Source organism: Panonychus citri, unplaced genomic scaffold, assembly GCF_014898815.1.
Source record: "Panonychus citri isolate SS breed McGregor unplaced genomic scaffold, ASM1489881v1 Contig00050, whole genome shotgun sequence".
Classification (NCBI taxonomy): domain Eukaryota; kingdom Metazoa; phylum Arthropoda; class Arachnida; order Trombidiformes; family Tetranychidae; genus Panonychus; species Panonychus citri.
The window spans coordinates 502,826-769,548 of NW_026515455.1; the positions used below are offsets into that span (position 1 = coordinate 502,826).

Genomic DNA, 266,723 nt, shown 5'->3' on the forward strand with positions numbered 1-266,723 from the left:
AAGATAGAAAATGATGATGATGATGGGAAAGGAGATGGAAAAGAAAAAGGATGCACCAGAAGGAATGATGACTAAAAAGCAAAAGGAAAAGGAAAAGATGTAATAAGATTTCTTCAAATTCTGATCTTTACGAGAAATAAAAGTTATCACAAATGAAAAAAAGAGAAAAAAGGAAAAGACTTTGGAACAATTTTCAATGGGACCACGTTTCTTCTACTTGATTCATCATCATCTCTCTCTCTCTCTCTCTCTCTCTCTCTCTCTCTCTCTCTCTCCATTCTAGACTCTCTCTCTCTCTCTCTGTTTCTCTCTCCTTCAGTCTTATGACCTTCCTCTTTCCTTTTATTTCCATCTCGTTATTTATTCTGTGAGTGTTCATGAAAAGAAAAAAGAAAAAGAAGATGACGATGACGATGAGCACAGAATTTAAATGAGCTCAACATCCCTGCCTCTTTTTCCCAATGTAAACTCTATACTCTCTTATATCTCACGATTCAAGAATTTAAGTTATTATCTTAGCTCACTCACTTTCATCTTCTCTCTCATTCAACGCTTCGTTTCTTCTCTTTCTTTTTTTTTCATTGCGATTTTTTCATCTTTTTGTTTCCATAGAAAATCAATGCTACGAGATTTTCAAGTTACCAGAATTTTTCACAGAGAAAACTGAGTTTAACCTTTTTACCAGATCCAATGGACACTCCCTTTTGAACCATCACCACATCATCATTAACATAACTTGGAATGAGTTTTGATTAATCTGATTAATAAGCATTGATTGATAAAAGGAAAGATGAATAACTGAATGAAACATGATCTCTCTTGGTTGTCATGGTTACGATTGATCAGCATGAAACTAAGATACCTTTTTGCTGAGAATATCATTAAGGATGGAAGACAAAGAGACATTAACTTTCTCTTAAAATGTTGGTGACAATTTCTTGGATCGAAACTTCTCCTCTCTCTCTATCTTTAAAAAGGGAGAAATGAGAGAGATATCAAAATGATGATGAAGATAAAATTCGGGAGCAAGAGGGATGTGATAGTAATAATAAAGACTTGATCCTTTATTCATGATGATCCTTGTTTCACCCACTCTATCACTCATTTCAATTGCTAATGTCCTGAGTTGAGCTTTAGGAGCAATGGTTTTGCATACATAACGGCCTAAGAGAAAGAGAAAGAGAGAGAGATGAGAGAGTCTCAGTCGATTCTAACCAAGAGAAATGTTTCTTCTCTTTCTTTTTTATCTTTCTTATTCTCACTCCGATTTCTCTCTCTCCCTCTTTCACATACACAGAGTATTTTTCCTTCCAATCATCAACCAGACTTGAGATGGTAACTGTAAGAGTTTGCTTGTTTCTCCTCAGTATTTCGCGTTTCATCAACAATTTTCACGATCACTTTTACTTTGAACTTTCAACACCTTCGATTTTTAAATTGTCTCCGAAATTCTATTGTTTTATTTAAGTCGATGAATAATTTACGCCGACACAACGATCTTCATAGTTGAATATCAGCGACCGTTGCCAAGGCGACCACCAGCTACAAACCGGCTCTACAAAACGTAAATCGAAAACTTTGTGCTAATTTCGTATTTCGACTCTTTTGTTTTGGACTTTTCGTTTTCACAATAATCATAAAGGTAAAAGTTGACATTTGATTCGTTCATATCTCGTTTTCTTTATCATCTGATTCCTTTTCATTATCATCACCAGTTGAATTCAACGATCATTTGTGACGAGCCAATTGAAAACAATGAGCATAAGCTGATTGATATCATTTACCTTTCAAGGTGAGATAACATTTTATTTATTACTCATCATATAAGTTGACAATTTTTCACATTAATTGTGTGTCTTGTTTATCTGAAACTAAATCTAAATGATGTTTATTCAACATGAATGTGCTCACTGTTTTATCTCAAACGGATTATTGTGGTTTATTTCTGATCAAAAGATGCGGTTGATTGTACTTTTTCAGGGAAACAAACTATTGACTTGATGGATTGCCCAAGGCATGACACTTCTTATAGGTCTTTTTGTTATTGTCAAATATCATTGAGAAGCTTTTACTAAACTCCCAATCTGAGATTGAGTCTAATCAACAACAACAACAAAATAAAAGTAACAAAGTTTCACGATTTATTGGCTTAACGGATTGGGAAGTGTTGAAAAAACAAATACTGTCAACAATAAACAGCTGAATGGTATTTAAATGGTTATTATTTGGGCATTGATTTGGATTGGTGATCAATGAAATATTGATGATTTAAGTTAATCAACTAAAAGAAAGTTTAATTAAACACAACACTTTATTTTAATAAGATGGATGGATGAGAATTAAGTATCACTCAATCAACTGAGAACTTGTTGCAATACTTTAAATGGGAATAATCTCATGAGGTTTGCTTGGTTTCTATTGAAGACACAGTTACTTAGTAGACCGACTCAAAAGTTTCGATGATCAATTTATTAAACACCATCGAGATGCTGGAATCATAAAATGTTTTCAACATTGAACAATATTAACAATTGGTGAAGCAGTAAAAAAGTAATAGTTTGAGATGGAAAAGGATCAATCAATTTGATTACTTTAAATAAGTAACTGGATAAACATGTTTATGTGTCTTTTATCTCGATAAAGATTATTGGCTTTTTATCATTTTTACTTCTTTTTACAATCAAGAGAAAAGGTAGTCCAATTGAGAAATGGTACTGGCAGTATGCAAGAATACTCAATGTACTAGGAGAAGGAGGTTCGAGGATTCGATGAAAGAGGCTTGAGGAGGTTGAAGGATGAACACGATGAAAAAAGAAGCAGGAAGAGGGAAAACAAGAGAGAGAGAGAGAGAAGATGAGGATGAGGATGAAGAGGAGGAGGAGGAGTAGATTCAGAGGCTGAGATGAGGAAGTGAAAGGGTTTGGGTTATTATGGTTCATTCTCAGTCAACAGATTGTCTCTTATTCTAATATCAATCCTTTCGGGCTTTAATATAATCACCATCACCTCACCAATTGATTGTAATCAGCATTATATAACTTTTACTTTGACTCACCAAAGAAGAGATGATGAAGATAAGGTTTAAATTGATGCAAAGAGTTGATGAAGATGAGGATGAAGATGAAGATGAAGATGATGGTGATGGTGATGTGATGAAGCAGTTAACAGGAAGGTTCGAATGTTGTTCATTTATTTCTCTTCTTCTTTTTCTCCTCCTTCTTTTCATCAATATCATCACAACTTCTTTACTCTCTTTCTCTCTTTGTTAACATGGTCACGCGTCTCCATCTTTCATCTCTTTCTTTTTCATCATCAAACTAAATTTATCGAAAATGAGGTCACAATATAAAAGTGTGACTTTGCATAGATCAACATTATCTTTTGTACTTTTGTTGACAGTTTAACTCGTTTAGTTGTGCAAATTGATTTCAATTATTTATTGATGTTGATCATCATCGACAATTGTTGTTACAATTACACGCAGCCTAATTACAGTTTTCATTGCTCTTTAATCAATCAATGACATTCAATCGTAATCCTTTATCACTAAATTATCACATTTCACATGTGATTTAATTAATTAAGTCTTTTACGAAATCATAACAAGTTAATCGGAACCATTTTCAATGAGAATTCAAATCGAGTGAATTTTGAATATGATTTAGTATTATCACCAGAACTCATGGATTTATATTGGTGTTCAGCTCATTAAATTTTGGAAATTGAAATTTATTGATTGATTGGTGAAGAAATGAGATGTAAAGATAATGTTATTATCTTGCAAATATTGATACAGTTTTTCTGAACAATGATAAATCATAATGGTTGGTCGATGGATGAAAGAGTGAAATTGAACTAAGAATCGGCAACAATTACAATTAATCACTTTACTCCAGGGAGATTATTTTGCTGAAAATGAGAAGAAATCATCATCTTTATTATTGGAAATCAATTGCTTTCCAATATTCTCTAAACGGAAAAGCTGTTTAGCCCACTGATGAGGCCACTTCACTTGACCAATATTATTATGAGCTTGTAATCAATAAGTGGTCAGTGGTGAAGGTATTTTGTCAAATATTTGGTCAGCTCATGAGAGTAAAACAAAATCCATTACAAGTGTTTGGTTTATAAACATAATTCAAAGCTCATTGATCATTTGATATTATTAACCAGTGGTCAGTATGATTGGTCATTATCTCATCTCAATCTTCAACATAATAAAAAGTCAATTATTGTATATACAAAATGAGCGAGAATTGATAAACTTTTCTGCCCATTGAAAGACTGCTAATACCAAAAGCAATTAAAGTAATCAGTTAAAGACAATTTCGCTGTTAATTAAAGTTAATTAAAGTGTCATAAGACTAAGCTGCTGAAAATGAAAAATTATTTTGTCCATTTTTACCCAAAGTCGCTGTTGTCCAACTGCTACTCAATTTCCAGGTACTAAGATTGTGAGCAGATGAATCAAACTGTAACATTGGTTGGCGTTCATATTTTCGTATACTAGTCGCTAATTATCAATAGACTATCGCTCGCAATCAAGTGAGACAAAATCTCACCTGAAACCGTTAACTTACAAAATTTAGAGTAAACAATTAACTAAACTTCATCAATTACTCGTGAAGGAAACAATTTCTCATCTATTGATTTATTAAACCTCTTATGTACACCATTCGAGTTGTAATGAGATTAATTCTGAATACTAGAGCTGATCGATTGAATTGAAAAAATCATCATAACGATTGTCACAAGAGAATCATAATCCACCATTTTTTACATTTTACTTTATTATGACTTTTATTTTCGCCCCTGAACTTCAATTATTATACTCACAAGGCAAGAAACTAAACCGCATTAAAATATTACAACAACAAGGGCGATTTATTTTTTATCAATTGGTCTCAATCAAAATTGCCTTAAGCTGTTGAGATTAAAAGGTTTCCCTTTAAAATTTGGTGGTTAACCATATTGAATTTATCATTATTAGCATCAATTTATGTTCATTTCAGATCCAATTACAGCAACACTGTAAGGGAATCGAGGGAAGGCCTCATCGAATTAAAGTTTCAGGATTAATTTTATTCTGATAAATTATTAATACAAGTAAATAATAGATGATTTTGATTCTCATTTATCTTCATTTTCAAATTCAATCAATTATCTCATCATCTAAATGCCATTGGTTGAAACAATTGCTTGTGAAAATCATTAGCAAATGAAATGAGATAATAATCAGGATGATTCACTAATTATTAGATTTACATGATATCCAAAAGATAAACTCACTGAATTTTCATATAATCCAATCGTTTCACCTTAAGATGGTATAAAAAAAAACTGTAGACTTGTGATTTCATGATACGATTGAAGACAATGCGAATCAAATTGATTGTAATCTAGTTATAGTTGAGAGAAATTGATGCATTAAGGCGTATGAGAGATGAGAAGATGAGGAGAAAGCAAGAAGAGAAGGAGGAGAAAAGGAGGAGGACATTATAATTAGCCGATTGAATGAGTCTCTTTCGACTATAATCATCATCATCATCTTCTAGAACCACAAATTATTTTCTCTTCATAGGGTCAACATTGTATTCGCATCTTTATCATCTACATGATCATAACTATCAACAATTATTAGCATACAGATAAACCCTATAAAATGATGATGATGATCATCTTCACTTGACCATAACACAAAAAGATGAGACTGATGAAGATAAAATGATTAAGATAATGATCATAATGATCAACTCAAGTAATGATTGTGGTTATAGACACCAAACAAGATCAAGTTAGTTGCTATATCGATTCAATAACATTCATTGTATTTTCCGATTAATCCTAATCATGTCAATCTTTCTGATGATTGAAGCCATTTTCATGTTATTGGTAATCATGATTCAAACAAAATATGAAACATTGAGTTTCATTACAGCGATAAAATGATTGACAGGCTCACATTTTGATTACGGTTTTGTTTTCTGGCTTTTGGCTAATCAAAATTCGCTTTGACAGAAGAAAAAAAAAGAGAAAGAAACTCAAATAATATTATCATTAGATGGAAATCGTGAATACATGGAACAAGAATGACACCATGTTCATTTTAAGTGATTCCCTTTCTTAATTCAGCTTTAAAATGAATCACAATGTAATCGAAAATACCTTTTGTTTTCATCCGCATCATTTTCATTTGTTTGTCAATCCGAATTCTGAATCTATATATTTCCAAGATGAAAGTGACTTTTGATTGGTTTTCAATGAATTTGACTGATGCTTTTAAACTTGACTTGTTGTCATTGTTGATGTTTTGTTGCAAGTGATGGAGATGATGATGATTTGCGTGAGTCTCTCACTTGATATTGAAACATTTTCAGTCTTATCTCTTTTTCTTCATTCATTCAACTTGAGTGTCTATTTCGTCTTCCTCTTCATCATCATCATCATCATCATTATCATCATACGATCAACTTCCGAAGTTTTTGTCATATTTTTTTCAATCCATTGGAAACACCGAGATACTCAATCTATTGTAAAGTGACTCTTGACGTTCACTCGACAACATATTCAGCCAATTTCTCATCATCTTCTTTTCGAATATAATAATTTCAATCAATAAGAGAAAACGATATAATCATCATTTCCTTTTTGATGTTTATCATTATTTTCATATTTATTACAATGAAATCACGTCTATACAATAACATTTCGTCCTTTTCTCCTTTATTTATACTGGAATAAGTTCATGGGGGCAAATTGTACTCGAAAATGGTATTGCAATGGAAACATTGAGAGTGATAACATTAAATGAGAGTGATGACAATCTAGAAGACCCAGGGATCGACATAATGAAACTAAATCGAAAGAAAAAGTAATAAAAAGTAAACATGAGAATGAGAATGAGTAAATAGTGAACAGAAAAGTTCATCAATTTTCAAGTTTCTTCGTCATTTTTTATATCATGTTATCAGGAAGAAAACTTGTCAACAATGAAATAAACTATTAGAAAATTTCAGACTGTTGATAAATTTTACACTCACTAAACTTTATTTGAACTCGACTATTAATCACAATTATTGTGAAATCACCATGAAAATTTTCGGAATTTTCGTAACTATTACAATTCATCTTTGGTTCATGACAAAGACCAACTTTAAGCAGCTTGAAAAAAATGAACTTTACAGATAAAACTAACTTTGTAATTCGGAAGAAATCATGTGATAAATGATATTAGTTAAGATTCTTAATTATCAATAATATTGAATTTTTCATCGAAACTCTCGTTATGTTACCTGATATTTTAGAGACAAAAGAGGAAAGTATCGAGTGAAAGAACCATCGCTCTATGAAACGAACGAAGAAAAAGATTATTCTTACAAAAGTTATCAAATTTCTTGTATTTGTTATTTGTATGAAATGAGAAGATGATAAATGAATAGAAATTTCATCCAGAGAGGAAATAATTGTGTCACGTGACTTTTATCTTATTATTTGTTTATTTGTTTATTCGTTTGCATGTTTATCACTCACTCTAAGCATCCAGGTATCAATGACTACTCGAAACATGATACGTAAGATTAACCATTTGCAAGCGACATTCGTTTTAGGTTTGAGTCCCTACCCCAGGCCAAACCCCGTTACCTTTGATAGCTAATTCAATGATAATCCTTAAATCCTTACAAAGGTCCATTGATATTAAAATTATTTAAAGATTCATTATAAATTCAATTCAGCATCTTCCTTGCCCTCATCTGTCTGTTTATCACTCCATCAACATCTTCATCCCCTTTGAATCTTCATCTGTATTCGTAATCATTTACAATTTACATGTTACAATTTTCAATCTATTCTTTTCTATGTAATTGCTTACCTACTTTGTACACTTAGTTTTACAAGGGTCACTCTTTTACCTTTCATGTGTCTCTTCAATGAGCAGGATCATTCACCTTTGCTGGTAAAAAAACTCGTAATTAATACCCTCTTGACACACCCAAAACTACCTCTCGAGAAAATCGCTTCAATCCAATTTCTACTCACCCATCAGCTGATATGAAATGCAAAAATCTGCTTTCATAAAAGAGGAAATAATTTCAAGCATCTTACAATTCTTGGTTTTATCCTTCAAATGTTAACACTTTCAAACGAATCCTTTCACTGTTTCTAATCCTTTGGATTATTTAATAAACAGTTAACCGTTTAACTTGAGTAAAAATCAATTGATTTTTAAAAAGCAATCACGTAATTATTAGTATCCATTAAGATGTAACGGACTTTTGAAAACTAATACAATTTCGTGAATTATAATGAGCCAATTGAATAGTCAAACCAATGGTTTTCCAATATAACCAAGATGATTGATAAATGTTAAGATTTACAATCGGTCAACAATTAATTCAATGAGCTTGTTCAAAGTGAAAGATGAAAGTTGAGCCTCGAATAACTCGAACATGTCTATTGAAAGGCGTGAGTCAAATATTGGAGACATTTTTTTACTCATGTCGATATGCAAATAGAACAGAAAAAGGTTCCATTCAATTTGAACTCGATTGACAAAAGAAAAAAGTTTCATCATCATTTCCAAAAACTATATATCATCTTGTTTATATGCAAAATTGTTACTCCGTAAGTTAAACTATTATTTTCTTAAGTATATATTGACTCATTGAATCAAATTCTATCTTGATTCATTCTCATTCAACAGATATTATAGGTTATTTCAGGCTCTCCTTTTGTTATCAACCTACCATGAGATTCGTTGAATAGGAATCGGTAGTTTTTTCTGTCTTCATCATCTTCATGTCTCTTTTTTTTCTTGACTCTTGTCATTAATCCAATCAACCAAACCTGTCATTGTTTACTTGCAACATCACTTGTGACTTATCTTATTTTTGTCATTTTCATCCCTGATAACACAAAGAAAAGGGATACAACAAGATTCATTGATAATGATGAAGATGAAATGATGTAAAGAAAAGAGAATCAAAGTAATAATAACATTATCTTACCGAAAATGCAATTTACTGATTTACTAACTGGACATGATTATTAATCATCATAATAATGAGCACATCTGACATGATGAATTTGCAAAGTGCGAGTCAAGGCAACTTTTTAAATCTTTTTACACCATCAAAGGACTTTCATTATCGTCACTCCTTCAATATTTTCTCTATACGTTTCTTTGCATCTCAGGTAAACAAATTGTGTTTTTCTTTTTGTCAATCAAGGTGAGACTTTGTCCAAAGTCCAGGTAGACGATTGTTCTTTCACAATAGTCAATGTGATTGTGAGGTTCGAGAAGAAATTCCAATCGATTAGCTGATGTCTTATGGGCCAAACTTCGAGATTCGCGCTCCATCTATAAGTTGCATGTCGATGCTAATGAAATGTTCAATTGTTAATCCATGTAAAATGAATTGATCCCTTGTAGAACAGCGATAAATCACCTTTGCTATGTACCGGGAAATCATTTTCACATTAGATTGATGAAATTAATTTCGCATTAATTTCCAATTGATGTTTTATCAAAAATTCTCCCTCGACTTGATCGTCCAAGTTTTTCTCGTGTCTTACATGAGAGGAAAGAAAATCCAAAAGAAGACAATTTCGATGATTATACCGTTAATGGTGTAAAGTATTAAATGTTGATAATATCAAGTTAAAAGTTAATGATCTAGTAAATATACAAATCGATATTCAATGAGAATTTAAACAGCAAATATCAACATTCGAGTTCTCTATTTCTTTTCTTATGGTTTTAGAGATGATGATCAGATTGGTCATGATTAGTGGAAAATAATATATCATCCAATGATCGAATTAATAAAAAATGTAATCGTCGATTTCCACAGTTGATTGTTGATTCTTTTAATTAGATTTGTAAATCTTTATTCATGTCGACAGCTTGAAATTGGAAACATTTACACTGAATTCTGTGTTAATTATGGTCAATTTTTAATCGAAAACAAAACAGAACAAGTTTATCTAATTGTCTTTCCATTTGAAGCCTTTAAGAGCCACAAAAGTTTACCTTAGCTGAACATTTAAACTAATATCAGCTATTAATGATTACGGACTAGAAAGTAACAATTAATTCAAAATTATAGTTGTTCAACTTTACAAAGGTATCATCATTGGCAACATAACCAGTAATTACTTTCACTTATTAATTTTCATTGTCGCATTTAAAACAATTGCGAGTGAACAACAATTGCTGTTGATTAACGCCCTTCAGCAAGTTACCCTTTGGCTGTCACTCAATTCATGATGATGAAGATGATGATGAGTCTTAGTTGTTATTTGTTTTCTTAACAACGGAGGCTAAAAAGAAACACTTAATTAGCGTAATCAGCGAAACAGGACATTAAATGCATCAATCTCTCTGTTTACATTGTTGCTTTTGGAATCCCAATGAAAACCTCAATTATATTTATCAACTTTACTTAACTTTGTTTTCTATATGATGAAAAGGTCGCTTGATTGTCAATTTCATAATCTTATGTGATCCATCAATCTGTATTTAGATTGATTGCACGTGTCAGATTATTTTCATTTCTTCCGGTTTCTTTTTCACATTCAAATAACAACTCTGAGAGATTCAATTGAAATAGATTTTTTTATTGATACTAAAAAAGATGAAGTTTGAAAGGTTTCGCAAGGACGAGCTACACAATTCTTATTGTTTAATTATGATGAATCACACGCCATGTAGATGAAACTTTTCTCTGGTGAGTGACTTGATTGAGTTGCGTTCTCTCTCGATGCAATGGAATCAAATTGAAACATTTGAGCTTTGAATTGACTCAAGTCGATATTTTCTCTATAACTTTATCGATTTAATTGTGTTTATCTCACAAATTGTTCAAATTTCAAGTAATATCATTTCCAATTATGATGGATCGTTTCAACTTTTCAAATGTTTGGGTACATTAGACCAACTGAAATGATTTCATTTCGTTCTCGTTTCATCGATTCACTAATGTTAAATTGTATTGATGCGGGTCTTAAATTGCTGTGATGATGATGATTCTGGTTTAAGGTCTTCAATGAGATACTTTTAATCGTCTCTTCCAAGTTTAGTATGTTGCTCGGTTCTTGGGTGTGTTCAGTAATTAATTCAAGCCTCACCTTGAATCTATCATTAGCATTAAAATGTTACCAATGTAAATATAACCAAAGAACATGGACCCTGAGGTCAAGTTTTTACTTCTTCATTTCTCCTTTTCATCAATATCATGATTGTCTTCTAATTTTACCCATAGAAAGAAAGAAAAAACCACCAACAGTCTTAATCTTTGGTAAAACTGATTCTCTATTTTCATCATCATGTTTCATTCATCATTATTAATATTATTGTGTCTCCTCCAGATTCCTGAGCTGCTAATGATGGATAAAATTATCTTTGCTTCTCTATCTTCATATCTATTGATAATATATAAAGTTACATGTAATCAAATGATATCGATGACATGAAAATAAATGAAATGATAACCTAATCAAGGCAAATTTAGCATAACAAAGCTCATCCGGAACTTTGTTCTTGATAACCGGAACTAAACTTGTCTTTGAATAATCATGAAAACCAAGCAGTTTGGTAAAAGACATTCAAGTGACCAAATTACATTGATGCTAAAAACCATTTCATCTTTATGAATTATGGTTAAGTGAAATTGATATGGTTTACATGATCAATGGTGAATTGATCGTCCTCTTTGCTCCTCATCTAATTGAGAATACAATTATAATGTAATTATCGATCTCTATTCACTTTATATTCCATCTACATCTATTTACTTGTGTTAATTAATGACAGTTAAGATTAACAGAAACTATTGTTCCTCTTGATCGACTAGAACTTGTTTTAGAGGATAAACAAAATCGAATATCTTTCGGCTCAGCGATCGAAAATATTAACAACTATTCGAGCATATTATAGATTAACAGGGAATATGATGCTCATCAGATGAGCCATTAAATCGGATAGACAAGAAGCTTCGTCTTTTTTACATTTACATTCGATTATTTGATTTTCAAGCCTCAAAAATTGCTTTTATGTAACAATCTCATCAACTAATCATCATCCACAATCAAAAGAGAAAAGTGTAAACCTAATAATCTCAATGGACTTGATGGTGACATTTTACAAAGATAGTATATCATCAGTGATAATCTATTAGATATTATGAGACTTGTTTACCCTTCGATTATAAGTAATACAATTGTAATTATAAGAAAATTGATTTGACGGCTGATAATGGAATCACGAGCTTTAATCAACATCGAGTTGATTGACTGTCAAACTTTTCTGAATACTTGGGAATAGTCAGCATTTCATGATGATAACATGAGTTGACCACTGACCAAAAGGAAACCTTCATATGATAAAAAACGAGTCACGAAAATTTAAATATTTCAAATATTAGATTGAGATTTAAGGTTCACTTTTTGATATAAGAGCAAGTTTATCATCTAAGGTTTTGTGAGTGTTTTTCGCAGCTCTTTGATTGACCTAAAGATACTTGGAGGGAGGAAGATGGATAAAAATGAAGTAAAATGGTACAACTATTATCCTCTTCTTACGTAGAGGTAATAATAACAAAGATGAAGGAAAAGTAACCAATATCATGCTACCATCATGATGGCTTCACACTGAGCTCATGACATTTGAAGCTTATTTTGTAGGAGGGGCAGAGCGAAATTATGTTGAGTACTCTTTCTGTTTCTTACAAGATCCAAGGGATGAGAAAAGTAAAAAGAAGCAAATAAGATGAGATGAGATGGAAAGAGAAAAAGGTAAATCCTTGAAGATGCTGTGAGGAATAAAAGAAAAGTAAAAAACAGGTAGCTTGAGCTGTCATAAATCGAACCAAGAGAAAAGGTTTGCACGTCAAACGTGTATGTTGGGCGCCTAATCAAATGATATTACTCGATCTATTAGAAAAGAACAAGAATAAGAGAGACTTTTCATCTAAATTGTATTCTAATGGAAGGCAATATGAAAGAGATACTGTATCTCTGACAGCCTTGAGCCTGTCAACGATCTCAGCTTGTTTGTAGATTAGTTATCAAATGATATTCGTCTTATCATCATCATTTTTTTCATCATCTTTATCATCAGCACTTGAATTTCATTTCTGTTTTATTCTTACTTGTTGATATTTACTGCGGGATAGAATCTCATCATTGTTTCACTAATCATTTTCATCTTTACATTTTAACTTTTACCAGACGGAAACGGAACAGCAATCGTAATGTTATTGGATCAGACGAATGCCTGATTAAGGGCCAAGCAAATTCCAAACACTGATTCAGGAAACAGAGAATTTTTGGAAACAATAAGCAAATAACAATTTCGGATGACAGTCTCAGTGCTGTCACTTAATTTCAACTCTTCAACCATGATGATCGATGAACCAGTTGCTTTACTTTTAAATACATGATAATTATTGTGATTAATGTTGATCAATCTCTCTATTTTTCTAAGATTAAACCAAATAGACATTCATCTATTGTTTCATTTGAAATTATTCATATTGATATTATTCAGACATGAGATTTTAGTTCACTATTCTGTTGTAAATTGGATCAAATTTCATTCGCTCTTTGTCAATTGACATTCGATATCAATATTACATTCGGATCGTCATCCAAATGTCTCAGTTTAGGTCAGAAAATGAACCTTCGTACATTATATTATGTACTACAATGTAAATGAATCGTACCAATTAGAGCTGAAACAAATTAGCGTTTTCATAGACTTATGAACGAGTTTATTTTAATCATTGATTACTTCCAATTCTCGAAAGTGATCGAAGCAATTTAAGGAGATGGCAAAGGTAAGGAAACCACAAGAATTAAAAAGACAACATATGTTATATTATCAAAGTCGATTTCGCTTCGATCTGTTCGACACGCTTCGAGTTTTCTATTAGCTGGATAACAGTTTAATTGTGTAAGATGAATGGAAGAAATTGGATGAATAGTGATCGAAATAAAAAATAGATTGTGCTAATATTATTAGTGGTTTGTATTACTTTTCTTCTGGTGAATCTAATTGAATTAACTTGAAACAAGTGAATAATTTACATCTAGTTAAACTTACATTTAATGGCAATCTTTTAATACACCGTAATCACTTATTCTTTATAATATTTTGTCCAATTTAATTCCAGGTCAAACCGATATTCGAGCTGATTTAATATTCATTAATTATTAGTAAACTATTACAAGGGGATAATCAACGTTTTAGCTTGAAGACTACAAATGCAATGGATTCTCTGGTGATTTTATAAGTATCAATAAATTAGATAAAAGTTGAGTAACAATTGAAATAATGATCATTTGTTAAGTGAACCTTCATTGGAACTCTTTCTGAGGATGAGGATAAAATAGACTCAAGAGTAAAATCAGCTCACATTGTAATAGTTAATGTTTCTGGTTTCAAATTAACTTTAAGTTTATCATCAGTTTGATTTGCTTTTTTTTCTTTTATCGATCTTATTTGGTTCTTTTTTCATCTTATTCATTAGCTTATATTTCAAACAACGATAACTTGATAGAATCTCATCATTTTCTGGCCAAAGTACTCGACAAGTGAAATCGAACTGATTCTCATCAGTGTAATGAGCTTATCATTCAGTGCTAGATGAAGAGGGCGGTCATGATAGAGATTCTTGGACATGGTGATGATCTGAGAGGAAAAAGACGATTAAACTTGTCGAAATGTTTGAGGTTTGTTGAGCTGAATGTTGATCCTCACATACTCGTATCATCAACAATTACCCAATATCTTTTTGATTACATGAAAAAGGTGGAATCAATTGTTAACCCTCTTGATCTATTTAAAGTGAAACGTTTCCAGATGATGATAATGATGCTAAAAAGGGAGAGAAAATGAGAATTTCTTAGTTTCTTTAACCATTTTTATCGACGTTTTTTTCACCCAATCGAGATGTTGATCTAATACATCAACAGAAAGAGAAATGATAATGATAATAGTAATACTTTTATAACTCAAGTCTCTCATGGAATAACATAATTCTCGATCTAATCATCACAGAATGTTTCTCATCCCATGTCATTCATTTAATTTTCATCAAATGAACTTTTCCTACTCTTGAACACAAGAAAACATGAATACCATCATCAACAACAGCAGGAGATAGACTGAAAAATAAGTATACCATAAAATAATCATCATCTTCATTATTATTGTTATCTTCATTAGATCTGAAGATTCTAGTTTTCTTCACCAATCTACTCACAGTGTTGGTTGTTTATAGGGTATTTTTGCTTTTTCTTGTACTTCCGGTAACTGAAATGTTCAGTTTTACTCAATTTTGTATATCAAAGTTCAGATAATGTCTTTCGATGCAATTTGCGCAGCTTCATCTTCATCCAATCAGCATTCTTATCATGTCTTTTTCATGAACAAGCTGAAAGACAGAGACAGAGATCTCATGGTGAAATGGAAAGAGGAAAAGGTTGTTCCATCGATTTTCTCTTCCTCTTTACTCATCATTGCCATTATTATTACGATCGTCTTTGTGCCATTGCCTTGGCCTAAAATTCAATGAAACCAATGATAATGAATTCTGGTTCTCATCTTCTCCATCACCCTTTGAATTATCATGTTCCTCGTATTCTAGCTTGTTCTCTCTTTCTTTTCATGAATAAACTCGAGTTAACCCAAAAAATGATGAAAATATTCATCATTTCCTGACACCACGTTACTTCATTTCCCAAATAACCCTGAAAATATGAAACATTGTAACTTGATAAGATATTATCAAGTTCTAAAGTTATTTAATCTTGTATTTGGAAAATGATAATTTAAAGAGATTTGGTAGAAAAGAAGAAGAATAATTAATATTTACATGATCGATCTGAATCACAATAAACAATCGAAGATGATGAGATTGATTTTCAAAAGAAAAATTGAGACTCAAATCTTATTGTTGTTCGATTTTGGGCTTGATAAGCTATCGAAACTTATGAGGTGGTCTTTAGAATTGGAATTGTAATCGAAATGGAAGAAACAATTATTATTATTATTCTATTTGGAGTTTTAGATGTGTTGATGTTTGATAGAAAGAAATTGATAAGTTGGGGGTCATCTCATTTTCTTGTCAATTATTTTCAACCTCATTCATGTCACTTGTCTGTTACACTCTTCCTATTAACAGATAAGATGAGTTACCTATTGTCCCAATAAGATTAACCGTAAAAGTTAATTTCATTTGTATAGGATTGGAAACAATCAACTATTCAGTTGATGCAATCATCTTTCATATGATAACATTCAAATCTAATCACAAGAATTGTAATTATCTTTTTAATAGGAAAACTTTACGAGGTCTCACTTTACGTTTCTCGTTTATTTAGTTCGTACACATTGTGAACATTGATCGAGGCCAATAATCAATGGCTGAAGCTCTGAAATTTGACCGATGCATTTATTTGCCTTCGCAATACAAGATATTAGTAGAAAAGTTGACAGAATTTGAAAGCTATAAAAATGTAAAGTAAATATGATCACGAAAAGTGTGAACCAAGAAATACAATTCAGTGAATGGAAGGCAAATCAAAGTATAAAAAACAGGGATGACCGAGAATGATGATAAATCTCAGGAGAGACTGTTGTTGAATGAATTTGTAAATTGGCCTTGAGATGTGGATGACAAAGAAGAGGCTGATGAGATGGATGATGATTATGACGATGATTATGATGATGATGAGGAGGAGGAAGTTAGATGATAAAAAATTGGTGATATTTGCTTAAAAAAGAGGCTAACAAAAGGTCCCTACTACTGCTGATCTTGGCGAAGTTAATTCTTGTTGCGAAAATATTATCCAACAGTTTCTATTATTTGTGTGCGTCTATTAAAAATGTTGATGTTGAATCACCAAAAATTGAGCCCACAGACTCGGAGAAGCTAAAAAACTAAATTGACAGAGAATGAAAAGTGATGAGGATGAAGAAGGTACATTAGATTAGAGTTTCCCTTTCAAGTTTTACTGACTTGAGGGAGATCTTTTAATAACCTCGTACATTGGAAAAGGAGAAATGAAAATGCAAGTGATGATTTGAAGGGAAAAAGGAAGAAGAGGGAGGATGAGAAAGAGAAATGAAAGAGGAAAAGTGTAAAGTGATGAGTAGATATAAAAAATGAAGATAAAATTAAATTTATATCGCAATTCTAAATGTGGATTACAACTTGTGTGAGTGAATCAAAGAGAAACAGAAACAGAGCTCATTCGACTTTTTATTACTTTCTTATTAATCTGTTTCCGCTTTTTCCTTTCAAAATCCCATAGACAATCAATGTATCGTTATAACAAAATTAATGAAACTGTAACACGGGAAATGGTTCACACTGACTCATTTCCATCTACGGTCAACTCATCTTGACCCGAACATTTAAATACTAATAAGAATCATTTGTGATTCAAATGTCTCGATATCGTCCATATGAACAAACCAAATCTTACATCGATTTCAATCTTCTCTCTCTCTCTCTCTCTTGGTTTGTCTTTCCTCTTTCTTTGTATTTTTCTTTTCTTTCCTTTATTTTTGTCCCTCTCTCTTTGATTTTCGCGGGCTTCCAAAAGGGAACGGCCTTTAGGTCCGATGCTTACGAATACCTACTGACATCTAACGGTTTCGATTTCGATTTCAATTGAATTGAATTGCGAATTTGGAGCAAATATTTAAATTCATATTCTTACCTATTATATTGAGCTTATTTTCAATTGGAATTATTTCAATTTGATTATCGATTCTCATGATTAGTTGGTTATTATTATTATAAGAATATTTTGAAATTTACTTACCAAGATCATGTAAGATTCAAATGTAATTGCTGAACTTTTTGTATCCTGTCAATGAATAAAAGATTTTTAGTTGAACCCAATTTCCAATAGTTAATCACTAATCTGTTCAGATTAATTAACTTACCACTTCCATTAATCGTTCAAAGGTAATTAACATTGAGACATTAATCGGTCGATCAAAATCAAATCGATTGTTATTAAAAAGTATTCGAATTGCCCGCGCAAAGAAAATGCCGCGTTCATTCTCAGTTTTTGTTGTTCACTTTCATTGATCAAAATTTACTCTTTGGTTGAGATTTGGTCTTCTCCTTGAGTGTTGAATGTTACAGTTACTATTTATTTAACTGTAAGTGTTTGTCTTTAATGTTTAATTGTCGCATTTAATTAATTAATCAACTAATTTATTGTGTTTGATTAGTGGTTTTCACTTTAATAACATAAAATGCAAGGTAAACGTAAAAGAATGAAATCCAAACAAGATGGTGAAGGTTCAGAAGGTGGTGGTGAGTATCTTAATTTTTTTCTCTTTTCTATTAAATTGATGCATTTTTTCGTTTTTTTGTTCTTTTTCTCCCTTGTTTTTTCTTACTTAGAGAAAGACCCTTGCCTGTTGTGTGGATCAGCTGACATCGATGAATTTAGGTTGGGGAAAAAACATAAGCACGAAGAGATTGTTGCTCATTACTATTGTTTGTTATTTGCTTGTGGCTTGGAGCAGAATGGGAAAGATGAAGAAGGTATTCAAGGATTCTTGAAGAAAGATATTCTCAAAGAAGTGGCCCGTGGAAAGCGACTCAAGTGTTCCTTTTGTCGTAAACCTGGTGCTACATCAGCATGTTGCCTGAGACAATGTCGTACTATGTTTCACTTGGGTTGTGGATTAAAAGCAAAATGCCTTAACCAGTTCTATCAAGATTTTTCGTAAGTTAATTCGATTCGATCTCTCCATTTTCATATCCCATTCTCATATTTATTTTCTATTCTAATTTCTTTTTAGCTCTTTCTGTGTTAAGCATAGACCTAAACAATCTATATCTAAAAGGTATCTCGCTGATCATCTTCAAGATGAATGTCCAATTTGTTATATGCCTATCGAAGTTGATCAAGACCCAGGAGCCTTTGGATATTTAAAGACACCATGTTGTAATGCACTTCTACATCGACCTTGTGTCCAGAAACAAGCTCTTTCTGCTGGTTATTTTTTCAAGTGTCCTCTTTGCAACAATGAGAAAGCTTTTTGCAAGGAGATGCAGCATTTTGGTATTTATATTCCTGAAATGTGAGTAATCATCTTTTCTAATTTCTGGCGCTTTGGAGTAAAAGACTCATTTGACTCATTTTGTTTCTATTTATTATTTTGACATTGATAGAGATGCATCTTGGGAGCTTGAAGAAAATGCTTTTGCTGAGTTGTCACAGCGTTATAACAAGTGTGATGCCGAGAATTGTGAATGTCCTGATGGCCGAAAATATGATAAACCTCATACTCAGTGGGATATTGCAATATGTTGTAGCTGTGCATCTCATGGAGCTCATGTTCGATGTGGTAATATCAGTGAGACGGACAGTGACTCTTGGATTTGTCCAGTTTGTTTCAATATCGAATTTAAATCGACTAGTAAGTTAAATTTTTGGTCAACTTTTTATTCTTTTAGATTTCTTATTAATTAAATATTTCTCTTTTTACCTTTTTTTCAGCCGAAAATCCAAAGAAAAGAAAACTTTCCGAGACAACTAATATCGATGAATCGGCTTCTTCATCTTTTCCTGGTAGAATTATGAGCTTAAAGCGAGTGGCCCATGTACGAAACTCGAGTCCATCCACTTCTCCCTCCAAGATTGCTGTGTAATCATTACGTAAAAGTACTTCAATTACTATTAATTATTATTAATTATTATTATTGCAACAATTATTTTCCAATTGATATCATCCGACTTGTGACTTGAACAGTTCATCATTTGTGACATGTGAACTGTTAACTAATCTCCCATCAATGTTTTTCTCAATATCCGAACTCTGATTACACATTTTCACTATTTATCTAAAATATTTCAACTTTGACACTTTGATACTTTTTTTCAACTATTTTCCATAAATGTCAATCGATTAATTGTATTCGATTAATTGCTCTGACAAGTGAACAAACATCGACAATCGAACAAAATACAATAAGAATAAAAATCCATTCCAACGTAAAATTTTGAATTGATTTGAAAGCACTTTTTCTTTATTTTTGATAAAATTTATCTTTTCCAATTTAGGGGATAATAATTAATAAATAATTAAGTAGAATAATTTTATGTGCTTGTAATTTGTTTTGTCTGTAAGAATTTTGATCATTTGTCTAATGTACTTATCAGGTTAATGGGCACTTGAGAATGATGATGATAAATTTGATGGAATTGTTGTTCAGTGATATCTGCAAACGAAATTGTCTCTCTCGATGTCTTTGATTTTTTTCCTCCATAAATCAGTACAGTCTTTGTGGAACCAATTTTTACAGAGTGTACATGAGATCCATAGATAAAATTTTTTCTTTGTATTATATTTACCACAAATGAAGCAGACAACATGAGCCTCACTGCCATCGTCAGTCACCTCATCATCACTGTCGGAGTCAAGATGTATCAACTTTTTACCATTTCTGTTATTATCCTTGTGGTCAGAGAAAACTTTGTCACGGCCATTTTGTCTTTTCCTTTTTGTGTCTTTCTTTTCCCTCTTTTTATCCTCTCTTTTCTCTGCCAAGACACATTCAACCTCATCTTCGCTGATACAAACACTTGAAAGAGTGCTGCTTGCACTGCTCAGCAGAATCTCATCTGGACTCTCCGTTTCTTCGTCCACAATGAATGGGTAATCCTCATCAACATTACATTCATCTTCCGAATTTCCATAATCTTCCAAATCACTATCACTAACTGATAGTGATAAACATTCCAGGTCCCGTCGTCGCTTCTTACCAGCTGATGTTGGTTGTTCCTCTGGTTGACTTGAAGTGAGATCTTCGCTCTCATTTTCATTTGTCCTTTTAGTTCCACTTTTTACCTTTTTATTTTTTGAGTAACTTGTTTTTGCTTCCATTTTTGCCGCCCTGGCTTCCTGGATCAGTTTCCAGGCGTTTTCCAGATAGGGTTTTACAAACTCGGTGGCGTCTTGCAGTTGATTACATTGAGTTTGTGAAGACACTGATTGGGAAGAAATGAATTGAGACATTTTTTTAATATTTTGCCAGTAATAATTTTAAGAAGGAACGTAAAACAGTAAGAGGAGAATTTGAATAATTGAATTTAAATAAAACAAATTAGAAAAAAATCAATAATCTTTTTAAATTGTCAACAAAAACAAAAGAAAATTAAACTGTCAAAGATAAAAATCAAATCGAACTTTTTACCTCAACTTTTTTCTATTCTTTTCAAATAGTTACCAAAACGATCCACAGGTGGAGGGACTTTTCGTTCTTATCTAATCTTTTCTTTCGATAAATAAATTAATCCAAATGAAGAGAAAATTGAATCACAATTAAACATAAAAATCGAGTAAATGAACAATTAATCAAAGAAAAAATTCTTAAATAACAATTCAACTTAATAGCTATAAAGCTAATTCTTTGATTGGCTCCAAAATCGATTTTCAATCATCAAATGGGATCATCTCGATATCGGGTTAATTTGGTTAATCCAACAATCGCTTTTTAAATCAACCTTTTTGAAAGAGAAACAATTAGTTAATCTTTACCAATAGAATTTGATATTTAATAATCGGAACAATGTTAATGTGTAATTTGACGATCAGTAATTGATTACAATCTAATTATGTTTTCATCTTTGATGTTGACCAAATGTTTTGTTTTACCAGAAAAATGAAGTTAATGACATTTAAACAATTAATTAATTAGGAGGCGTTTAGGTGACACTTTGTTTGGTTAATTAGTTGATTCAGTTATTGTATTAGAGGTTCAAGTAAACTGTTGCCTTAATTTAATCAACGAAAATCTTTGAAAAATGTTGACTGTGTTAATTTTAAATCTCTTTCTCCTTGGTGAGTTTTTTTTCAAATTAATTTATCAGTTAAGTCGTTAATTGGAAATCTCTTAATCTAATTGATTTCAGGTAAATCTCAATCAATGGATAACCGATCAATTTATGCTAATTTGAGAGAGAAACTTTTGCTAACTGGTTATGATCCAAATGTAAAACCAGTTAAGAATTTTGATCGACCGATTAATGTCTCAATGTTAATTACCTTTGAACGATTAATGGAAGTGGTAAGTTAATTAATCTGAACAGATTAGTGATTAACTATTGGAAATTGGGTTCAACTAAAAATCTTTTATTCATTGACAGGATACAAAAAGTTCAGCAATTACATTTGAATCTTACATGATCTTGGTAAGTAAATTTCAAAATATTCTTATAATAATAATAACCAACTAATCATGAGAATCGATAATCAAATTGAAATAATTCCAATTGAAACAATCAATTTGTTGGATAGTTCAACAATCTACATTTGATAGCAATCAATAAATCAATACTGAGACAATTTAATAATATTTCATAACAATCAAGGTATTTAATTAACTTGAATGAATGTTAAGATATTGAAATAACATTCTAATGATATATTTACATTGGAAGAACCAAAAATTTCAACGAACTTATTAAACTTGAACATTTTCAGGGTGAAAATAAGCTCAATACAACAGGTAAGAATATAAATTTGAACATTTGCTCTCGAATCCCTGATAATTAGCCTTAAGTTTAAGCCTCTTTCATGGGAGGCTCAGAAAAGTTCATAAACTAACATATTACTTGAATGGTTATTAAAGCAAAAGTTCAGGAAAAGGTAAGAAAATCAATACAAACAATGAACAGGTAACAATTTAAGGCAACAATTGAAAGTGAATATCAGTAAATATATTATATGATATGAATTAAGTTCCAATCGATAGTTTATAAAATTGCGTGACTACGAAATTGAAGTAAAATGAGGTAACGGAATCATAAGGATCATGAGATACTAATTCTAATGAGTGATTTTCTTAATTTGGTTGTAATCAATTATTTTTGGGGATTAATTTTCCACACAAAGAAATGGACAGATGAATATCTTACTTGGAACCCAAAGGATTATCAAGGAATTGACCACCTTGACCTTCCACCCAAGTTCATCTGGAGACCGGACATTATCGCTTCCACTTACCAAACAAAGTTTTACGAAGAGGATAATCTTAATCTGGAAGTTAAATCCGATGGTCAAGTTTTATGGATCAGAATTTTAATTGTCTCCTTTAAATGTAGAATGGATTTAACTGATTATCCATTCGATAAGCAGCAATGCAAATTCCCAATTTATGTGCGATATTTGTCAACAAATTCTGTCAACCTAATGCCTTATGGAGGTAAATCGATTCTATCTACTGACAAGTTAATCATTTATGTCAACCATTGTCCAGAATATTTGATATCATTTTCAATAATTGATCATTTATCTTTCTGATAGGAATCAAATTACCAGCACTGAATTTGGCTCATTCAAACAACCCCGAATGGTCAGTGAGCCTCGAATCCTTTCAGAATGTAACCAAACGAAATGATACCAATTCGATCATTATACTCAAAATGGAACTGACCCGAAGGTCAAAGGCCTATCATTACGTTATGGTCTTACCTTATATCGCGAGCAATTTATTAATTTTCTATGCCTTCTTCCTACCGCAATCATCTCGACGTCGAATCATGATTGGAGCGTTTTCCTTGTTTGTTGATCTGTCGTTGATTATGATGATCGGTTATGAGCTTGGATTCGATAGCAATCATAATACTCCTTATGCAGGTAATTCAGTTGATTTTCATTACTAATTTAGTTTAAGAAGCGTTTGATTCAATCATGATTTCAACTCTGTTTCAGTGAAATGTCTGAGCATTAATATCATGATGATCGGTGTATTCATTATGATCAGTGTTCTCGGATCTCGTTATATTGCAAAGTCAACTTCAACAGCGCCTATTTGGATCCATGGTTTGGTTAAGAATCAAATTATCGAGAAAATTTTGATCATTCAAATTTCAGCGAAAGAATTGGATGATATCGACTCCGAAATGGCCAAACTCGAAGCTCCATCAGCAGCAAATGCTACAAATCAACAATCAGCAAGTGATTGGGTTCTATTAACAGCAATTTTAGATCGATTTTATCTAATCGTTTATATAATAGCTTTTATTTTCTATCATTCATGATGAGAGAAAATCTATTTAATTAATGAACATTTGATAGTTACAATTTTCTTGCTGATAATTACTCCGAGATAATGAATGCGGATAAAGTAAATCGTTATTTTAACTCAACTCGATCACAAAACTGTTGCCATTAATTAATCAACATCAATGTTGACGATTATCAACTGTTAACTTACCTTAAATTAGTAAATTAAATTGTTCAACTCGTAAGTATTAACCATAAGAAATTGGAAGCTCTTTGTATGGTCTTAATTATTTTAAGAAGAATAAAAGTTTTTCTGGAAAATGAACTGAAACAAATAAAGAAAATATCCCCATGGATCAGCTGATAGAACGAGAAAAAAAATCGAACCTAAAAATAGACATGATGTTTACCTGGAATCATCGATCAACAGATCCCAGAATTATTTTATCATGAGTGTCTAATTAATTTCTCTGGAGATCAAGCTTATTATCAATCCTTTAATTATTGTGATTTGGAATACAATCACAATCAACTCAACCTGAAGCGATAATTTTATTTATTGCTTATCAATTATTTACTTCTATTATCATGTTATCCCTTGAACTGAAAATACGATCAATCGATAAACAAGAATCAACAATGAAAAATAGCGAAAGTTCAAATCGCGATGCTTTGTGAGCTTTAATCAAAATAACTAAATAATTAGCATAATTATCTCTGATTAATTTATAGTTGAAAGTTTTAATCATCTTCCAAATGATGATTGATTAATCTACAATAATTAAATCTAGTTCGATTATAAGGATCAACGGTTCATCCTCGCAATGAATCAAAATCTTCAACATTCTAATTGTCCGTCAATCGATTGACCTTGACATTATCAAGAAATTAAATTAAGTTAATGATAATCGGATTTGTGGCCTGTGCGCAAGTGAAACTGAATTAAATTTGATCGATGGACAATCAGTTAAAGTAATTGATCTGAATAGTGAAGGAGGAACAGATGAAGTTCAATGATGAACATGAATCAGACAGAGACCATGGAATCTGAAAAAGAGACTCAGAACGGAAGAGACAAGAAGATGAAAGAAAATGATAAAGATGAGGATGATAAAGATGATAGAGATGATAGAGATGAAGATGCTCAGACAGATTCGATCGTTAGATCAAAATATAATAAGATCACTTCGAAACCTCAGAGGAAAAGATGATCAATTCAATAGAATTAAAAATTGAGTTTATTGAGCTGAAACACTTACATGGACAATTAAGTAGACATTATTACAATTAACTATCATTTTCTAATCTAATTGTTGTTACATAACATTTGAAGCATAATTTGGATCATTTAAACATAAAGTAAGTTGATTTAAGTTGTTAATTTATCGGTGAAACTTACTTGATTGTTGCGATCGATTTAATTTTCATCTGATCAAAATGATTGTTAAAGTTGATTCCTTTTGTTAACTAATGAGACTAAAGTTCACTTAAGGTGACAATTAATAAGATCAATGAATAAAAATCAAGTAACTATTACTATCTAAGGGATAAAGGGTCAGGGTTAAAACAATTTAGTTAATTGTTGATCATTTTTTGTAGCACAATTTAAGTGTTGTGAATAATATTATCCCGGCGACAATCATCACACCGAGAATTGCTAAAATTACCAGGATTAAATCACCTTCACCTTCAACAAATAGAGCCATGGTGGACAATTAGTTGATTGTTACTCGGGTACAATAAAGTTGATAAGCAATTAGTGAAGTGATTGGGCTCACAATTGAATAATTTGCTATTAACTTTGTTGTTAATTGATTGTAGAGAGGATTAATTATCCTTGCGATTGGAGATTAGGATCTTATTGTAATAATCAAAATCTTCATCAAATCACAAGTAAATTCAATTGTGAAATGATTGAAAAAACCAGAATTGTATTGTACCAACAAAGAGCATGTCTGCTCACAATTAACCCACAATTTAATATTTTCCTGACATGTTAGTTAGTTAGTTGATCAGAAATAAACAACAATTGTCTCCCAACAATCAGACAATTGATAATTGAACATGATTCGGATTTTCATGTTAACAATTAATATCGAATCAGTTTCAATAAATTATGAACATAACAATCAGAAACCTTCACAATCAAATAATCATCATAATCCAAGTCTGAGTTTGATCAATAAAATTATTGATCAAAACGATTGATTATCTATTAAATCACTAATTAACCGTTACTTAATATCTGCTGTAATAAATTACTGATGATGATTTAAATAAGAAAGTGATTTCTAGCCAACAATTTAATACATACAAGTACAATTAAAATGCAACTATTATTTATTAATATAATTAGACTCCATTAATTACTAATTCCTTAATTATATTAACACAATTAACACTTTATCTTTGATCCAAGGTTATGTTAATCAAATTAAATGTCAAAACTGAATAACGATTAGTTGATTAGACAATAATAATAATAATTAATGAATAATTCATAATATTGAAACCACTTCATTAATTTGGTTAGAGATTTAATTAAATCATGATACTATTAATAAATTGATTCGGAAGATTTTTCTTAATTCAGTAAACAAAGACTTAATAGTTAACCTTCATGTTGGTCAATTGTCAACAATCAACTTGATTGTTGACAAAAAGTCTAAAATTCAAAGTTAATTTTTTTCCATCAATTTTGATTGTAACTTTTGGACGATTAATTTGAATTATTGGAAATGATAAATTAATGAATGAAAATCATGAATTGCTGAAATTAAATTTGATGAATCAGCCTGAGCACAGATTATGTTTAAGTTTATCGGAATCCGGAATTAACAGTTAATCATGACAAGCAATTAACTAATAGTCACTGATAGAAACCAGAAAACAACAGTTGAATCAAAATTTGAAACAGTAAATTGTATCATAATATGATTTGTTTAATTCAGTTAAGTTGATGAACCTAAAAAAATTTGGTATCTTTTTTTATCTGGTTTCCAATCAACACAACAATTAACTAATTGTTTCCAATGGATTATCATTTTTTGTGCTCGGTTTTTTTAATTGCTCTGATATCAAGTAAGTGTCAAGTTAACAGATTTAATCACAATTATGAAAAAGCTAATGATTGATTACTTTTAATAAGATTCCAATGGACAACAATTCACTGGTGATTGTCAGATCCTTTACCAATGTCAATCAGAAACAATTAAGTTGATCAACTCTAATCAAAATACTGGTTATCATGGATTAGGATTATCTTGGTCTTCATCGACTTGTGGGTAAGTTGAGTGATTAAAATTCAATTTAAACCCAAATTGATTAGCTTAACAATTTAGTCAATGTCAAATATATGAGACCAGAAAATTGCACAATTATTAATAAATCAAAGCCTTTAATTGTTGAGATTTTTCGTTCATTTCCAGTAAGATTTGATTGAGAACAATTAACAACTCAATCTTTTTCTGTATCAAATTAATTTGATGGTTTTCTAATAACAATTATGTAGAAGTTGCTCTTAAATTAATAGTCCAGACTAATTAAGAGAACTAGATTGTCTCTAATCAAAGTTGTTATTGAATCTTTTACACTGGAAATCAATCGGTTGTCCAATAAGTGATAGGCTTACAGTTATTAATAGATTAGTATTAATTATATGAATTAAAAAGGTGAATTCATCATACAATTTAATCTGTATCTTATTGATTGGATTTTCTGTTTACGTGATTAAGAGTGATTCGGCAAAAATTGGCCTGTATCATTAATTTAGCTTCGACATGTTCACAGAGAGATGATTTAACAACGCAATCAACTTGGTCTATTATTGATTCAACCAGAAATTATCTAATTGATAAATGCAGTTCCAATAAAGGTAAGTTAATTGCGATACCACAGAACCCTAATCGTTTGTTTATCAACAGATGAGGAGATTGAAACTTGTTCATTCATTTGATCTGATTGTTGATTGTCTTACACCTAATTAGATTGGAGCGATTCGAGTTGTTTCAAAAGCAAAGAAATCACCAATTGCTTGGCTAATTATCCGTTCAAATCAAATGACCTTAGTCCTGAATCTTGTAGGTTAGTATTTCTCTGCCGCTGGTTATTTGCCAATAGAGATTAATTGATTTCTTTGCAATCGTTTCTAAGTAAATATCGTAACTTTAAATCGTGTATTGGTAACTATGTTGACTCGAAGTGTTCGTATCAGGATAAAGAGTATGTTCTGATTTATTTGATTGGAAAAGGTTCCAACCTCACATGGATCTGCAGTAATGAGACTAACATTGAATTAGAAAACGATGGTAAGTTTGATTTTCTTTTACTTTGACTAGCTTACTAATTGATAGACTAAATTTTGATTAGAATTCTGAAAAATCCGTTCGGTAATCATATTGGTAAACGAGGAAGTCCAAATTATAATTTTCTACCTCAAAATGATGCTGATCGTTTCCAATCACCTCAATCAGGAGATAATGAACTGAACAACAGGGTTAATGGTCTTTGGTTTCCAACCAATAGATTTCCGGTTGATTTTAATAACTTAAATTCTCACCCTGGTCAACATATTCCTATGAATTCTGGTCCAAAAGACTCAGCTAATAATATGCCAATGATGGGAGACAATTTCTATCAACCTGTTAATCCATTGCAATCTCCAAATGGTAACCCGAATTCGAGGCCTAATCCTGATCGTTTCTTTGGTCGAGCTCCGTTGAATCAATTACAAAATGAAATGTACTTCGGTGGTGGTGTTGGTCCATCGCCACCATTGCCAGTCAATTCTGATCCACAAATCAGTCCAATGGGTATGAATAAACTGTCACCGAGTGAGTGGACATTTCTGTTTACATGTACAGAAATTACTAATCATATTAATCAACTAATTGACTTTTCAGATAATCAACAACCAGGATTACCGGGAATCGGTGTTAGCATAAGTCGAGTCGATTCTTGTCTTCAAAGAGCAAATTTAGTTGGTCGTCACTGCGAAGAGGCCTTGAATGACCGAAGAGATCTGGCAAGAGAATCGAGAAATCCAAGAGATCTTAAATCAAATCTATGCTGGTAAATTAAGAAACAATTAAGAAAAGTTAACATTTAATTCATTTACTAACCATAAATCTTAATTTGATTTGATTCCTCAATCCAGTGGTCTTCTCAGATACAGTGACTGTTTTGGTAAAATAGTGAACCAAGTTTGTCCCAATACCGACACTAATTCAGTATTCAGATCAATTCCAGAATCAAGAAGAGCAGATATGAACTCATGTCAATCATATGGACCATTTAATTGTAATTATCTGGCTAATGGTAATTCACCAAAACCAAATTTAACTAAATCACTTTCCAGCCTTTTAACCCTTATTTTCATTCTCAATATAATCAATTGAAATACTTATGATTTTTAATTGTAAACAATTCGATAATCTTTTTTTTAATTTTCTATCAGTAAAAATTAAATAGATTCAACTTTGCAATCAATGAAACAATTTATAAATCATTGATCAAATTTAACACTCATGAAAACTGCTGCCATCTCTTGGATCAGATTAACATTAATAATTGTGGTGTTTAAATTGATTAGTTTTTGTTGGACAATAATTAGCAAAACAAATTGACGTTAATCAAGCAACCATTTTATTTGAGTATTAGTTGTACAATCAAAAACTTTATAGAAAGTGATTTGTTTATTGTTGAAAATGGCGAACTCAAAGTTAGTTTGACAAAACTTCGAGAATCAAAACAATTAAAAAGCTCGAGTACAAAGAGATTTATTAATTAGTTAATTATACAGTATTGTAAAAACCGAGGAAAAAACTATTAACATTATTGTAGAACAACAATTTGATAATTAAAGAGCCAGAAGCTTTCAAACTGAATCAAAGTTAATTTGGTTCGAAATGAGACAAAATTAAAGCTAACCCATTACTCTAGATTGATGGGCAAGTATCAATATTAATCGAGAGCGAATTAGTTTCATCAATATTATCGTGATTAACGAAAGATGGATGGTAATTAATAATTATCTCTCTTTGTTGTTCCAATTTGTTAATTGTCCGCAATTTAGATGTTACAACACGTCTGATTTGTACAAAGGATTAATATAAACATTTTGAGCAAGAAGTGGAGCTTGATCATCAGTAGTTAGAATTGGATTAACTTGATTTGTTTCACCATTTTTAGAATCAATTTCATTATTATTAATTGTTGACGGATCCTCACCGTTATTATCATTAGTCAATTGTTGAGTAATTGTTGATTGACTTGATTCAATTTGATGAGGCACTGGCGTTGAACTTGGTGTCGGATTATTGGATGGCGATGAAGATGATATTTGCTGTTGATTCAATTCGGCGACAATTTTGCTCATTAATTTAGGTTGTTGATTAGATCCTGAGGTAATTACTGTTGATGATGTTAATGGAACATTTTGTTGTTGATTAATTAAATTAACAATATCGGCTGTTGGAATGTCCAATAAGGAAGAATTGAAAGTCGAGAAGCAACTGGAATAAGTATTACATGATTCCATTGATGCGACTTCTGATGAATCTGAATCTCTGTTAATTATATCAGAATAAATATTATTCGGTTGATTGAATCTATTTAATATGATTGATTGGGACAGTCTATTGATTCCATCAGCTGATCTTAATTCACTGTGAGCACCATCACAATTTAAAGATTGTTCAATCTCTTCAAGAAAATCCTTGATTCTTTCCTAAAGATAATCAAAGAGTATAAATCAATCAAAAAGAAGAGCAAAGAGTTAAATGTATTGAAAGATGATTAGAATAGTAATTTAATAATTGTAGATCTAATTGTTAGTATTATCTTTTCTACTTACTAATTAGTTACTATTAATTACTTTTCTTGATCATGCGATTAACATGCAAATGCTATTGGGAATACAAACAATTAATAGAAAATTAATTTCAAGTTGATTCAATTCACTTTTACAAATTATTTGAAAGTTAATTTGGTTTAGTTTTGAGTTAACAAATTAGTAAATCAATAATCTTGTCATTAATCAAGAAATATAGTTAATTGTTATCGTGTGATTATTGTTATTAAATTATTACAGTTAATTTTGGTTAATTTGAATGTTAATATTTAATTACAAACCTGATTGACGATTAATTAAATTCTTAATTTAAAGAAATTGTTATTTACCTTAATTTCTTGACCAATAATAAAATGATTGATTGCTACAATTAGCTAATCTATTAATATTTTCAATCCATCTATAGTTATTAAAACAATTAGTGACAATTAGAAATGAATAAATTAAATAGACCAAAATTATCAAATTAACTGTTGATTATTAATCATAAAACATATTCAAAGAAACTATTATTTGTATAATTTACATTTGTATTATATAAAATTTGTGATTTTCTTGAATTGATTAGTTGATTGTGTTAATTATTTTTTACAATTAACAGAAGACAATTGAGAAGACAATCAACTCTAACAATCAAGGTGAATATGAAAACAGATCAAAAACATTTGGATGATGAAAATGAAAAGAAATTGAATAGAAAACGAAATTAAATGAAATATAATTAGAATGTCTCTTGATTAGATTAAGAATCACGATTAGTTGATTGTAACAATTAACATATAATGTAAGACAAGAGACAGAGAATCAATTATTTACAATCAATGAGAAATAGCGATTGAGCAATTTGAGAATACAGATCGTTAATTAAAGGTGAATGATCATCTTGAACAATTAAATTTCTCGTTAATTGTGACAAATTGATGAAAAAGTTAACACAAATTAAGATTTGATTGAAAGATGTTTGGTAAACTGTAAAAATTATTGATATTGATGATGATCAGTGTTGATTTTGTGTTGATTAAGTTTGATGGTGTTGAGAAGACGATGATAAAATTGATTCATCATTATCACTATTACTTTGATCACAATTTTGATTGTTACTTACAGCTGATGATGATTGAGCACCAGAACTTGTTTCCGGTTGCATGATTGATAAGGCTTTTGGTAAACATGATGATGAAGATGAAGGTCCAACCAGCCCAATGACACCATCCATTGAATCACTAGTCATGAATTTGTCACAAGCATTATTATTATTATTGATACTCGAAGTGATTACATTATCATTGACATTGTGATTCGTATTGGCAGATCGAGGTGCTGGTTCGAGGTCCATTAAGTTACGATCACCAGTTTCCCGAATCTGATTGACATTTGAATTCGGATTCTGGTTCACTTTCTCACTTTGGACTTGGACTTGTTGGTGGTACTGATGAGAGAGACGCAACTTGTCACGATTTAATTGAGCTTGATGACCACTCGACATCGTATGGTCATAACTGCGAAAACAACCAACGCCAGTCGATGTAAATCTAATCGAATCACCTCCGATACTTGCAGTGTCCTAATCACCAACAATTAACAAGAAAATTCAATTAGTATCGGAAATTTTGTCGAAAAGTTATCAGTTATCCTAAAAGCGATATTGACATTGTTTCAAAATTATTGATCATCAATCGATGAACAGTTTGAATTATTTGGGAAAAAAGTTTATCACTCATCTCGAAATAAAAAAAACTTTGTATCATTTATGAGATAATAATCAGAATAATATGATAATAATTTTATTCTGATTCAAGTTCTGAAATTTTTTCTCTCCCTGGGTTCATGACTAATGTTCAGATTATTAATACTACAGAACGATAATCATAAATCTTATCCTTCTCAGATTCATGGTAACCTTTACCCTTAAACATGGAGATGATATTTTATCAGAATCATTATCATATTATTTGGAAGATCATTCTGATATCTTCATCATCTTTTTTTCCTTTTCATCTTCATCATTTTCATTACTACCACTAAATCACTTGCAACTGATTGTCGATCAACAATTTATGGATTGTTGAGATTGGAGAAAAAAAATAGTCGAACCAGCAATTTATTTCCCTTCATGTTTTACCATTGGATCGATTTTTATTTTTTTCATCTTTTCTCTCTCTCTCTCCCAATCTTTACGATTATCTTTATCTTCACAATCATTGAGTCTCTTGATTACAACTCACAAGAATAACTAACAATCAATCAATCAACAGTCTCTATTAATCATCATCATCATTACAATTACAATCGTTTTAATCGTTACACTAATTCATTTAGATTCGACGTTTTTTCCTTCTCGAATATGGCAAGAAAACCAATCACCATTAAAACTTTACGATAAGTGATCAATTTGATTGTTAATTTTCATTTAAAATTTACAATCAAAATCGAGATTTTCTATTTGGAAACAAAAGGTGGAGCCACTTGCTAATTGTAACTTTCGGTTAGTTTAAAAATTGAATTTGGTTTTTTTCTGGTTAATTAGTTTTCACTTAAATTGATTTTGGTCTAATCTTTGATTGATTTAAGGCTTGAAAATTATCTCTAAATGGCTATTGCAATCATATTCATCGAAATCTACCAAATGAAAGGTAATTATTGAAGTAAAACTTGATTGGATTTGCCAGATCAATGATATTGACCTGTGGTCAATATCACTATGAAAGTACATTGAATCATAATCGAGATGATTTCTGTTTGTTTTTCATTTCTAGGATTATATTTTGTCACTGAGATTCGAGTGAAAATAAAAGTGTTACTATTGAATCGATATAATCAATTTGATTTGCGAATGAGGAAAAAATCAATAGTCTGAATGGTCAGTTGTAGACAGGGAAAAATCATTTAATAGGCTGATAAAAACTGACCAGAAGTCAACAATTTACTCTGAATTAAATGGTTTTCAATTCATTTCTCTACATTAAGTGTAATAGATACAATTAGTATATTGACAATTGACAATGAAAAGATCAATGATCCAGGAATCGTTACTGTTCAGTTAATAGGAACTGTTTTCCTTTGAGTATAATGATCAACAAATTAGCATGGAAATGAATACAATTCAACCTTTTTCCCTTTAACCATTATAACCTTTATACCAAAGAGACTACAATTAACTTAATAGTGACCAAAATTTTCATTATAATCATTGAAGACTTGAGCATTTCCCTTCACATGGTAGTCGTTTATTGTTTATTATCTTCAGGAATATCAGAATTAATCATTGATCTTCATGAGAACCAATTGATTTCACTTTGAGCGTTCCAAGTGTTGATAAACTAAGCAACTTGTTCACTGAATTCATTTCCTCAGATTATTCAACTGTTGTTCCTTTATGAGTTTATCATGAAAATGGAACTGGAAAAAACTTTCATATACTCTTCCTCTTGTCGGATATTCATATAGCATAGTTTTTCAATCAAATGTAAACAAAAAGTTGAAAAATGTGATATCAGGGTAACTCTGAATTCTGATGAACTTTTTTTCTCAACTTGATTCATCGTCTTAAGCCAAGCTGAGCAAACAGCAGATAAAGTTCAAGTGAATAAGGAAATCATTATTCTTAACTGATTCATATCACCAAAAGTTTTCCATGTCAACTTGACATGATAAAAAAAGTTCTAATCCATGTTATTTATTATTAAATGAACTTTTCAAACTCGAGGTATTTATTCATAAATTTCATTCAGCTGAATCCTCTTCAACCAAAGGTCACATTGATTGTATTCAAGGTTGACAAGGTGAATGTGCAAATTGTTGTTCATCGCAAGTAAACTCAATTTAATCATCTCGAAAAATCAATAATCTTTCAACTACAAATTAACTCAATACATCGTTTCACCTCCTAGTGTGTCTGAGTATATGTTTTGGATCGATGAATTGACCTAATCAGTTGATTGTTGAAGTGATCATATCAAGTTAATAGTTGAATTCATCTCCAATGAATCAGAATTATCTTCTCATCATGAAATAATATCACAGAATCTTTCCATCTATTCAATTTCTCCGATTCATCAATAATATTTTCACCATTTTCGTTTCATATTACAAAGGTCATTTTTACAATTCGATAATATTATTATCAAACATTTTATTCGTTATTTAAAATTGAACTGAGAGAGAAAACCAAAACTTTCTAATCAGATCAATAATCTATCAATATGGTTAATCTTTGATTGTTATCATTTTATTAATTCATTGTCACAGAATTAATTTCATGACAATATGTTGATAATAAGAAATTCCCACTGATCAAGTAAGTTTTTATTTCTATGGGTAAATATTATTACCTAATAATTTATCGTAAAAAAAATATTAACACAATTAAGAGAGCTAATAACTTTTCCTTAATCGCATAACCGATAATCATCATTAACTAAATCAGTTGATTAATACTCGCCTTTTATTCAATACATTTCAAGCTTATATCCATGACCTCAAGTTACATATTGATTTTACTCTGCAATGACCTGGAATTTGCTATAACCATCATCATTATCATCATTCTGATGATGAAAATGATAATAGTAATGGTTTTATATCCTCCGAGGAGGAGGAAGAGGAAAAAACCCTCCACACCAATTCCTCGAATCGATTATTATTGATTTAATTTGCTTCCCTGAGCATGTCACAGTTTCACCATAACAACAACATGATATTCAAACTTGCCTGTTGATCATTTGCCGATAAAATATTTCCTCGACTTCCTCTTCCCACTCCACCCTTTGTTCACTCCTCTTGAGATAATTATTAATATATCATGATTCAAATTTCGACGAGTTTATAATCAATCAACTGAATCAAATTTCCTAAAATCAAAATGAGAAAATGAATTAATCTCTCAAATCTCTCATGATTAATTATCAACCTTTTTCCTATCATCTGAATAATCAATTGATCGTAATTATTTTTATTGTTTAACCAGATTATTTAAATTATTCATTATTTCCACCATTATCGTTTCAAGCTCAGGGTATTCAGGGTAATCAGATTAATTTTATCGTCATCTGGTTTACGTCTAGACGGATTATTGATTCAGTTTGACAATTGAACATAATTCAATATGAGATAATTATCTAAATGGCAAAAGACTATTAATTGTTTCTGGTTATTACCGTGGACAGTTTATTATCACCCTAAGTATAATTATCGTTAGTTTATTAGGATTCAAATCAATTGATCGCAAATCTAATAACCACTGATTGATACTCGATATTTTCAATTTACAAATAGATTGTCAGTAAACTTCAGCTGAATTAACACCTAGAGCACAATTTAATCTCGAGAAAGTGATTAGTTTATTTGGAAATTAACAAAAAAAAAGTTGATTAAAATTTGGCCCATATTCTTGATAAGGTATTGACCATCATCTTATGCATGGATATCAATGATAAGAATAATATTGAAGTTCAAGGTCATTGGGATGACCTTTGTGATCGTGATAGACCAATGAGCGCTTACGACGCTGCGAGTATCGGATATGCGATAAAAATTTGATTTCTCCTCCGTTTTCTAACTTTAATTGACTGGATTCTATTAATTGTATCACCCATTTTGTACGATTTACAATCTTCTTTAACAATTAACTTCGTATATTGTTTCTTGAATATAATTAATCAACATCATGTTTAAAACCCACTCTTGATTCTGGATGATGATCAAGTGAATTATATCAACCGCAGCCAAGAACAATTCAATTTCAAAGTGTATCACAAAGTTAATCAACTTTCACTTGATTCAATTAACCTCACAATCTAAGATTTCACATTCAGAAAAATTTAATTATGTAAATGTTTAAACTTTCTTGATACTTTTAAAAATATAAAATGAACAATCAAATCAACAGAGAATCAAATTAGCAACAAAATGATGATTAAGTAAAATAAAGGCAGCTAAATATCAACACTTAGAAACAATTTAATCAATTGTTGATTTAACGATTAATATAAATTACTAAATCAAAAACAACCTTTTGAAATGTTAATCCAATTGGATTTTAACTTGATTCAGATTTAATTTGATTGTTGTGACAAATGTTGAAATCGATAATCTTATTGGATTGAATTCTGTTCATCCATGAATTGAAATCTATTCAAGTGTCAATCTCAATTCATGGAAATTCATTCAATCATATTTTTCTGTTAATCAATTGATTTTATTGTTAAACAAATTCTGATGACTTTGAGCTGAAAATTAAATTTTCACCATTGAAAGTTGAATAACTTTTTCCTCATCCCTGATAAAGTTGAAGGTTAATTTGATTGCTAATAAATCAATTGATCTGATTTACTTTGTTAACATCTTTCATTTGCTTATTGATAATAACAAACAAGCTTAAAATCAATTGTCAACAGTTAATTGTAAGGTAATACTTGTTAATTTATGATCGATCATCGTTTCTCAAGTGATTATGGTTATTATTGTTTACTATTAGATTATTATCCGAATCGATTTCAACTAATCAACTAAAATTACTTGGTGAAAGTAATACAGTTATTTTTTGAAACGTTGATCGATATCTAATTATATTATAATCTAAATACAGTAACAATAGTAAAGTGACTTATACTAATCAATTATAATCGTAATTAACGTTGATTATTCACTTTCGGTTCAACGACATTGGGACAACTTGTGTTAACTTACCTGTTGCGTTTGTGTCTGTCCAGATTCAACGAGAACATCAATAATGTCCATTGATTTAGCGAAGGCATCACGTAAATTGACATGGGGAAAAGCGACAATTGACCCTTCCCGTTTGGCCCTTTCGAGAGCTTCCTTACGTTTCAAAGCTTTTTCTCTTCTCATTTGATTCTTATAAAACTCGGCAAAATTGTTCACAATAATGGGAATGGGTAGAGCAACAACAAGAACACCACAAATACAACAAACCCCACCGACAATTTTACCCGCTGTGGTGACTGGATAAATGTCACCATAACCTACGGTTGTCATGGTAATCGATGCCCACCAAAAGGCCTCCGGGATTGAGGTGAAAGCTTCATTTGTATCTTTTTCGGCAAAATAAACTAACGATGAGAAGATCATTATTCCAATGGCGAGGAAAAGCATCAGAAGACCCAACTCTTTGTAGGAATTTCGAAGAGTGAATCCAAGTGATTGAAGGCCAGTGGAGTGACGAGCGAGTTTCAATATACGAAGAATTCTCATGATTCGAAAAATTTGTACCAAACGACGGACATCAGCAAAGTCTTCCGAATGGTTGTTCCGTTCGATCACAAGGCTTACATAGAAAGGGAGGATTGCAAGAAGATCAATTATATTTAAATAAGATTTAAAAAATTTCCACTTATTAGGTGAACAGATAAATCTCAAGGCATATTCGAGGGTGAACCAGGCGATACAAATGGCCTCAATAACGGCTAGTCGACTGTTCTCTCCGCTTGGTTTATTACTCGAATCACGTTCTTGTAAGGAAGGAATCGTGTTTAATGTCAACGCAATTGTCGACAAAACTATGAACAAAATTGAGACAATGGCGACAACCTAAATGGTTAATCATCGAAAATCAATTATCAGGTAATCAGGAAAAGAAGTGGGAGAAGAAAAGTAAACAATTAGTTAATCAATTGGGAAAGAAAAGTTTACATTTACACTTTTTTACTTCTTGTATTCAATCAGCAACTAAGAAAATGATTAATGTTTGTTTGCTTTTCAAAAAGTGCAATCGACTTGATTGTTGCGATTAATTGTCCATTTTGTATCTTTAATCTTCACAATCGATATGATTAAAGTGTCGACTAACTTAATAAACTTTTCCTTTAATTGCAAATCGTCTCATCGAAACACTTTGGGTATTAATTTGCTTCATTAAATGTGATAAGTTGTTGATTAGGTTGATTAAATTAGTGTACGAATTAACTTTTTTTTTATCTTTGATTGATTAGTTGATTTCCTTTTCTCATCTTAACATTACGTCTTTATTACATTTCTAATGATTTGTCAACATGATTACAACTAGAATTGATTGTTTATATGTCGTAACAATTGATATCATCAATCAACCAACTAAATGATCAGAAAAGGACACAAATTGTAACAACTTTAATTTCATTGATAGTTAATATTATACATTTGTATCTTGTTAATTGATGGTTTGTATCAATGTTTAAATTGTATCGTTTTCATGATGATAATAATATTCAGTTATATTCCCAAAGGAATTGATGACAATTTATTTGAAAGAAACATTGAGATGCAAATTTTGCTAATCACCAATATTTCCTATTAAATTTGACAATTTCTCAAGTTCTAGTTAGCGAACAATCAATAAATTATCTTATACTTTGATTAAGAATTAAGCTAAACAAGCAACTGAGGATAAAACTTACGATTCTGTCAGAATCTTGAAGAAAATGTAAAAGGCAGAAATATGATGAAAGAGATGGAGAGAGTAGGAGGGTGAAGATAATGATGATTATGTTGATCATCATGATCCTCATCATCTTCATGGTGTTGATGATAAACTGAGACTGAGCTGAGAGAGAGGAAAAAGTTGAAATGAAAGAGAAGATGAAAAGTTGATGTAAGGTAAGAAAGTGACATCTTGAAAGAGTGTAAGTGATGAGGAGAGAGAGAGATAGAAATGTTTTCCAGATGAAAATGAAGATGAAGATGAAGATGATTAGTATGATGGAGTAAAGAAAATGAATAAGAGCATGAAAGATGAAGATAAAGATGCGGAATAACTAAAGAGATGGAGAGTAAAAGATGAACTAGAAAAAAATAGAACTAAAAATGATGAAGCAACAATAATGCTCCTTGAAAGATGATCAACAACTAGAAGATTATGAGATGACTCTGATTAGATTATAACTGAAAATGAACATAAACAATTAAAGCCAATTAGTTAAAAGTAATTAGTTTAATTCTAAATGATAACATTGAGGTTACATAAAGATTAGAATCAGCTGATTGCTTATCTAATCCTTTACTCGGTTGACAAACTATTCAAATGAAGTAATAAAATGTTTCTCTTTCTTTCAATGTTTTATTACTTGTTTTCTTTTAAATATCAGATACTAATACAATTTAAATTATTCTATTCGATTAACTTAATTAATTGCCTATTCACTTGGAGAAAGTAAGTTAATTAAATATCGAATGGGAATTAGTGTGTAACCTTTTCAGGTTGAGAAAGTCAAGTTTCCTCTCATGTTGGAAATGTTAATATTTTCGTGTCAACAATCAACTTGAATCAGCACAATTTAAATTCAGTTAAATTGTTGAACTATTGCCATTCCCATGAGATACATGATACTCAGTTCTGACTGTTGTTCATCCATTAATTGATAACTTTAAATAACAGATAATTCTGATTTTCACTTAATGTTTATTTTGGTGACTTTTAGTTTTTTTTTCATTCTGTATTCCCAATAATTAACTCTTACTGAAAAAGTTAATTGTTTATTCAGATAATTGTTTCCACTCAATTTGAATTCGACTACTTGGAATCGAATTGCTAATTACAGTTGATAATGAAAATCGAGTCTCGAATTTGTTATCTTTTTGTCCATTCGATGTCCACCAGAACATCAATTACTTTTAGTACCTTGAAAAACTATCAAAAGTAATCTGATTGTTCAGAATTAGAGAATTAAGAAAATATTTAATTGCTGTTTTTGATTAGAAATTGAAATTTTCTCATGACTATTTCAATGATTCCAAAGAGACAGAATTTCAATTCATTAACAGGCAAGGAAAAAGCTTCGATCTATTAGCTTTAATTAATGATCAAAATGATGAAATTTCGTTCAGATTCTGTTGACACGAACCAAATTGTCACGATCAAAATTATTGTGACATTTTTTTGAATGAAAAACAAACAAAATTGATCAGTTTACTAAATGTAACTCGATACAATTTAAACAAACTTACAGCTTATCATTAGATTTGAATGATTAACCTGACGATCTCTTGATTGTTAGGAATTAATTAATAGCTCAACATAGATAATTAATCCATAAATGAACCATGGAAAACCTAAATTCGCCATTTTAAAGTTTCGATTTAGCAATTGGATCTCTGGTAAAGACAAAGACTATTACAAGAGATGATAAAATGGGTGGAGTGGGAGGATAAGATTCTGATCTGAAGGAAGAAGATGATATTATACTGATGATAAAGAAGAAGATAAATCGCTTGTTGAAATAATAACAACTTTCGATGGAAAAGTTTGTCAGGGTAAACCAGAAAATCGATTTAAAGATCATACAACATATCGATCTAACGGGAATTCAACATTCCCTGTGAAAGACTTGCGATAACAATGATAATAATGATGGTACAAACTCGATTCCCTTTTATTTTTCGTTCTCTCAGAACTTTTCTCATTCACATGATAACATTAATCAACATTATCTGGTTACTTTTTTATCCTCATCCCTTTATCTTCATCTTTATTATCCGTTTTTTTCCTTCTCTTTCCTAATCTCTTATTGTTTTTTTATCAAATAATCTCAACATTATCATAATCAATTCAATCTAATATATTTAATCCATTGATTGTTAAACCATATCAACATTCACATGTTAATCCAGTTGATTGTTATTACAATTTTATCGATTAATTTGATCAATCAATAAGATTTTTTCATCAACTACTATTTCAGTCACTAAAATAGTAGTTCATTAAACCTTAATTGTTAGAAAATCATTGATTATCTTTGCAAATGATTAATTGATTCTAATTGTTTGACGGATTGAACAAATTCCTTGTTGTTAATATACAACAATTTACTAATCATCAAAAATGGGATGAGCTATTTTCCAATATTGATTTAATTTCAGTTGATAAAATTTAATACTTTCGATTGTTAATTTTGCTTAATTACTCTAATAACCTTTCTCAATGAATTAACTTAATTTTAGCAATAATTATTGATAGGAAAACGAATGTCAATCAGCATATTATTTATTTTTACCAACAATTAACCTTGAGCAATTAACTCTTTTTTCCCTCTGTATCTAAAGTTAATTATTTACCAAAGTTGATTGGTGACAATTATTGACACAATCAAGTTCGTCATATTTGATACTCGAGAAATAATTAACTAATCAGGGTTATGTAAATATCATATGAATTGATCAATTGTTAATTACTATTATGTCAAGTAAGTGATAGACAATTAGATTCAAACCTGATTCAATGTATCGTCTATCATTGTTGATCATGATCAACAAATGTGTTTACTGTTAATTTAAATTGTTATGAATTAAGTATTTAATGTTGTTGTTGTTGTTGTTTGCTGAGTGTCTACAATTAACTTAACTGGATTAGACTAAAAAATATGCTAATCTATTTAAAGAATCGTTGAGGTCCTTAAATTTAGCATCTCTTAGAGGATGAAGATGAGGATGAAAAGGAAACCCCAGCAACATTATCACCATTTCCTCTGGCAATTGGTTAACATTGAGATGCCAAACTGTGTTTATCATCATCATGTAAAAAAGATGCTTTTGATGGCGATGATGATGATGATGGTGATGAGGAAGAAGATGAAAATATTTAAAAAAGAGGCAAAAAAGAGCAAAAGATTGAGGGAAAAATTTCCAAGGAAGAGAAAATATTTTCTCTTTAATATTTGATATTCTCGAACTGATTTCTCTTCATCAACAAATCGTCACAATCAAATTCATTAGAGAAATTTGAATATTCGACCGACAAACAAAATTAATCATTTTCATTTTCTTAACTGTTATGAGTCGACGAAGTAGAACTTTTCTAAGAAGAAAAAGTTCCAAATTCTAACCTTGATATGTAAAAGTCTATTTGAATTCTGTTGTAACATGTCAACAGGTTCGTCAATAGAATATAATTTTTGTTTCTCTCTATTCAATTGGCGCCAAATGTTCAATTTGGACGTTAATTGTTTGGATTAATCATCTTACCCTTGAACTAATGGATGATTGCGGTTTCTCCATAATGTCCCAGAAGAATTTTTGATATTTAGCTAATTTACCATTTCCAAAATGTTCCTCATCTCTTTGCCTCAGAGATTCAGCTTCTTTCCTCATCTCTTCATAAACATGTTCCTTTCTTTGGTGATATTTATACTGACAACATGATTCCAAATAAAGTTCATCAACACCCCAATAATCGAGATCCTCGCTAAAGGCCATGACACACATTTCTTCGATGAGATGCAGTTTACCGGTTCGATAGAAGTTAAGAACAGCTGAGAAAGAACGAGGATGTCGATCAAAGAAATATTCATTATCGATTAGGTTATAATCGTCACAAAGCTCCATGATGGATTCGTGGTTTGTACACTCACGAAGTCGACCTAATCGAGTATGTGGAAGCCGCTCCAAGGTTCTCCATAACACTTCGTGCTTAATACCACCGACATTTAATAAAACTCGACGATTAAGTGCTCGAGATTTGATCACCGATGAAGATTCTGGACTAATTAAACCGATTGTTGTTGAACCATTTACGATCGGTGTTGATGTTGGTAATATGGATTTTGACTGTTTCGGATTAATGTTGAAACAATTGTTGACCATTGGTCCTCCTATGGATCGGGATGGACGATGATAAACTCCGGTGGCCAGTCCATTGTGAAGAGGTGAATGATGAGCCGATTGAAAACCGGCCTCGATTGAAAGTCCGATTGATGTTTGACCAACACCAACTGACCCTGGATCCGCTGCTAAATCAGTTGATCTATCACTGGTTCCAGCTCTAAGAGCATATGACATTTTTTTCTGATAGAATTACAATTAATTCTGATTCAAAATTTAATCTCTCATATCAGAGAATTGTCAATTACAATCCATTGGAAAAACTTATTAATAATTAACTCAAATTGCTCAATGATTCAAATTGAAAAGCACAAAAAAATGTTCACAATTAACTGGAGAAAAATATGATTGGAACATCAAATTAATCCAATTGAATTGAATACAAGTCACAATTTAAACATAATTGTTTAGATCGATTCACATTCACTTTAACTGTAAACACAAATTAACTTTTAATTGTAGCATCATTAATAGAAATGAATACGATAACAATTAAAAAGAAAATAACCAATAAAACTAATCAATTACGATGATCTCCAATTAATATCACAATAAGTTAATTACACTGATTAAAAATTTAGAATAATAATTAGGCACTAGAAAAGAAAATGAAATAATCACAATTAGTAAGTTAATTCAATTAACTATCACAATTAACAGAAATCACAATCAACGAAAAAAAGCAAATCAGCAAATAACATTCGGGGAAAAAAGTAACATGTTAGAAAATTGATTAACAATCAAAGTTAATTGTTGTCAGTGAACAAAATTTAAAAGGAAACAATTGACAACAATAGTTAACATTTTGCAACGAGTTTAATTGTTGATCAAAAAAAGACAATCAACTGATTATCAACATAATTGTTTGTTTTTGTTTTTCTTTCGGTTTCCAATGATTCTGTTCCATATGAAAACTGTTAACTCAATTGGTGATGATGAAGATGACGAGTGAGTCATTTTCAGGGAGATGATGATAACTGAATACAGGGTAACCCACAGGAATCGAAGTGGGAGTAAGAATGAGTAAAAAATATTCGTTTATTAGTCGAGAAAGAGAAGGTAACAAAAAATTTCTCTTTCTTTCTCTCTTTCATCTTACAGAACTTTATCTCCATCATCATCATCATCATCATCTTTCTCTTTCATTTTCTCTGTCTGTTTATCATCATCTCCATGCGCATTCAAATAACAATAAGAACTCATATAATAATCTGTACGCCTGATCAAATGAATTTCCTTCGGAATTGAACTGACGAACATTAGATTCACCCTGTAGCTAAATTTACTCTCTTTCGCTTTTCTCTGTCTTTTTTGTCTTCATTCTCATTTTCATCTTCTTTTCTTTCCACGGTGAATTAGGTTACCATGTTTTTCCAACTAGAATTTCATATTCTTGAAATAATTTCAATCGACGAAAAAGAAAATGGTTACTTTTCATCTCGTTCTAAGGCCTCATATGATAACTGATCTTCTTCCGATTCCGAGGTAGTAAAAGTTTACCCTGTTAATTGTTCAGTTAATTCACTTAAATCAATCAACTTTCCTTTCGGTTTGCTTAAGTGTTAATTGTCTATTCAGCTGTTTTTCAATAGTTGCAAACTTTTCTCGTTAATTTAATTTACTAACGTTATTTGTTTTAATTACAAGTTCTACTGTTGTAATGGTTTAATTAATTGATTACTCAATGAATTTCTAACAACAATCAATTTCATGATAGAGACAACAATCAATTGAAAGTTAATTTAAACTTTTTCAACCAAATTAAAGTGATTACACTGCCATCTCTTGTTTTCCAATGCAACTAAATTCAATTGTAAATTTTCATTTGAAAATGATTAGTGATTATCGTCAGCAATTTAGATGATTACTGGTTAACTTAATTAATTTTATCCAAGTACAATAAAAAAAACATGGACACAGTTTTAATTTCAAAGGAAATCCTAATTTTATTGCTTAAATCATTTGTTTTAAACCAAATTAATCATTTATTTGATATAATCAATTTTGATTATTGGCTTTCAATTTAATATCTCAACATATTATTTAATTGTTAATATTAATCAAACATGAACACAGATAAGCATTTTATCAACCAAAAACAACAATTTAACAATATTGATATTTTTCCAGTTTTTTTTTCAATTTCTATGTTGTAATTAGTTAATTACTTTAATTGGTCTTTTACAATTTGTCAAGGACCTTTTTTAATTAGTCTAATTGGGTGAAGGTTAGTTGGAAATTAATTTGGATTGTGATGATATGGGATTGAGTTAACGAAAAATTGAGAATTAACAATTAACTAGTAGGATGAAGCAATTTAGTTATTTGATTGTTGATTATCAAAAACAAATAGGAGAGAGAGAGAAAGAGAGGAAGTTGATTACTAAATTAATTCAATCACAATTGACATGAGATTGATAATTAGTCTGAAAATTAAGATGATCTATTAATACAATTTAGTTAAGAAATTGATTAATCTTTCTTATTTCTTTCATTTACAGTAATTGCATTTCTTTGTTTATACTCTTGACACAACAATTAGTTAATTGCTTCGATCCTTTTGAATTTAGTTGTTTCTTTCATCCAATTATTATAATCAATCTTTTTTTTTTTGATCATTAGATTGTCAACATAAATTAATTGTAGTGGATTTAAGAGACTAGATTGTTATCCTGAGGAACGAAATTGTTACATTAGGTGTGAGAACCTAATTGAAACCATAATCAACAAGTTTCAAGTGAATTGATAATTGATTGTTAATCAGTTGAAAATGGTGATACTGTTGATTGATTAATAATTAGGATGATTTGATTGGAACTTAATTGAGCCATTGACTTATGCGAGATCATAAATATTGATTTAAAGTCCATTCGTTATAAATGCATAAACTGACCAAAAGGTTCACCAGTGGACACAACAGGATTAAGATTAACTGATTCAAAACATTAGGTGATCCTTTTAAATTGGTAAATTATTGAGGTAAATCATCACAATCAGATGATTATTTGGTAGTTAAGACTCGGCAGGAAAAGAAAGTTAAATTATAAGATTGAAACGATTGGCTCTATGTACTTTTTGTTACTCTTCATCCTCCTAATTGTGATAATTAAACCATTTCTCTTTATTGATTTGATAAGAAATCAACACACAACCATCATTAAGTGTTAACAGAGGAAAAAATGTTTCTAATTATCAACTCATTTAATCCAATTATCCATTGATTCAAGTGTCTGCTTTGTTGGAATCAATCAAATGGAAAGGTAAACATCACCATCGATCAGGAGAAGAGGATTAAACAATTTACAACCGGATTAAAACACTAAATTTAAATTGTCATAATGGTAACAGGTAAAGGCTTGATTCGCGTTTGAGAAACGGGCGAAAATCTTTCATGTGACAATCCGACTTCCGCTTGGAAATGGGTATGTGAGTGTAGATGAATATTAATTCATTAATCTGGTACTGATTATATTACTTTTGTTTACAGTTATATAAATTCACTCTAAATTAGTTAACAGCTATTCCTTTAAATGGAGATCAGTGAAGCGAAAGGGTCAACGTGTATGAACTTCAAGTTCAACTGCAATTTTGTTTCAAACGAAATTATTTCAACTACTTTTGATTTGGAAAACTTTTTTGTTCAACTAATCAGTTCAGGAAATTTTCATGAGATAGAAATTCCGTGAAACATGGTATTCGGGGGCAGGGGCAAGGAGATTGATGGACAGTTGAAACAGCAACAACCCATGAACAGAAGAGTATGAAAAATCAGCATCAACATGGAAAACCAAAGAAAACGGGAGTCGAGATCAAAACGATAGAGAAATTGAATCGGTGAAAATCAATTGAGATTCACTTTTTCGTTACATGTCACCGAAAATTCCAGCAAAAGTTTTTCGTAAATTCTTCATTGTATCATCAGGATCTTCTGATTTAGTTCCCGTTGGTTGATTACTATCGTCAGTTGAGATCGACGCTCGACGGAAAAGGCCTTTTATCTGCTGGGTTGTTTGTCCAAGACTTGAAGTTGGACCACTCGACTCATTAACTATCGAAGAGCCTCCGGCGGTTGATGATCCAGCGTTTCCAAGATCACTTGCTGATCCAATTGAGGTTTGTGATCCTCTTCTAGGAGCTCCGGTTGCCGTGTTTTGATTTGGTCGATGTCCATAAGTCGGTCCAGCATTTGGATCATCTGATGAATATCCAGTAGTCGATGATGTTGTTATACTTGATCGAGATAATTGTTTACTAAATATTAGGGGAAAAAGAGCAAAGAAAAATTAAACTCAACCAATTAACATTAGAGTTCTTTCAGTATGAATGCATATAGTATCTTATTGAAATTTATATGGAATTTGGTTCATCAACAGTTAAGAGAATTTAAATAATCAATTTATCTTCTCGGTTTATGTTTAGATGGTTAAATTGAATCCAGATGATGACCAACTCATCATAAGAACCATAAAGACTGTTGCTTCAAGAGGATTTCTTAAGAGTGAGTTACCTTGATTTCTTGAGATTACACAACAGTAATTATATTTGCACAATTACCCGATATTATTATTACTATTGTAATGAATTAACTGGCATAGAAAAAGATTCGGCTAATTAAATAAACGACTAATTAAATGTAGTAATTGTGGAGAATCGGATAAAAAAAGCTTAAATTTGCAAGAAAAATCCAAGAAAATCTTGTTTATTTTTCATGCATAAAAACATCGGCTCGAAACTGAATACAATTAAAAAGGTGAATCAGTGATCTTAATTTATGCTCAATCAAATCAATGGTCATTAAAGTAATTAAATCAATCAATCATTACCCTTTTATAGTCTCGGTTTATTGTCACAAGTGAAAAATTTTCCGATTCCTACAAAACTGAAACCCAATCACTTCATACTTACAACCCATGGATTCTCGAGAGATGAACAATTAACAAGATACAAAGAAAAAATTTGAGAAATAGGCAACAATTTAAACACTAATTATAAACGAAACAATCAAATTAACTGGTCGAGTGAAACAAAACAAATCTAAATTTTAAACGAATTTTTCTGCATCTAATTATTCTGCCAAGAGGTGGTGACACCTTCGAAACTTTATTTAATTTTAAATTCTAAATTTTAAATTTTCTTAAAAGATTATGTAACATAATTTATGTTTACAATTATTAATAGAATCTTTTGTTTTTAATTAACTTACGTGATTACAGGTCGACCACAAAAATGTTGCATTTTACTGGTAACTAATTCTGATATGATTCGTCGATCCTCTTCCTGTGTTTCCCCCATCAGAATCATCTGAGAACCAGTCACCTCATAAATGTATTCTTGTCCATCTTTGGCCAGAACCGCTTCAACTGTGACAATGTCCAGTCCATTGAAAACCTCGGACACTTCATCGATCCATTTTTTGTACCTTTCGGTGACAGGACATTGTTCCAACATGGATGATCCAACATTAGCCTTCCAGTTGCCCGATATGGACTTTCGCCTGAAATGATTTTCCAAAATCAACACCACCAACCCGAATAAGAGTCGAGAGGTCACCAAGATGTAAAGATAAACATATTGGAATCAAAAAGAAAAAGACCAATTAAGAGGCCGAGAGTTAATTCAACTAATTTTGGAACAATTTTGACAAACAAGAAGCTGTTGGGAAGAAGGACAAATTTTGTCAACCCTGAAGACCATGTTAAAGGATTCGTTACAGAAACTAAAGACTCAGTGTCCCGGACAAAGTGCTCTTGATTTGGTTAACTTGGGCCATCAACAAAAATCAGGAAGTGGAATGAGGATCAGAAATTGTTTTAATTAAAAGCAAGATGAAGATGTTTGAACAACAAGTGGATCCTCAATTATCATGGTCAATTGAATGAAAATCTGATGACAAGAAAATCAACTTACATGAAAGCCTTGTAATTGCCACCAATCTTTTGAATGTGAATATCACATTTGGAGTCTATGAAAGGTTCGCTGGTGACAAAGGTCTTCGCACAAGCCACTATCGAGACGATATCTTGAAATTCTGATGGATTCTCAATCTTCATCTTACCCTGACCACAATGAGCGTGGCCTATTTTAATTACACATGGAAATCGTGGTGCATTTGTTAACTGTTGACAATCAGGATAATAAACAAACCGACCAAGAGAATGGGAATCCAATGAATCCAATAGGCAAAAGACCAAGGAAAAAGGAAGGAAAAAAATAGAATATGTCAATTTATTTTCTTCTCAAAAATTCTTGTATTCAAATTTAATTGAATTTCGACGTTGATTGGCATATTGAACTTATCTTCTTCTTCTCTCATCTCTCTTTTTCATGGAACATCTTTCAACTCATTATCTTCAGGAATTATCATCATTATTATTATACCAATCACATGGGGAAAAGGCGAATCAGAAGCTTCAATCAATTTCTAAAAGTTAAATGGTTAAATTAACTCCTGATGAAGGATCTTGTAAACATGATACTCATGATCTTCCTGTTGAAAAGAGCAAATAACTACACAATCATGTAATATAATTAACCTTCGGTTTCGTAGTAAATTGTATCAACATATTTAAGATCTCTCTCTCTCTCTCTCTCTCTCTCTCTCTCTCTCTCTCTCTCTATCTTCAAATTAAGACACCGAGTGAGAGAGAGGAGATACAACCATCAACTAGATATTGAACATTACCAATTTGTTAATCTATTTGAAGACAAATTTTCCCATTTCGAGAGTTAATCATCATCAAGAGTTTTGTATACACACAATTACACCTAATCCACAATTAATTACACAAACATTGAGGAGAAAAGAAATGCGAGATAAAATCGATACCGAAAAAGGAATCATTCTAATTAATCAACTTGCCGATAATTAGGTGTTAATAAGATTCTCACTTCTCTTCACATTTCGTTGCCTCACATATTAATCAATAATCAACTCTAATCCAACTGTCAAAAGTTAAACCGAACAACCAATAAATCGGTTAATCTTATCTATTGGTTACTCTTTTATTCACCAGGGACAAGAATCAAATTGTTCCATTTGTTTATGTAACATGTAAACAAGAAAATTAATTTCTATTGTGTGAACAAGATTAATTGAACATTCATTTTCTTGATTCTCTTGTTTTGGATGTTTAATCTTTTAAAACAATCAACTGATCATCTTCTTCCAGAACAACAACAACAAATTCTTAAAAAGCTGATGTAAGTATATAATCTAAGCTCTGATCAACAATCTTCTTCTCATTCTCACTCATCTTCCAAACTCAACCTTCTAACATCACTCACCCGAATCATCATCTTCTTTATTTTCTCTTCTCTTTCTTCTGTTCTTTCGTTATTTATCATCATCATCATCGTCAAGAGTATTTCCCTCTCTCTCTCTCTCACACCTCTCTCACCATTCGTTTGTTGCTAAACACTTCTTTCTGTTCAGTTTCTTCACCGGCAATTCTGATCGTCATTTATCATTGTAAACAAAACGTTTCTAAATCACAATCACATCTTGAATTGTTTTCTTGTTTCAATGTTTCAATAGTGACAATCACCATAATCACAATCTCCTTTTCTCTGCTAATTGAATCATCAACAATTACTATGGATTGGTCAATATAAGTGAATCGGTTTCTTCATTGATTCTCATTGATTTTTTTCCTCTTCATTTCCTTTTTCTCATCTCATCATTAATTCAACGAAAACAAAAACAGGTAAATCCAATTGATTATTCCGTTCCCACTTACCTATTAACCCACCATCAGTATCAAATCATGAGAGTAAAACTTGCTACCTTAATTGAAATGATTATTTTCATCTGGTAAACACTAATTAAAGGAAATCCTTTAAGCCTTTATTACCTTTAGATTTCATATGTTGATATATCATATCAACAGTGATAATATTACATAGAAACATAAACATTATCATCATCATTTCAATCACAATTTATATCATCTTTTAACTGTTAATTTTTTCTATTAATACTATTAAGTGTTGTTATTGCCAAACAATCAACAAATGAATAGACATGAATACAGAAGTTAATTATCCACAGACAATCAGAATCAATTGATTTTCTCACTTTGATTTACTGTGAATCCTGGAAAATTAATATTCTCTCTCTCTCTCTTTCTCCTTTTCTCTTCCCCATACAACCAGTTAATTTGAACAATTAAATTAATCAATCTATTGAGTGACAGAAAAATGGCCAATCATCAACAATCATCAACTCCCACAATCAACATGATTAACCCTCTCTACTTAATTGTTGCGGTTATTTGGTGTTTCTATTTACTTCCATCATCATCAATCGCCTGTTCTTGTTTCTACTCTCATCCTCAAGAGCATTTCTGCACATCGGACTTTGTTGTTACCCTTTTGATTCAAGGTGATCCCAAACGCTTAACTAATGGTCAGTCTGATGGTCAAACTGGTTACTTAAAATATCCAGTAAAAGTGAACAAAATATTCAAAGGAATCGATAAAACCGCAGTTCGAAAAGGATTCATATACACAGGGACAGAATTGTCTTCATGTGCACCAACATTTACGCCAAACGTTACATATCTAATGACAGGTAAGACTAAACAATTAAATTATCTCACCAATAGTTTCAGTTAAATTGTTTTGTTTGAGATGAAATCATCGAAATGTTAATTGTTATGTTAATCAGCAAACTATCATTACTTAATGATTACGCCATTGAATATATGAATCATATCAACCTAATTTCATATTTTCCCCTTTAATTATTATACTTTAGGTAAAAATCTGATTAATTGCTTTTTTCTTGAGAAATACAATCGACAACTTGTTGATAATTAAGATAATTGTAATTATAATCAAGATTTTCACAACATTAGATTTGTCTCGATTCTGACAGTTGATCAATTGAATGTTATCAAATCTTAAATGTCAAGGTAACAATTAACTTTTATACTAGATAATCAATATTTACAATTTAATAATATTTTCTGATTATCATGATAATTCATTAATGATAAGTGATGATTAGCCAATAAGTTTCTTAATTGATTGTTTAACGGTTTTCTTTACAATCAATTAATTGCTAATTGTTACCACTAATAGACTTTCAACTTTGACCTTAAATTGACCAATTAAATAAATTGATTGTCAATAATTGTTGATAATCAAAAATTTAACTAATTGTTCAACCTTTGACAAGCAATTTAACTTTACTTTGATTATGTTCAAGGTTGATTAGTTAATTAAATTGCCTTGAAACATGTTTTTCCATCTTCTAGTTTTGGTCAATTAAGTTAATCAATCAGTAGCAATTAGTATTATCACCAACCTTGAAAATCATCTTAATCAAAAAATTCACTTTTTTTTGATAATGTTTACTCGCCCAGCAATTAACTTAATTTAGTTGATCGAGTTAAAAAATATTTCTAAGTAATTTAAATTATCGACTTAATTTAGTTATTACAAAACCACTATTCTGATTAGTCTTGATTACCTGAACTTTTAGTTTTAATTGAAAATTAAGTGATTTTTTAATCTATCTGATTATCAGTAACTCTTAATCCTTAATTGCTTCAAATTGATCACAATTATCACTTTAAACTGATCCTTGATGTGCTAGACTTAATACTGAAATAGCTTCCAACTCACATGAAAATTACTAATATAAATCAGCTAATTAACTCACTAATTAACTAATTAGACAAGAATCATAACATGAGTCTTGATATGTTACAATAATAAATGTAAGAAATTAAATTTCCAACAACAATCAACTAAGTTTTTCAATTACAATAAAGATAATATATGAAATATCAATTTACAATTGAATTAAATTCTTAAATTGTAATCATATTTTCATCTAATCAACAATTAGTTGATCACAGAGTTTATGTAATAATATACGTTTAAGAAATAATTTAACTTGATTGCTATTAAATTAAGATTTTCGTTTACTCGAGAATTTGATTGAACCAAACAATTAACAAATCATTACTTTCTTGACGAGAAAGGAGACATTTTGATTCTTGATTATCGCAATTAAATTAACTCATGACATAAATTTCTAAATGATGTTATCTGATTAGTTTATGACAATTAGTGATTCTACTTGATTATATCTATGATTTCAATGGATCAATCAAATTTAATTATGATGATTTTTCTTCAAATATCAACAATCTTAACAATTTAATCTTGATTTTTTCGTATTTAAAACTGAATAAATCAAGCAATTAACTTTAATCCTGATGATTTATTAGTTTACATTTGAAATAAATTGTAAATTATATTAATAAATTGCTTCTGGTGTTACCCAAATAGTTAACGTTGTGTATTAATATTTACTTAATCATCTTCAGATCAAATGAACACAAGTATCAACACAATTAATAAATTGTCATCAAAATCACTTCTAATCACAATTAACCGTAACAATAATACTAAATCGTAATAAATGATTAATTTAATGCAAAGTTCAAATATCAAATGTTTATAAATCATTTTGAGCAATCAACTAATCATAATTAATGTAATCAATCTTGATCAAACAATTTTCCTCATTCTAACCCCTCATCAATTGACAATTAACTAATAAAAATTGTAATATGATCGCAATTAACTAACCATTATCGATGTTGGGTTGATTACATTGTGATATTAATCTGAGTAAATTATTATCAACTAATTGTTTATAAACTAAATCAACTAAATTCTTAACATTTTCAAGATAATAGTAAACGAATCTCAATCCAACAAATTAAAACAACTAATTGTAAAGTTTTTCACTGAGCAATTTATTAATAGTTGATGATTTATATTTCGTTTCAAGTGTTGTTAATTGTTACAAATGAGATGAAATTTAAAACACGATTATTTCCCATTAATCATGTTACTATTAATATTTTTTACTCTATAAGATTCACATGAAGAATATGAATTTCATGATAACTTAATGTTCAGCTGAACATGAGATTGATTGGTTCAGTCAACTGATGTCATTGTTACTATTTGTTGTTCAATGCGAACTGAATTAAAAAAACGTAGGTTGTAACAATTTGTGAACACAATTAGTGAAACTTGGAGTTGATTTAACATTTTATGTCAACCTGATAGGATTTTAGTTGAATGATTAACTTGATAATAATTAAATCTGATTGTGTCATCATTTATAATATCCTTTTATCATTAATGATGAGTTGATTTAAATTGTTTAAATTGTTTCATATATTAAACCAATGATCAGTTTAATTGACTTTGATTAAGCATTTACCATATCAAATTGAAGATTTTTGATTTTAGCTTATGAATTTACAATTGAGTTAATCACTTGATAAAGGAATTGATAATTTGCCAATTTCACGATTATTAACCAAGTTTATTTTAATTGCTATCACAAGGAAATGTTGATTGCTTGACAATTCACTGTTGAAATGATTTTAATAGTGATAAACATTTCGAATAATCTAAACTGATATTCTAATCTAATTATTGTTGTTAATTAATTTCTTTCTATTTTCTTCAATCTTTAGGTCGTATAGTTGATGGTAAACCTTTCGTTTCTCTTTGTAATTTCATCGCTCAATGGTCTCATCTGAAGGTTCGACAAAAGAAAGGATTTCGTCGTAACTTTGCTCGAGCTTGTGGTTGCAAAGTGATCGATGCTGAGCCTTATTCACCTTTCGGTTATTACGATGAAAGAAATTCGGCTAATCATGGTTATGGATTAACTTTTGATAATAATCGTCGTCGATCTAGTAGCTGTCAGTGGGACACTAAATGGGAAATCGAGTTTGATTGTCAAGCTGATTACTCAACATGCACACCATTATCAACGATACCCGATGTAAAGCCAGTTACAGGTTCGACTGTGATTAATAATCCACCAGGACCTAATGATGTAACCTTCAATAGTTATAATCCTTTTAATCCTAAACCTAATCCTAATCAGACGAAGAGTCTTCAAAGAAAGCGTTCAAAATTGGGTCAAAAATGTCAATGGGATCCAAATCCTGATTACCTTAATTGTTTGCAACGCAAAGCTGAGCAACGAAAAAAGTACCTTGAAAGTGAACCTTAAATTATGTTAATCATTGTTAATATGGAGTAAAATCATTTTTTTAATCAACTTTCACGAATCTTGAAAAGTTTCCACTGTTCCTTATATCTCTCGAATCAATTGAAAATTGGCAATGTCACTATTACAATTATCTGGCAACACTAATTGTTATTGAAATAGCAGTAACATTATAACATAAGCATCATTTCAATCAAATGATGGTCACAATTCATATCATCTTTTAACTATTACATTTCAAGCCAAACAGGCAACACATAAATATACTTAATATACAGAATACAGAATTTGAGAAACGCGGTTCAATTCTGATATTCTGGTTATTTATTGTTCTCGAAAATATTACATTGAAATTAAATAAATACATGTAATTTAAAATATACATGAGTTCAAATTCGGGTTTCGCAAAATTGAATAAAGTTTGAGAGTGATAGAAATGACAATTCAAATTGTTACTTGCCTCGCCATAACTGAATTGAGATTTACGACCAAGAGCATAATCATGCTTGCGTTTTCGAGGATAAACTTTAATCGAGACAGAAAGATATTCTAATGAATCTATTCAAGGAACTCTGAACATAAATTTACTCACAAAAATTGTGGTTTGTTTTTCAAATATGAACCAATCACCGACAACAACACAAATATCAGGGTACATGAGACGATCAAGTAGCACCATCGTCTAACCAATTCAATCAATAATAGTAAATTATCAAAATTAATCTTAATTCACTTAGTTGTCTTACCTTGAAACTCGTATCAATACGAGTTTTCGAGCGAATCAAAAGTTTTGTCAAAACGAAATGAAGATTTTGGGCCTAAATTAGATAACTAAAGGTCAGTTATTGAATATTTCTTTTGTTATCTCTCGAATTTACCTTTGAATGAAAATCTGCAGCTAAAAACATAATCGTACTAACGTTTGTCATCATAATAAACGCATCGATTGTAAGAAAATAAGAGAATGAATCTGAAATTATCGGTATGATTAAGCTCATGATTATGAATAAATCAGAAAGAAATGCACAGAAAATCATGAATAATAATGTACAGTATCTGAATTGGCTGATCAGTTTAACAAATTCATTAGAAAATTTGGTTGCTCGCTTGGTTAGAGTTTTAATCATGAAATCACGACTTAATTGCCCACCATGTTTGGAATATGATGAGCACAATCTAATCAAGCTCATAAGATCAAAGTAATTAGTGACAACAATGATAAGTAAATTTATTCCATTAACTGCTAATCCACATACGATTATGGTTACCGTTATAATCTCAGCAAAACACCAAAAACAAGATGAAATGAGCGAAAGTGAACTCGAAAATGTTGAAGGATCATTCAGTCTAATAAGAACGATAACTATAGGTACGATTGTATGTGCGAATTTGACCAGTCCTGTATACATTTTCATTGTCAAATAGAATCGGAATTTGTTAATGGTCACTTTCGATTGCGTGAAACTCAAATGATCAACTGAGAATCCATTTATTTGCATGACGATATATCGTTTAAGTAAAACGTAAGCACCTCGTTCTTCAATATAAAGTACATATTCTCGAAGTATAAGTAAAATTGTCAACCAAAGTGCCAAGAAAAATAAAACATAATCGTGATTCTCAATATTTAGATCACCAGCAATCATCCGATAGAAATGATCTTTGATGAATATTAAGCTAACGATTCTCAATAAAACGACACAATAAATTAATCGAAATAAATTGTGAAACAATTGAGTTTTGAATGATATCGGTTGGTCAAGTTTCTGTGAGAATCCTCGTCGAGAACTAAGAAATACAAATGAAAACCAATCAAGTTGATCGAGCAATCTGATTGTCTCATCAGTCACATTTTCTGGTGGATTGAATAAAGACTTAACATAAAGGTAAAAGGTCACCAGGTAACTTCTCAATCTTCTCAAATGATTGAAACTCATGGTCGTGGAGTAGAAATTTTCATCAATTTTAGATGTAATGTAAGTGATGAAGAAATCGAGGAATTAAACTATCTTTAAATAAGAAAATATTAAATCAGGATTTATAGACTAAATTGGATTTATTGTAGCACAATCCTAATACAAATTGATTATTGAACATTGATTTGATATTTTAAAGAAATTAAGTTAATGATCATAGAGAGCCCTGGATGGATCGTATCAATATGATTGATTGTTAGCCCCTGATAAGTCCTAATGGTTAGGGACAATAAAATTGACGTCTGAACTCAATTCTGAAATGAATACATAGTATTCCTTTGTCTATTCTATACTCAATTATAAGCTTATTAATATTCGATTGAAATTACGCAATAAAGTAATTGTCCTACTAATTTTTTCTTCAATGTTTATTTCTCTGACTCTTAGCAATCATTTTATCTCTATGTAATTTTTCATGGTTTATATCGGGTGACCGAAAATGAGTGAGTATCTTAAGAATGGTAGGTCCTAGAATAAAGTTTTAAACGTCATTGATCAAACATGGGTCTAAAACTTAAGGTTCGTGAGATACTCACTCATTTTCGGTCACTCGATACTATTAATGCTTATACTAGTGTCGTTGGACCAGTCAAAGGTTGTGGGGTCGGAGGAACTGCACCTCACGCTGCTAGTCCCAATAAAGCGCGTGAACATTCATTATTAACGAAAGATAGACCTCCTTTTGTTACACTTCTAAGTCTAGTTAGAGATGCTGCAGCTCGACTGCCCAATGGTGAAGGTACTCGAGCCGATATTTGTGAACTGTTGAAAGACTCTCAATATTTATTGCCTACTGTTTCCGAGCAGCAAGTTAATGCAATTGTAAGTGGAGCTTTGGATAGGTTACATTATGAGAAAGATCCATGTGTTAAATATGATGTTAATCGTAAAGTTTGGATTTATCTTCACCGAAATCGAACTGAAGAGGAGTTCGAGCGACTTCATGAAGTTCAAGTAGCTGCAGCAAAAGCGAAAAGAATTTTAAATAAAACTCAAAGGAAATCTTGTTCATCTTCACCTTCTCCTTCATCAATAACACAAACTCCTTCCATTTCAACTACAATTGGAAACTTTTCTAGAATTAATAATGTCACAAATGTCACAAATCTATCAGGTAAACCACAGCTCAGTGCCAAAGCAAACAAATCCGCCCTTGGTTCAGTACCCAAAACTGGTGAATCTCAATTTGAAACAAACTCATCAAATATTTTAAACACAACATCACCTCAACAATCAACATTATCACAACAACCTCAACAGCAAACAACTCAACTGTCATCTACATTAGCACCAACCATACCATTATTAACACCAGTCTCAGTATCGTCGATATCAACCCAAACCTCGATACCGACGCTGACATCGACTTGTGTATCAACTTTAGCTCCAACTTTAACATCGGTACCTGTGCAAACATCAACATCAACTCCAACGTTTTCATTTGTCACTTCGAGCCATCGACAATAGACTGTATTTGATTCCTTATTGTTGCCTAATTTTAATACAAATTGATTATTGATCATTGATTTGTTATTCAAGGAAATTAAATCATATTATTAATGATCAAAGATGTTTTGATGATTAAATTGTATCGATGAAATTGATTGATAGCCAAACTAAAACATTTTTATTTAATCATAATTTTTGAATTTGCTCAGTTACAATGATAACAATTAACACACAGAGGCAAGCATGATGCCATCTAAATACGAGTAATAACCAATTCGAATAGAATTATTTGATCAGAAAATTGGTTCGATTAGTTTTTCTTCGATCTTAAATCTCATGAATATGACACACACGTAATTGGAGATAAACGAGTAAATGATAAACAATACGCTAAGGTTCTACAACAGATCGAAAGTTACAAGTTAACAACATGACGAAACTTGCGCTTTTCAGGATGTACTTAAAAATTGGAATAACAAAAATTCAAATGAATATCGATTTAATCACAAACAATCAGTTTACACTTACGAAAACAATGAAATCTTTCTTAACTACCAACAGATCACCGACAGAAACTCCGTTTGATGGATTCAATAAACGATCAAGTAAACCTAGAGACTAACAATTGACATTAAAATAATTGACCTTCGATTGATACGCTCTTACCTTAAAATTAGTAACTAGACCATCGATTCTTGAAGTATACAAAAGCCTCGCTATATTTGTGTGCAGCTCTTGAGTCTATTAATATAAGCAATTGAGGTTCAGAACTCGATTATTTAAGTTTTCATATTTATTGTCAAGCTTCTCATTGTTACCTTGGAAACAAATCCCGCTGCTAAATAACCCGAAATCCCAGCAAAAATTAGTAATAAACCACCACACGCTATAATTTTAGAAAATACGACCGACACGATGGTAATAATCAGTCCAAAAAAAAGGTTGAAAGTTCCCAAAAGTGATCCTAACATAAGCAAGCTGAGCAAAGTATACTTAATATCAAAATAAACTAAATCCAATTCATTAAAAAATTTAATCGTTGAATAATTAATGAAACGCATACGCTGACAATCATTTGGTAATGTTAAATGCGATTTGCATAAATGATTCAATGAATTCAAGTCTAAATAGTAAATTAAAAGGACAATGAATTGATTGTGAAACTCCATGACTCCGCTGCAAAGATTGATTGTGGCGACCAGCGCTTCGATAATCAGCCAGAATGATGAAACAACCAACATACTAGATGAAAAAAGCTCCGGATTGAAAATTCTGACTAAAACTTGACCCAATACAACCGATATTGCTATTTTCGTTCCTCGTGTAAACATTTTGCTGAATAATATCAACAGTTTTGTGTTCGATTGAATCTGAGATTCACTCAATAGTCTGGATTGTGAAGCGGAATTGCTGATAATTTCGCTGATTCGACTGTACGATAAAATGAACTTTCCGTTCTCTTCAGCATATAATATGAATTCACGAACTGTGAACCCCAGAGTTATGAGAATTGCAGTAACAGAAACCAATTGGTCATGGTCGTTTATCCCAATTACCGGATCGGCGAGTATAGCTTGATAATCAGCCGTTTTACTGGTAACTATTAAGCGAGCAATTAATATTACAGATAACAAACGAAATAAATTGGTCAGAACTTTCAGTTTAGTTGGAATTGGATGAGCAAAGTTCTGTGAATACCCTCGACGGGTGATTAAAAGTAAATATGACATTTTCTCTAACTCTTTAAAATATTTAATTGCACAGGTAATATCATCATTTTCACCAGGTAAACCTAGTACTTGGTGTGATAATTGAAACAATTTATTGGAACCAATTTTAATCATCTTTCTAAATTTATCCATGTTGTCAGGTGAAGACTAAGTTTGATTAACAATCAACATCATATGAATCGACTTTTAGCTTCTCAATTCAATTGTATCTACACTTAGATTCATTGATTCGTATCATTTTATATGAAAAAATATATGATTCGAGTATCATTCTTACTAATACAATTAAATTAAATTATCAATACGTACAGCTTAATGATTTACTTTGTATCCACACGTTTATGTTGATCGATGATTGAATTATTAACTTTCAATATCGGTAAAATAATCAAATGAATTTCAGATTTACTCAAACTTTTCAGTATAATTTAGTATTGATTTAAGCCTGAACATCGATAATATCTCATTGATTTCAATAAACCTACAAGTTGATATGTGATGAACCAAGATAATACAAATGGACGCTAACAGTTCAATGTAAAGGCGATACCTGAGAAAGGGATTGTATCCTTACTTAGATTCCAGTAACTGATCGCAAGTTACAAGTCAACAGCATGATGAAACTTGCGCTTTCCAGGATGTACTTAAAAATTGGAATAACAAAAATTCAAATGAATATCGATTTAATCACAAACAATCAGTTTAAACTTACGAAAACAATGAAATCTTTCTTAACTACCAACAGATCACCGACAGAAACTCCGTTTGATGGATGCAATAAACGATCAAGTAAACCTAGAGACTAACAATGGACATTAGAACAATTGACCTTCGATTATCGATTGACAAGTTTTTACCTTAAAACTAGTTACATGATCACTCTTTGAATTATACAAAAGTCGTATTAAATGAGTATGTAGTTTTTGAGTCTGTTGACAATTAAAACACAGAATTAAATTAGAAAAGTTGATTAATTGATTGTTGACTGATCACCAATACCTTGAAATAAAATTCCGCAGCCAAATAGCCTGAAACGCTTAAGAAACCTATCAATAAAAATCTAAAAAAATCGAGTGCTAAAAAGGCTATAAAATGTCAATATTTTTTCGTGAAATCCAAGCTGAGATCTATTCAATTTTAGAAATAGTAAATTGTGCCCGATGATCAGTTCGTTGATACGACTCAACGTTAAAAAGTATCTTCCGTTTTCTTCAGCATTTAATATAAATTCACGAAGTAAAAAGGTCATAATGGTCGTTAATGCAACCAAAACAAGAATACATCGTGATGATTTTTTCCTATGACTGGATCAGCGATAATATTTTGATAATCGTTAGTATTTAAGGCGATGAGTATACGAGTAATCAATATGACAGTAATCAGACGAAACAAATTGTTGCAAATTTTCAATTTAATCGGAATTGGTTCAGTTAAATTCTGTGAATATCCTCGTCGAGTATTCAATAATAAATATGAAATTTTCTCTAATTGTTTGAAGTTTTCAGTTGTACAGGCAAAACTGTCACTTTCACCAGGTAAACCTGAGATTTTGTACGCTAATTGTAACAATTTAGCATAAAAAACTTTAATTATCTCCTTTAACATACTAATCATATTATAAGATCTGTCCATCTCCATTTGATTAATAAAAACTTTTATGAATTCGATACTTGGAGTCAATTGTGTCTACGACAATTTTATTGATTCCTATTCATCCATAATTAATGAGTTTGTAGAAAATGATAGATTAATCTATTAAAATTGATTAAATTAATCAATTTCAAGCATCAATGTTATCTTATAATCAAATTGAATCATTTTCCTTCAACGCTAACAATCAATGTTAAATTCAATCTCCTTGATGATTCACTCTGTTTGTAATTATCAACACGTTAATCGATAATTGAATTTTTTCACTTCAAATAGTAAAATAATCAAACATAATTCCAAATGAATTAAAGTATTGATTAGAATCGCAATCCAGGTATTGACAATATTTATTAATAATAGCACGTAAGTAAAGAGCAACCATGAAGATTCTCAATCATCAACGGATTTAGAATAATAAAGTCGTTGATTGCTAATCATTAATTAACAGGGTTGCGAAGGCTCAGAATGAAGTTTCAGTCGTTGATGAAATCGATTAACTGATCAATTGGATACAAAATTAGATTAGCTCATTAACTTTGTAAACAAATGAAAACAGAAAAGTTTAGTGAAAATGGTTAACCAGAAACTTGACACAAGTAAAGTTGTCATTTCATCAGGTAAATTATTTATCAACATAAAAAGTTAAATTAACCTGAATAAATAGTTAATCACATCATTGATTGCAATTGTTAAAATATCATATCCTTATAATGTCCTTGTCGAGTGATTGTCATTAACAAATTAAAATTAGCCGAGTAACTCGATTGTGATTAACGAATCGTCATTCTCTTCAGGTCATCTTAAGGATGGACAATCAACAAGAGACTTCGAACGATCGACGTTCAACTGAGTCAAATTACGAAGCATTTTTGACCTAAATCTCTGTTCGGTACAAAAGTTATTCCTTCCCTCGGGCTAAGTTTTCGGAAACAAAAATATCCCATAGAATCCTCGTAGTCTTGTTCATAATGTTCAATAATTAGGTTCAATCTTATTCTGAATATTATCTGGTCTTTTCATCTTCATTTGATTGATGAAAACTTGTAATTCTTTTAATATTTGAAGTCGATTGTGCCTTCCATAATTTTATTTACTCATATTCATTTATATTTTAATCTTTTTGCATAAAATGATAAATTGAATCAATTTTAATTGATTGATTGTTTCCTTAGATACATCAATCATCAAACCATAATAGAAATTGAAAAATTGATTTAGTTAATCTGCTTCTTTGAATGTAAAGATTTCAAAATCGATTGCATTATTATCATCATTACAATGTACTAATTAGACTTAATCAATAACTCTTAATCCTTTAACTTGGTCTCAATATCTTACATTGTTAGCTAATATCATGTTCATATACATGCATTGATTACTCGTATAAACTTGATGATAGTTAATTAATTGTGACTTTAATTACAGTGTTTTAGTGTCAAATCAGAATCAACTAACCTTTTAACACTTGAGTCTCATTATTTAGTTACCTAAGGAATTGAATTTTGATTTAGTCATCAACTAGTAACCATCGATAGGAATGTAATTAAGATTGATGAAACTGAATTAACTGTTATTGTAATCATCTGATAGAGATTACAAATTGATCTAATCGCTCATTTAAATAAATTGTTTCGATTTATACAATCGTACAATTGTTTATTGTGATTAATTAGGATGATTGTTTAAATAAAAAACTCGAATCTGATAAATTGGCAGAACAATTGATTTTCTGATGTACAGCCAAAGACTTTGAGTTTGCAACCACTTTCTTAATCATTCGCGCAATTAATGATAATCAAGTAAAGATAACTTTTGATACCTAATCAGTTGACCGATTTAAGACTATTTATGGTAACAATCTAATATCCCAACGATTAAATTGTTCACATTAATGGTTAATTGTTTGATCAATAAAAATTCAATTCACACCAATAAAACTACGATAATTAAATTAAACTTTGCACAAATCGTTGAACACAATCAATTTTTAACTTTTTATATTACAATTCATCATTAGTAGTAAGATGTGTCTAAACGTTAAAAAGGGAGGAGCTTAATGTTGTTAGGGGTGATGAATGAAAGTATAGGTGAATACCAAATGTTAATGAAGGAAAAAAGCTTAAATAAAGCTAAAGGCTAAGTTTTAAAAGAAAAGTGCAAGATTAAGTTAAGCCAATGGAAAAAGTTAAAATAAAGAAAAGTGATTAAGTTCCAAAGGATTATAATCAAATTAAGGTAAGTTAAGAACCCGAAAAAAGAAAAAAGAAAAGACAATTAAAGTTTTAATTTTCAAATTTAATTTTTATTTGAAGGAAGCAAAGTTATAATTCGAAGACGCTTGGGACACTGAATGAGCTCGAAAGAGTCATTATGTGCGCGCTTCTTACAGGGGGAGAAGTGAATAACTTGAGGGATGATAGGGAGAGTTCGGGTTGGGGTTTTCTTGATGGGAGTGGAGTGGAGGGGAACAGGTGAAGCCGGTGAATATGATGATGATGGAGATGACTCGATCCCAATCTCTGAGTGATCAGAGACTGTGGACCAGTCACTCTCATGGGTGGAGATGGAGGAAAAGGATGACATTGGGCCAAGGGAAGTAGAGGAGATAGAGTCAAGGGTGATGGAGACAGAGGGATCGGTGATGGTGGAGTAGTTGGGGTCGGTCATGGTCGAGTCAAGGGTGATGGTCGAGTCAAGAGTGATGGTCGAGTCAATGGTGATGGTGGTCGTGGATGCTGGTTCTGGTTCAGGTTCGGGTTCAGGTTCGGGTTCAGGTTCAGCTGCTGAGGTTGGATCCTGACCATAAAAGTCAATCATCTGATCCGCTGCTTCCACCAGATAAGATGAGGCTGCAGCTGGATCCCCATTCTCATCAATTGAGACACGAAGAGAGTTGAGGAGGTTGATCACCTCGGCCAAGGGAACAGACCCTTGCAGACTGTATGGGTCTGCAAGGGCTGCCCTTCTAGTGGCGTCGAGGGATCGAGCCACGACCGAAGGAGCATAATGGTGGCTTAGTGGTGGTGAAGGAGAGACTGGAGCGGCAGCAGGAGCTATCGGGCCAAAGAGGTCGGCAAAGGTAGCCGAAGACATGATGAGGGAAGCAAGATTGGAGGGTGATGGAGGTAGAGAAGACATATTGAGAGCGAGAGAGAGTATAAGAGAGTAAGAGTAAGAGAGTAAGAGTAAGAGTAAGAGAGTGAGAGTAAGAGTAAGAGCAAGAGCAAGAGCAAGAGATAGATGAATACTGACAATCTTTACTGTTCAAGATCTTGGGTTTTATACTCAGAAATGCTCACTCGTTAAACTCCACCTCTTGTCTTCCATCTCACTCGTAGAGCTCCCTTTCCTATCTCCCTCCCATAGTAAAGCAAAAAGACTCTCTCTCACTTGTTAGTACAGTGGAAGCTGAAGTATCATCTTCATCTTATAATCTGTTTTAAGTTAATCTCTTTACTAGAAGAATGAAAAAAGAGAAAATTGGAAGAGATAAACTTTTTAAAAATAATCTTTTTAAGAAAGTTAATCTTCTCGAAATTAATCTTTTCAGAGTTAATCTTTTTTAAACCTAATCTATTGAAAAGCAGTAAAATGTATTGAAAGCAATGAAAGTGAATGGGAGTTAATCTTTTTCTATTGAAATGTACTGAAGTCATAGAAACAATCATCTTTATCATCCTTCAGCATTTACTGCATGCTATTTACTATAGTATATTCAGTTTACTTTCAACATTCAAAACAATCACAACAGAATCAACAGAACCAACAGAATCAACAACACAACAATCAACAATTAACAATCAACACAACAATTAACAATCAACACAACAATTAACAATCAACAACAATCAACAATCAACAGAATCAACAATCAACACAATCAACACAATCAACACAATCAACACAATCACAACAATTAACAATCAACAACAATTAACAACAATCAACAATCAACAATCAACAGAATCAACAATTAACAACAATCAACAATCAACAATTAACAATTAACAATTAACAATCAACACAACAGTAACCATAGTAACCCGTAACCATAGCAACCACACCAACATTCAAAAGGTAAAAAAAGTCTCCACCCCCTTTTCTTTTTCTTATTTTTCTCTATCTAAGTTACCATTAAGGTTCTATGGGTTTAATTTTCCCGCCTTTTTTTATAAACAATCTCAAAAAATTTTCGGCTGCAAGTCCAACTCACTGCGCTGATTAATATAGGCTAGCAAAGTTATAATGAAACTTTTTTTTCAAGCGACTTAGTTTTTAACTTAGAAATTTACCATGTATTCTCTATGGGGAATTTTGCATGTATTCTCTATGGGGAATTTTACATGTATTGTCTATGGGGGATTTTACATGTTAGTTTTTTTTTTCCTAATATTAACACTTTTCTTTATCACCAGTTAACATGGACTTAACACGAGCCTTCCAAATTCTAAATGAGGAAATGGAGCAAGAATACGATGAAATCTGCAGAAGATTTGTGATTCCAGATAACCAAAATTGCGCTGATTCGATAAACCATGGACTTGATGCTTGTATGGAATGTGATGAAGACGACGAGATATGTAAAAACTACTATGTTAAAAACGATGAAGAAGAACTAGATATGTATATGGAAAATCAAGACGATGATGACATATGTATCAACTTAGGGATAGAAGGTGAAACAGAAGCAGAGGAGGTTAGTATGTTAGATTTATCAGCTACTGGTGTGATTAATGAAATAGCGACAGGACAAATCCTTTCTCAATCAATTCAGAAGCAACCGGATGCTATTTATTATACTGATAACCATTCTAGCAGTTCTGGTTCTACATCTCTTGTACACTCTTGTGCTTCCAATGAACAATATGATGTCGGTCACTCATCTCAAGATATAGCGCAATCAACTCATCGCTCTTCATCGTCTTCTACTTCAAGCTCATGTTCAACTTGCGATACATGTTCAACTTGCAACTCTTCACAGTCTTCGTCTTTCTCTTCAAGCTCATGTTCAACTTGCGATACATGTTCAACTTGCAACTCTTCACAGTCTTCGTCTTTCTCTTCAAGCTCATGTTCAACTTGCGATACATGTTCAACTTGCAACTCTTCACAGTCTTCGTCTTTCTCTTCAAGCTCATGTTCAACTTGCAACTCTTCACAGTCTTCGTCTTTCTTCAAGCTCATGTTCAACTTGCGATACATGTTCAACTTGTAACTCTTCACAGTCTTCGTCTTTCTCTTCAACTTGCGCTCAAGACAACACTTCCAGATCTAAACAAGATTTTTCTCAACAGGGAGGTGGTCAAGGTGATGATTCTATTCTTCATTCAAGACCAAGGGAAAGAGAAATAGAGTTTGAGATTGTAGATGAACAGCCATGGAGAACAAATGCGAACTTCCATTCAATGACCAAACTTCTTCGCGCTAGGCTCAACAACAACTGCTCGTCCGGTGTTGATATTTCGCGCTTATCGCACGCAATAGATACAGCCTATGAAAGATTTGTTTCCAAACTGATAGAAGATGCCAATTCAAATGACAGGATCTTTATAACATTTCGTAATCCGCAAGAAAACCGTGAACTTTATGTCTCATTCCTCAAGAAAAACTTCAATCCACAGGAGTTTCTTGATAGAGCCTATGCACTAGCACAATCAGCAGGAAATTTCCTAGATGATGGAGTTTTTGAAATAAAAGTTCAAATAGTCAAGTCCATTTCAGGAGGAGCAAGGGCAAGGGTTTCGAAACTCTTATCAGGCGCTGAGAGAGCACAAAAGAAGAGAAGTGTTTTCTTGATTACAAATGATGACTACAAGTGTGGATACATGGCTATTGCTGCTGGGAAAGCTTACGTCGATGAAGTTATATGTAAAGACAATAAACAATTCTGGGATAGCTTAAGACGATCTAAAAATAAACAAGTTGCTCTAGCCGCAAATTTATTCATGAACATGCAAGTAGATGTTAGTTCACCATTGGACATACAGAAAATTTCCGAGATTCAAAGCTTACTACCATCTTATCAAATTGTCGTTATTGATCAAAAGACACAATTGAAACTGTTTTCCGGCACTGATGTTGAACATAAAATTGTTTTAGAATACAGCGAACCACCACACTTCAACCTCATCACATCAATAACTGGGTACATGGACTGTGACTATTTTTGTTTCAATTGTTGGGCTAAAACCAGCAAAGATACACATTATTGTAAAGGATCATGTAAAAAATGTCGTTCAGTTAAGGCATGTGTATTCATCCAAAGAATTACTTGCAGTGAGTGTAATGTTGATTTGAATTCTCAACACTGCTTTGATCAGCATAAACAGAATGGTGTTTGTGGTCGCATTAGAAAATGTTTTACCTGCTGGGTTCAATATGACACAACAGCAGGTGATCATGTTTGTGATGTTTATACTTGCAATTTCTGTGATGTAGGCTACCGTGCAAGCCCACACTACTGTCATGTCAAACCAGCAAACCTCGAACATCTCATCGACGATGACGTAAAACCATGGATATTAATTTGTTATGACATAGAATCAATGCAGATCACCAAGACAGACAATACAAATATCCTGACACATCAGCCAAATTTGTTGATAAGCAGGACAATGTGCACATCATGTACTGATGAAAAAACTTTAGTAAGGAACCTTAGAGATTGTGAAATGTGTGGTGATGAAGAACATGTATGGTATGGAACAGAGTGTGTCGAACAATTTTGTAATTATCTCTATGATAAGATGCTTCCTCGAACTGCAGCTGAAGATGACTCAAGAACCGCCATCCAGATAAAGGTTATTGCACATAATCAAAGAGGATATGATGGTCATTTCATTATGCAAGACTTTTTCAAAAGGAAATTTTTACTAGTCCCAAATGTCATCATGTCTGGGTCAAAAATTCTTTACTCACAGATGGAGAATATAAAGTTCATTGACTCTTTGAGTTTGTTTATGCAGCCTCTTTCATCCCTCTGCAAATCCTTTAACATCAAAGAAATGAAGAAGGGATATTTTCCACATAAGTTCAACACACCAGAAAATCAGCATTATGTTGGAGTGTTTCCAGCTATCGATTTTTATGACCCACTCTCCTCAAACCGACGCAGAAGGCTGAACTTGAAAAATGGTATTATGAGACTATAAAGACTGACCCAGTATTCAATTTTAAGACTGAGATTATTGAATACTGCAGATCAGATGTCCTCATACTTCAAACAGCAATTATGCGTTTCATTGACTTGTTTAAATCGATCACTGGACTTAACCCAATAACTAGAAGTTTCACGTTAGCTTCAGTAGCGATGGAGGTCTTTAGAGCTCGCATGCTTCCAGCATTTACCCTTGGAGTCACTCCTCTTTCAGGATATGCTGAGAGAAAACAGTCGACTAAAGGCGCTGCGTGGTTAGATTTAATGCAAAAAGATCTTCGAACAAAAATCAGAAGAGAATGGAGGCTTGGACCTTTTTACGCAGACGGATTTATTCCAAGTAATAATACTGTATTTGAATTTTGGGGATGTTATTACCATGGATGTCCTGCATGCTACCCGGATAGGTCAACGATAGTTACAATGAATGACGAAGAACTAACGGTTGAATCATTATACCAAAGAGTCTTGCTCAAAAAAGAATATTATCAGCATAGAGGTTATCTTCTTCATGAGATCTGGGAACACGAGTTTGATGAGAGAGAAAGATATACCAGCTCTCGTATCTCATACTACAATCAGATAAAACAAGTAGGGTCAATAAATATCCGCGAAAGCTTTTATGGGGGTAGAACAAATAACATCAAGTTCTTTCATCAATGCAGTTCAGATGAAGTAATCAGATATTTAGATTTCACATCATTATATCCATTCGTCTTGCGTGAATATGACTATCCACTCGGACATCCTTTCCTCATCCAAGAAGATTTTCGAGATATCGGGAGTTACTTTGGATTCATCAAATGTAAAGTACTTCCACCTACCAAGCTAAACATTGGGGTCCTGCCGATGAGAATATCCAAGAAGTTATTATTTCCCTTGTGTATGAAGTGTGCAGTCGAAAACATTCAAACATCATGCACACATTCACCTGAGGAGAGAGTTATGACAAGCACTTGGACTAGCATCGAACTCCAAGAAGCTGTTAAATATGGCTATAAAATCATGAAGATCTATCAAGTTCTCAATTATCGGAAGACTCCACATTCAGGTACACTTTTTTCAGAGTATGTAAAAATGTGGCTCAAAATAAAACAAGAGTCTAGTGATTGGCCTTCATGGGTTACCAATGAATTCGATAAACAAAAATACATCAATGACTACAAAGCAGCTGAAGGTGTTGAGTTGGATCCAAATTCTATCGAGAAGAATCCTGGAAGGCGAAGCATCGCAAAGCTTATGTTGAACAGTTTTTGGGGTAAACTAGCGCAAACTGCAAATTTACCGAAAACAAGCTTTGTAAGAAACTACGCTGATCTATGGGGTATCGTTTCTGATGAGCAAAATGAGATTCTGGGTATGCATGAACCTTCTGAAGAAGTTATTATGCTGCAACATCGTTTTATTGAGTCAGCTAAGGAGAAAATTTCGCCTGGAAAGACTAATATTGCAGTCGCTAGTTTTGTCACAGCATACGCACGTAGAGAGCTTTTTCGTTTGATACAACGTATCGAGTCACATCGACAAGGTAGAGTTCTCTATTTTGACACCGATTCAGTTGTGTTTGTAGAGAAAACTGGTGATCCGAAAATTCAATGCGGAGACTATCTTGGTCAATTGACAGATGAGATTGAACCTGGCTGGAAATGTAATCTTTTTGTTTCATTAGGCCCAAAAAACTATGCATACCAAGTCATAAACTCTCAAGAAGATACTAAAAGTATAATAAAAGTAAAAGGGATACGACTCACATCCAAGGCATTAGACATCATAACTACACAGAAACTTCTTGAAATGGCGCATTCTTACATAGGAGGTGACCAACAAAGAGTTAACATAACACAAAGTAACATCGTATCAGACAAGTTTACACATACAGTTGAAACACGGAATTTTGAGAAAATCTACAGGGCAGTCTCCGAAAAAAGACGAATAATTGGTAATGATACACGCCCTTTTGGCTATGTAGATTGATTTTTTAAAAACTCTAAATAAAAAAGAATAAAAATTATTATTTGCGTTAAACTTTTATTTATAGAAAGACTATAATCTGTCTGAAAAAGCAAGATAAAAGGTCAAATTAGGATTCATATGCATGTATTTAGATAGGTTTAACATGTATAATGAGGCGTGTCTTTGTTTCACAAAAGGCAGATGAGAGGGAAAAAGAGGCGTTGAAAAAGTATAAGAAAGCACAACTAAAGATTGAAAAGGGCGTTTTCATTGCTAAAGAAAACTGGTTTTACATCTATTTTTGCGCATGTTTGAAATTATTTCCATCAAGTGGTATAAAAGAAGAGTCTTGTCACAGTATTTTTATTTTCAGTCTAACTCTCCAACTGATAACATCAATTTTTTCTAGAAAAAACAACAAACAAAAAAAAACTACATCATCGAAATGGATTTCTCAAAATTTTCAGTACCTGTCTCAAAAACTAATGGTGAAGCTTCTGAAAAATACATCAGAAAGCCAACCCCATTTGTTAAAATAAACTCAAAGTCAGGTGACTACACAAGATTCACCTTAACTGATACCTCGTTCAGGTTCAAAATTGACGAAAAATGGTACAACTCAATCATTGCTTATCTCGCTGCTAACAAGGATCTTAAAAAGATCGAATTCAATGATATTCTCACTGCTTATTTAGCCAAGTTCCGGGCATGTTGGGAGTTGAAACGCCTATTAATTGCTACAGGTAACACTATCCTAATATATTGCGATGCAGAAGATAAAACATTATCTTGTGGATTCGATCAAGATGACACAAATGCTGATATGCCACACAACTGGACAGGTAAAAACCTTCTTGGATACGTTTTGATGCAATTAAGATGTGAACTCAAGGAGGACTGGAAGGTAGAAAATCTGTCTGGAGATGGTAACGTCATCAAACGAAAAACCAATGAATAATTTTCATAATATATATAAAGAATAACAAAAAAGTTTTGATGTAACAACTTTCATTTATAAAATTATTCAATTAAAATAAAAATGGTTTCAGAAAATAACTCTTATTTTACTTTTATTCACCCTTTCACGTGTATGGTTGCAGGCCCAACATCAAGTGGGAAGACTGTACTTGTTAAGTCTTTAATTGATAATCATAGATTCACATTTTCGAAACTTAAGTCAAATCCTAAGATTGTATGGTGTCATGGGCAAATGCAGGAAAGCTATAGTGAGAGCGACAGTATAATTGAATATCACGAAGGTTTGATTGAAGATCCTAGTAATTATGATTTGATTGTTGTTGATGATCTTATGAATGAACTAGGAGGAGATAATAGACTTCTAAATTTATTTACTAAAGGTAGTCATCATCTCCACATAAGTGTTATATTCATAGTACAAAACATTTTCCACCAGGGTAAACACATGCGGAATAAGCTTGAATTGTCAATACTTGGTACTGATGAAAAATCCTAGAGACAAATCACAAATACACTGCTTAGCTAGACAAATATATCCAACCAAGAGCGCAAGACTGATAAAAGCGTATGAAGATGCAACTAAGCAACCATTCAGCTATTTAAAGATTGATCTTACACCAAGAACTCCAGATCATTTGCGAGTTCAGACCAACATAGTTCGAAAGGAAGCCAAACATAACATCATCATTTATGAAATATGATTTCACAAGAATTATCCGACTGTTTACCCATTATTCACCTCTACATGAAGTTGAAAGGGAAAAAGCTACGACAGGACTTTCTAGCAGACCAATTCAAACAGGACTCAAAATATATAAAGCAATCCATGAGATCGTTATGAATGTTGTACACCAGAATCTACCTCTTCCTGATGACGTTAAACCAAAGTTACGAAGACACAAGCGCGCAATAGTTGATTTCATCCATGACAAAAATAAAAAGAGACATAAAAAACATCTGATACAATCTGGTGGATATCTACACTATCTTATTCCTGCTGCTATACAATTGATAGACACAATAATATCCAATGGAAGTAATAAAGAAAACTTACCAAATGAATGATACTGAGACCTCTCAATTACCAATGAAAGGTTCAGGAATTGTAACAGCTAAAACTTCGAGTGATAAAATAAAATTGATTACTCATATAGCTTTGAAATTTGCATTACGTAATTATTATGACGCCAATAATAGGCTGTTATTCAACGATAAGGTCATTGCTGATAGTGATTTAATTGATCTTTAGGCCCTCACAAACCAGAGTAAACTTCCTAAATACATAAATGAATTTTATTTTACTAAAAAATGTGATGTTGATTCTTCGCTGATAAAAATGATAAAATCAGAAGAAAACTCAAGCATATGGCAATTAGTAAAACTGATTATCCTCCTGATCAAATTTTCGAACCAATTGTGTTAACAGACATACAAAGAAATGGTGATTTATGTAAAGAAGTTGGAAGAAAACCTCAAAAAAACCGAGGAAAAACTACAAAAACCCGAACAAAAAGCCAAAGCTAAAGCTGAACCTGAAGTTATTACACCAGCTGATAAACAATATAGGAAAAGAATATACAACCTCAGATCATATGGAAATTGGACAATCCCAAAAGGAAATACTTTCCAACATCTATTACCAACCGAATAATCCAGCAGGTTTTGCTTCGTCATTAAAACTTTTCAATGCCGCTAAGAAAGAGATTCCTAGTCTAACACATGAGCAGGTTAAGAGATGGTTAAAAAGTCAACTTACTTACACTCTACACGCGCAAGCTAGAAGAAAGTTCGTAAGAAACCCTATTATCGTTAGCAAAATAGATGAACAATGGGAGGCTGATCTTGTTGAAATGCAAGAATTTTCACGCCAGAATAATGGCCAGAAATATATCTTAACAGTAATTGACTGTTTCAGCAAATATGCTTAAGCGGGCACTTTCTAATAAATCAGCAAAGTCCATTTCGGATGCTTTCAAAGATATTCTATCTACACGAACACCTGCTGCTTTACGAACTGATAAGGGAAAGGAATTTATTAACAAAACATTTCAAGATCTTCTTTCATCAAAAAATATCAGATATTATTCATCGAACAATCCTGATATAAAATGTGCTATAGTTGAACGATTTAATAGAACACTGAAAACTCGAATGTTTCGATATTTCACTTAAAAGGACGAGAAAATTTATTGATGTATTACATGAGCTAATGATTGCCTATAATGGAAGTTTGCATAGATCAATTGGCATGGCACCGAAAGATGTAAATGATGAAAACTCGAACTCCATTTTCGAAAAACTTTATGGAAAAAAATCATTACGAGAAATTTATCAGGGAACACCCCTCATACATAAGATTGATGTTGGAGATGAAGTGCGAATGAAGTATAAGTTAGGACCGTTTGAAAAGGGATTCTACCCGAATTGGAGTGATCATGTATACAAAATTTCATCGGTGGATAGAACAAATAAAAAAGCAATTTTCACACTAGATGGTTATGATGGAACCAAAATAGAGAATAGAAAATTTTATGAGGAAGAGTTACAGAAAGTCCATGCAGAGGTACATCGTATTGAGAAAATATTGAAAAGACGATTATATAAAGGAAAGCCACAATACTTTGTTAAATGGTTAGGATATTCTGCAACTTACAATTCATGGATAGATGCACAAGCGATAACAACAATATCACAATAATGAATGCTGAAATGTTTACGTTTACCATGCAAATTGTAACGCTTTTTTGTGTTGTTATTGCCTCACTTCTCAATCTTTCTCTTGGGATGGGAGATCAAAAGTTATGGCTGACTTTGCTTACAATGTCTCTAGGATGTATACTTCAACTCCAAAATTCTCCAAAAATTCCTTGATGAGCCGTAATGCAAGTGAAAGTGATATAAAGCGCTCAATAAATATTTGATCAATTAAATTTTTTGTTTTAAAGAAAATGCCTAATTCGTTTTATGTTTCACTTCCTAGTAATGTCTTTACTTATGAAAAAAATAAAATTTCTGATTATATAACATATCTTCCTAAACCATTGAATTTGTCTGATGATTATCATGTGGCTCTAACAGAGTTATCGTACACTAAAAGTTGGTATAATGTTCAACAAAACTCATTATTCACACTTCATGACACTAGATCAATCATTTTACAAAAACCGGGTATAGCTCCAGGGTGGTATAAGAACATCCATGATTTGATAAAAGCTATTAACGATAAAATTGAGTTTTTATTCGAACAAGATAAATACTTACAACCTAAATTAGTTCTAGATGAACACAGTCGAAAGGTGGAAATGAAATTTGGCCGTACTAGTGACGGAGTACCGATGCTAGTTTATTTAGGAAATGAATTAGAGGAAATGCTCGGTTTTTCTAATGAAAACTCAATGAATATGTTGGATGAGAATGTTTCTATCGTGCCATTAATAGGCGATAAATACATAAGATTGCAGAGTAAAAGCCCTGAAAGACTATTTGATATGAAGGGAGGAATTCATTCTTTAATGGTTTATAGTGATATTGTATCACATTCAATCGTTGGAAATACACAAGCTAATTTTTTACGATCTGCCAGGATAGACGATCGTGACGAATTCGGATCTGACATAAATTTAATCTTTCAAAAACCATATTATTTTCCTGTTAATTCAAATTTCATTGATAAAATAAGAATTAATATAAAGGATGATACAGGAAATCCTATAGAATTTCAATTTGGAAGAGTTTCGGTGACTTTACACTTTAGAAAAACATGGAAAGCTATTATTTAGAACAAGCAGGTAATGGAACTGCAATTCAATCTTTCTCAGGAGTACGTTATCAACGAGGCGGTGGCTTTTCAGTAGACTTTTACTAGTAAGGTTTTACCAATATTACGTTATCTTGGAGACAAAGCCCTGGACACTGGAAAGGCTATTTTGAATGATGTCAAAACTTCATGACCAATAGAATCATCGATACTGTTCAAGAAGTAGCTCAAGAGGCTATAAAAGAAAAGGGAAATGAAGATGGTCAGTCCGGCTCAGGTATAAAAAGGAGAAAGTTGACAAAAAGATCTTACATAGCTGATTATAATTTTTTAAAATGACCACTCAAAGCAAATATTCGAAAGAAGCTGTCCTTTCTGAATTGGATCTTTTTACGATACCACCTGTTCAGAAATCTATTGAGAGAAGCTATGAAGTACAATACAGACCAATATCATCTCTCGACTCTACAAAAATAATAGAGTTTTCAATTCCTACATCTAAGGATGAGTATATTCTTCTTCATGAAACATATTTTTATGTGAAAATTCAACTTAAAATCCGAAAAGCAGACGATTCTGCGTTAACTATTCAAGACTGGGAAACTGTAACACCAGTAAATAATTTACTTCATTCTATGATAAAACAAGTTGAGCTTGAAATTGGAGGGAAAGAGGTTACCATGTCTAATTCAACATACGCTTACCGAGCCTATATTGAAAACATGCTAGGCTTCTCCGCTGATGCTAAAAACTCGCACTTGTCGAGTTGTTTGTGGATGGAGAATGCAATAAGGAGACGATCATTTTTCACTCCGAGAAGTTTTGCAGATGGTAGCAGTAAAGAAGTTGATCTTTATGGACGGCTACATTTTGATATGACATTTCAAGGCAAGGCTATACTTGGAGGTAAAGATATTAAAGTAAGAATCCTTACACACGATCCTTCATTCTTCATGCAATGTGAGGATAGAGTAAGCGATGTTGCAATGGTGATTAAAGATGCATGTCTATACGTGCATAAAATGAAGGCTACACCTCAATTAACAAACGCACACTCAAAAGCTCTGGCTATTGCGCCTGCATGTTACCCTATTTCAAGGGTTGATTTACGACAAGCCTCTATCCATGCAAACTCTCTTGATGCGGTTCTAGATAATATTATAACTGGACAACTCCCTCGAAGATTATTCTTATTAATGGTTAAAAATACAGCATTTAATGGTTCTAAGTCTCAAGATCCATTCCACTTTGACCATTTTAATGTTTCACATGCAGCTTGTTACGTTGATGGTGTTCAATTCCCGACAAATGCGTATCAACCCGACTTCAAAAATCAATTATGTACGAGAGTACTCTGGCCTATTTCAAGCAATGAATATGAACTCAACTGATACAACAGTAAATATTACTAGGAAGATTTCATGGGAGGAAAAACAATTTTCGCCTTTAACTTTGCACCAGACCTGTCACATGGACCTGGTATGACTGGACATATTAACCCTATTAAAAGAGGCTCGTTGAGAGTTCAATTGAGATTTTCTGAACCATTAAGAGAAACAATAACTGTACTTCTTTATTGCGAGTTTGACAATATTATTGAAATAGATTTAGAACGTAATGCTGTAACTGATTTCAAATAAAAGTAATGTTTGATTATGAAATAAAGAAAGCTCTTTGTTCTTACGATAAATTCATAGGATGTTTTGCGCGAGATAAAATACCTTCAATAGTTGAGTATCCATCATTTATTATCGTCAATACTGACAAGTCATCTGCTCCTGGAACGCATTGGGTTGCTATGAGATTTACATCGAATGAATGTGAATATTTTGATTCATTTGGTTTACCTCCATTGCATCAGGAAATGATAAATGCTATCGGGTCGCGTAAAATGTTGTGGAATGGCCGTTGTTTACAACACCCTTCTTCACGAACATGTGGAGAGTTTTGTATAGCATTTGTAAAGTTTCGCTCTCTGAAATTTTCATTCATAAAATTTATCAAGTATTTTCTGCTGATACAAAATCTAATGATAAAACAGTAAAAGTATAAGTTCGGATGATTGGAATACAAGTTTTCAGTTGCATAACAAAATGGATGAGTACACTTGCCCACGGGTTACAAACATGGTGGTCGCCTCTCTACCTTTTGAGATAGATCTAAAACAGCTGATAAATATTTATCCTCAAACTGATTACCGACCTAAACGATTCAATGGTGCTATCATTAAGACGAAAATAAATTGTTTACTAGTATTCCGAAATGGAAAGATTAATGTCGTCGGAAATAAGAGAATTGAGGATGCTGAAGATGCTGTTGATGAATTGTGTTTAAAATTGCATAAGAAAAAAGAATATACAAGAAGAATAGTTAATATCGTTGCTACTTGTGCATTAGGTCATCCAATTGTGTTGAATGATCTAGCAAACAATGGAGACTTTGAATATAACCCTGAAATATACCCAGCTGCTTACTATAATATCGGTAAAGCTAAAATATCGGTTTTTCATACAGGAAAAATAATTTTCACTGGCTTTTCAGATTTTACAGATATTGTGAATTCTTTTGATGAAGTTCATTTGCTAATAAAATGATTTGATATTTTATAAGAAAACAGTTTATTTAATTAATCAATTTCATTCTACATATATGAGAGATACTTGATTTACAAATTGGACAATCGTCAAGCTGTGTCGCACAATCGATGCAAGAGATAGCGTGATCACATGGTGCGAATACTGTACCGATTTCTTTGTCGAGACATATCTTGCAAGTGTATCTGTCCTTATCATCAGTGGGTTGTGGTAGCTCTGTAAGGGGAGTAACTGTATCTGTTGGGGAGTTGATATCATCTACGAACATCTGTCCTCGCTTCAAATATAGATAACTACATTTAGAAGTAATATGCATGGACAGCCCATGCATTATCTCCTCTCTCCCAATTTGAGATTGTTCCATTGCAGTTGAAACATCTGGTGTGATCGTATACTCTAGTGTAAAAGAATCCGGCCTCTGCAAGTTCTTTGGGTGTTATTATCTCATTGATCGGCCAATTTGAGAAAGTTTCAGTCCGACTTTGTAGTGTTCTAAACTGAAGGTTCAGCGGCTTAAAGTATCGTCGTCGATTGGATGATTCTGAAAATGATACCAGCCTATTTCTTGTTATACGCCTAGATACTCTAGGAAAACGTCGGTTCGTTCTTTCGATTGCTGGAAGATTGTTAGAATTTTCATTTTCTGTTAGGATGTTAGAGATACCAGTGACATTATCATTGTTTTGTGGTCTTGGGTAGTCATCAACTACATCTTCTCCTCAATTTGGTTAAATATAATCACTCGATCCTCTGCAGTGTTATTAGAATGTGAAGGATTATTATTCTGTACTATCCTTGATTCTTCATTTCATAATTAACCATGACTCTTAGAGGCGTGTTTTCCTGTAGAACAACAGTTGATATAGATCTTGGTATATTACCACAAGGAAGACCTTGGATGAAAGGACAATCTGATGAATGAAGACGATGTTCAATCCAGTGTAAATCTTGCCAGATTGAGGCGTGGTAGAGGTATCCACAGAAAAAACATTTAACCTGTCGCGATATTCCTGTAAAGTAAAAACCATCGCGCGCTAGCTCCGTTCGGTATGAAATCTCCGTGCCCCACGCTGATTGGAAAAGCTTTCATATCGAGCTTGCTCGGAAGCATAAGTACTTGCATTGTTGCTTGAGTCTGTTATATTCATTTTAGTAGAAAAGAAAGAAACTTCAGATGTGACTCTTAAGAATTTTGAAATGAAAGTGAATACTGTCAATACAAACATTTGCTTTTTATTCGAGTTCGGTCTCCTATCTCACTCTCTAGATGTGCGCACTATCAATTGTATTTTCATTGCGCATGTGTGATTTGGCTTGCAAAGTTGCTTCTGACCCCTACCCCCTAACAACATTAAGCTCCTCCCTTTTTAACGTTTAGACACATCTTACTACTATCATTCTGACAAATCAACAGCTCTTTAAATTGTTTCCTTAATTATTAATTTAAGGGCTTTTCTAATCAATTATCTAATCATCACTACGATTAAATTACTTGTTGGTTATTTGAAAAGCACAGTGGAAACTACGGCAAAAAGTTAATGAAAAGGTAAAGCTCGATTATTTTTCGCAATCAGCTGACAATTAACCAACCAGCTGATATTTTAACTAACATTCACCGAGTTTAATTCGGGTTTTCAGTTAATGGAAAAGCCCTTTAGTATGTTGAATATGTGTAAGCAATAATAATTTGATAATCGAGTTGATTGTTTACTTAGCCATAAGAACCAATTGGTTCATTCAATTTAATTTACTAAACTGCTTTTCTGATCAGCCCTGATCACCTAAACTAACAACTCTTGGTCTTAGTTGTAAAATAATTTCAACAGTATTGTCATTTGAGAATATACAAAATCATTGATTAATTACTGTAATTAAGTTTTCTTTTTGTTTTATCAATCTACAGGTCGCATAGTAAATGGAAAACCTTTAATTTCTCTCTGTAATTTTATCTCTGAATGGGCCAATCTAACGATTCGACAACAGAAGGGATTTCGTCGTAACTATGCACGAGCTTGTGGTTGTAAGGTGGTCGATTCTGAATTGTACCCGCTTTATGGTCATTATAATGAAAGATATTCTGATAATTCTGGACAGAATCATCGTCGATCTGGTAACTGTCATTGGCAAACCAAATGGCAACTCGAATTTGATTGTCAAGGTAGTTACTCAATATGCAGACCGGTATCGAGAATACCAGATAGAAATTCAGTTTCTGATTCAACCCGAATCGATAAATCACTAGGAATCAATGATGTAATCGACTCTTTCAACGAAAACCGTCAACGAAATTGTTCAAAATTGGGTCAAAAATGTCAATGGGATCCAAATCCTGATTACCTTAATTGCCTAAAACGCAAAAATTTTTAAATTTAATCACCAATGTAATAGATTCTATTATATTTGTATCAATTGTTAGGTGCTCAGATAATTATGAGAATTGGTAAAAAATGACATTGATGTTTTCTTCCCCAGTTGTTTGATTAAAAATGTAATTAGAGAAGTTAATTTGCCAATCACGAACCAGATTACTATTATTGGTAATGACATTAAAAAATGGTTAACAATTAACTTACCAATTCCCGATGACTTGGATAATAAGTTTGCTCAATTAGAGGAAAATTTTCTCGACCCAATCTCCTTTGGATGCCAATCAATTGTGAAAACTACAGTTTGTTAATTGTCATCAGATTGTTGGAATTAATTGAAGATAATTATGTCCATGTTAATAAAGAGTAATACATGTAAAAATTAAAGAAAAATAAAAAGTAATTAGTAAATCAATTCGACAGGAGAGAAAAATTCTAAAAAAATAAGTTGATAGATTTAAATGTGACCTGAGAATCGAAATGTAAAAGAAAATCAGAAAAGATGCTTATTCAAAGTCCATTTGGTTGAATTGTCGTCGATACGACAAAAGTAAATTGTCAAGTTAAGCGAATATTCAACCTGATTCTGGGTGCGAATCACTATTATTATTCCAACTACTTCTGGGAGTTTAAGTGGGAGTGAATATCTGATAATAGTAGTTACTACTTACTCTTTCCATTCAATTCTCAATGAGAATCGATCAATAAGAGAACAAAAAAATAAAAAGAAAACACGAAAAAAAGGTTTTTTCTTTGATTCTTTTCTCATTGTTGTTGATCTTTTATCTCCAATATAATGAATTACATTGAAACCTTTCAACTGTTTCCTCGAATATTGGTTAGTTTAAAGTTTAGAATTAAAATAATCAATCACAATTAGACAATTATTACATTAATAACTTTCATATTATTATTCATATTCCAAGCTTTTCATCCAATGATCATGTTCAAGCTTCAAGTGAGTGTATTAGATGTTAACCTTAATCTTATTCTCAATTCACCAGAGGTGTTGTATTCATTTATTTGACATTGTATTTGGTTTAATAACAATAATACCCTCATGATAATGATAATAACTGTTTACTTAATGCAAATATTCAGGACACAATCTAATTCTGCATTTAACATTCGCTCTCGAGTCACCTTTTCATCTTCTTGATATTATCATCATGTTCATAATCATCAGAATTACCATGATAATGGAGTTATTATCATGATACACTTACCACCCAAGGTCTATCAACGAAATTGTAAATACTGTGAAGTGAATTGACACTTGGAACTCCGCCATATTTAAGACCGAGAAGTGTTTCATTGAAATCCGATGAAACATCCTTTATGTGCTGACGAACTAATAGAAAATCAGGACGAAAGGTTCTGAAATTTTGATAGGGAAACGGAAAATCGTAAACAACGAAATGTTAATCATCTTAATCGTTAGATATTATTGTTCATCTCTTACCTGGTTGAACGATTTCCACCTTTCTCAGGAGTTATTATACTACACAATGCTCCTTGTTCAGAATTGGTAGTAACACTGAGCTCACGAAAATCAGCCTTAGGGAAATATAAATACAATTAGTTAATTGCTTCAAGTAAAATATTAGAAAAACAAACAATCGGCACTAATTACCTGTTCAACTCGAATATCAAATTCACCAGATAAGCGTTTACCTCGAAAATATTTTGACCTTTTATGAGAATTGAAATACATGGGATGAATTAGAATTGTGATTAAGTAAAGAATTGATCTATCATGTTCTTAATTAATCACTAAATTAGTTCCTGTTTTATTTTTAAACTGATGTTATTAATATTGATTCTTTTCATTTCTTTCTTCCTGGTTGGGTTGATTTTTTTCTAATATTTTCAACCGTTTTCTCAGTTTTACTCAATCAAATCTTCTTATGTGTTATTAGTACTATTTGATTGTTAATTGTTACAACTTACCAATCAGTTTGATGGTCATCAATCACTAAAAGGATCTTCTGTTTACTTGGATCCTTTATTCGTGAACTTATCTGACCTGCAACACCAGCGACATTGGAGGTAACTGAGCTGGTCAAGGAAGTCGCTCTTGACAAGAATGAGGAAACATTTTTAGCGGGTGAAGTTGGAGCTGAGGTAGTAGAGCTTTTCATTCCGATATTAATTGATGAATCACTTGATTGTTGCTGCTGTTGAGATGGTGATGGTTGATTAGCTGGGATAACTCCTGATCGAGGACCAACTGACCGTCCACTATTATTGTTAACAGTTCCTGATTGTATCGGTTGTTGTTGTTGTTGTTGTTGTTGTTGTGATGACGATGGTGATGATTGTTGTGAATATTGCTGAGATTGTAGTGATTGTTGACTTGTCGTTGATGGAATAACGGTTGATCTTATTCCTCCGGTCGTTGTATCTTCCAGTTCATCACCTTCGCCCTGAAGATCACCAGATGAAAATCTCCTCTTGAGAAAATTGGTTGTCGAGGAGAAACTCTGACGAAACGAGGAAAAGGTTATCTTGGAAAAATCTCGTGGATCCGAAATTTTGACTGATTTTAACGGTCGCAGACCGAACACACAAATTCACCGAGAGAAAGAATCAATAGACAAATAGATTCACGGCCGAACACAGAAACAATCAAATTGCTTTTAAACCAATAGAACAATCAAATTGATTGAATAGTAACCATTAAGATTCTCACCTTGGAACAATAAATCACAAGTAAATGGACAAAAAGCTTTTATTTGTTTCGAATCCACAAATTGAAAGGTTAAATTAATTTTCCTTTTCTATTAGAAACGAACGATAGTGAGAATCGGAAAGAATCAACTCATTAAGTGTAACCAATTAACAGTCAATTCTATCAAATTAAAACACTGATTAGAATGAGATCAAAATTAGTCGAAGATAATTTGATTTTCTCGAAACAAAAAGGTAATTGCCTTTTCTCTCCCTGGTGGACGGTCAATGGAAAGAGAAATGTAAACAAATGATTAGATGAATTGGAAATGATTAACAGGGAAGATAAGAAGAAGATTAAACCACAACCATTAAGAACTGATGACAATCAGTAGGATAAATTGTTTCTATTTAAAGCTCAGGTGAGAAAAGAAAAGGACAAACTGATGGTCACCAATTTTACGATGATTGATAAATACATGGAAAGAAACAATTTAAGGTGAAAGAAATCAATTGATGGCGATGATAATCTCAATTCTGTTCATCTCATACTTTTCTCATTCTAATTCAGCATTTTCATGGTGATAAGACCTTGCGAAGCATTTACTGTAGGTTGGGTCTATTCACCTTCCATGGGATTTCAATTGTTTCAGTTGTTCAATATTCTTGTACAGTAAATCACCAACAGAGGGTCTTAGTAAATTCTGGAGTTAAATTGTTCATATTTTGTTGCGATTTGAATTATCGATACAAATTCTCATTCCATTGATAGTCAATCATAATCCATGTTTACTTAACTCTTGCTTTTAAATTATTGATCAAATTGGAAATAACATTCAGCTTCTTCTTATTCCGATGGATTCAAATTGATTGTTAGCTTTTCGTTTTTTTTTTGGATTCATTGATCATTTGCTTGATTAATGATTAATCGATGAACAAAAGATTGAATTTCTTTGCTTCTCTTTGTATCTTTTATTGTTTTCTCAGCTCCCAAAATAATATGAGCGGAAAGGGATTTGGGCCAAGTGTCTAAATGGGTAACTAACAATGATAACTAAAAGTTAGTAGAAAGTAATTAAGACAATTTAAATTAATAGATCTTCATCTGGGTCTTCCTCGTCGACATCATCTTCTTTACCAGGTTCGTAATAAACTTTACCACCTTCGTTAGGTTTTCTGTGAATGAGAAGAGAAATGATTGTTTGGAAAGAGCAATTAGTGATTTAATTATAAAGGGTTCGAATTTTGATTTACTTACATGGTGAGAGCGGTTTTTGTCTTTTTCACTAAATTATCGTCGTCCTCTGGTCGTAAATTAAAGGGAAGATCTTCGATTGTTTGTTCACCAGTAGTAAGTTTGTCCGTCGATGAATCTTTGACATAACTGAATTTATTGTCGGTTATGGTGAAAAATTCTTTGACTTTGAACAAATTACTTCCAATTCGACCACTAGACTTTCGATGGATGATTAATGCTTCGTAATTTGGACCATTAGATGTGACATCGATGATCGAACCAGCAAGATCTTTGATGATGGACAATTCAAAAGGGTTTAAGGCTTCCAGGGAAACTAATGCAACGATACGAGTAAATTTCTTTTTCAAATCACTTAAGATCTGAGCAGATTCTTCGGGATAAAGATTAAATAATGGTAACAATGAATCTATAAATAGTTCACGACCAGAAGGGATCGATTTTATCATCTGAAGATCATCAAAACAGTCGATGGATGAACCAAGACACTGATGAATTTTTATTTTAGCTGATGGATCCAATTTAAAGTTTTCTATCGGATTATCTAACAGAAGAAAATGTCCTCCTTGATCTGGTGTATTATTAATGAAATTCTTCAACAATTGGGATCCAATTCGTTTCTTTGTTCCATCAGTAATACAGATTAATGAGCGATTTCCTTCGGTACCAGTGATTAACCGGAAAAGCAGATTGTTCACCTTAACACTCATTTTTTAAGAGAATATGAAGATTTGGATTTAGGTTGTTAATTCTACAAAATTGAAAGCAAGCAAACTAAATGGAAACACTAGAAAATATATTAAAGGGAGAAGAGAAAATTAGTAAATGATTAAATTGATATTACATTCTAATAATCACATTATTGATAATTAATTTAAGATGATTTTTTGTAAATATTTTTAATGAAGCTTTGAGCTCGAGAGGTGAAATCGCCTCTTCTATCTGCTTTAATGGATCGACGAACAGTAGCAGCAGCAATGTTACTGAATCTTAAATAGGTCAATCCAACTTCTCGCCAATAAGACATTTTAATTAACAAATTAATTCACCCAACAGAAAATCAAACAATTAATCACAAAATCAAATGAAAATATTGACTTACCAATAAAAGTGAAGGTTAGAGTTGTTCCGATCTGAAAAATTGATCGATCAGATCGATCTTTAGGAAAGAAAAATTGATCGATCTCAACTTTCAGAAAATCGATCATCTGAAAAACCACGTGATTTTCGATAAAAATTCAAAACTCAAAAAACTGATTAATAAATTTTACTTAATTAAGAAATTAGACAATGAAAATAGACAGTATACAAAAGAAAGAGAAAATTTTCAGCCTTTTTCGACCACGAAATTTGAATTAGAAAAATCGAAATTGATCGATTTATTAGCGAAAATTGATCGATCAACTGAAAATCTGAGATCGGAATATCTCTAGTGAGGGTGAGAACATCAGAGAAACAATAGTAATCTCTAGATGGCAGCACCAAATCACTTTCTCAAATCATATGATCGTTAAGCAAAAATTTGTTAATTTAGTTACATGACTGAAACTCTTGAGCTATTTATTTAAATAGCACAAGAGAATCTGAATCAAGAATATAATTTGAGTTGTTTAAAATTAGAATCAAAATATAGTTAACTATCCAAGTGAACATCATATTTACCAGTTTAATTGTTTTCTCGTCTTCACCAAATTAGATTAACTTTTAACAAAATTAATTTTATTTGTTTACATTTGTTTATCTCTCATTTTTCTTATTCCTTATTGTTAATTGTTTACTATCACCATTCACTTATTGGGTTAATTTGAAGTATCTGCAATTACGAGGTGTTCATGTGATTGTGTTTTGTTTTGTGATTTACTTTTATTAGTAACTTGAATATTTTTTTTCTCTCTCTCTCTCATTGACAACAAAGTGATTGGAAAATTAAATTGTTCAATTGGAAGCCTTTTAATTAGTTACCCATCCCCTTTATACACCAAACTATGGGTACTATTGAAAGATCATCAAGTGATAAAATGGTTACTGATGTTTATGAACATAAACCAAGACCCAGAGTTGAAGTTGTTTGTGTTATGGATTTGGTAATTTTAAATGATAACAATTAACTAAACAACCTGATTACTAATCGTAATTTACTAATGATATTATCCATTTCTTTTCTAGACTTTGGCTTCATCATCATTATCTCAACGGAAAATTGCCTATGAAGAGCTTCAAGAAGCTTGTGAAGCTTCAAACGCTTCATTACATTTAATCTTATTCCAAAAATTGGATTTCGGTGAAATGTCCGCAGTTGAACAATTTCATGGAGCCGATGTTGCAATAATTGACCTTAGTGTTCAAGAACAACAGAATTCATTACTCTATCTTCTTGGTGTTCGTGAAAGTTTCGGAATGAAACAAAATATACTTCTTTTTAATGAATTTAATACTGAAAGTGCTTTACAATTAAGACTTACCTGTTCAAATTATACTCTAATTTCATATCGAGTCAATGAAAATAAACAATGTATCGTAACGGAGCCCAATGTCATCAATAGACTTGGAAATGGTGATATAATTACCTCATCTGAAACTAAAATCCTTCTCCATGTTAAATTAACCAAAATTTTACAAGAGATTGAGATACAAACAAAGTAAGTTAATCAAAGTTTTCGCTGATGAAAACGAGACTAATTTACTGATTTTCTTTTTCTTTTAAGAGCTCATATGAAGGAAAAGTTTCTCAGTGATTTGAGAAAAGCTCGTGATGAAAATACTGGTGAAAAATTAAGGGAAACTCTTCATAACCTGAGAAAACGTCTCGATGATCCTAACCTGATTTCCATGGAGACAGTTTACAATATGTTCATGTCATTTCGAGAGATTCAAGATTACGACGCAATGATTAAACTATTCACCGATTTACAAACAGTTCCTCATCTAAAGTTAACCGTTAGCTCAGCGATTCTTTATCTCTATGCATTTGCCCTTAATCGTCGTAACAAGGAAGGTGATAGAGAGAAAGCGCTTAAATTTATCACCATGGCCTTAGAACAAACGGAAGGCCATGTTCCCGATATCGTTTGTCTTTGTGGTCGAATTTATAAAGATATGTTCGTCGAATCGGAATATACCGATGATGTTAGTCTTAAGAATGCAATCAAATGGTATCGTAAAGGTTTCGAGGTTCAACCAAACGAATACGCTGGTATTAATCTGGCCACTCTATTAGTTATCGATGGTGCCAATTTTGCAGCCTCCGAGGAGCTACAACGAATCGGAATGGTTCTGTCCAACCTTATCGGTCGAAAGGGTAGTTTGACATCTCTACAAGAGTATTGGGATGTTGCCACTTTCTTTGAGATCTCAGTTCTTGCCGAAAATTATGCCAAAGCCGTTCAAGCCTCCGAATGTATGTTTAAATTAAAGCCACCCAATTGGTACCTAAAATCGACCATAGGTAACATCCGACTGATCAATCGATTCCGTAAGAAACCGGAAGACGCTGAGAGGTCACCCGATGAGCATATATTTAACTTTTGGATGGAATATTTTATCGATGCCACTGATGAAGAGATTAGCGATGTTATCAAGTTTCCCATTCTAGTCCTCGAACCTACCAAAACGTATCAGCCCAGTTACGCGACAGTTAATATGGATGCCGATGAGAAATCTGTCCAAATAACCAATGTTTGCCTCGATTGTATGAAAAAAATGGACTGTCGTCGACTCCACAATTGGGTGATTGAAGCATCAAACATTAGAGGCGTTAGGTGAGTTATTAATTAACTTAAATTGTTACACAATTTGTTTTTCTATTTCTAAATCAGTTTTAATTAAATTTGATTAGATTGAATTAATTTGAATTTACCCAACACAAGGTTAATATTATCTTTGGGTTTTTCTGATTATTATTATTATTATTGTTTACAATTAACTAATTGTAAACATTTTGTGAACAATTAACTTTATAGTTTAAATTGTTTAAATATTTAATTTATCATTTCTTAAATGGTTAAGGTTAATTAATTGTCAATTAACATTGAAATTCAATGTTATTTAATCGCACAATTAATAAACTCAAAGTTTTTGATAAACTATTCAATCATCTTATCAACAAGATTACATTTTAATTAATAGTTTATCTCATTGGTAACAAATCAATGTAAATTAACCTTGGCAGCTTTTAATTAATAATTAAAATTGTCATTCCTCTGAATATTCCAATCAAAATCAATCACACCAATACTCATGTGACTTGAATATTGGATCTCTCTCTCTCTCTCTCTCTTAAATACAACTTATTTTCGTCGAGTTTAATCCTTAAGGTCAACAAGTTCATGATTGACTTTTTGACGATTTTTTCTGATGATCAATTGATATAAACGGAAGGGTCAGTGCTATTAAATCATAACTCTTATCCAAGTTGTACCAAAGTAAAAAAAAGTTTCGAACTTTTCAGTTTTTTTACTTCAAAATGCAAAAGCAAAAAACCCTACTAAACATTGAAGAAAAACCAATGACCAGAATAAATTATTCACCCAAAAGGTTGACCTTTTTGTTTGAATTGAGACGAAATTCATTCCCAATAAACTGATAATACTTTCGTAAGAAAGTTTGTTAATAGTGTTTTTTTGGGACCCATGCTCTTCTCCCTCTCTTTCTTTTCGAAGCTCGCAAAAAAAACCTTAACTCGTACATACAAAAATTGAGCCAGAATTTCTTATGAATGGCCGCTTCGATCGAGTTTGGACTATTTTACGTTTCGTAGGATATTAAGCTGAATCTTTTGATATCTCGACATCGAATAGAATCCTTGTAGCTTGTATGTAATCTTAACTGAAAAATCCACATCTTATTCATATTTATTATTATGATGATAATCGCTCATTAAATTGAAAAGTTTAATGAAGAGACGAGAAAATATCATAGACAAATTAAACAATCAACAAATTAGCAATTGATTATAATAAAACTGATTGTTAACTAATCATTAGTTGTCAAAATGTTTTTTTATTATTATTAAAAGTCTGTTTGATGCATCAATTGAATAACACTATTTAATCAAAATAGTTTTCTGTTTCTGCAGATGAGCTAACAATTTAGGTTCAATTGTCCCTCTTTTAACATAAAGTTAATTGTGAACACAATTATTTAATTGTCAATTGAGATTTTCTTTTCTCTCTAATAATTGTATAATCGCAACATTGTAATCATTTAATTATCTCTAATGAGCTCGTGAGTTTGAATCAATTTAACAACTAATTGGAAATTTTCAACAATTAATCATTTCTATCGTAATTGTAATTAACTTTTCGAATCTCTTTTATCCTTTAGTCTCTACAAGCGAGATGAGAGATGCCTTTTCCTTTATGTCCATTTAAACTCGGATGATTTTCAAATGTTTTTCCCATCTGAAGCTTTGAGAGCTCGATTTCATCAGCTGATCGTGGAGATGACTGGTGATCAAGGTTTAATTGCTGACCTTGGAGCTCAGCATGACAATGAACCGATTCAGGTGATTGATTAATGCAATTAAATGAAACATTATTAACCAATTGATCTTTTTAATTTACGTAAAATTTAGTATGAATATGATTTAGATGATCAAAGGAGACCAATTGTTTTGGGCGCTGGAACTTATGGTAAAGTTTACGCTGCTCGTGATAAAAGGACACAAATCGAACTTGCAATCAAAGAAATTCCCGTTAAGAATGAAGGGTAACAATTTAGTAATTTTGCTATCGATTATGTTGATATCTAATTAGTGTTTTTCGCTTTACGTTTTCTGTTTCACCCTTAGGGAAGTTCAACCTTTACATGAAGAGATCAAACTTCACTCGCAATTAAGACATCGAAACATTGTCCAGTACTTAGGGTCAGTTTGTGAGAATAGAACTTTTAAAATTTTCATGGAAAGAGTTCCCGGTGGAAGTTTATCTCAACTATTGAGATCTAAATGGGGACCATTAAAAGAAAATGAATCAACTATGGCTTATTATACAAAGCAAATGCTTCAGGGATTAAAATATCTTCATGATCAAAAGATTGTCCATCGTGATATTAAGGGAGACAATGTATTGGTCAACACTTATTCGGGTATAATTAAAATATCAGATTTTGGTGCTTCCAAACGTTTAGCTGGTCTCAATCCGGCTACTGAAACTTTTACCGGAACATTTCAATACATGGCACCGGAGGTTATTGACCAGGGTCAACGAGGTTATGGGGCACCAGCTGATATCTGGTCTTTAGGTTGTACAGTAGTTGAAATGGCCACTGGACGTACTCCAGTTATCGATGGTATTTCTGGGCCTGAGATTATTTTCAAAGTTGGTTTTCACAAGGAACACCCAGAGATACCACAATCTCTTTCAGAACGAGCTAAAGAATTTATTTTACGCTGTTTCGATCCTAATCCAGATACTCGAGCGACCGCCGCTGAATTACTTGAACATCACTTTCTAGCTGAGAATCATCATGGAAACCGGAAAAAGAAAACAATACCCATGTCATCTTCTCCTACACCCCATAAACAGAGTCACCTTGATTTCAATCGTAGCATCTCTGTTCCTGCTGAATCTCATCAACCTCGAGACGATCGAAGTCCAGATTCAAGGAATCGATTCGCAAGTGCCGATGATGCGACCAAGTAAGTATTTTCTCTCTCTCTCTTCATAAAACAATTAGGATCAAATTCTCAACTTTTAATCTTCAAGCTTAATTGAGTAGCTCTTTCAACGTTCAATCAATCAGATACAATTAATTGAATTCCAATTATTATCTTGTTTACGATTTTGTTAATATTGATTAGAAAAACATTTCCATCAACAATTACATTTATTAGCTTGATTGTTCATCGATAATAACTTGATAAACTAAACAATGACCCACAATCTAATAGCTACTAACTAACTCTCTCACTCACTCACTCCCTATCTCAGAAATGATAATTAATTGAATGAGAACAAAAAATCACCAATCAAGATCACGGAACTTATCCTTCAGATTCATTAATAATTATCATGATTAACAATATTCGTTATTAGTATTTAATGAAGGTCGTTGGATTATTATCATATCATTCAAATACACTTAAATTTAACCAGTAAAAATCAACTTCTAACTGAGGCCTTTGCACACAATCAAATTGATAATAATTACTGTTGGTAATCATGATTGATAATATTTAAGAAATTAAATGTTATCTTATTTTCTTTACGATTTCTATTAATAGTGATAACTTTTGTAAAGTATTATAATATTATCACTTTAACCATAATATCAACCGTGAGAGTGGATAAAGTAAATTATCATTTATGTAAATAATTAAAACTAATTGTGTTTACCATTTTGTGGGTGATTGATCACTTGATGATTTACAAGCTTGATTAACAATTTAATTATCATTTTGCTTTCTTTACCATAATAGTAATAATAATGACAAATCAAGATCGTAAAACCCAAATTGCCCTGAAGGCAAACAAACAACAACAATTAACATTTAATTGTAATCCACTTGTATCGTCAAAATCAAAATCAATTACGATTTCTACAATTGATTGGATTTTCTTTTAATAGTTTTTTTTCTCTCTCTCTCTTCCATTGTTTTAATTAACTTTTTTTTGGCATGTCAATCATTTTAATTAATTGTCTTAATTGTTTCTTGATAATCTACTCGTTTTAACTACAGACTAAAGGATGAAACAAATTGTAGTGGAAAAAATGAAAATCGGAGACCCAAATTAGATCGCCTTGTAATCCCTGGTTCCCAAAGTTCATTAAGGTACTCAAATAATCAAATTAACAATTAATCCAATTCTCTCAATTAACCGGATTAAATTTTCTCTTTTCGTTTCCATTGAACTTTTTTTCTTACTCTGCGTTGTCTTTTCATCTGATTAGTTGGAAATGTTCAAAGTTTATCAATAGTCAATTAGTTATTCGAAACTTTCTGAATCTTTTTCCTTTTTCTTTTTTTTCGACAGTTCTGAAGATGCACCTTATGCCCGACGGAATAGCGGAAGTATAATGAGCCCACCAATCGAAAGTGCCTCGACTACCCCTCGTGACGGTGACACTGGAGGATTTTATTTGTTAAAGAAAGACTCTGAAAGGAGAGCGACATTAGTACAAGTTTTAAATGACGATTCTCATCTTATGTGTGACACTTGGTTACATTTACTCCAGCAAAATATTCAAGGTCTTCTATTGACCTCCGATCATCTTCATCAACTACTGGCGGGTATTCGTGACTTCATGCCCGAACAAGATAAAGCTCCACTGGCCCAAGCGATTTCTTTCGTTAAAGAAGAACTTGAATTTGATGGAATCAATCAGATTCAATTGGCACTTTTATTAGCCCAAGATGCGGTTAATCGAGTCCTTAGATGTCATAATATCAAACCTCATTGGATGTTTGCTTTGGACTCGCTGGTTCGAGGAGCTGTTCAAGCAGCGATAACAATCCTTTCCCCAGAATTGGGTGAAAATTTAGCCGGTGATTCAAGGAGAGATAGTCGAGAATTAAGTCCACCCGATAATAGATTGACTGGAGCTGATCCATCAACCGCTTCAGCAATATCAACATTAGCTTCAATTCAATCAGCTATTCATTTACCTTCACGATCCTCTGCTATTTCAGCCGCTCACTCTCATCATTTTGATCAAATTAATCGTAATCACCATGACCAGTCAATCCATCGATCTGATTCACCTGATTTTGATGAAGAAAAATCTTGCCAATGGAGGAGAAAATATGAAAAAGTTAGAGCCGAGAATTTAGATTTGTTTCAACAACTACTTACAACAGAAAATCAACTTAATTTCTTATTAAAAGCTCAACTTGCCGAGAGACAGAAACAAATTGAATCATTTATCTCATCAAATAATAATCTCTCCCTTCCAAATGGTTCAAATCAACATGAAACACCACCAACATCTCAATCAATGGATCAAACAATTAACCTTACCAATCAATCAACAAAATTACCAAATATCATAATCGGTAGCGATTCATTCAATGGTGTCGATCAAAGCTCAAGTAACCAGTTAAAATCTCATACAAACAAATGACAATCAAAGTACAAGTGACACAAAATCATGAAAAGTTGTGACAAATTTGATAAAAGGCCAAAACATCAACAAAATGGACAAAAATAATCATCAATCTTAATTATATTTTCATTTAAATAAAATGCACCAAATGTTAACCCCCCCGACCCTCACATAGATGGCAGCATAAACTTAACTGTCAAAGCGTTAGACACCTAAGCTAGTCGAAACACTGACGACTGACTGACTCGCAAGTTTTTTCGACTCACTCGGCTGTAAGTCGACTCATCGACTTTCGTCGAAGTCGGTGCTTTATCGACTCACTAGTCGACTCACTTGTAACTTAAACTTAATAAATTAAAGGAGTTCAAACAGAAAAAAAGTTTGGTATGCGCTTTTAAAAAGATTTCTCTTTGAAAACTGCATTTTCAGCCTTGTCTGGGGCTAATTGAAACTTTTTATACTAAATTCAAAACCAGAAAATCTATCAGTTGGTGACCTTGATTTGCGAATGGACAATATGACTCGAAATTCAAGTTAATTTTGCATTTAAGTCGACTCAAAGTCGACTAACTTGAGTCGACCGAGTTGATTGATTTTCGGCTTCGACTCGAGTCGCTTTCTAGTCGACTGACTGACTGACTCGATCGACTAGCTTCGGTATCTACAAAGCGTGTTCGATCACCGGTGACACCTGACGGAAGAAATCGCAACGATTGTGGAAACTGCTGCCATCTGGAGTTCGAGTCAAGTGAAGTTCAATTTGTCCTTCTAATCAATGTTTTGATTTTTTGTTATTCATTTTAATTGTGAATCAATTTGTTATTCTGATTATTTTGTTAATTAATTCAGACTAAAGATGACTTATTGGAGAGAGTTAAGCAAGATGGTTCGACAAACAATGGAAAGAGCCAACCCGGAAACAGGATTCAGATTAATGTGTCCTCTTATCGCTGTTTGGGCTTTCACAATGGAGTTTATTACTGGAGGTGTTCATGAACATCATTCAAGTCATGGTGACAATCACAATAACCATGGTCATCATTAATTGTTAGATTTTTTTGTTTCCCTTCTTGTAATGTAAACTTTGATCTTTGTACAATGGGTTTGGTTTGTTCTAAATTGAATTGTATGAATCAATTTCATTTAAAAATAAAATAGTAGGAATTTATTCAAATAAGGTCAGAAATAGTCAAAATTATAAATTGCTCTTCACTCTGTTACTTTTTTTTATGAAACAACAACAATTACCAAGTAAGGTGAGAATTACAATTACTACAGATATTTAAACAAACCAATGGAAATAAAGAGAAAAAGAAGAGAAAAATAGTGATTACAATCAAGTAGATTTTTCCTTCTATTCAATTGGAAGGAAACAAAATCATCAGGATAAGTGTTTCCATCTCAAAATTGTCAATTGGAACAATTAAATTGAATCTTTCAGGCACATGTTGATTACTTGTAACAAACTAGGATTTTCCAATGCAGCAGCAACTCTTTCCTTGTCATTTAATTGCTTGTTAATTGCTTCCTCAGTTGAATGACTTCCTTTGCTTATTTTAACATCAATCTTGAATCGAGGTGGAAGACATCTCATCAATTTAACCATAATCGAAAGTCCAATTAAAGTCGCCATTGAACATCGATCAATTGTAGGTGTAAAATAGACTTCAATCAGATTATTTGAGTCATCGACAATTACATTTGATTCGGAGACAACATTTAATTCCTCAAGTGTCAATGGATGTTCAGGATCTTTAATATTCCTTATGTGATCATACACTTCCCTTGGATCAAAATCATCGTCAATCTCATCATCTAATTCAGTTCCAGTGAATTGTCGTTTATCAATTCGCTCATAGATTAATGGATTAGCATTTTCCAAAGTTCCATTCATATTAATTAACTCAAGATTCAACAGGAAAACAGAACAATTAAATGGCACAGTAAACAATTAACTTTGATGTTCACCCAACAGTCGATAGAGAAACAAGAAAATGTAAACAAGAAACTGATTTAAAGCTCCAGCAAATTGAGCGGTAATTTTATAATTCGGTTAAATTGTGAAAATTAATTCTAAACGTTGATTTGTAGACGACAATTTTAAATACGTAGAGTTAGTTAATGGACACTTTTTCCTTGAAGTTATAAACAATTTTTATTCAATTGGATAATTAATATGAGTAATTTAAACTATTTTTCTTTGAAACTAAAACAGTAAAAAAATTTATGGCTTAAAATTAATTTTTGTCATGCAATTAAAAACCTAATTTGCTAATTGATCATAAAGTAAATTAGCTTGAAACTAGTGCGTCTAAAAATACCATGAAAATATATTTGTGAGTTGGCACAATAGGAAGGATTAAAGTTTGTCAATCAATTAACTTGATTGTTGAGTAACGACTTTCGGTCCACTACCAATTCGAGTGTGAATGATTCCTTTTAAACTGTTTTCCTTGATAATTAACTTTTTGGACAGATAATCAATCATTGGCTGGTTAACTGTCTCCATTGGTGGAATTGGCTCTCCTCTAAATAGACCATTAGTTTTATCCAATATTGGGAAAAAGTGATTAACCATTGACATAAATTGTCGAGTCTCATCTTTCTCCATGAACAATACAGCATTTGGTCCAGCATCAAATGTATAAGCCACTTTGGTTGACCCAACGAATTCATTGTAACCATGAACAAGTCCAACGATTGACCATGAAACATCATTCATGTACCTGATTGGTGGATAAGTATCTTGAGCAATTGCATGGAATTGGTTACTGTCTCTCATAGTTAATTCAGCAAATTTTTCGAAATTTTTCTCGGCAATTGCTTTTCTTATTTCGACACATCGTTCTGGAACAACTTTTTCCGCTCTATGGTGAATCAGGTCACTTGTTTCCACTGATCTTTTCATCCCACTGGTACTGGCAACATCTTTCTCTTTATCATTAGCAATCAAAATGATAACTCGTAACGACGGCCAATGATTTTCATCGACTAATTGTTGAGCAAATGATGTTTCCGAGTCATGACCTGCAATCCACTCGACGAATCCACCATAAACTGATCTACATGCACTTCCTGAACCTTGTCGAGCCAAAATTGATAATTGTTTACCATCAGTGATACCAAACAAAGCACCTAAAGCCGATACCAGACAAGCATAACCAGCAGCTGAGCTTGCAAGACCAGCGGCGGTGGGGAAATTGTTATGAGACTCGATCTTCAAGTAGCTCTTCATGTCACCATTCAAGGATCGAACTAAATTGACAAAAGAATAAATATTAATCAAATTAACAAATTCTATTCTAAAAACAAACACTATAACCACTTACATTTCTCCAAACAATGAGACAATCTCTTGTTCTCACTGATCATTTGTTGTTCACCATTAAGCCAAAATTGATCAACTTGATAATTTGATGAGACTGTTATTTTAGTAGTAGCACAAAGATCATCAATTGAAAGGGTACCAGAAATTGAACTATTGATTGGTATGATTAGTTTCTCATCCTTCTTACCCCCTATAGACAAATAACAGAGAAAAATGTCAAAAGTTAATTGTTTACCTATTGGTTAGTAGACTGAATTAATTACTTACAATATTTAATCACCGCGATGTTAACAGGAGCTTGAACAGTAACGCTTTTCTCTTCATCAACCATGTTGCTTTTTCACGAAAAGAGAATACAAAACAAATCGAAGAATCTAAATTAATATACCTTAATCTAGATCAAACTGTAGTTTAGAGATGATTAGTTTCTAAATCAACTAAAAGGTAATAAAAAATGAACAAATTCAAGGTGTACATACGTTTACATTGATGTCATGAGGATAAACCGGTTTCATCTTGATAAACAAGAAACACTTAAGTTTCTAATAAAATCATTGATTCTAATTAACTAATTAAATCTCTTGAAGAGAAGAAGAGATAATCTTGAAGATGAATTGAGAAAAAAATAATCTATTCCAACACTAAAGAGTAAAAAATTTCCGTCAACAATTAAGGTAAACAAAGAGAAAATTATTTTTCTCTTGTAATTAAATTTTTCTTTTCTCGTTCGATTTACCCGCCAAAAGAAAGATTCGATATTTACTTGGATCAATTTCTCTCTTTTCAGATATTAGATATTTTCTCTTTTGTAACCTTTGTTGTTGTTGTTCAACCTTTAGGTGAGTTTTAATTGTTTACTAATTATTTAATTCTACTGAATTTATATTAATTGCTATTGACAATTTATTCTGTTATTTAGGTTTCCATCAAGATGCTGTCTAGACTTTCAACTTATCGTATTCTATTACAACAAAGATCTATAACCACAAGTTACCAAAGAAAACAAGTGGACACAAAAAGGATAATTGAATTTTTCAAAGATTGGAATGACCCTCAAACTTTCATCAAAACCCTTCTACCCGGTCTTGCAATCAGTGGATTTTATGCTTTCTGGTTATCAATAGGATTGGATGCTGACCACACACCCGATAATTATAATAATAATAAGTAAAATGTTGCCCCTGATGATTTAGAAAGCAAATTATATTATACAAACAACAATAATGTTATAAGGAGTTGAAAAGAAAAACAAAAAGTATTGACTTTGTACTCGATGTAAAAATATTTAGCTTAAAGATTGATCAATTGAAGAAATTAAAAAAGAGACAAGCCAATCACTTAATTTAGATTGTAAAATGTTAATGTTGATACTCTTCATCAAATTTGATATTCTTTGCCTCATGATTATCGCTAACCTACTTTATCCTTCCCTTAAGGTGAAAACAAGTTGAGTGAGAGGGGAAAATGAGAGAGAATGAGAGAGAACAGTTGAAAAATGAATTAAGATGAAAGAAGGAAGATGATGATAAGAGAGAGAAAAGGAAGATAAGAAAGGGAGAAGAAAAAATTAGAGAACGTTGTTAATCACGAGTATCAAGTTCTGAGTTCATTCGGTGTTCAGATCTCAATTCGATGTTACCGTTAGAAGTGAATTCACAATTAAGTTAATCAAATTTTCTTAAACTTTGAAAAAATTTCGATACCCATGTGGATACTATGATCGTAATTAAATTGTTCCTAATCATTTGATTCTCATCAACTTCCAACGAATGCAAACAAGTTACAAATTGTGATAGAAAACAATTGGATCAATAATCATCTCACCTTTAAATCAACTAATTTTAGTCTCTCTTCCTGATTAAATAATTTGGATAAAAGTGTAATTAGTGTTGACGAATCAACTAATATATTGGATACAATTTTCGTTAATTGTTTCACTTTGGTCTTTCTAGTGCTCAACTAATTGTGATTGTGAATCTATCTCTTGATTGTTTTCTTCTCCTTCCTAATTGTGATTAACTGTGCTTCCAAAATGTTCCAATCATTTTTAATTCATCTAATTGTTACAATAACAATAATCTCATCTTCTAATCTAGTTAATTGTGATATTTTCTCATCAACTGCTCACCTACGGAGTTTAATGTATCTTGAACGTCATTTAATTTCATCACTAAATGATTATGTAGCCCAAACTCAAGCTAAATTAAATACAGTTAGAGGGTAAGTCTTTAATTGTTGGTTTAAATTGTCAACTAAATTAAATTACAATGAAAATTAAGGTGAAACAAAACTTTAATTAGGACAAAAATACTTTAATATCATGTCACTGGTTTGCAATTATTATTATTATTGAAATGGTAGCAACTATTACTAAATGATAATTAATAGATTAGCCGATTAATTGACAAGGCACCGAAACAATTAAAAAAATTAGTAATTGTGATTAAATTTATTGATTTACTTTTCAATGAATAAAATTGCAAAATTTTCAACTAATTTGTTGAAACAACAGCGACAACTTTAAGCTATAATTTATTGATATGTCAAGTTGATCATTAAATTAAATTGTTGGTTGAATTATGAGAACCGGTTGCAATTGATTACAATTTAATTTTCTCTTAATTGTTCAGGTACCTGGATGAGTTTTCTCGAACTGCTGGTTTACCTGAGCTTCGAGGTAAAGATTCAACCGATGAGATTATCGGTAATCCGATTCAAGCTTTTCAATTAGTTAAACGATTAACAATTGATTGGGAAGGACTTCAATCAAAAATGTCCATCAATGAATGGAAACGTAAGTATTATAATTGCTGTTAAATTGTTACAATTAATTCATCGGTAAAGTTGATCAGTTTTGAGAAAACAATAAGTTCCAATAGATTAAAATAAGAAAAATATAAATAGCAATTGATTGATAATCAGTTGATCAATAAGCTGATTTACTTTTAATCACTTGTATCAATATTATTTGATTATTTGATTGTTAAAAACTGTTCAAATTGATATAACAATTAACAATTAGTTTAAAAATTGTTCAAGGTAACACAGTTAACTAAAAATTATTTACTCAGTAAACTCAACAATCAACAGTAACTAATTTACATCACCAAACAATTTAATTTGATTGTTATCTTGTGATCCGTTGTTAACCAAATTGTTACATATCCTCAGGTTTAGTTTAATTTTGAATTAAGTTCACAAATTTTCAATCAAAATATAGTAATGATAATAATCAAATCTAAATTATAATTATTACTAAAAATTAACGGTTGATTGACCTTTCAGTTGAATTAATCAAGATCCGAGAAATTTAATTTCCATCCTTTGATTGACAACTAATTTTGATCAATTGTGCACTGAGATTTGATTGTTACACTTACATTATCAATTGTTACATTAATTTATCAACCAGAATTGAATCACAATCAACGAGAATCAATTTGCTTGATCATCTTTTTTTAATTATCGCTTCAATTAACCTGACAGAGATTCCTGTTAATTTGATTGATTTTGTTTGATTGTTATCAGACCAATAATATTAATCAATAGGTTTTTAAATTAATTTAAATTGTTCAACTAACTCAATCAACCCTAAATTTAGTAATTAACGTACACTCATAATACAATCAACAGCCTAACTGTTTCAATTGCGATAATTAATTATAATTCTAGATTAAAGTTAATAGTTGTAACCACAATTAACTAAATACTAAAAGCAATCAATACAAATTGTTAATAATTTGTCTCAAGTTATTAATATGATTGTTTTTGTCTCAGTTTTCAATAATAGTAATCAGATTTAATTTAGTTCAGATTGTTATTACAAAACATATATTAATGATGATTTACAGATTAATATTTAACCAACAATTAAAGTTGTATCTTAGGAGTGCCAATTACAATTAACTGATTATCCTTGATACGGATTAGTTTCAATAATCTGGTTGGAATAGTAATTAAAAAAATTACAATTGTAACAATTAAAAAGTGTCTTTAGTTTCCCAGATCAATGATAATCTTTGGTTTGATGATACTAAATGATTAAGATTAAATTGTTGATACATTTTCTCATCCCTTAATTGTTACAATTTTAATTTTCTTTCCTGTAAATGTATTAATCTCTTCACGAAACAATTAAAGTGGTGGAAATTATTAATAATTTAAAAGTCACAATAATCAACAGTTCTCATCAAATCAAATTAGCTTACAAACAAACAATCAAAGTTGCTAATTAATTACTTGTTAGTATCAAAGGAAAGTTTCATAACAATTTGAAAGATTAATTCAATTGCTAAGAATCAGTAAATTGTGAGGTAACTACTGTAGTTAACGATTTAAGGATAAGATATGATGATAATTTATGTTAATCGTTGATTTGAAATTAGATCAATTTAATTAAAAAGTCCAAGATTTAGCTTCTGATTGAAGACGTTAACAAATTGTGTTTAAATAATCATTTTGGTTGTTGATTGATACCAAATGATTAGATTAATTTTGTTAAGAGTCTCCATCAAGATGGCCAATAAAAACTAATGATAAAATGATTAACTGACTTTAACCCTGATCAGTAGGTTAATTAAATGAATATTCACTAATTTCTCCTCTCTGATTACACATTTATTACAATCAATTGATTTTAATTGTTTCTATTTCAGCTGTTGAGAAACTGGTTACCGACTATTCTGATCTATTACCAACCAAAGATGATCTTCGAGGAGCCGCTCTTGCCCTTGTCCGATTGACCGATACTTACAGACTCAATATGAGCGATATCGCCCGAGGCCGTATACTAGATCTGCCAACAAAAGTCCACCTAACAAGTAAGTATTTCACTGTGACCCTAACAAGAAGGTCAAATGATCAATCAAATGTAACCAAGAGCAACAAAATGATTAATTTTGTTTTTGAGTCTTCGGTGAAAACTAAACCTAATTCATTGACAATTAAACTTTCAATTAGGTCGAGATTGTTTGTATCTGGGTAAACACTCATTCAACAACGGCTACTATGGTCAAGCCTTGGATTGGTTTGAAGAGGCCTTGCGAAAGGCCCATCGGGAAGGAAACAAAACGGCCCCAGTTGAGGAGATTATACCTTTCTACAACATGGCGATTCAAATTGTAAGTTGATCAATCAATTTTCCCATTCTGATCGATTGACTTAAGTGGCCTTGTTAATGGTGAATCCAGAGTTTTGAATCACCACAACAACTATCATATGAATTGGTTCATTATATTGATCATTAGCATGTAACAGGTTCACTGATCGGCCCTTAAATCATTTGAATATATTGGTCAATCATTTGGTCAATTTATTTACCTTTGAAATCAACTTGATGTTTAATGAGCAATTTCCGTTATCTCTCTTTATTTTTATTCCTTAATCAACTCAGCATGATGAACTATCTCCTACCTATTGGACCAACTTCTCAATGATTCTGAATAATTCAAAGCCACCTCACACCATGCGATTCCTTGATGGCGACAATGATGATTATCGTAATTACCAGGAGCTTTGTAGAGGTGAAGTTTTCAGGGTAAGAATTAGAATAATAACAAAACCATTTCCCCAGTAATTAACTCGTATTCCAATTCATCATTATCTCTACAATTTGTTTTGCTTGATGATCGTTGAGATACTAAGATAGTTATTGATTCTCTTATTTATCGATGATGATGTTGATTTTCATTCATCATCATCATGAAAGTTTCTTCAAGCGCCAAATTAACCGAAACAACGATCTTCTTTCAACCGATAACCGATGAGTAATTACAAGGAATTGAAACTCTAATAGTTGATTAGAACAATTTTCGACGACAATTAACATGAATGATGAGTTTAACTTTAAACAAGGTTAGAAAAGAAAATGATTTGAACAGCAAATCAACAAAATCAAGAGTCAACAATTAACCTTCAAATCGTAATGATACTTAAATATTAATACTAATGATAAACAACCAAGAAACATGTTAACCTAATCAACGAAATCATTTGTTTTAACTGTAAACAATTAGTTTTGCGGTAACAATTATGAATTGGCTTACATTACACTAACAATAAGATGAACAATTAATTAATTTCACTTTAATCAACATTAACCATCAAAAAGAAAAGGTCAACAGATCAAAGGGAAATCACATTAATAATTGCAACGAACAAACAATTTAGTAATTGTTAATGTCTGAGAGTTTTTAAAATCATGAATTAACTTACAATCAGTTAATCGTGAACTAGATTAGATTAACAAAAGTATCGCAACTTTCATGTTATGTTATTGATGCTCTTGTTATTAGATTATTATTAATGTTAATATAATTATCGTTAATTATTATTAGCATCAAATCAGTAATAAAATCAATTTGTTATTAGTTTTTGATTGTAACAAAAATATTAATTTCAGTAACGTATCATTATTATGGTTACCTTGATACAATTAGTTGATTGCTGTTATTTTTGAGATTCTAACCTCTCCAAATTGGATCAGACTTAGTAAATCAAATCAAATCAATTGAATATCTTAATGATAAACAATCAAACTGATTGATGGACTGTTACTCAATTATAATTATATTAACTGTTAATCGCCATCATGGTCAGCAAATTGTTGTCATTCCTGAAAGACAAAATTATTACTGATTAAAGATTCATTTGTTGATTAAACAAAAAGATTACCGATTAAGATTAAGATTAACATTTTCCCTTTTATTATTATCATCATGATGTTGGTTACAATTTTAATTATGTGGGAGAAACGGTAAAAAAAGGTTTAATCAAATGTACCGTTAGGAAAACAGGATTAGCAACAAAATCGCAATAAGATTGAAAAGTTTGGATGAAAATTGACCCAAAGCTTTTCCTTTTATCCGGTTTTATTTATAAACAATTAGCCTCAGGTCAAAGGTTATCTTTATGATACATTATCTTCCTGGTATCATCATCACATTTGATTATATTTGTTTTTCATCAATAGAGATCAAGTTACAGTATCAATCGTTTTGTTCATAACGATTACGATTTACCGATAAGATTTGGAGACTTTTACTTTCCTCGAATCAAATTTTGTCCGTAAACAATTAATTTAAATCAGCTGATGGATTAAGGTTGTGAATTGATAAGTAGAAATTGTGATTCTGTTCAATAAATGTTATGAAACAGAACGAGGAAAACTTTCAACGAAAAACAATTCACATCAACGACGATTTCCACTATGACGGATTAGTTAATCGTTTGTGACTCAAGTGATTTATGATTTGTTGATTTTTCAGTAAATATTAATAGTTAATAAGTGGGTAGCTTGGTGCCTGGAATTTATTAATTGTCTTTAACTAATTTGTTACACTTTCACTTATTGAATAACAGAAAACAACAGCAATCAACTATTAATTTGGTTGATTGAAAAGAGAAAGTGTAACAACAATTGAAGAGACAAACAATTAGTTAATCCAGTTATTCAAAAGACCAGCGTGATTATCATTTGTCTTTAAAACCGTAAGATTAATAATCAACTAATTGTTTCAATTAAGAAATCGTTGATTGTGTTAACTTGAAATTGGACGAGAATTTATTTCTTTCTTTCTTGATTAACCCAAAATTACGATTAGTTAAATTGTGATCTCTTGTGTTTTCTAATCATCGGAATTAAGTGTAATCATCTTTATTCATTGGATTGTGATTATTATGTTTCCAGCAATTAATCTGATTTTTGTTTGTTTATCGTTCAAATTGATTGGGTGAAAGCGTGATGATGATGATGATGAGACGACAAAATTGATCATCATTAACTGAGAATCACATTTTTCGGGATTAATCATTATGATGATGATTAACTTGAAAAATTGGTAACAATTTAGAATGAGAAAACATGAAAAAAAGAAAGAAAGAAAAAATAAAGAGAAACCTAATTTCTAATAACTAGTCACGCGTTTTCGTGTCTCTAAACACGTACCACATTAAGATTGTGTTATTAGCGTGTTTATCTGCCTTCTCACTCTCATCATCATCCAGAAATCATCTTCATTCACTATCATCATCAAAGCTCAATCATTAACATGATTTCCCCTTTCACCGATTCTGAATTAGGATCAAGATCAGAACAATTATTATTATTGATTCCTTTTGGTTGATTAGTTTGTTGATCTAATCTTTTAGACATTAGACCGTTTCCATTACTTTTTAATGGTAAACAATTTAAGATTAACTCTTAATTGTTGATCTAGATTGGATTCCATGTAACATTGAATTGATGTTATGAAGGTAAATCAAGCAGACCGGAAATATTACCCAAACAAATGATCATTTTATGATTTCTCTTTCTGTTGGAATCATTTTTGGAAACAATCAAAATCAAATCAGTTACATTTAGCGAATTAACAATGAGATATGATTTCAATTTGTTCCAATTAACTGATTTTAGCTCAAGGCGAGAAAAATTACCGTTAATTGTTTCGTTAATTGGCCTAATCTCATTAACACTTGGAAGAGTTAATTTGATTGGAAATTTGGTAAAAAAGAAACAATTGATTTGAATATTAATAAGGATCGAGAAAAGTGGAAATTAATTAGCAGGAAATGAAAGAATTTGTTGATTGTTATTAAATTGTAATATGGTTACAATTAGATTCACTTGCGTTGGAATCATTTTTGTCTCATTCTCTTTTCTCAAAATAACACAATAGATGACATGATTTTCTTAATGATTAAGATCACAATCGAATATGATTTACACCTTAAATCACTCATCAATGCCATCTTATTGTAATGACGATTGAATATTGAACATAATTAATAAGAATTAAATTAGACCATCAAGATGATTAGAGAAACAAAAACGCAGGTAGGAGAGTGAGAGTGAAGGAAGAACAGGTAAGAAACTGGAAATTATTTTCTTCTCTTCTTCCGGATATTAAATTAGATTCTAAAATTAGAAATTCTTTTTATCTGTTCACTGATTAAATAATGAAACTCGAAGATGATTTAATGAGAATGACCAGAAGAGAGAGAGAGAAATGAAAACATTTAAGACAATCAAGCTCTCGGCAATTAGAATATAATCACAAATTGTTGATATTTTGGAAGATGATTAAAGTTGCAGAATGAACATTCTGTTGATGGAGATGAAAGTGAGATGATGATTAAAAAAGAAAGTTAATTGTAATTAAATTACAGAAAATCAGTTAATAACCTTTAGGCCTTGAGAAGAGAAAAAAAGTTTTCCCAATTTATACTCGTTACTATTTCCATCAGAATCACAATTAGTTGATTGGATGGAGACCACTTTCAATCCATTGGACCGATTACCTTTATGTTCCGGTTAATAGTTAAATTAATTAACTATATTCATCGAAATATTGATTAACTGGTTAACTGACAATCAACGTACACAAAAGGGTAACAATTTCGCTGCAACTATTAGAATGTAACTTGCAATGGATCAGCTGATTGGAGATGCGATATTTATGAGAAAAGAAATCGCGACAAAATGATTAACTTAATTTTTCGTTGTTCTTTTTCTATTAATAACAATTAGTTAAATTGAAGAGAGAGAAAGTTAATCACAATTCCTTGTGACCTAATAATCAGTTTTGTCTGTTAGTTGTTTCTCTTAATTGTTATCATGCGAAAAGATTGAAAGTGAAGGTGAATAAAGGAAATCAAATCAAATCATCGCCATCATAATCAAATACATCGGTCAATCAATTCTTAATTGTGATTGTTATCAACTTTTATTGTGTTCGGTTCAATTGTTGTACTACAATTACTGGAAACTAAATCATATTTCATATCCTTTGTGATGGACTTTTAAATTTCTTACCTGTGAATCTTTTATCCCTTAATTATGGTTAATCAGTTGGCAATTTATATCCTCTTATTAAATGAATTATGATTGTTGTCGGATTAAGAGGAAGTGTTTAAATCAGATAATCTCAACAGTCTGTTTAATAACAACAAGAATAACAAAACGATAACAATGAAAGTGAAATGATCAAAATATAATTGTTTCCATCAATTGATTGTCCTTTTTTTTCAATTGTTACCAATTAAGTAGACATACTAATCACAATTAAGTCAAGGTTGATATAAACCAGAAGTAAATTCATTTTTAATTGTTGTCTCAAAATCAATTGATCTTCAGGTATGAAAATGTAAACAAACCTCTGAATACTTTCAACGCTTAAATCATTTTAACAATTAACACAAAATGAGAAGTGAATTAAGTTAGTCAATTAGTGACTAATCAAAATGGATCATTAATCAGTCTGCTTGGTGTGTAATAATTAACAAGTCTATTAATTTCTCGAAATGATGGAGGCAAAAAAACAAGGAGTTCAAAAGAAAAGGCCACAATTGAAACCGCGCGAAATTAACCAAACCTTAGATGATATTGTTGATTAATTTTCTAAATTGTAATTTAATTTTTCTAATTTTGTTTTTCTTTTTGTTAATTATCTTTTAGACTCCCGCTGAAACTAAAGATTTAAATTGTTACTATTCAAACATGGGAAGTAAATGGTTGATACTTCAGCCCGTTAAAGTTGAAGTTTTCTATCGGGTTCCGTTCATCGCCATGTTTCATGATCTTCTTACTGATTCTGAATCGGACACAATTAGGGAAATGGCAGCTCCAGCAGTAAGTTAATCAAGTTGATCATCACTTTAACATGAACTAAATCAGCAAAATCAGCAATCAACCAACCAGAAGAAAAAAAATTCTGAACAACATTTTCTGTTAATAAGATTATATTTTTATTCAGAATCATGAATTATTATTATTTTCCTGTTGATGTGACTATTGACAATCAACTTATGTGAGTCAGTGATTAGTTGATTGATCAGGAACAGTAACACTCATCATCTTAATCATGTTCGGGTTAATTTTATTCAAAATTGATTGTTAATTGTTAATCCGTTAATCCGTTAATCTGGTGGTGAGAAATTGTCTCAATGGATTTTTTTCAAATTTCAATCCAATTATCAACCATTTTTGATACAATTAAATTACTATTAACTGAATGATATTTATCATCACAATTAGTGATTTAATAATCAATTTAAATGTATAAATTATGAGCACAATTAAGATTCCTTTGTTATATAATCAAGTTAATCATTGCAACTAATTGCAAGTTTTTCATTGATCATTTCTAATGATTAACATGAAACAATTTTAAAGTTAATCTAATTTCTTGAAAATTGATTATGATCCTGTTAATTGTTGTTACAAATTAATCAATTCATGGTTAGATGGTATCCTCAATGGTGATTACAAACTGTGACTTAATTAAATGAATCGTATTGATAATTAAATTTATCAACAATTTAAACACAGTTTAATTAGCACTAAAATCAATTAACTATCCTTAAGAGCATCTTAATTGATTAATATTCAAATTTAGTGAACATGAAAATGATTTGTTAATTGTTGAAAAGGTAAAAATATGAATTAAATATTCAAATCAAATCATTTATGTAATTTCATTGTAATTACAGGTAATTGTAAGGTGAATCCTGATTGTGACAATCGACAATTGAATCATTTAAATGACCATTAACATATAACCTCTTGTTTAGTTGATTATTATAATTGTTGCTCTAACCAATTCTAATCACAATTAAGTTGATGATGAAAAATTAATGATCATGATTATGTTTCTAATTGTCATTAGGAAGAGTTGATTTAGTGTAATCTAAATTTATAAACACTTTTTAATGATTTCTTTTTATGTTTAACAATAAATTGAGATGAAAATTATATCCGCTTGTCACTGTTGCTCGTTAATTGTTGCTGATTGTGAGTTAATTCAATTGTATGCTAATCACATAGTTTTCTGTCTTCACCTTGATCCAAATTATCAACAGTTGACCCGAGCTAAGGTTCAAACGGACAATTTTAAAGAGGACGAAATTTCCGATACTCGAACAAGTCAAACAACTTGGTTCTCAGAGGACGACGATGAGCTGATCGACAGAATCAATCGCCGAGTATCTGAAGTCACTGGTCTATCAACAAAAATGAACGAAAGTCACTCTGAACTGATGCAGGTCGCTAACTACGGAATGGGCGGACATTATACTCCACATTATGATTACCTGATTGTTGACCGACCCCCTGAAGAGCGGCACTTAGTCCCAGAGAGAGAGGCTTATGCTGGTGACCGAACGGCAACATTAATGTTTTATGTAAGTTGAACAATCGCTTCTTACAATTAACTGAATTACGTCAATTAACAAGCATATTTTGCTTCTTCTGTTGATCATTTAATTAACTTAAAAACGGCCTCAAGCGATCTCCAAGTTACTTGTTAAACATTAAATTCTCATCATGGTTAAATATAAAATTAATCTCTCATTCCAATTAAACCATAACTTGACCTTCATATTAATTTGTGTTACCCTTTTCTCTTCCTCTTTTAATTAACTTGGCATTGAATGTTACCTGATCATGTCCAGTTAAGCGATGTCCAGAAAGGCGGTGGAACAGTTTTCCCTCGGCTTGGTGTTAGCCTCAAACCACGGAAAAACTCAGCGGCCTTTTGGTACAATTTACAATACAACGGCGAAGCTTATGAAAACACCATGCACGGAGCTTGTCCAGTCCTTGTAGGGGAGAAATGGGGTAAGTTCATCTTCCTCTTCATCTTCATCAGGTCATCTTAATTTCTCATCTTGATCATGTCTCAAGTTCTCATATCACTTATCATCCTCATCCACCTTTTATCATCTTAACCACGTTTTCCTTTTTTCACAATTTTCTCTTTAACTGAAACAATTGAAAGGTCACCTTGTTGATTTAGTTATAACTGAACAGAATCATCATCAACTTGGTTACACTTATTGTTAGTTAACTTTGGGAACTTCGGTTAACCCATGAAGAGATTAATCGTAATTGTCAACACAATTTGTTAATCATAACTTTTTTTCTCTTCTCATTCTAATTGTTTTAGTTGCTAATCATTGGATTCGAGAAATTGGTCAAGCTTTCAGAAGGAAATGTAAATTGAATCCAGATGAATGAAAGACAATTAACTTGATTGAATAAACTTTAATCTTAATCAATTCATTTCGTTTTAATTTTACTGTTTTATTGTAAATTTGTTATTTTTCTCATTCAAATGTTGTAAATACAAATAGAAAAAAAGATTGTAAATAAAAATTCTGTTAATCAGTGATCATTGTTTTCTACCCTTTTGTTTTTAATCAACAATCGTGATTGGATCCGAATTAATATATTGGTTGCGAGGGACGAACTTGATAAACATTTAGAAATGTTTGCTGTTTATTTCTATAATTTTCAAGATATATCAATTCAATATGATTAAGATAGAAGATACAAAGTGTTGACTTTAATTTAATCAACTGAATTGGTGGGATTCATTGATTGAGCGACAAATCAGGGACAATTGAGGAAGATTCGGATTGACTTGAATTAGCAGCACCAGAGGATTGAATCAAACTGGTTGATTGTTCACTTGGATTGATTGGTAAAAAAGCTGATGCATAAGGGAAAAGTTTGTGACATCGATTAACAATATTTTCAATTAATGATCCATTAACCGATCCCAATATGCCTTCTTTAAGACATTTTATAAGATCAATACATGATTCTAGGGTTACATCAGTGAGTCTCTCTAAATCATCAAATTGTAGATTAATATTGAGAGAGTTAAGGTAATTCTTGTAATTTTCATCTTGACTATGGTTGATTGTTGGTGGTTTCGATTTACCAATTGATTTGTTTTCCTTATTATCATCGTTTTCGCTGTCATTTGGTGATTGCTGTTCATCTGATTTGTTTCCAACGCGCTTCAACATTGCGATCACTTTGAGACTTTCCAATCGGTGCACCAATGAATCTTTGTTGGTCTCTAAGAGTTTCTCATTCAACTGTAATGCTGATTTCAATTCATCAGTATTTAAATTTAATATTCTGTCCATTTCCAATTTCAAAACTTGTCTAATTGGTTGACTGAGTTTTTCTCGATTTCTCTCTACAAAATCGTAGAACAAAGCCAGTTGTCTATGTACAATTGGATCATTTGGATTTAATTTAACTGCTCTCTTTAGGCTTTGAAGCATTAACATCACTTTCTCTTGTCGATAGTAGATCTCAAAAGCCATCAAATGTGTTGATATACGATTCGAATCCAACATTTGTAAAGGTTTCAAGAATTTAATTGCCTCTTCTAAGGGATCGTCAGGTCTCTCCAATTTACTTGGAATTAATTTCTCATTGAACATCTCATTTCCAGTAGACTCTTTTCCGGGATTACTGGATGAATTGTTTCCATCAGATTTTTCTCCTGAATTTACCACAGCTACAGAAGAATTTGAATTCTGAGACTGAGAATGTGATTGAGAATGGTTCGGATGTCCATGATTCTGATGGTGAGAATTGTTATCACTTGAATTTGTGTAAACATTTCCCGAATCAACATTAGTGGGTGAAGTTGATATAGTTGTAGTGGTTGTGGTTGTTTCGGTTGTTGCTGTTGTTGTAGATACGTTAGTAGATGATATTGTTGTTGATCCTTGTTCCTTTTTTGCTTCAGCTTTTTTCTTAGCTTTTCTTTGTTTACTCATCATCTTCTTGTATTCAGAGGCACTTACTCCCTGAGGGTTAATATTTTCACCAACTTCTTCGTCTCCCAATGGTTTATCATATAATCCAAGATACACTTCAATTGCAGTCTTGGCAGCATCAAAATAAAATGCATGACTTTTCAAGACATCTTCCAATTTCAATAATCCAACATATGAACGTAAAGTCATTTTTCTCATACAATAAGTATGGAAATCAAATTGATCTTCAGTTATCTCAGCGAAATGTCTGTCAATTTCTATACACTTTTTCAATGATTCTCCCCATTTACCAAGTCGCTGGTGTGATTTGGCTGCTTCATTCTGATACCACATACACTGCATTTCATTCAGGTTATCACTTGCACTTACACCTTCACGGGTGAATTTTGAACACATCTCTTCCGCTTCACGAATACGATCAGCTCTCAGTAAGTATTTTGCACATTTTGAGTTGAGATAACGATCCGCTGTATCCAAACTTTGAGCTTCCTCCATATGTGAAACGGCTTCCTCAATGTTACCCGCATGCTTGTAAATTTTACCTTTAATCACATAAAGCTCTATTAATGTTGGAGTATGACTAAGGGCTATATTGATGTATTTCAATGCATCCTCATAATTTCCTAGGTAATCAAAATGTTGAGCTAAATAATAGTCAACCCATAAAATAGTTGTTGCATCTTCTGGACCATCACTTGAATCCTCTGATTCAAAGTAACCACGCCTGATAAGATTATCATGATATTTAAGAAAAAGTTTCTCAACAACTTGTCTCTTAAAAATTGGTTGTTGGACATATTTGTTAGTATAGGATGAAGAGGGAGGTGAGGCTGTAGACGAGGAAATTGATTGAGATTTAGCACCAAAATCGTCTCCAATTGAAAATGAACACTTTTTAGGAAGAGCGTACAAGCTTTTCAAATCTCTGAATAAAGCGGGTTGTCCTTTTCTCAAACTTTTCTTAATATATAAGTCAGCATGTTTCTCAAACTTTTTCTCATCCATGATAAAAGTTAATGGCATTCTAAATGGCATCTGAGCTTTGGGATACAATTGTTGAAACTCTTTGTAAAGCTTTAATTTGGCATCCTCGAAATCGTCCATAGAAACATTTCCACCAGTTTTACCATTATTTCTAAGGTTTTCTTTCTCAATAACGTCTCCACTATTATTAGAATTGTTGTTATCTTTATTATTATTCGCATCGCCAAATTCACTTAATCCCAATGCAACTTCTAATTGCTTATAATAACTGGTATTTTCTGGATTACGGGCAATCAAATTTTCTCTCAACACCTTAGCAGCTTCCGTATTTTTCTTCAATTTAAGAAGTAGTTCAGCTCTATACTCATGGACGGCTAGTTTATCACACACTTCACTTTCTCCATATTTGGTTAAATGTTCCAATGCATCTTCATAACATCCTCCTTCTTTATAGACCATAACTTGGTAAAGTATTAATTCAGATTGTTCGTAATCAATGGTAGTACTTTTAGAGTTATTGGTTCTATGAACTCCTTTATTCTGAGCATTGGATGTTGTCTTTCTAAATTCTTCCAAGATGTTTGCAGCTATCTCATAATCGCCCAATAGATGGTAAGCCATAGCGTATCCAATCCAAGATGCTCTCTGGGTTGGTCGAAGGTGCAACAATTGTGATCGAGTGTCTCGATAACCTTCCAAATCTCTCATCTGAACTTGTAATAGACTAAGATCTCGAAGGATTTGGATATTGTCTTTATCCCATTTCAATGCATTTCGATAGCATTTAATCGCTTCATCGTATTTATGATCACTTCTTTGAAGAAGACCATAAACATGCCAGCAAACGTGAGATTTAAGATCATTTCTCAATCCTCGTCTCACATATTCGTAAGCTTCCTCTTTTCGTCCTAAGCAATTCAAGGTTAATCCTTTCATGGAAAGTGTCTCTCCATGTTCTGATTAAAAATTTAAAAATAGAATAAAATAAGAAAATAACATATAAGGAATTGAAGAAAAGAGAAATGGAACAAAAATATTCATATTCATGATGATAAGAACATATCAAAGGAAACATATTTGAAAAAAGGAATAAGCCATGTGAGTTACAATACAAAATAGATTAATATGATTAAATAGATAAAATAGAGAAAAATAAATAAAAGAAGTAGCGATCAATCAATGAAAACAACAGCTTTAGATAAAAAAAGATAAATCATCAACCATGATAAGAGTGGAAAAAGGTTAAAAAGAAAAAATCACATGGCTTCACAACTAAAGTATCATTTTCACTTTTAGAGAAGAAGAGAAAATACTAAAGCAAAAGGGATACTTTCAATGAGGAATCATTTTAGAGAAGAATAGTTGAAATGGTGAGACAATTAGAATGTCATTTAACAAGATTGATTAAAAGTGAAAAGGACAATTAAATAATTACCTGAAAATTTAGGATTTGAAAGAATTTGTTTGGCAAATTTTAATCCATTCTTATACTGTTTATGTTCATAACATTTTAATATCTTTTTAAATAAGGCGTTTTCCTTTGCAGGCAAAGGTTGTGAAGATGTTCGAGCGGACATTATTAGCCAATCACTACAATCACTTTCTCGTTAATTAAAGTGAAACAATTAGAAAATAAAAAAGAAATTAATTAATGTAAACTTTAAATTAATTCACAATTAAATTCATTAACCAAAATCGGATAAAAATCCAAAAAAATTAATTCTCCAGGCTGGTTACCCTTTCGCCCTCTACAGTTGAATACTTTTCTTTTTGAGCGCCAAATTTAAATTTTCTCTTTTTTCCATTGAGCAAAAATTAGAAAAGAAAAATTTTATTCCTCCAATTCAATGAGACCAACTAATTGTCGATAATTTTAACTATTTAATTGATTTAATTTCTTTTTGATTTTTATATTAACTTGTGAAAAAGATTCTAAAGATTATCGGTCATTTCATTGATCTCTCATAGATGGTGTTCATTAAATTCCATATGTTCTTGTTACCAATAGTTACTATTTTTGTGTGAGATTTTTAAATTGTTTTCATTTTTTATTCCATTTTTTTTTTTGGAAACTCATTTGTAATTTTTTTGATTGTTTCACATTTGATTGGTTTAATTTGATCATGGAGAATGATGATAAAGCTTCCGAACTTCTTAATAATCTAATGAAAGAAGTAACTGAGAAACAATGGGAAACCTTTAAGAAAACATGGAGAACGGTGAGTATTTTTTTCCGATTTATGTTGTTGGTATTTTTTTCTGATTGTAATTAATTTCTTTGTTATTGTTTTATTAATTGTTCTTTTCTTCTTTAGAGTGACATGGTTATCAGTGAGGTGATGAGTGAAGATGATGGAACCGATGAAAGTGAAAATGAAGATGCCTCTTGTATTGAAAATTCCAACTCTACATTGGACAATAACCATGAGAAAAGTGAACCTTTTGTGGATTCGGTTGTTCCAATTGATGATGAACTATTAACTGTTCGTTATATTGATAATCAAATTTCATTCGATGAGTTGGCTGATGTCATGGAAAAACGGGATGTGAGTTTATTAGAGAATTGTATTGATTGAATTTCGTCTAAGATTTTGGTTCACTTTTTTCTCGCCTTTTAGTTTCAAAGGAAATTCACTGCATCAATTCAACTTAATCAAGAGGAATTAGAATCAGATGATGCTCAAAGTGATCCTGAGTGGATCAGCGATGGATCAAATAAACGTAAAGGTCGACGTAAAGAATCAGGCCGAAAAGGAGCAAGACGGAGTAAACTACCTCGAGATTTACTGGGCCTGGTTGGTGAGGCCAATCTTTGTTTCGCTCGTGGAAGTCACCAAGACGCTATCGCCATGTGTTCAGAGGTAATTCGTCAGGCACCAACTGCCCCTGAACCTTTTCAAACTCTTGGAATGCTCTATGAAGAGATGGGCCAAATCGAGAAAGCTTTTCAATATAATCTAATTGCTGCTTATCTTTGTCCCTCCGATGGTGAACATTGGATCAAAGTAGCTGACATGGCAATAGAACAGGGTAACAATATCCAAGCAATTAAATGTCTTAACAAAGCAATCAAAGTTAATCCAAGTAATTTTGAAATTCGACTACAAAGATGTCAACTTTATGAGAAAATGGGTGATCTTAAAAAAGCTCTCGATGGTTACACTGGTCTTCTCGGGGAATTGAAAGCTCGAGATGGGGAATTCGCCATGATGCTTGCTAAAGAAATTGCTAAAATCTATTATAATGCTGAAGATTTAAATTCTAGTTTAAATGTAATGGAAACTACTTTCTCGAAATTCCAAGATTTCGTAACTTGCGAAGATGTTAATCTATATTTAGAATTGTTGATAGCGAAAAAAAATTATGGTAAAACGTTGGAAATTTTCCGTGAATTTTGTGGCATCAAATTGGAAGCCGAAGGTGAAGAGATAACTACCATTGACTCTGACAACTGGTCTAAATTTTTCTGCGAACGTGTTGAAGTCAAATTACCGTTTGAAGTATTACCCGTTGACCTGAGAGCAAAATTAGTAATTAGTTTAATCAATTTAAAGTGCATGTTTTCAGTGAAAAGTTTAATCAGAGGAATAACAATCGGAAGTGCCGAGAAAATGAGTGACCTTTATTTGGACATTGCGGATGCCTACACGGGAGTTGGTCTGCATCGAGAAGCTGAGCCATTATTAGCCGCTTTAATCATGAGTAAAGCGAGACACAATTCTCAAGTTTGGCTTAAATATGCTCGTTGTTTACGTCAACTCGAAAAATGTGAAGAGTCCATTCGAGCTTATCGTGAAGTAATTCGTTCATCACCCGAAGATCATGAAGCGAAACTTGAACTAACCGATCTCCTTATCAAAATTGGTCGACCTCAAGACGCAACCAATGTTTCCGATCAAGATAATGCCGCTATAGTTAATCTGGAGCTTCTTAAACTTCGATGTGACCTATTGTACAATCAAGAAATGTGGAAAGATTTCGTTCATGCGGCCAAATTACTTCTCAGTAATGAGATGGAATTTGTTGACACTGAACGAGAATTAATGATTATGGCAACATCATGTTCTCTATCTAGACGCTTGGAAAATCTTCGAGATGCTCAAAAAGAAATGGACATTTCCAGTAGAAGGGAAGCCGATCTTGATTTCGTCGGTGAAGGTTTAGACTTTAAGGACTTTATCAATATTTATCTAAAATTATGTCGAGTAATTCACGAAAAACTAAATGATCGAGAAGATCTGATTCGAACTGCACTGTCTTCATACTCTTCCGTTTTCAGTGAAGGCGAATATGCAAAGCATATAGATTATTATGCTCTTTTAGCTCTGTTCGAGGTTCGAGATGATAAGTACATCTATTCATTATCTAAAAATATTCTATCAAAGGTAAATATCATCACAAGAATTGCTAATTTTCAGTTGTTAATCATTTTTAATTTTTCTCCTTACAAAAAGGATATGCGAAATAAGCAAGTGTGGAATCTTTTTGGTGCAATAATTAACTTAATCTATCAAGATTTGCGACACAACCGATTTTGTTTACGACATTTCATTAAATTCCCCGATATAACAGCTCTCGCTTATTTCAATGGTCACAATGCTTTAATTAGTGGCAGTTATAAACATGCTTTAGGTAATCACGCAAACGATTAACTGTTGATTGAAATAAATTTAATACTTTAATTATATCCAATAGGTGAATATGTAAATTTACACAAAGAAAACCCGAAAGATCCTTTCGCTATCTTATGTGTCGCTATTGGATTTCTACATATCGCCTGTCAAAAATTCACTTCGAATCGTCATTCGGCTTTTATGCAGGTGAATAGCATTCAATTCTCTTGGTGCAACAATTAACTAATCATCTTTGTCTTTTCTTTCTAATAAGATGTGCGCCTTCCTCAATCTTTACCTCGAAACTCGTGGTGAATGTCAAGAAAGTCTTTATAATATCGGTCGATCTTTTCATCAACTTGGTCTTTTAAACGAAGCGATTCATTTCTATGAACGAGCTTTAAATTGTTCAATTGACATGGATTTCAATTCACCCGTTGAAAAGGTTTATTACATTTAAATGATAATCTAAATTTCTCAATTAATACTAATTGTCTTGATCTCTCCTCACAGACTCGTTTTAATCTTAATTGTGAGATATCCTTCAATCTATCGTTAATCTACCGGGCAAGTGGATCACCTGAATTGGCCCGACGTTATCTTTGTAAATACTTCGTTGTCTGAACAATTAAGCAGCAAGCGACTTCTAATCTAATCAGATTAGCATTAATTTAATCACCATCAACATCATTATGTAAATTTTATTTTCCATCAAATGATTTTCATCAATTTCATCTTGTGTAAAAATTTTCGTTATATCAACACCTATGTTTGTTTCTAATGATTCTAATCACAATTATAATTGTACCAATTGATGTAATCATTTTTCAACTCTAATCAAAAATTTAACCGCAAGGTACAAAAAAAAATAATCAACAACAATTAATTGTATGTTAAAGCCCATGAACACAATTAACTTTATATCTCTTTGTAAATTTCAAGTCCAATTATCATTAATTGTTAATTTTTGAGCAATCAAAAGAGTCTAATGAATATTAAATATAACTAATTGAAACAAAAACTAAATTTAAATTAACCTTGAATTGTAATAATTAACCCACAATCAGTCTGAACACAAATGATTTAAAGGTACGATTGGAACAATTAACTTTTTTTCAAACGTTATAATTAACATTGAAAAAAAAAGTTGAATTTCCTTATATAATCATGAGTCTCAATAATCAAATCTATTGAAAATTAATCAGTTAATCAAAGTTAATCATAATCATTAAGATTAATAATCTTTAATCAGTTGACCTTATTTTCACCTTCCTCATTCAATTTATATGTTAGTTTTTAAATTTATCTTTTAAAGAGAAAAAGAAAGTCTCACTTTTACCGGTTTATCTTCTCTTTCTTTCTCTCTCTCTCTCTCTCTCTCTCTCTCTCTCTCTCTCTCTTATCATCCTTATCTTCATCTCCCTCCATCATTGAGTCTCACTCATAAACTATCAACGTATTTGTATTAGTAATTTTTACAGAATAAGAGAAAAGATAAAACGATTCGTTCTTTTTTCTTTAATTTTATCATCTTGACTCCCTTTCTATCATCTTTATCATCTTCATCATCTTTTCCATCATCCTCATCATCTTAATTATCTTTTGTTCATCGTTGATTAAAATCTTTTAATTTCATTCCAATTAAACTTATCATTCGTCCAAACGATTACAATGTTCTCGGGATGTCAACACCAACATCGTCGGCAACAATTAACTTCCTAATTAAGTTAATGAAAACATAATTAGTTGATCATGATTCTAGATCCTTTGTTAATCCAGTTAATTGTTCGACACAATTCAATTCAACTCTGATCACAATTCTAAATTGTTCTAATAATTTCTTTATCCATCTAAATGTGATTATATTGGTTCGTTTTTTTCAGAGTTTTTAATTTCTCCACTTCTATTTAACTAATTGTCTCATCATCATCATTGTGTGTTTGTTATCATCATCATCGTCATATAATCAGAAAGATGTTACAATTAATGATTAATTATAATAATTATCTATTTTAATTTCCTCTCTTGATTGATTGGGTTTTTTTGGGTTCAACTCTTTACTGTCAATATGTTGATTCCAATAGTTAATTGTTGCTGTTTAATTTTACCTTCAATGTTTTTGTCTTTGTTAATAATTATCCCTAAACCTTGTTAATTGTGATTTAAGGTTAAAATAATAAAATTAATAACAATCAATATAGCAATTAATTATCACTCTAATTGCCCCAACGATCAGTCGTCATCATCAACGATTTACAATCAACGTTTCGTCTCAATTTTCAGCTTCAAATCGTCAGAAAACTCAATCAAATCTCATCGGCCTTTCCAAGTGTCCATCGTAATTTAAATCAACCACCGATAAACTTAGTCACTTGATCTTAATCTCATTCGGATTAATCCTTAATCCATCAACAATCAAAATGACTCGAAGAGGATCAAGTCTCGGATATGAACATACATTGGTAAGTTTTAATCGACACTTGATTTTAATATGAATCCGTCTCTCTATTAAATCATTAAATAGTAATATTAACATTTAATTAGCAATCATTTTTACCTTAATCAACCGGTAATTGATATGTATTAAATGTTACAATTACCTTGTTTAATTAATAACAATTAAAATGGTTATTTGTTTTTTTTATCAACATCGTAACAATTTTGGTTGATCAATTTGAAAAGTTAAAAACACAAACTCATCAATCTTATTATTGTAATTAGTTAATTACTTATTAGATAAAATTAATCACTTCTCTCATGTTTAATCAATTTTCCCCTTAATCAACTAACTGTTATCACCAAATGATTTGCTTGATTTGATCTTGAAATTGTTATTATATTTAACAAGTTGTTGATTAAGATGATCAAGTTAATCATCATCATCGTTGATCCATTTCAATTATTGAACTGAATTATCCCATTTACCTGAATAAAGCAACACGATGATGGTGATAATTAAATCAACGCCTTAATCAGTCGGAAAACAATTATGATTAACCTTTCTGATGTTTCCAGCAATTACGATAGTTTAATGGCCGAGATATTTTTTAATTGTTGACTAGTTTATCATTGATCATAATGACGATGATTTGTAACTAGCCTCAGGCTAAATGATAATCGTTTGAAATAATAACATAGCAACAATCAAATTGAATTGTTAGAAAGGGTCAAAAAGGTAATTGTTAATCATTGATTCAACAATTTAAGTTTCAATGTTGCAATTAACTTTAAAATATCAGTTATACTTTTCATGACAATTAGTTGATTTGATTGTTTTCTGTAACAATTTCACTTTTAGTTTATTAATCAAAAAGTTTCTCCAAAATTACATTTGGGATTTCCCTCTGTCCACAATTAACTTAATGATGAATCTAAATCAAGCCTTAATTTTTTGTTCCTCTGTAATTAACTATAACAATTTGGGTAAATGATTAATAAACTTGTTTGGTAACTTGTTTTGAATAATATTTTATTCAATTTGTTGACAATTTACTGATTTCTTTGTTAATCAACTCCCGACTTGGCAACAATTAACATTGTACAAAGCTATTAACCTACACACTATGATCAACATAATTAAATATTACTAATTAATATACAATTTGATTCATCTTTTTAAACAAAAATCAACTTTGGTTAGTTAATTGTTGACTAGTTGTAATTATGTCAGCTAATTGTTCAATCATTAAATGTATTGATAATATTGCACCAATTAAATGATTATTAGGGGAACAGAACAATCAACCATTGAATGGTTAACTAATTGTAATTAACACACGATGACAATATGAACAAAGAATCAGCATTGATTTCTCCATATTTGTGACAATTTAATCAACCAAATTGATCCAAACCACAACAATCAACAATCAAAGATATTGTTAAACTAATTGAATAACAATAATTTTCCAATGCCTCAGGCCTCAATCATCTTAATTTGCTGATTGATTACAACACAATTAACCAAAAATGAAAGTCAACAATTAAAGTGTGACCTTCTCGGAGGGAAAATTAATCAATTTAATTAGATGATTATTTTAACAGATTAACACTAATCCCAATCGAGGATGCGAAGCTGATCCAATTAATGATACATTTATATTGATTGTTGATCATTAGTAAACAATTAAGATGAAAAATGTTATTGATTAAACTTTTCTAATCTAAAATTTTCTTCCTTCTTAATTATTATCTTACACCTTTATAAGTGATGAGATGAAGATGATAATTAGGAAGATGAAGATGAAAGTTGTGAAGTGATTAAAGATAAATTGTTGAAATTAAGTGTTAGTTAAGTATTAATTAATCTAGAGGCTAGACTGTGATTCTCATCATTTACCTTGTTGGATAATTTTGATATCATGAAGTTCATTGGATTTCAACTCAATTCTAGTAACAATTAAAGTGATTGTTGTCCACTCTTAGTGTCCTATCGTCTTGTTTACCGTTTAATTGTTAACAATTTACCTAAATAACCAAATGAAATGTCACCAAATTTGATAAGTTAATAACCTTTACTAATCCATGTGTTAATCACAATTAAGCATGGGTGTTGTTTCCGATTCTCTTGTAACTTATGTAAGTGATTAATCCTATGGATTAGTGGTCAATAGAGAGGAAGATTAACCAAATTAAACAATCAACTGATAAATTATGTTAATTGTTTCAGATGTATGGTCAATATCGCGAGGATTTGGGTCGATTTGCCAAAGCTCAAGCTCGAAGGATGAAATCAATTAAACGTAAAGAGGAATCGTCGTTAATTAAGAAAGGATTTAAAAAGTACCAATCAACATGGAAAAGAAAATTTTCTGGTAAGTTAATTGTTCTAAATTATTTCATTAATTCTATGCAAATCTTACCAACAATCAAGTGATTAACTTTTAATACGATTCTTCATCATCAAGTTTCAATTTTCAACAAAAGATTACGGATTCTAATTGCTTCTTGATCAATCCTAAATTCAGTTTAAATTGTCACTAATAAAACCCAATAAGATCTGAATATTTCCGTGATTTGATTGTTGATTATTTATCTTTTTGATTGCTAACTATTAACTCTACTGTTATGCCTATCAAATTGTTTATCAACTCTTGACTTTTGTTTTAATTGTGAAATAACAATCAAGTCTAATCGACAATCAATGATATAATTATTAACCAAATTAATCCTTCTGATATACTTGAGGTTTACACTTGAGTTGATCCTCGTTCTTAACAGTAAACATTTAATCAATTGTTATTAAGTAAACAATTAACTAATTGTTCTGTGTGTTGATCAAAAAATATTCCATTGGTTTAAAATCTAAAATTGATATGAAGCAATTAACTTAATCTTGCGAAAAATGGTTATTTAAAATCGTCTATTTATCATGACAATTAATGATCGAGATGAAAATTAAATCAAGTAGTAAAGTGAAGTTAATTGTAGGTTAATTACTAATTAAATTGATAATAATTAAGTATTGATTAGTCGTAAAGTTGTTAACATAATCAAAAAAGAAAGAGATTATCAATCAGAAAATTAGCGAATTTAGTTAATGATTAACAATCAATTACCACTAATAGTTAATTGTAATACTGATTATGATTGACAATTGATTGTCAAGTTAATTAAAACAATCTATATGTTATGAGATATGTTTAGTTACCGATCAATGAAATTAACTTGTGTTGATTAACAATTTCAACAATCAAAAAATTGCCTAATCATGAAAATCATCAAATAAACTAAACATCTTTTCATCACTTAATTGAATTAAGGTAAATCAAAAAGGTAACAATTAACTTTTTCAATTTCTCCCAATTAAAAATCCAACCAATGACTCCAATTGTGTTAATCAATCTGTTTTGCTTGACAATTAATTAGCTGATTCTTTTCAAATCTAATTAGCTTTGATATTTTTCATCATCAATGCTATCAACTTGTTCACAATTAACAACAATCAATCAGCTGATTAATGTGAGTTTCATTTTTCTAATTGATTAACAATTAACACAATTAGAAACATTAAATTATAAACAATGTTCAAGAAATTTGAAAAATGATTAATGTTTAATTTGGAAAATTTCATCATGACAATTAAATCTAATTGTGATTAGTTGCGAGTAAATCGTTAACCATTGGATAGATTGTCTCGATTGCCAACTGATTATCATTGTCTATGATTTAATTGTAATCCAACCTTGATAATTGTTGCCAAAAATGTTCCAACAATTAACACGTTCTCGTTAATTGTTACAACTACTGTTTAGAAAGTGAATTTATTTATAGAATTGAAAGAAAAAGTTGATTCCTTTTCCTTTTCTATTATCAAAATTAAGAATTAGTTCATTGATTAATTTCCTTACAATTAATCGTTCAGATCGTAATCACAATTTTGAACCATTCATTAGTTGTAACAATTAATTGACAATAGTTTAAACTGTTCAAATTGAAATCAACTCAAGGTTTCCTGATTAAACAATCAGATTATACAATGTAATTAGATTTACTAATCACAATCAAAAGCTCAATCAAATGTTTTATAATTGTTTGAATAATCAGCTACTATTAATTGTATCAATCATTTGTCCTCGAAATGATAAGTTACTATTTAAATCAACTAATTAACTTAAACAATAATTGTCATTGGTATTGTGCTTAATTTTGATTATTGTAACATTTTGTTTACTTTGATTATTGAAAATTGATTCTTTTAGATTATTAATTGTCCGGTAAATGATTCCAATCAAATGTTAGTCTGATAATCAATCAATTGTTTACCCACCAAGAAAATGTTAGCTGATTAAATGTACCGAATTTGGTGATCAACTAATTGTTTCTCTATTGATTACAGTTTATTTTCAGATCTTTTGGAAACACAGTTTCGCAAAGATCGGCGAGGATTGGATTTTCTTAGCGCTTCTCGGGATGTCGATGGCATTTTTATCCTTCTTTATTAATATTGTCATCGAATCGACGGTGACCGCTCGCCAGCGACTGTACAAAGATTTTACATATAACTCACCGGTGTGGAAATTTATTGGGTGGACATCGACACCGGTGCTGATGATCTTGTTCGCCTCGGGCTTTGTACATATTGTTGCTCCACAAGCGGTTGGTTCGGGTATTCCAGAAATGAAAACTATTCTAGGTGGTGTGGTGCTTAACGAGTATCTTACCTTTCGAACTCTAATCGCCAAGATTGTTGGACTTTCCTTTACTCTTGCCTCCGGATTACCATTGGGTCGGGAAGGTCCGTTTGTCCATATATCGTCAATCATAGCGACTCTTATGTCCAGAATGGTGACCACTTTTAAAGGTATTTACGAGAATGAATCTCGAACCGGTGAAATGTTGGCCGCTGCATGTGCGGTGGGAGTGGCAGCTACATTTTACACACCCATCGGTGGAGTGCTTTTCTCAATCGAGGTAACATCAGTTTACTTTGCTGTGAGAAACTATTGGCGTGGCTTTTTCGCCGCTTGTTGTGGTGCCACAATTTGGAGATTATTAACTGTATGGATTAAAGATGCTTGTAAGACTATTGATAAATCGATCATGAAATCGCATTAAAGTTCTAATTAATTTCCAATTCTCAATTCGACAGCAATTTCGGCACTTTTTAGAACAAGCTTCAAATCAGAATTTCCCTTCGATCCCCAAGAGTTGTTCATCTTCGCCCTGATTGGTACAGTTTGCGGATTCGGTGGTGCTTGTTATGTTGCCTTCCATCGTAAAATTGTACAATTCAATCGTAATCACAAACGATGGAATCAATTTCTTCAACTTAAGTAAGTACTTCAACAATTAATAATCAATTAACTTCACCTAAAGAGACAATAACAAAGCCTCAGCGTTTTCATCATCAATCTAATAACTTGTTGAATGTTTGATTATCTATTATGAGTGCCAAGTGTTTATGTGTTGTTATTATTTGTTTGCAATCAGATTTAGATTATCATTTAATTACAATTGATTATCATTTCTCTTCTCAGTCGATTTCTTTATCCAGGCCTGGTTACTTTTATTATCACGAGCTGTACTTTCCCTCCATTCCTAGGTAAATACATGACTGTTGAGGTAAGTAGGTTGGTAGATTGATTTAACTACAATTAACCTAATTGTCAACTTGTTCTTGTTTCCGATTAACAATTATGCTCATAATTATAATTCACAATCGTCCACCAATAATAACTTGAGGCTAATTATTGTCTTTCATTGTTGTGTAATTGCATCAAATTTACTTTCAAGGTTATCAAAATTCAAGTAAATTCAATCAACAATTAATAATATCTTTCGATTATTATTTATTCCTGTTAAAATCCTATTTAATTTCAATTAGGGGATAATTAAGTTTCGATTTGTATTCCTTAACTATTAGTATGGTTTTCCTAAACTTTTTTCAAGCTCTAATTGTGATTTTTTCATCCACTGGCAAATTAGATTCGTTGTAAAGTTAATTTTCTCTGTGTTTAATTGTTATTATTCAGGTTTCAACTCATCACTTGGTTGATCAATTGTTCAGTAATATTACATGGGGATCAGGTTCTCAAGATTATGTTACTCAGGGTATTCTGAAGGATTGGACTACAGATCATACGAGTTTTTATTTTCATTTATGTTTTTATATTTTCATGACGGTGAGAATTTAATTTGCTCAATCAAATTGTCAACTATCATCACTGTTTATTTCCCGTGATGTGAATCAGCAAATTACTAAAAATGATCTAATTACTGTGACACTTTTATCACTTCAATTATCAACAGTGGTGGACATCGGCTTTGGCCTCAACGATTCCCGTTCCTAGCGGGGTGTTTATCCCTGTCTTTCTAATGGGCGCAGCTTTCGGTCGACTTGTTGGTGAAATTATGGCCGTTCTATGTCCGGATGGAATACCTTTTGGAGATCGTATGTTTCCTTAATTGTTCAATTTTCTATCAACATCAATATGATTGATTTGTATTTTCGTCGTTTATTAGGAAACATCCCGATTGTTCCTGGAGGATATGCTGTCGTGGGTGCGGCCGCTTTCGCTGGAGCGGTTACACATACGATCTCAACGACGGTCATTGTCTTTGAACTAACTGGTCAAATGTCTCATATTATTCCTGTTATCATGTCCGTTCTGATCGCCAATGGGATCGCTCAATCGTTAAAACCATCAATTTATGATTCTATCATTGAGATTAAGAAGCTTCCCTTTTTACCATCAATCAAATCGACCTCATCAACGGCCCATCGGATTATGGTCGACGATATAATGACTCGTGATGTCGTTTATGTTTGGAGACGCTGCTCTTACAAGGATTTACTGAACACTTTGGAGACATTCGTTAAGATCGAAACCTTCCCTCTAGTAGATACTCCATCGTCTATGATACTTTTAGGCTCAATTCAGCGTCATGAACTTCGATACATTTTGAATAAACAACTTAGCAAAGAGAAGCGATTACAAGAAGTCCAAAGACGATATTCTCAACAAGATGTGATGAGAACCTTTTCGACTTTACCCTCGACAATGGAATCATCAAGAGAATCGCTCACTCAGCCAAAAACACCGGAAGCTAAATCGCGTTTTGAAGTTCGTTTAATCAACAGTCAAAACGATGGATTCACCACCGGATCGGCTGGAAGTGGTGCAAGTTCAATCGATGGAGGTAAATCAGGGCCGAAACGATCATCACCTCCACCCTCGCCCACCATGGGGACCAAAACACCAGTTAAATCAATCTTGAAACAAACAGCAACTTTCACAACATATTCACCAAATTCAACGATAACTCAAGGTCTTGACCATTCACAAACCAAACTGACCCTTTAATAAGTCAATAAGTCGATTAATATTTTCTATTTTCTATCATTAATTTACAGACTTTCGATTACGTCAAGCATTTGAAAATATCTTCATGAAGAGTTTGAAACTTCAAGATGCTCATCCAAGCAAAGTAAGAATTCAATAATTATCACAATTAACTATCAACTGATTTCACCTTGACTCTATTGTGTTTTGATTAATTTAATTGCAGGTCTCTAGTGGAGTTGTATCCAATAGTGCTCCAAGTACCCCTTCAATTCAACGGAGAGTCCAATTGGTAATCATTTTAAATTGTTGATCCAAATAATCAATTAATTGTTCTAATAGTTTGTTGCATCTTTGTTTCCACCACAAATCAGCCAAGAGAGCGAGTAATTGATATGTCACCGGAGGAACAGCTCGCTTGGGAAGAGGAGCAATTAAATTCAATCATTGATCTCTCAGCTTGTCACATCGACCCAGCGCCGTTCCAATTGGTTGAACAAACTTCGTTGATTAAAGTTCATTCATTGTTTTCAATGTTACAATTGAATTTAGCTTATGTAACATCAATCGGTCGTTTGGTTGGGGTAGTTACACTAAAAGATGTAAGTTTGATGAGTAACAATTAATCGTGTTGATCACAATTTTCTCAATTGTTTCGAACCATTTTTTCCAATCGCTAATTTAGATCCGAATTGCAATCGAGCGAATGAACAATGGAACATTAGTACCAAAGCCCAGGCCATCTCCGAACATTGGATTCCCAGCGTCTGATGGCAGTTACACGGACACTTTGACCTCCGTGGCGACGGACGAATCCAATCCGAACGTCGAAGATGCAAACACCATTAAAATGGCGACTGTTACATCTTAGAAACAATTAGTTAATCAGTATTTTGTTTTTGTGATCGATTTCTTTTTATACTGAAAATCTTTTTTTATTACAATGAGTAGATTTTACAAATGATGCATTTTCTTTACCATGACAATTAATAAGAAAATTATATAATTATCGATGACTTGATTTTCAACAAGTGAAATGAAATTGATTTGTTGATGTTTTTCCCCTAGAAAATGTATATTTACATTCAAATGGCCAAACAAAAGTATTGACGTTTTTGTTGAGATCCTTGGAAAATGATTGAATCATAATAAATGATCAAGGAATGTTAATATATTCTTCATTTAATTGTTAATTATTTGGTAAGCCAAATATCTTTACGGTTCCACAATCACGGCCAAAAGTATCCTTATCATCACAGGCAAAGGCTAATATGTATCGGGAAGGATGAAAGGCCACTGTGAAAGTCGGTGAATCAACGGGAACACCAGTGATCTTTTCTCCTGTTTCAACATAACTTATGTCTATTAAGAGATCCTCAGATCCGGAGGCCAATAATTTACCATCATGACTGAAACTGATCGCTCTTGCAGGCCATTCTAATCGTGAAATCGTTCGCAAACAAACCAAATGATTCGCATCCCATAATGAGACCATTGTGTCAGCAGAACCAACGGCAAAATATTTACCCGTTGAGTCAAATTCAATACAAATACAATTGGCCGGATGAGCATTAAGTACTATCTGTGGTTGTAAATCGGGATAACTGAGAACATGGATACATCCCTGGCCGGAGGTCAGAAAGAAAAGGTCATTATCATTGTTCCAACTTATTTCGTTTACTTCAAACTTGAATGATTGTTCAACTTTAATTTTCTGTTGTTTGGCATCAATGAAAGTAATAAGATCCTCTTTATTACCAACGGCAATCGATGAACCATCAGGAGACCAGCAAATGTTGATATTTTCACCTAATTAAGGAAATGAGAAATAAATTGATTAGAAGAGAAGAAAACAACAAAAGTAATTACAAAGAGCAATTTATCATCGTTCTAATGATCATCAACAACATGAATTTTATCCTGATTATCAGGTGAATACCATGTGATTACTAAAGATGATAATCTGCCTTTGTTTGAAGGATCAAGGAATCAACTTGATTAAAGATTATTAAGATCACCTTTGGTATTAATTGTGGAATAATTTTTGGAGGTACGAGCATCCCAAAGGCGAACTGTTTTATCCAATGAGGCGGTGGCCAAAATGTCAGGATGAGATGGATGCCAACTAAGCTGGTCAACCGAATCTGAGTGTCCCTTTAATGTAGACTCTTTATTTAATCGATCTTTGTCCAAATTAAATATAGAAATTGATTTATCAACACTTCCAGAGGCCAATCGATGACCATCACAGCTCCAATCAACCGAGTGAACTTTACATGAGTGCGACTGATAATCTCGAAATCGGTTATTCTTTTGAAAATGGTCTTTCACCTGGTCAACATAAGTCACAGTCATGGTCACAAATTATTTAATTAACAGTTCAAAATATTATCAATATAAACCAAACAATAGACAAAAACAAACACATGAGAATTGCGGTTATTTGTTTTCGTCCGAAAATTAAACCGCATCAAAATAAAGAGAAAATCGCCAGTAACGCCATCTCTTGGATTCCAATGCAACTAAACTGCACGAATTTTTATCAATAAAAGTAATTAAAAGTGAATTAAACCCGATAAATTGTATTTGTTTTAATATAAATTGATCACCACCAAGGATTATCAATATTCCAACTCAATTGAATGTCATGTTTGTTAGTTCAACCAAAAGTGGGCAAATGTATTAACAATTTGTCCCTTATGGGGACTGAATATATCACGAAGAATTGAAAATTCTTGATAACAATTAAGTTTGACTAGAGAAAATTAGAAATAATCATGAGATGATTTACATTTCAATCAATTTCAATGGATTGATTGAAAATTATTTAATTAATCAAATTATTTATCAAGTTTATAAAAATCTTGATAGTGGAACTTTTTTTCCTCATTATCTTAATTTGTCTAAAATAAATCTAATCATTGATCAATTTGATTTGGTTTGAAATGAATTGTTGATTAACCTTGATAGGATATTATATATGTAATTAAATTGTTAAAAAGAGCCTTGAAAAGTTGATTCGTCAACAATTAACTTTGATTTTTGATCAGTCAATTTGATTCTATGTGATTTTTTAGTTCCAGCAAATTGTTGATTGAATAGCTAAATCTAGTTAATCAGCTGTAACTCTCAAACAATCAAATGTACATGATAATTTAACCATTGATTAATTGGATAGCTATGACCAGTTAATTAAATAATCTCAAGACAATTAAAGATAATAAAACAATGACAACGTTGTACATAAATTGTAATTGAAGTTAACTGAATTAAATCAGCTGATTGTTGATAATTTAAATTTTATTTATAGAATTAATAAAATCCTAATGAAAAGATATGATTATTTTAACAATTTTGATTAACTTTAATTGGTACGAAGGATAAAGAGTTCTAAGTGATTAAGTTAATCATCTTTGTGAAAAGTGAAAAATAAAAGTCGCGAGGAAAAAAAAACTGATCAACTGTAATTTGTATTCTAATTGTGATTAGAATTAAGTAATTTATCAACACAATTACATATTCAACCATTAACTAGTGGTAATGATTTAAACCTTGATACTAATGATTAGTTGATTGTGACGAGACTGCGTAAGTAAACGTTAACTCAATTTCTTTATTGTTGTTTCATCGATTTTTCCGTTTAGGTGGATCAAGTTAATCATCATCATGGTAATAATAACATTTAGATAAATAATAATGATGAAAATAATTGAGAATTGAATATTGTTCAGTAAAATTCAGTACATTAACCATGAAATTACATAGACATTGGAAAGGCGAACCCATTTAACCATCAACACAATTTCACATTCATTTTCCTTATGTTGGTTAATCTGTTGGTAAATTGTCACCAAATTAATGTTTGTTAATCAGGTGAAATCAATTAAATCCTTGTTACAATTGATATCGATCTAGTTGATTGTGTTTTTGATTCATCATTATCATGATTTCTTATCAATCTCATCAAATATTCAGCTGACAATTAGTTTACATTCATTTACAATCAAATTATGATCAAAGTGAGTAAATTTTTTCTCTTAATTATTCAGCTAATTTATCCTTTATTAAGGTAAATCAATCAACTAATTATTGACACTGAAAATCAATTCATCTAGTTAACATTTAAAAATTGTCTTGATCATTTAATTTCAATTAGCTTCAGATTCAAGGTTAATTTTATTAGGAGTTTGATACAACAATCAGTTAATCTGATTTAGGATTACAATCTAATTGTCTTGGTATCATTAAGTTTATTATTTTTCTATGACGAGTTTCAATTTTCCGATAAATGCTTCAGGCAATTGAAATTAAGAAAATTTATCATTAAGAAAAAGATTCACAATCAACTAAATGTTACAATCAAAAGCAAATCGTTATTTATTTGCTATTTTCTAAACATGAAAATTAATCACAATTTGATTAAAACAACAAACCATCTATTGAACATGTGATTAAATTGTTTATTCATTAGCAACCCTAAATTTTGCAATCGTAATTAATTTTAGATCACAATTAACAATTACCCCCTTTGTTTTTGCCAGTGGATTAATTGCAATCAAGACTCCTATCAAAAGTGCTATTTATTTTTACAACGATTAAGACAATTAGTGAGATCCATGAATAAATTGTTAACAGTTCATGGAATTGGACAATTTACTAATTGTCAAATATGATCAACCCTTTCTGATATTGAACAAATGACAAGAAAGACAATCAATGCTCAAGGTAATCGATAATTAAGTAAATAAACAATCAACAATAAGATTAGAGTTAAATACCTTGGAAAATCAGAGAAGATAGTTTTTAATTTAATCAGTTACAATCAATAATTAACCATGATGAGCAATTAAGATTCAACGATTAAAACTTTTGAAATTAATAAAAAGTTAAAGTTCATCTGATTAGTTAAATACCAATTAAAATGACATTTAATTGTGAGGTACAAATAATTAAATTTACTAATAAATTGACAGTTTACCAAGTAAATTATGCTGGTGTTTGTTGTATTACAATTAAATTTAATTGGCAAGGTCGTTGATTGAAATTAATTTATTAATATAAAGTTGAAAGTTCACCAAACTTTCAATTAAATGAAGAAAAGTTAAAAATAGAATCAAATTGTTAGAAATCAGATTAGATTAATCTTAATCATTGGAAAGTTACAATTATTTAAATTGAATGAATTGAATCATATTCACTATTTGACCGTGAAACTGAATTAACTTAAATACATAATCAAAAAGTGAACAGATTAATTGTCAGGTTACTGGAATTAAATGAACAACCAAAATTGAATCAAATTTAAATGTAAACAAACTACTAATTAGTGTCCTTGATATTTAACTAAATTAAAAGAAAAGTAAAGAAAAATTTATTACTATCAGTTAATCAATTGATAAATTAATTGACCAAATAAATTGCGAGTTAATCAAAACCTGATTAGCTGACATTTGACTTATTATGTATTAAGTATGACAACAATTAATTGATTGTAATCATAACCAGTTGATAGATTAAAAATAGATGAGAAAAAAACTATTTAAAGTTTCAACAAATTCATTCACAATTAACAGTTGACCACAATTCAATCAATGTTAATCATTAACAGTATTACCAACAAAGTGTTTACAATTTACTAGAAATTAGTTAATTTAATCAATTTTTCTATTGAGGTAAAACAGAAATGATTTGAAATTTGATTTCTTCCGATGTTGTTTAATTTAACAATCAATTCGCTTGATTGTTTATCTCATTCATCATCGCCATCATTTTAATCATCATTATCCTAGTTAATTACTAATTTAATTGTTAATTTAAACTCTTCTCTCTCTCTCTCTCTCTCTCTCTCTTTTCACTTCCCTTTTTCTAGGAACCAGTTTTCATGATTAAATTAACTTGATCATTAACTTGATCGGGAAAATTTTACTTTGAGCAACGTTCAGTTCACTGAAATTTTATTCAACAATCAACGTTCAACGAATCAACAACAATCAGAGTTAATTTTTGTGCATCTTTTCCAAGTGAATTAATTGTATTCAGAGTGTTTTCGAATCACAATTAATTAAGCAAAATGGAGATTACAAGTGAAGAGATGGAATCAATTGTAACAATTAGAAATCGGATTATGGAGGAATCATTGACCGATACCGAAGCGTTTGACCAATGTGACCTCAAGCGTATTGGTGACGATTTATATGTGAAAAGATTTCTCGATGAACGATATGGGAAAGTTAAAGACGCGATTAAAATGTTATCGGATTGTCTTCGTTGGCGAAAATCGTTTGGTGTAAATACGATGAAAAGTTCTGATTTTCCGAAGGAAATTTTTCGAGTTGGTGAATTACACGAATTTTATAAGGATAAAAATAATATAACAACTTTATATTTGCGAATCGAGAGACATCGAGCTCTTTCGGGCTGGATGCCGATGATTAAGCGATACATCGTCTTCATGATTGAACGTGCAGAGAAACAGGCAGCACGTAATGGCCATGGAATCGGTCTAGTAGTTGATGCTCGTCGAGGAAGCATTTCAAATGTGGAAATTGAATTGGACTTTTTTGCCGTTAAGACGATTCTCAACTATTATCCCGGTTCTCTTCAATATCTCGCCGTCTACGAGATCCCATGGCTTCTAATGGCCATTCTCAAACTGGTCAAGTCTTGGTTTCCAGCTCAGTATCAGAATAAATTTCATTTCCTCAACCCAAACAATATCGACAATTTCTTAGGACTGGACAATGTTCCCGATTACATGGGTGGTACCAGGCCGATGTTGTGGCCTGAGGAAGTTTTCACTTCACCTTCGACGGAAGAGTTAGAGGCCAAGGGTGACCTTCCCAAAGGGTCAACCAATTTAGTTAGAACTTGTTATGCTTCAGCCTTACAAGATTTCCAGGATTGTCCAGATAAGCAAATTTTGAAAACAATTAACTTTGATCAAGATCATCTCGATAAAGTTGATCAAGTTAATCCGATTGTTGGTGAAACAATTGTCGATATTGTTACAAATAATCAACAGATTACCAGTGGAGCCAACGGAGAGATCATGGTTTCTTCATAACTCTCATTCTTGATTGACTCTATTGATTAACTTAATCACTTAATTACTAATCTTAATCATTTACTTTACTATTATAATCCAATTTGTAATAGTTACTTTTATATATTAACTATTTCAAACAAAAACTTTTCTATCTTATTTAATTTCAATTGTTAATTCGAGTATGATTAACTTGATTATTTTGAATATACATTTTTCTTGATCAAATGTATTGATTGTGAGAAGACAAATTGTTAATTAACTATTTATTCAACTGATTAAGACTCAATTGTTTATCTATCTCTAAGTAATCAACACCTCAACTATTATATTATTGAAAATACATTATTTTAATTATCATATGGTATTTGATAATAAATTTATCCTTAATTACAATCAACTGAATCTAAAACAATTCCTTATACAAATCGTATCATATCAATTAGCTGATTGCTATCGATCAATTATATTAACAGTGATTGGAATTGATTTGTTGGTAAAAACAAATCGATTCCTATGGTTAATTAATAAGCTTTTAAATTACTCTTCTTTTCTGTTGAATCATTGATTGTAGAAAAATGTTTGTTAATTGTTAAGAATTAAAAGGAAGATGATTTATAAATTATGATTAGTGTGATGTTGATTATGATAATTATGAGAATAGGAAGGAATGAAAATTAATGATTAAGCGGAAGTTAATTAGGTTTCCAATGAATTGACAGAAACACGTTACACCAATTTACGTTTCCGTTTTCGCTTCAATTGATCATAGTATTGATTGTTTGACTGATTAACCATTGACCATTTAATTGACTCGCCTCTGAGTAAATCACTTAAATTGTAATCACAATCAAATGTAATTTAATCAAATTGAATCAGGTCAAAAGGAGTTAAAGAGTTGATTAAAACAACAGCGACTCTCAAACTTTTTTTGATCTCATCTTCAACTCGATGAGATAAAATCAATTGTAATTGTGATACAATCAAAGTTAATTCATCTTAATTGTTTTCCTAATCATCACTCAGACAATAATTCATCAATCATCATCATATTTTTAGACTAAATCAACAAAATCAACAACAACAACAATATGAAACAATTAACTTTATTAATCTCAGTTATCATTTTTTTATTAACTTTAATTTCATCAACTTATGGTAAGTTTAAAAATCTTAATCAATTATTTACATGTAATTATCTTTGATGATTTCTTTCATTTAATTAATTCAACTTCAACTTTAGCTGTAGGTAAATGTATCAATGGGAAAGATCAAACTGAATGGGCTAAACAAATGGTCGGTAAAATGGGCTTTGATGACACTAAGCCCGTTCGTTTACCTCGAAGACTTCTAGGTGATGTTTATCTGAAACGGGGATTTATTAACGGCATGGACTCGGTCAGTTTGTCCCAAGAACCCGTTCTGTTGATCTGCCATAATGATACAATAGGAGCGATACAATTGAAATTGGTTGTTGAAAATGTGACCTTCCATTACGATTGGGTTTACGGCGACGATGAAAGTTGGGGAATAGCTAAGACTCCCGCTCAGCGGTTGTACATTGATATTGATATCGAACAGGTAAGTTACTGTTGATTTTTGTTTTCTTTTAGATTCTTGGATTAATTGAATTAAATTAATTTCCATTGTTGTTGGTTAAATAGTCCGAAGAATCAAAGAAACCCGTGATGCTTGGTATGTACATTACGAAAATCACAAATACCAAATTCGCGGTTGAAGTTAATGGTTCAAAAGATCGTATGTCCGATGCTTTCGATCATCGATATCAAGTGGCCTTAGTTACTCGAACCTTTATCGCTCGCGATGCTGGTCTAGCAATTACCATGGAAATCTCACCGAAAGTGACCGATTATCTTTTTTATAATAAGTTAGAAGTTGAATGAACAATTAATCAACTGTTTGTATTACCAAAAATTGCAACTAATGTCACAAGAATAACAATTAAAGAGATTTAATTGCTTACCTATTTTTCATTCTTATTAAATGAATCAAATTGTTGGAATCAGAATATTTTTCAAACAATATATATTGTTAATAATTTCGTCTTTTCTTTAAGGTAGTCGTTTGTTTTTTACAATTTTACCAATTGAGTCTAAGTTATTAGGATTCTGATTCTCGAGTGATGTTTTTGTTTTTCTCATTTTCGTACACATGATTTAGAGATAAAGTAAACTTTAACAGGAGCATTATTAGATAGGAATGAGATTGATTGTTGATTGCTCGAAGTGACAAATGAAAATGTTGGATTGGATGTTAATGTTTGCACAGGCACCGCCGTTAAAATTGGAGCTAAAGTTGATACACAAGTCGATGTCAGCGTCGGTATCGAGGTTTGGGTTGATATCGACGATACTGAGACTGGTGTCAATAATGGTATGGTTGGTGTCGATGTAGATGACAGTTGATTTGTCTGCTGTTGAGAGTGTGACTGAATAGCTTGAATTGGAGCAGGAAGAATAGGTTTCAATATTTGATGTTGAACAGTTGAAGCGGCTTGTTTTTGACTCGAAGATTGTATTATTTGGGTGACTGGTTGTTTAGTTTCAAATGAATTTAAAATCGATTTGCCGAAAAGGGTTTGACCAGGGGCAGAGGGAAGAATAATTTGTTGGGTCTCTAGATGAGTCGATCCTAATTTAGGAGCAATTGGTTTGGTTGTTGATGAAGTAATAGTTATATTACTGGGAAGGTTACTTGTAGCTTTGGTTGTTAAACTGAGAAAATGTTGAACATTATCGATATTTTTTCCAGTATTTGCAACAGATGAAGTCACTATTGGAGTCACTTTCATCGTTGAATTGACAGATTTTGCTGGTCGAATCTGTTTAACCTGAGATCCTTTCTCTCCAGAAATTAGTGATGTAAATGATTCCAATCTTGTTGAAATTAATGCAGTTTGATTTGGGACAATCTTCTCAAAACCAGGTAAAATTTGATTTGACGTTGGCATCGGGGCGATGGTCATGGTTCCACCAGAATAACCAATTGGTTTACCAGAAAGATTAGATGAAGTTAATCCTAAATCACCAGAGTCCGGCTCTTTCTTAACCACCTTAAGTCTATGAGTTTTTTTCTTAAAAGCTGGTGAGGCAATTGAAAGACGTTGTAAACTAGAAGAGCTCAGATTGATATTTGGTAAAGTATTTGTGGTTGTGGTACTTATAGTAGATGAAAAAGAGAGTGTGATGGAAGCGGTGGTTGTAAGAGTAGAAATCGAACTTGAATTAAGTGTGATGCCTGATGAAGATGATGAAGGAGTTGTTGCAAGAGTTAAACCTGGAATAATAGAATTGAAATTGCTCGAACTGATTGATGTCGATGTTGATGGAGCGGCGATTGAAGCTTTAACAGGAGCATTATTAGATAGGAATGAGATTGATTGTTGATTGCTCGAAGTGACAAATGAAAACGTTGGAGTTGATGTTGATGTTTGCACAGGTACCGATGTTAAAGTTGGAGCTAAAGTTGATACACAAGTCGATGTCAGCGTCGGTATCGAGGTTTGGGTTGATATCGACGATACTGAGACTGGTGTTAATAATGGTATGGTTGGTGCTAATGTAGATGACAGTTGAGTTGTTTGCTGTTGAGGTTGTTGTGATAATGTTGATTGTTGAGGTGATGTTGTGTTTAAAATATTTGATGAGTTTGTTTCAAATTGAGATTCACCAGTTTTGGGTACTGAACCAAGGGCGGATTTGTTTGCTTTGGCACTGAGCTGTGGTTTACCTGATAGATTTGTGACATTTGTGACATTATTAATTCTAGAAAAGTTTCAATTGTAGTTGAAATGGAAGGAGTTTGTGTTATTGATGAAGGAGAAGGTGAAGATGAACAAGATTTCCTTTGAGTTTTATTTAAAATTCTTTTCGCTTTTGCTGCAGCTACTTGAACTTCATGAAGTCGCTCGAACTCCTCTTCAGTTCGATTTCGGTGAAGATAAATCCAAACTTTACGATTAACATCATATTTAACACATGGATCTTTCTCATAATGTAACCTATCCAAAGCTCCACTAACAATTGCATTAACTTGCTGCTCGGAAACAGTAGGCAATAAATATTGAGAGTCTTTCAACAGTTCACAAATATCGGCTCGAGTACCTTCACCATTGGGCAGTCGAGCTGCAGCATCTCTAACTAGACTTAGAAGTGTAACAAAAGGAGGTCTATCTTTCGTTAATAATGAATGTTCACGCGCTTTATTGGGACTAGCAGCGTGAGGTGCAGTTCCTCCGACCCCACAACCTTTGACTGGTCCAACGACACTAGTATAACCATGGATCGTGAATGTGAAAGCTTTATGAGGTTTCTTATATCTTAAAGCTTCTTGATCACGATAACATTGTTTTTCCTCATCAGATGAACATCTTACTGTCCATGTTGTCGGACAAATAGCCGGTGGAATAGGTTGAGAAGGATCCATTAAACTGGTTGTTCTCTTTTTATCCTTTTCCTCGAGCCAATCATTACATAGAGCGATTAAAATATCATCTGTATCTCTATTAACGCCAATCCATTGCCATAATTGATTCTTCTCTTTATAATCAACCAATGGAATCATGTCAGGAGGAGGAAAAACTTCACTCAGATAATTCATCGCTGATTGAACCATTTCATAGCTCCAATTAACTTTGCTTTGATCGATTGTTCTCAGCTTTTCCTTGACTAATTCTTCTAATTTGTGTAATGTTAATTTACGATCTGTTGAAGAGCTCATGTAGAAAATATCACGTATAAGTGAAAAGAATGAAGATGGAGGATTTTCACAGAGAGATTGTGGTTGTGTTGCTATTTCAGGATCAATAATTGTTTGATCCGTTTTAACCATTAATTGTTGTGGTTGAGGTGATGGTTGTTGAGTCTGATGGGGTAGTGATGTTTTGGGTTGCACAAAAGAAGCGATCGTTGGCTGGATGGATGGGGTTGTAGTCGATGATTGGGTTAATGTTGCGATTGCTAGAGGATTAGAAGTTGTTGTAGTTATTGTTGAAATTGGAGTTGTAACATTAATAGAGATTGTGTTTGATACAATTGTTGATGCCGAGGATGAAGGTGAAAAGTCAACGAAGGTTCCAGGGGTTGATGATGAGGCTACATTAGGAAGCGATGAACTAAAGTGCGGTGAGTGAGGCCTTGAGATGAGAGACGAAAATGATGTAGCAGGGGTTGGATTAGATGTCGTCGATGAGAGAGAAAGAGGAGGCAAGGGAAACGAATGAGGAGGCGAATCATTGTCAAAATCGAAAATGTCCAATGGTTCTCGTTTAATGAAATTAGTGTTGAGAAGTGTTGTTGTGCTTTGACTCTTCTTTGGTGGTGAAACATTTCCACAATTGTGCGAAAATAATTGGGATGAACTTAATGATGTTTGAGATGAATTGGATGCAACAATTGATGTCGATGAAGTGGTCGCAGTTGATGGTGAAGGTTTAGATTTCTTTCTATTGATTGAGTTTAATGGTGAAGAGTTGGGATGTACTTTTTTATTTTTAAAGAATAAAATTTTCTCATAAATTTCATCGCCAGAATCATTGGCGACCCGAGAAATAATATCTTTCAATGTTATATTGCTGAAATCCATGGTTGGATCATCAGTTCCATCATTTCTTTTTCTTCTGAATTTCTTCATCATACTCAAGTATTCATCTCGAGAAGAGGACATCATATCAATATTTGCTCTACTACGAGAACCAATCAGACTAATTGAGTCTTCATGGGAAGATTCTGTACGCAAAGGTTTAACATCTATTGGAAGAAATTGATTTAGAAAAATAATAAAATTAATATTCAACACTCATAGTAACAGTTAATGTTATCAAAACATTACAAATATGAATATCAAGCAATCAGGTTATCCTTTTATGAGGTAGCAAAACATATGAGACTCTATATGAACTAAATATTTGACAGCTAAGGAAATATGAGTTAATTGTCAATCGATTAATTAAAACAACAGTCTTGAGAGTTGTTTAATTTGAAGATTTTCATTTTTTATGAATTGTAATACTTGAGGCCTGAATTTGAATGGTAACCTAACCTAACAAATACACTAAAAGATCACTTTTTTGCTTGATATTCAATTTGAATTCAATTGTGTTGGATTCATACCTAATTCCAGGTCACTATCATCGTCTGTAGTATTGTATTCATCTTCGGGGAACAATTTTTTAATCTCCATTTTGTACCTTTCCTTGACTTTATGTGATCTAAGAAGTAATTTTCTTCTCTTATGTAGACCGAGGTTTCCATTTTTGGGAACTAGTTTACTTTTGGCTTTCTGATATGTTACTGAATTGATACCATAGGGCGATGAATTAGCGGCTGCTTCGAAGAGTATCCGTCTTTTTGTTAAAATTTCTGTCAACAATTTACATTGGTATTTTTGTTCTTGAATTAGATAAGCTCGCCTTTTAAGTTGATTGACTTCTTCATAAGTTTTTAAGAGATCCGGAGATGTACGTTGAAGTTTGAGTTGATAATAAATATCATCCATTGGATTGTCATCAAACCTTTTCAACTGACCATTAAACAATAAACGAACGGTGTCCTCTTTTTCATGGACATCAAAAGATTTAGGTAAAAATTTATCAAGAATTTCACGTTTCTTGTAATCATCGACCATTGACCACAGATCATTATCACCAATTATACTGTCAAACAGGCTCTTGTCAGACAACAGTTCACTTGGTATTTGGTTAATAGAAGTGACAAGAGAAGATGAGATCAAAGAATCTGAGCCGGACGCTGATGATGAGGACAAACCAATATTATTGTTCATCACTTCGGAAAACCAGGAAGAAGCAGAAAATGTTTCTTTATCACAATTAACTTAAATAAAACACTTAATTTAATTAGAAATCTCTAAACATGATTCCAAATCAGGATCTTTGTTCAATCCAAGAAAAAGAAAACAAAAACAAGGGACCGTTGAAAAATCTCATCTCGAGTTCTATTCTATTCTATTGAATCGATGAGCCCGCGCTTCACTTAAGCGCCAATTCATTTGATCCTTTATTTGCTTCATTAACTAAATTGTCTCAATTAAATTCAATTGTCTACGATGAGACTGATGGAAAAATTGATTCAAATCCTCGATAAAAAGCTAATTTAACTTTCAATTTCTACTTTATTTTGTTCATGTATTTTACAAATGTACCAATCAAATTAACGTTGATTGTTTTACCTTTATTTTGGTAATTGACTAAACAATTAAAAGATATCATATTAATATTTGTCCAATCGTTAGTTTTTATTATTGTTTTTTGCTTTGTTTTAGTTGTTGTCCTTATACAATGACAAGTAAATAATAATAATTGTACTTTTTAATGGTTTAATCAGCTGACCAATGATCAATTGAAAATCAATGGTATTAAGCTTAAAAATTATAATTATTTAATTGAATAAAGTAAGGTCATAAAGATTGAGTAGTCAGACTACAATAGATTGAATAATTTAAGCAATAGTAGTAATAGTGATAGTAGTAATTTAAGCAATTAGAGTAATTGATTTCATCTTGTTCAAAGTTAAAGTTCAAAGTTAAATTGTTAATATTTATGTCGATTATTTGAAAATGAAAAGTTATTATTTACAAAAGTTGATTATTTTTATTGACATGTTTTATGATTGTGACGATGAAATGATAATTAGTTGCTTAATTGTTCTGTATGATTGTAGGTTTTTAAGTTATTTGATGTTTTTATTAAAGTTTTTTTTTGTTTTTTTTTTGAGATGAGTTGAGATGAATTGATTAATTGATTTTAACTTTTGTTTTATAATAAACAATTTCCAAACTTAGACCCATTCATCTAGAAGTGGAGTAGCATCGCCTTTGTTTGCTGGTGAATATGAAGGACTAATTGACATTTGAGATGAAGCTCCTGGAGTGGCGTGTGAGGGTGTCCCAGGTTGACTGATTCTCGCCCATGGTTCAGTTGGAGGAGGCATGGAACTGGTTGGAGTGCGTTGTTGAGGTGTTGACCGTGGAGGAGGCATTGAGGTTGATGCTCTATTCCAGGCCGCAGCTGCGGCAGCAGCACTCGAAGGTACATTGCCGACATGGTAAGGTGAGGCCATGACTGGAGTCCGCTGTTAAGTTAAAAGAGATGAAATAAGTTTAATTATCATCCAAATAGTTCAATTGACTATAAAAAGTTTCTTCATCTTTTTTTTCAGCAGATGACAATTTCTTACCTGTTGTGGAGTTGCGAATCTTAATCCTAGCGCAGGAGAGGTCATTTGTTGATGAGATAATTGAGAAGGAGCAGTGAGAAGGGGAGTTGATCCTCCCTTGAACCAACTTTCTTGGAATATTTTCATTACATCTTTTAATCTTCTGTAAATTCCTTCACGGAATTTAAATCCATTGGGTTTGATAGAAAGCCATTCATGAATCACCTGATGAAGATTAAAGAAAATATTGATAAAAAGTTCATTAATTGTCATTAATCAACAGCTGAACGAGACATTTAAATCATAGAGAATTTTTCAATTACCTTTCCATCCTTGTTGGGGTATGAGAGTAAAAATTTTCCAGGATATTCTTTACTCGCAGATAAAATATAAACAATTGTGTTTCGTTTCTTCTTCTCCTCGAGAAGGACTTTTTCGGCTTCCCGTTTGTTTCCCATGACATGAGGTTTAAAGTGTCGGAATGATGTTAGTTCTCGTGCGAAACTGGCCATTGGTGTGATGTATCGAGCCATAATTTCATCAAGATCTTCATAAACGTCCCCGTCGATAATTAATTGATGACCCAAACTGAAGGCATTGTCTTTATTTTTTTCTAAAATTGCTATATGTTGATAAATGCCCTCAGCAACTTTCCAAGTAAGTGTAAGATGATCGGGACCCTTAGAACTTGGCCTGAATATCGCTTCTCCTTGACGCATAGACTCTAACATTTGTTCACTTTGTTTAAAATCAATATTATGGAAAGAGGGATGAACAATAATTCGTTTGAAAATATTCTGTTTTCCTGCTTTCTTTTTCTTTTTCTCTTCCTCTTCCTTGTAATCCTCATCTTCAGCGTCAAAATCGTAGAACAAATCTTTCGGAGAACGCCAATGATAAGATTTATCGTTAAGATCTGATGTTCGACACGTTAAATCTACATGGTATCTATTTTCAACATTAATTCTCATTATCCTACAATGCACAGTCATTCCTGGTTTAACTCGTTCATCGGGATTAATCACTTCATGGTCACTTATTTTCTCGATTGGAACCATTCCAAGTAAACCATTGTCAAGTCTAACTCGAACTCCAACCGCTTGACCTGGACAAAGTTCAGCATCATAATGGTTCCATACTTCGTTAAGTTCAAGAAAATCGCTCTTTTTACAAACTGGACACATCCAAAGACCATCATCGTTACGAACCGGATTGTTTTCGTCTGTTTGACCAGGGGTGGGTTTACGTCTGTATACATTGGTAACTGTTCCCATTACGAGTTTACCGACGTAGAAAGTTTCATACGATTCTTTGGTGAAAAGATGGAACATTTCTTCTTTGGTGGCAGATCGATAGTCTCTCTCATGTCTCTGTACGGATGGTTCAATTCTTCTCGAATATCGTAGAGAGTAATCTTTTTGTTACCACATCCTTCTTTAGCTAATTGCTCAGCAAATGCATCTAAATCAAGATCTTTCAGATTTTCCGGATTTTCCATAATTTCTTCTAGAGCACCGGCTGAAGGAAGATCATTAGTTTCATCGTATTCTAAGGCATCAATTGCCATTTTACGAGCGAGATCATATGCTTCCGGGTGAATTCGAGTACTATCCAATACTTCAATATAAGTTTCAGTTCCAGTGTCACTGAGTTGAGCTGTGTCAAGTTTAATGAAACCAGCACAGTTTTGGAAAACTATTTCTCCAATTCCACAATTGACCATCAACTGTGTTCTTGTTTCCAATAGAGGAGTTGGTGATTTTTTTAGATTTCGGATCAATGCAGCCGCTTTTCTTGGTCCAAGTCCACAAACAAATTGAAGTAATTGAGAAGTATAATTGTGAACAAGAGTGCGGTTAATATCAACTCCTACTTCGTTGACTCTGTAAATAAATTCAAGCTGAAGATTGAACAATAGTTCATCTTTAGGAACATGATCTTGTAAAGTGTGATACTTCATGCAGAGAATTTCCTCATCGGCGGTGCAAAGTTGAGAAAATTCAACCAATGGATCTTGAAGTCTTCGAGCTAAAGAAACAGCTTGACGAAGGATTGGTGGGAAATCGTGAAATTCAGCGACAGCTCGTTTAGAATTCATGTAAACAATAGATAATTCATCATCGATCGCTTCAATTGGAATCTTGGGAATATTTTCTTCGTTACTTAGCTCTTCTGCCATCTTGGTTAAATCTTCCATCAACTCTTTACATGTCAAATCTTTGGCTCCAATACAAATAACATGAGGTTTTCTTTCGAGTATGAAATTCTTAAATCTTTCTCTATCTTTTTCTCGAAGTTCTTTTTCTTTTTCCGAAGCATATCCGTGACGTTTCAGCATTAAATTGGGTAATCTCAAATGTTCAACCACTTCTCCGTCTCCATCAACCAAAGCAGCAAAACTTGGACTCTCTTCGTGAGAAGCGTAAGCGAAACCAAGAACTCGAAGACCTTCACGAATATCAAAATCTTCATCATCAGTTACTTCGTGACTTGGAGTGTAAGGACCAACTTTTAACCAGTTGAAGAGCTTGTGACAGGATTTCTGAAGAACAAGCAAAAAATTGTAAATATATACAAAGGAAAATCATAAATTCAAGATTTACCTTTATCACTCCTTCTTGTGATTCTTTTTGTATTTTATTGATGAGTTCGGCTTCAAAAGCTGGATAAAGGAATTTTTCTAAAGCAGTTTCGAGAGCTTCAAGTCTTAACTTGTTCCACTTTTGTACATTGCTACTGAATTCGTCCTAAAATAAATAGAAATCAACAAAATTAGAATTACAGTGAAAATAAGAATAGTTGATCAGTTGACTTACTCTTTGAAAAAGAGCTTTAATCTCATCTAAATAAGTCGAAGTTGTTGCTTCCTTTGCCTTCGGATTTTGTTTGTCCATTGTAATTCTCACAGTCACATTACCTTCTTGCTTAGCGATCATCAAATTTAAAAATTTCTCATTAGCAAATTGGTCAACGGGTTTATTACGTAAATATTTGTATGTAAAACAGGGATGATTTTCATCGATTTCTTTCATTCCTTTCTTAGTGGGTCTAACATGGACAACCGCTCTTTCGAAGAAAACTTGACGAACAACTTTACGAACAATCGGATCAGAGGCCAATTGACGAGCAACCATAAATTTAGAACCTTTAATAACAGCAGCGACATCGGGGAATCTTGAACAAACATAATCGATAGCAAATTCTTCTGGTTCAATTGGAATTTGTTCAACTTCATATTTCTGATAAGAATCACGTAAATTTTCACCAAATTGTTCAGGCGTTAATCCAAATCTCAAGGACATTCCCAAAATTCCCGCTTCTTGACAAACTCGATAGAAATCTTTCCTCTGTATTAATTTAAGAGAAGACATTTTATCTTTTATCAAATCATCTTCGTCAAATGTTTGATCAGCTTCTTCTCCACTTTCAAGTCGCGATTCTAATCGCTTCTTCTTCTCAGCTTCAACTTTCGCTTGTTTCATAGCAGGAAAAAGTGACCCATAGTAGAGTTGAAATTGCACCCAACAATCTCTGAGCTCATCGAAACTGTTTACCAAGTCAATTCGCTCAATATCAGTGCTACTGATGATTCTAGCTCCTTCTGGTAATGGTGCATCAGGATCGGCCATAATTAAATCACCCTGATACTTTTGCATATCTGCTAAAAGTTTCTTCATATTGACCTTTCGTTGTTGTAATTGACACCATTTTTCATCCCATTTGTAAATTGTCCATAAATCTTCATTGGTTAACTCTGGTTGGACATATTCTTTACGATAAAATTGAATAAATGGAACTTCCCGGCTTTGGTTGCGAATGAATTTAAGAGTTTCACGAATTTTCGGAACTGCAGTTGGTGGTTTTTTACCAGCTATCGGTTGTTTTTCCTGGCCAATGTTCTGTGATGCATCTGAAACTTGAGAGGTAATTGCAGGCTGAGAGAATGCATTTAAATAGATCCAATCAGCTTCTTCTTCAATCTCAGCATCATCAGCAGTAGTAACTGGTGTTGATCGTAATTGGAATCTTTCAGGTAGATCGGCATTGGTAATCTTTTTATCTTTTTCTTGAAGAAAGCTTTTCTCAAGCTCGGCAGGTTCGTATACTTCAAAGATTGATTTACGGGAAGACTTTTTCTTAGCTTTAGTTTTCTTTCTAATTCGTGATCCACCTTCCTCTTCTTCCTCTTCTTCATACTCGTCCTCTTGTTCATCTTCATATTCATCTTCAACGCCATAGTTTTGCAAATCATCGAAATCAAATTCAACACCGAAAACATCCTGAGCTTGTTGCATGGCTTCATCATTGTATCGGTAGCCTTTCTTTTTCCTTGGTCTGTTGATTGGTTCATCATTATCATCAACGATGAAATTGCCTTCATCATCTGAATCATCTGATCCTGAGATACCTTGGTATCTGTCATCATCATCATCTGCTCGTCGTCGGCGATCACCTTTAGATCTTTGTTCACCTTCTTCATCATCGAATAGTTCATTTGCAATGGCAGCTCTTTCATCTTTTTCACCTTCATCTTCTGACTCCTCGCCAATCAATCGACGGACACGCTTAAATTTCTTCTTACGGGACAATTTGACACCTAAATTTTCCTCAAGAAGATCCAGATCTTCATCATCTAAATCTTCTTCCGATTCCTCTTCATCTCTTCTTCTCTTTTTACCCCCTTCTTCATCATCTGATTCGCCTTCTTCTTCCTCATCTTCGTCATTGATCAGATCTTTCATTTCATCTCTCAGGGCTTCTTCATCGTCTAGAATACCAGATTAAACATTTATAGGTAAAAAATAAGACAAAAAGAGTGATTAATAAAGGACAGGAGAAGACAACATTGGATTAAACATTTAAATAGAAATACGCATTACCCTCTTCCTCTTCCTCAGAGTCTTCGGTTCGTTTTGCACGTTTTTTTCGCGGATGTCGGGCCACTTCATCGGAATCATAATCATTATCAGATTCTTCGGCCTCATTTTCCAAAAAAGAACTCATGATTAAAAAGAAATTACACTAATTAACAAGCGTTTTTTAATCACTAACAAATTGGTAAATAGTTGAACCAAAACAAAAATATTTCTCCAATATTCCAACACAAGATGGCGCATTTGGGGCGAAAAAAGTGTCGCCATCTAGTAGACAGTTTCATCTCTAATTCGAAAACAATTTTGAACGTTTGAGCTTCGATTCGATTAACAACAAATTTTCAGACGAAAAAAGATAAAATTTCAAAAAAGTAACAAAATTATGACATGATTGGAATCCATACCTGCCATAAAATTAAATATAATGTATGATATAAAATTGATATTCTATTGGAAAAATTGAGAAGAAAATGATCAGAAATCGAAATCAGAACTTTTCGAATTGTTCTATTTAGCTTATTATCTTGTTGGTTCGAAAGGAAATCAAGGTAGCAATTAATCTTTGACCTTTTCAATCACAAAAATTAACATTAGAAAATTAATTGTCCATTTAAATCCATAAGATCGGTTAAGATATTTTATTTTACAATTGGCAATTACAATCTCTACAATCTTGAAAAGTGAATTTTTAACTTTCATTTTGTTTTTAATTTGCAAATTTTGATTTTCTTTTTCGTCAAAAAAATTGTCAATCAAAACTTTGCAAAGAAGAAAAAGAAACAAAAAAATTAAATTGTTATTAATTATTAAACCATCTTCAGTTTCTCCTCTTATTTTCGTGGGTATTGGATGTTAACAGTGGATTTTAATTGTTTACCATTTGGAGGAACGTTTTTCAAACTCTTTCTGAACAGCGGCGATACATTTCGCCATAGTAGGAGATGATCTTGAAATGGAATCAGTTTGATAATAATCTATAATATTTCTCAATTTGGGTATTAAATTGGTTGATTTATCACTTTTACGATATTGTGTTAATTTTGGTGGCGTTGGGAGTGAGGGAAGTGACAATCGTCGTACATTATGCTGAACCAGATGAGGTGCCAATTGAGCCATTCGACCTCGGATATCATTAAGTGTATCGTAAGGTGAAACATGACCTGCGATCTCACCACAAGCTCTCACTATTTTCCAATCATCACGAGCCATAACTGGAGGTGTTATTGCCGCAAGGGTTTGCTGAACTCTGCCCTCCATATTAACATAGGTAACTTGTTTCTCGGTAAAAGCAGCACCAGGTAAGACAAGATCTGCTTTATTTGCACAAATGTCTCCATTATGACCTTGGTAAACGATGAATGGATTATCACCTCCGGCTGATAATTTATCATCATCAACACCAATTAACCAAAGAAGTGAAGATTCTTCCGGTTTATCAAGTGGAGATCGTTCAGTTGTTGGTTTAAAACCTAAATCATAAGCTGCTACTTGACTAGCGTTCGTATGTAGTACATTTAACTCGGCACCATATTTATCGCAAATATAGCGAACCTGTTCAAATATATTACTTTTAGTTTCTCCTTTCAAAATCTGTTGGCCTAAGATGACAATTGGCCTTTTGGCTTTACTCAATTTAGAGGCAATTGAATGTTTACCATCGGCAATTGAGTCTAAAACTTTAGTGTCACTACCAAGCCATTCGTAGTCATAAAGAAGATCCAAATCATTTGGACCAATAAGAGCGATATCATCGATTACATGGTTTCTCCATGCTTTTCGGATTCTAGCGTTTACCAATGGAGCTTCGTACCTTGGATTAGTACCAACAAGTAAAATTAAATCAACACCATCTTCGATACCAGCGATTGTTGTGTTGAAAAGATAATTTGATCGATATTGACGATCTTCAGCTGAAGGTATACAACTTGGTTCAACCGAACTGTCTACATGAACGTAATAAGAGTTAATATTCAACGAAGTACACAAATCTTTAACGGCGACCATTGTTTCGGCATCAACCATAGGTCCAACAATGAATTCCATTCTTTCAGCTGGAATTTTATTGAGAACTTGATTAACAGTAAGAAGTGCATCTTCCCAATCGCATTGCTGTAATGGTGAACTTCGAGAAGGACGAACTAAGGGTACAGTTAAACGTTGATTCTTTAAACCATCGATTGGTGCATGTCTCGATTTATCGGCAAGCCATTCTTCGTTTACGTCATCATTTACTCGAGGTAAAATTCTTAGTAAATCACCAGCTCGCTGACAAACACTAATATTTGATCCGACGGCGTCCATAACATCAATTGAATCGAAACGTCGCAATTCCCAGGGTCGAGCTGTGAAAGTATAAGGCTTCGAGGTGAGAGCACCGACTGGACACAAATCAACAATGTTACCACTCATTTCGCTTAACAAAACATTATTTTCTAAATATGTTCCAATTTGCATATCACCACCTCGACCTGTTGTTCCTAAATCAGCGACACCAGCGATCTCATTCATGAAACGAACACATCGAGTACAATGGATACATCGATTCATAATAGTCTTCACAAGAGGACCAATATCTTTATCTTCAACTCCTCTTTTTTGATCTAAATAGAAAAAAAAGACTCAGAAAAATTAGAATAACAGTCCTGAATCTATAATGAATAGTTTTCTTCAACAAAATAATAGAAGGAGAAAAAGATTCTAACCAACTGCAATTGATAACCGAGATTTGTCAGTTCCATAAGCCATTGATTGATCTTGAAGATCACATTCACCTCCTTGATCACAAATTGGACAATCAAGTGGATGATTTAACAAAATAAATTCCATAACACCTTCTCGTGCCTTTTTAGCAGCAGGAGAATTAGTTTTAACCCTCATTCCAGGCATCGAAACAGGCATAGCACAAGAGGCAACAGGCTTAATAGATTTTTCAACTTCAACTAAACACATCCTACAATTACCGGCGATACTGAGCCTTTCATGGTAACAGAATCTTGGTACATCAACACCGGCCACAGTACAAGCCTCTAAAATAGTGATACCTTTCTCAACTTCATAAGGTTTATCGTTGATAAATATCTCAATTGTCTCCGGTTTATTAGATTCCTTGGTAGCTGGAGTTGCAGTTGAGGCTTGTTTCCTTTCCTCACTTTTGGAAGCAAATGATCTGACCAACCCAGTTTCACTTTTAATCGAACCATTAACTAACCGCCGATAAAATGTCTGATTAACCACCGAACGAAGCATAATTAAAATCAAAACAATTCAATATCAATTTAATAAACAATAAATTAGAGCTTAATTGTTTAAGGTCACATAAAGGGAAACCAATTTCTCTCTCTCAATCTGAGCAAAGCAAAAGAAACAAACAACAACATGTAACCAATAGAAACGAAAAGCGCGTCTTTCAAATTCCTTAATTAGAATTTTTTTCTCGCAATTAAATAAGAATTTAATTGTGTTTTAACATTTATAAACAATTTAATTGAACTCGAAAGGATGATGAACTGTTCGAGTTAAGGAAAATTGAGTGAAGAGTTAATAGAAGCATCAAAATGTTAGAGTTTTTTTTCAGATAAAATGATTACTCGAAATGTTTAATTGAAGCATTTGAAAAGTTGATTTAAGATTTTGATTTGATTTGAATGAATTGTTTAGTTGATCATTTGAATTTATTTATTCCCGATGTTCCTGGTTAATTTTGAACTGATACTTTTTGTTTTATCGTCAAAGCCTGTGAAGAATCAGTTGATTGTCAATAGTTTATTATTGTGACTAGGATAAGAAATTTTATCTTTTTTTCATTTTAATTGTTTACAATAAGATTGGTCTTATTAATGTTTCGCTCAATACTTGATTACGTTTCGAGAAAAGTCAAGGTCCAACCTTTTCTCCGGATAGGCCAAAAGAAAAAATTCTGAAACTTGATGAAATTCCGAGTATCCTTTATGAAAGTTAATTACCGTTAATTTGTAGTTGATTGATATTACCAACTAGCCTCTGAAAGGGGAACTGGAAGTTTCATTTGATTGTATTAATTTGAATATGTAATGGAAAAGAAAATAACTTTATAACCTGTTATTATTTAATTTAATTGTGATTTATTATGATATTATAATCATATTGATTAGGCTATTGGTTTAGTAAATAAACTAATTGACAGAATTTGCATTCGTATTAGCGTTAGCGTTAGAGTCAGCGTTGGAATTAGATTTCGAGTTCGAGTTCGAGTTAGCATTAACGCTGGAATCAGAGTTAGAATTAGAGTGCGAGTATGTTTTCGTATTCGTATTGGAATCAGTGTTGGAATTAGCATTGGCATTGGAATTTGAGCTCGAACTTGTGTTAGAATTAGCAACAGCGTTGGAATCAGATTTAGAATCAGCATTGGAATTGGAATTGGAATTAGCATTAGCGTTAGCGTTAGAATCAGTGTTGGAATTAGAGTTCGTGTTCGTGTTAGAATTAACGTTGGAATCAGATTTAGAATTAGAGTGCGAGTATGTTTTCGTATTCGTATTGGAATCAGTGTTGGAATTAGCGTTTGAATTAGAATTTGAGCTCGAACTTGTGTTAGAATTAGCAACAGCGTTGGAATCAGATTTAGAATCAGCATTGGAATTGGAATTAGTATTAGCGTTACCGTTAGAATCAGAGTTCGAGCTTGTTCTCGTGTTAAATTTTGAATTAGCACCAGAGTTTGAATTCGAATAAGTTTCTCCGTTCGATTTTCCATCAGTATTTTCATCTTCTCCAAGTCCTAATGTATTGCGCATCATATCTATATAATCAGCCATCACCATGCTGGAGATCGCTGCTGAAACGGAGATTAGCTGATATTCCTGCCTTAATAAGGATCGATACCAAGGATCAACAACGGCCTGATCATACGGATCTCCCTTATAATCACCATAACCGTTTTCATAGGGGTCAAGTAAGATGCGACCGTGAGGGTTTTGATCATTACAATTATTATTATCGACAGGGTTGTTGTTGTTGCTACTTGATGTTGATGATGAACCTCCATTGGCACCATTGTTATTAACAGTGTTTGTATTTTTATTGTTATCATTTTGATCATTGATGTTGTTCTGGGCATTATTAGTACCTGATGCCGATGATGATGATGAAGATGCTGACGAATCACTATTAGCAGCGCTATTTTGTCCGTTTGTTGGATCAACGAGACAAAAAGTTAGCCCAATTAAGGTTAAAAGGCCTAATTTACTGACCATAATTAACTTATGAGACGATTAACTAAATAAGATGAAAAAGTGGCAACGATAAATCAAAGTGTTTTGATTTTAATTGAAAGGAACTTTGATGACAATTTGAAATTGTAAAATGATCATTTTAAATCAACCAAAACTACAATTACTTTTAATTGTTCAGATTGTTTATCTAATTTGCCTTAAATCAACTAGCAAATGTAATTAACATCAATGATTTTAGTCTTCAACAGTTCGGATATACATCAACCTGATTAGGATAATTTAATATCAAGGTGAAGTTAATCATGCCTTTAATTTTGTTATTTAATCAAAGATTATACAATTATTTTTAACTCTCCGACTTAATAATAAATTGATTAGGATTAAGATTAGCTCGACTTAATCAATCAATCATTTCAATACTAATATTTCCTGAATAATTACCTGGATTCTGATAAATTGCCAAAAAGTTAATTTTAAAAACCGCTGATTAAATATCATCTGTAAAATTTAACCACATTGAACAATCAACTAATTGTAAATAATTTGAACAGCAATTTCCAACTGATCATAACATGATTTAGTTTTCAAATCGTTGTAATTTGTTAATTTTACTAATTAGCTAGATTAACCGATATCGAATGATCAAATCAATCTGACAAGCCATTAATTAATTATTATACATACAATCATATTGGCTAAAAGTTATTGATGAAATATAAACAATACAATTGAAGGAAAAAAGTTGATTACCATTAGTTAATTGTTTGCTTTTTTAAATTTAAACTAATCAGTTAAGTTAAGATAAACTATCAATGGTTAATCTGTTTCGAACCGTCAAGATTGAGTAATACAATTGGATAACCATTGAAGGGATAATCTCACTGAGAAGATCTGGAGATTAGCCTAAGTTATACCAAAAAAGATTCATCTTCATCTTCATCTTCATCATCATTTTTATCTTCATCAGTTTCTTACCTTTATCTCCATGTTTATCTTCATCTTCTTTCTCGAGCATTGGCCCTCCATCATCTTCCTCATTTCTTCATCCATAGACTGCGAATGATGATGATAGAAGATGATCCTCCTTTTCCCTCTTTCTTTTCTTTCTTTCTTAATCCAGGATTACTGATCTTCGTTCATTTTGATCCACCTCGGAACAGAATCACTCACAATTAACATGAACCTTTCAGAGTCACATGGTAAAAACAGTCAACAGAAAAAAAAGAAAACTTTTCCTTGTTTTTATTTGTTTTCATTTCTAATTTCAAACTAACTAATCACAATTAACTTAATTATCTCAACTTTGTTTTCCTCATTTTCCTTACAAATTATTACCATTGAACAATTAACTTTCTTACTTGATTGTTTCTTCCAGTGTTTCCCCATACAATGGGTTAATTGTGCCTTTTTCTTACCGTAATTAAATTAAATTTCTTCAATATTGTTACAATTTGTTAATTGTTGGAAAGTTGATTCTTTTAATTGTAATGGTTAATTATTTTTCTCTTCAATCAGATAAACGTAAGTAAAACTTTTTCCTCTTTATTTACGATCATCATATTGATTAGATTAATTGTTTACTCTCATTGAAACTTTTTCTGATCTCAATGAATGTCGATTGTTACAAAGCTCAATCAACTTTTTCTCAAACAATTAACTTATTATTACAGTTATTCAACTTGTAACTACAAAATTAGTAGCAAATTGAAAGGTTGTTGATACTAATCGTTGTTATAACACATTGTCATCGATTAATTATCAAGCTAATCTGATTTTCTAAATCGTGAACAATTACAACTTAATCATAGTAATTAAAAAAATTTTCAGAAAAGTTTAAAATCACTGATTGTTAGCCCACAATTTTTGAATACAATTCAAGTGATTAGATGATAATTACAGACTCGTAATTGAAACAAGAAGTGAACAAAATTACGGTTGGTTACAAGGAATAAGTTGATTAGTTAATGACTAATTCGTTGGGCTAAACAACTATTAGGATATTTAACTTTTCGTGCGACTATGTTAGTAAGGGAATTAGATAAATTAATTTGATTCTCGACATTTCAATCAGATTTAAAGATAATCTTGGTGACAGAAAGTAGAAAAAAATAGATTTGTTTTTCTCATGAAAATCGCAAATTGAGCAGATTGAAGATTGATGGATTCTCGGAATGAAAGATTTTGCACTTTGCCAGTGTGTCCCATATTCTGGAAGAAGAAGATAACATTTATATTCTCATGAAAGAAGATGAGAGATGATGATGATGATGATGATGATGATGGAGATAATGTTGCTGAGTTATAATTAGTTCCTTTACTTTCTCCTTTGTGAGGTAAAAGTTCTGGTTGTATTCTTATTGTTGTTGCTGCCTTTTGGTTGCTCCTGAGACAAGGAAATGAAGATTCAACAATTTGCATGTTAACAACATTTCTCACTGATTAACATCATGTTGTTACCATGATGAGAAGGTTAATTCATGATATTCACCATTAACTGTTCATGTAATTAAATCCATTTGTTTATCTATCATCTTAGATGTTATTTTGAATTTTAACATTTTTCATGAAATAGGAACAGCATCTGACCCATAATCACTTGTTTAATTGTTGGCTAAGCAATTAAACAAATGATGTTGTTTATGGTGATGATTGTGATGATCAAGTTAATGATTCAACCATGTTATTTATCACTTGAATATATCTTAAGAAAGTTGAGTTAATAATGACAACAAAAATCATCAAGTCTATAAATCAACCTTTTAAATGTTAGTTGTAATCACAATCAATTGATTTGAGATTAAATGTCAACTTAAAGTGATCAGATTAACTCCATCCAAGTTTCCAATATGAAGTATTCACCTTGGAATTAGCTTGAAATTATTACCATGCTAATTATCTTGAAATTTAAATCATGTTTTCTCAACTGGATTTAAAGATGACTCCACTTTACTTTGATTACTTTTACTTTTTCCAATTAACTGATTGTTGAATTTTTACCAGAATTTCCTCTTTTCTTTTGACAAAAATTAAGGAAGGAAATGAACCAGGAAAACATAGATTAAGGTAATTAGGTTAACTACTAGATGTTTGAGATTTTTTCGCTAACGTTCAAAAATAATTTCGTTCATCTTTTCGATGATGATTTTGAATCAAGAGTAACACTTATGCTAAATTGTCACACTTTCTTTTGATTCGAGAACAACTTTCTCTCTTTCTATTCCTTTATCATTCAGTATAATGCAATCAAATTGGTTTCAAGGTGAGACACGTAATTATGCTCGACTTATTCATTGGCTTGAAACGGGTCACCAAAAGACGAACTGTTCACATCGATAATGCAATTTTCCGTTTACATTGGCTTTTTACTTCGGTCATATTGATCGCTTTCAGCATCCTTTATCGGGCCGTCAATATGTCGGTGAGCCAATACATTGTATGGAGACAAATAATTTACCTAAAACAATGATCAACACCTATTGTTGGATCCAATCAACTTTCATCATTCCTGAACCAAAATCATCGCCAAAACAAGGATCACAATCATCTTCATCTTCATCGTCTTCCTTAACATCTTCAGCTTCATATTCATCGCAAGGTCGATATGGTGAAACAGCTCATCCATGGATCAGAAATTCACAAGGTTCCAATAATAATCGAAAATGGCAAACTTATTATCAATGGGTTACTTTTACTCTTTTCTTTCAAGGAGTTGTCTTCTATTTCCCTTATTACCTGTGGAAATTGTGGGAAGGAGGTTTAATTAAGACGATTTCACTTGGAATGCAAATCGCATTGATAACCGATGAAGAGAAAGGGCATAAACGAAAAATTATCTTGGACTATTTTTACCGACACTTTGGTCACCATCGTCTTTATGCTTGTAAATATTTTTTCTGTGAACTTCTTTGTTTGGTCAACGTAATTTGCCAATTGTATTTTACCGATTGGTTTTTCGATGGTGACTTTATGGATTATGGACCATCGGTTGTTTCTTATGTTCTCTCAGAGAATCGGACTTCCCAGGTTAACCCGATGATACGGATGTTCCCACGAATGACCAAATGTCGCTTCCAAAAATACGGTGACTCTGGAGATATATCAACATATGATATTCTTTGTATGTTACCATTGAATGTTGTCAATGAGAAAATTTATCTTTTCCTTTGGTTTTGGTACATCATCTTGACCATATTCACCATTTTGGTCATTCTATTTCGTCTTCTAATCTTCATTTGTCTTTCTCTTCGTCCATACTTTCTTAAATCACGATGTCGTCTCTCCAAAACCAAATCTCTTCAACTTATCTGTTCCAATGGTAATATTGGCGATTGGTTTCTAATGTACATGTTAGCCAACAATTTAGATCCACTTTTAATAAGGGAAATCACCGATGGTCTTGGTAAAAGACTAGAAAGAGATTTAAATGGTTCCAAAAATCATTTAAATCCATCGATCAATTGACGCGATGATTTCATCGAATTCACAAACAATCAAAGTTGCCTTTTCAATTCATTTATTTAGTAAAAAATTTAACAACAATAAAAAACAAAATGTAATAAATATGAAAACATCTGATTAACAAAAAAAAATTTAAATTCTAAGAATTAATTTCGGTTCAAAGAGTAGAGAGAAAGAGACAGCACATAACAGAAAAACTATGAGGCAACATTTTTTTGGTGTCATTTGTGACCACTAGTAGATTTGAAAAGAAGAGAGAAAAGATTGGATGGAAAACTGATCTAATAAATTTTAAGTTAATTAATTTACCTGTGAATTTGAAGTTGATTTTGTTTATTATTGTTTGGCTAATCACAGGGATCAGGTTGATACCTAGATTGAAATTTCAACAAACATTATATTATTCCAGACAATCTTAGGACTGGGCCGTTAGTGAATTACAACCATGTTTTTCTTGATAAGATTTTGTTAATAATGATAAAAATTTAATTTCTAATTTTTCTTTTATTTTTATTTTTAATTTTGTGTATACCTAATCCTTAATTTTGGACCTTTGACAATCATACGATTTTCAGAAAAGGACTCTGGTCCGAGAAAATATTTTAAGGAGAACATTTTGAGAGAACATTTTCCCTTTATTGGGATTACGACAGGACTTTGGTCATTTACTTGTGATTTAATCTGTCATTGTGTAATTCGACCTCAGGGGAGAAATTTGTTATTTACTTTATTATTTTCTTTTCTTTTCTTTATCCCTAATTCCTTACTTGTCATATTCTTCCTTGTACATTGTTCAAAACATGAATTTTAATTCATCAGAAGCTCTGAGTCCTGTTAAACTTAAAATAAAAAGAAGAAATTCTGCAGTTGTTCTATTTCTTGGTTTCTTATATTATGTGCGTTTTATCTACTTTTCATTAAGTATACATTACATCAATACTAAGATGATCTATCAATTAAATAAAACACATTAGTTCTGATTTGAATGATATTAAAGATTCAATTTATAAAATCATAAGTTAAATATTGGACAGATTATCAATAAAAATAACAATAATTTTATAACGATTAGAATAGAAATTAAAAATTTCTAATTAACATTGATTAATTATAATGGTTTAGTTTTCAATTTATCAAGGAATCAATTAAAAAATTCTAATCTTATAAAATTGATTTTAATTTTGCGCGCAAATACGATGAACACACAAGTTAAATCACAATTGATTCCATGAAAATCAATTAATCAAGCATTATGATTGATTAATATTAATTAGAACTAAACAAAGTGAAAAAAAATATGAAAGATTAGCATAAAAGGTTTATTTTGAAATATAAATCTTTAAATCTTTAAATCTTTAAAATCTAAATAATTAAGAACAAAGAAAAAAAAAGAAAGAAATTAATTAATTTTGATTTATTGATGTATGTTTTTGTGTGAGTGAGGTTTCTACAAATCTACTAGTGTCAATCTAAAAAAAATTTAATTTTTCTTGTGTTTCTTGGTTTTACTTTGATTCAGTTTAAATTAACCGGTTTTCTTTTGTGTCGCCATCTAGTGGGTGGATTTTAGAAAAAAAGATTCATTTGTTTTCACTTTTAATTGGAAAATTTTTGTTCAAATTTGTTTCTTAATTTAGTTTAATCGTTGACCATTGTTACTTTCATTTGAATTTAGATTGTGATTAATTTTGATTTAATTTTTTTACTGATTCAAGGTCAAGTGAATTTTCTCTTTTAAAGAAAATGGATCCTATGATAGAAGAAGTTAGAAGTAAAGCAATGAGAAAATTGGAAGAAGAAGGTAAGAAAGATGAACTTAAACGGTTACTAAGGAATCGATTAAGTGAGAATCAATTTGATGAAAAGGTAACCGAATTGTGTAAAAATTACATGAAAGGTAAAAACATTGAAACTTTAACGGTTGACGAAATACTGAGAAATGTAACCCCTGAAGTCCATAGACTTGTTCCTGATCAAGTGAAAAGAGAACTTTTATCAACCATCAAACGTCTTATCGCCAATGATCAACAATAACCTGAAGGAAGAATAGAAGAAATTTTCAAATTCTCCAATTCAAAGTAAACAGAAAAAGAAGATTACATGAAATCAGTTGTTGGTGGTATTCCGATGATTATCTTCTTAATTATCAAGTAAGTGTGCCTTCTTTTTAAGATGATTACTGTCATACCTCCAATTAAGACCCAAAAGAGTGAATTGTGAATGAGAGAGAGAGAGAGAGGGATTTAGATACTTTTAGAATTATCAATCTTAAATCTAAACCCACCTTTTTTTCTTCTTTTAGCTATTGTTCATTGTTCTGAGACATTGATTGTCACCATGATAGTTTGATGAATTGAAATTCACTTGATTGAACGGGCAAATAAGAAGCCACAAATTGAGGCCATCGTTTAATTGGTTTAACAAGATTATCAAGTGTTGATGCTGTGATTTCGTGTAAATCTCAACATTTGAAATCCAATGAATAACAATCTTGATTTAATCCTTTTCTTTTTGTCTCTCCTTTCACCTGTCAATTGAATTTCAATAATATCAACATTTTTCTTTGAAAGGAATCACAATGAAATTATTTTAGTTTATCAAATCTCAATAGAAAAGTGATCAATATTTTATTGGTTTTCTATTTTTATTGTTGATATTAATAATAAATGAGTGATAAATATATGAATTTATTAGTAAATGGTGACCATCAGAGAGGAACATTGAACAATCTTTTCTTTCACTTTTTCTCTTCTACCCCATACTAACCCCACCTTCACTCATTATTACTTTTGTAATGATTAGTTGAATGGTCACCGGGCTAACTGATTTGTTAGAACAATCAGTAAATAAGTAACAATTTATTATTTGTATTATTGATGAAAATAGATGAATCAGAGCAGAGAGAAAGTAGTTAAAATGATTTGTTAAAGATGATGAACCAAGAGGGTAAAGAAAAAGGATGAAGATGATGACGAAATTGATGAAAAAGATGATTGTCACAATTCATGCTTAATCGCTCACATAGTGATTATTATGACCGAAAGAAAAGGAGAGAGAGAGAAATTGAATGTGCATTTACAATTAACTTCGATGCGTTCGATGGTATAAAAGGTTCATTATGTCGAGTAGAACTGTTCGGCCTCATAGGCGAGTATGTTGGCGTAATAAAGCTTCTTGTTTTGTACGATTGTTGCTCTGGAAAAGGAAGAGAAATCAAGGAAGAGAAAGATTAACAGATCAATTAGTTGAACAATTAAAGATGATTTTCTAATCAATTCAATTGTATTGAGACACAATTGGTAGTTAATGTGTTTGTTACATTGAGAGAAAAGATTCACTTCCCTTTGATCAATCAAATCTAAACAATAATCATAATCAGATTTTGTATTAACTTTAATTTCACCTTTTTCTTTGTTAATTGTGCCACTTAAATGTTTACACTAATCACATCTTCTTTACTTACTTTTACTTTTACATTTAGATTGCAAGTTAATCAAAAAATCCAATCAACGAGTTAGCATTAAGGTAACAACATCCATCATCCGTAATCATCATCAAGCATCACAATCAAGAGAATCAAATTGGATTAATGAAACATTCGATGGCCGATATTTACTTTAATTGAAAAACCAGTGGCCTAAATTATGGAATCTAATACAACAATTAAAGATTCTTAATTCTTTCCTCTCTCTCTTGTTTTTCCTGTTTCAATCAAACATTTTCTACTTCACTAATTAACTAATCATTAGAAATACTCACAGTACAATAACAATATGTAATTTCTCATCGTTTTGTATTTGTAAAAGAAACCCAATTATCATCAATTAATTATTGGAAATCTTTTCCCAATCATATAAACAACAAATTGATAAAATTGATTGATATTTCATTTTATATTTAATATCACCAATCGAAATCTAATTTAGTTGCAATCAAAGATGATTAGTTTGTAATTAACATGTTTCAATAGAATCAACAATCAGGATTTTTCAACGAAAATGAATGTTCCTGATTAATGTGTCAATCGAAATTGTTACAATCTAATAACATCTACTCTGAATGATCAGTAAATTGCCTCGTACGTTTTACCGTTAAAAATATGAACAATTTTCGTAAAAAGTGTTTAAATATAAACACTTTGACCAGAAATACTGATGATGATTAAACTGATTGTGATCAAAGATGAATTGACGATTGTGATTATGGTAAAATGATTAATCAAGAAGCTCCAAATTGTTGTTTCCCTTTTGACCTCCCGTTTCGTTACCCGAAGCAATTAAACGCGCGCGCGTTTATCCAACGCCGTAGCTTTTGAGGTTAAATTGTAAGCCAACAATTGGAATTGATCATCATCATGATTAAGATGAACAACTCAAAGTGTTTTTAATCAGTTGATTCTTACTCGTTTTCACATTTATATAAATATAATTTGTTTTCTTATATAAAATTAGCTTCTCATTTATAATACAATATAAAGTGAACCTAAATTATGTTTAAATTGTTGTTATTTGTTTCATTAGTTTAGATCCAGTTGATTATCATTACCTTAAATTAACCAATTATCTTTCAATGAGATAAATTTAGGACTAATGATGATGATTATCATATTATGATTTAGTTAATTTCCTTTTACCCGGTAACTAAATTATGATAATGATCAATTGTACATCTACAGCTTAAGTGATTAACTATTAACTTCACTTTCTTAATTATTATTTACTATTAATTTGGATGGATTGATTTAATTTAGAATACATTAAATTGTTAACTCTAATTGTTGGTAATTTAAGTTTTCGCTTCTTTTTCTTGATTATTAACCTTTAAGGTTTATATTTTAATTGTTTCTCATCACAATTTAACACTTACTCTGTTAATCAAACGAAACAATTTTTATTGATTGACAATATTGATCAATTGAAAAAAAGGTTAATCAATTGATTGTTGTTGATTTTTTTTGTCTTAATCAATTGATGAGCCTGAGTTAATTTAGCGGTTCAGTTGTTTGGATAAACTTAATCATCCTAAACATCAAGGAAGTTGGTTAACAATCAAAGGTTGATTGTTGTTAACCTTGAGGTAAATTAAATTAAATATTAGGAATCAGGATGTTTAATTTGATTGTTATTTTTGATCGCAATTAAATTAAAGAGAAACAACTAATTTAATTATAAACCTAATTCTTAATCATTCTCATCATCTGGATTGTGATAATTGAACATTTGATTGAAAAATTAACAATCAAAGAAACTAAATCATTGAACAATTGAGATTTTAATTAGAAATTAAATTTACTTCATGAAACAATGAGTAAATTTAGTTCATTAGCTCAGCGTTGATTTGATAATAATTAAAGTGAAAAAAAAGTTAATTAACTTTTCATTTCTGACAATTTACATAAACAATTTCCCCTCATCTTGAGTTTACAATCAAATCACAATTGTGTAAATATTACAATCAATCAATAATTAGACAAAAAGCAAAGTTGCTAATCCAATAGAATCCAATCAACTGATGATGGATGAATTAACTAATCAGTTGATTGGTGATTATAATGTTGATTTCTGTTAATCAATAGGCTTGATTACTCGAGAAAAACAAACCAATGATCAGAGGGAACAATTTAAATTGTTGAAAATGAAAGAAGAGGGAAAAATTTTGATTGATTTTCTTTTCGTTCAATGTAAACACGACACATTAAAATGAATTTGAAAAGATTTTGATTGTAATTAGTCAACTTTAACTGTCACTTACCTGAAAATTACTTCACCGGGTTGAGGGACAGTCGCTTCCCAAACAAGATTAACACCCTTCTTAGGCCTTGGGTCGGTGTGGGTAATTGCTGAGCACGAGTTAATTGGTTGCATTCCCGTCGTCGACATGAATGAACCAATGGGCTGGTGGGTAACCGAATCCAGAGCTTGAACTAAAAATCCTTTGAAAGTGGCAACTTTATCCCGTTGGAAAACTTCAACTGAACAGAATAAGAATACGAAAGAAAGTTAATTGGTTAGAATCGATGATTACTTAATTGTGGTAGAATCTTCTTACCGCCAATTTTATCACCGGGAGAAAACTTTTTCCCATGAGCGACAACATAGAAAGGAGCCTGAGCCACGGGCTGCGAGGGAACACCATGGCCATGTTCGGGTGACAACGAACTACATGTTTCCTCTGGAGCACCGGAGGGATAACAAGAGACTGAAGATAAACTGATAACAATTAAACAGGTAAACACAATTGGTAACATTTTGATATAAAATTTTCGTTATTTGAACTGTTCTATTCTGATATTATCGATACTATTACAAAAGAAACCACGAGAACGGGTTAACTGTCACTGTTACTTGACGATTACAAGTACCAACTAACTCGATAAACATAAAGTGTATTTTTTGTATCAAACTTTAATCATCTCAATCCTCTTTTCCTCTCTCAATCTTCATCTTCCCTCCTCTTTTATCATCATCATCTTCTCTTACAGTCTCATCTTCCCTCTCCCCTCATCATCTTCATCTCTCTTTCTCTCTCAACCACCTACCCACTTCACTTTCTTTCATTATTATCTTCATTATCTTCATGATTACGATAACAACAGGTATCAACAATAAACAGATTTAAACTCAGGATAACGTTTATTTTTTTACTCACTGATGAAGATGAAAATGATAATGATGATGATTATTATTATTACTGAAACTGTTGGCCTGATTTAACTTAATCTTTAGATAGAATCAACTGAATCTTTAATTGAACAACTTATTTCATAATTATCATCAGCATCCTCATCCTCATTAACTTTAATTGTCATCTTTTGTGTTCTTGGACACAGAGGATCAAGTTGATTACTCATGTAAACGGGACAATTGTGGTTCAGTTAATTGTTTGAATAACTTTAAAGCAAATTTTCAATCTAAATTATTTTTTAATGACAATTAACAACAAAAAAATAGTTGTGTTGACATTTTGATGACAAAGGTAAAAAAAAGAGATGATTACAAAATTTAAAGAGTTTTGGATTGGCATAGATGTGATGGTTTAATAATTAGTTAATGATTTAATCTGGTGGTTGATTGTTGATGTAATTTGGTTGATTAGTGTGATTTTTGTCTATAAACAGCATCAGTGCAAGTGCAAATTGTGTGATTGAAGCAAAAATTAAACTCAACAATTAAAGAGATGGTGACAATGTAATTAGATGGATTCTAAGATTTTTTCGATGACCATTGAGCAAATTGGTTGACCATCAAGGTGCACAGCTAAGCAGGAAAAGCAGTGATCCTGATCCTCCATCCTGATCTAATCTTGATTATCGTAATCAAGTGATTACGATTAAAAGATTAATGATGAAATGAGTGAAAGTGTAAGAAGAAGCTCAATACATCAAACAATCACCAAACTACGAATTATTGTTTAGCTGTTGTTGATTGTGAATTGCGTGCAAATGAGTGCGTTTTATATCTTATGCAAATTAACCCAAAATCCTCTCTAAAAGTCCTTTTCCAATTGAAGGGCTTCTAAACCATGACGATAATCATCCGATTCTAGTACCTAACAAACCAAGAGAACGATAAGTATTCGAGTCACGATTGTTAATCAAAAGAGGAAGATGAATCTTCATACCCGTCATTTAATGGATACCCTCCATAGCCTCCGGCTCCACCCAAATATCCGCCTTGACCATAGCCGATGTTACGTCCAGATCGATATGGGAATGGGACCTTTTTGTAACGAATCAATTCTGGACCATAACCTGCACCACCAGCGACTGGGAAACCAGCGCCATAATAATCAGCAGAAACTAATCCAATGGTTAAAGTAACAATTAAATAGATGATTGTTGCCTATGAGATAATCAAATAGGAGAAATGGATAAATCAAAAAATGAACAAAACGAAAAACTTTTCACAAACAAATCACCAATTTAAGATTACCACTAATTAGAACTGTATTGAATATACTAACCGAGAATTTCATTGTTGTTGTTGATTGTTGTTAATTCACTAATTTACTAAAACAAAAGTTAATGTTGTTTTCGTTGTCGTTGATTGTTGACTGATGAAAATTTCTGCTGTTCGATTGCTATTTATTACAATCGCAGTTAACCAAAGATAATGACCACAGTGATTAGATGAAGGCTGGATAATTAATAAACTATTCAAGGATCAACTAGTTGACCGTCAAATTGTTTGAAAAAACCACCGGGAGAGAATCAAAATTAATCACAAACTGATTGGTGTAAATACAATTTACTAATTGCAACCAACAGAGGTAAAGGTCACTTTAATAGTTTGATATTTTCTCAGGTAATACCAGCATTTAATGTTCAAGGATTTACTCACTTTGATTATTTGTTGATTTACTGTTGTTGTTGATTGTATATATAAGATTTTATCTCTTATTACATAAGTTAATTGTTAAACTGATCAACTAACTAACCAAACTAATTTAAAAATCATTGACAATCAACGTACAAAAACATGTAGACAGTAAAGTTTACAGGAAAAGGGAAAACCCGATTATACAGAATACAAACTGTACTCACAATTTAATTGATTATCTGTTGATTGTTACCGTTATTTAGCTGATTGTTGGCATGATAGTAATTGTGATTATGCCTTTTGACCTGGAAAAATATAAAAAGGATAAAAAAGTTCAAGAAAAGTGAAAGTTAAGAAATCAATGAAATCTTATTGTAGGTAAACAAGTAAAGAAGGTCAACCATCAAGTGTTAATTTAATTTGGTCACAACAATTTAATTACAATTTATTTTCGGCCTTAAGATTAGTGAAGTTAATCTTCCTTTTAATCACAATTATCTTAATCATCCTCATCAACATGATTAGTAAATTTATTTATTTTCAAGTTCAAATATTATTTCAAATTCAATTTTCTCGTTGACATTGAATTTTGATTTCCAATCAATTGTATTGACTTTTTAATTAATTTCTTAATCAAACTAATTGTTTATTAATAGATTTTTTTTCTTATTATTAATTGTTTACTAAACTTAGTTGATTGATCTTTTAATTGTTCGTATGGTTAATTAGCCAATATGGTTACAAGTTTGGTTTTCCCTTTCGCAATTTACTTTCATCACTTTTTTTTGTATCAACTGATTTAATTTGATTCAGGTTAATTCAGATAAATTGTAGTCGGTAATTAACTTAAAAATAAATGGCTTCCGCTATTATCAGCCAGTAACAATTAACTATTGCCACTTTAATTGCTGTGTTTCCCTTTTCTAAAAAAACTCATATCAATAACTTCAAATCTATTTACTAATTGTGATCTATGAATTAACTAATAATTTAGCAGCCAATCTAAAGATTTAGCAATTAAACTGCTCATTCATTAATTGGTTAAAATTAATTCTCAACAATTTACTGATTGTGATACAAAATGATTTCCTTTCTAACCTTGTCACTAAATCCTATTGACATTTAATCAGGTTAATCAAATTTAATTGTGATACTTTTTTCATCTCGATTTCATTATTAATCTAAATCGTCTACATATTCAACTATAATTAACCAATTGTTTCCTTTGACAATTAACTTTCTAATTAAAAGAAAAGGTGATTAATATACTAGTAAGCCGAAAGGTACATGACAATTAAATTTAAATTGTTAGTGAATTTCATTGCGATAATGTAACTAAATTAACTCAAGGGTTAATTTCAAGTTTAATTGAATCGACATTGAGCTTTTGTTTTCTTCAAGTTAATTAACATTTAATCATTGGGATTATCCTCGGTAATTTTTTCCGTGATTAGTGAATTATAATGAAGGTATGATCATTGATTAACGATTGTAATTTAGTAACTGTGATCTACGAAACAATTTAACTTGAAGTTAATTCAATTTGAAATTTTACAATTTCCATTAAATTGTTTACTAATATATGAAAGTGAAAATTGGTTGATTAAATTAACTTTCGAGTTACGGTCGGAAACGATTATAAGTCCATTTCAGTTCAAGCGGACATTTCGATATCTATTCAGGCCATCGGGTAAACGGAAAGAGGCAAAGACTTGAAAGTTAGATTTAATTAGTGAATCAGGTTTGTGATAATTAAATCAGTGGCTTTTTAAGGTGAAACAAATGATTCTAATTAAGATAAATACGATCAACCAAGATTACAATTTACTAATTAATTCAGTAAATCATTAAATGAAATTCAACTTTCACATTGGATTGACTTCCTTTCTGTGTTTAATTTCAATCAATCATTTAAAGTGAACATTAATCATCGGCGATTATCTTGATTGTTTGAATATAGAAATTAAATATTATAATAAATTCAAATTATTTGCTACTTTTTGTTTCCAGAACTGATTAGAATTGGAAATAATATTTAGAAAACCGAAAAGTTTATCTTTAAATCCAATTCTCTAAACTAATTCTGTCTTGATGGAACTTAATCTGATGATGATAACACGATAACGTTGATGATGATGATGATAATTTGTCTGATGATTATCTTGATTATGTTTACACTATTTACGAACAGGATTGTTAAAGGGTTTCCATTATATTCATGAGATTTGCATCTCGGATGACAATTTGTAGATGATAATGGAAACGGAAAGATAATAATATGAGTGAATACGATTAGCATCATAATTGTTGGCCTAATTTAAGATGGTGACAGTGACCCAGAAGATGGAGAGGATGAGGATGATGAAGAAAAAGGGTCAAAATGGGGGAAGGGGTGAGAGAGAAAAAGGAAGACAAATAGTTCGAAAAAGGATGAAGACAATAACGAAACGAATTAGAAACTCGAACTGTAGAAATTAACTTTTAACGTTGACCTTCAAAAAAAGAAGACGACAATTTGTACCTGGATGATTAACTCGAGTTCTATTAATGAATTTGTGAGATGAAGATAAATGATGAAGATAATGAGAGAGGTTAAAACAATAGAATTAAATTGCGAGAAGCAAAATGTAGGTGTAAAAGTGATTTAAGTTATTCTTGATTTGGAATAATTTATTTTTCTTCTTCTTTCTCGAAATACATTCGCTGTTTCAACTTAAGGCCATTTTTATATTCGAAACACGATAAATTTTATTAACTGTTGTCATGATGATGAACATGATTAAAGATTGAGGGTAAAAATTGAGAGCGAAAGTAATAATTAAGTTTAACGATTTATCATTTGATCGTTAATTGTGATGATCGGTGAAAAATGAATTTAGGATTGGATTCTCATTACTTTTATTTCGATAATTGTTTTTATTACCATGTTTACTATACTTTAAAAAGATTTAATTATCACATTAAATTTGCCCTTCAGACAATTAACCAAAAATTGTTACAATTTATCATTTACTCAACAATCAAGTTTATCTAAAGATAAATAATCCAATAAGTTATTCATTTATTACGAAATTTTTTCCAATTGATCAGCTGTTTTTACGTAATCGATGATTTCATGTAGTTCATTCATAAGAATTAAGGTAACTAAACAAATTAAAATTACAATTAGTAAATTGTTGACACTTTATTTCAATTGATTTGGAAAAGAATCACAATTTTGGATTCGAATCCTTTATTTCTCATCTATTATCGATATACATTCGTAGGTTTTAACAATGGAAAAAATATCCGATAGTAGATAAAAAGTCCAAGACTAATACAAATTCTGAACTTTGTGATCGCAGCTCCATCTATTGTTCATTGGAAAATAATTATTGAAAACATTGAATTTGTTTTCTTTTTTTTAATTATTTTGTTTACATGTTGTTTTCCGTGATTTACTGATTGTGTTGACAATTCTTGACTTTCGTAAGTAATTATTGGTGATATTAACGCGATAGCTTATACTCTTCATGGAATCAGTGATCTCTAATTGAATGTTTTTCTTTGTTTTCAGGTTGATGTGATCATGTCTTTACTTGCCAAGCTGATCCCTAGAGCTTTTGTTAGTCCATTAAATTGTTTCGTTTCTCCTCTTGTTAATCAATTGCCCTCATTTTCATTAACATCTTTAATTAGTCGGTCGTCAATAAGAGGAATCACCATCGACGAATGTCGCGAAAAATATGGAGATCTATGGACACGGTGGGAGAATAAGAGATATTTCTTGCACTGTTTGAAGCGAACCCATGAAAGAGGACCGATTAAACCGAGAAAACGAGTTCATCCTCTGGCCTGCCATCCACAATTACGTGGAATTGTGGTCAGAACGTTGGTTAAAAAACCGAAGAAACCAAATTCGGCCAATCGAAAATGTGTCCTAGTCAAATTATCCACTGGAGTGGAAAAAATTGTTTATGTTCCCGGTGTTGGTCACAATTTACAAGAACACAGTGTTGTCTTAGTCCGTTTCGGTAAAACGAAAGACGTTCCTGGATTAAGATTAAAAGTAATCAGAGGAGTTTATGATTGCGCTCCAATAGTCAGACAATCACAGCGACCTGGTTAATGTAATCTAAATGACGATGTAAACAAAAGAAACAATTAACAAATGGTGAACATAATTTAGAAAAAAAATAAATGAAAATATTGAAATAGAATATCAAATGAGAGTAAATAATTTTTTTTCGAAAATCAGCATTAAGTTGAAAGAAATTCGAAAATAGATTTACAATTAGATTTAAAGAATTGTTTATGGTCGATTAATATTAACATCATTTGGCTGAACATTTTATTTCCATTTATAATGTTATGGAATTTGTACTCGATTCTTAATAAAAATATTTTCTTTGGTCTCTATTACAGATTTTTTGTTCATTGATACATGAGATCAGTTTTTTTGTTAATGAATTGGAAATTATGAGAATGGACAGAATTTAAACGGGACTAATTCCCAAGGACAGAGAGAGCATCGTGATTTCATTTGTGAGCTGTTCCTTGAGCTTACGCTTTTCTTTCATGTTCTTCTTTTTCATCACTTTTTGTCGTCGAGCTTCGTCTTTGGCGGTTTTGTATCGGCTCTCGATTGTTTGTAATCTAGTCTGAGTCTTCTCATATTCTTCACGTGCCCTTTCACGCTTCTTATTTGACTCTTTCAATTTAACTTGTTTATCATGAAGTTCACTTTCCATATTATTGACTTTACTTTCCAAGTTCTGAACCTTTTCAGCATTTTCTTTGTCCATGATCTCAGCTTTCTTTTTCAAAGCTTCGATATTTTCTTTCTCTGCACTTATTTTTGCTTTAGTTTCCTCATTTTTGGCTTTTAACGACGTTAGAGCTGAGTCTTTTTCAGTAATTTCTACATGAAGAGTATCCAGTTTTTGTTCGCATTCTGGTAATTCCTTTATTTTCACCCTCATGAAGTCGATTTTTTCACCAATGGCAGCATATTGTTTTTGCTTTTCTGTATTCGAGCAAATCATGACGACCAATTTCTCCCGTGCTGCCTCATAAGCTTCTATGGCTGCTTTCTTTGCTTCAGCTTCTTGTTGCTCTTGAAGTTTTTTCTTTTCAGCTCGAACCGTTAAGTCTTTGTCCAGTTTTTCAATTTCTTGTTCTTCCATTTCGTTTATCACTCTCAACTCCTCGAATTGCTCATGTAACTCTATGAGTGACATTCGTAGTGATGTAATTTCATCTTCATATGCATCATATGGACCGTTTTCTTTGAGAAAGTTGAGAACCTTCACACAATCCGTGGCGATATCGGCAGTACTTCTCTGACTATTCATATTAACTTTTTCCACCAAATTGGACTTATCAGAATATCCATAGACATCGATTCCTCTATTGGCAAACGCACCAAAGAAGTTGATACACTCGTTATAATGAGACGATTCAGTTTCGACAATGGTTGACAAATTTTCATTTATAGTCAAAGTTAAAGACGTGATATCACTACAGGAATCTATTTGAGACTTTAAACCGGCGATTATTTTATCAATTGAGTTGTAAAGTTCATTTTTCACTTCACTTTTTCTCTTCATCGCCAAGTGATGAGATTGAATTTTCTCACCAAAGTCCGACAAGTCGGTCAGGTATTTATTCTTGACTCGTTTTAAATCTTTTTCACGCTCTAGTCTCTCAAAAAAGAGTAAATCCTCTTTTTTAAGGTTTTCGTAGCTATCACCCGAACAAAAAACTCTCCGTTTAAAACTTCTACAATTGAAATCAGCATGATCGCTACTTTCCTCTTCAATAGACTCCAAATCACCAACATCAACACCAGAATCAGTCACTTCACTTTCACTCATTTTTGATCCAAAATTATTACCACTTGAATCCATTGTCACAGTGAACCTTTAACACCAATTAGAATCTGATGAAAGACACAATTAAAAAATAGAGCAAAGTTAAAGTAACAATCAAAATAATGAACGAAAACAATTGAAAGACTTTAAAGAACAATAAGATTGGAGTAAAATCGAATTTTCAAAAATTCTAAATCGAATTTGACTTTGGCTCCATCTGTTGTTCTTTTTGTCAAGTGAACATCAGGTGATCTTGGGAACAACCAAATAACCAGAAAATCTCTGGTCTCAACCATTTCAATCTAATTAACTAGAGAATAGAAAATTAATCAACTTTTTATCTTTAATCAAGTGAATTAAAGTAGATTAAACGTCAATCAAACTATTACATAGTTTCAACTGTTTTGATTGTTTCAAAAAACTGTGCAATTGTGATATATTATATTATCAGTTTCTATAGATTATGATAACAGTTCTTGGCGAGACCAGGTATTTATACCTATAAATCCAATATTTATCATATTTATCATGACTTTTTGTTATTTTGAAACAATTTCATAATCGTTTTAAAAGCTATGTTGATTAGCAATTATTTAGACATATAAAAACCTCACTTTTCTTCAACGATTGATATCTCCTTAGATCGATAAGGTAAGTGTCAATATGTGCACATGATACTCTTTGTGTGTTGTCAATGAGAAATTTATCTTTTCCTTTGGTCTTGGGTACATCATGTTAACCATATTCACCATTTTGATTGTTCTATTTCGTCTTCTAATCTTCATTTGTCTTTCTCTTCGTCCATATTTTCTTAAATCACGGTGTCGTCTTTCCGAGAATGAATCTCTTCAACTTACAGGGATGCCCTATGGGTAGTGTATGAAAGTAAATTCGCATATTTTTCTTCAAACTTAAATTGGTTATATGATTTTTGGAGATTGACTATGTAATATAATCAAGTTTTGTTTGACAAATTTTGAGAAAAAAATTTCGAATTTTTGATAGAATTTCATCGATTAGTAGAAAACTGCGTTTTTGGGAAGAAAGAACTGTAGAATTCGACCAAAAACGAAATCTTGTGCTTAAATTGAATATCGAACTAATCATTGAACTAGCATTAACCTCGAATAGCATACAAGTAAGAGAATCGAGAGAAAATTCTTTTTTATTTGATTTTTCTGCAGCTCATTTGAAACTTTTTGCTCTATTTTTCTCTATCAATTTTCTGAATGATTGCTGACCAAAAAAATCTTGAAAGAAAGAGCTCATTTTGAATATTGCTATCATAAACTTGATTATAATACGCATCTAATTGAAAAAAAATTTTCTTAAAATCTTTTTTGGTCCTCTTGTAACAAGCTTTTACTTTCATACACTACCCATAGGGCATCCCTGTATCTGTTCCAATGGTAATATTGGTGATTGGTCTCTAGTGTTTATGTTAGCCAATGAATCGATATGAGAATAGACAGAATTTTGAACGGGATAAATTCTTAAGGATAAAGAAATCATTGTGATTACAATTAAGAATTTCTTCTTGAGCTTACGTTCTTCCATGTCATTTTTCTTGATATTGTCTTTCATTTATCACTTGTAACTCTTCAAACCGCTCATTTAACTCAATCAATGATTTTCGTAGTCTTATTTCATCTTATGGTTTTATTGATCGACTCAAACAATTCACTTTCTTAGTCTTTTCCCTCATAAAAATCTGACAATTATGCTTTATAACTAACCTTTTTATTTCTCAAATCTTTCTATTTCTAGTTGCTGAGAGACAGAAAATTCAAACCAAACTGGATTAATTTCAATCATTTGCTGCAACAAACTGTCAACATGATAACCACTTTTCATCACTTCGATAGACTCTAAGTCAGCAACATCAACACCATTCACTTCATTTTCTCTCATTTCTGATCTATTATCAGGTGATTTTTTGAGCAAAACCAAGTGACCAGAAAATTTCTAAAAGAATCCGTATGGATGAAAAACGCATTTGTGATTATTTCGTGGTTGCTGGTATTCCAACTATTCAAACGGCTGCAGCACCAGTATTTTCTCAAGAAAACTCTAGCTCTTTATCAAGTCCAATCGGGTCATCTGGCACTGGCCTACCTCCCATTACTGATATAACTGTGATAATCGCAAGCCAAGGGGAAACTGTACCCGAGGGCTACACATGTATTGAAACCACACCATTAGGATTTTCAGCTGATCTCAACCATGGAAGCCTTCGTACTGAAACTATTTTTCTCTGTTATAAAAGAGGTACAGACAAATCACCTTTGGTTGACATCGGGGTTCTTTATGAGGCCAAGGAACGGGTCATGTCGGACAGTGAGGTTGTTTATTTTACGCCCTCTGGTAAAGTCGCTAATGTGAACAATGGTACTTCAAGAACATTTTTAACATATCGAAGAGCAAAGGAAAATGCTCCTTGTAATCAATTAGTTGTTATCGATATTTGTGTTGTTCTCGCCAATAAGGGTGAAACTCCACCTCACGCTTATTGTCAGATTAACAAGAACTTGAATAAGGTAAGACGATCTCATTGATCAAGTATTAGCTTTAGTTTCATGTTTGGCTCTCTGACAATCGAATGACATTTTATCATTCAATCTCTTTTCTTACATTAGTTTTAGAATATTAATTTCTAATTGAATTGAAATATTTTCCTTCACAGGGTATCATTGGAAGCGATGTATTTATATGTTATAAAAAATCTATGAATAGACCACCTCTTTTACGATATGAACCAACTATACTCGACCGATTTCCTTTGGTTGATTACGACTGTTACTCGTTACCACAATCAATACCTTTGTTTTGTATGCCAATGGGAGCAACGGTTGAATGTTGGCCGAAAAAGTGTCAACAACCTCGTCCACTTTTCTCAACTTTTGTTCTAACCTCTGATGCTGCTGTTAAAGTCTATGGAGCTGCAATAACTTTTTACGAGAAATTCAATGAGGATCTTTTGAATGAGGATGAAAAGTCTCGACTCGATTTCGTTTCCATTGAAGACAAAGCAAACAAATCACTTAATTCTGTTAAATCGATATGCATTTTATCTCGTTGGCCTTTCTTCGAACCCTTCGAAAAATTTCTCTCTTTTTTATATCACATGACATGCTCACCTAATGTTGAACATAATTTACCCATTGAAAGATATATTTCTCATTTCTTGTTGGATGTGCCATTTCCATCATTTCAAAGACCCAAGATTCAAGTTCAATTAGGAAATTCTACTGATGAAACTGCTCTACTTTCTCAACCATCGGAAGACCTTCCCTTACCTCTGAGTGGAGCTTCATTTACAATATTTCTTCGTAATCTTGGACCTGAAAATAGTATCACCGTCTTTTTGCTTGTATTAGCTGAGCAAAAAATTCTGCTTCATTCACTGAGACCCGACGTATTAACAAGCGTCTCTGAAGCATTGACATCTCTCGTCTTTCCATTCCATTGGCAATGTCCTTATATACCACTTTGCCCTCTCAATCTTTGTGATGTTCTCAATGCACCTTTGCCCTTCATTGTTGGTGTTGATTCACGTTACTTTGACATGTACGAGTTACCATTGGATGTGGCCTGTGTTGATTTAGACACCAATTCAATTTACATATCCGAGCATAAGAAGATTCTCAATATAAAACTGTTACCCAAAAGACCCACTCGAGTGCTTCGCAATACATTGGAAAAACTTTATACAAAGTTACTTAAGCCCAGCTCAAGATCTAATAGTCATACTTATAATCCTCAATCTAAATCGAGAAATTCAACTTCACCCTTTTCACATGATGTTATGGCTGCTCGAAAACGTGAAACAATGATTGATCTGGAAATACAAGAAATTTTCGTCAAATTTATGGCCTCGATTTTAAAAAGTTTTCGTGGTTATTTAAGACCAATCACAAGAGCCCCAACAATTGGAACTACAGATCCAAACTCATTGTTTGATTTTCAGGGATTCATCAAGTCTCGAGACAAGAATCATCAACAATTTTATCATATAATGATGAGAACTCAAATGTTCACTCGATTCATCGAAGAGCGTTCATTTGTTAGTGATAAAAACGCAAGTCTTGCTTTCTTCGATGAGTGTTTGGATAGAATTGAAGCTCATGGGGATCTAGAAGATGCACTTAAGATTCATCTGCTGGACATCGATGAATCTTCTCACAATGACCGAACAGTATTCATTCCCGCCCCTGAACCAGTATCAGAAAAGAGTTATTTATATTCCTGTTTTCCCACTCTCGATATTTCATTATTCCATAGACATCCAATATTGACAAAAAAGTCTTATGATCAAGATACAGTTGATGCTTCTAACCTTTCACGCACTGGATCAACAGTCGGTTTAACCAGTCCAATGTCTCGAAGAACTAAACAAGAGATTCGAAGTGCTCAAAGAATCGCTCGTCATCATTCAGAAGCTCCACTGACTTGGGCCAAATGTCTTGTTAGTTATTGTTACAGTTTATGGTTCATTCATCTCCCATCATTTGTTGAAGCAAACATTTCTGGCATGACGAAAGCAAAACAGTTGAGAATCGCATATTCTGTCCTTGAAAGGATGCAAGCTTTGAATCTTCACCCGGTTGATGAAGTTTGTTACAGAATACTCATGCTTTTATGTGGACTCTACAGTCAACCCATTCTTGCCGTGAAAGTGCTCACCGAGATGCGTCGATGTGGGGTCACTCCTAATGCAATCACCTATGGTCACTACAACAAAGCTGTACTCGAGAGTAAATGGCCTTCAGGGGATTCTAGTGCTTCTCTCATGTGGAAAAAACTTCGCAATGTCATTTTAGGAGTATCTGAATTCAGAAGATGTGGTAAATCTGCTCAATCTCGTTCAGGGGTTTACCAGACAATCAAAGAAGATGTTTTTCAAGTCCGATAGAAGAAGTCAATTCACAAAGTCAGAATCTGAACTCTCTCGAAAAAGCAGCCTCTAATCAATCAGATGCTGGTTATGGGTCATCATTCAATAATGCTGAAATAGATTTAGATGGTGCAAATAAAAAATCAACTGGAAAAAGTTCTAAAACATCAACTATGGTGGATATGAAACTCAACCAAAGTTTGAGTGAATTCCGTACTAGAACTCGTAGCATTGTTCGTAATTCATCTAGTCTTTCTTGCTTCGAGGATTACAATAGTTCTGCTGGTGTTTTGATGACAAGTTTAACTTCTAATAAGGATTCTTTCAATGGTTTAACGATGAAAGATTATCGAGTAATTAGAAAAAGACACAAAAGTGAGGATCAAAATCAGCCTTCTCCTGTTTCACCTTTATCAAATTCTAATCCGTGTACTTGTGAACCAATTAAATGCCCAACAAAACCATCTTACTTTAGATCGTTCAGTTTTGGCAATGATGCAAAAATCATTCAAAATATAAGAGAAGGGACAATTGAAGCATTAAAAGAAATGGAAAAAGGTTGTGATCCATTAAATCAGATTCTCACTAAATCATTAAATGACGATGGAACTGGAGAGAAATCATCAGGAGTCATTTCTACTAACATTGGCTCATCTCTTACTGATAAATGTCGTCTTGCAACTTGCACAGAATTGCCTGAAGAAGATGTAGTTTGTAATGGAAATCAATCAGGTAATCAAACACCAGATTCACAGGCATCTCAACAAACGTCATCTAAATCAGGTTCAAGAGATGGAACAGAGGAGGAAGAACAAGAAGAATCTGGAAGTGAAAGTGATATGGATAGTGATGAAGAAACAGAAAATCTATTTTCTTTAAGTCCAATCAAAGATCATATCATGAATATGAGCATTTTCTCCCCTGAAGGACGAGTAGCTTCAACTTTGCGTTCTAGTTTTCGCCTCGCCACTCGCCTGGCTGTTGGCCCTACATCAGCATCTAAATCTGTACCGCCCATAACTCGCAGCTCCACATTTCATGCCAATTCATCTGGTGGTTTGGTCCGCCAAAAGCTCAGCAATAAGTTCAACAGTTTGTTCAAAACAAAAAGTGAAGATACTGATCAGATTGATGCAAGTACTAAACCGTCTTTGGCTCGCTCAGCAACTCTACCATCATCATCTCTTGATGTTCTTCCTTCTATTACTCCGAACATTGAGAGTAAAGAGAAAGTTTCATCGACAAATAATTTGTCCGATGAAAATGATGACAAATCTTACTTGAACAGTCTGAGTTCGCCTTGGACAGCTAAGTTAACCTCTTCTAAGCATCTCGAACTTGTCAATTCGACAATCAAATCCGCTGCCAGTACAATGGCAAATCGTTTTACAGGAATTAAGAATACTCTCGCTTCTTCAGCAACAAATTCACCGTCCAAAGTATTTAAAGATAATTCTTATTCTTCTGGGGTCAGTGGTCCGGCCCTTTTACTTTCCCAATTCGCTAGTCTAGTTGCCGAAAAGATTCCCGCCAATTTTGGTTACGATGATGAAGACAGTCAAAGTTTGCGATCTCTCGATTTCAAACGACTCAGTATTGCCGATAGTGCTGATGATCTTAGTGAAAGATCAAGAGAAGGAAGTCTCGGAAGGAATTTGGTTGGATTCGGTTTCACTCATCAAAATACAAATGTTTGTCCTCCTCTTTTTGAGACAATCGAAAAGCATTATCATGAGAAATTGATTCCAAGTGACAATTCGCTTCCTGTTGTTGACATAGAAATTACTTCTTGTTGTCGGTGTTTAAGCTGCTCTGCTATTCTTTATGATGAAGAAATCATGGAATCATGGTCAGCTGATGATTCTAATTTGAACACCCAATGCTGCTTTTGTAACTCTCGTTTCGTCCCTCTATTAACTATAACTTTAAAAGTGAGTTCAATTAATGAATCTATTCAATATTAAATGTACTTACATATTTGAACTTTTTCCTCAGGTACTTTCTATTGTTAATAAATCTTGTGATAAACCTCAAAAAGATAATCAAGGAGGAACAATAATTGACATGTAAGTCGATTTACTATTGGTGATAATTGCAGTTTAACAATTCTACTTTTTGTCTTGTAACTTTAGATCAGCCAGTGAACCAGACATTTTACCGATCCATTGAGCAGTGCCAAGCAAACTGGGCCAATAAGCTTATCAAATCAACTTTTGCCTCATGAATCGGAGTTTACATCGAACTATGAAATGATGGAACCCTCCACTGTCCCATATCTAAGTCCAACAGTATTAAGAAAAGAGTTTGAAAATGTTCTCGAAAGTGAAGGAGATAATTGCGTTCTCAAACCTCAATTTGTTGATGATCATCCAATTATTTATTGGAATCTTCTTTGGTATTTCGAACGGATCAATTTACCATCACATATCTCGGGACTTTGTCTTCAATCGTCCTTGTTAATGAGCAAAGAGGTAATATGATATTTGTTCAATTCTTTTTCATTTTCTGAACTTGATTTTTTTCTTTCTTATAACAGCGAGACGATTATTGGAATAGTCTAGATTTTCGTAATGTCAAAGTTCATTGTATTTGGGACAATCCTAAGCTTCATAAAGAATTCGAGCATCCAATGTACGGACTTTGGCAAGATACAAGTAAATATTAGATTAAGAATAATTCATCGCAATTTTTTAACTTCATTTTATTTTTTTCAAGATGCGGACCATTCTTCATTACTTCATGCATTAGTTACTGATGAAAGGAAAATCAGGAAAAGTCTGATGAATCAAATAATCAAATCTTTACAGTGTAATGACATGATTAGTGCTATGAACGTCCTGGTCAATGAGAGACTTAAAAAAGGCTCGAATGGTAATATAAAGCACTTCAGCATGTATCGGGATCTTCTTTATTTATCTTTCGTTGCTATGGGCCGAGAGAATATCGATCAAAGTAAGAAAAGCTCAACGAAAAAAATTTTACTTTTTTATGTATTCTAATTGAACTTTTTTCTTTAGATCACTTTGACCGAGAGTATCGCCGAGCTCATGAGACATTAAACTTAAAGAGACCGAACATCTTGACAGAAGTAGACCGACCACCGTCTTTGAAAGCGATCTTTTGTCGGCGTATATACAAAGAGCTTGAGCTAAAGAAATTCGAAAATGATGGTCAGAAAGCAAATCTCTCACCGATCTCAGCTTATCCTCCAAACTTGGGCCTATCATGAAAAACAACCGTATCAATGTGGCATTGTAAAACTCATCGATTGTGACAGACAAATAGATCACCGTTCAAATGCACAATGAATTCGCAGTCAATACAAATCAAAGAAAATCAAATAACTGCATGATGGATTAATAATAAATGATTCAATTGTCTTTTGATTATCACAATCCTATCCATTCTCTCAGGAGTACTTGCAATCAAAATGATCTATTGTAAAAGTAATTTTATACATAAGTTACAAGCACTTGATTTTATCAAATGAAAATTATTTTAGTGTTTAAGAGGCTTCGATTTTGTCTTCATTTTCTATCGGTTGCTCGATTTATTAATTTAATCGTTACTTTTGAACATTTTAATTTTCTCAACCTATTCGACTTGGAAATCTCATCGATAAATCATAGTAACCACAAGATCCAATATTGTATTATAATATTTAGTCAAAGAAAGTTTTCAGTTGTTCAAATGTTTACTTATCAATGAGTTAATCTTCAGGTAAATGAGACATGAGAGAGGAAAAGAGAGAGAGTAACTAAAAGGTCAATGTAAAAATGGATAATGTAAGAATGGACTTTCTTGAATTCTTGATTATTAAGAAAAACAGTTAGAAAATTATTGTTATCCCAATATGTCTGTATTCAAACACTCGGGTCTCTCAAATAAACAAACTTACGCTTGTTTCTGATTATTAGATCAAATTCATTTCTATTTAAATATAATATTTAAACATTAGAAACTATATTAGTGCAAAAAGTTGTAATAAGGCCGAAATTTGTTAATTGTTGAAGATAACGTGAAGACATAATCTTCAAAATAACGAATTACTAATCCAAATATGAAAACTTGAATCAGAATATGATAATTCCAACCAAACAGATTGAATAGTTATCAGTTCTGGTTATGTGTTGGACTATGTTCCTCTACATAATGAACGTGACTGATTATCTATAAACTTATTCAATCATTTTTCTTGTTAAAAATTTTCCTCCCTCTATTTGATTGATTTCACTGTGATTCCTTTATTAAAGTACCATGATACTAATTAGTAAATTCAATTAACGCTCAATTTACGATCTCATTTCTTTGAACTATTTATATTATTCGGTTGTTCTGAGCCAATTTCATTTTTAAGCAAATAATTACCAATATTTAGATTTAAGTCCCTTTTATTTGAATATAATATTCAAACATAAGAAATAATATTGGTACAAAAAAGTCATTAGTTAATTAAGACACTAATTTGTTAATCATTGAAAATAATGTAAAAAAAAGTCAATTATGAGCATAAAGTATTATTAATACTCCGCTTTGATTCATGTGGAAGATGTTTCGACTTTTTTGGCTTCGATCACTCACTAAATTTTTATCTTATTAATTTTCTTTAATTTAATTAGTGAAAATTACTACAGGTAATTAGTGCATTTGATTGGTCATCTTACAAAAAAATTGGACCAAAAATAAATTCGCCAGGACCTTTCGAACTCCTTAAAAGAGGATTTTTCGTCGATTCAATATTTTTTTCGAATCTTCGAAAACCAATCAACTTAAATGTAAAAAAATTCTCATAGACTGTAATACAAAACTAGAACCATTCTCTATAAAATATTCCAATATTTGCTGAATCAATCAAGTAGTTTAAAAGTCATTTAATTATAAAGTCGGCTCAGTTTGTCCTGAACACCCTAATATCATTATTATTAATATTAATAATATATTATAATAATATGTTATTAAGTTTGAATTGCAGTTAATCTTGAAATCGGACAAATTGGTCTCTTGTACCTATCACACTGTTATAACAAATACATTTTAATAACAAACTTTATCTGGTGATTGTTGATTAATTCCAGGCAACTATCTAATTGATTCAGTAATCACATTGATATCATAATAAATTTCTTGGTAAAAATAGTTCGTGATTAGATTGTGTTATTCAATTATCCTCCCTCTGATTGACTGATTTCACCATCCAATCATTTTAATAATCAAGTTATGTTATGATTAATTATTCTATTGGATTAATCTGATCAATCAAACCAATAGTAAATGAATATAAATGCATGTTTACTTTCATGTTGAATTTCAATAAGTTATTTCATTTGGTTGATTTGAAAAGTTAATAGTTTATTGTTATCAATTTTAGTCTTACGAGTGTCTCTTCAAAATGAGATTGTTGCATTGGGAACAATTTAAATGTATGTACAAAAAAGATTGGACTATTCGACGGCGACTTTATACTCTCACCTTTTGGGAACTAATCTTCCCGATCGTTATGGTTTTGGTTCAACTTTACCTTTTTCCCGATCTTGATCAATCCCCAGAACCTTTCGGTGAATCTTCAGTTATAATTGCATCAAACGATCGTTACTATTTTCATACGTTCTACTGTTATATCGTTGGAAAAACAATTTTCTATGCATTACCTGATGGATCTACACCCGATTTCCTTGGATTGTCGAAGGAAAAATGTGGAGCTGAAACAGTTCGCTTAGCTGAAGATAAAGAAGTGATCAAAGCTTGGGGAGATCGAATTGAGTCTGAACATTTATCAGTAGACAATGGTCTTTTTTTCCACGAACTTGATCCAGTTTTGGGTCGCGCCAATTACTCACTCGGTGGCAACTCTTTCTATTATCCTGGTCCATGGACTGATCGACGATATATACCATTTTTAGAATATATCGACGCACAGTCGGTAATCAATGAATTGTTAGCCTTTTATCCCAATTACGCAAAGTTCAGAGAATCAGATTTCTATTACGATTTCACCGATAAACTATTTCAAGAAGGTAATCCTAAATCAGGTCACATAAGAATGAATACCAAATCGGATGAGAAAACGGAACCAATTTCACTAGTTAAAGCTACTGATTTCTATTTATCTTACATATTCATTGAGATTGGTTTTATTTATCTATCAATTGTAATGACCAAAACTCTACTTCGAGAAAAAGTGACCAAGTCAAAGGATTTACTACGAATTATTGGTCTAAGTGATATCGTTTATTGGGTCTCACATTTTGTCGATTATTTCACTCTAAGTGTCTTCCATGGGTCGGTAATAACTTTTATATATTCTGTATCTAGTGAGACCCCATTCCCTGGTTGGAATGCTGGTATTTTCTGGTTCAATTATCTAACCGATAGTGTCACCAATATCTTATTTACCTTTACCTTTACAACGATACTTTCTCGACCTGTTGCTGGTGTTTTTATCGTTCTTGTTGGTCAAGTAGTTTCATCTAATATCCCTTTTGCTGCGAAAACATCGTCAGTACTTCCTAAAGTACTCTCTTGCTTACTTCCATGTGGTCAGTTACATTTTTCGCTCTATGATATGTTTTACTTTGGTCAAGTTGAAGGACAATTGTCTTTCTCGCACCTCTTCAAGTACACTGGTGTTGCTGATACAGTTAGTTTTAGTACCATTTATCTTGTTACCATTTTCTCTTGGATATTGTACATTGGACTCATCTATTATCTAGACTCAGTTTGGCCTTGGCAAATTGGTTCACCTAAGCCATGGCATTTTCCTATCTCAGAATTTTTAACAAGAAAAGGGGAAAATAGATCAATCAATAGATCAGCGCTTGGTATGAGTGAATTACAAAGCGGTGCTAATCGAAACCAGGATATTGGTAATAATAATGAACCAGTAATGGGAAATCTGAGACCAAGTATTCGTTGTAACGACTTGTACAAATCGTTTGGGCCAACAGGTTCGAAAGAGTTCGCAGTTAATGGTCTCAATGTTAATATTCTCAAGGGTCAAATAACTGTACTTTTGGGTCCCAATGGTGCTGGAAAAACGACCACAATGTCCATGATCACTGGAATATTAAAACCTTCATCTGGTAGTATTTATGTAAATGATATTGATGTTCATACGAACACGTTAGCTGCTCGTCAGAGTCTCGCTTTGTGTCCTCAAAATGATTTACTATTCGAAGATCTTACTGTTCGAGAAAATTTAGAAGTAGTAGGTATGTAGCATAACGTGAAAGAGGAGGAGTCTGTGAATGAAAAAATAAAATTATATGGCCAAGACTAAATTTTAAAAGAGTCATAAACTGGCGTAGCCTCAGGCAGTTTTGTCCATTAACGTTCGGAAATGCAATAATTGATAATAAAATAAAGTGAATCAATATAACTAATAGCTGATTGCTAAGATCACTCAAACAAATCAACGTTAATGTTAAATACAAGAAAATGTTATGGATTGATTGTTTCAATTTATTACTAAAGTCACTTAAACATTTTAACGCTAACATAACAGGAAAAAGTTTTAAACAATTGATACGATTTATTAGTTAAAGTAATTCCAACATCTGCAGACTGCTAACAAAGATGATAATTGAAAGGAATAATTTTACAATTTATTACTAAAGTCACTTGAACATCTGAATGCATATGACAAAAGTTTAAAGTGGTTCAATTGTTTCTTTTATTATATTTCATTTATAGCTTTACTGTCTTTTACATTCGATAAAGCAAAGTATAATGTACATCTCATAAACAAGCAATTCTTCTATTGTTTGTTCTAGAATATGAAACAGCGCAGAAATGACTCCTCCTAATTCCCTTTATAAAGCAAAGCGAAAACCAAAAGTTTGTCAGTCTTGATTTTGTTCTCATCCTTGTGATTCCCTTCAAGTTACCTTTGTGCCTTTTGTGTTTTCCCCAACCATCCTCAACGTTTAGTTTTGTGTCTCTCCCCTTTCTTTGTGTCTCTCTCTTTACTTGTGTGTCTCTCTCTCTTTACTTGTGTCTCTCTCTCTCTCTTTACTTGTGTCTCTCTCTTTATTTGTGTCTCTCTCTTTATTTGTGTCTCTCTCTTTATTTGTGTCTCTCTCTCTTTATTTGTGTCTCTCTCTCTCTTTACCTGTGTCTCTCTCTCTCTCTTTACTTGTGTCTCTCTCTCTTTACTTGTGCCTCTCTCTTTCCTTGTGATTAACCTCTCTTGCTCTTTCCACCCTGTGATTTCTATCTGCTTCGGTTACTTTCAGTGTTAATCACAGCCTTTATTTTTGGATTCCATTTTATACAGTTATCGGTAAGTCAACAACTATCTAGTATAAAATTCATGCTATTTATCATCGCTATTAACATTAGTTTATTTCATCCCTTTTTTGTTTTCATCGATAATATTCACACGCTCGTTTCATCACCTTAAGTTCATAGTAATGGCTCACAAATTTACTTATCCATCAAATTATGATGAACTTTTACTTGACGCTCATCTAGCTAACCGAGAAGATGACGAAATTTGTGCCAACATAGAGCTTCCAGAGGATATTCTTATGATAGACGATGAAGCTGATCAGCTCTGCCGTGAGGCTGAATACCGCCCTCTTTCGGATATTCATGCATCATCGCCAAGTGAAAGAACAACTCCAGATTTAGTTATCGACGAAATTATCTATCCTGATCCTGAATCCTTAACAGAAACACCGATTGCTCTTGACAGTTACTCTCTTGATGATTCACGCACCATAACCATATCAGCACCATCTTCACCATGTTTCTCCATAAATTCACAAGAAAGTGATGCTGAAAATCAAATTGGATTTGGTATAGAACCTGAAATCGAATTCGAAGTGGTAAGTGATAGTGGTTGGAAAACCAACTCACGGTTTCACACATTAACTAAGCTACTCAAAGTACAAATAGGCAATGCTACATCAGTACAGCGTTTAGATTTCTTGAACATTTCAGACGCAATAAATGCTGCTTATGAACGGTTCATACAGCTCCACATTGCTGAAGCTGCACCAGCGGACATTGTTAATTTAACCTTTTCTAATCCTAGAGATGGTCGTCAACTTTACATTAACTTCAGAGCTTCAAATTTCGATAAAACAGAATTTCTAGCTAGAGGAAAAACTCGCTCAATCTAGCGGTGCATTTTAGATGGTAAAGCATTAGAAATCATGATGAAAATTATGAAAACGTGTCAGGATCTGGACGAAGGTTATCACAGTTATTACCTCCAGATAATCTTTCAACAAAACGTCGCTCAACTGTATGTATTAAGAACAAAGACGAGTTTTGTGGATATTACGCTCTAGCAGTTGGTAAATTCTTAGCAGATATGCATAAGGGGCAAAGTGCTCAATGGTCTGCGCTGATTCGTTATAATAAACACCAGAAATTGTTAGCCGCACAGCTTTTCAGTGAGCTATCTATAGATATCGACAAAGCTGTTAATATGGACAAAATCAGCGAAATTCAACAGAAATTACCATCATATCAAATCATTGTTGTTGATTCAAGGACAAACTGCCACTTTTCAAAGGACCAGATGCTGTTAAAAAGATTATCCTCGAAAATCTGGCTGATCATTATAATTTAATCACCAATATCAAAGGATATATGCAGTATGAAGCATTTTGTGTTAGATGTTGGATAAAACATAGGCTGAATCAACATTTCTGCTTCGACTCATGTGCTCAATGTAATAGCAATCCTCCATGTTTTGAGTCAGAACCTCTTAGTTGCATCCGTTGCAAACTTGAGTTCAAAAACAATGTTTGTTATGAAAATCATCTTCTGAAAAAGATATGTATGGCAAAGATCAAATGTTCAAAGTGTTGGATAATTCATGGTACCAAAGATCCTCATATTTGTGATGTTTATCACTGCGAAAAATGTGAAGATACTTACACAGTCACACCGCATTATTGTTATCTTACGCCTCTGGACCTCAAAAAGCTATTAGAACAAGATGAAGCTTATTCTGTCCTAATATTTTACGATATCGAAGCCAGCCAAGAACCTGATGATACTCCAAGCTTCCACTCTCCAAATTTACTCATATGTAATACATTATGCACTTTTTGTTTTGATTTAGAAACATACAAAAAAAGGACTGAGAAATGTGATATTTGTGGAATAGGGTATCAAATCTTCAAAGGATCTGAGTGTGTTAAAAATTTCTGCAGTTATCTCTACGAGGAAGCAGCTCAAAAAGCGAGAAAAAGATCAGCAACTGTGACTGTTATTGCACATAACCAAAAAGGATATGATGGCCATTTCTTGATTCAGGACTTTTACTCTCGAAACTTCCAAGCGATTCCTGAAATAATAATGCAGGGGTCCAAGCTTGTTTACATCAAGGTTGAAAATTTACGTTTTGTTGATTCACTTTCATTACTACAACAGCCGCTTTCTTCTCTCTGCAAGTCATTTAACATATCAGAAATGAAAAAAGGATTCTTTCCTCATTATTTCAACACAAAGGCAAACCAAAACTACAAAGGAACATTACCTGCGATAGAGTTTTACGGGTTTGATGATATGAAACCAATCATGCAAAAGAATTCAAAACTTGGTACTTGGCTCAGCAAAACGAAGACTACGTTTTGATATGCAGACAGAAATTGTACAGTACTGTAGGTCGGATGTGGATATATTGACGACGGCAATGATGAAATTCATTACGCTTTTCAAGCAAATAACAGACCTTAACCCCATAAAAGAAGATTTACCTTGGCTTCTGTAGCAATGGAAATTCTTCGGGAAGCTTCTCCTCCGAAACTGCTTGCGATAAGTCCGATTGATGGTTATTGTTCCAGATTACAATCAATCTCAGCAGCTGTTTGGTTAGACTACCAACAAAATATTTTAGGTAACCAATTCATAATTCAGAGGGAATTTAAAATTGGACCGTTCTATGCTGATGGGTTCGTCAAAGAACAAAACCGCGTTTATGAATTTTACGGATGTTTTTTCCATGGTTGCCCCGATTGTTATCCTGATGATGGTATCAATACTCTTCTGAGTGAACCAACAACATATTCAGAACTATTCAAACGTCTTCAAAACAAACGATCATATTATAACCAGAGAGGATTCAACTTGACCGAGATATGGGAACATGACTTCAACAAAATTAGAAAAGAGGAGTACATATCTACTAGAATTAAACATCGATATGAGATAAAAGAAACCGGATCAATAAATATCAAAGAAAGTTTCTTCGGTGGGAGAACAAATAACATCAAATTTTATCATGAATGTTTACCAAACGAAAAAATCCGTTATCTAGATTTCACATCATTATATCCTCATGTTCTCAAAAAGAATTCCTTTCCAGCAGGACACCCAAAACTTATTGAAGAAGGGTTTTCAAATGATGTCTCCAAGTACTTTGGCTTCATCAAATGCAAAGTTTTACCTCCTGAAAAGTTAAATATCCCCGTTTTGCCATTGAGATTCAGCAAAAAACTTATTTTTCCTCTTTGTTTTTCCTGTTTGAATACAAGAGCGAATTTAAGCTGCAATCATACAGACCAAGAAAGAATGATAACAAACACTTGGACATCTGAAGAGCTCAATGTAGCAGTTAAAAACGGTTATCAAATAATTAAGATCTACCAAATTCTCCAGTATGATCGAACACCGAATCTTTTTAATGATTATATAGCAATGTGGCTTAAGATAAAACAGCAAGCCAGTGGTTGGCCTACATGGTGTACAGACGAAGCTTCTCAAACAAAATATATAAATGACTATGAGCAGCATGAAAAAATTGGACTAGAAAAAACGGAAATATCAAAGAATCCTGGCAAAAGGAGTATTGCAAAGCTGATGTTGAACAGTCTCTGGGGAAAGTTTGCGCAAAATCATAATTTAATGCAAACATCTATCGTCAGAAACTATGCTGAGCTTTGGAGAAAGATGAATGATGACACTCTTGAAATAATGGGTATTTTTGAAGCATCACCTGAGGTTATTCTCATCCAGCATAAAGTAGCTGCTGATTATGAAGCTGAAATATCATCATCTAAATCAAACATTGCTGTGGCGAGTTTTGTTACAGCTTATGCAAGGTTGGAGCTCTTCAATCTGATACAAACTATAGAGTCTATTAGACCAGGACGTGTATTGTATTTCGACACTGATTCAGTTGTATTTATCGAACAAGAAAATGATCCGGTTGTTAAATGCGGAGATTACCTCGGCGAACTTACTGATGAAATTCCTGATGGCTATTACTGTAATAAATTTGTTACGCTTGGTCCCAAAAATTACGCTTACGAAGTAACGTCTCCAACTGGTGAAAAGAAAACGGTCATAAAAGTTAAAGGAATAAAACTCACTTCAAAAGCTCTGGAACTTATCACATTACAGAAACTTTGTAAAATGGCAGAAGATTATACCAACGGAGAGCAATCATCCATTTCTGTTAAGCAAACTAATATCGAATCTGATAAGTACACTCATAAAGTTTGCACTAAGAAGTTTGAAAAAATATATAGAGCAGTTTCTGAAAAACGAAGAGTAATAGGCAATAATACTTTGCCCTACGGATATAAATAAATAACTTTTAAATGTAAATAGTCAACCTATTACAATGTATACAAAATTTCATCATATTTTGAAAACAACATTAAACTTTTCTTTTGTAAGCAATAAAATCCAGGTGCTGTAAAATAGAAACAAAGAACTATAGTATTCCAAACTTTATGGCACTAATAAATGACATTTGTTTTATTACTTTATTATAGCAGTTAACATTGGAAACGCTTTTGAATGATACCGAAGGCTGGATGAACCAGGAGGCGCAGCTATCGTCAGTTTTGGTATAAATAGAGACACATTTTATTTTTTGTATTCATTACATTTTCTTGTTTCATCTTGTGAAGTTGTACTTTATCTTCTACTCTGTGTCCATTTAAAGTTTTCAGTTCAAAGTTAAAGTTACTCTGTGTCCTTTTTTTTTGAAAAACATGAGTTCTCAAGTTTCATCTCCCAAGCCAATTGTTGGAAAAGTTTCATTCAGTGGTTATAGTGAGTTCTTCAAAATCAGCACTGATCTCACAAACACACACAAATGGATGGCTCCTAAATATGAACATCCGTTTAAACACAATGATCAGTGGGTATTCTCTGTTTCTCGGTACATGGATCAGTTTGTGGAGAAAAATTCGAATTGGCGTAAAAACATATACAGTGAGTTGACAGCGTTATTGTACTCTAAATACTCTGTGAGCCGATGGCTTCAACACAGACTAATGGTTACAGGAACTGGCATAATCGTCTACTGTGACGCTGAAGAAACAACTCTCGGAATAGGATGTGATATCCTTGACGCTGCTGTTGATAATCCTGGCTTATGGATTGGCTCTCATGGATATTCGCAACCATTTTAAGGAAGTTTGGAAGCAGGACAATTTAGAAATTGTTGATGGTAAGACACAGCTAAAATCTAACAAGCGAAAATGGAATTCGAGTATTGATGACTAAAACCAAGCTTTGTATTTTTCAGTTGATCCTTGAACTTACGATGAAATTCGAATCTTTAATAAAAAGAATTGAAACTTATTACTTTTGTGTCACTATGTCAAATTTTATTTTCAAACACCCATTCACATGTATGATAGCAGGACCTACATCAAGCGGGAAAACGGTCTTAGTAGAAAGAATAATTCATCATAGAAATATATTAATACCTTCATTAAATGAGAATTCTAAAATACTGTGGTGTTATGGTCAATGGCAAGATCGTTATTCTAAACATAAAGATATACAACATCATCAAGGGATGATAGAAGATTCTTCCGGTTACGATCTCATTATCATTGACGATCTTATGCATGAATGCGGTGATGATCCGAAACTCATGCATCTTTTCACGAAAGGAAGTCATCATTTAGGAGTTTCCGTCATTTTTATAGTGCAGAATATATTTCATCAGGGTAAGAATATGAGAAATATAAGTCTGAACTGTCATTATCTTATACTAATGAAAAATCCTCGTGACAAAGCACAAATCTATGCGTTGGCTCGACAACTTTATCCAATTAATATCAAAAAGTTTGTTGCAGCCTATGAAGACGCAACAGCTTTACCTTATAGTTATATAAAGGTGGATCTTACTCCTCAAACACCTGAGAAATTTCGTGTTCAGACTAATATAATTCCATTGTCATTGAATCATTCTGTTACAGTTTATGAGATATAATGTCAATCAATATAGAAGACTATCTAAATCTTTTGAAAATAGCTTCAATGATAAAGAGTAAAAAACTGAGAACAGCTTTTCTCCACGATCAATACAAAGCAGATCCGTTGCTATATAAAGCAATCAAAGAAGTGATGTTGAATATAGTTAATAAAAACGTCAAGCTTACGGATAAAGAAAAGAAACAACTAGCCAGGTACAAGCATGATATTTTGAACATAGTGAAAGATAAATCAGTATCGAGAAGAAAAAAGTACATAACGCAAAGTGGAGGCTATCTTCCGATCATTATCCCGGCAGTTGTTTCACTCTTGACATCTTTAATAAATGGCTGAAATTGTTAAAAAAGAATATCCTCTCATCACTGCCAAAATCGGAACTTTACCTCAATCAGAAGAAAAATCAGCCATTGTACAAAACGCACTCAATCCTATTTTTGTACGGAAAATTCTCAAGTTGAGTCTGAAACTAGCATTTTCAGGTGTTTATAATGAAAAGATGAATCTGGTTATTAATGGGTCTGAAATCAAGAACACTAATTTACTTAAGTATTTGATTTCGGCTGTTACTGAAGAAAACTCACCGATTCTATGGCCAACCAGTTTGGTGACCATATTAAGAAGAAGTAACATATTACCTAGTGATGTGTTACACAAGTCATTGAAAAAATTGTTGAAATCAAACCATAAAAAGAGAAGTATCATCATTGATAGCAGACCCCCTCCATCCTATTCATTTCCGGTTACGTTTCCTAATATTTATGCTGAACCAATTGATGAAATCGCAACACACGAATCTGATGCAGGGATAGTGAAAAAATCTCGAAATCCGAGAAAAAGAAAATTAGTTGAAAACTTATACGACAACATAAGATTTTCTGACAGGATTGCAGACAAGAAAAAGAAGTTCGACGGACAAAATGGTAACTCATACTTCAGTTCATCAAAATGGTGTAGAATCAGCGAATGAAAAAATTGAAACAGTTTTAAAACGATTGTATTACAATGTCGAAAAAACTGGATCGCTATCTTCAGTCAATAAACTTTACATTGCTGCAAAAGAGCTAATTCCTGAAATCACGATAAATCATGTGAAAAACTGGTTAAAAACACAGCTTACATACACTTTGCATAAACAAGCTCGGAAAAAATTTAAGCGAAATAAAATAGTGGTCTGTGCAATCGATGAACAATGGGAAGCAGATTTAGTTGAAATGCAAGAGTTTTCGCGTCAGAACAAGGGGTTAAGATACATTCTAACGATAATAGATTGTTTCAGCAAGTATGCTTGGGCTATTCCAGTACACGCAAAAACAGGTATTGCAGTTACAGAGATTTTCCGAAAACTCTTTAAAAATAGAAAGCCTGAGTCTTTACGTACAGATAAAGGCAAAGAGTTTCTCAATAGCAGTTTTAAAACTCTTCTTGATAATGAATCTATTAGACATTATTCAACGAAAAACAGTAATATCAAATGTGCTATTGTTGAAAGATTTAACAGAACCCTTAAAGGTAAAATGTTCAAATACTTCACTTTTAAGGGAACCAGAAAGTACACAGATGTGTTACCAAAACTAGTGGAAAGTTATAACGCTGATTTTCATCGATCAATTAAAATGGCACCTAATTCTGTGACAAATTCTAACTCGAATGATGTCTTCAGGAATTTGTATGGTTATGATAGCCTCCTTGAAATGGTGAAAGATCAGAAAACAATATCTCCAAAGGTGTTTGAAGTAGGTTCAAAAGTACGGATTAAATATGAGCTTGGCCCGTTTGATAAATCATTCTATCCTAACTGGTCTGAACATATCTATACAATATCTTCTATTGACAAAAGCAAAGAAAAACCTTTGTACTTATTAAGAGAACACAATGGAACACCTATGGAAAGGAAATTTTACCATGAAGAGCTTCAAGAAGTATCTGAAGACGAGCATCGAATTGAGAAGATTATAAAAAGAAAAACAGTTAGGGGGCGTGTGTATTACTTTGTAAAGTGGTTAGGTTATTCAAGCAGTTACAACTCATGGATACCATCTCAGGACATTCGGAGATTGGCGTGAAAAATCCTCACTTATTTCTCTTTATTATTCAAGTATTAACGCTGTTTTTGATATCGATAATTTCGATGATAAATTTGTCTTTGAATTTAGGAGACCAACGACTTTGGTTAGGGCTTTTGACGATGTCTTTAGGATGTATTCTACCTACTCCAAAGTTTAAACAAAAAGCTGAACCAATTTCTATATAAAGCTAATAAAATAAATCCAATTTGATTTAAAATAAGAAGACATGTCTGATTCATTTTATTTAACATTACCAAGTAACGTAAAAAGCTATGCTGATAATACTATAGGCTCTTATGTGACTTATTTACCAAATACATTAAAAGTTGATGACGATTGGGTGGTTGGGTTAGCAGAGATAACATACACCCGCAGTTGGTATAATATTTCCGAACCACAACGTTTAACAATTTTGTAGATACTCCAACGCCGGAGTCAGGAAGATTCCTTGAAGAAATAGATTTTGAAGAATTCATATTAGATTTACAACCGGGTTCATACACGAGTATTCACGATCTGTGTGATGTGATAAACGCAGAGATGATCAAAGTGCTCAGTCGGACAGGACATGTCAAACATGCACCATATCTTGTCGTCAATTCACAACAAGGATATATCACGCAACAAGTTGGCCAATTTCTATTCCTAAGATTGGAGGAACTGCATCAGAAAGAAATGTTTTAGTACATCTGGGGCAGCAACTCGAGTACATGCTTGGATTTTCCTCATATAACTTAGAGAATGAAAGATTTGGAGTATTAACTAGATACTCAAACTTTCAAACAATTTTTGACAATGGTTACATGCAAAGAAAAGCTCAACATCATTATGATCTTTCTGGTGGTGTTCACAATCTTATGATATATTCAGATGTCGTTGAACCATCTGTAGTAGGAAATACTTATGCTCAGTTTCTCAGATCTATAAGAATAGCGGGCGAAAAGTTTGGTGAAGATATAAATTTGATTTATACACAACCATATTACCAACCCTTAGCAAGCAAAGAGATTGATAGAATAATGATTAATATAAAGGATGATTCAGGCCAGGACATTAAGTTCAGACAAGGCCGAGTAGTTGTTGTTTTACACTTTCGCCGAAAATGGAAACCTATTATTTGAATCAAGCGGGGACAGGTTTACCCCTTCAAATATTTGCGGGAACTCGTTATCAGAGAGGTAATGGGTTCTTTGGCAGATTTTTCATGTCAAAAATTATGCCGATTTTGAGATATTTGGGAGAGCAAGCACTTTCAACTGGTCAAGCTATTCTAAGTGATACCAAAAAATCAGCTAAGGATAGAGTCAGTGCTACAATGGATAGAATAACCAGTGATGCGATACAGAAATTGTCTGAAAAAAGTACTGACACACAGAATGGAAGCGGTTTAAAGTCTATAAAAAGAAAGATGATAAAAGGAAATGTAAAACGAAAAACCCGAAAGAAAATTAAATCATTCAAAAAATCTGATTTTGACTTCTTAAAGTAATATGCATAATCTAGCAGCTGAAGCTTTGCTACCGGAGCTTGATTTATTCACCATCCCCCCTGTTCAGTTGTCAATCGAAAGAAGCTATGAGACTCAACACAGACCAATCTCCTCTATAGAAGGCTCTAGCTACATAGAGTTTCATATACCTACCTCAAAAGATGAATATATTCTTTTTCATGAAACTTACTTATACTTCAAATTGCAGCTTAAAATAAAAAATGAAGACGGCAAAGATATTGTTAACCCAGATTGGAGTAAAATTAGAGCAGCCAATAACTTGATGCATAGCATGATTAAACAAATAGATCTAAAGATCGGTAATAAAGAAATGTCATCTGTATCAAATACTTATGCATATAGAGCATACTTTGAAAATTTACTCGGTTTTTCGAAAGACGCTAAGGAAACACATCTTTCTACAGGATTTTGGTCAGAAAAGGACGATATCATCTCGAACTTTGTCCCAGAAACAACAAATAAAGATCCATCACAAAGTAAAATAGTTGACATGTATGGAAAGTTACATCTTGACCTTACATTTCAAGGCAAAGCATTGCTTGGTGGATGTGATATCAAAATAAAATTGATATTGAACAACCCTGAATTCTGTTTCATCTATCCAAAATCAGTGAATATTATTCCCATAATCAAAGATGCATCTGTATACATTCACCGTTTAAAAGCTAAACCAATGCTTGTTAATGCACATTCGAGAGCTTTGCAAACAGCCTCTTCACGATATCCTATCACCCGTGTGGAGGTGAAACATGTACCCATTCCTTCAGGATCTATGGATGCAATGCTCGACAATGTCATAATTGGACAATTACCAAGACGAATGTTTTTAGCATGTGTTAAAAATACAGCTCTTAATGGAGCCAAAGATGAAGATCCATTCAAATTCAACCACTATGATGTCAACTACTTGGCATGCTATCTTGATGGCATTCAGTATCCTACAAATGCTTATCAACCAAATTTCGATCAAAATCTTTTTGTTCGAGAATATTCAGGATTGTTTCAAGCAATGAACATGAATTCAACTGAATCAACCATTGATATAAAAAGAAATGATTATGCTAATGGGAAAACAATTTATGGTTTCAATTTCGCACCTGACTTATCTCACGGCTGTGGTCTTGTAGGACACGTAAATCCAGCAAATCGAGGTACCCTCCGTGTTTATTTGCGTTTCAAGAAGGCATTGCCTGAAGTAATCGATGTTGTTTTATTCTGCGAGTATGATAATATGATCGAAATTGACAAAGAAAGAAACGTTAGCTGTGACTTCATTTAAGTATGTTCGATTTTGAGATTGAAACCATTTGCCGTTCTTTTCCAAACTTCATTGGTGTTTTTTCGAGAGATAAATTACCATTAATACGAAAATATCCTAGTTATTTCATCATGAATAGTGATGTTGCTTCAGAACGAGGTAGTCATTGGTTAGCATGTAGAGTTGATTCACGCAGATGCGAATATTTTGACTCATTTGGACTTCCACCGATTCATACAGAAATCAGTCAGTTGATCCAAGATCGTCCTTTAGTTTGGAACAATAAAAGGTTACAAAGTTTCTCTTCTAAAAACTGTGGGGCTTTCTGTATTTGCTTTGTGAAGTTGAGATCAAGAGGCGAATCATTCGATAACATAATTAAAAGATTTTCATCGGACTTACAACTCAACGATAATAAAGCTTGGAAAATAATTGACGATGTTTAACTGGGATTCGGTGATTGTATCAGTTTTTCTTCTGCCTGATGATGACAACGTCAGTGAAATTAAAATCAAAGTATGGGACTACAAAGATGAAATAACATACTGTTTCATGTTGGAATTTGATGTATGTGGCACACAATCTTTCATGAAGGGGCCTGCACTAAACTCTGATGGATCCCCCACACGAAACTTGGAAAATGCTATTGGAAGTGATAGCATCGAGCGAATCAAGAAGGTCTTTTCAATCTTTAGTACAGCTGTGCAATTAAAAGTACGCACAAGTTCTAAGTTAGCTTCATACCTACTTGCACGTAGCATGATTAATCATGAACTTTGTAATGATCTAGACATTGTAAAGTCTACAAAAGATTAATAAAAAGCAAGCTGGTACAATTCTTACAGCAAATGATCTCTTGTATTGTTATCTGCAGAATGACCAATAAAAAAGATTAAAACATCAAACTAACGACTCCCGTTTATTTTCTGAGCAAAACTATTTGAATAGCTACAAATCTAAGTTTCAATCAGTTTCATCCCTGACCTCGATATGTCAACATGGATCGTCTTTCTCTCGCTCTTGAATTAGTATGTGATTCAGTCAATGTGGAAAATAAGACTCTGAGACAAAAATTACATCGAACAAAAAGCTTGAATAAGCGTCTCAAAAAATCCAACAAACGATTGAGGGACGAAGTTAGGATTCTGAGTTCTCATTGCGATCCATTTTGTCCAAACCTTGATAATCTAGAGCTGACACTTAGTATTGTGTTATCTTTACAAGAAGAAGTCCGGGTATCAATTGCTTACATTCATTTTTTAGAAAAACAACTCAAAATTTTGATTTCCAATTAGTGCTTCAATCTTGCCAACCATGATGACCGAGATAAAAAATCCAATGATAAGTAATATTGTCATGAAGTTTCAACTTCGTTCGTTTCCTTTCGCTTTGACTGACTTAGTGAAATTTTTCCCAACGATAAACTACCAACCAAAAAGATTCAATGGTGCTATTCTCAAATTACCTAAGCCCTGTCTGTTAATCTTCAGAAATGGAAAGGTTAATGTTGTTGGAGCTAAGTCTATTAATGACGCCTATCTGGCTATGGAAAAATTCTGCGTGTCGCTTCGTCTTCCGTGTGATTACACATATAAAGAGGTTGTCAACGTCGTGGCAACAGGTAATCTCAACAAAAGAATTAATCTTCTTAAACTCTGCGTTGCTTGTAGCGAATCATTTACTTATTACCCTGAATTATATCCTGCAGCTTATTTGACAGAGGATAGCAAAAGATGTCTCATTTTCCATACAGGTAAATTTATAATAACCGGATGTAAATCATACAAGGAGACTTTACAAATTTTCGATCAGTTGAAATTAATTCTTTTATTTTCTGGATTCATTTAGTGGTATGAACATAAATATATTGTATTTTTTATCCGTATTGTCTTTTTTATTCATTCTTATGATACTTAGATATGTATACGTTAACGGCCATGAAATAAATCTACTGATTGCATAAAAAAATTAAATTAAAACGTTTTTCTATTTATTTCGGATATTAAACATTATTGAAAGCGCGTTCTAAAATTTTTTTCCACTTAGTTTATCTTTTTTTCCGTTAGGTGGTATAGTTTTCGAGAAAAAAAAACTTTTGGTAGAGGGCGGAAAATTTTCGCTCCAAAGTCCATCTCCTATCTTCACGGTCATAAAGTTTATGGCCTGAAAGAGTTGGTGACAGTTGACACAATGGGTTTAAGTTCACTTAAACTTATTGTTTCAACCATCACCAACTCTTTCAGGCCATAGATTTTTTTTTATCTCCACCGCCACCACCACCACCCCAATGTCTGACAACATCTCCATCCTCATCACCTACTGGGGTGATAAATTTATCACCACCGGTGCTTCAGCCACCACCAGCATCCCCATCACCATCACTTCCACCAACAACAGCAACATCATCGGCATTTCCTTCGCCACCAGCAACTCCATTACCTCAGCCACCAACACCCGTGATCCCATCACCACCACCAGCGATCCCATCGCCACCACCAGTGATCCCATCACCACCACCAGTGATCCCATCGTCACCACCAGCGATCCCATCGCCACCACCAGCGATCCCATCGCCACCACCAGTGATCCCATCGTCACCACCAGCGATCCCATCGCCACCACCAGTGATCCCATCACCACCACCAGCGATCTCATCGCCACCAGTGATCCCATCACCACCAGCGATCTCATCGCCACCACCACCACCAGCGATCTCATCGCCACCAGTGATCCCATCACCACCAGCGATCTCATCGCCACCAGTGATCCCATCACCACCAGCGATCTCATCGCCACCACCACCAGAGATCTCATCGCCACCACCACCACCAGTGAGTCCATCGCCATTACCACCACCAGCGATCTCATCGCCACCACCAGTGATCCCATCACCACCACCAGCGATCTTATCGCCACCACCAGCGATCCCATCGCCACCACCAACACCAGCGATCTCATCGCCATTACCACCACCACCAGCGATCCCATTTTTGGCCTTATCGACCTCGAGAGACGATCTTATGTTCCTCTCCATTCCAGATCCAGAATTCACTGTTGAATTCGATTCAGATGATGAATTTGAATCGAATTCAACAGTGAATTCAGTTCTGACCATGAGTTCACCTTCATACTCGTGGTCAGAATCGGACGGAGAAGGAGAGAGGAAACATTTTATCTCCTCGAAGAGGAAAAGAAATGATGGTGATAATGATTATGATGTTGGTTATGATGATGATGATGAGAAGATGAAACTTTTAATTAAAAAAATATGGTTTGATGATGATGATGTTGATGATGATGACGATTTTTGGCTCATCAAATAAATGAATTTTATAAAACTTTAGTTTTTAATAATTATTTAATTCGGGGTAGCATAACGTGACTCCTCCTCTTTCACGTTATGCTACATACCTACTACTTTTAGAACTTTGTTCTGGACTTCGAGGTTTGAGTGACCAGACTAAGAAGCAATTAATTCTCTTGAACATGGAACGAGTAGACTTAACAGAAAGTGAAAACACACTAGTCAGTGCATTATCGGGTGGAATGAAACGTCGTATTCAATTGGCCTTGGCTCTTTCGATGAAATCAGAGATATTGATTTTAGATGAACCAACATCAGGTATAGATCCAGAGTCTCGCCGACAAATATGGAATCTATTGTTGAAATTGCGAAAAGATTACACAATATTATTGACTACTCATCACATGGAAGAAGCTGATGCGTTAGGAGATCGTATAATTATCATGAGTTCGGGTAAAATCAAATGTTCAGGATCATCGATGTTTCTTAAGAAACAATTTGGAGCTGGTTATTCAATCAGAATCGCAAAAGATGCTTGGGTTTATAAACCTTCTGAACTTGGAGCTTTGATAACGAAATATTTTGAGGAAGCTACAGTTACGAATGAGACAAATTTAGAGATTATTTATCATTTGAATGATAAATCGAACCAAGAATCAATGACTTCACTGGCCAATCTTTGTGATGATTTAGATAATAATCCAACATCGTTTGGTATCACTTCTTATGGAGTATCGGTAACAACGCTCGAAGATGTTTTCATCAAGGTCGCTGAAGATGAAGCTGATAAGACAATAATAACAATGGAAGACAAATTGTTTGGAGTGGATAAAATTCTTGATTATCAACGATTAACTGGATCTAGCCTACTAATTCAGCGTATTAAAGCATTACTCATGAAACGATTCCATTACACTAGAAGACACTTTAAGACGATTGGGTTCACTTTAATTATTCCCGCTTTGGTTATGATGTTCATATTTTATACTTCTCAGAATGCAATTAAATATGTTGAATCCATCACAGATTATCCTTATCCCATCGAACTGAATGCCAAACAGATCTATGGTTCTAATGTAAAATCCGTGATTCGAGCCTCATTTACTAGCAAAAAGAATCAACCGTTTATTGATTCATATCGAAAATCAATGAAAAGTTTGGGCATCCAAGTAGTTGACATAAATTCATCATTAACTATTGTTGACTATCTGTCGGCGACATCACAAAATGCTGATCAATTTATGAAAGATCATGTATTTGGTATTATTGAGAATGACCCCTTAGATCCTGCACCCTGGTCAGAGTTGGGGTTTAGTTTATGGTACAATCCAAAAGCCTCATTATCGCTGCCGTTGACTGTCGATGCTTATACGAATGCTTTGCTTAGGCTTAAAAGGCCTGAACTCAAGTCTCCGATGTTGTACACAACATACATGCCGATGCCAAATCGACAAACTTTACAGCCGAAATATAAATCGATAATCGCTCGAATCCTGTCAGCAATGTTAAGCCCCGTTGCTTTTTGTCTCATCGCTGTTTCCTTTTTCCTATTCCCTTCAACAGAATCTCAAAACAAGGTTAGTTTACCAATACAGAATTTCACATTTTGGCTCACAACTAATGACGATTTTTTCATAGGTCAACTTAATTCAGAAAATGAGTGGAATCAAAGCTCCAATATTCTGGTTCAGCCATTACATTTTCGATCTAAGTTATAACATGATGATATTTCTAATCGTATTTCTATCAATAATCATAATCGATCAATTTCTTCTAATAAGTTTTAAAACTTTCGGTAAGTTTTCTCGAACTTTCAAACTATTTATCTGAATATTGTCCATTATTAATATTACTTCTCGTTCTGAATTTAGCTTCTTTCATGGTGCTTTTCATGTTATTCGGATTGGCATCAATTCCATTGTCTTATCTATTCTCGTTTTTACCTTTGAATCGGGACACTGGATTCTCATCGCTAGCAGGTATCTCAGTCGTTAGTACTCTTATTGGTTCGGCATTAGCTGCATGTCTTGTAGGTTTTGGAGCATTGAAACCGATTCACTTCTTTATCGGTAACTTATTCCCTCCATTTGCGATGTCATTTGGATTGTCCAAAATCTATGGGGCGATTGTGTTGTCCACGGAATGTAAAAAGATCAACGCTTGTCCAGACGGAAACATATGGGCTCGGGATATTTGCTGTGAAAATAATTCAACTTACATAACATATGAGCCATTTTCATGGGAAAATGATGGAATTTATCCTGAAATATTAATACTGTTATTGGACATTTTCTTATACACGATCGTTTTGATTGTGTTGGATATGAACCTACATCGACTTGGATATTGGTATGAATCGAATCACCAAAGTTTATCTTATCCAAATTCAGAAAATGATGTTGAAGATAAAGATGTAGTTCAAGAAAGAGATCGAGTGAAAAGTTTGATTTCTTCAAGTGGAATTAGAAATGAAGCTTTAATTGTCGATGATTTAACTAAGGATTTCGAATCCTCTCGAGCTGTTGATAGGATTACTTTCGGAGTACATAAAGCCGAGTGCTTTGGTTTGTTGGGTGTTAATGGTGCAGGTAAAACAACAACATTCCGAATGCTAACTGGTGATATTATTGTTACTTCGGGAGAAGCTTATATCGGAGGATATTCATTGCGAAAAGATTTACTCAATTTCCAAAAATCAATAAGTTATTGTCCACAATCTGATGCGCTACTTGACCACTTAACTCCAGTCGAAAGTCTAATGTTATTTGCACGAATCAGGGGAATGCCTGAAAGTAAAGTAAAGGATAATGTCAATTATTTAATTGAATCAACTGATTTAACTCCATTTGCCAACATATGTAATAAGAATCTAAGTGGCGGTAATAAGAGGAAATTGTCATTGGCCATTGCGTCGATTGCTAAACCAGAGGTGATTTTCTTGGATGAACCAACCACTGGTGTCGATCCAGCATCGAGACGGAAAATATGGTCCACATTGATTCATCTTCGCGATACAATTGGATCATCAATTGTACTAACCAGTCACTCTATGGATGAATGTGAAGCCTTATGTTCACGAATCGGTATAATGGCTCGAGGCAATTTCAAGTGCCTTGGTTCATCTCAACATTTAAAAGAAAAGTTTGGGTTTGGATTTACATTGAAGATTAAAATGAGTCAATGGAATCAATCAAATCAATGGAATCAATGGAATCAACAAGAAATACAATTGGATAAAATTAAAATATGGATGGCTCAGAAATTCCCTTCGTCCATTTTGAGAGACGTTAATAAAACTATTCTTCACTATCATTTAAGGGACAATTCCTTGCGTTGGGGGCAAATGTTGAGGTGTTTAGATGAAGCAAAACGATTATTGCCCATTGAAGATTTTACTTTAACTGGAACAACATTAGAACAAATTTTCTTATCATTTTCTAAATAAACTTTACGAATTATTAATTAATTCCATTTTTCAACAAATATCAAAATCCTGATCGAAATAACTTTCCATCATTTTCATACAGGGCAATAAATAACTTTATGGAACAAATTTGACAAAAAATTACAGGTTCTTAAAAAATGATTAATAAATAGAATTAAACATTAATAGAAAGCATATTCCGTAATTTATATTGAGACCAATTTTTATTTAATTCTGACCAGTGGTTTTCGAGAAAATTAATTAAGATCGAAAAAACCCAAAAATCATTTTGTTAATCCCATGTTAATTTCCCATAGAGAATTTGAATTTTCGCGCTTTTTAATTTTGCCGAAATTTCAAATTCGAATATCTTCAGAACGCTTTGTTGCTCACACTTCGAATTCACATATGTTATTTAGATCACCAAGTTGTATATAATTTAGTTTTTTTGTTTCTTTTTAATCATCGGTTTTTTAGTTATAGAGCTTCAAAGGCGATTCCCAATTAACAGATTGATTTTTTCGATTTTTTTTCGAAATTGAACTGTTCGTAAACCATTGGACAAAATTCTGTGAAAATGTGGCTCACAATAAATGAAGACCTGAATTTTAATATGAAATATTTTTAATTAATCAATTCTCTATCATCTATTCGCTATGAACTTTCAAATTTGTTTCATATAGTTATTTATTGACCTGTAAGTAATCAGAGGAGTTTATGATTGCGCTCTAATAGTGAGACAATCACAGCGATCTGGTTAATTTAAATGAAAAAGTAAAAAAAGAATCAATCAATTATTAACATTATCATGATTAGAACAACAATTTATCAAAATACTAGATAACAAGTTTTTATCGAAGATCAAAATTAACACAAGTTCTTGCAATTCGAGTCGAGTAACAATTAAAACTTGAAGAATTCAAATGAGGCTCCAAAGAAAAATGAGTGAGCGCACATGAGAAAATTTAGAAAACGAAAACACAACAAACTGATTGTTTTGTTTTTCTTTTTTCTTGGTTACTTTGTTTTCTCATTGGTGTTTTTTATCTAATTCATATTTCTGTCAACAATTGATTACCAATTCCATCATAATTGTCAAGTGTTTTGACAAAGAATCTTTGTCATCTAATTGTTTTCATCGACCAATGTTAAACTATTGTTCTTTTTTGGTGTAAAGGGAAAAACATTTTGCTAACATTAGAGAAAGAGAAAAGATTTAATTGTGCCATGGAATATTCAACCTCACAGGACAATAATCTATCGGATAAATCGTGTGTTAATAAGTTAATTGTTGGTGAATTAAACAGTGCTAACAGTTCGGACAGCAGTAATAGTGGAGATGCCGGAGGATTAGATGGTTCCAACAGTAGTTCACCATCGAGTGATATTGAAGAGGGTGAAGGTTTTTACTCTTGTTTTTATAGTAAAAATCCTGAATGGGCTGACATTAAACCGATTGTACCTGATCCATATGAGGAAAAGATCGTTGGTATTCCTTATACGGATAAATTTCGTGAAGCTCATGAATATTTCAGGGCGATATTCAGGAAGAATGAATATTCTGAAAGAGCCTTAAAACTGACAGAAGATTGTATCTCATGGAATGCTGCAAATTCAACCGTTTGGGTTTTCAGAAGAAAATGTTTACTTCTATTGGCTCGAAATTTATCAACCGAATTGGATTATTTGAGTAATATTATTGTCGATAAACCTAAAAACTACCAAGTTTGGCAACATCGAAGATGGATAGTTGAACAATTAAACGATCCAAAGAGGGAAAAAGCTTTCACCGAGGAGCTTTTCAAGCAAGATTGTAAGAACTATCATGCTTGGCAACATCGCCAATGGGTAATCTCACATTTCAATTGGTAAGTTAATCCACTTGGAATTAAAATAATCCATCATCAAGATGCAATTCTTATTCCATTTATTGTTTTCATCTTTTTCTAGGTGGGAAGGTGAGCTCGATTATACAGAAACATTAATCTCAGAAGATCTTAGAAATAACTCTGCCTGGAATCACCGATATTTTGTATTAAAAAGAACTAAACAATTGGAGGATGAGAATTTAATCAAAAAAGAAGTTATCTTTACCGTTGAGAATATAATTAAAGTTCCAGACAATGAAAGTACTTGGAACTATTTGAGAGGCATTTTATCGGGAGTTGGATTGAATAAGTTCCCTGATGAGATCAAAGTCTTCGAGGGAATCACCAGTGTCCATTGTTATTCATTTAGAATTGATTCTTTGGATGAACTGTTAATGAATCAAGAAAAACCTGATAAATCGATTGTTGGAAAAGCTCTCACTTTAATTGCTAAATTAGCAACGGAAATGGATAAAATCAGATCGGAATACTGGACATTCATAGGAAAATCTATCGCCGAGAAATATGATTGTAAACAAAAATCTCAAGAATCAGATTAATCTTCTCTTCATCATGATCACCATCATCTTCACCATTTTCAACACAATGTGATATCTTCTCAATCATCGTTACTTAAATCAACCATTTTTGATCAACAATTAGAGAGAAGATCCAAAAACCAACTACTATCAATGTCAAAATCAAACCAAATAATCTAAGAATTACTGTTGGCCTGAATTAATTACGAGAAAAATAATAATTCTTCCAAAGATGAAACCATTTAAGATCCAATGTCCATCGAATTGTGATCAAATCTTTCTAATCGTCAATTAGAACAGGTAAAAAGTGTTACTGTTCTCAGGCTCCAAAGAAACTAAACCAACTTTTTTAAATAATAAATCTACAAAATTGATTGTTTTCTTCTTCTAATTAGTTGATTGTAAATAACATCGTTTTTTCTATCGATTGTAACACTAATTTTGCTTAACCTCTCTCTCTCTAAACATCGATAACTAGTGCATATTCAAAATGAATTAATGCAAAAAATTCATTTGAACTAAACCATCAGGTTGTCAATGATTATCTCATAATAGATTTGCGGCCTTAATTGCCTTTCTTTTGTCAACAATTTACAAACTGTTCTGATAATATTATGTGTGGCTTTGGACTGGATAAATAATTTTGTTTCCAATTAAAATGTAATAACTTTTGATTGGTAATATTACCAAGCAATGGTGAGAAATAATTTTCTTGCTATTTGATTGCTGTGATTTTTGTTTCTATTTAGATGTAATTGAAACATTCGAGGAATAAAATAATCAATTTTACACCACAATTATCTTTATCAAGACTAATTCAAACTAATCATAGATTCTCTTGTAGATTGTACACATTTCTGACAATTGGTTTAACTCGGTTCTATGATTAGTTTGTGTTTTTTTTTTGGTTAATTTATCGATCCATTTGCTTTAAATCCAATGGTATGGCACAAACACATTTCTAATCTTGATCAATAATTTGAATCAGTTAATTGATTTTATGAATGGTTAGAGTTGATTTGTCTGATTTTTTTCTTCTCAGTGCCAAAGTGTGGGATGGTCATCTTTCCTAGTGAATCTATAAGTTGCCCAAAGTTGTTGATTAGTGAAAGAATAAAAAAACAAAAATTATGTGATCTGTGAAGAGATGAAAAGATTTGGATTGTTTTCTTAATTGAATAGAAAGTGTGATGTTTATGAAAGATATGAAGAGATCAAAAAAAGGTTTGATTAATTTTGATGCGACGAAAAATTATTGAAATTGTCTTCTATGATATTTATCAGGGTCTAAGAATGATGTAACCACTACTCTGTCTGAGAATTTACGTCCAGTTAAGGCTTGTTGGGCTCGTTGACACTCGGGTATTGTACTAAACTCCACGAAAACCTAAGATAAAATAAAAATTTAGTTTCGATTAGTTTTGGAAAGAAAAACGATTAGATATGAAAAAGATAAACTCACTTTTCCAACGCCTGGTACTTCGACTCCTGGAATGGGTCTTGGGATTTCGATTGATCTAACAACTCCGTATTTGCCACATTCCTCTTCGATATCTTTGAGAATGTCATCATATTCCTCGTCATCTGATAATTCCGATGCAGTGACCATGTTCATTAGACATAAGACTTCAGTAGGTTGACCAACGCCTGAGGAGACCACTTGAAGTCCTGGAACTTGAATTTGAACGGGAGCCGCCAATGCTGCACCAGGTTGAGCCAATGGACCACTTTTAGCACCGACACTCGCTCTTTGAACAATTAGCTTCTTATCCCCCAACTGCATTCCGTTGAGACCAGCGATTGCCTGAAATAAGTACAAAACCAAAGTCTGTCAAAGAGAGCTGCAATGAAACAGAGAGAGCCATTAGACACAATTTCTCTAATCTAAAACAAGTGTCAATGGTTGAATCTGTGTTATCCTGATATAATTAAAGGATAACCTCAAGTTAAATTCATTTATAACCATCCAAACCACGACGCTGCCTAAATTTAAAGTAATTAAATGATAGATTTCGTCCAATGGCTGCTTTGATAAACTTTATCCGTGTCTCTCTGTGTGAAAAATTTTTCCCGTTTTCTAATTTCAAAATTATACCTGATCCGTTATATTGACATCCGCATATTCACAAAACGCATAACCCTTAGATAATCCTGTTGCCGAATCCTTTACCAGATTGAAGGCTCTCAATTGTCCAAAGCTCATCAAAAGTTCTAAGAAAATTTTGTGAAAATCAAAATATTATCAGAAGATGAATCAATGAAAACTGTTGCAAATAAATTGTACCTTTAACTTGGTCTTCATTAAGATAATTAGGTAGACCTCCAATAAATATTTTATGAGGAGAATCGGCTACTACTGTAGATATAACTCCTGGAACTGTAATTTGAGGAATTTCTGACATGCCAGGCATTGGTTGGTAATCATGAGGACGACGAATTTTCAAAGATTGACTTTTGAAAGCAATACCATCAAAAGCCATAGCAGAAGTTGTTTCATCAATAGATCGGAACTATAATTGGAAAATATTTATAAAAAAAGGATAATAATATCAAACTATTCCAATGGATGATAAGTCTTTGCAATAAATTAAAGAATACGAAAAATTGTAATCACCTCGAGAAAGGCAAAGTTCTTATCTAAATTAATCTGGGAAGCAAGAACTGGATTACCAGGAGCTTGAGCGAAACCACAAGCGTGCATTTGGGCATTGAAAAATTCCATCATCTCCTCCTCGGAACATCCAAAGGGAATATTACCAACATACAATCTACGAGCTTGACGGGTGAGCGTAGAACCTACAATAGGTACTGGTACGGTTCCTGGGGTAGCGAATAAAGTTGCCGGTATTTGACCGGCTGCTTGCATGGCTTTATACTGATAAGGAGAAATATGTTCAAATCCTGGAGGAGGAATATCCCAATATTTAGATGGTTTCTTTCTACGTTTCTCCTTAACCTTCTCAGGAGATCTAAAAGAAAACAAGAGAATAGAAAAAAACCATGTCATCAAAAGAAAGTCCATTTGAAAAGATCGAAGAAAAAAAAGACAAAGACAACAGAAAACAGAAAACATGGTAAACAAAAAAAGAGAATATAAGAGTCAAAGAGAAAATCAGTTAGTAGCATAAAAATAGAAATTGGGTCAAGAATCGAAAAAGATAATCATCACAGTAAGAGGATAATTGTCACATGTAAAGTTCAAGTAAAAGAGAAAAGACCAGATCATCAGCAATTAGATAGATTAATAATAGAAAAGAACAAAATAAAATAGAAAAAAAAATCACGACTCACCTCGCTTTCCGTTTATCTTCAGATGAATGTCTTGCCATTTGAATTTAATAAACAATCGATTTTGGAACTAAAGTCAATCAAGAAATGAGACAATCAAGTCAATAGATAAATAATACAATTAATTAAAAACAAAGACCGAAAATTAGTTGAAAAATAAATTACAAATTAAAACAATTGGAAACCAAACTCAAACCTCTCAACCCGAATGAGGAACCGGAAATTTTTTCCCCTTCGAGAACCAGGGACCGTATTCTAATCTAGAGAAGTCACAAGTTATTCTATAATCCATTTTGATTCAGTTTCTAATTTCATCTCAAACATCAAACAATGTAAATGATTTTTATTCTTGTTTATTTTCATTTATATTTTTGTTTCCAATTGTTGAGCCTAATGAAGTTTTATTTACCTTGTGTAGTTGATTCATAATACGAATAATTGTGAGTATTTGTGTTTTGTTTTATAGAGAAAGAGAGAGAAAGAAAAACGGAAAAGATTCTTAAATGTTGGAATCATCTTTTCAACCTTACAAACAACCGAGTGAGATGACCAATTATGAAGGTGAATTTTATGTGTTGGACTTGAATGGACTCATTGAGTCTATGGTTGATGATGATGAAGACGAATTAAGTGATGATGTTTGGCCATCGGTTCTTGATGAGCCTCAAACCGAATATTGTAAACATGAATCTCAGGATGGTCGAGTTGTCCTAATAACTGAATTTAAAACTATTGATGGCCAAAGAAAAGCCCATATAATAGTGAGGGTAAGAAAAAAAATTCTTTTTTTCCTTTTTCTCTTATAGAGTCTCTTTCTTTTTCTCTTTTTGCTGGCTTTCTCTCTTTCTACCTGTTTCTTTCTCTTTCTCTTTCCTCCTTTATAACCATCTCTCAGTTATAACCATTAATCTCTCATCCGCTTGACCTGGACTGTTAGATGCTTTAAATATTTACCCTTAAGAAAATGAATTTGTTCAAAATGATGATAACCATCCTTGCGCTCAAGAGACTGTCCATTTAGTTGGATATCGGTGAAGATAAAATTAAGTTGGGCCAATAACTTATCTGATTACAAATCATATTCTTTTTCTAACCTTTAATATTCAACTAATCTCTTGTTTTGTATAACTCATTGTTTTTTAGCTTTTTAATCTAATATCAATTTTTCTCATCTTTTTCTTTACCTTTGGTTGACAGGGTACACCTGAAAGGCTTCTCTATGGTCTATTAGACTCTGATACATCTGATCCATATTATATTGATGATTTTTTATTAACCTATCGCGTCTTTATGCCTTCAAACGACCCAAATGACAAGTCTCCAGGTAAAGCTGATCTTGTTTTAGTTAATGGTATGAATCAGATTTGTTCAACCTTACTCTCATGGTTTGACGATCCCAGCCTTAGGAGTAAGGTTATTCAAATTGTGCAAACATGGATTAGCAACTATTACCTTGACTTTGAGCTTGTTTCAAGTGAAAGCTCTGTTTTAAATACAACAACAGCATCAACAATAACACCACCATCAACAACATCATCATCCTCATCGTCAACTGCAACTGCAACCACAACCACAACTACAACAACAACAACAACAGCTAAAAACACATCGTCACCCGTATCCAATTTTTCACATGGACAAAAGTTTTTGGAGATTTTTGAAACAAAATTATCCTCAATCAGCAGCTTATCAACACAATTAAGTCTTCTTCACATGACAATATCAACTAAAGCAAAGCAACGTAACATCACTTTAACCCGATCCAATAGAGATGAAGAGGTGCTACATTTTTCAATATTAGGCGGATATGAACGCGGCTATGGTATTTTTGTATCTAAAGTTGATTCTGGTTCTAAAGCTGAATCTCTTGGTTTAAGGCGCGGAGATCAGATTCTTGAAGTGAATGGTATAAATTTCACAAGGATACCCCATTTAAAAGCATTGGATACATTAAGATCAACAACACACTTACAACTCACTGTAAAATATAATCCATTCATGTTCCGAGAGATGATCAGTTTGCCTGAAGGTATTTAATTATCTAACTTGAATATATAAAAAAAATAATTCTCTTTACCTGTAAACTTGTTTTTCATCCTCATCTCATCTCTTTACTTTTTTCTCTTCTTCTTCATTCTTAAGTAACTTACCCTTCCGCCTTTCTTTTGCTCTTTCTTTCAACTGCATATTTCCCTCTTTTTCTCTTTCTTTTTCTTCATCTACTCAGTCCTTCCCTCTCTATTACGATGCCACATCTTTTCTACCTTTTTACTCTCACTTACATCCTCATCTTTTCAATTATCTATTCTTTTTCCCTCTCTTCTTCTTTTCCACTTATATGGTTCAATAATCCTTCTTTTTCATCATATCTTTCTTTTATTTCTCTCTCTTTTATTTTCCTCTAGATTCAAAAGGTAAAAAGTATTCGATTTCATCGGCACTTCTTCCGAACCTGCAAACCTCTATGAACACATCTCCAAACAGCAAAGGAACATTCCACAAGAAGAATAAAAGTCAAACCGGAACTACAAATTCTAACGGCAGCGGAACAAAGATTAAAAAAGCGATTCCTAAATTTGCCAATTTCATTTCAAGACATTTACCTAATTTCTATTCTGATTTTGAAAATGATGTTCTCAATTCATGTGAAGTTGATTCATCTCGACCAAACCGGGACCATGGTGGTAAAAACACTGTCCATAGATCACTTTCAAATCCTGATCTTCACTCAATCTTTACTTCAGCTCTTATGGAGCCACCAAATTCTGATCCTACACCTGATCCTCAACTTGTGATAAGAATTTTCAATGCAGTAAACGGTGATTCTAGATTTTTATTAATTCACGAAGAAAATACTGCCCGAGACGTTGTTATGGTCAGTTGTAAAGAGTTTGGCCTTTGTACACAAACTTCAGCGGGCAACAAACAGTCATCGGGAGAATCTGCCAAATCTTCATTAAACTATGCCCTGTATGAAGTATCCGTTGTACCTGAGGTAAATTGACAACCAAGAAAAACAATTTTCTACCCTTTTCCTACCTTCTATTATTATTAATTGAGGCACCAACCACATGATTAACCATCATTTTTATCCAATTTTCTGATTTAAAGTTAAACGTGACCCATTTACATTTTTTCATTTGATTGTCTCTTTTTTCTGCCAGTCAAAACAGATTCATAATCAACATTATACACTCAACAATTGATTGTATTTGATTACAAGGTTGTTATCAGAATTACTGTGATTATCAATCTTTACCTTTTTCAATATCTAAATGACTCAAATTGTTGAGCCATTTTTAACTTGACAATTTAGTTTCACATTGTACTTTTTGAGTATTTTAATTGTTTCATATTTTTATGCTTTTATTATGTTTAAAAATTACAATTAACTCACATGAAAAATTGAGATTGTGCTGTAATCAGTTACCCCACTCTGACAATTATTGATCATTTACAGATTATGTTTTCCGCCCAAATCATTTGAAGGTGTGATGTTTAATTTATTTCTGTTGAAGTGACAATTAATTAGCTTTTGATCAACTTTCACTCCAGAGGTTAAAGAAATTTACAATTTCTTTATCCTTTACTTAACCTTTTTAAACCTAATATTTACATTTTTCATCTTCTTTCCCACAATAGGCTAATAACACAATCAAACAACGACGTTTACCTGATCAACTAAATAATCTTTCTGAGAAAGCATCTTTATTGTCTCGGTACTACCTCAAAGAGAATAATAATCCTCTTTTATCCACTGGATCATCTTCGTCCAACAACTCATCGAATGATGAATTAGCTCAAGAGATTTTAAAGGAATGTCCAATGCCGATAAATCTTTTATCACTTAACTCAACTGTCATTGCCATCGAATTGACTTTACATGATTTTAACATATTTCGCTGCATTGAACCTCAATCTTTTATCTACGATGTCTTTGAGATGAGAAGTAATATTGGCACAATTGATGAAAAGTGTAAAAAAGAGTTGAACGAATTTGAATCATTAAGTAATAAGGAAATGTTCTGGGTCATCAATGAGATCCTAAACGAAACCAGTGTTGTCAAGAGAATCAAAATAATCAAATATTTCATCAAAGTTGCCAACATTTGTCGTCATCTTCACAATTATAATTCTTTGTTCGCTATTCTTTCTGGTCTTGGTCATGGTTCTGTCCAACGTTTAAAGTCAACTTGGGATAAAATACCGACAAAATATAATAAACTTCTGAAAAATTTACAGTCACTTATGGATCCATCTCGTAACATGTTAAATTATAGAAGGGAAATTAATTGTTGTCCTCCACCCATTATCCCATTTTTTCCGATAGTCAAAAAAGATCTGACCTTCATCCATTTGGCGCATCCGACAACCGATGACCAAGAACTGGTGAATTTTGAAAAGCTTAGAATGATTTCCAAAGAGATTCGTAACATTATGAATATGTCATCATCCCAATATTCTGTTGGCTCATCATATGCTAATTTGCTCAACAGTCATGGTTTCAGTGTGACAAGTGCTTATGCCAACGACTATAATACCAACAATGAGATGATGAGAGTTCCATTACCACCTCCACCGCCCATAGCAGCACCGATTTCGGTGACTTCAGTAAAACGGATGTTCGAGGAATCTTTGATGAGAAAAAAAGTGAAACATTATTTAAATCAAACTTTTGGTCATATTAATTATGATGAAGATGCTCTTCTAGCTAAATCAATTGAATTGGAAGGAGGTCAAAGTGGATCTCTCCAAGGATCAACAAATAATTGTAGCTCATCTCGAGGCTCTCTTAACATTAACCCATCACCGAAACAACCTCATCCATCACCCACTCTATCTTCAGCATCTTCAGGCTCATCTTCTGGTCGACTTAAATTTGGTGCTGAATCACCTCAACAACTTCGCAAATTACTAAGTCTCAGTGAGATGGAATATGGTCGAAGTAATCATACCAAAAATCATAGTCTTAATCATCACAATCAATCATCCAGAGACCAAAGAAGCCATTTTCCACAAATATTAGCTCTTAATAATTCATCTACTCAATCACACACAAGATCTGTTAGTGAAGGATCATCGAATAATTTTATCACCAACTCAACAATGCCACGAGCCATTTCACCAACTAAATCAACTGTTCCATTACCAATAGAATCATCATCAGTCACTAGTTTAAGAAGGATTAATCAACTTCAACAAGCAGCTACTGCCCTTGGTCTTCAGCAACATGTAACAGCTCAGCTTTCAAAACAAGCAGCATCTCTGCAACAACAACAGCAGCAGCAGCAACAACAACAACAACAACAACAAATGCAGCAATCATCAAATGTATCATCTCAACAATCTCATCTGCCTCATTCTCATTCTTATTCTCATTCAGCTTCGTTACCACTTAATCACCAATTAAATAATCTTGCGAGTCACACAGCGTATAGACCGCGACCTCCCGATTACGATGAAGCTCTACTGAGGAAACAGAAACTGGTCAATTTAGCTTGCAACACAATCACCCGTCAAGCCGTTCATCCAACACCATCATCACAACCTCAACCACCTCCACAGACAAATAACTTACCAGTGAACAATAATCTTAAAAAGGTGCCAATAATTAAAAATAATATCCAACAAGATGACAAAGTCTCTGCAGTTTAATGGACTTTTAAAAGTCTCATGAAAGATTTAAAGTTAACAATAATCAGCCCTGGATTTCACTGAAAAAAAAACAATTTTAAACAAAAGTTATATTGTATAAAATATACAACAGAGGATTTATTTATTTATACCTGAGTATTTACATTTGAAAAGTGAAGCAAAAAAGATTGACAATTTATTTAAAAATAAGCATCAACACAATCAACATCAACCACGAAACAAAGACCGAGAATCCAATTTGAAGATATTAATAACAATCAAAACAAGAAACAACCAACAGAGTCAACATACATAACCAGATGATTATTATTTAATTATAAAACAGACATCAAATTATTATACATCTTGACATTTACAAAAAAACCAAATATCAAATCTATTGGTATTTTCATATATTAATTTTCATCGACTCTGGAAAATCATCAACAATCAATTCATAAATTTTTTTACACAATTTACACAACATATAATTTATGTTTCTCGTCACTTTCGGTCAATTCTTGGACCTAAAACAGAACAACTCTATCATTATACCTTTAAACCAATTGATATACTCTTAAGATGATTTTTTACTTATCAAATTTACACACTGATTGTTTAAAATGTCAAAATTAATGACCAACTCTTTTTTTCCAATCATGTCAATCTTATGATCATTTTTTTTATATTTTCTTGTATAAATTTCATGTGAACCTTGTTTATGGAAGACACTGGTCTCTGTGACAATCAATCTACCTTTTTGTAAAAAGTTAACACTCTGATCTTCCAAATATCTTCACCTTTTCCTCTTCCATTCACCAAAATCTTAACTCATCTTATTCATTAATTGTCATCTATCATCAACTTCCTTGTTCCTTTTTCTTATTTCTAATTTTTCTACTTATTGTAGAGACTCAAAGGTGCTGTACAGTTAAATCTCATTTAATGAGTCTTATATAATGCTTTTTGTACCTAAGAAAAAAACAAATTATCGAAATGATCAAAAATAAAGTGTTATTTAGACGATAAATCAATTAAATTTAATCACGAATTCGATTGAAGATAAACTAGTGACATCTATCGGAAGAATATGATCCAAATTTCGACTCACATGTTTTTCATTAAATCGTTTCAATGTTTTGCTGACACTTGATTTGTTTTCTTAATTGTTTATTGTTAATTTCTAATTTAATTGTTTGTTGATCGTTTACTCTGATTGATCTCATTGAATGTGGATTAAATGGATTCTGAGAAAGTGAGTACTGGCTCCATAAATTTGTGATTTTCTTTTGTTAATTTATGTTTTTCATTTGTTGTTTTGTTTTCATTTCTAGGAAGTTGATTTGTTGATTAAATATTTTAATGAAATTGCTGTTGACTCGTCTTCTTGTCGTAAATTAATTGAGACCATCACTGCTCGAATAGAAAATGGTGAATTGAATATGGATTATGGTAATGATTTTCTTAGAGTTCGGAACCAATTATTAGTTGGTTATATTACAAATTTAACTAGACTGATTCAAGGAAAATGTTCTGGTCAACAATTGGAATCTAATCCTGTTGTTGATCGATTAACTCAATTAAGAGTTTATATAGAAAAGGGTCAAAAGATTTACAAGAAAATGAGCTACCAAATTGAGAAAATTTTATCTTTTGGTAAAAATATTGATGATAAATCAAATAATCCATTGGTATTTAAACCCGCGCCTCATAATCTTTTAGGTGAGTTTTGTTATTTATTGATAACTGGTTCAAGAGAATTTTAAATTCAATTTATTTTTATCCTATTGTAGATCTTGAAGATGAAGACGGTGGATCTGGAGGAGAAGATGACGAAGATGAATACAATCAATCAGCATCGACCTCTAAGGGAACCCGTCGACCTAAAGTTAAATCAAATGTTTACATCCCTCCAAAAGTTGCTGCAATGATGTATGATGACGACGAATCAGCTGAATTGGCCAAACAAAAGGCCATAGAAAAGGCCAAAAAGAGAGCCTTATCCAGTAATATTATTCAAGATTTACGACGGGAGTACGACGAGGGACCGGAAGAGATCAAATCAGGATCTTCTAGGAAGAAAAAGATTGAGAGAAAATTGAATGAGATAAAAGACTTTGAAGAAGAAAATTTCATCCGAGTTACTTTAAGCAAGAAAGACAAGAAAAGCCTTAAAAGACCAACAAACGCAGGAAACAGTCTCGTAGATGAGGTGACAAACTTTGGTGACACATCGTTTTTGACCTCAGAAAATCCTGGACAATCAAATTCATCAAATAAACACAAATCGATCAAAAGGAAAAAAGTAGGAAAAAAGAAGTTCAAGAAATTCAAGAAGTGAATCTATTTCTAATCCTTTGTTATTTTTACAACAAACGTTGACTTAACTATGGAAATTAAATGTTTTTTTTCACCATAAATTGCGAAAACTATTATTAAAGTTGAGAATTAAAAGTTTTTATTTTCTCCAAATAGAATATGACTGATCTATTTCGAAAAAAGCGCTTAAAAGGAATTGATACTTTGTTCTCTTCTCTGATTGGCTTATGCGAATTTAGATTTTCTCTCTTTCTTTTTGTTTCTCTTTCGCTTCTTTCTTTAAAGGCTGTGACTTGATTCTATTAAATTCTTGGTCTTTTTGTCCTTTGTTTTGTCAATTTTATCTTCATCTTCGGTGATCTTTATTCTTATATTAATTTTAACTGTTCCTTTGAAATTTTACCACATTGGCGCAAATCAACAGTATCATGGCTAAAAGTCACAAAGATTGGAATTTAGCTTGTAAAGTTTATATCGGTAATCTGAGTGAGACCACATCAAGAGCTGAAGTAGAAAATGCATTCGCTTGGTATGGGCCCTTGAAAAATGTTTGGGTCGCAAGGAATCCACCCGGTAAGTGGCCATTTTCTCCATTAAATTCTGTTCTTTTCGATGAGTTACTATCTATTTTGATTGATTGGCTTGTTGTTTACTCGTCAATGCTGTTTATCTATAAAAGGAGCACATGATTAACCTATTGTTTTATCTTTTCTTTTATCTTCTCTATTGATTGTGTTTTAGGTTTTGCTTTTGTTGAATTTGAAGATAGTCGTGATGCTGAGGATGCTTGCCGGGGCTTAGATGGAACCAGAATTGGCCCTTCAAGGGTTAGAGTAGAAATGTCACATGGTAAGTCAAGGCGTGGAGGACCTCCCGGTGCACGACGTCGTGGAGGTGGCGGTGGAAGAGGAGTTCCTTTTGACAGAGGAGATGCTCATGATATTAGAGATGTCAGAGAAGTGCGAGATAGCCGAGAACCAAGAGAACCTAGAGAGCGGCGTGATCATGGCATTGAACCCAAAAGGTAATGATAGTAAATTTTCAGTTGTAAATCTATTAATATAATACTTCATTATCGATATGATCGAGTTTTATTAATGTTGTTTTCTTTCTCTCTATTTTTAGGCGGCGTGAAGAGCCTCGTCCATATCGAAAGTCAAGATCCGTTAGTCGTTCCCCATCTCGATCCCCATCACGATCATTTTCCAGATCTCGATCAAGGTTTGTTATCTCTTTAACTTAAAAGTGTCTTTTTTATTCATTTTGCTGTAAAGGTAAAATCGACTAAAAAAGCTTACACCCAAGACTGTTTTTCCACAGTCCGAAAATGTTAACAACACATTTGGAATATTACTAGATTTTTTATCTTAGTTTTATTTCTATTTTTGTTTTAACCATTTTTTATACCATAACATTAACTTGAGGTTTATTATGATAATATTATTGCAGAAGCTTCAGCACTTGAAAATCATCATCTCATCATTATCATCTTGATAGTTGAATATCTGAAAAATGAATATGTTGAGTCCTATTCTCTCATCTGACCTAAACGTTGTGAGAAACAATCAACCATCGACATCCTACTTTGTTGCCAGCAGATCAGGCGGAAACCTAAATAAGTGTTTTCAACGATCTCGAAAAAAAAATTAACCAACATCAGTTTCATCATTTGTTTATTGCCTTGTGGGTGTCCCTTTTTTTTCCAACACAAATTCACAACCAAAATGCTCACGAATGCACCAAACAAAAGATCAACTTATAAAGTTACATGAGTCAAAGTAAAAACGACCAAGTCTAACCCTTTTTCTTAGATTTGGATTACTTATTGACACCCATCAGCATGACATTGTATTGATTCAGGCATCAATACAATCAATGAGATCTTCAGATCTTTGCTTTTATCATCAGCATCCTCAAAATCTTCAATCTTCTTCAAGAAAGAAAAACTTCATCTCATCACCAACCTTTTTGTTTTGTCTCCTCATCACTTCAACATCATCTTCTAAATTGACTATTTTCAAAGGGTTTCAAAGAAAAAATATCGATTATTCAAGAGAAAAAAAAAGTTATCAAGTCAAATTTAGTTTTTCCACTGCACTCACGGTATTCATCAACTTGACTTTCGAAAGTTTCAAAGCATCTTAATTAAAATCCTCATCCAAATTAATTGAGCTTCATCGTTAGATCAACTTTGTTCCACTAAGCATCTCTTCCCTTCTGTCGATGATAAGTATGGAATCAAAGGGCGAAAAGGCCGCTTCATCTCTATCCCTCTTTCTTTCCTGTTTTCATCTCCTTACCCTTCAACGATTAATTAACTAGCATCTCTAAACCTTTTCTCATCCATTTCATCTTTATTCATCTCATCAAAAACACACACACACAAACACCATCATCATCTTTCCATCTTACGAAATTGAAAGTGAACATCATCATAATTTGTTTATTTCTCCTCTACTTCTTTTTTCTCTCTGACATCAACAGATCACCAGCAGTTAGACGTAAAGGAACAGCTCGACATGTTCGATCAATTTCTAGAGAACGATCACGAAGATCACCACCCCCTGGATCACCATCTCCTGTTTACGCTCGATCACCACGTTCCAATCGATCTCCACAATCACCCCGATCACCCAGATCACCTCGATCTCCTCGATCACGGATATAAAAAAAATCTAATCAATGAAAATTTCATCAACAACAATAATAACAACAAAAACAACCACAGTGACAAAATAAAATCAGGAAAAAATGAAATTCAACCAATTAAAAAGTAAAAGCGTATTATCATTCAATGTAATTAAAAGAAATTTTTTAATTACAATTATTTCTCAATATGTTATAATATGTATTTATCAAAGAGGATTATTTGATTGGAGAAAATGAAAAGATTCATTTGTTTTGTTTACGATTTTTCTTGTTGATTTCAAAGGAAAATCAAATTATTACATCAAGATAGATTACATTGGGATTTAAACTTAACAAGGTTAATAAGCTAATTATAATTAAGCAGAAGAAGAAGAAAAAATGAAGATTAAGGAAGATTAAGGAAGAGAAGAAGAAAAAACAAAACAGAAAAAAAGACAAGAAAATAAGAAGAGATCACAGTTGAAGTGAAGCTGAAACTCGAAACAATTCAATAACAATTAGAATTGTTGATTATAATTTATAGGCTTTAATTTGCTATTAATAAGCAAATTGATTTAAACACGAAAGCCAACATGGAATCAGCACAATCATTTGTAATTAACCAATAATAATTATCACCTCATTTAGTCCGTTGATGTTGTTGCTGTTTTGATGCTGGTTGATGTTAATTGTTGTTCTTTCAATTTCTCTAAACTTTAATCATCAAGATTAGCGGAAAAGGTAATTGATTGTTGGCAGTTTCTCATCAACAAGCTGGTCTCATTAATCAATATTTTTAAAGCTTCTATTAAATGGTGAATCTGTTTTATGTTTAATCCTTTTCCAGATAATTTGATGATATTATGTTTCTTTTGCATGGCTATTTTGTAATTTAATTATATTAATCGAGTGGTGGTTGTTGTGGTAGAGGTGGAGAAGAATATAGTTTGAGAGAGAGAGAGAGAGAGAGAGAGAGAAAGATGTAACAATTAACACACAATTTTCCAGTGTTAATCATTTACTTTTCTAACATGACTTAATGGTTACCTTTCAATAAGGAGACAATTCTTTACACAATTATAACTCTCCGTTAATTGTTGATGATGAGAGGATGAAAATGATGATTTAAGATTGTGATGTGTTGATGATGATGTGTAGTTTTTAGATGATGACGATGATTGTTGATGAAAAATGATGATAATCAAAGTTAATTGTTGTGATGTTGTTGATTGAATACAATGTTCAATGGTAACTAGAGTATAATATCAATTAATGGACAGGTAATCAACTAATCATAAAGTAACCGATATAATCCTTATGTGATTTTGTTTGTTTCATCATTTTAAATCAGTCTTGGGGAGATGATGATGATGATGATTACCCTACAATTTGAGCCCAATAACAATCAGTGTGAGATGATGATGACAATTTTAATGTGATGAATATACTTCAAAGTATTTTATCCATAATAATCAGTCAACATTCGTGTCTTCCGATTCAACGTGTATTTATAAAGTAATAATATGCAATCAGCATCAAGTGTGTGTGTGTTTTAGTTTTTTAGTGAGTGTTATAAGTATAATATCATATATGGTGTATGTATATTTATCTACAGAAGCATCTCGGCTGTTCCTCTGCTTTCTTTTAATTAAGTTATAATTATCTTCGTCAAGCCGTTAATATTTTCATTGTTTTTTGTTATTTTTTTTGTTTCATTCCAATGTAACGCAACAGAGAGATAGAGAGAAAGAGAGAAAGAGAGGGAGAGAGAGGAAAAAAGAAAAAGAAAGTGATGAAAAGAAAGAAGAGAGAGAAAAGAAAATTAGAAAGACTAAAATGCTCGGCAAAGGCATTTTCATCTTCATTTATCATACTTTTTCGGATCATTATTATTTTAATTACTCGTTGGCACCCAAAAGCGTTATTACCAATATGGGAATTTTATATCTTGATTCCTTGTATATATTTTGGTTGTTGATAACAATGTTGATGACAAATGATGACGATAGGATGAAACAGATGAGACGATGAAGGATGATGAAATTTTGGAGGTGATAGTGGTAATGATGGTGTTTTAGTTTATGTTGTGTGTGGTTTTTTAATGTATGTATTAATGTGTGTGTGTGTGTGTTCATGATGATTATGATGATTTAGAGGAAGCATCACCACTTGGATTTAGGTCTTGAGAGCTTGTACTGGTGGGTATGTTTGTCATCACGGTTGAAACACTGGTTGAGTCGGTTGGTGTTATGTCCGCATTACTTGATGATGTCGACATTGTTGAACCAGAAGTTGACACTGGTAAACCACCAGAGCCTCGTACATGGGGAGGTATGAGTTTTGTGTTCAGCGCAGGCTGAATCTTCAATTCTGTAATGAGGTAAGTTGAGTATTATTCTAGTTTTTGTTTACCATTAAGCTTTTTGCCAACATTCAAGCAATACATATGAATATAAATAATATAAGGAAGAAAATAAACGAGGAAAAGAGGAGACAAAAAATTATGGTGAAAGAGAGGATAAGTGAGAAGGAGAGAGAGAGAGAGAGAGAGAGAGAGAGAGAAATGGAGTAAAAATCGTGAATGCGAAAAATGATTAGAGAGAGAGAGAGAGAGAGAGAGAGAGAGAGAGAGAGATAAAATTAGGAAATGAAGGCAAATAGATAAGTAAAAGAAAAATGAAAAAAGAACAGAATTTAGATAAGATGTAATCAATTAAAATTAAAACACTAAATTACTGAGCATAAAACCCGATTGCAGAAAAATAAAATAGAGATTTTGTTTTTCTGATAGATTGAAAAAAAGATAATTAATTGAATGTTAATTAACTCAAATACACTTCTGATTTAAAAAAGAAGGAAGAGAGAAAAATTTACAAATATCATTCCAAGGAAAACTGAACATATTAAATTTATATAACTAATTAGAAAAAAGAGTTAGGATAAAGGCTAATTCGTAACGAGAACAATCAATAAGAGAAACAAGGCAATGTTGAGAAGACGTATCTTGGGTGTAACAAGCTAATTTATGACTAAAGATTCATACCATGTTCAGTAAAATTGAAAAGTGGAGGTAATTCACCAGATTTAGTTTGTGGTTCGAAATTGGGTCCTCGTATTTCATCAAAAAAGTGATGAGCACAAGCTTGTAAAGGCGTAATCCGTTGTGATGGTGTGTATTCTAGTAGTTTAGAAACTAGATCAATTGCTTCGGGGGGTGTTCGAACTCTAAAAACCTGAAGGAAGAAAAGAAAAGTAAGAAAAATAAATAAATAATGACCGAATAATTAATATTCTGGGATTTGATTGCACCTTTATAAATACCTTTTGCCAAGGATGAGCTTTAATTTGAGGGAATCTGAACTCTGTGTAGTTGCGATTCATTTCCTTTATTTGCTCTTTCGTTGGTGTACCAAGAACTTTGATTATCTCAACAAGCTGATCAACACCAGAATCACCAGGGAAAATGGGTTGTCCAAGAATCAATTCGGCCAATACACAGCCTGCGGACCACACGTCTAAGATAGTAAAGTGATGGATTAAGAGGATGAGTAGTCAAGTCAAAATATAATCAAGATAAAATGTGATGCAGGATTAAAGATGTGAAAGAGTAAAGCTTACCTATCATGGTTGTGTAATCAGTAGCACCGAATATCAACTCCGGGGCTCGATAATAACGAGAGCAAATGTAAGAAACATTTGGTTCACCAACGACAAGATGTTTTGCACTGAAGATGAAAGAAAAAAATGACAGAATTTACATTAAACATTGTGACAGAAAAAAAAGCTTTCTAACCAAATAGAAACTAATCTCTTACCTTCCAAAATCACAGAGCTTAAGTACCGCAGTTTCTGGGTGCAAAAGCAGGTTTTGTGGTTTAATATCGCGATGACAAATTCCTAAAGAATGGATGTATGCTAAGCTTCTGAATAGTTGATACATGTACAGTTTTATGAGTGACATGTTAATTGGTATTTTCTGTTTGCTGTGATGCCTTGCAACTCGATAAACCGTCTCGGGGATATATTCTAAAACCAAGTTTAAAAAAATTTCGTCTTTCTACAGAAGCCAATGTGCACCAAAGACAAGGAAAGCAGTAGTCAACCAGATGAAAGAGAATGAGAAAAGGTTGAAAGAGCAGAGAGAAAAAAGGTTATGATTAGAATAGAACCAATAAAGGGTATTATGAAAATCATTATATTCTACAGTCCCTACTAAACAGGTCAGGTAGTTGAAGTATAATGATTGTAAATATCGAAGGAAAATCTAAAAAAGGAACTGCTACTAATATACCTTTACCTTTTCCCCAGATGTATAAAAGAAGTATTTTAATTTAACGACATTACAATGGTCCAGTCTACGCATAATTTGAAGCTCTCTATTTTTGAACCTCTTGTCTTGCAACACTTTCTTTATGGCAATCATTTCACCAGAATCGAGCTTAGCAGAATATACCACCCCGAAAGAGCCATTACCAATAACTTTTGAATTGGAATATTGAATGGGTACAGGTCGATCAGATCCTTGGCCTGGAGTCGCGAGAACCGTTTGCTTGTCTTCCTTATCTGAGTTACCTGGAGAGGGAGAGAAAAAGAGAGAGAGAGAGAATATGAAAAATTGATTGAAGGAGAGAAAGAGAGCTAGAAAGAGAAGAAGCAAGAGAAAGGTGGAGAGAAATTTACCTTTATCCATGATAGTGTTGATTTCCGTCAATTTGGTAAGATTTTCAAGAGGACAAGGTGATCACCTGAGAAAAGAATAAAATTGGCAGAGAAAAAAAGGACCGAACACCGAAAAAAAAGACCAAAATAGTAAACAGAAAGCCACTGCCTCAATATAATATTGAAAATATAACGAAAAGAAATAAAAAAGACAGAGAGTCAAAATCCCAATTCGCATAAACCAATCAGAGAAGAGAAGGAGTATAACTTCTTTTAGCGCGCGCTTTTTGAAATTCCAAAGATAATCAATTCTTTTCCAATTCTTTTTTCCATTTCTATTAATTTCTCATTTCGAATTGATAAATTCTATTTCTCTCATTTTGCAATTTTGTCGAAAATCTTAGGAATCATGTTCGTCAGTTGAAAAAACCACTTCCATTATTTTGAAAGAAAAAAAATGTAAATCGTTTTGAATTAAAAGTCTTTCGAATCCTTGATGATTATGATTAATCCAAACGAGTTAAATTGTTTTAATTTAAAGGAGATTAAGAATCGATGATAATTCACCAAATTAAAGCGATTAAAGCGAATTAATTTATCTTAAGAAATCGAGAATCTGAATGGAATAAATTAGAACTTGAAACTTTTTTAAATTTACACAAGTTTATTTTTCTAATTTGACCTATTCGATATAATTACGATTAACATTGGTCATTTAAAATCATTCATTCATTTTGTTCAACTCTCTCATTAATTGTTGACTGATAACAATTTGAATGTAATATTAGAATGACAGTTACGAATGTGTAGAAAGTGATTGAATGAATTTGATGAATTTGATGAAAAACTCGTTGATTTCCTGTGACTTTTTTAATTCTGTTTCCTTTTTAGTTTAGCATAAAGATGAAAAGATTATCGTAATTAAAATGGTTCAAATAAGCTGGAAAAGGAGATAGAAATTAATTCTATCATTTGAAAAGCTCACAAATCAACGGAAATGTTTAACCAACTCTTCGTATGTTATTAGGTGTAAATTGTTACACTAATTACACTGTTTCTGATTCCATAGTTGATATTGGTCATCTTGTCGATTAGCTAACAATGTATTCATCTAATTTCTCACTGATAATATTTCATTTACTCTTGTTAACAATTCAACTTGTCCACAGTGGTAAGTTTACCTTTGATTTGATCAACTACAAGTTCAAACAATTAACTTTTTTGCTCCTATTGATTTCAATGTTAGATATTTGCTCCGCTGGACTAACCTGTGGTCAGTGTATTACCCTGAGCTCTGATTGTGGCTGGTGCAGTGCCGATAATTATCCTAGTTCACGTTGTTCATCAATAACCAATCTAATTAAATCAGGCTGTTCAAATAGATCGATTGAATTTCCAACTAACAAACTCGAAATTAAAATTAATCAAGAATTGAGTAGGATCAAAGTGGCCACTAAAAATGAAGCGATTCAGGTGAAACCTCAACATATTAAATTAGCTTTAAGACCTCATAAAGTGGAAACAATTAACCTTTACTATCGACAAGCAGTTGATTACCCAGTTGATTTATACTATTTAATGGATTTATCTAAAACCATGAAGGCTCATAAAGAGACATTAGCTACTCTTGGCAATGAATTAGCTCATCAGATGAGATTGATAACCAAAAATTTTCGCCTTGGTTTTGGTTCATTCATAGACAAAAGTATTCAACCTTTTACCGATTCTAATCCCCAGAAGTGAGTTAATTGTTTGGTTGATTGTCGATTCAAACTAATCCTAATCGTTACCTCTCATCAGATTAAAAAGACCATGTGAAGATTGTGCTTCTCCGTATGTGTTTAAAAATAGAATGTCACTCGACACTGACACCGATAAATTCACCAAACTTGTCGAGGAAAGTCCAATATCTGGAAATATCGATGGCCCTGAGGGCGGATTCGACGCCATCATGCAATCAATTGTTTGTCGAAATCAAATTGGTTGGAGACAAGGGGCAAGGCATTTGCTAATTGTTACAACTGATGCTGGTTTTCATCATGCTGGTGATGGAAGGGTAAGTTAAATTACAATGATTAAAATGATCTAATTATTGCTCTGCTCTAATTAGCTCGCAGGTTTAATCAAGCCCAACGATGAACAATGTCATTTGGATTCAAATGGTTTCTATGTTGAAGGAAACAATCAGGATTATCCATCGATTAATCAAATAGATTCGGTTTCTCAAGATAATAATGTTCATATAATTTTCTCAATTGCTGAGAATCGGATTGCTCCTTATGAGAAGTTGATTAAGAAACTTAAATCCTCCAGTTTAGCACAATTATCTAGCAATTCATCAAACATAGTTGACATTATAAAAGGAGAGTATAAAAAAGTGACCTCAAGTGTCCAGTTAGTGGCAAATAATTCCGAGTACCTTTCATTGACCTATTATTCCGCTTGTTTATCGTCAAAAGAAGGTGAAAGGTCAACCGATTCGAACCTTCGTCGAACTCAAGTATGTGAAGGTCTTCAGGTCGATTCTCAGGTCATGTTTAAAGTGAAGATTGAACTATTGTCTTGTCCTAAAAAAGTTTCCGATCGACGAGAAATAATCAAGATTAGTCCACTGGGATTGGAGGAAGGATTAATTGTCGAGGTGAATATGATATGTGATTGTAATTGTGATCGTAATCAGATTAAATCAGCGGATCAATGTAACGGTAAGGGAACTCATTCCTGTGGAATATGTAATTGTAATCAAGGTAGTTATGGTTCTCGGTGTGAATGTGACGCTCATGATTCCCGTTTGGTGGACGATAGTAAATGTTACTCCAACGTTAACGATACTAAACCATGTTCGGGTCGAGGTAATTGTATTTGTGGTCAGTGTTCATGTTTCCCTGTTGCTGGTCATTTTTATTCTGGTGAATATTGTCAATGTGACGATTTAGCTTGTGACTTTTATCAAAATCAATTGTGTGGTGGACCAAACAGAGGAATGTGTAGGTGTGGTAAGTGCTCTTGTGCTGACCTTTACTCTGGGTCAGATTGTGGTTGTCCACTTTCAAATTTAACTTGTATTGACCCAACCAATGGATTAACTTGTAATGGTCGAGGTAATTGTGTTTGTGGTTCGTGTTCATGTAGTTCAAACCAATACACTGGACCTTATTGTGACGAATGTCCAACTTGTCCTGGTCAATGTCCACTCTACACAGATCTGGTTGAGAGTCAAATATCCAATGGAACAATTAGATTGACCACAATAACCAAATCTAATGTGATTCATTCAACTTTGGTCAACAATTTAATCATGAATCCTGGTGATAAAAGATGCCAATTTATTGGTCACGATAATTGTGCTTACAGTTTTATTTATAATTACGGTGGTTTATCATCAATGTCTCAAACATCAAATATAAGTAATCGTCAACCAGAACAATTAGTAATCATTAAAATCTCACGTAATCGAGTCTGCAAACAACCAATCAATTTATCAGCTTATATCGTTGAATATATTGGCTCAATTGTGATCATCGGCTTAATTACACTTCTAGTTTGGAGGTTAATTACATTCATGATTGACCGACATGAGTATCAAAAATTTCTCAAAGCTTGTGCTAACATTGACTTTCCAGAGGTAAATCACTACAACAATTAAACCTTAATCAATCCATCTAATTATCTTATTATCTATCTAATTACAGAACCAGAATCCACTATTCAAACCATCAACATCTAAATTTGAAAATCCAGCTTATGATGAATCTTAATCCTGTTGATTAATAGTCTCAACCAAATCGGGAACTCAGAAAATCATTAATTGTTTCAATGTCTTTCTATCTGTTGCTGGTTTTTACATTGAATTAAAAAGAGATGATGTAAATGGATTGGATTGAGATTAATTACTAAATTAATTGTTTATGACCAAATTAACGAAACGAAAAGTTGTCACATCCGTAAACGAAATCGTCAAATGAACCAAATGAAAACTCTCAGAATAGAATAATATAAATAATTAAATCGAGAAAAAGAAAATCAACTTTCTTCAGTAATTCACAATTCTCATGATGAACATTTAAGTCCAAACTTCCGTTCCAAGAGATATTTTTATACACTTTATATATAAAAAGTTCTGATATCGCACCGATTATAAATGTACCCTGTTTGATACAGAAAGCGAAAAGTTGATTTAAAATTCAGAAGACGATTCTGATGATTTAATTTTCTTAATCAACTCGCATCAAGTAAATTAAAAAAAAAAGGATAACCTCTTAATCTCATCAACAATTTAATACATAAATATTAATAATACACATCAAACTGAGAGTTGGTTATAATATTTGGGTAAAAAATTGAGTAGATTAACAATCGCGAAAATAATACTAATCATCATCATCTTTAATCAACCAACAATCAACAAACAATCAACAAACGTGAACACAAATAATCAATTTCTAACCAAACCAGTTTTCTGGTTAATTTTTAATTTCACTTTTCCTACTAATGATTAAATCACCATTAAATTATAATAAATTAATCTGGTCAGTTGGTTGGACATTTTATGAAATACAAAAAAAAATTAACTAATGGTCAACGAGAAAGTTGTTAATCAAGTAAATTAGTTAATGATTAACAATCAACCATAAAGGAAACAGTTAAACTTTATGAATGAAATGAAAAATGATAATCATGTTAATCACAAAAATCAATCAAATAAGTAAAACAATTTCAATATTATCACCTAATCATGATATTTAGTCACCAACAATCAATTCTCGAGTATTGATATAAACAAATAATGTGAAATTTAATCACAATTAAAAAGGAAAATCAAGTTTTCCTTTATAATTTAAACAACGAAAACAACACTTCCCATTATCCCGCCTTCGTCGTCTCTTTAATAATTTAAATTAAACAATTTAATTTGATTCTAATTACTTAAAGGTAAATAGAAACGAAAACCTGTCCAATGATTAAAGTCTCACTCGATTACAATCACGATGATTAACTTTTAATTCACTCGTTCAAATGTTGGACATTATTAGTTAACTTTAATGTCTCTCACGGAAAAGTATCAAACTAAATCAAACGATTAGTGATTAACTTAATTCCCTTGTTTCTATCCAATTGTTATTGTCAATTAAATTGTTTCTCCACTAATTGTGATAATCAATAATCAATTTTTTTTTATCTTATTAACAGTTAATTGTGATAATATTTTAATATTCACACAATTGTTGGGACAAAAAAAGTTATATTATGAGTTAATGGTTAACACTTTCAACTGAATTTAAATTAACAATTGACAATCAATTTAAATACTTCACAGTTTGTGATCAATTTTCTCATCAGCTTATTTCCAATTTAAATCATCTTAATCAACTTTGATTTACTTTTCGATTCTCTGATCGCAACTTTTTTTTCATCTCAATCATAACAATTTAGATGAAAACTCTTACCCTGATTGTTTCAAGTGCTCATTGTGATTCATCACCTAATTTAATTGTTGAATCACTTACAACGATTGTAAATGTTAATCGCGTTTCACTGGTTCATTGTGTTAATATTAATCAACGGTAACAATTGATATTCAATTGTAATTAATGAGATTTTTGGTATCCAGAATTGCCCGAAAATAAAGTTAATTTAACACAATTTGGAGCAAAAAAAGAGAAACCAAATCAAGAATTAAAAATTTTCTCATCTTATCTTCATCTTGATCAGAAAACAATCATTATCATCTTAATCATCTTGCTGCTGCTTTTTATGAATTCTTAAAATAAACACTCGATGATCAACTAACTGTGAATAACTGTTCCGTGGTCAGTATCATCCTCATCATCATTTTAATCAACAATTTAAACTCCACCTCAAGTGATCAGTTGAAACTTTTTTTCGGGTAAACATCTCGATCCTTTGCTAATCATTCAAGAGTTAAACTTGATAATATTAATATTCAATTCGCAATTATATCAAGTATCAACCTCTTTTCCTTGTTTCCATTTTGTTTGATTGTTCATTGAATCGCCCGTTAGAGTTTTCCCCCCAACAATGTCCACTGAAACATCAGAGGATTTGGTTAAACGTTTAATGTCCGAGATTCGTGCTCATGGTAAAGCGATGGAAGCTTCGTCAACTCTTCCTTACGAGAGACGGGATTCAGGTCCAGGTCGTGAAGAGGTTCGAGATGTTGATATTTATGATAATAATGCCACTTTTGTTATTAGAAAACCCGTTGACCGTAAATCAGATCACACCTTTTTAACGGTAAATGGTCTGGCTAACGGTAAAGTATCTTCATCAGTTTATCAGAATAATAATCATCATCAACAACAAACTCCAATTTTATCAACATTTCTTTCTCGTCCACAATCAAATTCAATTTCAACTCCACTGACCACAACATCCAAATATACTGGACCCTCATTGACCACAACAACAATACCATCATCTTTTATCCCAACAACTTCACCTCTAACAATTAACAGGAATTACGTTCCACCTCAAATCATAGCGACAACTTCATCGGGTACGAATGGATTAACATCACAATTAACAACAATCGCCAATGGAAATGTTAATTTAATTAAAGGTGAAAGTGACGTCTCTTGTTATTCAAGTATTTCATCAACTGCTGCTGCTGCTACTGGTACCGATCAATTGATCCGAGGTTCTCGATTAAATCAAGTTAAAACATCAACTGGACAATTAATGTGTGACCAAACCAATGAACCTCCTCATTGTCCATCTTGTGGTGTCCATCTTGGTAGTTCAGATTCTGAGCAAGTCTCAAATGAATCATATACAATTCCCAATGGGATTAAATCGTCAAATCGTCCACACGGCAATGACCGTTTCCATCAATCAAATGGACACAGTGTAATTAAATGTGATCTAATTGGCTCACACTGTTCACCGGACGATCCGCCAAGATATAGTCCATGTCGATTGCAAAATGGTCAAGCCAATGGTTATCATCCTCATCCTCATCATCATCATCATCATCATTCTCATAATCCTCATCATTTACAGGAAAGAATTGGGTCAAAAGTAATTTTATCTCTTCCGAAAGTGCCTTTGATTAGTAAATCAAATCAACAAGGAGGTAAAAAGGTGAAAACAAAGACGCCATTAAAGTACATTAAAAAGGTTCAACGATGTCCTGGTTGTGCTGGTAAATGTTACATCGAACCAGTTCAACGGTCAGTTGGTCATTTGTCCCTCTCGACGGGTGACAATCAATTGTTTACACTTTATTGTCCTTCTTGCTCTAAAACTGGATTAGCTCGTTTTAAAGGTTCACCAGAAAATGGTAATTACTATTTAAATGGAACCATAGATAAACATTTAACATATTATTCGGCTTTACCTCGTCTATGGGACACGGAAATGTGGCATCGAAAACGGAAACGAGCTTCAATCAAAAAGAATGAGAAAATTTTAATTGTTTTCACTTCCATTGTTTCATTAATTATCTTCATCACTCTTACCTACCTTGGAGTAACTACTTTTCAAAAGATCACTCAACTTCCGAAAATTGGATAATCGCTCATTAGTTTTATCCACTATAAATATTGTTATAAATTTAATTGTAAGATGACCCGTTAATCTGTATAGAGAAAAATAATAAGAAAATTAAAGACAATTAGTGTTAATTATCATAAGAAAAGATTAACCTTTTTAATTTAGAAAATGATTTGATGTTTGTTTATATGTGAGAGCAATGGATTGACCATTAAATGGTTCTAATCATTTGCCAATATTAATTGGAAAAGATGATTATCTAATGACCGATACAAATTGTAATAAATGTAAATTGATTTTAATCGAAATTAATGTAATTTCTCATTTAATTGCTTCTCAAAAGTGTATCAGTTGAAAAATCAACAACAAAAAGAGAAACGGATAAAAAACATAATCAGAAAAAAAGAAATCAAATCTTACCTTTAAGCGGTAATTTGACCTGAAAAGTAAAAGTGAATTAGTAAATTATTGATTCTCTACGTTATTCCAGATGATTTAATTTCCCAATCGATTGTAATTAAAAGTGGATTAACTTGATGATTAAATATTAGCTAATTAAAAAGGAGAAACGAGAATCAAAAAGTAAATCATAAAATGATATCAGATTATTGGACAATCCAGATTAGTTTTAATTGTTGTTCCAGGCACAACAAGTCAACTTAAATTGTCTGAGACAAATTGTGATCAGTCACATGCTAATTAATTGATTTTATGATTTTCTCCATCAAGAACAAATTTAAGTCAAAATGGTCACCGATTCGTTCGGGACCACCAATGATCGCGTTCAATTATATCGATCGCACATCGAGATGTAATTATCGTATTATCATCTTTGCATTAGGTTCTTGGATCTGGAATCGACTCAACGTTTTACTTTCATAATGATTCACGATTTCAGGAACTTAATTCGATTCGATCCGGAAATTTTCTGAGATTATCTCAGATGATCTTGATCATGAGACAGAATGAAGAAAGATATTCATCAAGAACAGATCGATTTGACCCAAGGTCAGTTGATATTTTCTCGAGTCTTTAACAAAGTAATTGATGCAAATGAAGTTCCAAATTTGTTCAGTTCCTTTTCCATCTCGACAAACCAAATGAACATCGAGCACCCAAAGATTACCAAGAACAGATTATCTCATCTTCACATTTGAAACCAGAATTATAATTCATCGATCAACGATCACTGTTATTAATATAGAGACAAACATAGTTAGTTTTCCGAGATATTCACAAGATTCATGATCCATTTATCGATTGGAATCCAAATTACCTGAAATCTTTACCGACCAAACAAGTTACATAATTTAATCCTAATCCTAATCTTAACCATCGGTCATTCATAATCAATATGATCAACACCAAATTCAAAATTCTTAATCCATACAAAGTAACATGGAATCGACAAGATCACAATTTCAACCTGCTCGCCGATAGTTGGAGACTTAATTGTAAAAGGAAAGTCAATTAACAAGAGTCAAAGCAATCAAAACAATAACAATTAAAATGTTGAAACAAATTAATTAATTTTCATCACTTCACCTGATTGGTTTTCACCATCAAGATAATTGTGACATTTAGACTCAGCTGATCTGCTCTGGCGGTTTGTTGGTTTATCATTTTTCAATTTTTTCTCGTGTTTTAATTAACTTAATTGTTGTTCATTTGTATTTAAACTTAATTGTTTTTTTGATAGTTAAGCTCCAAGTTAATCGGTAAGTACTCTAGAATCTTAATTAGATTCCAACAATTATGATTCTTTTTGATTTACTTTTCTATCTTCTTATTGTTTTGTGGTTGATTTTTTTTTTCTTTGTCTTTTCCTCAACCAGGTTTCTAATTGTTAATTATCTAATTTCTCATGACGACTCGAGCCTTACCAATTAAACAATATCTTACTGATTGGTTTCGTTCAAATCATTCACTTCGATTTAAATTCAAGACTTTACAATCTGTTAATGGTGAACTCTTATTGCGACCAACATTACAATCAAATGTTAATGATAAATTAGATTCTGATGCCGTTCAGGTGATTGTTTATTTTAAATTTCTTTTTTTAAATCGTCCGATTATTTAACTAATCAATGTTTATTTTATTTTCTTAATTAGAAGGTGATCTATCGTTTACCTCAAGAAGTTTCTTTCGTCGAGGAAGCGACAGTTGAAGATTCTAATGAAGGTCCTGTCGTTCAGTTAATCATAAAACGTGATGATTTTATCAACGATACGATAAATAAATTGCGTCATAATCTAGATGATTTTCCTAAAATTTGTGGATTAAATTCAAACGAACCAATTAGACAAATAAGTAGGTATTATTTACTATAACTATTACAATGTTTCTATTGTTTAATTGAGATTTTTTTCTCTTTTCTTTTTCTCAGTTGAATTTAGCTCGCCCAATATTGCCAAACCATTTCATTGTGGACATTTACGATCAACGATTATCGGAAATGCCTTAGCAAATATTAAAAGTTATCTTGGAAATGATGTGATTAGATTAAACTATCTGGGTGATTGGGGAACACAATTTGGATTATTATCTCATGGTTATGATCTGTTTGGAAATGAAGATGCTCTTAAATCTAATCCAATTAAACATTTATACGATGTTTATGTTAAAGCTAATCAAGTATCAGAAACTGATGATACTTTTAGTGAAGAAGCAAAATCCAAATTCAGATCAATGGAGTTAAATTGTAATGAACATGAGACCAGAAAGTGGACCCTATTCAGAAAATATTCAATGGATGAATATGATAAAATATATCGTAATTTAGGTATTACTTTTGACGATTTTCACTTTGAATCAATGTACAGTCAACTAGCTCATCACTGGATTAAACAATTAGAAACTCTTGGATTAACTGAAACGTATTCGGATGGAGGCAAGTCGATAACTCTTGAAGATTTGAAGAAAAAAAATCCCGATGATGATGAAGACGAAAACCAAAGTACCTTTACCAGAGTCATGTTGATGAAAAATGACGGCAGTAGCCTTTATATTAGCAGGTTATTAATTACAAGACTAATTTGGAAATTGTTCAAACTAATTAAATGTTTCATTCATCTTCATTTGCAGAGATATTGCCGCTGCTATCGACAGAATGGAAAAGTATAATTTCAACGAAATGTATTATGTCGTCGGAAAAGAGCAAACTGCACACTTTCAGCAACTTCGATCGATTCTATTGAAAATGGGCCACAATTGGGCAAGGTAACTTGTTGAACTGATTCGATTGTTATCAAAATAATTAATTGTCACGTTTCAGAAATCTTTTCCATGTGAGTTTCGGTCGAGTTATTGGAATGAGAACCAGAAAGGGAGAAGCTGTATTTCTACAGGATATTATTGATGAAGCTAAACAGAAATGCATCGAATCAACTTTAAAATCCAATAGTAATTTAATACAAATATAAATTGTAACAATCAAATCAATTTCTAAACTTTTTGTTTCATATTTTCCAGCAACCAAAAGTGATCCTAGTCAAATTGATCGATTGGCCTCAATTCTTGGATTGACTGCAATTTATACTTATGATTTAAAAATACCAAGAGGTTCAGATTATAAATTCAATTGGTCGAGTGCCTTAAATTTGAAAGGACAATCAGGAATTAGTTTACAATATGTTCACGCGAGGATACACAGGTAATACATTGTATTGATTATTCAATTTCTATACTAAGTAATTACATTCTTTTAATTTTCTTTTAGCATTGAAAAATTGTCCAATGTGGATCTCGATTTAAATACCCAGTTAAACATTGAAGCAATCGACGGATCTTTTTGGAATAAACTTTTAATTCATTTATCGCGATTTGATGATGTTCTCGATGAAACTTCTATGAGACGTGATCCAAGTATTTTAGTTCGATATTTAACCGGACTCAGGTAAGAAAACAAAGTTAATTAGAATCCATAACTTTTGTTTTCATTCAACTAATTTGTATTTTTCTTTTAACAGTAAATTTACTAATGGTTGTATAACGGTTTCCAAGGTGAAAGGAGAACCTAAAGAAATTGCTCAAACAAGATTATTAGTTTACCATTGTAGCAGAAAAATATTACAAAAAGGTCTCAATTTAATTGGATTAGAAGCCTTGGACAAGATATGAAATTAATCTGATTGGTGGTTGGAAAAGGAGATTAATCCCTCAAATATCATTGGAAATGAAGAGATTCGAGATTAATAATAGCCATAGTGATTTGGATTCTTTCAAGGAATAACCAGTCTTTTTTTTTCTTTGATACCAAAATTTATACAAGTTGATACATTTTCATAAATCAATTATCAATTTTCACCATTGAATCATATTCATCTAGCGCTTCGTTGAACTTATGCTTGATCACTTGACTAATTGAGAGTAAATCTTGAAGTCCTTGTTCAAATACTTGTAATCCTGTTGTTCCTTTACTGGCATGTGTCTGTATTTGCATGATCACCTTTCTCTCAGTTGGATGCGGAATTGAATAACCACAGAATTTAACACATTCACTAGAAAAAAAGATGGAAAGAGAAACAAATGAAAACACAATCAATTCCAAATGAATTTAAGTTGCTTCCTGATAAATGCTCTCATACTAATTATCCGAAACAATAATCTTACTTTTTCATGATAATATAACGCAAAGCATTTCCCAAAGTATGATCTTCGTCCATCATTTCGAGGGTCAAACAGTGTCCATCTTCCTCATTTCGAAGCTGAAAATCAATTGACAACAAAAAATTAACTTTCAAATCGTAAAACCAAAAAAGTGAACAAACAATTAGAAAAAGATACGAACCACTTTTAATTTAACCATAATTGACAAAGAAACAATTAGTTTACCCAAAGGAATGGAATTAAATTAACTTATACCAAGTAAATTATTTCGAAATGAAATTAAACAATTAGGAAAACAATCAAGAGACTTTGTTTACAAATTCAAATTCTTGAATTAAAAACACGCCGAGGGAGCGTTTGCTCATTACGATTCTCAAATTCTAATAACAAAGAATAAGAATCAAAATTAGTAAATTGTTTGGTTCTAATTACAACTTTTCTGTCCAAACTAATTAACCGAAAGAAAAGATTAACCTAGTCTCATAAATTACGAAAATGTTTATCAAGTATCAATAATTTTCCTCTAACAATCAACTTTTATCACAATTTGATTTGATTTAGTTGCAACGATTAACTATTAATTGTAACGCTAAAGTTTCATATCTAATATAATTAATGATAAACAACAAGTTAAATAATCAGTTATTGGCAAGATATTGGAAAATCATATCAAAATTAATTAACTGCTAAGAGATGAGCTGAAAACAAATTACCCAATAAACTAAATCAAGATAATGAATACAAACTGTAACAATCAATCATCAACTTACATCAATAATTAAATGTTTACAATAATTGAAATTTAATCATAGTGAATAGTTTTAGGATAAAATCAAAAGTGAATTGAAATCAGTAAAATAATTAAGGTAAACGTTAATTGTGATCAAGATGATTGTTGATTAAATTATCAATTTTCACAATTGTTGGACATTTACTGTTCAAACAGTGAAATGATTAAACAAACCAATTGATTAAAGTAAACAATTGTCCATTCAATTGTTATTAATTTATTCATTTTTCTCGTTCATGATTAACTTAATTGTATTACATTTACACAAAAGGGAAACAATAAATTTCACCGATCGCGATCAAATTGTTTGTCTTGGTGATTAAGGTTAGACATTATTATTTATATTTGAGTAACATATAGATAGATAATTTAATCACAATCAACACAAATAAGGTTAATTTAGTTTGATTAGGATTCTGTGTCATTTGAATTAACCAGCAAATGATTAACTAAATACCCTGAGGCGTAATAATCACAAAGGTGGTCAAGAAATAAGGACTAACCCTTAAGGTGACATAATTTTTATCCACTTACAAGATGATCAGATGATTATTTCATCTTATTCTTAATCATGATCAATACAATCAAACAATTTACGATCATTAACTATGCTAATATTGATTGGTAATAACAATTGGATTAAATATTGAACCATGTTAATTATGTTTCGGTTCAATTCAATTTTCAATTGTTGTTCATCTTAGTAATCAAATCAATCAAATTGTCATGTCATTCAAACCTCATCAATTCATGATAATTAAATTGTATTTTCATCCTTTTAATTAACATTAACTCTATTAATTAAGAACCGCGAATGAGTTAAATTGCTAACTAATTAAATCATGATCCCTCTTAATCAATTAAAAGTGATTAATTTTAAAATCCTATGTGATTGTATTTCAAATTACAATCAATTAACTACATTATCACAATCAATGAGAAACAATTGATCATAAACAATTAATCAAAGTTTCGTTAATTGTAATGATAAATATAATCTTTTTCCCTCATAGTTGGATAATAATTAATTTCCTAATCAAATCACATGGTCACAATTTAATCTGATTGTTGTAATCAATTCACTGCTAATAATTAGATTCAAATGATTCCAATGGGAAAGATTAACTTTAACAATTAGTGGATGATTGTAGTTGATTAAAAGTATCAAAGAAAACAAAGAGTAACAATTTGATATCAAATCTAATTGTGATTCCAGTCTTGATCAACTGATTAACTGTTTTAACCACAACAATTTATTAACCAAGTTTTATCTGGTTTGAGTTGATAAAAAAACTAAATCAAATCAAATAAGAAAACTTTTAAAGAGCAATTAAAAAGTTTTTTTTTTCTTTTTCCAAACTTAAAGTTAATACAAATTGTTAATTGTAAAGATTAAGAGAGTGGCTTTTAAATTAAATTGATAATAATAATAGTAATTATAATTATCATCAAAGATTAACCATTAAGTATCTAATCACGGAGTTTTCAATTACATTAATCCGGTTTCTTAATCACTGGAGACACATTTAATATTAGTTAATGGTTGAATTTATTAATTTGAAACCATTTGGTTCACTGATCAGTTTAATTTCTGGTAAGTTGATGAAAATTGAAACAATTTAACCACAATTAGATTTCGAGTTGAATTTTCAGTTATCATTTTGATTGTGATCCACAAAATTATCTGACAATTTCAACCTCAAGGTGTCAATATGAATGTAATCCACTGATTGTTAGCAATTAACAATTAATTAGCCACAATAAGTAAGCAGCAATTTAAATCTACTAATTGGATTAAGGTAAAGGATTAACTGTGATGCTCCGTTAATTGTTACGTGTTGATAATTTGTTTTGATGATGATTGGACTGAACATCAAGTCTTACTGACACATAATCATACAACAATTAACTGAAAAAATAAAGTTTAATCAAATGTAATCAACGTTACATATGTTTAAATCTGGATTAGTGATTATTAATGAACGGATTAAAGTGAAAGTTGATTTTTAATCCTTGATTCAATTTCCTGCTGAGCTTTAAGGTGTCATTTAAATGATCATCATGATGGTGATAATCTTGTCACCACATGAACAATAAACTGGACTGAATTTAATGAAATTTAAATTGCTATTCATTAATTATGATGTTTTCTCATGTAATTTAATGGAAACCGTGAAATTCATGTAACCCTCGGTACTTTTACATAGATTATCATCATTATCTTCATTAGAATCGATCCTCTTCATTTCCATCGTAATCATGATAATCATCATCAACTTCATCTTCCAATTAATGATCAGTATTTAAACCATTTTGTCAGATTTTCTTTCCCTCGAATCAATTTTAATCCGATTCCTTGAGCATCAATTAGTTTCTCCATTGATAATCTATTGATGATCATCCATCATCAATTACGACAACTCAACTTCATCATCCTCATCCTCATCTTATATCAACTTTCAAAATGAACTTGAAAGTTTTTTTCCAAACTTGATCAACTATAAATTCATTGATTAACTTGATTCAACACTTATCAACACTAATCACCGATTAACAATTAACCCAAGATAAATGATTTAGCATCTAAGAAAAAAAAAATCTAGCTGATCAATCAGTAATCCTAATTGTGATCATTTAATCATTTGTTCAGATAAATCATAGTTATTCAGTTAGATTATTGTTACTTTCAATTTCCAACTAATTGTTACCATAACTATTTTCTAATTAACCGATTAACTATCATCTTGTTTTGATTATCAAAAGTAATTCATCAATTTGTGATTTAAGATTAAAAGTCAAAGATTAAAGATAAAAAATAATCAATAGCTGATTACTTAAATTCATTCCTAATTAAAACGATGTCCATTGATAACACAATATAAACAAATCGTAGTTAAATAAGTCAGATTAGTTAATCAGTTGCTCTTGATTGAGATAATTAGTTAATCACTAAAAAAAAAGATTCCAATGATTCCTAATAGGTGGCGATGTCGATTCATATTAAATGGTGATTGAATTTGTAGTTGATTGATTTTCCAGTAATTTAATTGTAACCAATGTAACAATTAAAGTTAATCACCATGAAGAGAGAAATTGTTAGACTTGGTTAATCAAATCAGGAATTAATTTTCACCACAATTAACGCAATTCAAACGCTAATTGTAACATTTTGATATCAATTAGGGTTGAGCTTATCCTTCATTCAATGATTCAATCACAATTAAAATTAATTTTCATCAATATTTAGTAACATTGTCATTACAATTAAATTGAACGGCCAGTTAATCATTTCAATACTATGATTAACCAATGGGTGTTAATATTTAATCACCTTTCCTGATAATAGTATTTAAATTATCACAAGAGGAAGAGAAAAGTAAAAATCTTCCTCATCATCAAATCAATTTCCCTGAAGATGAATTTCTGATCATATTTATTAAATTGCTTTTCGATTAACAATTAGATGCAAATTTCATCTTAATCACTAATTTATGTCTTAACATCATAGCAATTAAAGTTGATCCCCAGGCCTTTGCTTTGAGCGTCAATTGTTAAAGGATAAGAGGGATAACCTGTTGAATAAATTGTAGCAATTTAAGAAACTTAATTGTTATCATAATATAATAATAAGTATACAATTAATATGAGTTTTTATTGAACGAGAAGCCAAAAATTAAAGTCAACAATTTATTTTCTGTCATCAAACAAGATGATTAACAACAAACAACAATCAAATTGATGATTAAACTATCACTTTAATTGTCGTAAAGATTAATAATTATATATACAGTGTGATACTTGACATTGACTTTTGGGTCTTAATTGTCAACAATCAATTAACACAGAATCAAATTGTTTGTCTAATTATCAGGGTGTAAATAAAAAAAACCCTAATAACTTGTTTCTCAAATTTAATTATATTATTTAATTGAAATTGTAATTAAATGATTAAAACAAAAATACTAATAAATAATAATCATAAATTGTCATTTCTCAATGAGACAAACTATTCACTTGGAAATGAAGCAAAAAACAAACATGGAAACAATTAACTAAGCCAATCAAAGTGATTCCTTTGATTAAGTTTTCTAAATGTTGTTAAAAATATAAAAGATGATTAAGTTAATTGTGATTAAGACCACTTACAGTGAGTAAATGATATATTTTCATAAGTAATACAACAAACAAGATGAAATTATGATCAAGAAATAGGAGGTTACCTGGCAAAAGATGATCAAGATGAAGATGAAATTTATTCAAACAGGAGGAGGATTCAGTTGATTATATCTTGTTAATTGATTTTACCCTTATCCTCATCTTCATCTTCATCTTTATCTTCAACGAGAATCCTCTTTCCACCAGAATCATTCATTGAAGATGAAATAATTTTCTGTTTCAATGAGGATGACAGAGAGATGATGATGAAGATGATGATCAAGTTTGTTTACATTGAGAATGATGATCAAGAGATGATGAATATTATATAACATTTGTTTTCTCAACTGAAAAAGTTTCAAAAAATAATTAGACTTTGTGGTTAAATGATAAACAGAAACTCAAACCAATTATTATATTGAAGAAAAACAAAAAAAGTTCATTGATGATTATTGAAATGATGAGTGAAATTAATGATAATATTAATGATGATTAACTAATAACATTTTTCCAAATCGTTATCATAATTATTATCTCAACCCAATGATGAACATAATAATGATTTAGATAATGATTATCAGGTTAACATTTGTTACTTTTTTAATACTTTTGGTCATTCAATCAACTCACTTGATTTTCATGATTCTCAAATTATTTGGAATTTTGAAATCGGTTGGCGGGAAGATCGAATGATAAAATCGTGATAATTGAAGAAAGGTAGAAATATAATACTAATATAAATTCAACTGGAATGCTTTTCATCATCATTATCTTCCTCCTCTTTTAATATCATCCTTTTAACAGTTGCATCTCTTTTCGTAATAACAATCATAATTGACTCCTCCATCATCATCATAATCATCTTTACGCTACTGTGACAGAGAAAATATCTCAAGGCGAGAAGATGAAGAAAACATTATCTCCACCATGATAATAAAATTCTCTCTCTTTCTCTTCATCATCAGCTCTCTATCAATTTACAGAGATGATGATAAGACAGAAAGAGAGAGAGAGAGAGAGAGAGAGAGAGAGAGAGAGAGAGCTAGTGAGTGAGTGAGTAAAAGACTAACTTGTCTAACCTGTTTATCTGAGCTTCATTTTCATCCTCATCTCTGGTCCCATTTTCTTGGGTCAAAAGCGATCAAATAACTTTACAAAACTTTTCGTTTTCTGATTACTTTTTGCAAACTTTGTTTACGTCTTTAAATTTGCTGTTTTCTTTTACTGGATTATTGCAAATCTGCAATTGAGACGAGGGCACCTTTCTGACCCTACGATTTGCAATTGAAAATTGTAAATAATTGCAATCAAATTGCCAATCTTGATGCGCAATTGTAATTCAAGACAATTTGCAATTTGTGTCTCTCTCTCTCAATGCTTTTTATTTACTTTTCTCCATAGTAAATAAATCATCATCACCATTTGATACACAATCTTATTTGGTAAAAAAAATACTTATAAGTTAATTCATTAAGTCCAACGATGTCCAGTTTTTAATTGACTTTTAATGCTAAAACTTTTAATTGGAAAAATATAAACAATTATTTTAACGATTTACTTTTAGTTCCTGGTTCTTGTGAGAGACTAACCTTTTACCCTTATGAAATTTTGTCCTACTTTTACCTTTGGATGATGTTGGTCAAGCAAATGAAATTTTTCACATAGATGGTCAATACCCACTAAATTTGAAAGTTTAATTACCAATATACATTAAAATAAGTTTGAATATCAAACTCTTAGGCGGGTGAAACTTTTTTTTTTACTGTTTCCAGGTTAATCATAAACATGATAATCTGATGATAATGTTAAACATTGATTATCTGATCACAATGGACAACGATCAGTATGAGGTCAAGCAATCAAAAATTGAATCTTTTGATCTGTATTAAAATTAGATGAATCTACTTTAATGGACTCATTGTGTTAACGGGATAAAGATGAACAACAAAAAAAAAGATGAAAGTGAATTAGGTAAGATTGACAGGTAGAATTTAAAATTGATGATGGATCATCATTATCATCTTTTCTGATCATCATCATCACAAAATCATCATCAAGATGCGTAACCAAGTAACCTCCTCAGGGCCTTTGTAAGGTCACAAAATATTATCACAAAGGTATTTTCAAGGATAAAGACGATAATCGAAAACAAAAAAAAATTAATCTCCTTTATCATCTTGATCGTAATAATAATAATCTTTAACCTTTACTCTGATCATCAATATCTTCATCTTAATTACAATCATCAAGTATCAAATTCATTGTGATAACGTGAAAACAAAAACATGCAATCAACTAATCAACTTTAATTGTCTCAATTAAGATAATCACAACCATAGTTAAAGTGGTGACCATTAATAATTATATCAACGATAAACACTGTAAATTGTTTGGGATAATCAACTGTATCTTAAGAGGATTTAAAGCCCAATTAAATTGGGCAAAAACGATTTAATTGTTAACAATCAATTGACTGATCACTTACTTCATATTTTATTATTAAGATGCTAATATTTAACTCTAATTCTTACCTCAAGTTTTACCTTGAAGGGATCAACAGTTAAATGATTTGTTAATTTACCTTAACCACTCGTTGAATTTCATAACAATTAACTCAAGTAGGGTAAAAATGTTACTCTCAAATTTAACTTAATTAAGCTATCATCATTAACAATTAACTTATTAAAACTATTCAATAAATTTTGTATTAATAACAAACTTTTTTATTACCTTTTCATTAGCAAGATTATTAGCTAATTTTGACAATTAAATATTTAAACGTTTTAATTGATCATTTACACACAATTAATAAAATAAAGTTTTGATTGTTCATTAAATAATAAGGTTAATTTAATGATTATGAAATTGTTTCCTTAATCCGATACAAGCTAATTAATCATAATCAACTAACTAATATCATTAAATTTGATTTACAATTATTGATGATGAAAAGATTCGGGAAATATTTTTTTTATATTAAATTGTACACAATTTGATTATGATTAACTGGATTAACTCATATTGGTAGTTGTAAAACGGAATGTAAATAAATCATAAACTAATTGTTGATGATTTAGTTCAAATGATCAAGATTGTTAAGTAAATACAAATGTAAACTGATGCATTAATTGATTAATTAATTGTTAAAATGATTGAGATGATAAAGTTAATCATGATCAAATATTTCATTGGTTGTTAACGATCTTGGCTAAATTACAAGCAATTAGGCTTAATCATCAACAACTACGCTTTTAAACAATAACCTAGTAACAAGTTCCTAACATTATGATTAAATTAAACTAAGAAAAACTGGTCAAGCAATCAATAAATTGTTCTGAATCTGTCAGCCAAATCATGATTGCAATTATCTCTAGATCCTAACAGAATCTTAATTTTCATTCCAGTTTGAAACTCACCAGTGTATTTTTCAGGAGTTCATGAGTTAATCGTTTAATGAATTACCAATATCTAGAATCATAATTAAATTATCAACAATGAAAACTGATTACCTTATAATTATCAATAATTTTATCAACACGATTTTATCACAATTAAAAGTGTAAAATTCAACACTCAAGTAATAATAAGTCAACTAATCATGATGAAAATTGAATCTAATTGTCTTACTGAAAATTACATAAAGATTTTTATGTTTGTATAACTTGAGGTGCTCTTAATAATTTCCCATGATTATTACACTAATTGTGTAATATTGATTCTTAATCACAATCAATTTTAATTTTCAAATCAAATCAATGATTCTCTCAAACCAATAACCAAAGTTATCTAGTTACTTATTCATTCAATATCAATTAGCTTAATCATCACACAAACACGTTAACAATTTGCTAATCGTTTTCAACCAATAAACATAATTACAACTAATTTTACATTTGTTAATTTTTCACGACTAATATATTATGCTAATGGTTAACAAGTTGTGACCAATAATTAATGTTAATCAATCACGATGATTAAACTATATTTTTGATTATTGTCAAATGGATCAGTACATTTGCTGGTTAATATTGAAAATGCCTTAAAGGTTAATGATTTAAATGAGAAAAACTTAGTTAATTATAAATAAGAGAAGCAAAAAATCAAATGCCACCAAACCCTTTAAACTTTAACGAAATTAAATTAATATAATTAGCGAACTAATAATTTAATTCCACTCCTTGATTGATAGCTGATAGCGAGAAAAGTTTGTGGTCAACCGAAAATTGTATCAATTAGACTAACGAGAAGATAAACAAAATGGCCGAAAGTCCGAATTTTCCAGCATGATTAACTTAAATTGTCAATGATTAGCGAAAACTAGAAGACAAGTTAATCAGTGAAGGAAAATAAACAATTAGTAACAATTAATTGTTGCGAAAAGTGCAACGGATTATCAAACAACAGTCAAGAAATTAAAATCCATGAAACTTAATGATCAGTAACAACAAGCAATCAAATTTCATTGGAAATTACTAAATGGTGGAAACAAACAAAATTAACTAATCATCAATCATTAACCATGGAGTAAAAAAAATAATAATAATCAATGTTATTTAACTTTTACATATCTTATTTAATATCAGGTAAAAATAATAATCAACTAATCAAGTTGATGATCAACGTTGTTTGGAAAACATTAACTCTGTTTATTTATTATCATTATATTAGTTATATTATCAAGTGTCCAAGGCAATTTTGATAATACAAGTTTATATGCCATTTGCCCTGAGGGTAAGTGAAAAAAAAGAAGATAAAATTTTCTCTGCTTCTCTTGATAATAATAATATTATATTTAGTTAATTGTTATCAAGCGAAAGTATATTAACTACCTAACTAAGGAAAGGAATTGAAATTAACCCTGAAAATAGTTAATGAAGATACTCAATGAAAAGTGAACAAAGGTAATCAGTGGAGGTTGAGAATAAGACTGATGAGGTTAACCAGAGTATCGTAATATTTAAAGGGTTTGGTCATTTAAATGATTAACAATTAACTATCAACATCAACGATTAACGATTATCTTTGTTGATTGTTTTGCATTTTTATTTTTGCTGCTGTTTTTTTGCAATTATAATAAATGATTACAATTTAAATCATCGGGTATCAGGTAACCAAGTTGACAGGTTATACAAATTGGTTTTGATTTAGTTTTTGTATCTCGATGGTTTAATTTGATTGCTGTTACAATCAATTGATTGCATGTTAATATTTGTCTTCTCTGTCATTGTATCCAAAGTAAAACTTTGATTAAGGTGATTGCAATTAAGAAGAAGTTGATTTTGATTAATTGATTTATGTGACAAATATTTTCCATTTCAACTTTTACCTGTTCAACAATTAATTATTTCAATTCTGTTTTTATATATCAATTTAATTACAAGAGTAATAATCATTTTGGATTAGCAGCTAATATAACATAAGGATTACCATTGGATTAAGACCTTTGGAATCTTTTAACAAAACTATCAAGTTAATTTGTGCCAAGATTAACTAATTGATTGAATTTATATTCAAGCAATTAGTTTATTATCATTCTGATAAACTAAAGTATATTCCAGAAATTAGGTTATCGGTTATTAAAGACTGACATCTCTGATCATCATCGTCATTATCATCAGTCTCTCATCTTTATCTTCATCCTCTTCCTCTTATCAGTATTACTATCATCATCAATGTGACCTGGAAGTATATTTAAATACCCTGAGGGTGAGTTAACAAATTGATTCAATGCTGTTTTTATACTTGACAAAGTTTCAAGTGACAATGTCAATATATAAAGTCCGTGATGAGAGAAAAGTGGATTCAGATGAATCTAAAGAATCATGATGACTCTGGACAAACAACGAACTCTCACCTTAATATGATTCAAGAGAATTGATTAGCATTGGCGAATATATGATAAAAATTATTCTTTTCTCCAATAAATCAAATTCAACTCTGGATAAATTGACTCTTCTCGGAAACATGCCATTGAAACTCGTCGATTGTTGCAAATATGCAAATTTCGGTTCCATGAAGACAGAAAAGTCTACAGGTTGGTGGATGAAATAAATAGATTTCTGCACGTATTTGGAAACTCATCATGATAAAAAAAAGACGATGTGAGACTAATGATGATGATAAAAATTAAAAGTTAATCGCGTGACATTGAATCACATCATTTCCACATTGATGGTCATTAAAATAATTTTATCTTGTCCATCAGGTAAAAGTTTCTGATATCTTTTCATGGGGCTACTCATCATCATCTTTTTTAATTCGCCCTCTCTATTATTTCACTAGGTTTTATATCAGATGAGTTGAAGATGATGATGAAGATGAAGAGGATAAGGAAAATGTGGCAATTCCCCTGAAGCTAATTTCTCATCATCATTATCAACTTATTGAGGCCTACTGAGTTTCTACCTGTTATAACATTTGATTTTACACTGGATCAAGAATTTTTCTTATCCCAATAATCAAATTGTTTAATTTAACTTTCTGATTATAATGATTAGATAGTTTTAATTATCATTATTATTATCGTTTTGTTGATATTGAGACAAAAAATATTTTTCATTCTGTAAATTAATTAGTAATTAAAGTTGAAACAAAATGTTATCACAACGAATGGAAAAGGCTAAATAATAATAACAATTTAGCCTACGAATTAAATTTACTTTAATTACTTCCATCTATTCAATGGTTTACATTCATCTCTTTAAAAATAAATCGTGACAATTAAAAATGATTGAAGACAATTAGATTAATTAACAGAAAAGTTTCTTCGAAAAACACAAATTCTTAACAATTACTATTCGTTATTCAATTTTAAACTTTTTTAGAATTCTGAACTAATTCAATTATTATTATTTCTAATTACAATAAGACTAACTGTCTGTATCTCATGAACTTTTATCGGGAAAAATTAAGAAACTTTATTCGTATTTTCAACTAATCGAGAGTTTCTGTTTTCTTCCGCTAGATGCCACTGTTATTCTTTAAATTGTCAAATGAATTAAAAGTTTTCTTTTTAATTAAACGGAACTTTTTGTATTACTATTGATTGATTTTGTTAGAATATTAATTAACTGATTCAACACCATTTCATTTAATTAACTTTAATGGTCAGGTGAGAATATGGGAAGGTGAATAGAAAAGTAAATCCTGAAAACAGAATCAAAATTAATTCTAACTATCGAATTGATTAACTGAATTAAATTAAGAGAAGAGAAAAAGTTAAAGTTCAATTTTATCAATAAATAATTTATTGATGAATAATTCATATCAAAGAGATTAATTAATCAAGTTAATCAACTTCGCAGACAAAAAAGTTCTAAGAAAAGTTCGAGTTTTTTTTTGTTCGAAATTTTTTTCCCAAATATCTTCAGAAACTATTGAATTATGATGATAATCCATTGAGATTATCTTATTAACTATTTAATCTGATCATGATTCTGATCGTTTCTGTCTGCTAATAATCAATCAACTGATTGCCCCTTTTCGTGATTAGTGATAATTGTTAGCCAACAATCAGTAAATTAATCAACCTGAGGAACAATTTTAACTTAGGAACAAATAATTGTTAATCTTATAATATTATAAATTGATTTTCTCATCATCATCTTAATCATTTAATCCCATTTTTTATGGTGACAATTTTCAGTACGAAAAATGATCATCAATGTAAATTGATTCTTAAAAAGTAATTAACAATTTAACCACTTGATCAAGTAAATCAAGTGTCACCTTTCACACTTTCATTTGACAACAACAATGAAAACAATTTAATCAGTTAATCATATTGACACAAGTTCACCATAAGCTAATGAAACAATTAGCAAACATGACAATCAAAATTTAAGAAATTCAATCCTCTAATCATAATCATTAGCTCATTAAATCTATTAATTGTGTCGTACTTTTAATTGGCACGATTATATTTGCAAGTGATTATCTTAATCAGTTGATCAAAAAATGAAAACAAGTAGCCAATCAAATTGAATTGGTCAACAATTTACTAATCACCTTCCTTAAATTTTACCTAAAAGATTACATATAATTAATGGGGAAAATAATTTTGTCACATCTAATCAAGTTGAACAATTTAAATTTCTCCTGGAATCGGGTGATTAATTGTAATCATAAATGATATAAAATAAATCGGGTCGTGAGAAATGAAACATATAATCAAAAAGTAATCAATTTAATTAATAATTAAGAAACAAATTGTTAATTGATAAAAGGTCACAAATCGTCTTGAAAGATTCCGACAATATAATGATCATTAACAAAGTACATCATTGACTGGATTAACAATCAGTAATTAAAGTCTATTTAACTGTTAATTTACCTTGGTGTTTGCTAATATTATTAATAGTAATCAGTTAATTGCTTCAAGCAAATTCAATAAACTTAAATTTGTTGAAGAAAAAAAAACAAAATTAAAAATCATCAATTGTTGATGATCTGAATGCTGATTAGTCTGATGGATAAGACGAAATAATTAAATATTGAATTGAACAATTTAACAGACAATTTAAAAGTGACCCAAGCATAAGGAGTTGATTTAATATTTGACAGTTAGAAAAACAAAATTAACTTTAATGATTAAGTTAATTGTGAACGCACCTAAAAGTGTCTCTTGTTTTTTGCTTGGTAGTTTTTAGTTGTTTTCAATTAACTTAATTGTAATAATCAAGGAGCTAAAAGGGTTAATCAAGATGATTAAATAACCGATATATTGAGATGAAGTTGGAAAAATTGAATCACAATCAAAGTAAAATTGTAAAATTGAAGCAAACCAACGAGAAAAGTCAAGTTGATTAGTTAATTTGATTTAATTGTGCGTTTTTGTTATGTGTTCAAATTGATTTTCAGCTCTTAATTTTTAATGGTCACATCCAAATGATTAGCACGCAATCAGTTGGATAATCAACTAGTAAAATTTTCATGACTCTTGATTATCCATCTCGATAATCAGAGCTGATTAACATTCATTAATAGTTAATCAAGTTAATCAATATATTCATTTGTTGTGTGTTAATCATCATGAGAAATCATCATCATTAACAGATTATTATTATTACCATTATTTGCTATTCAAAGTTAACGAGTGGGTTAAATCATTTAAATTATAATCTGTATGTTAACAAATTTGATAATGATAATCAATTGATTTAGTTACAATTAACGGAAGCGTAGGTTTGTATTGGCTAATACACAGAAATTGGCTAAGTAATAAAATCCTATTTAACTTGTGAATAGTTAATTGTGATTAGTTTAATTCATTTAAAGGTTACAAACAAAAATTACCAATAATTTTGGGTATTAACTTTAAATTGCAACAATTAGCAGATTAACTAACTTTAAATGCCCATTGGATTCATAGTTATGGTAAAACTTTGCAATTAGTTGATTAAAGATGAGATTTAAATCACTAATTACCAACTTTTAATCAATTCTTTATCTTAATTGTTGTTTATCAAGTTTCAATCAAATTGTAAGAAACTAAAGTCACAAATATTTTCAAATTTGCGGGAAAGTTAATTGTCCAAAAAATAGTCTGTGATTAAGGTAATTACGACTTTCTCAAATTGATAATTAAGTTAATCGTGGTAAATACAATTAAAAATTAATCAAATTGTTGAGTGAAAATTAATGAAAAAAAAACAAAAGTCAATGAAAATCTGATTCAGCTTTTGATTAACACAACGAACTAATTGAACTGGATTAACTTGATTACAATTAGAGGAAAACATAATCAACAACGAAATTAAAATTGTTCAAATTTCGAATCGTTTTTTTCTTCAACATTAGTTAATCAACTGTTGAAAGTGATTAAGGTTCTGATTCAGATCATCACCAATTAATCATATGAATTATTTGATTAATTCATCATTTTGATTAACTTGATTACCTGATCTACTCAATCAAGAAGCTAATAAGTAAAACGGTTTTGATTAAACGGTAACAATCAAAACGATCAAACTGAAAAATAGAATCACGAATTCATGTTGATAGACTTTAACTGTTAGGTTTTAATTCACAATTAAATCAAACAATTAGCCACAAGTGAAACAACAGGCAAAGAAAACAATGAGTTACAATTAAAACAAAGAATCGGCTATTTAATCAACAACAATAACGACTTGAACTGAATTTGTTATCATTTGCTAATCATAATCAATATTAGAAACCTGATTGTAACAATTTAACCAAAATTAATGATAAATTATAATAATTATATTGATTGAGTGAAGAAAAAAAGTTTGGGTCAAATAGAAAAAAAAAGTTTTCGAACTCAAACTTTTAGTTCTAATCGAAAGTTTCTATTGACATTGAGTAAACATTGACACGAAATTTTAACACTTCAGAAATTGAAAGTTATCAGGAAACAGGGAGAAAGATGAAATTTACATGTCAGAATAAATTCTGACGGATAAATAATGATTCTGATTAAGTTGATTAACAATTAACAAGAAAATTGAGCAAGCCAAGAAGAAGAAGAAGAAATCGTTTCATCGACTCTAAACTTTTATTGCCTCAGGGAATTTGGATAAAAAGCTAAAACCCTGATGCTAATCACTTTAATCAGGAGTAAAAGCTTAATATTAATCGATATTAATCAAGATGATTAACTAACATTAATAAAAGGAGAAAAGTTAATCAAAGCTATCAGAAAAGTTTGGAGCGAAAAAAGTTTATCAACTGTTGACAATTAACAAACTCGACTCACACATTGATAGCATTATAATATTTTCATTGGCGAAGATGAAAACAAAATATTTGATTAATCATTTGCATAACTAAATTGCAATTAAAGTGTTAATCAGGAAAGTCTTTTGTAATAATCTAAGTTAATTGTTAATTTGCATTCTTGTCAATCATTATTATTATCATGTTGATGATCATCTTAATCATTTAGGTTGGGTTGGTTTCCTTCAGAGTTACCCTTAAATTTTGAATTATGGTTAAGCTAAAATTTAATTATCATTTTGTTTTGCCATCTAAATTAAACAATTAATTATCAACAGTAACAATTAACATGATGATGACGGTAAAAATAATTTGCGTTTTCTTTTTCAACTTCATCAACAATGTTTACTTTTTTTCATATTTAAGCAACTAAGTCAAGTCCAACTACGTGCCTACGATTTTGATTACGAATCAAAACTTCCGGTCAGCCCAAAGTTTAGAGCATTTTTTTATCATAGGAAGAGGGATGATGACCATGAAAGCGATTGACCCGACGGAGGTATGTCCAGTTACTATTGTCCAGTTTTTTTACCTGCAAAGTTGAAAATATGATTATCATGTTAATGATAACAACTGAGTTTCTTTTTAATTTCTGTAAACTTAATCATTACGTAAATAAATGATGTGACCAAGTAAATTAAGACGACCATTATGATTAAGATTATGACGATGAAATTGTCGTGTGCCAGCAACGGTAGTTAATTGTGCTAAATTGTGTTCGCCCACTCAACTCAAGTGATGTCACTTTGATAAGAAACTTTTTCTTAAACAAAGTTATCAAAATTTTAGCTTAATTATTATTAATGTTCAGTTGAGATTAATGATAAAAACTTTTCTTCTTGTATTTTGATAAAGTTGATCAGCTGATTTCTGGATTGATGATTGACCGATTTCTGCTTGACCACATTGATTTGACCTTAATTTGGTCACCTTTTGATGTGGTCAAGAATATACAATTATCTTAAATTGTGAATAACCTTAAATCATGATAATCTTTTGTTTTCTAATCACAATTAACTAACATCTTCATCCTACTCACTTTTGATTATCTTTTCATTTTTTATCTTTCACACTTCAAAACATTGAAAGTATCATCATCATCCTCAAGATTCATGTTGATGTCTTCATCCTCATCATCATTGCATATTTCCCATCATCATCTTTATCATCATATCTACCAACTAAATCTCATCCATTAATCTTCAACCTAATCATCAAAAATCAAACTGATAACATTAAAAAAAAAAGCTCACCAACTCAGAGCAATCAAAAACACCTAAAAAAATCAATTACAGATAAAGTTAATCTTGTTACAATTAATACAAAAATGACACAAATCAACACCAAGGAAACCAAATTAATCAAGAGAATCGTTAATTATTGGTAAACAATTAAAGTAACAAAGGTAAACTTTTTACCTGTTCAGATGACAAATTAACCATTGACAAGAAAATGACACAGGTAACAAAAAGAAACAGATTGTGAATATAAACACCATCACCTTATTCAAATCACATCTTCAGAACTTTTCTCCCCCCTCATGATCAAGATAAATGCTGGAAAAAAACTACCGTTAGATTAATACCTTTCCCCATACACAGTAAATTATGATTATGCAAATTTAATTTCACCATAATAATAATAATCAAACCATTGATTATCATTATTATAATGATGATGATTAAAACTAATTTCATTGAAACTGAAACTTTAACTCACAAAGTTATTGATTAGATGACAGGTTCATGGATCCCTGTTTCCTGTGAATCATTACAATCATATTATATTAATGATCAAGATACTAATGATAATAGTAATCAAATGAAATATAATGACCACTGGTCAAACCCTATTTATTATTAATTTTGATTGATAACATTAAACAAAGCATTCCAATACAATTGAATGTCCAGTAAGCAAGACAAAAAAAAGTGACACAACTTTTTTTTACCTCAATACTTTTAATAGATTGTCAAAGTATATTTTATTATCATTAATATATGATTACAATTAGGTAACATTAACTTTTATTATGATACTGATTATGTTGATGATAATGATTATTATTATTATCATTTTTTATTGTTATGACAATTAATATTAGTGTAATCATTATGTTTATTAAATATAAAAGGTTGGACATTACAAATGTGATCGCTTGACCGTAACAATCATATATACATATGAACAAGGTAACACCTTTTTCTTGCTGGATATTTGTTGTTTTTTTTTGTTGTTTCTCATTTTCCATGAATCAAAGTATTCATGGTATTCAGATTTCTGAGAATATCATGAAATTTCTTTTGCATGATTGTTGTAACTTGATGGAAACTTTTTAGAAAGAATTGAAAACTTTATCGGTCAGTTTCATGTGTTAGAACTTTTTCTTATTTTCTATCTTCTCTTTTTTTCTCTCTCAATCATATTCCATGATATTTTCTGAGTTTTGTGTTAACTGAACTTTTTTTTTGTTCTTTTTATGCAAAATTACCCAATCATTTTACGAAAAGTCATCGGTATGATGATGATGCTTTTCTTAAAGATAAATTAGCTTCCAATTAACTAAACACCCTCTGAGAATTTAAAGATTTATTTGATAACCATATCGAAACCGTTTAAGGTCAATTTTATCCCGAAATCACCTCAAGAAAACTTAACAACTTTTTCCCTTTCTCATTGTGATTTCAATTTGCTCATTAAACTAAACTAATCTAAAATCAACATGATCTCTCCCTGTCTCTTGATTAGATTGAAAACTATTGACACTGACCTTGAATTATTTATCTTGATATGGACATCATGATGATCATGATGATCATGATGAGATAAAATATAAATAAAAGCTCTCAAAATTTCATGGTGAGACTCAATTCATGATACTTGTTATATGTTTGTTTGTTTTTATGTGATTTCACAGTTGAACAATTTATTATTAAAAATTGTCAAAAAAAAAACAAGACAGAAACATAAACAAACTCATATAGAGCCTTTCATGGTGATTCAGGATAAATTTCATGAGATAACTGTGATTATAATACATGGAGGGATGAGAAACAAATAACTCAGATGAAACAGTTTATCAACTGTTCAATGAGTGGTAAGATATATTCATTGAAAGCGATAAATATGGTTGATAGATGATGAGGATGAAAATAATGTGAATGGATGATGAAACTCGAGAATTTTGTTCAGAAAATTCATTTTCAAGTGTTAGTCTATCATGTTACCGGAAATTTATCAACTTCCATCTGAAAAGGGAATCACTTTTCATGGGCCATATAAAAGTGTACGTAACTTTGGACTTGAAAAGATGCTGAAAAAGTGAGATTAAGTTGATCACCATGAACAAAAAGCCACCAGGGAAAAGTTCATGTAATTAGATGAATCTTTTCACTTGCACAATCTTATCATAAGAATAATAAAAATAATAATGATAATGTAATCAAATCAATTATGAAACTTATACTTTAATCACAATCAACCACAAATGGACAATTTAAAGGCAAGAATCAACAATCAACAGGACGAGGATTGAATATAAATATCAATTAGATCAACAATTGAAAGTTAGCGACAATTTATCAGAGATAAAAAATTGAATATTAACCAAGTAAATTCACTGAACTTTACTGTTATTATTTCATGTGAAGAGAAATTTGAAAACTTGAGATTAAAAATAGTTCATTCATCTAATCTCATCTTCTTTACCGATAATGATAATGAAAATGAACAGAAAAACAATATAAATTGAATGGAAGCTTAAACAACCTCATGGGAGTGTTGATGGTTCATTGATTCTTACAATCAGTGATCATTTAATTGATATAACCTGGTTATCGATAGACTATCAGAGGAATCAGAATTTTCTTCCAATGGTAAATCTACTTTTCCTCTTCTTTTTTTCTTTCTCATCTTTATCCCTCATCTCATCTTATTCCCTCTTCTTCAATTCATTGAGACTTAATACTAACATGTAAGTAAAACTTACGATCTCAAGGAAAACTTTTCTTTTCATCCTCATCTTCATCATCTTCATCAGTAATCTATGTTATCCTTGTTGTTCCATCTTCTCCCTTTGATTCAGTTTTAAAGCAACTAAATAACAACAATCCTAAAGATGATGTTTTCTATTTATCATCTTCATCTTCATCATCAAGCTAAATTGGTTCACCAGGAAATAAACTAAGAGCATCACATTCACAGTTCTAATTGAATAAGAGCCTCATCTTCATCCAAGAGTCAAGATAAATTCATAATAATACTCATAAAAGTCTGTCAGAGAAGATAAAGAAGATAGAAAAAGATGAAGATACCAGATCATCTTCATCATCATTTTGAAAAGATGATAAACAACAGAGAAAGATAATGATGACGATTGTTTCTATTTTCTAATCAACAACAATGAAGTTACATTGATAAAAAGTACTAATGATAATCCTCACAATCGTTGACGACACAAGGGTCACCATTGGTGAAGGAAAGTGAAAGGTAAACAAAGAGATGACCAAGTGACCAGAAAGTTGACCAAGTTTACGTTTTCTCGGACAAGAGATGAAATCGAAAAGGGAAAAGGAAAAGAATCGAAAAGTTTTTTTTCCAAAATCAAAGACTCGAAATTCAAAACAAACTCGATAATAAATAATCGTGATAAATAATCTGACAAAAATGCCAATGCTCTTGATAAAATACGAGAAAATCAAATGTCCATAACATTTGGTGGTCAATATTTTAAAATGAACTTTTCTCTTTTTCTTCTGAAAAACTTTGAGTGAAAAATTTTCCACCCTGATGGAAACCAGATTATTCACCATGATAGTTTATTAATTATGTTTGTTTATCGAAAGAAATTATTTCAACACAACTATTAATTAGAAATCTTAATCATTAGCTAATCATGAAACTGTTAATTGCGAAGGTTTAGAAAAAGCAAAAACACCAAACGTCTGAAAATGAATAATGAACATTTCCAATTGATTTTTCTCTAAATTCTGTGTAAATAATTTAATCTAAATCACGTTAATCATTTGGGTGTATTGTTGTTGATCGTAACTCACGATCTGTTGGATTGGTTTAGTTAATTGTTTAGATTGGTTACCAACTCAAGTTAATTAAAAGCTCTCATTGAAACATTTGATAGGGATGAAAGAGGTGAGGTTATCATCATGACTATTATCATGAAAATTATGATGTTGATTAAAATATTATCAGTTAATTGTGTGTCCATTAGAAGTTGATTGTTACCTTTCAATGGTCAATAACAATCAAATCAATTAAAAACGCATCATGGTTTTTGTTTTTGTTTAGATTAATTTAGGGAAAAAGTTTTCATTATTATCAGTTGATTAGCACGCAAGGTTCAGGTTAATATGAAATCAGATTGACGGAAGCAATTTAATTGCAACAATTAAGTTGCGATTAACAATTAAGATGATGATAGTCAAGGTAGAGATTGTTGAAAAATTGAGAAGGCATCACGAATATAATATTTTATTATAACGAATCATTATTTTTAACAATTAGTTGATTAACAATGAGAAAATAATATCCAACTTATATTATTGTAATTTCTTGTATCATTAGTTAATCAACAATCAATGAATCAACTTGAATACAATCAATTGTAATAACTTATATGAATTAATTTCAACTGGTTAATCTGTATCAGAAAGAAAGTTATTCAAATATTTTTATCATGGAAAATTCAATCCCTGTGAAATTGTTGAAATTAATCCCGATTGATAATCAGATTTGACGATTCATTTGATATGCATGATCAATAGGAATTAAAATTAATCATGATCACGGATAAAATTTGAATAATATGATGATGAAGATGATGAATATTTTTTATTCATGTGAATCACAAATCACTTTAACCATCAATTCAACCAAAGGGAATTGTTCAGATTCATTGATTCTGAATGGTTTACATTCAATGACCCTGAATTCAGATGATAATGATGAGAATGAGAATGACGGAGAAGAAAACAAATAATTCAGCAATTTTTTCATCTCCTTCTCATCTTCATCCTTAAGGTTATCTCTGTTTTCATGATAATAACATTGTATTACATGATAAGCTCTAAGTGTTAAAAGGTATCAATTTAATTCATTGAGTGTGAATCATGCTTGTTGTTGATATTTATTCACATGAACCAAACAGTTATTTCAATGTTCATTTGGGTGATGATAATGATAATGATTGTCTGACCACCACAATCACCACCACCACCACCACTACTATTACCATACAATAATACCTTTGGTGGTGAATGAAGGAGGGAAAATGAACTCAGGCCAAACCTTTAATTTGATTCAATGAAACTAATCAATAGATGAAAATATTACATAACTGATTGTTAAACATCTTCATGAGTCTCTGGTGAACTATTTACTTACTGTGAGGTGGAAATATACATTTTCAGGTTCATGATTCCAGAATACTAAAGAGATAGAGAAAGAGAGAGGTCAAGATGAGGATGAAAATAAGAAGAGTGAAGAAGACACAAAGATTAAGATTGAAGATGAGACTGATTAAAGATAAATGTTTGCTGAGACAAAAGCTTGACCATCATGAAGATGATCATGACCATCGTAAGTAAAAACATCATCAGCAAAGTAAATTAAATTTATCTAACTAAGATGAATGTGGGATAATCAACATCAGTTTCAAATCAAATCATTAACATCATTGTTTTAATCAAATTGGTTTATTTGTTTCCAATTTTATCAAATAATCATCAACACAAACCAAGAGGAACAAGAATAATGTCCAGTGAATGTCCAGATATTTTTTTTTCATGAGAAAAGTTTCAAATTGTTATCATTTCCGTGATTAGTTTCAAGTCTGACAGGAGAAAGAAATAAACTTTTTCTTCCTCAAAGTTTCAGAACAATTTTCAAGATTAGAATCATGAAATTAATCCGCCATGATAACTGAACTTTAAACTCAAATAACAATAAGTGTGTTGATCTGAGTTATTTTTTCAGAACTTTTTTTTTAATCCCTGACCATCATCTAGAGATTTGATAATATTGAGCAAAGCAAAATGAACAGCAAAAAAACGTACAAATAGAAAGTCAAATATCAAGATTGACCCTTCAAAGGTGATCACCTTAGGTCCAGTTTGATGGAAACCAGGTGATTATCTTTGAATCCATCATGTGAAAATTTGAATTAATATTATCATGAACTTTTTTTATCCCCAACACAAAATCAGGGATCACAATTTGATCCAGAAAGAAAATGTAATCATAATCAGCAATCAAATCGTCGTTACTAAGGTTGATTCTTTACTCAATCTCATATTTCATGATGATGATCACACCTACTTCCCACCCTCACAGCTGATTTATTGATTTGTCAGGTTATCCAATAATTACATAATATTTTAGGATGGAAACATATTATTATCATGAAAACTAATAACTGACAATAATAATAAATAATTGATCTCAATTGATTTGACAATCAACAGGAGGTTCAATTCAAAAACCAATAGTCATAACTAATCATGATGGTAAATGATATCATGTTAAACTGATTGTAGTTGTTATTTAATCCGTGCTAATTGTTAACAATTTACCTTAACAACAATCAGACTAAGCATGGATTCAGTTAATTGTAACAAAGGAAAGCAAAACAAATGATTAAGCAGAAAACAAGTTAAACACAAAATTAACTAATCATCCCCAAGTGAGCATTAACTAATCATTGTCAATCAATTGATTGTTGATTACAAGATTGTTAATCACTTTTCATACATAAAAATCTCGATTAGTAAATGATCAGTTAATGATAATTACCAGAGATAATTAGATTGGTAACATTAAGAAGAAGTTTGAAAAAAAGTTATGAATATTAATTATATTCGGTGAAGAGGAAAAGTGAAAGAAAAAAACTCGAAATTCATTCAGAACTTTTTTTCACTTGGAATTAGCATAACCTATTGACGAATAGACAATCAATTGATTGCGAAAATGAGAGTTATCATTAAATTCAATTGCAATACAATAACTTGTGGATTCGATGCTTTTCTCTATGGATATAATAACTATTATCTCCCTTTCGTTTTGTTATTTAATACAAACAACAGGCATCAATAGAAAATGAATACAATTGAAATCTAATCATCATCATCATCATCATCACGCTAGATGATATATCAACACGAAACGTCACGTGAAAGGTAAAAGTGATAAGGTCAAGCGAAGATGATGAAAATCTTATAGCATCCGGGTTCCAGTGTATCAAAGGTGATCTGAAGAAAAGGAATCATGATGATAACACCAAAGAGTAATAATATGAATGATGATGAATATCATCTTTATAATCATCATCATCTTTGATTATCACAAAGCAGAAAACTTTTGATAACAATAAACAACACATGTAATATCATTGTTAAAACATCAACAAGATGATAGCAATTGGTTTGGGCCTCATCATCAACATGATGAGGATAAAGATGAAGAGGAGGATGAAGATGATAGGAAAAGATGATGATGATGATGAGCCATCATTTGCATAGCTACTAAGCTATTACATCCTATAATTACATGTGAAGATAAAGGAAGAAGAGAGAGAGATGGAGATGAAGATGAAGAGAGAGAGAGAGAGATGAGATTGAGAGATGATGAATAAGAAAGAGAGAGATGATAAAAAATGATGAATATTTTAGAGAAGAAAAGAGAAAATGATGAGGATGATGAAGAGGAGGAGGAAGGTACAAGTTTCGGTGGTGGTGGTGGTAGTTAGTTCGTGACTTGTTGAACAATCATTGGGTTGCTCATGATGCCACTGAAATTAAGCCAATTTAAAGTCTTCACGGCTTCAGAATTTTCATCTTAACAGAAAATAAAATAAGAGAAATTCATCTTCTCTTTCTTTCATCTTATCTTCTTCTTCTTTACCTGATTTATCTTCCTAAAGCCCTTCATCATTACAATCTTCAACTCTCCTCAAAACCATTAACTATCTGTACCATTGAACATCAATTCAATCTCATCATTATCATCATCTTCTCATCTTCATAAAAGCTCCCATATTTTCGGGTGCACCTTAACAAACCGTTCAACAGTTAATATTAACGCTACGGGAATCTCATCATTATCATCTTCTTGCTTCTGTTACCTAAAAATCACTTTCTCTCATTCTCATTCTCTCTCTTTTCTCATCATCAAGCAAAAAGGCAACTCCGACACTCCTTCATCATCCTCCTCATCATCTTCTTCTAAAAAAACTTCTTTTCTCTTCCCGCTTTTTTCTTCTCCATATACATTTTTTGTTCTTATTTTTCCAATCTCTCTCTCTCCTCTATCATCATCTTCCCTTTTATCTTTCTTATTCGATGGTTTTATTATCAATTCAGAGATAACCATCTTCCAAGATATCATCCTCATCATCTTTTTAAACATTAACCTATTCCCTTATCATCATTTTTCTTGTTTCTCTCTTAAAGCACTTTAATAATCACCACCCCCACCACCTTCTCCTCCCCTTCTCATCTTCCTTGCCATGGTCATCATCTTTAGCTGACATAATAGAAGATGAAAACTAATCTTAAAATCTAGTTTTCTGGTCATCTTGTTAAACTCAAGCTCTCTCTCTCTCTCTCATAGGTAAAAACAACATCTTATCAACAACACCAAAGGTATAAATTGCATCATTTTGGGTTTAAAATCATCAACAACTGGGTGCTAACAGTTGAATGTATAAGTTCAACCAAAAAGATAAATAGTAAACCCTTAAAAAGTGAGAAAAAATCTTAAGAAACCATGAAATAGCCCGAGGCCATCGACTCACTTACATATATAAGATACAACGTTTTTTTTTATATCATCATCATCATTGGATCAAGATGAAGATGATGAAAATATAATATTTGCTCAACTTATCATCAACGCGATTACAACTTAAATGTTAATAGTGACATGAAAATGCTAATTTAAATCAATAATTATCTCTATCACCTAACAATTATCATCTTTATCCTGATCATCCTAACCATTATCACCAAAACTGATTCAACTATTAGCAATTAAATAATTCTGATCTATTTAAGCTTCTTAATACAATTCAATTGAAAAAAAAACGTTAACTTATTAATCAAAGTATCTCAATAACATGTAATCAAATCAATTATAAAACTGATTGTTACCCTGTTATTAAATCAACAACAGCTAATGATAAATAATTGTTATTAATCAACAAGCTCAAGAAAATAACAAAAAAATCAACAATTGATTGAATCAATTTTGAGTTGTTCAGAAATTGATATGAAATATTAGATGAAAAAAGTTCAATTCCCCATGAAAAAGTTTCAGGTAAAATTGAAGTTTGAATGATAATTTTTGAAGGAAAAAAGTTCAATTCTGATAATCAGCTGATAACCAAATGAGAATTGAATTTTTAATCTGTATCTTTCCATGAAGTTAATCATTGCTCATGTAATTGATTTGATCAAGATAATAATCAGAATTAAATCAAGTTCGTATAAAACCTTTGGGAGAGTTTAAAGTTTATCATCATTTGTTATCAGTTATCGTTGGGAGTTAAAATATATATTATATTGAACTTTAGGATTGGTTTAGAAGCTTAAAAATTTAATTAACATGAGCATCTTTGTTCATCATTGAACCATGTAATTGGAATTCAGTTAAATCCTCTTTTTTTAAAAGGTTCATCATGAGATTTATCATCATCCAGTGTTTATCAAATGATGATGAAGACGATGATGCTTCATCTAGTGTAAGAGTAAGAAAAAAAGTTCTAATAGAAAATAATTTTTTTTTCTTCTCCTTTCCTGGTGATGATAAATTCTGATTCAATTGCTGGAAATTGGCAAACAAAAGGATTTGGATTAACAGCTAAGGGGAAACAAATGACTTTGCCAATTTAATCAACCTGAATGCTAATCAAATTTCATTAAAATATCCATGTTAATATACTTATTAATATGACAACAATTAACTAATCAACATGAACAACAGCAGTTGACAAAAAACAGTTAGTTTTTAATTAAAAAAGGTTAAGCTTTCAACTCATTGATGATCAAGTTTAGTAACATTAACATCGAGATGAAACTTCAATTCCTAAAGAGTGGGTCAGAACTTTTCAGAGACTGACCATGAATGAAGATTGGGAAAGTTAGAACAATTCATTGAATCAGAACTTTTTTAATCTCTTTCTCAAACTATTCGATGGCGAAATAAAAAAAAACTTTAATTTTAACTAATTGATTCAAAGAGTAACCAAGTTTTCAGAATTTCAGTTTGAATTTTTCTTGGTCATTCAACGGTCAAGTGAGAATCTAAAAAATACATCAAAAGTTTCATCGTCACTATGAATGTTTGTAATTCTTGGTGACACTTTGATTGAATTCAGGTGATCAAAAAAAAAACTTTCTACAGTTTAAACCTGATACTTTCGCCATGGTATCTGAAAAATTCTGGATCCACCTTTGCCGTTCTGTTTGAGTGACTCTGTATATTTAAATATTCATGAGAAGGTGTTGACCACTGGACTGTTGACTGTACCGTTATTAATAATGAAATATATAATATAAGCAGCGACAGTTACACCTCTTTTGTGTAGATCTCATTGAACAATATGAACTCTTGTTTCCTGAAATAAACTCAGGGTGAAGGGGAAAAGATGATGAAATTCATGTTGATATTCAAGGAAATCGGTAAAGATATTGAGTGAGGCAACAAAATAATACAAAATAAAGTTGATTGTTGAACTAATAATAATATCAAACACAAGCATCAGTTTGAACATGAAGTTAAAATTGAATTCGTGATCAAAACTCACTGTCAACAACAATTGGTGTTTTTTTTCACGTTCATTATTGATTTTAATCAATAACCTTTCAATTTGATTCTTCCTCATGATAATCAGCTATTTCAATGTTTCCATGAAAACCATGATAAAGATTAAGGTGAAAAAAGATTCATTTCCTTGACATTAACTAACATATTCAACTTACTTGATTGAGGTTTGATCATTTTACTGATATTGACCGTTGGTCAAAACTATTAATATTTTGTTATATTTTTACTGAAAAATCAATCGGAAGTTTAAGAAATGAAGATGAGGGCAATGATGATGATATTTGATCAGGGAGAGAGAGAGAGAGAGAGAGTCAGTGAGAAAGTAATTTAATAGCTCTCTGTAGATTCAATGTCCAGTGATGAATGATGATGATGGTCAAACATTTAACACATGAAAGTGATGACAAGTGAACCAATATTGAATTGTGAACATCCCAAGTCATGTTATCATCATTTTTCATCCAACTATTATTATTATTACAAACATGAGAAGGGAAAAGGGGGAAGGGTAAATAGATGATGAAAAGTTCTGACACAAATTCAGTTAATTTCATTGAATAATATAAATCGTAACTATAGTTACCTTAAGTTCAGATTACAGGATTGATTATCTGACCAACATAATATTTATACATAATGATAATGATCATTTTGAATAATAATAAATTCAATCAAATTTGATTTCAAGTTAATCAATTTAACTAATTGCCATCATTATCACTTTAATCATTTGATTATGATTTACATGATGGTTTGGGAAAAAAAGTTCTGCATTTGGATTTGAGATCATCCAGTTAATTCAATTAATGGATCTCAGGTTAAATTAATCATCAACATTTTATCATTGTTTCATCAAAAAGTCATCAAAGTTTATTTTTCTTCATCATCTTTTAGTTGCCCTCAGGGGATTTTGATTGAAAAAATCATTTCTTACTTGAATCTTTGATTACTAATATCAGCCAATTGATAGTAATTCATTTGATTCTTGAATAATTTCTCGATAATTAGGTTAATCATATGAAACCACAACAATTTGATTTCCACTATCCAATGATTAGCAAATTGTTATCATTAATTTTCACTCATCTTATTGCTTTGGGTTGGGTGAGTTGAAGTTATTTTATTTTTCTGATTTTCAAATCATCATGATCATAATTGTAACGATTATGATAACTTATGATTAATCAGATTAAATTAATTGAAATGGTGAAGTGATTAAATTATATTCAACCTCTGATGATTTAGTATGTGTATTGGTGAGGATCATGTTAATCATGTTAATTGTTAGAACCATTAAAGTTAATCATCAAAGGAATCAAATTGATGAAATAAAAGTGAGAAAAAAAACAAAAAATCATTTGAAAAGGTAAGAAAATCAATGTAATGTGATGATGAAGATAATCCTGATCAAAATTCAGTTCTATCGATATAATAATAAGAAAAATGAATCATTAACAGTCTAAGGATTTAATTTAGTTCCATGAGTTTCATCATGAAAGATGAGAAAAGTTTTGAAAAAAAGTTTCACTTATAATGAAAACTCAATGAAACAAAAAGATAAAACCAGGAAATGGTTAGATTATCATCTTTAAGACTTTCAATGTGAAAAAAATGATGATGATGACAGAGGAGACAAAGAGTGAGTGAGAGAGGGAGAGAGAGACGAGAGGGTGAGCACAAGATGGTGATATGGATGATAAAGTGGAAATGAAAATAAAACAAAAAGAAAAGTAAAACTGATTATTATCATTATCTTCATCACTATTATCGGTTTCATGATAATCATGATCATCATGGAAACAAATCAAATCAACTGAAATCCTTTGGGTAATAGTTGATAATTTCCGGCCCTATAACCATTTGACTTGTCATCTTCATCCTCATCCTCATCTCTATCATCATTTTCATCTTTTTCTTTATGGTTTTTCAAAGACTCCACAAAATCGGCTTACCTTGATTTTTTACTCCGATCTTATCTTCATCGTCATTATCTTCATCCTCTTCATATCTTCATCAATATCTCTCTCTCTCTCCATCTTTAATCTTCATCCTGAGTCTTATGAGCTTGGTTACAATCTTTGAATTTTAAACTCACGAAATTGTGTGACAATTGTCAATCTCACTTTCATTTATCAAATATTTTCTTTCCATTTCCTTATCCCCTGTTAACCATTAAATTTGATAAAATATCAGATAAAAATCATAATAATATATTTTTTATCATCTTTATCATGTTCAGATTCAAAGTTGAGTTAAAGCTAAGCTCAAACTGAGATACTTAGCTACATAATATCACCAATGGAAACCCTGTAATCTGAACATTTCTCAATCGATTTATTCACCAAAGGATTTAAATCAATTTCCATTGTTTCCTACTCTTTATTACTTATGATAAACAACCAAATAGCTTCGGGTGTTAATTGAATCTAATTCAATTAAGAATTGATTGTTCACCGATCAATTTCACTTTTATCGATTTGATTGACTAGAATTTGCAATCATACGGAACAATTAGAGAATCAAATTCTATCAAAGTCTTTATAACAATTAACAGTCAATAACTGATTAATATGATTACCGTTAATTTGGCAAAAGATTCATGATTGATTTAATTGCTAATCACAAAATCTGATTGTACATAAATTAAACTGATCATTTGAAAGACAATTAATCTAAAGTGATGATGAAAAAAAAGAGGACCAATATATCAAAATAATCAGCTAATCAAGTTGAAATCAACTGAATTAAATCAAACTAATCGCAACCTACAAGACGATTGTCATGATAATTGGAGAATCAATTGATCATCATGTAAATTAGGTTGATAATTAAATCAAATGAAATCAAATTGTCAGCCAAGAATTGAGAATCAACAAAAACACAATCAGAACAAACAAAATTAATCTCGATTTTAAGGTGAACCAATTTTTTTTTCTTCCATCACAAACTTGATAATGTTGTCAAATTAACTGCAAGTACCATCGATTATAATGATAATCAACATTTGCAAATTGATTATCTATCCAACAATTTAGCTTATCAACTGATAACACCAACCAACAATCAACAACAATTTACCTACTTTACATTTCATCGGTCAGTCATGTATTGGTGATACGCCTTGAGAGCAACTCTCCTCCATAAAACCACAACCACTGACCCCACCTTATTAATATCAGCTAAATTATCATCATCATCATCATCACCATCATCAACATCATCATCGTCGTCGTAATTTTCATCATTATCAAATTTGTAATCGATTTACAATCACTACTTTTGAGGCTCGAAAACAAAATCTAAATCAAATTAAGGTAAGAAAATGATTCCAACTGAATTGCTAATCAACTGATTGACAGTAACACTTTTAACTAAATGAGATTCAGAACAACAAAAAACAGGGTGAAAATTAAGTTAATTGGACTAGTGAATATGATTACAAGCAAATTAAAGGTGATTAAATTTTACCTTTTCTCATGATTATTATGATTGCAATTTATAAATTAGTGTGAGATGATTGTTATTATCAATTGACACGCAATCAGATTGCAATTAATGATTGTTGTTGTTGTTGATATTGTGAGAAGGTGATTTTAATTATTGTTGATGATCAGGTCAACAACTACAATTATTATTAGTGTTACAGTTATTTGGATTGTCAAACAATCAAAAATTGATTACAATTTAATAATAATACAGTTATTAGTTTAATCCACACCTTGAAATTTTCAAGGGACAACAATTTAGTTTCTGATTGTACACTAAGTTTTTACATTGTAATCAATTATCGAGCAAGTTAATTGTTCATATTGTGAAAATTAATCAACTTTTCTTATTGTTGCTTCAAGCTAAATTGTCAACCATTTTGATATTGACATAATTAAACTAATTATAAACCTTGAAATTTTTATGATTAACAATTAACATAACAAAAAGTTTATTTTTAATTCATTTTGACAACAGTTGAATTTGTAACAATTAAAGATTCAGGAAGTTGTAGTTAAGGAGTGTTAACAAACAATTAACATAAGAAATCAAGTTCTCAGTGATTAGATTAAATTCATTTACAGTTAATCAACAATTAACTCACCATCTTGTGATCATCATTGAATCTCAAAGGTGAAAGAATAAAAATAAACTCGAATTTTTTTTCTCTTTC

At 31.7% G+C, this 266,723-nt stretch overlaps 45 protein-coding genes and 1 long non-coding RNA gene across 61 annotated transcripts; 26 read left to right on the plus strand and 20 right to left on the minus strand.

The window, feature by feature from the left end:
* The first annotated feature begins 1,153 nt into the window (after positions 1-1,153).
* Positions 1,154-13,504, plus strand: LOC128385737 (uncharacterized). Its single transcript, XR_008324824.1, has 3 exons — positions 1,154-1,642; positions 1,716-1,792; positions 13,228-13,504. It is a non-coding gene; the product is annotated as an uncharacterized LOC128385737 (long non-coding RNA).
* Positions 13,505-18,110: 4,606 nt separating this feature from the next.
* Positions 18,111-20,031, plus strand: LOC128385699 (G2/M phase-specific E3 ubiquitin-protein ligase-like). The gene is made up of 5 exons (XM_053344589.1): positions 18,111-18,335; positions 18,426-18,753; positions 18,830-19,111; positions 19,203-19,450; positions 19,531-20,031. Exons 1-5 carry the CDS (start codon positions 18,275-18,277, stop codon positions 19,680-19,682), a joined length of 1,071 nt encoding a protein of 356 aa, XP_053200564.1. The 5' UTR covers positions 18,111-18,274; the 3' UTR covers positions 19,683-20,031.
* Positions 20,032-21,365, minus strand: LOC128385701 (uncharacterized protein C01G6.5-like). Its single transcript, XM_053344590.1, has 2 exons — positions 21,228-21,365; positions 20,032-21,021 (listed from the first exon to the last, which is right to left on the minus strand). Exon 2 carries the CDS (start codon positions 20,915-20,917, stop codon positions 20,243-20,245), a length of 675 nt encoding a protein of 224 aa, XP_053200565.1. The 5' UTR covers positions 20,918-21,021; positions 21,228-21,365; the 3' UTR covers positions 20,032-20,242.
* A 301-nt stretch (positions 21,366-21,666) lies between these two features.
* LOC128385698 (neuronal acetylcholine receptor subunit alpha-10-like) lies at positions 21,667-25,280 on the plus strand. Its single transcript, XM_053344588.1, has 6 exons — positions 21,667-21,874; positions 21,946-22,100; positions 22,180-22,224; positions 22,928-23,237; positions 23,339-23,671; positions 23,747-25,280. The coding sequence occupies exons 1-6, from the start codon at positions 21,838-21,840 to the stop codon at positions 24,073-24,075; spliced, it is 1,209 nt and encodes a 402-aa protein (XP_053200563.1). The 5' UTR covers positions 21,667-21,837; the 3' UTR covers positions 24,076-25,280.
* Positions 25,281-26,874: 1,594 nt separating this feature from the next.
* Positions 26,875-29,661, plus strand: LOC128385707 (uncharacterized). The gene is made up of 8 exons (XM_053344598.1): positions 26,875-27,121; positions 27,189-27,324; positions 27,775-27,914; positions 28,027-28,123; positions 28,193-28,351; positions 28,409-28,872; positions 28,942-29,110; positions 29,196-29,661. Exons 1-8 carry the CDS (start codon positions 27,073-27,075, stop codon positions 29,434-29,436), a joined length of 1,455 nt encoding a protein of 484 aa, XP_053200573.1. The 5' UTR covers positions 26,875-27,072; the 3' UTR covers positions 29,437-29,661.
* Positions 29,662-29,801: 140 nt separating this feature from the next.
* Positions 29,802-44,397, minus strand: LOC128385706 (potassium voltage-gated channel protein Shab-like). Of its 2 annotated transcripts, XM_053344597.1 has the most exons (5): positions 42,843-44,397; positions 37,578-38,438; positions 31,996-32,454; positions 30,894-30,945; positions 30,636-30,767 (listed from the first exon to the last, which is right to left on the minus strand). In XM_053344597.1, exons 1-4 carry the CDS (start codon positions 43,653-43,655, stop codon positions 30,907-30,909), a joined length of 2,172 nt encoding a protein of 723 aa, XP_053200572.1. In that variant the 5' UTR covers positions 43,656-44,397; the 3' UTR covers positions 30,636-30,767; positions 30,894-30,906. The 2 variants fall into 2 exon arrangements, with proteins under 2 accessions (XP_053200571.1, XP_053200572.1); XM_053344596.1 differs by lacking the exon at positions 30,894-30,945 and having other exon boundaries at positions 29,802-30,767.
* A 1,013-nt stretch (positions 44,398-45,410) lies between these two features.
* LOC128385667 (synapsin-like) lies at positions 45,411-83,712 on the minus strand (the record flags this gene model as incomplete). Its single annotated transcript, XM_053344554.1, has 8 exons — positions 45,411-47,729; positions 48,682-48,972; positions 49,386-49,594; positions 81,347-81,436; positions 82,366-82,516; positions 82,602-82,696; positions 82,773-82,830; positions 83,090-83,712. Coding segments are annotated over 8 exons (1,905 nt in total), but the record flags the coding sequence as incomplete, so codon positions are not given.
* On the plus strand, positions 50,156-55,591 carry LOC128385733 (metalloproteinase inhibitor 3-like). Of its 4 annotated transcripts, none has more exons than XM_053344634.1 (4): positions 50,156-50,678; positions 51,013-51,181; positions 51,671-52,047; positions 54,986-55,591. In XM_053344634.1, the coding sequence occupies exons 3-4, from the start codon at positions 51,675-51,677 to the stop codon at positions 55,531-55,533; spliced, it is 921 nt and encodes a 306-aa protein (XP_053200609.1). In that variant the 5' UTR covers positions 50,156-50,678; positions 51,013-51,181; positions 51,671-51,674; the 3' UTR covers positions 55,534-55,591. The 4 variants fall into 4 exon arrangements, with proteins under 4 accessions (XP_053200609.1, XP_053200610.1, XP_053200607.1 ...); XM_053344632.1 differs by having other exon boundaries at positions 50,160-50,678; positions 51,630-52,047; XM_053344635.1 differs by lacking the exon at positions 51,013-51,181 and having other exon boundaries at positions 51,630-52,047.
* On the minus strand, positions 55,812-58,245 carry LOC128385731 (uncharacterized). Its single transcript, XM_053344630.1, has one exon. It carries the CDS (start codon positions 57,465-57,467, stop codon positions 56,373-56,375), a length of 1,095 nt encoding a protein of 364 aa, XP_053200605.1. The 5' UTR covers positions 57,468-58,245; the 3' UTR covers positions 55,812-56,372.
* Positions 59,184-60,740, minus strand: LOC128385732 (uncharacterized). The gene is made up of 3 exons (XM_053344631.1): positions 59,622-60,740; positions 59,484-59,573; positions 59,184-59,414 (listed from the first exon to the last, which is right to left on the minus strand). The coding sequence occupies exon 1, from the start codon at positions 60,683-60,685 to the stop codon at positions 59,735-59,737; it is 951 nt and encodes a 316-aa protein (XP_053200606.1). The 5' UTR covers positions 60,686-60,740; the 3' UTR covers positions 59,184-59,414; positions 59,484-59,573; positions 59,622-59,734.
* Positions 83,713-84,757: 1,045 nt separating the features above from the next.
* Positions 84,758-86,311, minus strand: LOC128385735 (elongator complex protein 5-like). Of its 2 annotated transcripts, none has more exons than XM_053344637.1 (3): positions 86,167-86,311; positions 85,068-85,851; positions 84,758-84,985 (listed from the first exon to the last, which is right to left on the minus strand). In XM_053344637.1, the coding sequence occupies exons 2-3, from the start codon at positions 85,772-85,774 to the stop codon at positions 84,895-84,897; spliced, it is 798 nt and encodes a 265-aa protein (XP_053200612.1). In that variant the 5' UTR covers positions 85,775-85,851; positions 86,167-86,311; the 3' UTR covers positions 84,758-84,894. The 2 variants fall into 2 exon arrangements, with proteins under 2 accessions (XP_053200612.1, XP_053200611.1); XM_053344636.1 differs by lacking the exon at positions 86,167-86,311 and adding an exon at positions 85,923-86,063.
* A 270-nt stretch (positions 86,312-86,581) lies between these two features.
* Positions 86,582-95,283, plus strand: LOC128385726 (mitogen-activated protein kinase kinase kinase 15-like). Its single transcript, XM_053344623.1, has 8 exons — positions 86,582-87,148; positions 87,231-87,703; positions 87,770-88,822; positions 90,387-90,567; positions 90,637-90,770; positions 90,853-91,701; positions 92,743-92,835; positions 93,038-95,283. The coding sequence occupies exons 1-8, from the start codon at positions 87,050-87,052 to the stop codon at positions 94,122-94,124; spliced, it is 3,969 nt and encodes a 1,322-aa protein (XP_053200598.1). The 5' UTR covers positions 86,582-87,049; the 3' UTR covers positions 94,125-95,283.
* On the minus strand, positions 95,244-96,130 carry LOC128385736 (cytosolic iron-sulfur assembly component 2B-like). The gene has a single exon (XM_053344639.1). The coding sequence runs from the start codon at positions 95,998-96,000 to the stop codon at positions 95,530-95,532; it is 471 nt and encodes a 156-aa protein (XP_053200614.1). The 5' UTR covers positions 96,001-96,130; the 3' UTR covers positions 95,244-95,529.
* Positions 96,131-96,235: 105 nt separating this feature from the next.
* On the minus strand, positions 96,236-97,904 carry LOC128385730 (diphosphomevalonate decarboxylase-like). Its single transcript, XM_053344629.1, has 3 exons — positions 97,702-97,904; positions 97,436-97,624; positions 96,236-97,361 (listed from the first exon to the last, which is right to left on the minus strand). Exons 1-3 carry the CDS (start codon positions 97,763-97,765, stop codon positions 96,484-96,486), a joined length of 1,131 nt encoding a protein of 376 aa, XP_053200604.1. The 5' UTR covers positions 97,766-97,904; the 3' UTR covers positions 96,236-96,483.
* Positions 97,905-97,914: 10 nt separating this feature from the next.
* LOC128385729 (prolyl 4-hydroxylase subunit alpha-2-like) lies at positions 97,915-110,600 on the plus strand. 2 transcript variants are annotated; one of them, XM_053344627.1, is made up of 11 exons: positions 97,915-98,108; positions 98,222-98,273; positions 98,354-99,654; positions 100,065-100,228; positions 102,090-102,254; positions 102,394-102,554; positions 102,827-102,970; positions 107,888-108,061; positions 109,291-109,611; positions 109,882-110,047; positions 110,376-110,600. In XM_053344627.1, the coding sequence occupies exons 3-11, from the start codon at positions 99,467-99,469 to the stop codon at positions 110,444-110,446; spliced, it is 1,554 nt and encodes a 517-aa protein (XP_053200602.1). In that variant the 5' UTR covers positions 97,915-98,108; positions 98,222-98,273; positions 98,354-99,466; the 3' UTR covers positions 110,447-110,600. The 2 variants fall into 2 exon arrangements, with proteins under 2 accessions (XP_053200602.1, XP_053200603.1); XM_053344628.1 differs by lacking the exons at positions 97,915-98,108; positions 98,222-98,273 and having other exon boundaries at positions 98,280-99,654.
* Positions 110,601-110,683: 83 nt separating this feature from the next.
* On the minus strand, positions 110,684-114,707 carry LOC128385727 (N-alpha-acetyltransferase 15, NatA auxiliary subunit-like). Its single transcript, XM_053344624.1, has 2 exons — positions 114,431-114,707; positions 110,684-113,951 (listed from the first exon to the last, which is right to left on the minus strand). Exons 1-2 carry the CDS (start codon positions 114,570-114,572, stop codon positions 110,803-110,805), a joined length of 3,291 nt encoding a protein of 1,096 aa, XP_053200599.1. The 5' UTR covers positions 114,573-114,707; the 3' UTR covers positions 110,684-110,802.
* Positions 114,708-114,983: 276 nt separating this feature from the next.
* Positions 114,984-118,634, plus strand: LOC128385728 (general transcription factor 3C polypeptide 3-like). The gene is made up of 7 exons (XM_053344626.1): positions 114,984-115,214; positions 115,311-115,541; positions 115,614-117,380; positions 117,450-117,627; positions 117,691-117,815; positions 117,883-118,053; positions 118,122-118,634. The coding sequence occupies exons 1-7, from the start codon at positions 115,119-115,121 to the stop codon at positions 118,230-118,232; spliced, it is 2,679 nt and encodes an 892-aa protein (XP_053200601.1). The 5' UTR covers positions 114,984-115,118; the 3' UTR covers positions 118,233-118,634.
* A 449-nt stretch (positions 118,635-119,083) lies between these two features.
* On the plus strand, positions 119,084-128,414 carry LOC128385766 (chloride channel protein 2-like). 3 transcript variants are annotated; one of them, XM_053344675.1, is made up of 12 exons: positions 119,084-120,070; positions 122,278-122,422; positions 124,447-125,127; positions 125,200-125,383; positions 125,588-125,672; positions 126,083-126,232; positions 126,360-126,501; positions 126,573-127,379; positions 127,465-127,538; positions 127,620-127,685; positions 127,768-127,995; positions 128,079-128,414. In XM_053344675.1, exons 1-12 carry the CDS (start codon positions 120,029-120,031, stop codon positions 128,262-128,264), a joined length of 2,790 nt encoding a protein of 929 aa, XP_053200650.1. In that variant the 5' UTR covers positions 119,084-120,028; the 3' UTR covers positions 128,265-128,414. The 3 variants fall into 3 exon arrangements, with proteins under 3 accessions (XP_053200650.1, XP_053200651.1, XP_053200652.1); XM_053344676.1 differs by lacking the exon at positions 119,084-120,070 and adding an exon at positions 121,922-122,186; XM_053344677.1 differs by lacking the exons at positions 119,084-120,070; positions 122,278-122,422 and adding an exon at positions 124,314-124,344.
* LOC128385769 (THO complex subunit 3-like) lies at positions 128,285-129,848 on the minus strand. The gene is made up of 2 exons (XM_053344680.1): positions 129,412-129,848; positions 128,285-129,202 (listed from the first exon to the last, which is right to left on the minus strand). Exons 1-2 carry the CDS (start codon positions 129,746-129,748, stop codon positions 128,583-128,585), a joined length of 957 nt encoding a protein of 318 aa, XP_053200655.1. The 5' UTR covers positions 129,749-129,848; the 3' UTR covers positions 128,285-128,582.
* A 1,165-nt stretch (positions 129,849-131,013) lies between these two features.
* Positions 131,014-134,581, plus strand: LOC128385768 (motile sperm domain-containing protein 2-like). 2 transcript variants are annotated; one of them, XM_053344679.1, is made up of 2 exons: positions 131,014-131,412; positions 133,263-134,581. In XM_053344679.1, exon 2 carries the CDS (start codon positions 133,464-133,466, stop codon positions 134,454-134,456), a length of 993 nt encoding a protein of 330 aa, XP_053200654.1. In that variant the 5' UTR covers positions 131,014-131,412; positions 133,263-133,463; the 3' UTR covers positions 134,457-134,581. The 2 variants fall into 2 exon arrangements, with proteins under 2 accessions (XP_053200654.1, XP_053200653.1); XM_053344678.1 differs by lacking the exon at positions 131,014-131,412 and adding an exon at positions 132,915-133,065.
* Positions 134,582-134,980: 399 nt separating this feature from the next.
* Positions 134,981-136,418, plus strand: LOC128385770 (uncharacterized). Of its 2 annotated transcripts, XM_053344683.1 has the most exons (3): positions 134,981-135,593; positions 135,679-136,016; positions 136,100-136,418. In XM_053344683.1, exons 1-3 carry the CDS (start codon positions 135,527-135,529, stop codon positions 136,337-136,339), a joined length of 645 nt encoding a protein of 214 aa, XP_053200658.1. In that variant the 5' UTR covers positions 134,981-135,526; the 3' UTR covers positions 136,340-136,418. The 2 variants fall into 2 exon arrangements, with proteins under 2 accessions (XP_053200658.1, XP_053200657.1); XM_053344682.1 differs by having other exon boundaries at positions 134,981-136,016.
* A 48-nt stretch (positions 136,419-136,466) lies between these two features.
* On the minus strand, positions 136,467-141,398 carry LOC128385765 (nuclear factor related to kappa-B-binding protein-like). The gene is given in 3 exon segments (XM_053344674.1): positions 136,467-138,233; positions 138,236-140,203; positions 140,567-141,398. Coding segments are annotated over 3 exon segments (4,278 nt in total). The 5' UTR covers positions 141,237-141,398; the 3' UTR covers positions 136,467-136,593.
* A 583-nt stretch (positions 141,399-141,981) lies between these two features.
* Positions 141,982-147,714, minus strand: LOC128385764 (transcription elongation factor SPT6-like). The gene is given in 7 exon segments (XM_053344673.1): positions 141,982-142,543; positions 142,649-142,852; positions 142,951-143,987; positions 143,990-145,169; positions 145,231-145,374; positions 145,444-147,395; positions 147,508-147,714. Coding segments are annotated over 7 exon segments (4,935 nt in total). The 5' UTR covers positions 147,632-147,714; the 3' UTR covers positions 141,982-142,249.
* A 389-nt stretch (positions 147,715-148,103) lies between these two features.
* LOC128385703 (NADH-ubiquinone oxidoreductase 75 kDa subunit, mitochondrial-like) lies at positions 148,104-150,853 on the minus strand. Its single transcript, XM_053344592.1, has 2 exons — positions 150,204-150,853; positions 148,104-150,101 (listed from the first exon to the last, which is right to left on the minus strand). The coding sequence occupies exons 1-2, from the start codon at positions 150,745-150,747 to the stop codon at positions 148,375-148,377; spliced, it is 2,271 nt and encodes a 756-aa protein (XP_053200567.1). The 5' UTR covers positions 150,748-150,853; the 3' UTR covers positions 148,104-148,374.
* Positions 150,854-151,567: 714 nt separating this feature from the next.
* LOC128385657 (circumsporozoite protein-like) lies at positions 151,568-152,847 on the minus strand. Its single transcript, XM_053344544.1, has one exon. The coding sequence runs from the start codon at positions 152,733-152,735 to the stop codon at positions 151,653-151,655; it is 1,083 nt and encodes a 360-aa protein (XP_053200519.1). The 5' UTR covers positions 152,736-152,847; the 3' UTR covers positions 151,568-151,652.
* A 911-nt stretch (positions 152,848-153,758) lies between these two features.
* LOC128385725 (innexin inx1-like) lies at positions 153,759-157,322 on the plus strand. The gene is given in 3 exon segments (XM_053344622.1): positions 153,759-154,235; positions 155,948-156,106; positions 156,109-157,322. Coding segments are annotated over 2 exon segments (1,185 nt in total). The 5' UTR covers positions 153,759-154,235; positions 155,948-155,988; the 3' UTR covers positions 157,176-157,322.
* Positions 157,323-159,756: 2,434 nt separating this feature from the next.
* On the minus strand, positions 159,757-163,614 carry LOC128385722 (ferric-chelate reductase 1-like). Its single transcript, XM_053344619.1, has 3 exons — positions 163,221-163,614; positions 162,924-163,143; positions 159,757-160,367 (listed from the first exon to the last, which is right to left on the minus strand). Exons 1-3 carry the CDS (start codon positions 163,417-163,419, stop codon positions 160,289-160,291), a joined length of 498 nt encoding a protein of 165 aa, XP_053200594.1. The 5' UTR covers positions 163,420-163,614; the 3' UTR covers positions 159,757-160,288.
* Positions 163,615-164,074: 460 nt separating this feature from the next.
* On the minus strand, positions 164,075-165,571 carry LOC128385723 (uncharacterized). Its single transcript, XM_053344620.1, has 3 exons — positions 165,135-165,571; positions 164,793-165,013; positions 164,075-164,720 (listed from the first exon to the last, which is right to left on the minus strand). The coding sequence occupies exons 1-3, from the start codon at positions 165,144-165,146 to the stop codon at positions 164,714-164,716; spliced, it is 240 nt and encodes a 79-aa protein (XP_053200595.1). The 5' UTR covers positions 165,147-165,571; the 3' UTR covers positions 164,075-164,713.
* A 3,239-nt stretch (positions 165,572-168,810) lies between these two features.
* On the plus strand, positions 168,811-169,689 carry LOC128385721 (40S ribosomal protein S12, mitochondrial-like). The gene is made up of 2 exons (XM_053344618.1): positions 168,811-168,958; positions 169,047-169,689. The coding sequence occupies exon 2, from the start codon at positions 169,059-169,061 to the stop codon at positions 169,596-169,598; it is 540 nt and encodes a 179-aa protein (XP_053200593.1). The 5' UTR covers positions 168,811-168,958; positions 169,047-169,058; the 3' UTR covers positions 169,599-169,689.
* A 108-nt stretch (positions 169,690-169,797) lies between these two features.
* On the minus strand, positions 169,798-171,524 carry LOC128385714 (chromosome partition protein Smc-like). Its single transcript, XM_053344608.1, has one exon. The coding sequence runs from the start codon at positions 171,376-171,378 to the stop codon at positions 169,966-169,968; it is 1,413 nt and encodes a 470-aa protein (XP_053200583.1). The 5' UTR covers positions 171,379-171,524; the 3' UTR covers positions 169,798-169,965.
* Positions 171,525-171,643: 119 nt separating this feature from the next.
* LOC128385724 (C-myc promoter-binding protein-like) lies at positions 171,644-179,745 on the plus strand. The gene is given in 8 exon segments (XM_053344621.1): positions 171,644-171,993; positions 173,110-173,879; positions 174,026-176,234; positions 176,237-178,167; positions 178,468-178,707; positions 178,773-178,890; positions 178,952-179,188; positions 179,254-179,745. Coding segments are annotated over 7 exon segments (5,505 nt in total). The 5' UTR covers positions 171,644-171,993; positions 173,110-173,321; the 3' UTR covers positions 179,466-179,745.
* A 1,714-nt stretch (positions 179,746-181,459) lies between these two features.
* Positions 181,460-183,777, plus strand: LOC128385713 (ABC transporter A family member 4-like). Its single transcript, XM_053344607.1, has one exon. The coding sequence runs from the start codon at positions 181,626-181,628 to the stop codon at positions 183,450-183,452; it is 1,827 nt and encodes a 608-aa protein (XP_053200582.1). The 5' UTR covers positions 181,460-181,625; the 3' UTR covers positions 183,453-183,777.
* Positions 183,778-183,896: 119 nt separating this feature from the next.
* On the plus strand, positions 183,897-189,051 carry LOC128385668 (uncharacterized). The gene is made up of 2 exons (XM_053344555.1): positions 183,897-185,061; positions 188,971-189,051. Exons 1-2 carry the CDS (start codon positions 184,645-184,647, stop codon positions 189,049-189,051), a joined length of 498 nt encoding a protein of 165 aa, XP_053200530.1. The 5' UTR covers positions 183,897-184,644.
* A 2,295-nt stretch (positions 189,052-191,346) lies between these two features.
* On the plus strand, positions 191,347-193,179 carry LOC128385669 (uncharacterized). Its single transcript, XM_053344556.1, has 2 exons — positions 191,347-192,406; positions 192,914-193,179. The coding sequence occupies exons 1-2, from the start codon at positions 191,347-191,349 to the stop codon at positions 193,177-193,179; spliced, it is 1,326 nt and encodes a 441-aa protein (XP_053200531.1).
* A 418-nt stretch (positions 193,180-193,597) lies between these two features.
* On the plus strand, positions 193,598-195,284 carry LOC128385670 (uncharacterized protein F54H12.2-like). Its single transcript, XM_053344557.1, has 2 exons — positions 193,598-193,798; positions 194,193-195,284. The coding sequence occupies exons 1-2, from the start codon at positions 193,598-193,600 to the stop codon at positions 195,282-195,284; spliced, it is 1,293 nt and encodes a 430-aa protein (XP_053200532.1).
* A 2,219-nt stretch (positions 195,285-197,503) lies between these two features.
* On the plus strand, positions 197,504-198,614 carry LOC128385671 (uncharacterized; the record flags this gene model as incomplete). Its single annotated transcript, XM_053344558.1, has 2 exons — positions 197,504-198,399; positions 198,608-198,614. Coding segments are annotated over 2 exons (903 nt in total), but the record flags the coding sequence as incomplete, so codon positions are not given.
* On the plus strand, positions 198,364-202,033 carry LOC128385712 (retinal-specific phospholipid-transporting ATPase ABCA4-like). Its single transcript, XM_053344605.1, has 3 exons — positions 198,364-200,144; positions 200,206-200,362; positions 200,439-202,033. The coding sequence occupies exons 1-3, from the start codon at positions 198,750-198,752 to the stop codon at positions 202,010-202,012; spliced, it is 3,126 nt and encodes a 1,041-aa protein (XP_053200580.1). The 5' UTR covers positions 198,364-198,749; the 3' UTR covers positions 202,013-202,033.
* Positions 202,034-202,978: 945 nt separating this feature from the next.
* On the plus strand, positions 202,979-205,195 carry LOC128385718 (protein farnesyltransferase/geranylgeranyltransferase type-1 subunit alpha-like). The gene is made up of 2 exons (XM_053344614.1): positions 202,979-203,859; positions 203,942-205,195. The coding sequence occupies exons 1-2, from the start codon at positions 203,219-203,221 to the stop codon at positions 204,417-204,419; spliced, it is 1,119 nt and encodes a 372-aa protein (XP_053200589.1). The 5' UTR covers positions 202,979-203,218; the 3' UTR covers positions 204,420-205,195.
* A 343-nt stretch (positions 205,196-205,538) lies between these two features.
* LOC128385716 (splicing factor U2AF 50 kDa subunit-like) lies at positions 205,539-207,900 on the minus strand. Its single transcript, XM_053344613.1, has 6 exons — positions 207,690-207,900; positions 207,013-207,367; positions 206,683-206,908; positions 206,494-206,609; positions 205,861-206,202; positions 205,539-205,785 (listed from the first exon to the last, which is right to left on the minus strand). Exons 1-6 carry the CDS (start codon positions 207,725-207,727, stop codon positions 205,651-205,653), a joined length of 1,212 nt encoding a protein of 403 aa, XP_053200588.1. The 5' UTR covers positions 207,728-207,900; the 3' UTR covers positions 205,539-205,650.
* Positions 207,901-207,981: 81 nt separating this feature from the next.
* On the plus strand, positions 207,982-214,350 carry LOC128385711 (rap guanine nucleotide exchange factor 2-like). The gene is made up of 4 exons (XM_053344604.1): positions 207,982-208,453; positions 208,884-209,715; positions 210,092-210,681; positions 211,329-214,350. The coding sequence occupies exons 1-4, from the start codon at positions 208,190-208,192 to the stop codon at positions 213,339-213,341; spliced, it is 3,699 nt and encodes a 1,232-aa protein (XP_053200579.1). The 5' UTR covers positions 207,982-208,189; the 3' UTR covers positions 213,342-214,350.
* Positions 214,351-214,417: 67 nt separating this feature from the next.
* LOC128385719 (neuroguidin-like) lies at positions 214,418-215,740 on the plus strand. Its single transcript, XM_053344615.1, has 3 exons — positions 214,418-214,575; positions 214,655-215,042; positions 215,114-215,740. The coding sequence occupies exons 1-3, from the start codon at positions 214,561-214,563 to the stop codon at positions 215,659-215,661; spliced, it is 951 nt and encodes a 316-aa protein (XP_053200590.1). The 5' UTR covers positions 214,418-214,560; the 3' UTR covers positions 215,662-215,740.
* A 170-nt stretch (positions 215,741-215,910) lies between these two features.
* LOC128385720 (serine/arginine-rich splicing factor 3-like) lies at positions 215,911-218,463 on the plus strand. Its single transcript, XM_053344616.1, has 4 exons — positions 215,911-216,212; positions 216,381-216,663; positions 216,765-216,860; positions 218,124-218,463. The coding sequence occupies exons 1-4, from the start codon at positions 216,068-216,070 to the stop codon at positions 218,305-218,307; spliced, it is 708 nt and encodes a 235-aa protein (XP_053200591.1). The 5' UTR covers positions 215,911-216,067; the 3' UTR covers positions 218,308-218,463.
* Positions 218,464-219,672: 1,209 nt separating this feature from the next.
* Positions 219,673-223,133, minus strand: LOC128385715 (glycogen synthase kinase-3 beta-like). Of its 5 annotated transcripts, XR_008324823.1 has the most exons (8): positions 222,948-223,132; positions 222,559-222,839; positions 222,083-222,324; positions 221,886-221,992; positions 221,577-221,782; positions 221,311-221,500; positions 220,142-220,637; positions 219,673-219,930 (listed from the first exon to the last, which is right to left on the minus strand). XR_008324823.1 is itself a non-coding variant. In XM_053344610.1 (7 exons), exons 1-7 carry the CDS (start codon positions 222,955-222,957, stop codon positions 220,408-220,410), a joined length of 1,260 nt encoding a protein of 419 aa, XP_053200585.1. In that variant the 5' UTR covers positions 222,958-223,133; the 3' UTR covers positions 219,673-220,407. The 5 variants fall into 5 exon arrangements, 4 of the variants coding, with proteins under 4 accessions (XP_053200585.1, XP_053200584.1, XP_053200587.1 ...); XM_053344610.1 differs by having other exon boundaries at positions 219,673-220,637; positions 222,565-222,839; positions 222,948-223,133; XM_053344609.1 differs by having other exon boundaries at positions 219,673-220,637.
* A 746-nt stretch (positions 223,134-223,879) lies between these two features.
* On the plus strand, positions 223,880-227,429 carry LOC128385694 (integrin beta-PS-like). The gene is made up of 5 exons (XM_053344583.1): positions 223,880-224,097; positions 224,173-224,665; positions 224,727-224,982; positions 225,037-226,551; positions 226,619-227,429. Exons 1-5 carry the CDS (start codon positions 224,028-224,030, stop codon positions 226,682-226,684), a joined length of 2,400 nt encoding a protein of 799 aa, XP_053200558.1. The 5' UTR covers positions 223,880-224,027; the 3' UTR covers positions 226,685-227,429.
* A 4,575-nt stretch (positions 227,430-232,004) lies between these two features.
* Positions 232,005-234,752, plus strand: LOC128385695 (probable arginine--tRNA ligase, mitochondrial). 2 transcript variants are annotated; one of them, XM_053344584.1, is made up of 9 exons: positions 232,005-232,156; positions 232,274-232,470; positions 232,551-232,749; positions 232,826-233,453; positions 233,524-233,658; positions 233,714-233,841; positions 233,911-234,091; positions 234,158-234,334; positions 234,408-234,752. In XM_053344584.1, exons 2-9 carry the CDS (start codon positions 232,303-232,305, stop codon positions 234,556-234,558), a joined length of 1,767 nt encoding a protein of 588 aa, XP_053200559.1. In that variant the 5' UTR covers positions 232,005-232,156; positions 232,274-232,302; the 3' UTR covers positions 234,559-234,752. The 2 variants fall into 2 exon arrangements, with proteins under 2 accessions (XP_053200559.1, XP_053200560.1); XM_053344585.1 differs by having other exon boundaries at positions 232,554-232,749.
* Positions 234,639-235,398, minus strand: LOC128385696 (uncharacterized). The gene is made up of 3 exons (XM_053344586.1): positions 235,229-235,398; positions 235,051-235,145; positions 234,639-234,938 (listed from the first exon to the last, which is right to left on the minus strand). Exons 1-3 carry the CDS (start codon positions 235,244-235,246, stop codon positions 234,728-234,730), a joined length of 324 nt encoding a protein of 107 aa, XP_053200561.1. The 5' UTR covers positions 235,247-235,398; the 3' UTR covers positions 234,639-234,727.
* Positions 235,399-266,723: the final 31,325 nt, after the last annotated feature.

What these genes read in the sequence shown, in the direction of transcription:
- LOC128385699 (XM_053344589.1), top strand. Translation starts at nt 18,275, where the DNA reads ATGCAAGGTAAACGTAAAAGAATGAAATCCAAACAAGATGGTGAAGGT. An exon ending in TGAAGGTTCAGAAGGTGGTG is followed by an intron (nt 18,336 to 18,425) that starts GTGAGTATCTTA and finishes TTTCTTACTTAG; the next exon opens with AGAAAGACCCTTGCCTGTTG. An exon ending in TATCGAATTTAAATCGACTA is followed by an intron (nt 19,451 to 19,530) that starts GTAAGTTAAATT and finishes CCTTTTTTTCAG; the next exon opens with CCGAAAATCCAAAGAAAAGA.
- LOC128385701 (XM_053344590.1), bottom strand. Translation starts at nt 20,917, where the DNA reads ATGGAAGCAAAAACAAGTTACTCAAAAAATAAAAAGGTAAAAAGTGGA.
- LOC128385698 (XM_053344588.1), top strand. Translation starts at nt 21,838, where the DNA reads ATGTTGACTGTGTTAATTTTAAATCTCTTTCTCCTTG. An exon ending in TTTAAATCTCTTTCTCCTTG is followed by an intron (nt 21,875 to 21,945) that starts GTGAGTTTTTTT and finishes AATTGATTTCAG; the next exon opens with GTAAATCTCAATCAATGGAT. An exon ending in TTGAACGATTAATGGAAGTG is followed by an intron (nt 22,101 to 22,179) that starts GTAAGTTAATTA and finishes ATTCATTGACAG; the next exon opens with GATACAAAAAGTTCAGCAAT.
- LOC128385707 (XM_053344598.1), top strand. Translation starts at nt 27,073, where the DNA reads ATGGATTATCATTTTTTGTGCTCGGTTTTTTTAATTGCTCTGATATCA. An exon ending in TAAATGCAGTTCCAATAAAG is followed by an intron (nt 27,915 to 28,026) that starts GTAAGTTAATTG and finishes ACACCTAATTAG; the next exon opens with ATTGGAGCGATTCGAGTTGT. An exon ending in GAATTAGAAAACGATGGTAA is followed by an intron (nt 28,352 to 28,408) that starts GTTTGATTTTCT and finishes AATTTTGATTAG; the next exon opens with AATTCTGAAAAATCCGTTCG.
- LOC128385706 (XM_053344596.1), bottom strand. Translation starts at nt 43,655, where the DNA reads ATGTCATATGCTCTTAGAGCTGGAACCAGTGATAGATCAACTGATTTA. An exon ending in AATCATCCATTAGTTCAAGG is followed by an intron (nt 38,439 to 42,842) that starts GTAAGATGATTA and finishes TTAACCATTTAG; the next exon opens with GTTGTCGCCATTGTCTCAAT. An exon ending in GACAGACACAAACGCAACAG is followed by an intron (nt 32,455 to 37,577) that starts GTAAGTTAACAC and finishes GTTGGTGATTAG; the next exon opens with GACACTGCAAGTATCGGAGG.
- LOC128385733 (XM_053344634.1), top strand. Translation starts at nt 51,675, where the DNA reads ATGGCCAATCATCAACAATCATCAACTCCCACAATCAACATGATTAAC. An exon ending in CGTTACATATCTAATGACAG is followed by an intron (nt 52,048 to 54,985) that starts GTAAGACTAAAC and finishes TTCAATCTTTAG; the next exon opens with GTCGTATAGTTGATGGTAAA.
- LOC128385731 (XM_053344630.1), bottom strand. Translation starts at nt 57,467, where the DNA reads ATGAGTTTCAATCATTTGAGAAGATTGAGAAGTTACCTGGTGACCTTT.
- LOC128385732 (XM_053344631.1), bottom strand. Translation starts at nt 60,685, where the DNA reads ATGTCATATTTACTTTTAATCACCCGTCGAGGGTATTCACAGAACTTT.
- LOC128385735 (XM_053344637.1), bottom strand. Translation starts at nt 85,774, where the DNA reads ATGAGTGTTAAGGTGAACAATCTGCTTTTCCGGTTAATCACTGGTACC. An exon ending in ACAAAAACCGCTCTCACCAT is followed by an intron (nt 84,986 to 85,067) that starts GTAAGTAAATCA and finishes TCTCATTCACAG; the next exon opens with AAAACCTAACGAAGGTGGTA.
- LOC128385726 (XM_053344623.1), top strand. Translation starts at nt 87,050, where the DNA reads ATGGGTACTATTGAAAGATCATCAAGTGATAAAATGGTTACTGATGTT. An exon ending in TCAAACATTAGAGGCGTTAG is followed by an intron (nt 88,823 to 90,386) that starts GTGAGTTATTAA and finishes TTTATCCTTTAG; the next exon opens with TCTCTACAAGCGAGATGAGA. An exon ending in ATGACAATGAACCGATTCAG is followed by an intron (nt 90,568 to 90,636) that starts GTGATTGATTAA and finishes CGTAAAATTTAG; the next exon opens with TATGAATATGATTTAGATGA.
- LOC128385736 (XM_053344639.1), bottom strand. Translation starts at nt 96,000, where the DNA reads ATGAATGGAACTTTGGAAAATGCTAATCCATTAATCTATGAGCGAATT.
- LOC128385730 (XM_053344629.1), bottom strand. Translation starts at nt 97,765, where the DNA reads ATGGTTGATGAAGAGAAAAGCGTTACTGTTCAAGCTCCTGTTAACATC. An exon ending in CATCGCGGTGATTAAATATT is followed by an intron (nt 97,625 to 97,701) that starts GTAAGTAATTAA and finishes ATTTGTCTATAG; the next exon opens with GGGGTAAGAAGGATGAGAAA. An exon ending in GTCTCATTGTTTGGAGAAAT is followed by an intron (nt 97,362 to 97,435) that starts GTAAGTGGTTAT and finishes TTGTCAATTTAG; the next exon opens with TTCGATCCTTGAATGGTGAC.
- LOC128385729 (XM_053344627.1), top strand. Translation starts at nt 99,467, where the DNA reads ATGTTCCAATCATTTTTAATTCATCTAATTGTTACAATAACAATAATC. An exon ending in GTAGAGGTGAAGTTTTCAGG is followed by an intron (nt 102,971 to 107,887) that starts GTAAGAATTAGA and finishes ATTATCTTTTAG; the next exon opens with ACTCCCGCTGAAACTAAAGA. An exon ending in CGGCAACATTAATGTTTTAT is followed by an intron (nt 109,612 to 109,881) that starts GTAAGTTGAACA and finishes GATCATGTCCAG; the next exon opens with TTAAGCGATGTCCAGAAAGG.
- LOC128385727 (XM_053344624.1), bottom strand. Translation starts at nt 114,572, where the DNA reads ATGTCCGCTCGAACATCTTCACAACCTTTGCCTGCAAAGGAAAACGCC. An exon ending in TTCAAATCCTAAATTTTCAG is followed by an intron (nt 113,952 to 114,430) that starts GTAATTATTTAA and finishes ATTTTTAATCAG; the next exon opens with AACATGGAGAGACACTTTCC.
- LOC128385728 (XM_053344626.1), top strand. Translation starts at nt 115,119, where the DNA reads ATGGAGAATGATGATAAAGCTTCCGAACTTCTTAATAATCTAATGAAA. An exon ending in CTAAAAATATTCTATCAAAG is followed by an intron (nt 117,381 to 117,449) that starts GTAAATATCATC and finishes CCTTACAAAAAG; the next exon opens with GATATGCGAAATAAGCAAGT. An exon ending in TCAATTCACCCGTTGAAAAG is followed by an intron (nt 118,054 to 118,121) that starts GTTTATTACATT and finishes CTCTCCTCACAG; the next exon opens with ACTCGTTTTAATCTTAATTG.
- LOC128385766 (XM_053344675.1), top strand. Translation starts at nt 120,029, where the DNA reads ATGACTCGAAGAGGATCAAGTCTCGGATATGAACATACATTG. An exon ending in AATCAATTTCTTCAACTTAA is followed by an intron (nt 125,384 to 125,587) that starts GTAAGTACTTCA and finishes TTCTCTTCTCAG; the next exon opens with TCGATTTCTTTATCCAGGCC. An exon ending in GGGTAGTTACACTAAAAGAT is followed by an intron (nt 127,996 to 128,078) that starts GTAAGTTTGATG and finishes TCGCTAATTTAG; the next exon opens with ATCCGAATTGCAATCGAGCG.
- LOC128385769 (XM_053344680.1), bottom strand. Translation starts at nt 129,748, where the DNA reads ATGACTGTGACTTATGTTGACCAGGTGAAAGACCATTTTCAAAAGAAT. An exon ending in TTCCACAATTAATACCAAAG is followed by an intron (nt 129,203 to 129,411) that starts GTGATCTTAATA and finishes TTCCTTAATTAG; the next exon opens with GTGAAAATATCAACATTTGC.
- LOC128385768 (XM_053344679.1), top strand. Translation starts at nt 133,464, where the DNA reads ATGGAGATTACAAGTGAAGAGATGGAATCAATTGTAACAATTAGAAAT.
- LOC128385770 (XM_053344682.1), top strand. Translation starts at nt 135,591, where the DNA reads ATGGTAAGTTTAAAAATCTTAATCAATTATTTACATGTAATTATCTTT. An exon ending in TTGATATTGATATCGAACAG is followed by an intron (nt 136,017 to 136,099) that starts GTAAGTTACTGT and finishes TTGGTTAAATAG; the next exon opens with TCCGAAGAATCAAAGAAACC.
- LOC128385703 (XM_053344592.1), bottom strand. Translation starts at nt 150,747, where the DNA reads ATGCTTCGTTCGGTGGTTAATCAGACATTTTATCGGCGGTTAGTTAAT. An exon ending in TCGGTTATCAATTGCAGTTG is followed by an intron (nt 150,102 to 150,203) that starts GTTAGAATCTTT and finishes TTTTCTATTTAG; the next exon opens with ATCAAAAAAGAGGAGTTGAA.
- LOC128385657 (XM_053344544.1), bottom strand. Translation starts at nt 152,735, where the DNA reads ATGGTCAGTAAATTAGGCCTTTTAACCTTAATTGGGCTAACTTTTTGT.
- LOC128385722 (XM_053344619.1), bottom strand. Translation starts at nt 163,419, where the DNA reads ATGTTACCAATTGTGTTTACCTGTTTAATTGTTATCAGTTTATCTTCA. An exon ending in TCCCGGTGATAAAATTGGCG is followed by an intron (nt 163,144 to 163,220) that starts GTAAGAAGATTC and finishes TATTCTGTTCAG; the next exon opens with TTGAAGTTTTCCAACGGGAT. An exon ending in CCCGGTGAAGTAATTTTCAG is followed by an intron (nt 160,368 to 162,923) that starts GTAAGTGACAGT and finishes TTCCTTTTCCAG; the next exon opens with AGCAACAATCGTACAAAACA.
- LOC128385721 (XM_053344618.1), top strand. Translation starts at nt 169,059, where the DNA reads ATGTCTTTACTTGCCAAGCTGATCCCTAGAGCTTTTGTTAGTCCATTA.
- LOC128385714 (XM_053344608.1), bottom strand. Translation starts at nt 171,378, where the DNA reads ATGGATTCAAGTGGTAATAATTTTGGATCAAAAATGAGTGAAAGTGAA.
- LOC128385713 (XM_053344607.1), top strand. Translation starts at nt 181,626, where the DNA reads ATGAGATTGTTGCATTGGGAACAATTTAAATGTATGTACAAAAAAGAT.
- LOC128385668 (XM_053344555.1), top strand. Translation starts at nt 184,645, where the DNA reads ATGGCTCACAAATTTACTTATCCATCAAATTATGATGAACTTTTACTT. An exon ending in CTGAAATCGAATTCGAAGTG is followed by an intron (nt 185,062 to 188,970) that starts GTAAGTGATAGT and finishes ACTTTATTATAG; the next exon opens with CAGTTAACATTGGAAACGCT.
- LOC128385669 (XM_053344556.1), top strand. Translation starts at nt 191,347, where the DNA reads ATGGTAACTCATACTTCAGTTCATCAAAATGGTGTAGAATCAGCGAAT. An exon ending in AAGAAAAACAGTTAGGGGGC is followed by an intron (nt 192,407 to 192,913) that starts GTGTGTATTACT and finishes ACAATTTTGTAG; the next exon opens with ATACTCCAACGCCGGAGTCA.
- LOC128385670 (XM_053344557.1), top strand. Translation starts at nt 193,598, where the DNA reads ATGGAAACCTATTATTTGAATCAAGCGGGGACAGGTTTACCCCTTCAA. An exon ending in AAAAATCAGCTAAGGATAGA is followed by an intron (nt 193,799 to 194,192) that starts GTCAGTGCTACA and finishes TTCAAATTGCAG; the next exon opens with CTTAAAATAAAAAATGAAGA.
- LOC128385712 (XM_053344605.1), top strand. Translation starts at nt 198,750, where the DNA reads ATGGAACGAGTAGACTTAACAGAAAGTGAAAACACACTAGTCAGTGCA. An exon ending in CAACAGAATCTCAAAACAAG is followed by an intron (nt 200,145 to 200,205) that starts GTTAGTTTACCA and finishes ATTTTTTCATAG; the next exon opens with GTCAACTTAATTCAGAAAAT. An exon ending in AATAAGTTTTAAAACTTTCG is followed by an intron (nt 200,363 to 200,438) that starts GTAAGTTTTCTC and finishes TTCTGAATTTAG; the next exon opens with CTTCTTTCATGGTGCTTTTC.
- LOC128385718 (XM_053344614.1), top strand. Translation starts at nt 203,219, where the DNA reads ATGGAATATTCAACCTCACAGGACAATAATCTATCGGATAAATCGTGT. An exon ending in GTAATCTCACATTTCAATTG is followed by an intron (nt 203,860 to 203,941) that starts GTAAGTTAATCC and finishes ATCTTTTTCTAG; the next exon opens with GTGGGAAGGTGAGCTCGATT.
- LOC128385716 (XM_053344613.1), bottom strand. Translation starts at nt 207,727, where the DNA reads ATGGCAAGACATTCATCTGAAGATAAACGGAAAGCGAG. An exon ending in GAAGATAAACGGAAAGCGAG is followed by an intron (nt 207,368 to 207,689) that starts GTGAGTCGTGAT and finishes GTTTTCTTTTAG; the next exon opens with ATCTCCTGAGAAGGTTAAGG. An exon ending in AGAACTTTGCCTTTCTCGAG is followed by an intron (nt 206,909 to 207,012) that starts GTGATTACAATT and finishes TTCCAATTATAG; the next exon opens with TTCCGATCTATTGATGAAAC.
- LOC128385711 (XM_053344604.1), top strand. Translation starts at nt 208,190, where the DNA reads ATGTTGGAATCATCTTTTCAACCTTACAAACAACCGAGTGAGATGACC. An exon ending in AAGCCCATATAATAGTGAGG is followed by an intron (nt 208,454 to 208,883) that starts GTAAGAAAAAAA and finishes TTTGGTTGACAG; the next exon opens with GGTACACCTGAAAGGCTTCT. An exon ending in GATGATCAGTTTGCCTGAAG is followed by an intron (nt 209,716 to 210,091) that starts GTATTTAATTAT and finishes ATTTTCCTCTAG; the next exon opens with ATTCAAAAGGTAAAAAGTAT.
- LOC128385719 (XM_053344615.1), top strand. An exon ending in CGCGCCTCATAATCTTTTAG is followed by an intron (nt 215,043 to 215,113) that starts GTGAGTTTTGTT and finishes ATCCTATTGTAG; the next exon opens with ATCTTGAAGATGAAGACGGT.
- LOC128385720 (XM_053344616.1), top strand. Translation starts at nt 216,068, where the DNA reads ATGGCTAAAAGTCACAAAGATTGGAATTTAGCTTGTAAAGTTTATATC. An exon ending in GGTCGCAAGGAATCCACCCG is followed by an intron (nt 216,213 to 216,380) that starts GTAAGTGGCCAT and finishes ATTGTGTTTTAG; the next exon opens with GTTTTGCTTTTGTTGAATTT. An exon ending in CATGGCATTGAACCCAAAAG is followed by an intron (nt 216,664 to 216,764) that starts GTAATGATAGTA and finishes CTCTATTTTTAG; the next exon opens with GCGGCGTGAAGAGCCTCGTC.
- LOC128385715 (XM_053344609.1), bottom strand. An exon ending in CATCTGGGGAAAAGGTAAAG is followed by an intron (nt 222,325 to 222,558) that starts GTATATTAGTAG and finishes TGGCTTCTGTAG; the next exon opens with AAAGACGAAATTTTTTTAAA. An exon ending in TGATTACACAACCATGATAG is followed by an intron (nt 221,783 to 221,885) that starts GTAAGCTTTACT and finishes TTACTATCTTAG; the next exon opens with ACGTGTGGTCCGCAGGCTGT.
- LOC128385694 (XM_053344583.1), top strand. Translation starts at nt 224,028, where the DNA reads ATGTATTCATCTAATTTCTCACTGATAATATTTCATTTACTCTTGTTA. An exon ending in AATTCAACTTGTCCACAGTG is followed by an intron (nt 224,098 to 224,172) that starts GTAAGTTTACCT and finishes TTTCAATGTTAG; the next exon opens with ATATTTGCTCCGCTGGACTA. An exon ending in ATCATGCTGGTGATGGAAGG is followed by an intron (nt 224,983 to 225,036) that starts GTAAGTTAAATT and finishes TGCTCTAATTAG; the next exon opens with CTCGCAGGTTTAATCAAGCC.
- LOC128385695 (XM_053344584.1), top strand. Translation starts at nt 232,303, where the DNA reads ATGACGACTCGAGCCTTACCAATTAAACAATATCTTACTGATTGGTTT. An exon ending in AGTAGCCTTTATATTAGCAG is followed by an intron (nt 233,454 to 233,523) that starts GTTATTAATTAC and finishes CTTCATTTGCAG; the next exon opens with AGATATTGCCGCTGCTATCG. An exon ending in CGATATTTAACCGGACTCAG is followed by an intron (nt 234,335 to 234,407) that starts GTAAGAAAACAA and finishes TTCTTTTAACAG; the next exon opens with TAAATTTACTAATGGTTGTA.
- LOC128385696 (XM_053344586.1), bottom strand. An exon ending in CGTTATATTATCATGAAAAA is followed by an intron (nt 234,939 to 235,050) that starts GTAAGATTATTG and finishes CTTTTTTTCTAG; the next exon opens with TGAATGTGTTAAATTCTGTG.